General features: G+C 43.8%; 13 protein-coding genes, 1 long non-coding RNA gene and 1 other non-coding gene across 19 annotated transcripts; 5 read left to right on the forward strand and 10 right to left on the reverse strand.

Moving 5' to 3' along the window:
* The first annotated feature begins 1,833 nt into the window (after window positions 1–1,833).
* slc5a11 (solute carrier family 5 member 11) lies at window positions 1,834–8,492 on the forward strand. 2 transcript variants are annotated; one of them, XM_071921247.2, is made up of 15 exons: window positions 1,834–1,980; window positions 2,401–2,472; window positions 2,735–2,839; window positions 3,010–3,069; window positions 3,212–3,316; window positions 3,551–3,656; window positions 3,909–3,989; window positions 4,080–4,285; window positions 4,996–5,131; window positions 5,416–5,523; window positions 5,687–5,837; window positions 6,405–6,573; window positions 7,332–7,547; window positions 7,975–8,137; window positions 8,260–8,492. In XM_071921247.2, the coding sequence occupies exons 1-15, from the start codon at window positions 1,834–1,836 to the stop codon at window positions 8,490–8,492; spliced, it is 2,058 nt and encodes a 685-aa protein (XP_071777348.2). The 2 variants fall into 2 exon arrangements, with proteins under 2 accessions (XP_071777348.2, XP_071777350.2); XM_071921249.2 differs by having other exon boundaries at window positions 7,975–8,040; window positions 8,196–8,492.
* A 610-nt stretch (window positions 8,493–9,102) lies between these two features.
* On the reverse strand, window positions 9,103–33,201 carry arhgap17b (Rho GTPase activating protein 17b). 4 transcript variants are annotated; one of them, XM_071921198.2, is made up of 20 exons: window positions 32,841–33,201; window positions 26,926–26,965; window positions 22,191–22,295; window positions 21,141–21,217; window positions 20,657–20,768; window positions 20,174–20,250; window positions 19,745–19,847; window positions 19,248–19,316; window positions 18,886–18,967; window positions 18,173–18,300; window positions 17,451–17,562; window positions 17,278–17,359; window positions 16,970–17,050; window positions 16,282–16,395; window positions 16,050–16,141; window positions 14,972–15,110; window positions 13,821–14,117; window positions 12,928–13,049; window positions 12,370–12,780; window positions 9,103–10,731 (listed from the first exon to the last, which is right to left on the reverse strand). In XM_071921198.2, the coding sequence occupies exons 1-20, from the start codon at window positions 32,891–32,893 to the stop codon at window positions 10,580–10,582; spliced, it is 2,448 nt and encodes an 815-aa protein (XP_071777299.2). In that variant the 5' UTR covers window positions 32,894–33,201; the 3' UTR covers window positions 9,103–10,579. The 4 variants fall into 4 exon arrangements, with proteins under 4 accessions (XP_071777299.2, XP_071777300.1, XP_078140761.1 ...); XM_078284635.1 differs by lacking the exon at window positions 13,821–14,117 and adding an exon at window positions 11,529–11,574 and having other exon boundaries at window positions 10,610–10,731; XM_078284634.1 differs by lacking the exon at window positions 13,821–14,117 and adding an exon at window positions 11,523–11,574 and having other exon boundaries at window positions 10,610–10,731.
* A 9,990-nt stretch (window positions 33,202–43,191) lies between these two features.
* On the forward strand, window positions 43,192–45,664 carry LOC139928622 (aquaporin-8-like). Its single transcript, XM_071921236.2, has 5 exons — window positions 43,192–43,442; window positions 43,753–43,879; window positions 44,444–44,658; window positions 44,915–45,049; window positions 45,622–45,664. Exons 1-5 carry the CDS (start codon window positions 43,192–43,194, stop codon window positions 45,662–45,664), a joined length of 771 nt encoding a protein of 256 aa, XP_071777337.1.
* A 1,979-nt stretch (window positions 45,665–47,643) lies between these two features.
* aqp8b (aquaporin 8b) lies at window positions 47,644–50,154 on the forward strand. Its single transcript, XM_071921218.1, has 5 exons — window positions 47,644–47,906; window positions 48,511–48,637; window positions 49,171–49,385; window positions 49,757–49,891; window positions 50,026–50,154. The coding sequence occupies exons 1-5, from the start codon at window positions 47,647–47,649 to the stop codon at window positions 50,066–50,068; spliced, it is 780 nt and encodes a 259-aa protein (XP_071777319.1). The 5' UTR covers window positions 47,644–47,646; the 3' UTR covers window positions 50,069–50,154.
* Window positions 50,155–53,498: 3,344 nt separating this feature from the next.
* Window positions 53,499–57,628, reverse strand: LOC139928635 (meteorin-like protein). Its single transcript, XM_071921251.2, has 4 exons — window positions 57,336–57,628; window positions 56,649–57,046; window positions 55,466–55,525; window positions 53,499–54,639 (listed from the first exon to the last, which is right to left on the reverse strand). The coding sequence occupies exons 1-4, from the start codon at window positions 57,419–57,421 to the stop codon at window positions 54,302–54,304; spliced, it is 882 nt and encodes a 293-aa protein (XP_071777352.2). The 5' UTR covers window positions 57,422–57,628; the 3' UTR covers window positions 53,499–54,301.
* Window positions 57,629–61,413: 3,785 nt separating this feature from the next.
* On the reverse strand, window positions 61,414–64,484 carry cbx8a (chromobox homolog 8a (Pc class homolog, Drosophila)). The gene is made up of 5 exons (XM_071921224.2): window positions 64,320–64,484; window positions 64,158–64,201; window positions 63,704–63,769; window positions 63,140–63,206; window positions 61,414–62,454 (listed from the first exon to the last, which is right to left on the reverse strand). Exons 1-5 carry the CDS (start codon window positions 64,386–64,388, stop codon window positions 61,597–61,599), a joined length of 1,104 nt encoding a protein of 367 aa, XP_071777325.2. The 5' UTR covers window positions 64,389–64,484; the 3' UTR covers window positions 61,414–61,596.
* Window positions 64,485–70,993: 6,509 nt separating this feature from the next.
* Window positions 70,994–78,503, reverse strand: cbx4 (chromobox homolog 4 (Pc class homolog, Drosophila)). Its single transcript, XM_071921216.2, has 5 exons — window positions 78,255–78,503; window positions 78,116–78,159; window positions 77,331–77,396; window positions 75,262–75,328; window positions 70,994–74,143 (listed from the first exon to the last, which is right to left on the reverse strand). The coding sequence occupies exons 1-5, from the start codon at window positions 78,321–78,323 to the stop codon at window positions 72,716–72,718; spliced, it is 1,674 nt and encodes a 557-aa protein (XP_071777317.1). The 5' UTR covers window positions 78,324–78,503; the 3' UTR covers window positions 70,994–72,715.
* Window positions 78,504–110,145: 31,642 nt separating this feature from the next.
* tbc1d16 (TBC1 domain family, member 16) lies at window positions 110,146–135,983 on the reverse strand. Its single transcript, XM_071921250.2, has 13 exons — window positions 135,806–135,983; window positions 132,310–132,522; window positions 129,461–129,623; window positions 127,576–127,887; window positions 121,804–121,998; window positions 121,270–121,417; window positions 120,949–121,113; window positions 119,924–120,072; window positions 117,537–117,671; window positions 116,385–116,571; window positions 115,845–116,024; window positions 113,766–113,912; window positions 110,146–112,937 (listed from the first exon to the last, which is right to left on the reverse strand). Exons 2-13 carry the CDS (start codon window positions 132,488–132,490, stop codon window positions 112,638–112,640), a joined length of 2,262 nt encoding a protein of 753 aa, XP_071777351.1. The 5' UTR covers window positions 132,491–132,522; window positions 135,806–135,983; the 3' UTR covers window positions 110,146–112,637.
* A 716-nt stretch (window positions 135,984–136,699) lies between these two features.
* gaa (alpha glucosidase) lies at window positions 136,700–145,640 on the reverse strand. The gene is made up of 19 exons (XM_071921238.2): window positions 145,305–145,640; window positions 144,852–145,003; window positions 144,425–144,590; window positions 144,132–144,228; window positions 143,855–143,974; window positions 143,551–143,669; window positions 142,889–143,020; window positions 142,519–142,629; window positions 142,268–142,381; window positions 142,019–142,103; window positions 141,677–141,794; window positions 140,983–141,116; window positions 140,413–140,564; window positions 139,947–140,095; window positions 139,639–139,780; window positions 138,901–138,999; window positions 138,010–138,174; window positions 137,708–137,860; window positions 136,700–137,457 (listed from the first exon to the last, which is right to left on the reverse strand). Exons 1-19 carry the CDS (start codon window positions 145,584–145,586, stop codon window positions 137,392–137,394), a joined length of 2,556 nt encoding a protein of 851 aa, XP_071777339.2. The 5' UTR covers window positions 145,587–145,640; the 3' UTR covers window positions 136,700–137,391.
* A 2,982-nt stretch (window positions 145,641–148,622) lies between these two features.
* On the reverse strand, window positions 148,623–158,430 carry samd9l (sterile alpha motif domain containing 9 like). The gene is made up of 4 exons (XM_078284662.1): window positions 158,271–158,430; window positions 156,016–156,113; window positions 149,700–154,843; window positions 148,623–149,353 (listed from the first exon to the last, which is right to left on the reverse strand). The coding sequence occupies exons 2-3, from the start codon at window positions 156,017–156,019 to the stop codon at window positions 150,204–150,206; spliced, it is 4,644 nt and encodes a 1,547-aa protein (XP_078140788.1). The 5' UTR covers window positions 156,020–156,113; window positions 158,271–158,430; the 3' UTR covers window positions 148,623–149,353; window positions 149,700–150,203.
* Window positions 158,431–161,416: 2,986 nt separating this feature from the next.
* ern1 (endoplasmic reticulum to nucleus signaling 1) lies at window positions 161,417–181,475 on the reverse strand. Its single transcript, XM_071910443.2, has 22 exons — window positions 181,225–181,475; window positions 175,662–175,782; window positions 173,380–173,413; window positions 173,051–173,123; window positions 172,759–172,831; window positions 171,697–171,819; window positions 170,891–170,992; window positions 170,451–170,712; window positions 169,409–169,487; window positions 168,695–168,854; window positions 167,664–167,779; window positions 167,307–167,501; window positions 166,618–166,885; window positions 166,406–166,496; window positions 166,040–166,229; window positions 165,317–165,416; window positions 164,985–165,184; window positions 164,550–164,697; window positions 163,865–163,992; window positions 163,489–163,612; window positions 162,631–162,698; window positions 161,417–162,519 (listed from the first exon to the last, which is right to left on the reverse strand). Exons 1-22 carry the CDS (start codon window positions 181,300–181,302, stop codon window positions 161,926–161,928), a joined length of 3,327 nt encoding a protein of 1,108 aa, XP_071766544.1. The 5' UTR covers window positions 181,303–181,475; the 3' UTR covers window positions 161,417–161,925.
* Window positions 181,476–181,637: 162 nt separating this feature from the next.
* Window positions 181,638–182,648, forward strand: LOC144539509 (uncharacterized). The gene is made up of 4 exons (XR_013504997.1): window positions 181,638–181,914; window positions 181,995–182,106; window positions 182,291–182,328; window positions 182,525–182,648. It is a non-coding gene; the product is annotated as an uncharacterized LOC144539509 (long non-coding RNA).
* A 178-nt stretch (window positions 182,649–182,826) lies between these two features.
* LOC139920461 (small nucleolar RNA SNORA50) lies at window positions 182,827–182,965 on the forward strand. Its single transcript, XR_011785049.1, has one exon. It is a non-coding gene; the product is annotated as a small nucleolar RNA SNORA50 (small nucleolar RNA).
* Window positions 182,966–183,883: 918 nt separating this feature from the next.
* Window positions 183,884–225,999, reverse strand: tex2 (testis expressed 2). The gene is made up of 13 exons (XM_071910446.2): window positions 225,887–225,999; window positions 224,412–224,506; window positions 209,590–211,381; window positions 207,356–207,556; window positions 206,013–206,376; window positions 204,878–205,173; window positions 204,539–204,682; window positions 204,231–204,330; window positions 189,451–189,571; window positions 188,626–188,742; window positions 188,112–188,321; window positions 186,871–186,991; window positions 183,884–185,978 (listed from the first exon to the last, which is right to left on the reverse strand). Exons 3-13 carry the CDS (start codon window positions 211,354–211,356, stop codon window positions 185,829–185,831), a joined length of 3,591 nt encoding a protein of 1,196 aa, XP_071766547.2. The 5' UTR covers window positions 211,357–211,381; window positions 224,412–224,506; window positions 225,887–225,999; the 3' UTR covers window positions 183,884–185,828.
* Window positions 226,000–258,223: 32,224 nt separating this feature from the next.
* On the reverse strand, window positions 258,224–275,151 carry axin2 (axin 2 (conductin, axil)). Its single transcript, XM_071910447.2, has 11 exons — window positions 274,989–275,151; window positions 272,613–273,538; window positions 270,273–270,404; window positions 268,087–268,189; window positions 266,006–266,146; window positions 265,374–265,894; window positions 265,070–265,246; window positions 264,656–264,874; window positions 264,221–264,355; window positions 263,240–263,407; window positions 258,224–260,289 (listed from the first exon to the last, which is right to left on the reverse strand). Exons 2-11 carry the CDS (start codon window positions 273,419–273,421, stop codon window positions 260,163–260,165), a joined length of 2,532 nt encoding a protein of 843 aa, XP_071766548.1. The 5' UTR covers window positions 273,422–273,538; window positions 274,989–275,151; the 3' UTR covers window positions 258,224–260,162.
* Window positions 275,152–276,036: the final 885 nt, after the last annotated feature.

The raw sequence follows: 276,036 nt of genomic DNA on the forward strand, positions 1-276,036 counted from the left end.
GAGTGAATATAAAGAAACATCTAGCTACATCAAAGCACCTTCTCGTGCAGAAAGTCTAAACACTTTTAAGGACTTTTAAGGACTTTCATGTATTATGTCAGTGCATTGTATTTTTTTTTTTTTTTTATCATTTCGTATGGACTTACCAGGAAGTTATACTATGATGAGGACAGGAATGTCTTTAAGTTCAACTTGGCAGATGCAGTATTTTACATAATCTTCAAATAACTAATAATACAACATACCAGCTTCTCAGATATATCAGTGCATTGTGAAACATCAAGCTTATTATTAATTTTAAGTGATCTTTTAAGTGATAAGGCAAATGTCTTGCTTATATACAGTATGTGGTTAGTAAATGCTTTTGTTTTCTAATGGTATAAGTTCATTTTTTTCTGCTCTTTTGATAGTGATTACAGGAGTAAGACCTCTAAATCATTGCTGTCCGTTAAAGGCCTATAAAGAGTTAAGTCTGTATTTTGTATTGTATCCTAACAATGCTAAATGAGAAATATAAAGAGTGGTATGAAATCAACTACTGTCTGAATGACTGTGTTTTTAAGGAAAAATCTGTAATGGTCGCTGACATGCTCATGGAAATGGAATGTGGAAATGTGATTATTAGGCAAATAATACAGAGACAAAAGACAGAATGCATTGATAACAGTAATATTTACATAGGGAATTATGTCAACACATACTTGAGTCTAAGTTTCCTGTCTTGCTTATACTTTTCTAAGGTAATAGTTCTGAAATACCCCCTGGATCCTACTATGTATGTCCTATTCTATGTATGTCTTTTTTCTTCACACACACACACACACACACACACACACACACACACACACACACACACACACACACACACACACACACACACATACCACACTCCAGGAAGAGCAATAAATCTCTTAAATTTTAACCACACCTTATTACATGAGGTGAGAGTGGAGTTTGCTCCCCTGGGGAAAACAAGAGCCTTCCAGGCAAACAGGAAAACACTGAGGTTGTCTTGTGGAAATAAATCAGTGACATACTATAGTGTTTGGGCCATGTGAATCGACTCAATACAGTCCAGCTGGAAAGACACACAGTGTGACTGCTTGCTGAGGTGAGTGTATTTATTACTATCCATTACACAGCCTGAGAAGGTGTGAAACTGAACCCAGGATTGTAATTTGGTATGTGAATTTGCTGTAGCTGTAAATGTTTGAGTGACTGCTGTCTTTGTTTCTGATAGCAAGAATTCACTATGCACAAAGTCTGTATGGCTTCACAAATGGATACCAGTAATTACCAATGGATTTTAGTTTGATAAAGCCATAGTATTTACACTGCATGCTGTTTGCAACCCTTAAAGCCCAATCTATCATTTTTTGCAACATTTTTTTCATATTGATAGAAATGTTGGATTTTCATTTAACTTAATTTTCATGTAAGTAAAGGGTCTGGGCTTTTTATGTGAACTAATCATAAGATTGCTTTGTGTTTCTAGATTATGCAATCTGTCTCTCCTGGGTATAACCCCTTTGATCATGACAGTGAACAATGGAATATCGTGTTGAGCACCAGGAATGTAACTGTTTACATGCCAGACTCCAGATGCTGTATACAAGCTACTGCACTTTAAAAGTCAACACATCTATTTAGGTGTTTAATGTCATACTAGGCTTGAAGATTTTATCACATTAATCAACTACAACTACAAATCTACTTATCTTTTTATTGGGGCATATTTTAATATTATGGATTGTTTCCAAGTTGAAGATTATGGTCTACTGTATGAATTTTACCACAGCAGGAGACACAATTTGTTCATTACTTGGAAGTCAGATGACCTTTGACCTTATAGCAGGCAACCAAGGGACCAGTATGCCCCCTTCTCCATCCCCGTCTCCAGGGGTCCAAACTACCCTGGTTACTGTGGATATAGTGGTACTGGTAGTCTACTTTCTGCTAGTGCTGGCTGTGGGCCTCTGGGTAAGTACAGAGGCAAACCTTGTCCTGCTCTGCTCCAATACTTTTAACTAGCATCTTTCAGTTGTCTTGAGGAAATCATTATTCCCTGAGCAAGTTTGTAGGTAAAAGCAATCCTAGGCCATCTATTGCTGACATATCTAGATCAACAAGTATACATTTTCACATTTAGTCTCCCAATGTATTTCAATTACATTACATTCATGTTTATTACAATCATGTGCAGTAGAAAACAATGCAATAGAAAAGACTCTTGCGTTGATTCAATTACTCTGGATCTGGATTCTGCTTTCATGGGTACATTTTGTTTTGAATACTGAAAATAGGTCAGTTTACAAGCTGAGAAAAACAAAAGAAATCTGTGAGTCACAGCAAGTATCATTCCTTAAGAGGTTCTCTTAACATTCCCCATATTTCTGCCAGTCCATGTGGAAGACCAAGCGCAGCACGGTGGACGGATACTTCCTGGCAGGGAAGAGCATGACCTGGTGGCCAGTGAGTCAAACCCCATAGAGATTCCTGTGAAAAACATCCACTCAGACACATTCACTGATCGTAGCGGAGGTTCCAGCGGTTTAATGCTTATTATTGTTACGGTCTCAAAGGGCTTCACAACACTCACATTATGAAAACAGTAAATGAAAACGACACTCTCCAGCCTTAGACCCTCAACTGAGGACAAGGAAAACTTTGCTAAAAGTGAGATGGAGAGTGGATAGATGCGAGTAGTGATTCTGATTCTCTTGCCTATCTTCAGGTGGGCACCTCTCTGTTTGCCAGTAATGTTGGCAGTGGACATTTCATCGGCCTTGCTGGTTCAGGAGCTGCAGCGGGCATCGCGGCTGTCGCATATGAATGGAATGTAATACATTTCATATAATCTCAGATGGCATGTTATTGTAAAATCAGTATAGAGTTGATGGGAAATGTGGATCATAGTTGTCAGTTTTGAGTTGTTTTTTGTAGTTGTTCACTGTTCATAATTGGACCGCATCTCCCAGAGTGCTTAAATTGATATTTGGTGATTGACAGGGTATGCTGATGGTGCTGCTGCTGGGATGGCTCTTCCTGCCCATCTATATCGCCTCTGGGGTGAGGTGTCTACACACACACACACACACACACACCTACACACAAACACACACACACGCACACGCACACACACAGATACGCACACATGCACATACTGCCTGCTTATTCTCTGATATTAATCCCTGATCTCGTTCTTCTCCAGGTGACAACCATGCCAGAATATATGCAGAAACGATTTGGTGGGAAGAGAATACAATTATTCATAGCTGTCATGTACTTATTTATTTACGTCTTCACAAAGATATCGGTAAGTAGATTTCTTCCATATTATGCAAATTCAAAATGATTCACCAGTGCTTTCTATTCTGTATTTTGAAAGATCATTATGTACATTTGTGTCCATGCAGCTACTGTATTTTGTTTTGCTGTCTGCCTACTTGTTGCATATTGACTTAATTGTCTATAGTTCACATCTGACAAGTCTGCATATGTATCTACCATATATGTCCCTGTGTGTGTGTGTGTGTGTGTGTGTGGCCAGGTGGACATGTATGCCGGGGCAGTGTTCATTCAGCAGGCCTTACAATGGAATATCTACCTTGCTGTTGTGCTGCTCCTGTTCATCACAGCTCTCTACACTGTAGCAGGTAACCCCTCTCTCTCCCTCTCCATTTCACAAACTCTCTCTCTCTTACACATTGTTTAAGAGTACTGTTTGTTGTTATGTCACATGGCCATGTTCAAACAACACTCCCTGACATCACTCAAGATAGATAAGTCGCCATGGAAAGGAAAGCAACAACAGCCGGCTCTGTCTCTTTGCAAGTCCACACTGTTCTGTACTATATTTCACTTGTTAAAAGTACAGCATGTATTTTATGTTGTGTGTTGTATCCCAGGTGGCCTGGCTGCAGTCATCTACACAGATGCTGCGCAAACTGGCATCATGCTGGCAGGAGCCCTCACCCTCATGGGTTTCAGTAAGTCAACCATGGCTGCACATGACACACACCCATGCCCAGTACTTTATGTTCCAGTTTATCTGACTGACTCTTCTGTCCCCTGCTGAGGTTTTGCGGAGGTGGGGGGCTGGAATGCTCTGCTGAAGGGTTACGCCACCGCCATCCCCTCGGTACGCGTCCCCAACTCCACTTGCGGCATCCCACGAGATGACGCCTTCCACCTGTTCAGAGACCCAGTGAACTCTGACCTGCCTTGGCCTGGGGTCATCATTGGCATGTCCATCCCCTCCATGTGGTACTGGTGCTCTGATCAGGTACTGAAACTCTAGTCTTGTTTATTTACATAGCCCTTTATCACCGTCAAGTCTCAAAGGGCTTTAGATACCATCATATGCATGTCATATACCATACTACATCATATATATACATCATATACATCCTATACGAGGTCATATACAGTACATACTTTATATTCATTGTTTACTACATCATATGCATACTATACATCATATATTAGATCATATACCATGCTATACAAACACCAATGGGCAATTTAGAGTCTCAAATTCACCTAACCTGCATGTTTTTGGACTGTGGGAGGAAACCCACGCAAACACAGAGAGAACATGCAAACTCCACAGAGAAAGGACCGGGGTGGAGATTCGAACCCACGACAGGCGACAGTACAAACCACTGAGCCTTTCGGGCCCGAAAGCCCAAAAGACACTTTCTCAGAAAATCATAACCTTGAGAATGTGGCCTCTTTTGCACCTCAAAAGGGTTAAAAACAATTGTTTTGTGTAACAACCCAAAAAGCCAACCCCAAGACAACAAAAGTCCTGAATAAATTTGATGAGCATTTTTGCAAGGTCTACTCAGTTCCTTTTTCATAGTTGGCCACTGCAAAAACATCTGTAGTGAGAGCAAGCTAGATGTATCCCCTTTAATTTATTGTTGAATTACTCATTAAACAAAAGTCATTGCTAGCCAACTGAGAATGGGTTGTTGTCATGATTCTCTGCAGGTGATTGTGCAGCGCTCCCTGGCTGCCAAGAACCTGACCCATGCTAAAGGCGGCTCCCTGCTGGCTGCCTACCTTAAGATTCTGCCGTTCTTCATCATGCTGTTGCCTGGCATGATCAGCAGGATCCTCTACCCAGGTGGGCTATGAAATGCATTAGTTTATCAAGAAGTCAGCAGCTGGACAAAAGCTGTATTTCTAATACACGCAATGCCCAGCAACATATAACTTGTCACCAAAGGTCTGATAAGTGGTAATTATTATTATAACAGCTTGGTTTATTTACACTTCTTCATACTGGACAGATTTAGGGTGCACTTACAGTAATGTTGGTGTTTTGAAAGTTTTGACATTTTAAAAGCAATGCCACCAGTGGCTGGTGAAAAGAGTTTGAGGTGTTGATGTTTTAATGTTAATCTGTAGATGAGGTGGCGTGTGGGGACCCAGAGGTGTGTACAGAGATCTGTGGCAACCCAGTGGGCTGTTCAGATATCGCCTATGCTAAACTGGTGATGGAGCTGCTGCCCTCAGGTGAGAGAGGCTCTCGCGTGTTACACCTCCTGTCCTGTCTTTGGTCTCTCTCTGTCTCCTTTTCCTTCCCTTCTCTGTTTCTTTCACATAAACTCTACATACCTACACATACCCGACACTCCATTCTGACTGTGTGTGTGTTTGTGTGTGTTGTTCCTCCCAGGTCTGCGGGGTCTGATGATGGCGGTGATGATTGCTGCCCTCATGTCCTCACTGACGTCCATCTTCAACAGCTCCAGTACCATTTTCACCATGGACCTATGGAGGAGCGTCCGGCCCCGCGCCACCGAGTGGGAGCTTATGATCGTGGGCAGGTACCTGCACAAATGACCATTGGATGTTGGACAAAAAAGCACACACATTTAGATATAGACTTGGTTGCAGCATATACATAGCACAATGGCTCAAGCATGGAGCAACATTTACATTTTAAGCATTTAGCTGACCCTCTTACTTATGAAGAGTAAGGAACATTGCCAGGTTTGATTCCGACTGGGACCTTCCACCCTAAAAATATAAGCACATATGGCACTGCAAGGCACTTTGGATAAGATCATCCACCAAATTGCATATTCAATTATTACATATTTGCGTCATGCTGACCCCAACCCCAACCTCACTTTCCCCCTTATTCTTCAGTGATGACTTTTCCAGGTTTTCTTTTCCAGCCCACACACACACACACACACACACACACACACACACAGCCTCGCCACCAAATTTTCCATGCTGTCCAGATGATATAGCCTACACCCCAACGTTTGTAGTTTTCCATCCTCAGTAGTTTTCCTGTTGACCAAGATGTTTCTGCCGAGCTGTCCTATCATTTTTCATTCACAACATGGACATTCTCTCACGTCTCCGTAACATGTGTGCTGCAGGGTGTTTGTGCTCGTGCTGGTGGTGGTGTCAGTGCTGTGGATTCCTGTGGTCCAGGCCAGTCAGGGGGGCCAGCTCTTTATCTACATCCAGTCTATCAGCACCTACCTCCAGCCCCCTGTCTCCATCGTCTTCCTCCTGGGCTGCTTTTGGAAGAGGACCAACGAGAAGGTAAACTGGTGTAGCCTCAGACTGTGTTCTTTTTTTCCAAGTACGTTATTTTCTTTATTGAGACAGTGAGAAGGATGAAAAAATGCACCATAGAATCAATACCGGGGCATATGTGGTATATGCCAGAGTCGGACCATCATATTCTGTAGAGAGACAGTGGGAGAATGCATTTAGATTACTCCTAACAACAGCGAAAATAGGTGATAAATAACACGGTGTTAGAGAGGATAGGCCACATCAGTCATTTATGGCATGTATCAAGATCAGCAACAATGTGCCCACATTTGTGTTTCTGTGGCTGCGGGTACACTTGTCATTCTGATTGTTAAGATTGGATTTTATGAGATCAAATGGCTTTGGCCTGAAACTAGCTGTTATGCATCTTCTGCGGCTGTATTTATTTAATTTTGAGTATGCATTCGTTTTTTCATCTGTCCCTCTCCATCTCTTTATATTGCTTGTATGTGGATTGTGGCTGGATTGCACCAAGATCATGTAGAATTCCGATCACAGTGTGAACCTGACTACTCCCATATTGTGTTTTGAAGATCATATAGCAATGGGAGAGAAATCCAATTTTTGTGTGTCCAGACAGGTCACTTATTGTGTTCCAATGTGATTAGATGATGAAAGTTTCCATTTAAAACAACAAATGTAACTGTAGCTTATGTATCTGTGCTTGTGTGTGTTTGTCTTTGACGCTCTGTCTGCCTGTCAGCCTGCTTATCTTCCTCTCCCTCCCTCCCACCCACCCATAGGGTGCATTCTGGGGTCTGACTCTTGGCCTGTTGGTGGGCTGCATCAGAATGGTGCTGGATTTCATCTACCCCACCCCCCTGTGCTACGAAGAGGATGACAGGCCTGAGGTGGTGAAGCATGTGCACTATCTCTACTTCTCCACCATGCTCTCCTTCCTCACCCTGCTGCTGGTGGTAGTAGTCAGCCTGGCCACAGAAAAGCCCAGACCTGAACAGGTAAAGGCATTAGACCAGACCCTGTGGTCTATAATGAAGTTGTAGGGTTGTAGTGTATGTTGTTTGTTAACTTGATTTATTCTCACATCAGCAGTGACAGGGTAGAGAAAGACCTTTGCTTGGGCCACTGATTCAACTGTAGATATGTAGGTGATTTGATAATCATGTGTATTGATTGAAAGTTGTGACTGAATTGACAAATTGATTCAAACCCTTTGTGTCCTGCAGAAAATTACATTTGCACCCATGTTTTGCAGCAATGGACAGCTGCTATATGTTTTGTGGCCCTGGGACCAAGCCAAACATCTAATAATATCTTGTAAAATGTCAAAAATCAGTCAACATCCATTGGAAAATGAATCAGATTTTCTCAATTCTTGAAAAGTTAACTTTGTGGAGGATGGCATGTCATGTTTTGTTGGAACAGGTCAGTCGCCTCACCTGGTTCACAAGGTTTGACCCAGTGGAGAAGCCCAGAGAGCAGCTAGAGCGGGTGTTCACAGTGGAGAGGGAGAGCAGGGAGACCTTAGAGACGACAACCACAGACACCAAGGAGACAGCAGTTATGGAAAGAACAAATGGAAAAGCTTGTCATCAGAGGAAAGGTGGGTCTCTGCTCTGCTTGTCATAACTCTTTTCCATCTGAAGATTTTGTGCGTCTTACCTACTTTCCTATTCACAATGTCTTCTCTCTCCCTCCTCCACCCTGCAGACTCCGCATCCTCGGTGTCCAGCGTCCAGATCCAGTCCAGGCTGGTGTCTGCCCTCTACTGGCTGTGTGGGATGGAGAGACGGATGGCGGGAGGGAACGAACCTGCGCCTCCTCCTTCACCTGAGGCGGCCATCTGTTCCCTGGAAGAAGATACGTGTCTACGACATGTTGTGAATGCCAACCTCCTCATCTGCATCACCGTAGCCGTCTTCATCATCGGCTACTGGGCTTGACAAGCGACTCTGTGCAGCCAGTTGAGTGATAGGCAGGGTTTGACACTCTTCTGATGGACGCTTATGGTACATGTGAAAGGTACATGTGTAGATTTGAATTTTTTGTTTTCACTGTGTATGAGAAGTCTTAAAGGTGACACGGTAAAATGAGATGTGCCCATACACTGACATTATTTATTATCATGGAATCACACTGTAAATTGGTGCTTGTCTGTTTTTTGTGAAGTGGTGAAGAATGTTTTGACAAATTCCATTCAGATATTGTTAATTACTTTCTACAACATTCATAATGCATACAATTAGGTCTTTCAACTAAGAAAATGTTCGACTTGGCACAATCTTGGTGACAGGTAGAAGAAAACATCAGGAATCAAATTTGAAAAAGGCTTTTTGACTTGCAATGTGTTACACTTGACAAAAGTACCCAGAAAATATATGATAATTGATTGCAGGTGAAGCCATTTTCGAGTTTTGTATCCACTTTTGTATTAATTTGACAAAATAACAAATGAATGGCAAGAAGATATTGACAACTGATAGAAATAAGCACAAAGTGTTGAACAGTTCCACAATTTGTTTAATTGTTATTATCAAGAGTAATGATGCCAAAAACATTTTCCTTTGATATGAACAAGTTATGCACTTGATATAAAAAAAACAACTTTGTTCATTCTTAGGTTTCTAAAGTATGTGCAGGAAAACCAAGATAAAAGTGCCGTCAAGAAATAAGCAGAAATCAAAGTGATGGAAAATACCCCAACAAAGTAAAGATTGTCAATGTCACTGCCATAATAACAATTATAATACAAATAGGAATTTAATTATTTGGGCATGTTTGGTTGTAGCTTTAAGCCTGAGCAGGAATAAACTGTTATAAGATATGTATTGAAAATAGTCATCGTCTTTCATCACAATTGATTTGTTAGAAAAAACACAATAAATCCCTTTTATTAATAAAAGCTATTCTTTGAGCGTCACAGCCATTTTGAGCTCGGTAAATCAGGTTGGTTGTAATTAAATCAAATGCAGATGGAAAACAGACTCAAGTTCCACCCTAAAAGATTACTTCAAATACATTGAAGTAAGGGAAAATATAAACAACGGTGTATATGCTGTGGAGAGGGAACATTATGAGAGGAATGCATTTTTTTATATTGCACTCTTGCCAAAATATTTGGTCATTAGCAACCATAGTATAAAACTCAAACTGAACTGCTTTAAATTTAACTATTTTTTTCTTTGGCCCTTACTAGTCATTTCTTTGGTCCTGTGATCATACAGTAGTATACAGTATGGTCATAAAGTGTATGGCAATTATTCAAAAGCCCTTCTAAGCTGAACATCACATTTAGCCAGATGAAACTGACAAATTGTCTCAAATGCAAAACGCCTCTCATTCTGATTCAAGATAAATAGATCTACAATTTCCACTAAAAGGCTAGCTAACACCCAAATATCTCCACACAATTGTGATGAGTACAAAAATACTAGTTGTCAGGTCTAGGTTGTAAAACCTAGTGCCAAGATTTTTCATAGACCAGATTCACAGTGAAATTTGATACAATATCCAGATTTCTGTTTCCATAAACATTCATAGCATTAAATCTATAGTATTATAGCAAGATAAAAAAAAAAAAAAAAAAAGAAGAAGACAATTCGTCTCTTGAAAGCTTCACCAGCACTCTGGAGTTTAGTGGCTATATGGTTCAGGTTATATGTTCCAGTCCCATTAGCTGTATGTCTAGCAAGGCTGTGCAGTCCAATCCCAAAATGTCCAGCTAGGATATACAGTATATTGAGCAAAGGGGTTTAGATGTAAAGTCTAATATGGAATGTAAAGACTAGGTTTTTGTGGTTTAATACCGCCATTGTATGAGGTTCCAGGGTCAAGTCCCAGCATTACTGAGGAGAAGGCAGGCGGTTTGTCCACACAGCACTGGCACCCAAAGTGGATGAAGAGGTGGAGTGGTCCAGTGTGTTTGGGATTCATGCCTGATGTTTGAGTCTGAACACTAAAATCTATTACATGGACCAACTGAGTGAAGGAGAACAGTTTTTGACGGTTTGTGACAGTGATCCCTCCTCCTTCACAGAACGGTGCTCTCTGATTGGATCTCGGGGTCTGTGGGCGGGGCTGGGGTGGGGGCGGGCTCATGACCAGCAGAGCCCTCCTGTTGTTGGTCCACAACGATTTCAGGGACGAAGGCTCGTCCAATCCCCTTTATGACCAGGCCTCCGTCTATAGAGGGCAATTAGGGTCAACAATCAAATCAGTTGAAAGATGTCACACACTTAACCTCAAGCCATCAAACAGACCCAACCATAGCCACACACACACACACACACACACACACACACACACACACCACCTCAAACCAACCTAGGGAGCACACACACACACACCACCTCTCCACACTCAATAAAAGACACCAAGGATTGCTCTCTTTATTAAATCTAGCCATAATTATCTACGTACATTTACAGTGCCATTTGAGTTGCACATTTGGATTCCAATTAAAATAAATTTCTTCAAAGTGGTTTTGAGAGTATCCTTGGTGTGTTAAACTTTAAATCCTCTGTTTTCTACATAGAACTGCTGAAGGAGAGCTAGACAATGTACATACAGAATAATAGTGCACTGTCTATTATAGGTATGTAAGGTTTGGAGCGGGTTAGTTAGCAAGGATAGGTGTTAGCAGCCAAAAGCCATCCAACCTCAGCATCGGGGATGGGTTGGGAGTCACATGCATGTTAGTCCTGTTGGGAAGCAGGGTTAATGTGTGACAAATACATGCACACGTTCACCCATACATACATAAACATATGTATATTGTATGCACACAGCAACACACAGCAGAACACTGCAGAGAACACACTCCTGCATTCTTTTGTTGTTTACTCTCTCTCTCTCTCTCTCTCTCTCTCACACACACACACACACACACACACACACACACACACACACACACGTACATATACATGCAGTGGATAGGGAAGCAAGGGCAATGCATCAGCCAATCAGATCCTTACCATTACCTGCCTTTCAAATCTCATCTTACAGGCAGGCCGGCAGCTCAGACATCTGCAATATTTACATATTTCCCATCATGCTTCAGATCACCACAATTACATTTAGTGTGTGAGTCACTAGAGGAGGCAGTGAAACCATAAGCCAGAATGCTAAATGTTGCCCTGAGAGAAACTGACTGAAATCACTCAATACTGAAATACAGTATCAGCAGGCGATCGGCATGTGATTTCAACCATTGCAATGCCTACAAAAAGAAATCATGTCAACAATATTAAACTTCATTGAAGGATTTGTTCTTGCTGATTTTCGAGCACTCTTACGATGGACTTAAGTTCAATATAGATATTTCCATTACATCTGGAATTACTCTGTGCATAGATTGAGACAGTCAGATCTACCACACTACTGAAGTAGCCAAGCCAAAGAGCCTGCTCTAGTTGGAGCTAGATGAGAGTTTCCACAAGGAAAAACTCTATCATACACATGCATGCCGTGCACGCGCACACACACATACACACAGGGTAGGGCTTCTTGCACCAATGTTTACTGCATGTTAAGGGGGACACACATGATAAATACAGTGCAATTCTATCATCCTTCCTTCCTCCTGCTGGATGTTCATGTTTCATATTCTCAGATCTAGTTTTTACAGTGTCCATTTACATGCATTGGTGGTATGTATGTTATTTAAACACTATGATACTGCGTACTTTACCTGATGGTCTATAGCTAATCAGGTCACCTAAATGATCACTGTGTCCTGTATTACTACCAAAAACACATACCCACTTGAAAAAGAGGATTTTTGAGGGCGACCAGTTGAGGCAGAGAAAACATCCACTGTACCTGTTATGATCTTGGAGGCGGAGCTGCAGATGTCATTACCATTGTCATTTGTCGGCGGCTGTGGGGGCGGCGGCACGCTGGGTCTGGGGCGCGGCCTGGGAGCCGGCCTAGAGGGCCGAGGGAGAGATCCGGAGTGGTAGAAGAGGAGGGGGTTGGAGTGGGGTCCGTCGTGAGGTGGAGTGTCGGGTGGGGTGGGAGTGCTGGGGGGAGAGGGCTCCGACTCCCCCTGCGCCTGCTGGGCTTGAGGAGGCTGCGGGGGCGGGTGGCTGGGGGCGTGGATGAGGCTCTCTTTACCAGGGTGGCGTCGCGGGGTGATGGGCGGGTGGTGCGGGGAGCCGGGTGTCTGGCTGCCGGGGTGGGATGCGTAGGGGCTGGCCTGTTTGGGCGGGGCCGGGGCCTGCTTCTTGGTGCCTGCAGAGAAAACAATAAAAACAATAAAAGTTAAAAAGCTACGTTCAACTGCAGACTTCACAATGGAATATTTTTCATGAGTGGGCCTATAAATATGACGGCTTCAAAAGGAACGCCTCATGTTGATTGTTGAATGCACTCTCTCACCTCTGCGCACCATGTGTGGACTGGGCCCCCTTGACCCGCCCTGAGAGTGGGGGGTTCCTACTGTAAGATGGACTGAACCATTCCTCTGGGGAGGGGGGGTGGAGGTGAGCTCGCGCGCTGGGCTGTGAAATACAACGGATCCACATGTTAATCCATCAACATGTCACCTGTGCTTTACACTCAACAAGCCAGTGCTGCAACAACGCAGGAAGAACTCATGCATAACATTCAAAAATTGCATCATATTTTCATTCAAAGGCTAATTTCATGGCAATTACATTGGATGAAGGTTATCACATGTCGAATGATGAATGATTTATGACAAAAATGTTTTAAGACAATTATTTTTACTCATTTAACTGTCAGACAGACGACGGGATGCAAAAACAGAACAGGAAATGGTTTGTTCAAGAGGCTGATCAGAGGTTCACTGATGTGCTACATGCAAGATCAGATGACACCACAAAGTGGTCAAACAGCCAGACAGACACATGTCAGACAGACACACTGACAGGCAGGGAGGAAGAAAGGCAGGCAGGAAGTCAGGTACATTTTCAAAATAGGCTGAGCTTAGACAATCACCCCATCAAGGAGGGGGAGGATAAAAGTTGCCTGTAAACAAAGCAATACATCATTTCCTCTGTATTACATTCTTAATTTAATTCATTAGCATAAAGCTAAATCAAAGGCTGTGGACATTACAGACAACATTAATTTTTTAATGTAATGACTTCCAATGCGGGAAATCAAGTTTGCCTGCACTGTAAACTCAAAGACCAATCAAACACAGGACAAAGTAAAGACAAACATAAAGGGCGGGTGAGCTCCGGATTGCTGATTGGCTGTGAGCAGGCGGTGGAGTAGGGGCGCTGTCTCAGCTCGCTCCTCCTTACCTGCTCTCCTCAGCGCTGAGCTGGGTTACAACCTGAGGTTGCACTGTGGCTACCTGGACCCCACCACCTAGACCACCACCACCACTACTACCAGCACCACCCAGGCTGGGCTGCTCAGCCTCTGCAGCCAGGGGCAGAGCCTGGGGCTGGGGCTGGGGCTGGGGCTCAGGCTGGGCAGGACCCCAAGCTTCCAGAGGGGGCAGTGGGGGCTGGAAGATGGGTGAGGTTAGCTGCGGCTGCTTTCTATTTACAGTGCTGGTTCTACGCGGGGCGGGCTCCGGCTGTTTGTTAACAGTGCTAGGGAGGGGGGAGAGGGGAGAGAGTTCAGGAGGACAAACCACACACCATCAGAAAGAGCGAGAGAGCGAGAGACAGAGGGAGAAAGAAAGACATCAGAGTGAGAGTGAGAGAAAGACAGAGATGGTCAGAGAGACGGTGGGAGAGAGAGACGCCACTTCCCTGAGATAAATAAAACCATTTCAGAAAAAAAGACCGAAAGAGGACATAAAACCAACGTAGCACATGACAGTGACCTTTGAACTAGAAGAACTTTGAACTTCTACTTCATTGCTGGGACAGAACAGACAGATGCCATACCATACAAACAAAATGCAACAGAGGGAACCCACACAAAACATAAAGCCAGCAACCTACAGTATAACCTAAGCTTTAATGGGAAATATAGGAGATAACACAAGAGTACAACAAATCCAAAGTGAGAAATATAATTGCACACAAAATGATATTGCAACATGTTCAAAATGGTTTCCCTTTCAATAAAAAAGGCCTGGAAGAGAAGTGCTTATTCATCGTGTTCATCACCAACCTTAAGAAAAACACATAATTGATTAGCTTGTGCTGAAATCATCTAGACATAATAATACTGTGGTGTCGAAATTACACAAAACATTCTTCACTTCTTTCGCTCATCAGAAACTGGATTCATGGGGGCTACATTGGACTACTGCACAGCTTTAAAGTTTGGACACGGCAGCTCTTCAGTGGGTGTCTCAGTGACTGTGATGGACTCATCGGCCACTACATAGTGGGCCGACACGGCTGGGCCCCGCGACTCCTGCCTGCTCAGTGTCTTGGGACGGGACGGGAGGGTGAGAGGCAGGCTGAGGCTGAGGTTGGGGCGGGACAGGTACCTGTCTTTACGGGGGCTGTGATTGTCCCCCTCCTGCCCCACCAGGCTGCCGGGGCGTCTCCTCTCTAGGTTGGGCTCAGGGTCCGGGGTCGCTGGGTGGGTGGGCATGGCGAACATGCCCGACACGTTGAAGTCCACCTCTGGAGGGATGGAGGGAAGAAGGGGAGGCAGAGGGGAGAGCAAAGATGGGGAGAGATGATGATGATGATGATGATGATGATGATGATGATGATAATGATGGTAATAATGGTGATTATAGGAAAAATCCACCCTTGGATACTCTTACAATGTTATAAATCATCATTCTGTGATGTTCTATGCATTCCAGGAGTTGTTTTTTAGTGTAGCCACTTTCCCTCAACTCTACTTATTCAGTTAGTGACTTCCTACATTTCCCAGAATGCCTTTCGACAATCCACAGAGAATGGGCATGAACTTGTTGCATTCAGGTGTGGGTTATACACATAGGCAGGGAGAGTAAAAGCGATAGCATAGCATAGTAAGAGCAAGAGAGCGAGAAACGTGAGTCGCACCCCATACTCAAAATGCGACATAAATGTTTCTGCTATTAAAGTCCATTGCAGCTCTGCTGGAAATATCTCAGCAGAGCTGCTCAAAATGCAACATAAATGTTTCTGCTATTAAAGTCCATTGCAGCTCTGCTGGAAATATCTCAACGTGATGTCACTTCCTCTATGTTTGACCGTGGGAGTAAGAAAACTGCACCACCAAACAACAAAATGGGTCCAGAAATGCAAGGTAAACAGCTGTTTTTTTTTAATAGTGTTTGAGGGTGGATTTTTCCTTTAAGTCCCGTAGTTGTATCTATATAAATGTGTATTCTATTCTATTCTAATGAATAATATATATATATATATCATTAGATATGTAATTAGAGGGATCTACTCACTACTAACCAAGCATTAACAGCAATACACTGTCACAACTATCTCTTTTCTTGCATATAAAAAATTGCATTAAAGAAGGAGAAGGAGGAGGAGAAAATTGCACTAGGAGAGAAGCAGGGAAGAGAGAAGAAGTGTTACTGCAAAGTAAACAGAGAGCGAGAGAGGTATTACCTTCAGGGAAGAACCAGTCAGCATGCTGGATGATGGGCTCTATGATGGCGACCACATGGACCGATGTAGCTGCTGCCATCTCTGCCAGCGTCCTGAATACAAACACACAGACAGACAGGGGATGGAAAGCTCAACAACACAACACACAAGCACATCTTTCTATCGGAGCCAAATCATACAACATGAAGTATCGTGAGGTGAATATGAGGTGAATAGTACGTGAGGTTCTCACCCCTCAGTCTTGGCCCAGAGCAGGTTGGGCCCCAGTACTATGGCGATGTTACTGGGAGTCATCTTATTAACCTCGCTGTCCTGAGCCAGCTTAGCCAGGAACTTCACCAGATACCTGCAACAGAGGCTTTGCATTTGCTTCACAAATCTCATTGCAAACATGGCTGGTGCCATCATGGAGGTCCAGTGGAGAATTGGCTGTACGCAAATAATTGCTAAATATATGACAGAGTTAGAAAAAGAAAGATGCTTGAAAAAGATTGCTGTGGCGTGGGTGTAGCTCAGTAATGTTAAAAGTGAAAATGAAGGGTCCGGTAAGATCAATTTGTTTCCAAATTTAGGATATGCTACTGCAACACAGGAAACTGTGTTGACTTTAGCCCTAGTCTCTGCTACAAAAACACTCAGTTATAGCTTGAGAAGAGTCTGCTCAGTTAACCTGAACAAACAACTGGTTTGTGGCTTTGCTTGCTAGCTAACTAACGGCTAGCAGGCAAATTTAGCAAAGCAACAAGCAAGATATGTTATCTAGTGCGCAAATCAAACATGTTTACAACAAGACAGTGATGGAACAGCTCTCTACAACATGTACTGTATTACCTTTTTTGTTATGGTTGAATTCATAAAGTAGAATAGAATAGAATAGACTAGAATAGAATAGAATAGAATAGAATAGATGTTGATCTTACCTGAGGTTGGCCTTGTGAGTCTTTGGCAAACTGTCACATGTCACCCACAAGGCCTGAAGCCTCTTGTCAGGGTCAGACACACTGAAACCACACACACACACAAACACACACACACACACACACACACACACAAGTATTTACCCTTCACTTACGTGCCAGAATATCTAGAACAGCTTTTGGGCAAACACTGCCTCAGGTATGTGTTTAGCAATTATTAGCACCAAGTGTGAGTGTTATAAAAGGAGATAATAAAAGGAGGAGATAATTAAAAGACGTGTGTGTGCGTGTGTGCGTGTGTGTGATCTTACTTGGAGGCTTGTAGCCACTCGTCATACAGGCCAAAAGTCATGAGGGGTTCAGGAAGCTCCCTGAGGTAGGACTTCAGGGCTCCTGTGTACGATACACACACACACAAACGCTATGAGAAAACAATCTAGACCATATTGTTTCATTCTTTGTGGACTTGTAAAAGGGGCTGTACCGGCGACGGCATGGGGATCGGAGTAGAACTCCTCCAGCTGTGAGGTGGAACAGTCCAACGCTGCCTTGAGCTTCTTCAGTTTTGAAGCTCCGGCGGCTATTCTGAAGAGACCCTGGTAGGACAGCATACAGAAAATGACTGAGCGCTGCAGATAGGTGTCTGGTTTCCATCCTAATATTAGACAGGCGTGTCTGGTTTGGTGTAAGGAAAGGAGAAGTAATGAAAAGAAAGCATGCCATTCACCAAATGAGCAAGAAGGTCGAGAGAGGAACTGTTTGTTACCAGTAGAGATGTGGGTCTTTCAGGTTGAGTAGCAGACAGACTTGCGAGAGTCTTGTTTCCGTTTAGAAAAATGTCTTGAATCATGCCCCTTTGGGAGTCTAGTGATATGGTTACGTTTAAAGAGAGTAATAGCGAGCATGCTAATGGCTAACAGATGCACACACACACAGATTACACACACGGTTCTTATTCCCGCAGGCCCAAGGCTAACTGACCACAAGTTGGCCACAGATGGTTCCAGACTGTACATGCTATTATTCAGCATGTCTAGGAGGCGAGCGACATGACCCACATTTCCCTCCAGCTCCGATGGAGCGGAGGTGGGCAGTTTTACGGGTACAATCGTGTAAATCAGAATTCTGCTCCATTAGACTCTCCACTCTGGCCTATTTTTACCAAGCTCTCTCTCTCTCTCTCTGCTTCCATCGCTCCATCCATACCTCCTCCTTCATGCCGGTCTCCAGCAGCATCATGACGCAGGCCTCTAGGGGCAGGGCGATCTCACGGTTGCTCCTCTTCAGGTGCTCCTCCAGGGCCGTGCCGAACGCCGGCTTCTCCATCCACGAGTCTAGGCAAGACATAAACGCAGATAAAATCTACTGCGGCAGCACTGATGGAGTGTTTAGCTGCTTAAAAGTGTCATTTCAAACGTCAACTACTCAGTCTGGTTCATAACAGAAAGGCAACTTAGGAGCAAAGCACTGATGCAATTAGATGTCACTGAAGTCATGTTGGAGTCTCACAAATGAATTGACCGCACTCCTCCTTTTCACCATCTATCCACTATATGTCTGCCTCTTAGCAGTTAGTAATTCACTTATCAGATCCAGAGAAAGAGCAGATGTGGCACTAGATGAGACAAAGACAATGGAGCTGTTTTCACTCTGATCTAATTCATCCTGATTCAATCTCATCCTATTTTCATAGAGTCCAGGAAAAATGGAAGTAATAAAGAAATAAAACAGCAATACTTAATATGCCTATTCCATTTGGCATTCAGGAGTTTACTATTTTGGGCTTCATGTTTGAGGTAAGGGAAATGCCATGGAAAGTAACGGGGGAAAAGATAAATCAATTAGAGATGGAAAGGTTATGTTTAATCTAATTTGCATATTTAATTAAAATGCGGTCTGTTTTGTGTATTGTTGTTTACCTTGCTGTAACTGGATAGTGGGTATAGCTGCCTCTAGAGCTGCCAGAGACCTCCTGTGGTAGTCTGCCTGGGCCTCTAACAACTGATATGCATGCACACACACACACACACACACACACACACACACACACACACACACACACAAACATAAAAACAGGTCATTATAACTTGCTCTTTCATTCAAGTCCAGTCCATTCAGCGCTGACATAGAACACATATTGTGAACCAGGCATTCATGTCAACGAATAATGTTGGCATAAAGGAATGGACTAGATTTGCATTTAATTTCCAGATTACTTCCAGGTCATTTCAGGTCATTTAACTAAGGTTTAACTTCCAGGTCTTTTAACTAAGGTACTCACCATGACATAATAGCGTGCATACTCCCCCTCTTTGGAAGCAAAGTTATACATGTCTGCAGAGAGCTGGTCCTGTGGAATGGGAAAATATGTTTGTATCCATCACAAACATACAGGCAACCCTAAATCTTCTACTGCACTTTATGAAGTAACTTTTCATTAAGATATAGATGAACTCCAGATGACAAAGCAATGACCCTTTAATTACATGGTTTTAATAATCTGTACAGCATGTTCGGGCCTGTCCTGCTACTGTTACAATGCTTCCTCTGTTCAGCCTGTTCATCAGATATGATCCCAACTTGATGAAGAGGCCCTGGCTGGAATGTACAGCTATTCTCTCCACTATATACATATGGCATACTTAAACCCCCAAGGTTATGATAGCATTGTCCATGTGTCTAGCAACCAGTAACAAAAATATTATCTTGCAAAGTGAAAAAAACAAAACAAAGCTCTGCGCTGCAGGAGAGGTTTAAACATGAAGATTGTGTATCTACCTTGCATATTTCTACTTTATTGAGAGCCTCGTCCATCTCGTCTTTGAGAGAATCGGCCTTAGCTGCCATAGCCTGGTTATTGGACTTTGTCGCCTGGTACCACCTGCAGAGCAAGAAATGATTTAGATATTTGGGCATGTGGACAGTAAACATAAAGGTGTGTGAAATGTTTCCTGTATTACTAACCATGAATCACTGTGATGGATGCAAACTTTTGTTCCGCTTACACTTATTACACAGTCTAGGACAATATTCAAATACATCTTCAAAATCTTAAAAATGCTAAAAAATATATACATGTCAGGACTAGTCTGTGATTAAAGTTCACACACACCACTGCCATCTAAGAATAAATGGGACTAAATGAAAACTTTACACACTACAATATAGAATCCAATACAAAATTCTGATATTAGTAAGTTAGTGTACCTGGCCTTGGCCGAGTCATAGTCCAGAACCAACTTGGCCAGTTGCTTCCTCTGTTTTAGTATATTAGGAATATCCACCTATGAGAAGAACAGTGAGGATCACAACCCCAACATGAGTACACAAGCACTCTATAGTCAAATCAATACTGGTAAAAAAATATTCTTGTGGTAAAATTGGATTTACATCAACATGAAATATACAGAATGGAATTACAGCACAAGTGGTATGAACGGTAAATGGCACTATCAGATTACATACACAATCTATATAGGGAAATACTTACTGTATGTTTCAAAAATACTGGTGTCTACAGCAGTGTTTCTTTAACTCTATGGGTCCCCATGTTACAAGCCTATCAATATGTTAATATGAGCCCTGGGCCAAAACAATTAAGAACCCATGACCTGTACTATAGATACATGTATGTCATGCATTACAGTTAGAGGAGAGGTCTCTCTTGCTGTAGTGTCTCTGTGTTTTTACCTCAGCAAGCTGGTTGAGAGGTTCCAGGATGTCCCTCTCAATCTGAACCTCATGCTGCATCAGTTCAGAGGCCAGCCTGCTCTCTGCCTCCCCACACACATCCATCATCTTGCTGCTCATACATACACACACGCACACACACAAACACACACCAGGGAGAGTGTGAGCGAGTGTGACAGTGAAGCTGTTATCACCACATTCCTCACAGTGAGAGTAATGTTCATGTAAAAGAAGCTAAACACACATGAGAGGCCCCTTGTTAGACCTTTCACATTCCTTTCACTCCAACAACTTCTTTTCATGTCGTACATTAATTATGATCAGTTACATTCATTCTATTTACAAGACAGACAGTCCTGTCCAATCAATGAATCATGTACTTGCATAAACCATGAGTGTCATGCTGCATGCCGCCCGACAGTCTTAAGCTGCTGAAACTGGTCATGCGTGTTATAAAGCCTTGTATCGAAGTTTCCCAACTCACCCGATCAGACTCTCGTCTCCCAGCTGACTGCCTCCATCCTCCATGGCCTGGGACAGCGCTGTCAGGGGCAGCTTTTTCTGTGGCGGGACAAACAAAAGTATAATGGGAAATTAAGTTCAACTGACTCACAAAAATGAGCAAAAAGACTCCTGAGAGAGAGAAACATAGACACTTTCTGTGACACTGAAGTAGTCTAGTTATCACCTCTGCCAACGAAGCTGGCGGGAGGTAATGTTTTCACCTGTTTGTCTGTTTGTTAGCAAGATATCTCAAAAAGTTACAAATGAATTTGGATGAAATTTGGTGGTCAGATAGCCCTAAGCCAATGATCAGTTGATTAGATTGATTAGATGATTGGAGATGATCTGGATCTAGGATTTCCGCCATTTGACAATTTTTGTTTTTTAGCCATAACTACTATGCAGCGTTCATGTGCTAGTGGGAAAGTCTGACACCCAGGACTTCCAAGTTGGCTGCTAACATGCTATTTTGTCTGAAAAGTCAATCCCAGAAGACAAATGATAAACAAACATAAACTGTTATGGAGGCTGCAGTTTTGTAAGTTTGAGATTTATTCAGTATTAGCTGTGTCTTTGGGTTTAGTTATTTATTCTATCATAGCTGAAAGTGTGTGAAAACATGTTGATGGTACACACGATAAAGATAAGACGATGATTTAACTGACAAAGTAATAAAATGTAAATTCCTTTCATTGTGTGTGTGTGTGTGTTTGGGGTGGGTCTGCTAAGTAGCGATAGAGGAGAGGTTGGCAGGAGGCCAATGATGAATATTCCCTATCCTCTGTGTTATGTAAGGAGAGATGCTATGTGGTCACAGCACAAGACAGCAGGGCCACTGCTAATACTGACGACCACGGCGTACTTCCTTATCATTTCATTTCTCTAGGAGCCATGTGCTAAGCTGAGATCTTTCTGAGCAGCTCGATTCTTAGAGCAAAATGCGAAGGCTTTGCTTGAAGATGTCAGAGGAACTGAATGAAAAGAGGAGCAAAGAAACAGAGTGACGAAGAGAAGATGTAGCGCTTCTTACATGTCTCTTCTCTGTGTCTGTGCCGAGTTGACCCTGCAGGCAGGACACCAGCCTCTTGTGTGCGTTGTGCGACACCAAACGTACCAACTCCATCCGCCTCTCGATCTGTAAGCGCGCACACACACAAACACACACACACACACACACACACACATTGCACTCAATGTCATAAATCTTAACAAACACAATAGGCCTGCTGTGGAAAAACATCACTGTAGAATTACTGTGCACTCGGTATTAGCAAAGATATAACGAAGATATAAGGAATAATGAAGGATATTTGTCTCCCTGTGCTGATGCAGGCTCATCTCACCCCTACATGCACATTTTCCTACTCATCAGAAACAAACCAGGTGAGAGCTACAAATCAAAACACAGATGCTGCACCGAGCGCACATCCATCTCTAAGCTTTCCATCCTGCTCTTGTTATTGGAAAATGATGTGAGCATGTAGGGGAGCGCTGTTTGTCTCGCCCGTGTTGCCGTCTGTTCTGTGTGGCGCAGCGTGCAGCGCTGGAACAGGCAGCTCTGACAGGCAGATGGAAGCGGTGTCACGGCAGACGAGTAACACAGACTGACGGATTGTGGTCTTTACAGGGAGCGGAGGAAACTTTTTTTGTTTCAACATCTGACGACATCCTGCAGAGATACTACCGTGGGAAACAGATAAATCAGACTGGCTGGGCCATCCTGATCTACTGATTATACTGTACAATATCCTTTACAAAGGAAATGACCTATAGTACTTAAAAAAATACTGCCACCATCAAATACATTGTATGTAAGGTGTAACATTTATGACATAAAACGTATGACATACTGTATATTTAGTTCATTATTTTGAACTAAAGCCGCCAATATGGCTGTGGTTGTAGGGTTACTGGCAAGGGGTTACGGGAATAGAGCTCACACACACACACACACACAGATTTTGCATCTGACTAGCTGTCTGTTGTCTAAGTATTCACTTCCTCTTCCTGTTTCACTGTAAACATCCAGCTGTGTCACTGCCATTGCTGTCAGACCCCCATCTCGCTCCCACTCTTCTTCCCTTACTTTTATCCTTACTAATTCACCGTCTTCTCTACGCTCCGGCCCTCTCTCACGGGATGTTTCTGCCTCTCTCCCATGCACACACACACACACACACACACCCACACACTGCTCCTCCTCCCCCTCGTCCTGCAGCTGTTGCTCCATGCCAGACCACAGCTGGACTTGGCTTCCTTGCCTGGATCCAATTGATTTCGCTCACCATCCAGCTGATCCCTAGCTTTGATTAATGCATGGAAGTCTAGCTCTATCTGATGACGGCTCGATTGGATCCAGACCTTCCGACACTTGATGCCAAGAAGACAGAGAGGGATAGAAAGAGGCCTGAGTTATTGCAGTGCAGGCTGTATGGCAGACGGGATACACTGGGTGATCAGGCCGTCTCCGTCGATGGAAAGTGTTTTCAGTGTTTATATATCAAACGACCCTGGGGACGTACACTGAATATACAAAATATTATCATCTTACTGATATTGGGTTGCAGCCCCTTTTGCACAATCCACATCTCTATTGTCTCAAAGCTTAAAAATACTTCTCGAACTCGTCTGCTTCTCTTTATCTACATCTCCTCCTTTGTGATTGGTACAGATTTAACAAGGGAAATCAATAAGGGAAAACGGCTTTTACCTGGATTCATCTGATCAGTGTGTTTCATAAAAAGAGTAGGTAGGTGTCCCTAATATTTTGTACATTCAGTGTAGATGGATTGAGTGAAAATATGAGTCTGACAATGTTATCTGGCAATTGATTACAGTAACCATTTTTTTTTAATTATATTTTGACACCATTATTGGGCAGCTGTGTTGTCTGTGTTGTCTCAAGCAGTTAAGGAGCAACACAGGAAGCAAAAGAGGAAGCTGTAGATTGTAAGAGCCGGTGGGCAACAAAGCAAAGCATGCCAGCAGGCACCTGATGAGCGCTTGCACAGACAGGAAGGAAGAGGGGTTTGAAGTCACCCTCTGGTCCAGACTGACCCTGAACAACACAGCAGTTAGCCAGTCTGACAACCGCTCCACCTTAGACGGTTTACTGTACTCACAGCAGGAGATTTGTCCTGGGAGAAACTCAATTGAGGAAACAGACGCATGCATGCAAAAGCAAGAAAACACCCAGATAATAGGCACACACACACACACACACACACACACACACGGTTGATTAACAGAACAGAGACAACCCCTTCTGCCTGCCTCTCCAGTTAGCGAGCTGTCCAAAGGTTTACAGGCCTGTTACTGCCATCTTATTCCAGACAGCCCAGTAACCAATGAAAACAGTGAACGGAGCAAGCCGACGACCTCTGACCTCCCACAACAGAAAATGTGGAACATCTAGTGAGTCACAGAGGAACTGGGCGGATACAGTTTTGTCCTCTGGCTTGTTGCTGCTTGGGCTGGCTGGGTAGCTGGTTGACTGATGAGCTGGCTGGCTGACTAGCTGGCTGGCTGGCTGACAGATTACTAGCTGGCTGACCTTGTTGGCATGCTGGCTGGTTGGCTGGTTAGCTGATGACAGTGCAGAAAAACGTTTCAAATGCAGTTATAGTCCAAATAGTCATGTTTGCTTGCTTCACAGACTGAGCCAGTGTTATCCCGTGATTCACACCATGAAAACTTGACTGTGGGTTTTTCTGTTTGGCCCACCAGCTGGTTAGCTGACTGATTAACTCCCACTATATATATCTGCTATGAGTATGTGCCAGTATCCACAACAATAACAGTCCACTGGGCTTCCTTAGTGGCGTGTTAGTACTGAGATCAGAGCCCATCCAGTCTGACAGCTCCGCTCACCTCCCCACTTCCCCTGCTGAGGCAAGGCATGTCCAAACAAGATAAATGCCTTAGCCAGTGCTGAAGACTATGGAAAAATGAAGAGAGAATACTACTGCACCGTGGAAATTAAAGTGTCAAATTTCAACGAGTTGGACAGTTCAGAGAAGGGTGTGTGTGTGTGTGTGTGTGTGTGTGTGTGTGTGTGGGGGGGGGGGGGGGGGGGGGGTGCTTTAGGGGTGGGAGGAGGAGGAAAAAGGGAAAGGAAAAACTATTCTTTTCTGCTCATGTTTGGAAAGAGTGAAACACTTTTCCTCTGAATTAATTTATTTCATTCTTTCAAATCAAAAAGCCTTCATCTACAGCCTTTTGTGAACCAGCATGCTGATTCACTGGACTCAACTGTGGGCTATACATTTTTGTAGAGAGATGATGAAGTAAACTTAGTGAGTAAGCAGCATATCTGTAAATGATTACCTGCCAGACTGTTACAACTCACATTGTGGATACATCATACGTGGCCAAATTCTGTACAGCATACGTCCTACTCAATTATATAAGGTCTCGAACTCAACATGTTGTTATGCCTGCGTACATCCAAGCCACTTCCACTATGCTGATCGCCTGACAATCACATTCCTCACTGAGAACTGGTGCTAGAGGAATGTCTAACACAGCACAAAGCTCCTGTCTTTCAGGACAAGGACCAAAGAGAGAGGGAGAGAGAGGGAGAGAGAGAGGGAGAGAGGCAGAGAGGAGGGGAGTATATTCTACATTCTCTAGAAGGGTTGGGTCAGTTTGTGCTCTGTACTTTTGGGACAAAGGTATAGAACTCAGAATTAAACTACTACCGGGTTCTGTGATGGGAACTAAACAGTTAAAGAATAAAACAAGCAGTGGCTGTTTGTCTTGTTTACTTTCAGCACAATTTTCTACATTTTTTTGTAAATATTCAATAATACTAAATCACTTTGCTCACCATGAGTATTTCTGTTGTGTGTGTGAGTGTGTGCTTGAGCCACAAGGGGTTCATAGTTCAGTGCTGCGTGTCATAAAAGTGTGACTCCAGTGATTAAATGAGGGCCTGTTGAAAGAGGTATACGTTCATTCACCCACACTCTTTCACCTTTACTTTCTCACTCTCACTGCAGCCTGTCACTCCCTTTCACATAAACTCCTTTTTTACTGTAAACATACTCCCTGTCTTTCTCAGTCACTCGTATTTATTCACACTCTTTTCCTAGCTGTGATCTCACACATTTGCTAGCCAGGATCCCCCCCACCCCCTAACACACGCACGCACACACACACACATACACACACACATAACGAACAGCTCCAGTGTGCTTTCAAGATCACAGCACATTGCCAGGGTTTGCCTTGATCGGAAAACCATGGAGGCACTTTCCCACAGTGGCAAACCCATGAGCTGGCAAGGCATTACTGAATGAAAGAAATGTTTTAATGCCAACAGTTGTACTCCAAGACTGCAGAGAGACTTGGCGTCAACATGCTGCTAAGGCATGATGTCTTTAACAGAGACGTTAGGGGAACTTGTTGAACTAAGTCCTGTGATTAGGCTACTTCTATAATACACTCTTCCAGGAAAGGATGTGTAAAAGCAGCACTTTGTGCATTGAGATAGTTAAAAATAACAGTTTCGCCCAGCAGTGTTACATAGTGCACAGCACACATCACCTTTCATAGGTGACAGACACTGGATCGCACAATTACAGGAACCTGTGAACATTTTGTGCTAACCCTTGCGGGCACAGCTGAGCCAGCTACAGTGAATGTGTTATCAGAAACCATTTACATAGATTATTGTCAGCAGTGTGACACCAGATACCATTCTGTCTGAAGCATCCTAACAGTTGATGGAATTGAACAGACATGAAGGAGAAAGTCATATTCACCTGTAGGAGGTCATCACTCAGCACCTCAGTTTTCTCGGCCCTGTTGAGGGAAACACAAATCAGAGGTCAAAGTTCAAAGACTGGCAACACATGGATGGAAAAAGACAAAATACAGAACCTTCTGTGAATTTGTATGTATTTTGACTCCTGGTGTGACATCCTAAAGAAATATTTATTCAAAAACCACATACTTTGACTAAGACCCTATTTGCAAACTGCATAATTTGGTTGCTGTCAGGTGAAAATAGCATATCTCCAATTTTGGCAATTGTCATGTTTTTACTTCAATTGAAGGATTACATGGTCCTCTATGGGCTGAAAAAACTCTCAAACCTCTTGGGCTTATGAAACACTCTTAAAACCCACTGGATAATGTTAAAAAAAACATTGTCACTAAGCTAAAAAAACAAGGCTGTTTTTCTGTTGTTCCTGAAGAGTTGACATTTTGAAGATACAAGTTTTCACCCAACAGTGAAAACATATGGTATCAAAACAACAAAGCAATTGGTAACTGACTTAGATGGAGCACCTGTTATATGGCAAGTAAACTGACTTGTTAACCCGGAGACTTGCAGAAGCATTTAAAATGCATGCTTAAAGATGAGACCACTGTATGTCATGTCCTGTCATGTTGTTTGATTCAGAAATCTTGCCGCTCACTGTTTGGAACAAATGCAGTTCCATGACGTACTGTGGGTTTAATTCCCTTATGGAACAAATGCACTTTCATTCAACTGAGCAAGAAGTAACTTGCAGTAAAAATATCCAGCTGAAAGACCGCCATGCTGCGGATTGAGCAGCAGGCAGCAGGCAGCAGGCACCAGGCGCACCATGTCTATCCAGCCCAACCTGTCTCAAATTTGCACTGTTGTACCTAGAGCAAAGTTACACACCGCACAATATGCTTAAATCCATAGTGAAGTGCTGTCACATGATGTTATATTGTTACATTGTGTAATGAATTAGTTAAATGTTGAATGTCTATTTATGAATGTGTCAGGAAACATATCATTAGTCTTTATGAATTACTGGGTACTATACAATTTATGAAGCAAAGGGATGAATGGCTTTCACACACACACACACACACACACAAACAACCACTCTCACTCAAAACATGTACAGTAGTGTACACAAACACAGAAGTCCACCACCACTTGTGCCTGTGGCTGTTTTCCATGATGGACCTGTCAGTTTGCTCCACCCTGTCAGAACACACACTTCCTGTTGTGTCATGTCCACCTTGTTTGTTATGGCAACAGGGGGAGGTGGGGGATGTGTGTGTGTGTGTGTGTGTGTGTGTGTGTCTATGTGTGCCAAGTGGCTTGTTGATGTCTGAAACACACCACACACACACTGTACATGGGAACGGCGTCTAGAAGGGACTTACATCATTCCAAAACTTCTACTGTCAGCTTACTCATCATCAGCAATCTCATGAATGTGTTTTGTCATGTTTGTAACCATAAAAAAAAACATCACCTGCATGTTTCTAAACACATTTTGAAGACACATACTCCATTCTACTGCTGTCTATTCTAAATGCATTTCTCACATTTCTATGTTTATGAAAGGAAAGGTTAACAGAATCTGTTGTGACCACATCACAGGACTAACCACACTCATTTTTGTACAGCTGGGACTTACAAAATTGCTAATGGAGCACTGAGGTTATAAAATGTTGTGTCTATAAATGTGTATCTCCATTTTTGTCCCTGTTTCACAAAGTGTTGCACGTAATTTCACAGTGCATGCAAATCTGGTTTGGAAATGCACTATGGCCATTACCAAATTTCATATCCAAAATCAGGGTTTGCAACAGTAATAGTTTGGGGTCAATGGACAAAATTATTGAGGTAAAATCCTTGTTTTTCCCACCATTTGAGAAGTACAGGCTTCTATGTGCCACAAATGCATAAAATCAGACAGTTTGCTTTTATTTCTTACATGTTACTCAGGGCTTTGGGTATCGGATTTTAGTCTCGGGTAAAATCTCCGAAACCGATCTCCTCCGATATTTTAGCCTGGTATCGGCACAGATACCGATACTGGTATCGATATCCCTACTTCTATATATGGGACATCACACTCCCAGCCTTTACAAGGCTTAAAGCCAAAGGTGAAAAGTGTATTTGTCACCATTTCTAGTAATAGAATACTTGGGGAGATGGAGACAAATCATTATTCCCCATTCCTTGGTTTGAATACTGCTGAGCTAGTGAGACCACTAAATGAGGTCATCACTCACCCTATCAATATGTAAACAGATACACACATGCATACACACACACACACACACACACACACTACAGAACTCCCTACAGACCTTTCCCCTCCCATTACCAGAGTATGCCAACAATATAGGCCTAAATCTCACAGGGATCAATTAACCCTCTCCCACACAAGAGTTATTACCTAATGCTGCTGTAAGTCTGAGAAATGAGATCTTCATAAGTTACGCCCTACACATACCATGCTTACCTCACTACTGCCTGAACCCTCCTCACTGTTACAAGAAAATGCCTAAGGCTGCACTGTGTTGCCTCTAGCCTATGTGCAGAGATTTTAGTTTAGTTGGTGAAATTATTAGAGGTGGACCAGCAAAGATTTTATCAATCTTTTACGGGAGGCAAGGGTAGAAATCCTAGAAGCTGCAAGGGCTCACACAGGGCTATAATAGTAAAAGCAATAATCCACGAGATTCTTGTTTTTCTTGATTTTGGCGACACCTCTGGAGATAAGCGGTCAACGCTTTGGTGTTTTACGCTCATAGGTACTGGCCCAACATGCTGTAATAATAAAGACACTCAATGTAGACTGCGGCTTCTTATATTTCTTCTGTCTTATACTACTTTTTCCAAACAAACCTGCTGTTGTTGCTTCTGTAACCGTAAAACGCATCACTTCCTGTGTAGCAGAGGAATCCCCTCATAGGTGTTTAGAACAGCAAATGAAACAGCGGCGTAGTTTAAAATCACTATTTCATGGCAGCAATGGAGACACAGAGGAGCAAAACGGACACTTATTTATATGAAAAAGTTGTGGATTATTACTTGAACAATTCTAACAAAGGCTGTGTGATGGCATGAGATAGCATCTGCAGCCAGAATACCTACACACTGATCCACATGATCTCATTACAGAGAAGCTATGCTGGCTCGCCTCTGGAGGTAAAAGCTACATGGGCAATTTTTAGATTCCTATCAATATTGAATTAGCATTGATTTGAGCAGAGCGGAGCTTGGCCCTGGCCAGCAGCTATTGTTCTAAGAATAGGCTTCCTCCAATGCTAGACTCTGGGAGAGAACTTGGAGCAGAACAACACAGAAAGCTTGTGCTGAATTCTAACTGTAGCGATGTAAACACAGACTGTGTACATGGGCCTATCAATGAGCCAGTATGATAATAATCATCCAAGAAACACATAGTCTGAGAACTGTTTTATACGAATCTCCACATGACGCACTGTGATCCTAAACTACAATGCCTATATGTTTTCATACCAACTCAAAGACTCTGGGTAAGAAACAGCTGTTCTCTCAAAGGTGCTACAAAAGTATGTGGGCATTCATGAACACCGCACACCGATTGTGGTGGAACGGTTTAGGACATACACACACCACAGTTCAACTACATGTGAATCAAACAGGCTTCCTCCTTTTGAACTGTACCACTGAGGCTCTGTGGTGTCCCCAGCCCACCGCTGTGTCCCCGTCAACAACCATGGAAATGCTTACTCCACAAAACTCTCCCTGCCTGGCCTTTCCTGAGCCAAACAGAGAACCACATCATCAGATACTGCCATGGGGGGAGACACACATTCAACTGAGAGGTTTGGTTTGCCTATGATTCAGATAAAAGCCATCCTCCGGCCGAAATCTGTCACCATAAAGGCATTCGGCTTAAGCTCTGCGTTTCTGGAAGTATATCAGCAGAGTATGAAATGATTCAGGCTTCTCTTTAGGGCTGGTGGTGTATCATAGTTTAAAGTATATGGATCCAATCAAAGGTATGCATTGTAACAATATCATCAATGGCCTTTGTGTCTTTAATGCAATAAGTAAGGGCACACTGTAGCATCATAAAAAAATGTACATTAAGCACAGTCTAAAGCATAAACACATGTGAACATTGGTTGGTATACTACAGTCATGTACTTTTCATTAAGTGTTATTGTATGGGAAAAACAAATGCAATAGGCTACATTATCATTTTAAACCCCTAAATTTGGAAAATAATGTGATGTGATATTTTTGCCATTTTGCCCAGCGCTACTGCTTCAGTTGCGCTGGGCAGATATTGCAGATATTGAGAATAGGAGTACACATATTCTCAAAAACAAACAAACAATCAAACAAAAACGTTTACAGGATCCTCTCGGCTCGGATGTAGTGGAGGGTAAAGCCACCTAAACTCAGTTTACTCACTTCACTTTTTTATTTTTGCATAACAGGCTACCCATTTAGGCTGACATGAATCTTTAATGCAAATTTGTAGTTTACTTTATAGTCTGTGGTATCAGATAGATGTAAATGATATGACAGGGTTATAAGACAGGGTCTGATAGGAAAAGCAGCATGAATTGACACAAACTGTTTTGTATATTGGTGGCTGTTTGTGATGATTTATTTACCACTGCATCGCTTAGCCCAGCCAACTATTTTGTGACACCCTCTTTGTTTCAGTCCTGCAGTGCCACAGGCAGGACCGGAGGCATTTTGGCTTGTTGAGCTCTACCCAGAGCGGGTGTGTGCTTGCTTGCATACACAGATGCCTATCTGTGAGGAGCTGTCAGTCCGCTCAGTTGAGTTTTACTGCTCTTACACAATATATGGAAAGTTCTGAGGAATCCAAGGCCGTTCCTTAAAGGCTATTGGTTAGAAAGAGGGCAGCGTAACATGAAGAGGATAAACATGAAGCATCAGCTGCAGACTGTATTAACGTGATAACTGGAGACTGTTGATAGAGAGCATTGGTGTTGAGAGCCTGAGGGAAAGCCCCTGTGGAGGTGAAGGGAGGGGAGTGCAGTGAAGGAGAGAGAGATAGTATGTGATGTGTGTGCGTGTGTGTGTGTGTGTGCATGCGTGCGTGCGTGCGTGCGTGTGTGTGTGGAGGGGGGGCAGGGAGGGGGACACTGGGGTTTTGAGTTTCCTTTCTTTTTGGCTGATGTAAACTATGATGGCCAGCCAGTATCACTATGCAACAGAAAACATTTCTCTAAGTGTGTGAGGTTCTTTACATCCTTATGAACTGTGCAACTATAGAAACAGCTGTAATCCTACAATATGATACTATATCAGATTGTGATTTGAAGTCTCTCTAGGTATATTATTGGAATATTGTAGGGATCTTATAGTGATATCAGAGGAAATTTAAAAATACCATTAAGTAGGCTAGCATATGGTTACTCTAAACTCACTACTGAGTACCACAGACACCCTGTAAGTCCACATAGCCACATTTTGGCCACAACGACCACATCTTTGAATCCCCTTCACTTTCTCAAACTCCTTTTATTACTTTCCCTCTGAGAGTTAAGTATCAAAAATGAATATAATTATGCACATACATTTTGTTCAAGCTTAGCAACTCATCACTAGACTCCATAATGTTATCTTTCTTACATCCTAATTAAAGTTTCCAGGTAATTGTTCAAGAAAACGTGGCCGAACCCTTCCGACGCCGCCCACAATAGATAGATAGAAGAATTGCAGAGGATGGTATGGGGAATAAGGGAGGAAAGTGACTGCAACAAAACTGACAACTGACATTTGCTGTGTGTGTGTGTGTGTGTGTGTGTGTGTGTGTGTGTGTGTGTGTGTGTGTGTGTGTAAAATGTAATGACATCGTACCAAAATATAGCCGATGCGTGACATCAACTTGCAACAATGCATGTTAATAAAACAAAGACCCACCTTCCAACAGTTTGGTTGGCGAGTTGCTTCATGCGGTTGAATTGTTTCTTCATTGTTTTGCCTCCTTGGTTCTATCCAACAAGTCAGTAAAAGTTAGTAGGCCCTCCGAGCGCTGTCGTTCATCCACCGTGCAGCTCCAAAAGTTGCGCTACGTCGCAGCCATTGCAGGGCAGAAAGGGCTGCGATCCGACTTTTTCGCACTACAACACAATGGTTTTCCTAACTGAACCCAATGACATTACCTATCGCTCTGAAACGCTTTAAAACCGATAGCGAATCACTTGAAACAAGCCTTTTTCTGCTCCTGACTCCCCATTGCCACTAGCAGATGTTCTATTAAAACTGGTTTAAGTGCAACCAGTGTGGAGTGTAGGAAGAAGGAAGTGCCTTTTACTTCCCTACTGTATGCTGCATGGCCCAGTGGTGACATGTGATACCTTTGTAAAAAAAAAAAAAAAAAAGAAAGAAAATACACCCACTATTGACTCAACTGCTTATCATGGTCATGTCAAAGTCATACACGTTATAGTTATGTCAATTCGATGAATAAACAATCACCATGATTTCGGATGACCATCAAAATCCTGACTAGGCCTATATAAAATCTAATTATAAAGGTAATAGGCCTACTTGTCTTTTAAAGTCTGCAGACCTATATGTGCTGACTGAGCCATTTTTGAATGACAGGTTGATGATGACAAATTGGAGAGAGATAATGACAAAATTACACCTAGGCTACTAGATGTGATCCCTAGACTGACTGGAGATCAGGTCCACTTGCTGTTATTCAAAGCGGTCTGCTGCTATCTTGTGGCTGCTGCTCTGTCATGACATGCACTCCGAGAATCAGACTGTGCTCCTTGTTGGCCTGAGTTAACCAGAATCATAATGAATTGTATTTGCCAATTACAACAAAGGTATTTTTGTGTTATTGATGAAGACACACATCAGCATATTGTGTTTTTTTTTTTACAGGAGCCTATACAACCACGCGGTAAACGATACTTCACATATAGCACAGTCAATGCCTGGTTGAGGCATGTTGTCACATTGATTTTGGAGCATGTTGTCATAACTATCGAAATTGTTGGGTTTTTTTTGTTAGAAATATAGCTCTACATTCATTCTTTTCTGAATGAATATGAGTTTGGCACTTGAACCCACAAACCTTTGGCTAGCAAATGGCCTCACTGCTGGATGACCCTCACCACAACCACAGACAGTAGAGATTACTATTATTACTTTTTGTAACTAAGCAGTCATTTTACATCATAGAAAATCTTATTAAATGTGTTTATATTACATGTAGGCCTACATTAATATATAAAATTGTTAGAAATGTATCAGAATTTGTTTGTCAGCAGGATGGAGGGAGGGAGGGTTATTTTACTTGGTGTGAGGTGGGTGTCGATTTCTGAGATGATGTTGTTTTCAATATAAGATACTTTTTTTCATGTTATTATAGTATAGGCCTACTTCAGAGGAAATGGAATTGAGTGCACGGACACAGCACACGTGTCTATGTGACAACATGCCCCATCATGTGTGACAACATGCCCTGACATGGGGTAGGTTGTCACAAGTTGACAAGTGGTATTTCAGCAGTAATAGCTTTTGCTTCCAGTAAATTATTCAAAATGTAAAAATACAATTTTTTAGAGAAGACCTTAATCTAGCTAGAAAAAAAACAGTTTATTGTATATCAGTAGTAGCTAAGGTACTGCTGAGAAATACACCAATGAGTAGGCCTAAAAAGTGTGACAACATGCCCCGGTCTCCCCTATAGGCTAATTACATACAGAATAGAAAAGTGCAGCGGGCGACAGTGTGGCTAGTTTCAGTTTCACTCAGTGTATTTATAAAGCAGGTTAGGTGTGTACCTGATTTGATCTTTTTGGGAGGATGGAGAAGACGCTATAGTCTCATTCTCGTGGATGAGTGTTGGTTTGATGCGTGATAAGATAGTTCAAATAGTTTGGGTTTTAAGTGCAATCACACTGGAGCTGGGTGGGTTATGTTTTTAACTGTTTAGACGTCTTTGCGCGTTTCAGTGCGGTTGGGCAACATCTTGGCGTGGCAGAGGTGGACCTTGTGGGAGAGCGCATATATACGCGGTGTGGAGTCATTTGTGTGTAGATTTATTTTCAGCCAATGATGGTTAACGTTGTTTTAAGATGTGTTATGTAAATCAATGTGTGATGAAGTTTTAATGTGTTCATTCATTCATTTTGTAATGCTTGTTTGTGTTTTACAGTGTTTTCAGGAGGGTCCTATCACTGCTGCTGCTGTCCGATTTTGGCTTGCCAAGTGCAGCTACACCGTTCACGACACAGCGAGAAAGTCTGGGAGTGCAGTGTGTGGAGTTCAACACATAATTCAGAGCCAGTCTCAGGGAGTGTGGGAAGGGTTTTTGTTTTGCTACTGTGTCCTATTCTTTTGTAATAAAAACCTGGTCTCTCGTTCCGGGCATTTGTTCATCTCTATTGGTGGGGGCCAACTTTACATCAACCTCCTGAATGTAGCGCAGCCAGATAGGCTAGTTATTGTAATGACTATTGGAATGCAATATGATATGGGTAAGTATGCCTATTTTGGACATTTTTCCAATAAAATATCATATACTATCAACACTAAAGTAACTGAATATGTAATTAAACTCGAAAAATATAGGCAAGTTCTCCTCTTCTTAATTCATATGTGATTATTTATTTTAATTAGAGAATCGCTCTTTCAGTGCTTTGTTTTGTTTTATAGTTAGCTGTTGTAATTAAGTTAGAATAGATATTTAAAAAAAACAACAATATGTTCACTCATCAGTCCATGACGATTAACTGTGATGATGTTTAATTGAAGGAATACGGAAAAGAAACCATTTTCCAGAAGGTGATCGTGGAGAGATGGGATCATCCTCAGACATTGTCTGGAGTAGAAAGGCCGGACTTAAAACATCCTTCAGCAAGAAATGAAGACGCCACAAATCATCCAAAATAATAAGACTGGCTTACAGACTCCCACCGTACATCAGCTCACAGTCCTGCCACTGCATCTCTGGACTCCAAATCATCATGGGACAGAAATTTGTCAACAGAGCCACCGATAACCCAGCCATCAAACCAATAATAGAGGAAGCAAAATGGGAAGGGAACACCTCTACATACTCGTTCATGGATATCCCTCTCTTCATCCTCTTCACCTAGTTTAACCTACATCTTAACCTTTTTTTACTCTTTTAACGCACGACTTCTTGAAACCAATTGCTCTAATCCCTCTTTATATTATTCATTTTTATTTTTATTTCACTAGTGATTTTAACCAACTTCTCAATAAACAGTTTAACAGTTTTTGGATAGGCTAGAAATAGCTGCAACACACAAACAACGTCAGTAAGTTTTTTTGCTCGGCATGCCCCTGTCCATTGGCCCCTTGCCGCCTCCTCTGTCTCCATCACTGATAGCTATGTGATGATGCTCTGACCGAGCACAAGTTAGTTAAGACGCCAGCAGATCGCACAGCGTTGCAGCTGATGTCTGCATTCACAGCAATCTAATAACCTGTACCAAGGAAATAAAAGGCCATACTGCAAAACTTCATCTTTGAAATAAAAACAACACAACCAAATCAGTCTGTGTATTATATCTAAAATATAATTGCTTGATTACATTACAGGCACATCACCAAAAGCGCTTGAACAAAACAAAAACGAACTAAGTAGTTCAAATGATAAACAGCAACAAATACTGCATACAATTCTTGGAATGCTTTTACGCACGCGCTAATCTCACTCTATTACGCATTGCAGTATTATGTAGTAGCCTATAAAATAATAGGAAATAACCTGTATGGATAAGATTTCCTAAATGTCAAATATGTATACATATAGCATATAATGAGCTCAGTCTATTTAATCCTTCTTGAAATGCGGTTCTCCTCTCCCACACGCAGTCAACATGGCAAAGCGGTTACTTGGCACGGTTTGGGGGAAAAAAAGACTGTTCAAACTTTTCGGACATGTAGCTGTCTATATTCATGTTTTGTTCCACGGAAATACAGGAACACAATTCATGCTTTCAGTTCAGCCACAGACAGATCCCACGTTTCATGTCTGCGCGCCTCATCACACTATTGTTCTGAAGGTATGCGAGTAGGTCTAATCATGAAATTAGTTTCCATGGAGTTTTGATTGCGCTCCTTTGATCAATGGGAAAAATGCGCCTTCCATTCAAGTGTTGAATGGCGGTGGAGGAGGAGAGGGAGAGACATTCATACCTGCATGCCAACGCCTTGGAGCCCATTGTTGTGCCGTATCTGCTACTTAAACATTGGATTTAAATGTTTCAGATGAACAGATTGCAAAACTGATTTAAATACAGTCGCCCCGCTGTTACGCATATCAGGGACGGTTTTAACATGTCTAGAATATAACTAATAAATAAATCAAGGTCTGAAAATGAAAATCATTATTTATCCTCCACATAGGCCTATTATTTATTTATTTTAAATAATTATTACCCTTTTCCACACTTTAGGCTGACTGCGCACAGCTTGTGACATTGCATGCATACTTAAAATGATTATAATCCAAAGTTGTTTGTGCAAACCCTTTTGAGTAGGATATACATTTGGCTCCAGACAAGAAAATATAGAGGCCAGTGCAAGAACACTTTTACACAGTAAATTTAAAGTAAGTACGTGTTTCTAATTTAACTTCTAGGTAACAACAGAGGAATCAAGAGGCAACACAAACATCACAAAACAGCCCACAGTAAATGAGAAGTTACGTGATAACAGAATTCTTTGAGTTGGCCTCGTCTAAATCACAAAAAGATTATTGAGCCTTTATGTGTAGCCTAACATTTAAGGTAGTGGCTGAAGGCATAAAACATTTCTTTTTAAAACAGGTCTCATCTAAGCGCCGGGCATCAGTCTGTTTAGTCTTGGAGATGACATTTTAAAACAAGCTCTTTAAGGTGCCAAGTTACTCCTGGGCCCCAGGACAGCTCAGTCTGAAAATGCACCACCCTGTCTCCCAAAGCTAGGCATCAGAGAGAAAACAACTTTCATTTGTGATATCAATCAGTTGTGATATCAGTCAGATGTAAAAATCAGGGGCGCTCCCACAGAGAAGACAGTGAATGGGGCATCGACTTTGTGGAGATATAAAATGTTGGTGTGATTGAAGCACGCGAGGACAGTGATGGCTTTCTGACTGGGGAGGTAAGTCCTGGCCAGAAGGTGCTGGGGTGGGCGGCGTTGAACCATACCGCTTTCCAGAGGAAACTTTGGCTCTAACACTCTCAGCAGGCAAAGCTTAGGCTGTAGGGAATAGGCTATATTCTGTGATGCTAGGAGTCGGCACTTTGGCTTTTTCTCTTTGGCTTCTGGCTCTGCTGGAGCATTGGCCATCAGCAATTAGTTTGTCACGTTATGCTTTTCTGTTCTACAAGAACATTACCAACTTAAATTTCACTTGACGTAGGCTGCTTCACTTAAGTATGGTGCTCACATAAGACTCTCTCTTCGGGTTTATTTGTGTTCTCTATCGGTATGTACTTTTTTCATCCACGTTTTAACTGCTTTTAGTGATGTCCTTGTTGTTGTTTGGGTCTCTAAGGCTACTTTCACACTGCAAGCCTTAGTGCTCAATTCGGATTTATTGCTCAGATCCGATTTTTTTGTTTGGCTGTTCACATTATTTTTTAAATGTAACCAATATCAGATTCCAGTGTGAACTGGTCACGGTCCCGCATGATGACCCGCATGCGCAAAAGAACAATAACAAAGACGTGACACGCAGCACGCTGTCTGGTAGGAGCGAGCGCCAAGCGAATGCAGATACATATGATCTTTTTTTTTTTGTAACGATTTAAGTAATTTACTATAATAGTATAATACTATAATATTAGTGTAGCCTAATCTTTATCTGCAACTGTGCAGAAATACGGTATACATCATTGGTTTAAACAGAATGAATAGACGTGCAAAAAAAAAAAAAAAGCTGCGCAGTGCGCAGCATTCCAATGTTGATTTAAAATTCAAATGTCAATGTTATGAATGAAGCTTCGAAGCTTCGAACTATTCGGTACAGCCCTACTTCACTGAAACAGATTTGATCCAAAATTTCACCCTTAATACTTATGAGGTCTAACACCTCACTGTCCCTCTACTGACAACCTCCATCGCAGCTATCTTGTGACAAATGTCAATCTAGAGTGACGTAAAAGTCGCATGAATTCCGATATGACTGTTCAGACTGAGGTCGCATTGCAAAAAATCAGACCTGTATCTGATTTAGGACCACATATGAAAGTGGCCCAAATCAGAATTGAAAAGATCTGATTCCATGTTATTTGTGCTGTTCACACTGTTATAAAAAAACAGATCTGAGTCACTTCTGCCTGCAGTCTGAACGTAGCCTAAGGCCTTGCAGCAGGGCCGTGCACAGACATTTTGGGGAGCAGGTGCTCAAGCGAAAAAAAAGGGCACCCCTCTCATAATTATTTATAAAAAGTAAAGTTACATACACATCTTTTACTTACTTACATATTTATTTATTTCAATACCCATACACTCATGCAGATGTTTAATACTCAACAGATTTCTACAAAATTACTGTATCAATTCACACAGAGACGATGGTCTTTAGCATTCACTATTTCTACATGACTATTTCAACATGACTCTGCTCTGGACTCTGACCTTTCTTCTTCATCTGTGATGGGTTCTGTATCAGGTGGCAATAGCTACATCTCCCTCATCCTCCTTACTGCTAGATGGCCTGATCCAGGATAGAAGAGAGCTGCTGCCCTGGGCTGCCTGCTGTAGCTCCCTTTCTTTCTGTTTTCTTAGCCTGTCCTTTTTTGGCATTATGCTGCAATTGGTAAATGAGCAAAATCAATGTTGTGCATGATAATTAAGGGTTAATCTCCCAAAAATAGACCAACAGTATGATATGATGTTTATTTGGGTAAGACTGCTTGGTGACAGAGTCGATGCATTACAACAGTAAGCCTCACCAGACTGTAACTGTCAGTGGCCCAACTTCAAGTACCCTACCACATAGCTACTTTTTCTGCAGACAAATTTTAATGGGCTATTTGTCATTTGGCAATGTTTTAATAATATTTAAGGTAAATACATGATATAGATTACTGCAAGTGTTGTAATGTAGACCTAACTTATATAAGGTTAGTACAAAATACTAATATTCAGCTAAAGTAGCTTCATGTCTGATTTAGAATCGCCAAACCACTTTGTGTAGTTAAAATAAATTGTGGGCCTATAATAAGATTTCAATAAAATTAGATGAACAGTTAAACTTTCAAATCTGAGCTTGTAAAGGCCCTGGACTATTGTATTGAAATGACAATAAGTTGGCTTGCCTACAGTAAATTTTGTGTCACAGGAGTAAGAATCGATAATTTACTAAGCTATATCTTAAAGCTTTTGCTAATCAGTATGAGCATGTACAGTAGTCAATCATATATTTGCACATTTTCTTGTGACGGGTGACAGGTCGGCTAACGTTTCTGATATCCAAATATGATTGCATAGACTATTGACCACGTAATGCATTTGTTTCAGTTGCCTGACAAAGGAACTAGCCTACCGGAGTTCACTCGTTTTCACTGACGACGCTATTTTACGCCAGACTAGCTTGCTTGTTGTTAAACTTAATGGTGGGCTATTGCCTAAATTAGACTGGCTGTATTGAGATGTTTTAATAGTGGTTTAATTTCACAACAGTGACAAACAATGCCGAGGCTTAGGGCAAACACTATCGTTACCTGGCTGTCACCAATGAAGGCAGGTCAGGGAGACGTGATGCTGCTGCAGGGCGCTCGGTTTGCGTGCGTTAACTGTGGTGGCTGTGAAGAGGGAGGGGCGGGGGCTCGTGCGGTCTCGCAGAATTACAACTCAAAAGCATTTGTCGGGCATTACAGCACGCTTTTAATTGAGAATTGATGCCATGGGCCAAATTTAAAAACTAAAATATAAAATTAGAAAAAAAAAAAGAAATTGCTAAAAGGGCACTTATCTAGTCAGAGGCCAAAAGGGCAGGTGCTTGAGCACCACCTGGGGTCTATCTGTGCACGTGCCTGCCTTGCAGGCTGTGTCCGTCCAGCTTATGCCCGTGCTGCTTTGTGTTTCTCAACATTAGTTTTTATTGTGTTTTCAGTTGCTTTCTGCGAACTGCTTGGCTTCTTGCCTTGTCTCCCTTTGCCCTTAATTAGATGCTTTTGTAATCGTGATTTTTTTCTCTGCGGACCTCGTCAGAGTTCATGACACTTAAGTGTGGCTGCAACTGACCCAACATGCTGTTTCAGACAGACTTGTTTTATTGGAGAGGCACATGTCCTCACCTCTATCTTATCTATATTATGAGGGTTGATTATGCATAGTTCTACATTGCTAAGGCAGGCCACGGGTAGCCAGTAATCTATCTGTGCAGCAATGCCTTTCATGTTTGTTTGAAGGACTTGGGAACCATGTTTGTCATGGGTTTAGGTCAGTGTGGTGGCTGTTTGCCACAGGTCTGAAGAGGCAGTGACTATAATGTGACGCTTGTCTCAAATGGAGGGAGGTGTGTAGGGGGAAACATTCACTTTAACCCTGGTTTGTTGATGTTAAAGGACAACTAGTGGCATAGTTTCATGTGTGAGCAGCCTAAGAGTCAAGTGAGGTAAGGGTAAGTGAAGAGCACAGAGGCTCAAAAAGCAGCTTTTTGGGAATGTCCATTTTCCTCTATAGTAGCCTAATAACATTGGCCTCCATTTATCTTTAGCTATCAGACAGCCGTGTCTTTACAGGACTGTCATCAAAACCCTGTCCTGTTACTGTACAACAGCAGACTCCACAGCTCTTACTGATCAGGGGGGATTTCACACAGCAGGATTAGCAAGTTAGCTAGATAATTAAAAATAAAAAAGTGTTATGAAATAACTTATGAAATTATGTTTATTATTAGCAATCATCATTCACTTTTTGTTTTCCAGATTAAGATCTCTATTAGTCCTCCTGCTTGCACTTACTCTTGAATAACTCTTAATGTTGCCTTCTGCTTGAGAAAATATTTGAATCTTGAATTGGTGTGGGATTATATTGATATCACATTCCCCTTCAATAGCAATGTGTTGGAATGAAAAACAAGTGCATAACAAATCAATGCCAAACTACCAATGCAAATTACACCGGATTTATTGCTTAAATCCTTATGGTTTCAATATTAAATAATATTAGCTACCAGGTTGTCATAATCATAAATCATGATACTGTAGCAAATGAATGGTAGAAGCGTATTCTTATTCCATTAGAGGTCATCTTCTACCAGTAGACAAAATTTTCTTCAGACTTAGATTTAATCTACTAAAGATTCATTTTAGTATGATAATTTATATTGAAGACTTCATGTAAAGTCTACCAATCACGTAAATGATACCAAAACTAATAATACCAATAATACATTTTATTTGTATAGTTATGTAAAGAGAGAATTTAAAAGTTCATAACTCCATGGCCTCCTGTCCTTGTCTTCCGTCAGTCGCCTTTATCTTTATGGTCTACGCACCAAAGTCCCCAAGACCCTAAAACTGCAACAATAACCTTCCTCACTCTGATATCACATTCACCTGGAGCGAACAAGCTGTACTCAACACAGCTGTCACTAAAGATGGTCTACCAGGTAAATGTCATCTACAGTCAAAGTGTGTGGTGAAAATTCCTTGATATCATCATTACATCATATGTGTTTCCATCTATTTTCAGATCACCATCATGCCGCACTCTGTGTATTTTCATCAATGATTTGTTTTACACAACTATAAAGATCCAGGTTCATAAAATAGTGATTATAAACAGATAACAAAGGGAATATTCTTAACTCTTTATCAACCTCTGGGAGAATGATAAGCTTTCAGGTGATTGTTATTTGAGCAACCAATGTTCATGCAGTTGTATAGTCAGTCTATTGGAGTATGAATATTGTATATCCACTGAAACCACACAACCTTTACTGATTTTAAATATGAATGTGCACAGCACTCCAACATTTTAAGATGAGATTTGAACCATCACTGACCAGAAAAATACTTGAAACATATAAACTGTATGGACTATATGGTTCTTCTGTATTGCCCCACTTTTGATGAGAAATAAAGGACTCTCCCAGTCCTACCTCTTCCTCCTCCTCCTCCTTCTCCTCCATCTCCTTCCTATCTCTCGTCTCTTCCTACCCTATCCAGCTCCTTATCACCATTCACACACAGCATCAGAGCATTCACAACCTTCACCCTCTTTTCAGCTCTCAAACAGCTTTCCAGATCTAGAATCTGAGCTGAACACGGAGCTGTGCAACATGTCCACTGCCGACATCAGTGTGAGCCTGGAAGAGAAAGGGCAGACCGACAAAGCCGTTTACAGCAAGTGGAGAGATGGGTTTGAGCGACATGTCCAGCCGTGTCTGGCGGAGCTGCTGGGTTCAGCTCTGTTCATTTTGGTTGGGTGCCTGTCTGTCATAGAGAACACAGAGGGCACCGGGAGGCTGCAGCCCGCGCTGGCGCACGGCTTGGCACTTGGCATTGTGATTGCCGTACTCGGAGAGATCAGGTATGGGAACTGGGAAAGAGGCAGAGAGAGAGGTTGCTGATATTGAACATGTAACAGTAATGAATCATTTTATTATTAATTACTCATCAAGCATTAGTTAAAGTTAGTTCTCACTTTAAAAAACAACCCTATTGTGTTTTTTATGCACTTTATAACCTTTCTAATGCTGCAAAACTGTTATTACAGTACTGTGATCTCACAAAATGTAAATGCATCAAGTGTGAAGCAGTAGCTTTGGAGCTGTTCATGTGAAATCAAAATATGTAATTAATTTTCATAATTTTGCAAACTATGTTCTCTCTCCTTGTAGTGGGGGGCACTTCAACCCTGCTGTTTCTGTGTCTGTGTTCCTGATTGGGGGTCTGAACGTCTTTCAGCTGGTCCCCTACATACTGGCTCAGCTCTGTGGCGGGATGATGGGAGCGGGCCTGGCCAAGGTGGATTATTCTTGCATAGTAAAACTCACAGCCGTAAAGCCAGATAGAAATGAACTGCTCAGATAAATACAGACTTTTTCACACTTTAAATGTTTCCTCAGTGAACTTGCATACTCACTTCTAGTGCGGTAACTTTCACCACAATCTGCTGGCTGATACACATATCTATAGATATAGATATAGATATCCCCATGATGCAGAGTGGCAGGTTGAGAAGCATTCACACATTCATTGTTAATTTATTACCATGTGACTGTTGAACTGAGCTTTAGAGGAGTAGTTGATAACTCTTTTCATTACAAGTATGCAAATATCATGATTGTATTCAGGTAATAGTCAGTCCTTTAAAGTAAAGCAATATATTAGTAAGTGTTGAATGAATAGGCCTGCCATTTACTTGTGTTGAGTGAAGCCCAAACATGTCATTGCCCTTCCTTTTCATGTCATTAAAAAGTAAAGGCATGGTCATGGTCAAGCTACATCAGCAAGGAATGGCATGGTGTCTACGTCATTCTAACCATCCAGGTTTGTTAAACCTTCTCTGTTTTTTCCCTTTCCCTCCAGGTAATCACTCCAGAGGGGAACTATGCTAACTCCACAGGGGCAGCCTTTACCACAGTGAAGGGGGATGCCCAGATTGGCCCAGCCACTGTGGCAGAGATGGCAATGACCCTGTTCCTCACCATGGTGGTGTGTATGGGAGCAGTAAACAAACGCACTTCCAGCCTGCTTGCACCTCTCTGCATTGGGCTCACCGTGACTGCTGACATCCTGGTTGGGTGAGCATCCATTCTAGTGATACACACATAATAGCGGTCTATAGAAAAGAGACTGACATTGTAGCCATACGGAACACTAGTGAGGGATGGTTAAGATGCTGTTCGAAAATATCCCAAGAAATATTAATCTAAAACAAAAGGCATTAGAACAGCCAAAGTGAGAGAAACTGTGTTGCCTTATTGAAAAGTTGTCAAATAACAGATTTGTCATAACACTACTTGCTCTCATCTGTCTTGCGTGATATACCCTGTATAGGGGAGCGGTATCTGGGGCATGTATGAACCCTGCTCGGGCATTCGGCCCCGCTGTGATGGCGAACCACTGGAGCTACCACTGGATCTACTGGGTTGGTCCCATGTCAGGGGCCATGCTCACTGGGAGCATTATACGGTACAGCACATTGTCCTATTCACCAGGTCAACACCTCTGGGTGGAAATTACGCTGATGATGATTGAAAACGATCAATTAGTGATACAACAATTCATCTTCATCTCCTTTTAAATTGAAATATTCCGACATTAGATGGCTATTTTGGTCTGAATGCTTGCCTTATCTTTCCATATCTGGCTGAAAATTAGCATAGATTTCACCATATTACTGTGCATAGGTGATAAGATTTATGGATATAGACAGTAAAGAGGACACCCAATAAGGATCCATCCTCACAAACATTAACCTGAGTGTCTGGAAACATGATGGGAACATACTAATCAAGTGCCCCCTATTGTAGTTGGCTCGTTAACCTCGCTTTTGACGCCTTTTTATCTTTACGATGCCTTGCTACAATATTTGAGTCTGTCTATAAACATATATGTCCGATTTCATGTGAGGAACAAAATAGGCCCCTTCTGAGAAAGGCCATAATTTTTCCATGCGGGAGCTCCCTCCCCAAAAATGTCTTTTACACATTTGTTTCTGTCTGTCCTCTAATGACATGTTATTTTCATTTGTCCATTTCCAGGCTACTGATGGGTGACAGGAATATCCGTGTTCTATTCAGTTGACACAAAGTTCAACTTATGTTCATTATTGCTGTGCTCACTATTGAATATTGTACACTTCTATTCTTACATATGTTAATGAAACTTATGCATAATTAGCATTTTGTACTATTGGGCATGATTTCTGTAAAGTTTAAAGATTTCTTTTCATGTTCCCATAGTGTTAATATTAAGAGCAAATTGCATTTCCACTTAGATTGGACTGATATTTTAGATAAAATCTAATTTAGCATTCAGGTCAACATTTTTGCTTTAATATGGGTTGCATTTGAAAAATAAAGAAATCACATTCCACAATTTTGAAGAGTCAGAAATCAGTTTATTGTTTTAGGCCTACTGTCAATATGGGTCAAATTATTTCTTATGTATTTCTCTATGTTTATGTCTATTGTCATATCATCTGCAAGTTCTATTCACCTTTAATATTTTTTAGTCTAGAATTTACTCTCTGCATTTTAGCCAGCACTTGTCTCTACTGTTATAGTAGCCTAGATTATTTGTACCTTGGTCATTCAATTTGTACCTTGTATGTTTTGTGTGTGTGCTGACACACACACACACAAAACATACACACAAGTAACTGTCTGTCACAGCCGCTCCAGTAGGTATATTAAGTATATAAACTAGTGCTTTGCAAACCAGTTGGGGGAACCTGGTGTGCATCTGGTGCATCCAGAGCTCTAATAGTTACATAAAGTTAGTTAATAGTTAATAGTTAAAAGTTATTCTAATTAAACTTGGTTATTCAATTTGCTGCTTGTCTCCCTAACCATGTTCCTGTTACCTTTAAATGCTGTTGAGCCCTTATACCAAAACTCCCTCACCACAAACTGGAGAATGTCAGACCACTGCTCATTGATCGAGGAAGGTAAAAAAAACAACAACAGTATTATCTCCAACAAATGGAGATCCTGAGGATTTTCTGCTCCATAGCTCCACCCACTGGTGGAGGGTGAAAGCAACCTGAACTCTGTTTTGCAGCTTCTGCTGTCACTCAATATGATTTGCACCTCAAAACTATTCTGACATGATCAGTAGCAAGTTTCAGCTGCGTTGTTTGTGACAGGGCTTCAGGGGAAAGTCTGAGTCAACTTGTTTACTGTAGTACCAACCTGGAGCAAAGGTACAAACTCTCTAGTCCTCACGTTCATGACTACAATAGGGTGTTGATTAATGAATCATTTCTTTTATTTAATGTGTGATCACATTTCAGGAAATGATTAGTGAATACGCGGCTGCTGTAACATGAAATTAAGTACACGGACAATGGTGAAGTAATCTTTTCCCCAATTGAAAACAGAAAACAGACTTTGCACAGGGTTAAATACTTAAGAGATGTTCTCTATCTTATCTAATGCATTCCGGCTTGCATTATTGTCTCGGCTGATGTTCATTTCACAATTTTATCATCATGACTACCTTAGAAGAACTATCTACCTCAAAATACATGGGAATTGTTTGTGAAACCAGCCAAGCAGAATCTTAGCTGACCTTTATTACTCATTGTCAGGGTTCCAGTCCAAGAAGGAGTTTTCCAGCCCTAGCCATTATGTGGCCCTTGCCCTGGTTTGTCCTGCTTTCCCCCTGCTATGGAAAAGTGGCTTTTGAAAATTTAACTTCAAAGTAAATTATTAGGTTTCAATCATTGACAACAAACTGGCAGATTTTTAAACTGTTCATGGCACAGTTCATAATCTTGTCAGCAAATGCACAAGATATTCACCTGAGCCAGTGAGGTCATGTGATGAGAGAGCATGTGATGATCAAACTTAGATTAATAAGAAATAGAGTCAGCGAGTCCACAGCAGGTCAGTGGAGCAATCCTACCTGATGCCCTGCCTCCAGGGTCTGTCCTCATGAACCTACCAAAGTTCAGGTGATTAGCTGACACAGGCATGGAGATATTTGGATGCACGCTGCGGGACAGCATCGTCAGTGTTGCATCTTCAGCTCTTACAACCAGACCTCTCTGAAGACTCTCCGTCATGGCCGATGAGAAGCTGGAGATGGGTGAAGTTGGGGCGTCTCTTATGTCTGCAGAACCTAAGAAGCCTCCGGTCAGACCTCCCAACAAATTTGAGCGTTTGATCCAGCCGTGCCTGGCCGAGCTGGTGGGGACTACGTTCTTTGTGTTCATCGGGTGCGTCTCGGTCATAGAGAATGTGGAGGCTGCAGGGAGGCTACAGCCCGCTCTGGTGCACGGTCTGGCTGTGGCCATCATGGTGGCTTGCATGGCTGAGATCAGGTGAGCATCATCTTCGGCATTCCTTCAAATATTTGAATAGCCTGCTTGTTTTTCTTATCTGTTTTTTCCCTGCCATGCATGCTGAGGTTTGCCATGAATTATGTGCTTTTCTCAGTGGTCAGAGGATTCTCTTCTGTGTGTTAGATGGTAGAGAAATATGCACACATCTTATATTTTTCAGAAGCAGTATTTCTAAATACTTTCCTCTCTTATTGTGTATTTGAGGTGCATGTTGAGTTAAAGTGTTCCTTGTTTAGATAAGGTAATAAGACAAGAGGTTGCAAAATTCTCCAGGCAACATTACTCATTCAGTAGTTGTGAATTCATTAATCTTCCACATGCTACTGTATAACACATCACATAACACCACATTTGACATTTTGAGGGATATGGCATTTATAAAACAGCCCTCAAATTAATAGATATTGCCCTGTTATTAGGCCAACCTACTAACATTAAGACTATCTAATCCTATATAGATGGTGCCCTTTAAAGTGAAGCTCATGACTAATACAAAGGTGAACGTATAAGGACAAAAACTCAAACAGCACTTTAAATGTAACCCTAGGAACTGAACTTTTGTACATGTCTTCTCTCTCCCCAGTGGCTCCCATTTCAACCCCCCGTTCACCCTGGCCATCTACCTGTGTGGGGGTATGGAGATGAATATGGTGGCCCCATACCTTGCGTGCCAATTGGTTGGAGGAGTGATTGGAGCTGCTATGGCAAAAGTGAATTGGTTTATCAATCTAAAATGTGGAGAGAGAGAGAGAAAGAGAGAGTATTCCATTGTCTCATCTATCGCATTCTTCATCAACCAACTACGGCAGTGGTCATATTTGTGTGCCAATTTCCATCATTATTAAACACGTGTTGCACAGCCAAGCTGTATTCAAACACACAAAACTTTATTTTAAATTCTAGTCACAATCCAAGGGGTTCCACAGATAGCAAATATGTCATGCTGAATTATATGGAAATGTGTATAAAATGATGCACAAGAGATCTAGATTTTTTTCCATTTGATGTAATGTGCAGCCATAAAAAATGTCATCTTGTGTTTGAATATTTTACTCAATATAAGCATGATCTAGCTTCAATGAAGTGTTGGAACGAGCAGGTGTTGTAGATTAAGGAAAAAATCTACAAATAGCTTTGAAGCTACTTAAGGGGAAAAAATCAGAGTTCAAGGGGTTAATACCATCTTAGAGTGACATATAAATAACTTCTTCACAACTGAATCATTGCTGATCAATGCCTACAGGCAATGACCTCCAGAGAGAACTATGCCAAGGCCCAGGGAGCTGCATTTGATCTGCTGCAGTCTGATAGTCAGCTAGGGGGCGCTCTGTTCGGAGAGATCGCCATGACCTGCCTGGTCACCATGGTGGTGCTGCTGGGGGCCGTCAACCCCAAGAGCAGGAGCCCCTTGGTGCCATTCATGGTGGGCTGCACCGTCATCATCAACGTCCTGGCTGGGTGAGTCACTGAAGAATTAGTGAGAAGAAGAATGGTGGATCTGGAGATGAGGAGTTAATTTCCAAAACTATATATCCATTTTAAGAGTAGATGTCACTTTTTTCTAATGGTTTAGATAATATCTTCCTGGCTTTATCCAAGAGATAAGATTTCAGGATCTCAAATTTCATTTGCATCTATCTACATCTCACATATGGATTGCAGACATGAAGATAGGATAGAAATGTACAATAAGAGATGCTCATCACAATAGTAATTACAGGTAAACCGCCTTGTTTGAAGATTCCTGCTCACATAATTATGTGTAACTCATCTGGTGTAAACTGAACTTCTCACTGAAGTTAATCTAAAGTATCTTTGTCTTTTCTCAGTGGGGATGTGTCTGGTACCTGTCTGAACCCAGCCAGAGCCTTTGGCCCAGCACTAGTGAACAACTATTGGACCTACCACTGGGTCTACTGGGTAGGACCCATCGCAGGGGGGCTAATAGCTGCTGCACTGGTTCGGTAGGTGCAGCACAACCTAAACGGAAACTTTAGATGATCCTGCTTTGATAGTATATTGTATGGATATCATGGACATATGTATAACTGACTGTTTGAACAAATTAAACCTATGCAATAATTTTCCTGTTTTCCAGACTCCTCCTTGGAGACAGGAGCATTCGACTCATCCTGAAATGAGACCATTGTACATGGATTTGAGTGAGATGAATCATGAGACAGCTGTATCATCTCCACTCAAAATATAACCCCCTCTTCTGTTCCACTGAGATGTTTGTATGTCCGTACACTCTTTGTGCTATATAATAAAGTACATTTTTTTACACAATAAAAAGTGAAGTCTTGATTCATCTTACTTTTTGTGCTTTGCCCATGAAGTGTGTCACTTGACTCGTATTCTCAAATTACAAGAGGTGGTCAAAGTGGTGATATTAGAAAAAAAACAGTGCTTTAAGCCTTGTAGAGAATTGGTTACCAGCAGGGATGTAATATTATGCTTAGCTCACAGTTTGAAGTTAAAATTAAACAAAGCTGCAGATGATGATTAAACTGAGTAAAGTTTACTTGTGGGATGAAAAACGCAATGGAAGACAGTCTTTGTACTTTGGCATGAGAGAGTGATACTGATTTGTGAATTAAGTTGCAGCTGCACATATAAGTAAATGATTGTAACTTACATCATGATACATTTTCCATTTCCATGATGCACATTGCTTCAGAGCTGCTATATATTGTGTGATAATATATATTTTCCATGCCTAGTTAACAGAAGTAAATTTTAGCTGTGTCATTCTCATGTTTTGTTGCAAGGCCAAAAGTACATAATAACAAACTGAATTTCAACCAGGTGCATCAAGTGTGATGGCGATTATTTATAAAACTTTGGACCAACTCTCAGACTCATTACCCTCTGAATCGACAAGAACATAAAAACAACAAAATCACATTATCCAAAACTCAATTACTACTACAGATTTTTAACCACATTTTCTGACCACCAATAACAGCAGACCAAATGGCAACCTTTTCAAAGCCAAGAGGCATCTCTGCTTGGGCTTTGTGCTCCTGGTACCCTACCCCTGGTCTCTATAGCAGAAGCAGTGAATGCCTATGCAGCACTGGAGGGCTTCATGCTGTTTCCATATTGTACCCCTGGGCCTCCCCGCAGCAGTGGCCCACATGGGAAAGCAGGCCAGGCAGTGGGATAAACCAATTACCCCCCAGTCTGGGTGGACTCCTGCCGCTGCACCGTCCAAACGCTCCGGGCCGAGCCCTCCTGGGCTCGTTCCCCATGAGAGCCTGCTGGAATTCCCAGAGATGAGAATTGTGTGGTTTGAAAAGCCTGCAGAGAGGCTATATTTTGCTTGGAAATTTGACATGGTGGCCCCCCAGGACAATACTAAGGGAGGAGATGTGGCTTCAAACTGGGCTTTTGCAGGACAAAATTTTAAAAAAAAAAGATTCTGAAAGGCTTGATTGATTTTTGGGCAATTTTTTTTATGTACATGTTCTTCCAAAAAGAGAACCTTTTTGCGATACCTTTAACTCAGATATACAGATATTTACAGCACAAGATACATACGGAAAATGGTAATTACCTTATGATTACATATTACCAGCGATTCTTTGAAAATCATTCATCTAAGAATATCTGTGCCAAAAGTATAATTTGTCTAGTATCTAAATTTTTTGCTGAAAAAGCCCAAAAGTATGTTGTTGGTTGCTGAGGACAGCTTAAATTGATATGTTGCTTGTCTGAGACCAAATTTTAGCTGAGACTGGACCAGGAGACATGCAAGTAAAGAGGATAGATGAGAGAGTGATATGAAAAATTAGAAATATCAGAGATGATGGGAAGATAAAGAATCATGCAGGAAGGCAAGACTGGCATCTTGTCTAAATCTCTGAAAGGAAATGAATTTAGAAGCCAGATTAAAGAAGCAGAAAGATATGAGGAGAGAGAAAGTGGATGGGGTGAAAGGTTGGGTTTCCCCTCCTCTGGCTCTCTGGATTCATTGGCCCTGACGTTTCTAGATGACAGCAGCCGTGACAATGGTCATTATGTCTGCCAGAAGCCTTGTCACTGCAGGGCTATTGTGTGGGCCCCATTCACCACACAGTCATTTACACTTTCATTGGCAGCTATTTAGTCCTAATAAAAAGTTCAACACACCAATTTGTGAGTCCTGCTCAACCAAGGAGAAGTGTGGAATAGGCTAAGAAAGCAGTTGCTTTAAAAGTCAATTAATTGTTCCCCTCTTCTGGGAGGGGCGAGGGGAGGAACCCCAGGCTTTGGGGCCTCACATCTGTCCATTCATCTCCTTGGGCTGTGATGCAGGGGCCACACCACTCAAAAGAAAAGTCTGATTCAGCCTGCTCATTGCTTTGGCCATCTAAGGCGCATTTGTATATCATTTTATGGTAGGGCTATCCTATTATCATAAGACGCTGATTAGAAGGAAAAGATGGGATGCAGAAGGAAAAAGGCCAAAGTAAGCTTGTAGGACACTTGGATCTAAATCCCATTCTCCTCATAAACCAGAGATTATGCAGGATATGATGGGGATGGGGGTGTAAGTTCTGTTTAAGCCTCTACCATACCACGCATCAAAAGGAGCACAGGGCCATACAGGGCCAGTGCATTCAGATGCTTGTGAATTGGAGGGCCTCATGAAATTCAGATTTTGATCCACTGTTCATGAGCTCAATTCAGTTCTAAACACTTCATCACTCACAGCTAGATTAACTGGCTAGATTCCATGTTAAAATAAAGAACTATCAATTATCAAAATGTTATTTTTATATTTAATGTGTTGCTGAAATAGCCTTGTTCTGAATCATACATTTGTGCCTGACAACAATAACTTCCAAATGTAGCTGGTCTTCATGTTATATGCCACATACTGTATGTCCACATACCAACTATGCATCTTCTGTATAAAAACAGCCTGTAAGATAGGAGGCTATTACAACTAAGATAATCAGGTAAATCAAATTGGGGAAATGTGTGATTTTTAAATTAGGGTTGTTCCCTATTCTAGCAAGCTTGAGAAAATAAGGTTAACATATCAAATCTGGCTGATAAAAGAGACAGAGACCTGAGATCTTTCTAATTTATAATATGGCAAGGAAAAATAAGCTCCTTTATTCACTATCCCAGCAGACTCTGGCTGTGTCTCTTAGCTCGCCACAATGCAACAGGGAGGACAAGCCTCACCCAGGAGGGGAGGGGAGGGGTGGGGGGGGGTGGGGGGGGGCAACGTCCACCAAGTCCCCTGCCTCTGCTTTCACCAACAATCAGGGTCATCCGTCTCTTGGCTCTAACATTTCTTATAATCCCCGGATAAAGTATGATCGGGTTGTTGAATTGCAATTAAATAAACAATTCCAAGAAAATGTTTGGTTCTATAAATTGATTGCACCATAAAAACTGAATTGATGAAACAGTGTAGAGAAAAAACAATTTTTAAAAACAACAAAACCAAGATTTTACTCAGTTTTAACATGTATTCACTATCAAATGTCTATTTCTTACAAGAAGAACTATTTAACAAAACATCCTTTGAATAAATGCCAAAAAATGTTAGTACTATTACAATGGGTTCTTCAATACATCAAATAAGATATTTTGTCTTATAGACATTTTATAGCCAACAATGACAAATGATAATCCTTATTTGGATACACAAAAACATTTCATTCAAAGGTCTTTTTTCATAAGAAAATAGCATATGCATATGTAGTCTACTGTATATATAAATAGACAAAGCAGAGATGCGTTCAAACTTTAGCATTGTTCATACCCTGTAGTGGACCTAAGTGATACAAAACCAAACAGAAATGACTCACAATAAAAATAACTTTACAATCAAATATGTAGCCTACAAGCCTATTCACTGTGACAAATTGAGTCAAAAATTCTCCACGATTATGAATTGGCAGCTTTAATCTAGCCACTTGATTCCCTCCCGCCACAGTTCAGAGGGCAATTGTCACACAGAGCCAGCAAAGTGAACAGCGGTTGGTGTGGGGAGGAGCACAAAGAGAGAGCAGCAACCCAACCCCTTTTCAGTCCCCCAGGACCGTGGGCAGTGACGGGACAAACAAAGGCCGGCCCTCTCTAAGCCTCTTCCCACTGGGGAGGCACCAGTGCAGGAGGCCCTGCTCGCTCAGCTGGGCCTCTGTTCTGGTCCTTATAATGTGTTTTTCACCAGCGCTTCAACAGCTTTGTCCCAGCTGGTCCCTGATGTCGGGTGCCACCTTGATGGCACAGTCCCATTGCCATGACAACTCAACTGGGCCCCCACAGTGCCAGCTACAGAAAAAACTTAGGGCAGAGGGTCCCTGTGGGTAAAGACTGCCCCGAACCGAATGTAGAGCTCAGTAATGCTAAAAGTAGTACAAGACGCTTCCTCAGTCCAAAGGGAAGTCACAGGAATTCCGACGTGCCGCCCGGGCCGTCTTGTAGACAGACAGGAAGTCTTTGTATCGGGGGGCACACCCTAGCCAAGCTTCCCCGAAGTGTTCTGACCCTGTGAAAAGAAACTCCCCGCCCCCAGGCTTCACATGGCACTGCAGGAGCGTATGGATGTGTCCGTGCCAAGAGGAGACGGACCTGGATGCCCCCACGGTGCCCTCTTCTTGCTCGAACACCCCGCTACGCTGCCAGTACACCCTCCCGCCCGACACCTCCACCAGTGAGGACTGTCGCTCCGGGTCATGGGACACATTCTTGATGTAGCCACGAACCACTGGAAGGAACAACCAGCAGAATCTCTATTAGTCCAGTTATACATTTCAAACTGTCAAGGAAATAAAATGAACAATTCTGTGATGCATAGTTGATCATAATTGTCTGTAGAGATTCAAAGTTCCCTCCAAAAGTTTCTTCCACATCCCCCACTTTCTCTTTTCCTCCGTGACAAAAAAGAGTTGCACCCTTTTTTTGTCCCTCTGTGGCCATTTACACTTTCACTGGTCAGCTACTTTCCCTCATCAAAAAATCGAAGATGGCGATTTGTGAGATTAGGGCACGGGAATCAAGCTCTAAATGGAGTTGGGCTCAATGGACCCATTGCTTCTGCTCTGTTGCCGTCTAAAGCACATGCCCCTCCCATTATGCAGCCTCAGCCCCCCACATCTGTTGGGCCCCCTCCGCCCAGCAAACAGAGCTGCTTTCTGGGAATGGATCGGACCATACATTTTTTTTTTTAACCTTTATTTACTCAGGGAAGATTTGCTGTGCATGTATGCTCTTTTTCAGCACCATTCTGCTTCACACTTTTGGAAAGGTTTATACCCAGAAACATTTATATATTTATATCCCATACAACCACAGTCTTCTACTGTTTGCCATTGAGCAGCTCCACAAAGTTTCTCCTTCAGTATCTCACCATTCGGCTACCAGCTCACTTTACATTGCTTTGTGAACAAACAGTCACGAACCAAACCAGGACATTAAGGATAGGTAATGGGCATGAAAGCTCCAATATGTCTTAGTGGGGATTAAATGGGGCTTTAAGTGGATTTAAATAGCAATAGATGTGGAGATAATAGTTTGTCATTATGAATACCCACCAAAGTCACTGTTGCAGATGGCCATGAGGAGTTCTGTGTCATTGCAGGGCCGGCATGAAGCTGTGGGTAGAGAAAATTAGAAAAGAAAATGAGAAAATACTTTGTCATTAAAGCCAACTGAGTAAAAGTTTAGTTGATTAAAACCTTATCAAATCCTTTTGTCTGGCATCTTTAGCTGGACAGATTTCAGATCTATGATAGGTCTATCAAACCATACACAGTCCAAAGCATTATGTTGAGAGCTGTAGACTGAGACAGACTGATTGATGGATGGGTGTCACTTCTCCACCCTACCACTTCACTTACTTATAATCTGACACACATACCAGCTCCATTCAACTCTCTCCTCAGATCAAACCAAGGGTCAGATGAAGGAATGCTGCTCATGTGTTCATGCTCCATTCATTGCTCTGCCCACCACACCAACTCCAGATCAAAAACCTTGACTATCTTGACCCCCATGTTTGACTCCTATTGTATCGGCCAAATTGAAAGGCCCCATGCCAGTGCGAAGACTGCAGAAGTCAACACTCACATTCTCCTCCACAACCCCGCCAGTGTGTCAATACAGAGACGCGATAAACCAGACAGACAGAGAGCGCAGCTGGCTATTATCACTGGACATAGAATGACATCACCACATTGAGACGGGCCCGCACACATAGCCTACATAAATGCTAACAAACACGCATGCACAATGACGAGGCATTTGCGGAATCTGCAAAATATTTGCCGTCTCAATTGAAGCCCCTGTGGGCCGGAGCCCCCCGGCCGCCCTGCGGTCTGCTCTCTGCTCCCTGCTTTGTCCCCGCCGGACACCAGACAGACAGACAAAACACACGGCTGGCCAGCAGCTGCCCGCTCCACTCTGCATGCTTGGGGTTTGCCTTTAATTAGATAACCGACTATTAGTCTGAGACTAGCAAGTGGCCCCTAACCACAGGATTGGTCAATTAAACTACAGGTGCAAAGTCTCACATTCTATTATATGAATATAAATAGCCTACAATGAATAGAACAATATGAATACTTATTTTATCATGCGACTAGGAATAGGCAAAATGCACCAATGGATAGGTTTTAATTAAACTTGCATTTATAAATATAGCCTCAGGTGTTTTTAAATGTAAAAGGCTTGATTTGAGATTGTTCTTCGTGCCCCAAAATAGACTGGCATACTCACTCTGCAGCCCACTGTGTCCCAGGTTGGGCGCAGCACTCCTGTTCCCCAGCAGCTCATATCTGAAGCCCACCATGGGTCGGCTCACATAGCTCTGCGGGCTGGCCTGGAGGTAGATAGCGGGCCTCTGTGGCCCATCTGCCCGGAAACAGAACACCTGCTCCGGCCGCCCGCCATCCGTCATCAGCAGCTCGAGCTCTCCGGCGCGTTCGATGTACACACTGGCTCCGCGGAACGTGCGGGACGGTTTGATGCACACGGTGGTGCGCTGGGCGTAGGACAGGTTGGGCTCCAGCACCACCCTGAGGCCCTGGCCCGGGTAAACCCACCGCACTGAGCCCTCTGTGCAGCGCAGCCGCACCTGAAGCACCGTCCTGGAGTCCCCATCCGCACCCAAACCGCTGCATCCAACGGGGAAAGACGACTGATTAATAAGTCAGCAATATCAAAGAGGTTTCACCTTATTCCAAAATTCAAATAAAGAATAATGCATAGACAATTAGACAATTTTATTGTATTATAGGGTAAGATGTAGGTGAATGAGAAGAAAACTGTCTGTATGCCTTTAAAATGGGCTACATTAGCCTTTAAAATAATAATAATAATAATTTAATCTGTCTACCATAATCTATTTCATAATCATGGGTGTTGAATTTAATTTTGAATTTCGTTTCAAAAGACGTTCCTCACCTTCCGGTCCAGTTGCATAGATCAGCCGCACAGTGCCATAACTGAAGAGCCAGTATAGAAATCGAAATAATCCCATTTGGCGACATCTCAACCACAAGAAGATAGAAATCTAAACTCAAATTGACGACAACACATGACTTGAAAAGTACAGTGTCTCAGTAGAAGAAGTTAGAAAGAAGTGCTGCAGCACCACAATGCTGTGATTCAGCTTCAGGAATAAAAGACATGAGGCGCTTCATTTGGTGTAGCCTACACCTCTCTCTCTCTCTCTCTCTCTCTCTCTCTCTCTCTCTCTCTCTCTCTCTCTCTCTCTCTCTCTCTCTCTCTCTTTCTCTCTCTCTCTCTCTCTCTCTCGCTCCCTCTCTCGCTCTCTCTGCCCCCCCGCCCTCATTCTCTCTTTCAGTCCACTATTTGTGTAAAATTCAGATTTTGCTAATTAGGACGGATCCAGTTGTTGGAGACTGCTGGTCTCTGCAGGTCTTTGTCTTTGCTCTCTAAAGAGACAATCCGTTTGAAAGCCTTCAGCCATCTGTTAACATCAGTGAGCCTATTCCGGCCAGTGAAACTACAACGCCCTTCCTCTACTCTATAAGAGGCAGTTTATTATACTTTATTTAACTCAAGTTCTCAGCATTTTAGTCTTTTTTTAAATTTTAGTTTTCAGTAGGCCTAATTTAATATTTTTGCCTCTCTAAAATAAACGTGCAATAACATGGTGTTTCATTAAAGCCGAGATACAACAAAGTCTTATTAGGAAAAGTAAAAAAATAAAAATAAAAAAATAAAAATCAAACTGACTAAACCCAAAAGCCCGACATGTAGGCCAACTATTACTACTCCATAGCCTACTTCTATACTATATCCAACTATGCAATACGAATATTCTTCATCACAAGATCAATTCAAAATTATTTAAAATCATTTAAAAAAATACAAAATAAAAACGGAATGAAAAACATTAGTTTTATGTATGTGTAGGGAGGTACAATCTTTTCAGGAAAATGAAATAATTAATTCATTGACCCAAAACCAACACACTTTCTGTGCTTGAGCTTCATCTAGTGGCAGGTTGACGCAGCGCACAATGAGCTCACATCTGGAAGCTAAAATGTAGGCTTCAGGCTATACTGGCCCGAAAACAGACAGTGGGAATATAACTCATCAGCCGCTAATATCGGAGATGAATAGGACCTGGAATGCGTTACATGGCTTTCAGCAATGATTAATCTACTAAGGATGGGCAGTTTTAGCCTACTCAATTTTAATCAAGGTCCCTGTGCAAAATAATTTGGCACTAATTCAAGTTCATGTTGGTGGCGACATCTTGTGGAGGTAAAGTCTATGGGCCGTAACCAGAGCGGTGATGGCTGCTTTTCAAGGCCTGCGTATATTCCCTTAGGCAGCATCAGATCAAAGGCTTGAGGTTTTTGATGGGTATGTCGTTGAGTAAATTACACTCATATGGAGAATTTGGCCAGATGTTTTCTCAGCTGCAGGAAAAGCCTTTGCTGCTCTGCAGGGGCGTCAATTCACTAAATCCGAAGGTATGGCAAATATAATTTGCCATCACAACTTAGAAAACCCGCTTATTTCAACGAAACGCCCGGGGGACAAATGGAGCAATGATGACTGACAAGATATTATGTGGTCTATGTGATAAATTATTAGACGTAGGTCACATAGAATATCTTGCACAGACGCGCGGCTTAGAGGCAACGTTGGTCCTGAATGCTCCATTATGTGATTGTTTTTAGATAGGCCTATGTCTTCCAAATACATTTCTGGTGATTATTATTGCTTGATCTTCGCTCTCCATTATATTGAAAAAACTATAGGATCAAATTTGGACTCAGACTGAGGTATTAGGCATGTGCCAACACCTCTGCTATACCCAATGCCCTGTTTGGACAGGGTTAAAGCTTTTGACGTTTTGATAGTCCGCAAGTTGGTTAATATTACAATGGCCCCTATCCTGTCTCTCATTTAAAATGGGTGAGCCAGAAACCAAATGGAGATCCTTTACAGGGGTACTGGTTGGTCTGATTGGGTCATGTGTCCCAGAGAGAGAGGAGAGCAAAATGAATGGAGGCTTTGTGCGGAAAAGAGCCGCCTTTTAGTGGCGCACTGCACCCTGAATGCTTTATCAGAGGACCAAGGTGATGTAGACTGTCCCTGGTCTGACAGCACTTTCAGTGTTGAAAAAAAATCATACAAGCCATGCAAAGTTGCTACAGAGACTCAATATGATCTTAAACAAAAGCCTCACCTTTTCCAAAGGACATAATTGGTAGCTATAGCCTACCAACAATAAAAGCAGGAGACTAGCGTTGCGTCTTTCAAATCACAAACATTTTGTTTGCAATTTGACTCCTTGACCCAGACCGACATGGGCTTACAATTTACAAGCCTCATCATCTCTAGATGTCGCTCTGTCCATTTAGCGGTTAAATGGCTCAGGGGGTGCCTGTAACCAAAATATTAAAATAATTAACAGATGAACGGTTGATAAAATTAAAGCCGCCAAAGCAGACTCGCTCCATGCTCATCAGTGTAGCGAATAAAGCAACAGTCTCGCAGTCGGGTTTGGGCCTAATTCTAACTTAATTCTCCACTTTTTTACAAAGTTAAATCATTTGACCACATACAACATGGTGGTGGTGGCGATGATGATGATGATAATTATCATGATGATGGTGATGATGAAACAGATAAGACTAGGCCTAAGTTTCAGGCAATTTAGGCCTATAAGTGTATCAGTTAGGCCCAGTCTAGTAACTCAACAGTTCTGGGTCATATCATTATAAGTCTAATGATGTAAGATGTGTAGCTCTTCTGTTGTTCCTTGAAGATGATTGGAATGAAAACACATAAAATCAAATTCAGTTCCTTCTTGAGATCTTGAGAACGGGCCTACATTATCAGAGGTGAAACGGTGAGGTCACGGTCACCGTTTTTATCTGTGAAATCCCCTATAGCCATCTCAGTATAATGCCGGAGGACTCATGGTGTAAAGATGCCATAGGCTGTGTTCATCTGCAGCCCACAGTAGCCTCACATGAAAAGCAAGCTTGTCTGAATTAAATAAGTTACTCTTCCCAATGATAGCAGGCCTACATGCATATTGGAGGTCCATTATGTTGCCCAAATCACTGCTAAAATCAATCCTGGAATTATTGGGCACATTACTACTTTTGGATGGTGACTTTGGATGAGAAACACTGGTATAGATATCTAATATAGTGCAATAGTCAGGGTGTCAGTGCAATAATCAATACCTATAGGCTACTAAAATCGATCCAAAAAAGGCTACAGCTCCCTCCGCCTAATTTGATTAATCAAACATTTTAGGCCTAGCCTATATATTGCAATTCTGAAGAGTGAATACTGTTGAAACCCAGGAAAAAATATTTCTGTTAATAGATCTATTAAAAATGTTGTGATTTGAAGAAGATATATAGAACAACTGAAGATAATTAATATTGACCCCGCGGTTAAGTGATGATTTCGATGATGTGGCACGATCCTGCTACCTAATAAACATTCCTAATAATTATGCAAGAAAGGCTGAATAATGTTTGTTTGTTTTTTCTAGGGGTTTTTCAAATGAAAAAACAACGCAATTATTATAAGAACCTCCCACTCAATAAATAAATAAATAAAAGTCCGAACAAAGAGTGATGGAGGGGGTAAAAAGATGACTGGAAATAATCTTCAAACATCGGTGTCATTTTGTGCTTTATATGAGGCTCAGCAGAGGATGAATCCAAAATAAATATCAATCCGTATATCCAATTCCAGTGTTGCCCTAACGGGGAACACTGTGTCACTGTGTTGAGTGGCATGAGCCCACATGTTCAGACTGTGGGAATATTTCACATGGCTAAGATGAATGACAACGGAATGCAGGTTTTGACTAGAATGGAGGCTATTTATGATAATATGCTTCAACTATTTCTGTAAACAATGACACAAAAGGCTTCTGTGGATTTAGATGCAAACTATAAACAAGTAGAGGGCGTAATATTGACAATTTTTAGGCGAAAACAAACTGCAAATGTTACAGACAACAAAATATCCATTAGAAGTTATGTCTCTGATTTTTAATTTGCTCAACAGGGTATTAAATATTTCGTATGTACACGGAGAGTTACATAGAAAAAATATAGTAATACGGTAGGCTTGTTAGTTAGTAGCTTCTTAAACAATTATGAATATATATAGGCATATATTAAGTCTTCTGCCCTACATCAAAAGCACGTACTCATCTTTTATCTCTGAAAAAGCCTTTGTCCGTGCTGCTCTCTCTGATGGTGACCGTCAAGAAGTTCGTCGTGACATCTGTCACAGTCACGTTATCCAAGTTGCTGAGACTCGGAGTCCAGGACGCGTCTGGTCGCTTGGATGACTCACTGGCCTCAGCCTGTCTGGAGATGACAGCAGGTTGTTCCCGGGGCCCAGAATACTCCTCAGCCCGACAGTTGTGCTTTTGTGCCAAGTGCTTCGGCCTGGGCCGAGGAATAGACATCCTAGTCAAGCAATTAGTCCTGTGCCCCCCCTGATTAGCCTTGCGCACATCTGGATTGCGTGCGGAAGTTTGGGACAGGCCCGCGCTCCCCATATGTCTCTGCTCATGGCTCGACTTGGGCGTGATCGTGGTCTCCTCTTGAAACCTCCTCGTCAGCTGCATGAGGCTGTGATCAGACGTCTCTCCGTGCTGATGCAAACGTCGGGACATTTTGGACAGACCGTGTGGCACCGGCTCCTCCAGTAGCCTGCTCCGCTTATTATCAGGCTCTGCCGGGCTGTTCCCATGATCTTTATTATAAGGTAAAATCTGCTTGGGCTTGCGCCCTCTCTTTTTGGGCACACTGGCGGATTCCTGGAGCGTGAATGAGGCGGGTGGAGCCGGTCTGGGCCTCCTCTCTGGCTCTGGAGGTCGGACATGGACACATTCCCCTCTGTTGACCGCGCTCGGTGGGAAGATAGTGGGGACGACGGTGCGTAAGCCCTCCCGGGCCCTCGGTGTTATGACAGGCTCCGGGATGGGATAGGAAACCTGGATCCCCCTTGGAGCTTCTCTTCTGAATTCATATGTCTTGGCTTTGGCTTTGACTTTGGCCTGGAGACAGAGAGAAAATAACAGTTATAAGTTATAGATGACAATCTGTCGTCTCTGGAGGGAATTTAATAGTTTAAGAGAGGCAGCTGGGGATCTATTTGGGTACATTGGACTTTCAAGGCTTCACCCAAAAGCTGCTTTTTGTTTGTTAAGTAATACAGTCATTTTAAAATTGTATTAAAGAATGAGGAAAATTGAAGCTTCAACCAGAGGCATAGGAGTCTACATTATTTTATCTGGATGCTTGCAGAATGTGCACATACATTTATCATAACCAACAATTTCAATTAGCCTAAATTATTTTGAAAATATATAAAAATGATCAAACCTTGAGAACGCTAGAAGATAGGCTAGTATTTGATAAGATAAACTACCTTAAAATTGCTTTGATGGAGAAACAAATCTATATTTTCTGCCGGGTTACACTTATTCCAATGAAACAATTTTCACCTCATGAAATAGCAAATAGTTTTAAATCTCTTCATTAATGCAACGAAGTATAGAGACAGCTCTCGTCAAAAACAACTCAATGACACTCCAGTAGATGTACAACTGATATGGCTGCCTAGCTGTTCATGTCATGGAAATGATTCATTTGGGCCATAGGTTACATGGCATGCCCCATGACAGGAAATGAATGCAAACCACTATAGAACTGTTAAAGCTGTCATTAACATTCACTCACCTTCAAAAGAAATGTCTCGGGTTTAGGTCCCCTCTTTTTCGGCCCAAACAGCTCCCTTTCGCGTTCCCTGGTGAATGAAATATCATTAAAAGATTCACCACAACACTCATTTGAATAAGCACACTGCAAAACAAAGACCGCCTTAACAAGTCATTTCTCATTTAGTCCCATTTAGTCTTAAAAATCTTATTTTCTTAGCAAGTGGGTAAATCTGCCAATGTGTGAGAGAATTCCCACTTGTTCCCAGCGCAGTTTAATTGTTTCAGGATTACATATATATATTTTAGAAACAAGTGCCAATATATTGAGAAACAAGGCAGGTCTCTCCACTAGTATCAAGACCTGATTCAAGAAAATAATTGAAACAAGTTGATTTGCATTGGAAACAAATTAAATCATCGCCATTTGCAGGTTTCTGTTTTCACTTGTTCAAAGAAAAAACAAGATTTTAAGACTCAAAACTAGACTGAAAGACGAATGATGATGAATAGTTTTGTGGAGCAGAACGCGTGCTGCCATCTCATTTCTGCAGAGAGGCCTACTGCTGCGCTGTCAAACCCTCACCTCTCCTCGAAGGCAGCAAAGAGACGTGCATCCAGAATGTTTTCCTCCGGCTCCCAAGTGCTGTACCTACATCAAAATAATGAAGAGGGAGAGGTGTTCTGGGCCGTAAGGGGAGCGCATCACACGCCTAAACAGACACATGGTACACTTTTATCAAAGCTGCCTCGCTTCGTGCACTGCAATTATCGACTACGTAGCGGACAGTGACGCACTGTGAACTCAGCCATTGCTAAAGCTAGTGGTGACTTTACATCCCAGCGGGCTGATACGCACACATTTTCCAAACCGTGCTGTTGCGCACAGCCGACCTGGCCTATACAGTAGGCTCTGCTATGAAACAGTAGACAGAGTATATGTATACAAACAAAATATAACGACAGACTCTGAGCTGCTGCAGTTGTGCGAGCGGCCAGGCAGGAGCGCTGTCCTTTACAGCCTCGGCGATTATACTCACTTCTGAGACCAACCCTTCCATTTCACAAGATATTCCCAGCGACCCTGCAAAAAAGATCCGTAATAGATTCAGGTTATCAGCGGATTGCCTTTCGGCGCTGCACAAACAAATGGTTGCGTAATAGGTAGAGACACAGCCTGTGGACAAAAACGCAGCGAATACCCGTCTTATACGGCGTTTAATGATGGACTCGGCTGCGAAGACGCTCTCACCAACAGCCGAGAGCTCCATGGTTTACATGAACCTCGTCTGTTTCTGCCTGTGTTATTTTTTGTTTTTGGCTTTCCCGTGTCCTCTTCGGGTTGTTTAATTCCGCACATCCCATAATACGCGATGTGGGGATGACGTCATCACGTCTTTTTCTGTTGCCAGGCACCGCAGTCGGTAGGAAGGATCGTGGTAGAGCACATTGGCTCAGCTGTTGCTACGTGCTCCGGGTTGCTGAGTGAAGGGGAGGAGCCCCGCTGCTCTGGCTGCTGTACAGGAATGTCTGGCAAAGTAGAAGAGCCAAAGTCAGAGGCTCTCAAAGGGGGGTCCGGGGACCCCCAGGGGTCCCTGAGGGGAGTCCAGGGGTCCCCACCAAAAGGAGGAATAGTTTAATTCCACTATAATTAAATTGATTATAAATTATCCTAGTGAGAGAATATATGAGATTGACTATTCTAATCACAGGTTTCACCGTCATCACTGCCTCCCACGCACAACCCAGCTTTACAAAACAAATACATCTATAAATATGATTTAAAAATAAATAGAATATATGAATAAATCAGCAGCAACAACAATTACCAAATTTGTTTTCAAATCGGGGTCCCTGCGACAAAACCCTATTAAATGGGGGCCTATGGTCTACTCGAATGTGCGTCTACTTGGGGATCCGTGACATGGAAACGCTGGAGAAGCGCTGGCCCGAGTAAACTCGGCCTCAGGCACAGATGAGCTCTTTAACATAGGCTCGCAATCGCTTATTTAAAAGGCTTTTTCATAACCTGTAACGACACATTTTCATTACAATTTCACATATTGCACAGCATCGAGTCACAAAAAGGCCCTTTCATCATCTCTATGTGCATTACGGTGCCATACCGTGCGTAATTGGACTTTTGCGCATTATGGCTTAAATTCTAATTTTACGCATGGCACGCCTGTCCATGAAAAAGCACAAAATCTTTGTTTGAAAGCGCAGATAAATTAGCTTAGTGCTTAAACATCGCTTGTAATAGAATGCAGTTGCACAGAAACTATATCAGGCAAATCTTCAATCTTTCAATCTTTCAATTAATTTTGTATAATAAGTCTGAGATCACCGACACTGCGGTTCAAATATGGCTATACATTTGAATTTGTATAGTATAGTATAGTTTAGTAGATTGTATAGTTATTGCCACACATGCTTACTCTATTGCTCTTAGTAAGCATTAGACTGAACGCCGGTGAGATTCCTCTAAAGGGAGCAGCCATTAGACTTTAGACGATTAAGCGCAATAGTTGAATTATATAAGAACGGGCATTTTTATAGGAAGAGCTGTTTACACACATTGAAATCCAGCCACAAATCAAATGACATAATTAAATCGGAAAAGGTAGTCCAATGAAGGTGAGAGGTTGAATATTAATTGCTTCACTCAAAAATGGTCAAAATTGCCTCAAATAACAGCTTGAAGCCGGAGGGTATATAAAAATGTTTTGTGCATCTGTAGACAATAAATTTGATTGAATCCTGTCTCAACTGATTTAATCATTCTGATACAATTTTTCGTCTCCCTTTCTGTACATCTAAATATGGGCACGAAGGCCTGCCACTTCTTATAAGAGACGTTTACAAAATAGGTGTTCAGTGATTCTTCTGTGACGGCAGGAAACATACAGTGGTAAGACTAATTCTGAACAGTGTTGGGATATTATTAACAGCACTTGGAAACATTTGTTGTCATTATTATTACTATTATTATCATTATTGTTATCATTATTATTATTATTATTATTATTATTATTATTGTTTCTTGCTGTTATACAAATAAAATTAAGTGATTAACCTACAAGTTTCTTGATTTCATTGCACATAAAATATTATATTTTTGTGTCAATATGAACCCATTATTATTATTATTATTATTATTATTATTATTATTATTATTATTAAATTAGTTCTGTCTTTTTTTTTTTTCTTTTTTTTTTTAATCTTTTCTCAAGGAATCATTGGCATTCGGCCCAAGATTGTCAGCCTTTAATTGAATATATTACAACTCCGCATTGTCTTGTAATTGCGATTAAAACATTCTTTCACAGAAAAAAACCGAAGAAAAAATGCATGGATGCGGATCTTTAACTATCATTGAATCTCACATTCTCTGTAGGTTTCAGGTGCAATTTTCTACATTCATCAGCCCTTCATTTATCCAAGAGGAGCTAAAGGAAAAGAGCCAAGATAAACTTACAGAGGAACATCAAGGCATAATCTTAAAATGTGTAGCCTTCATCTGCCAGAGCCTCCATGATTAGACCAACATCAGCCAACTTTATTAAATTGCAAATCAAAGAGATGACATTCTAAAATCGAATGGATAACAAGGGTCATTTAACAATTAAAAATGCGTTCAAAATAATAAAACATTGGCGCAATACGAATATATATATTTTTTCTATCAGCCTCAGTTTTTATACTACGATTTTCTTTTTTCAGTTAGTGTATTTCCAATATATAAGGCATGCAGTCTGCAGCCCTGTCACAGTTACACTCAGTAGGCCTGTAGGAGTTTATTCACTAAACCCTAAGGTATGGCAAAGGCTCTGCATCTTATACCTTCTGAACTCTTTATATCGACTAAATTTCTGGGGATAAATATGGCAATTACTGATGACTGACAAGATGTTATTATCTGGTCAATGTGATAAATTAATAGATGTTGGTCATTAAGCTCTGCTGCACAGACGCACAGAACTAAAAGGGAACATTGGTGCCGCATGCTCCCCTGATATGATTTTTTTTTAAAAGATATGACTTTCAAATAGATTTCTGTCGATCTTTTGTTTGACCTTTGCTCTCCATTATATTGATTAAAACTGTAATATCTAATCTGGACCCACTCAGGCTGAGGTATGGAAAGTGTAATACCTTGCCATATCCAAATGACGTCCATGTGCCATGCAAACTGTCTACTGTTTAGCTCAATTATTCATAAAGTCTATTATATAATATCGGATGTGGAATAAGCATATTGCAGATGTGTAAAATGGAATCGCAACATGGAGATTCATTTGCTCTGTGGGCACAACATCAGAAACCAGGGAGGGAATGAACCTATCCCCTGGAGAAGCGCAGCCACGTTTGCCACATCGTCTCTCCCGATAAAAGCATAGTCAATCATTGTCTAATATTTGCCATAAGCGCGCGATCTGTCTGTTTAATTAATTTCCCAACAGACAAAGGCGGGCGCGCCGCGGACAAAAGATGCGTTGTGGCTGCCGTCGAAATATGAACCTCCATTTTGATACAGTCAGAGCCTCCAGACCGACATTTCCTGTCGGTACTATATGGTTTCTTTTCAGAGAGAAAAACGACGGGTGCATGTTCAGGGGAGGTAATGGAGAGACTGCACGCTGCGGTTCTCCATATTTGGTGGTGTGTCGATGATAAGTGAGTCTACAAGCTTGACTGCAGAGCCGCAATGGCGACAGCCGTACATGAATAAACAGTGCTGGCTCTGTGAGAACATTATTGGCTCTCTGGTTTCTGGGCAACTGCTGCACACAGCTCGCTGTTCACTGTCCTACTTACCGGGCGACATTTTCTACTGAAGGTGGCTCGCAGGTTTCAGATCAAAACCACAAGTGAGAAAAGACGACGCTATGTGGGTCTGAAGCTTTGCTTATTTCAATGCAAGAGCGCATGGCGAATTAGAATGCATTCTCTACCAGGTTCCACCGCAGGTCTTTCACTTCTCATAAGCATCTAATTTAGGTATTTAGGTTGGATCTATTTGTATTTCATAGTTCGTTCTGGTTTAAAAAAAACAAAAAACAAAAACAAAAAAAACATGCATGTTATCATAACCTTACCCTAAACAATATGGAGTATAGCTATAGCTACATCAAAGGCCCAGCGAGCCTATTTATATAATTACATTAGACTATTTATATTTCTGTAAAGGCAATGAGGAGCTCATTTAATGTGTTATTGAATGCACTTCTTCATGAAGTTTCCTTTCCAGAAATATGTTTGATTGTAATTTTTTTCAGGTAGACCAGGCCTCTGCTGGTTCACACTCACTGGAATGATCTTGCATGCTTGCATGGTCCTCTGAGACTATACGGAGATGAAACCAAGTGAGTGCATGGTGGGCACGATGATAAAAGTGGAATGTGAAACATCACACTTGGTCTATAAATATGCTCCCCTGCGCAACGATGTTTCAGTTTCCTGCACATGCATGACAGTCAGTTGGTTCGAAGGCATGATAGATAGAGAGAGAGAGAGAGAGAGAGAGAGAGAGAGAGAGAGAGAGAGAGAGAGAGAAGGAGAGAGATAGATAGGTAGAGAGAGATAGAGAGAGAGAGAGAGAGAGAGAGAGAGATGTAGGCTGTGTGCTTATAGGCTTTGAGCAATACACCGAGACATATGGCTGATGGAGTAGACAATAAAACGTGCAACTGTCTAAAATTTGGGTAATATGTATATAGGCTATAGTACTTTATCAGCTGATTTTCGCAAACGAGCTTTAAAATGTGTTCTCTCATTGGTCCATGTCTTTGGTTGCCATTTCACAGAAATATGTCCCTAATATGGATTAATCCATTGGTTGTGTTATATTTTCCTATTTTTTCTGACTCTTTTGCCGTAGTATTTTATTGGAATTCAATAAGAGCTTAGCTCACCCAGCCTAAAATCCACTGAAACTGCGGACCTTATTCGTCAGTTATGAAATTCAACCTGTTTTTACACTGCCAGCAGCATCAGAGCGCTCGGATCTTAAGTTTATTAAGTCTTCCCACTTCAGCGCATTATTCTAAGCAACCATTTCCTACACAAGACCCCCAGAGAAGTAGAGGAGAGAAAATGGCTGTCTCTCTTTCGGCGTTAGAGACTCTATAGTTGAAAATTTGACACAGACAGAGTTTGAGCCCAATATAAAGCTGAACTAATTACTGTGAAATTGTAATGACGGTTAATTACAGATGTATGAGAAGTACCTTACCGATTACTGATATGTAAAAGTAGACTAGCCTAATCCTTTACTGATGAGGCTATTTTTTAGATTAAACCTCTGGTGTCTTATTTAATAGCATTTAGAGCGCTATACACCTATTACACGATTTGAAAATAATTTTCTTTAGTAATGTAGATTTTCCTGATAGGAGCTTCAAGCCAGAAAATTACATAGCCTACCATTTTCTCTGAGAAATGTTGAAACGGCACTAAATTGACAACAAAATCAAGCTCACAGCAGATTAATTTAGTCTATTTGAAAACCAAATGAGAGAAAATGCTGGGAGAAGGCATCGTGGAAGTCACAGCTTCGCTTTCACCGCAGTCTGGTAACATACGTCTGATTTCACCAGAATTTATATGAAGAGACCATTAATTATTTAAATGATGTAGAAACACAAAATCAGGCGGTATATGGATTATCAACAGTTTGGCTATTGTAGACATGCCTGCTCTCCTCTATAGGGACATGTTCTTTCTTTCTTTCTTTCTTTCTTTCTTTCTTTCTTTCTTTCTTTCTTTCTTTCTTTCTTCCATTCCTTATGTCTTTCTTTCTTTTCAATGCGAGGCTACAGTGTTTCTCGACTTGTCTTAATCCCCTTCAAGGTTGCTGTGTTTCTCTGACAGCATTCTTTGATAGGCAACTCCCATGGGAAACGTAACACACATTCCACGGCCTTTCTATCATTCAAAACATTCAAGCGTTAATCGCACAATGACTCTCGCATTCTTTCTATCGGCATGGGACGCCAGCATATCAATTTCTGTCTAGTTTCAGATCAGAGAAGAACAAGAATATACAGAGGCCCGCCACGTCTCGCTTCGCGTCAATCAGGTCCTGAAAAGTCATAACTGAAATTGAATTAATTAAAGTTGGGCCAGCCTATGTGTCAAAGTGTAGGTGTATCTAATTACTTTACAGGTCTTGGTGACTTGCCTACCATCTAGATTAGAAGTAGCCTAATATGTGATAGAATAATATAGCCTACGGATTGCTGTATCATAGTGACCCAGGCCTACTATGAGGAAAAACACACCCCAGGCCAACTAAAAGCTGATGCAAATATCATGAAGCCTCCCTGGAGACACGTCATGTTTAAATTTCATGTAATCCCCACCCCACCCCACTACATTGTGGTGGATTGCACACACCTCTGTGGGCAATGTGATGGTCAAATGCCAACTCTCCACGGATCCTTTCTTCTTCATGATCTCAGTACGAAGGACATAATACCCTCACCTCTTCCAGTTATGTTGTGTGTTTACATTCCTGCTCAGGGAAGTTTTAATAGTGCAAGTGGCCAGTGCGGTTATGTAAGACAGAGGGCCCTTTGTGCAGGATTGTTTGTGATTATGCAACATGATCTGTTGTTCTAGGTTCACAACCAAGTGACTGTTTCTAGTGTGTTTAATGTTCCGTTCTCTCTCCACGGGCAAAACGGCTTCAGACAGGAACAAGTTAACAACATTAGGGATGTTATGCGGCCAAATCTCAGATATAAGGAAACGTTGCCCGTAAATGTCAGCAGATTGTAAATAAAGAAATATTTCCCCGTTGTGCGCATGTTGAGTAACAAATAACACGCCCAGCATGCCGCCGCCACCGCATGTCAATACCACAAAACATCAATAAAAGGTCAGTTCGCTTTCTTTATTGTGAAACATACCATCCAGTAAGCTGTGCTGACAGCATCGAGTCCACCAAGTCCGTACAGAACATACTGTATAACAATCATTTTGACTGAACCAAGTGCAAGAAAGAATGAACAAAACATAGCGAAAGAATAGACAAAAAAAGTAGCAAACGGACTCAAAAACGTCTTTCAAAAAGGACAAACTGTTCATCGGAATCATTTGCAGCTTCTGATGCAGAGGACATATTGTAATTGTTTTGAACAACAAATTAAATGTCAATAAATATGCACTTTTCATCTTCATTATTATAGATGCTTATTGTAGCATTCTTACTGGCTTTGCATTAAGTGTGCGTAAAAGGCAATTTAGACTCAAATGTAGGTTACATCCAACAGGTTTTCAAAGACAAAAGTACTGTGACATTTGAATTTTCAGCAGCATTATCAAAATAGCTTGCACTCATTGGATTGCATGAAACAGGATACAAAAGCCAGCCTCGCAACTCACATCAAATCTGTACAACATGACTAGTAACCCTGGTAGCTTGGTCTAAAACATGTAGCAGTCACATATATTCTTCAGATCATACAATAAGCTTCAATAGCAAAATGAGATGAATATTGCTAATCTGTGTGACATTAAGACACTCCTAAAAAAGACTAGCATAGATATTTTAAAGTAATGCCAGCAATATGTGAGGTCAACAGCAATGTAATAAATCACAACCTAATTATGGTAAGAATCAATAAGTCATCTTAATGGGAAAGTGACATGGTTGATAAATGAAACTCCTAGCTCGGTTTTTGATAGATCTTATCCTTAATGGGTACTGACCTTTGAAAATGTCACACTTTATTCCCTAAATGTTTACTAAAGGTAAAAAAGTGCAATACAGCAATAGATAGGGGTGCGATAGCATATCCACCGAGGCCTTTGTTGCATCTCAAGGGCAAGACAAGAAGTTGACAAAAGAAATATAGGGGAAATTGCTTGCAGGTTGTTGACACAGCCAAGTGCAGCCAACTGTTGTCATTGGGTGTTTACACCATGTTCTGTTGCCTTGGGTGCCAGATGCACCTAGTTTTTACATTTGCATTTCATGGCCATTAACTTCTCTTCAACAAAGCCACAAACAAAACATCAAATGGAATATGCCAATTCAGACTGAGGGGACCTGACTGGAGTAGATTGTGAAGCAATGAAATAAAACCTGTGGAGAACAGATGTTTCTCCACAAGCAGAGTACATGATACAAATCAACGTATGCACAGGCAAATGCAATTAAGTGCTTTCAATTTGATCTTTGATCACCGTACACTCAACAAGTTCTTCTCTACCTTCTATTAGGACCAAAATAACTGATATTATTAAATACAAAATATGTATAAACCTTCATACATCTCAGGCTATAAGTTTGGTACTGGTATGAAACAACGGCAAAAGGTATTCCATGAAGTTCCATATGACAAATATACGGATATTTTTCTAGTGGTATACATCCACCTGAATGCAGTCACTCAAATCCTCGAGGGCACTTTCTTGGCTACAACATCACAGAGGAGTTACAGTATAAAACATTATAAGAAACATATTGAATTTGAATGATAAATTATAAATTTCCATATATACAAAATTCTCATATGTTTTTACATATGCACATATTGACAGCGTCTTCCAATCGGTCACTAGTACTCCCATTTGACAAAACAAGGGCTTGTTAGAAAGAAACATATTCCTTGAAGGTGACAGTGAGACTGTTTGTTGTGATATCAGTGATTATAATATTTCCCATGAAAGGTGAGATTTTTTGAACAGGCTCTTCCTTAGTCTTTTCTGTTGATTTCTCTGGATCCTCTGTCACAGGAGCTGGATCTGTAATGACAGGCTCAGGCTCTGGTTCCAGTTCTGGTTGTATTTCTGGCTCCGTCTGCTTCTTGGTCTTTGGACAGCTAAGATCCATAGGCTCCTCTTGGCTGCTAGAGTCCGTAACGTCATATGTACATGCACTGCTCTGGCGTGGCCCGCTACAGTGGAGGTCCATAGGTTTGTCCTGAGGTGGAGTCACCACAGTACTCGGGACACTGAAGCTTCTGGAACTGAGGAAAGTTTTGGAAACACTCCTGTCCTCCACCGGCTCTGAGAGCTTACGCTTGCGGTCGTTGGGGAAAGAGGGGATCCTGATCTGGTCAATGGCTATAGTGGTTGGGATATTTGTGTCCATAGCCCAGGATGTTGGAAGCGGGCTAGCGGTTAGCTGTAGGGGTAGGTCATCCGGCAAATCAGCCTGACCGCGAGCCACTTCTGTGTTGTATTCCTCTGCCGTGCTCGGCGAAGGTTTGGAGAAATGTCTGTCCTTCGGAGAACACTTTTTGGGATGCTCTGCGGCAGGGGGGGAACTGCCATTGCAGATCTCTTTGGGGACACCGTTCTCTAGGTGCAACTGCTCCACCATTTTGGTTCTGTGCGATGGATTGTTTTCTGATGGTTTGGTGTGTTGGGGTTTCTCTTCACCCGATGATTCCCCATGTTTACCCTTTGCCCCATGTACCTTGTTACTGTCCATATACTTGCTCATGACAATCACGATACGGCCATTCTTGTTTTTGTTCTTGATTATCTTCATCTTGCTACTAATAGCACTAGGGAGGGTTGCGTCTTTAGGATTGGGCTTGAGGGCATGTTCACTCTCCGCCTCCTTAACACTAGTTGTCGGTTTCCGTACCTCTACTGCCAGCTCTTTGACTTTGCTCAAGCAGCCGGTGTCTTTGTCACGGACCCATTTCTGCTGCAGTGCCAGTGGTAAGTTCCAGCCAGGATTGGCTGGTTTACTGGCTGATTCTTGAACCTTGACCACCTCTTTGAGTCTAGAAGCCTGTGCATCATACATATTGGGATCAGGCTCATAGTGGTGGTGCTTCTTGCTGTTCAGCTGGTAGATGAACTTCTTCTTGCCATTGGCTAGCTGGTCTGGAGGGACCTCCTGGCTGCTGGGCTGGTATTGATGGTGCTTCTTGCTGTTCAGCTGGTACTGTTGAGGCTGGGAGCGCTGCACCTGGATGGGATCTGTCCTGAGGCAGCCTTCTGCATCCTGGGATGTCTCCTCGAAACCTGCAGGAATACTCGATCTTCGGGCAAATGAGGGCACCTGAAAGAAGAGAGACAACACAAGCTTAATATTTCAACCATTTGCATCTTCATCTCATTCTCAGCATAAGAAATGCATAAATAATAATAATTCTAGGGTCTCCTTAGGATATCAATTAATGTAAATAAATAAGTTAAAAATATTAGATGAAAATTAATGGGCACTGACATGAAATTTCACAGACATATAACATGCAAACAAGCACTTCAAATTCATATATAATTAATGACTACAGGATGTTGAAGCCTATTGACAATTCAAATAAGGTATCCAATCAGTGCTTAACTTATGACATCCCTCCCGCCATTTTGTTCCCTCCCCCTTCTGTACAGGCTGACCCTTTGGGCCATCAGAGGGGCACTGCAGCGGAACGCTCAAGAAGCTTTGGCTGTGACCTTAGGTCAGAGAAGTGCCACCAGACATGTCACGCTTTATCCCTGATTGCTGGCCACGTGTGACTCTGGCAGAACGGTATGGCTCTTAAGGAGTGACGCTGCATAGCAATCAGCTTTGAGTCTCTCAAAATATCTAATCACATTTGGCTCACAATATGGTCTTGTAAAATTCTGACCTAAGATAGTCAAAAGGAAGACAATGTGCTATTTTCAACCATATTTCTGTTGCCACTGCTTTGAATTACTGTTAGAACAACCTGTCTTGGGGAAAACATTTACAAACAGGAAATGGAAGACAACATATTCTCCCAGTACAGATTCACTTGGAGCAAAAAGAACATACGCTCTAGAATATGAAGCACTCTATTAAAAAAATGGGAAGCGGTGTTTTGCACACACAGCTATTTAGCATAAAAAATAATGAACATGCAGAGATAAAAATGAGTGCACTCAAGCAACACTTACATAACCTCAGGGAACAAACCCAGTTTCATGATGAGCCAGCTGGAAGACCTATCCTCTGTATCTTTCACTCTACCTCTCACAATGCAAATCCATAAATAACCACAACTATAATGACAGCATCTCTAAAACACCTGACAGTCCTCCCCTTTTGGCCTCTCAGAGAATACTGAAGTGAAACCTGCATCTCAACAAAAAATAAATACTTGGAAATACAGGAGAAGGTTTTCGCAGAAACTATGTGTTAGTGATAACATTTACCTGGACTAAAAGATGTTTTGGTTTCGGCCCTCGTTTACGATATCCCATCAGCTGCTCCTGTCTCTCTCTGTGAAAACAAAAGATGATATTTGCTTACAATGCTGAACAACAGCACACATACCTTCTATATACATCATTTGCAATACAATGAATTACTTTAATACAATTCAAAATCTAATAACATCCCATAGTAAATTACAGGTTTGACATTTCCAGTATTCGTTAATTTTCTTCTACCTATTCAAGGTCAAATGTGGAATTTTGATTTGGAAGACTAATGAAGGCCCACGTGTGACCTGCTGCAAAGCATTATGGTCCTTATTTGCATAGCTCTCTCCATGGTAATCGGCCCATTCCATATTCTCATTATCGGGGAGAAATTCAATTAAGGCTACAGCGGGGAGAATCTCTCCTTGTCTTTCAAACCTCCTCCCTCCTGCTGCAAACCCTTCCTCTTTTCTATGCTTTCCCTCACATTCAAATCCTAATTAGGGTCATGAGGTATGGATGAAATGGGATAAATACAACATTGTGGAATAGTTCTGGGATACATGCTGAGGTTGAAAATATGCACACCACAATGCCTTGTGGAACACAGCTTATGCCTAAGCACTCAAAAGTTTAGGTGATAAACATCCAACTGAAAACAAACATCTCTTGGCACATTGGAAAACAATTTTCATTGACTACAACATCCAATGGGAGGAGAGAGGGAAAGGTGTTATCCTAGCTGTAGTGAGTAGACCGTGCATTGGCCTGTCTCTGTGAAATATTGTTCCCCGATATAAACCTTGACTCATCATTGGCTCATAAATAACCAGCAGTCGGTGAAGGCCGGCTGCATGCATAATGGACCAGCTTACTCTGGGCCTTTTGCTACAGATGTTCAAGCTATCAGACCACAAATGGACACAATGCACGGTCTGCATCTTAACGCAATAATGTGTGTGATTTCAAACAAGAGACGTCCAACGGGGTGACCCCTATTTACAGAAGATTTGGCAATTACAGCCTCTCTTGTCGGATCCCCTCCCCCATCCTCTGGGAGCAGAGTCCACACACACACACAGAGCGCAGAGGCAGCACTCCATGACCATCAGCACAGAGCCAGAGACACATGCAGGCAGGCTGCTGGGGAATATGAGAGCGGCACACTGGAAACGCTGGAGAGCACTGGGCGTCAATTAGCATTTTCAAAAATGTGAATTCTTTTCACCAGCATTCATGTCTTACCCAGGCAGTCCCATGAGTGGACTGGTGGCCTACAGGGAGAGTATATCTCATAGGTCTCATGGGTCCAGCAACATACACAAAATACTGTTGTGACATGCCATAGGGCTAAAATGACAGAAGCATTTGTATTCATTAACAGCATGAACTCTTTGTGACATTTGCGATTATTTTACAGGCCACTAATTAGATTATGGACACACTGTCAGTCAATTAATGCCTGAACGGTTAGGAATTATGTTTCCATAACATCAAATGGTAATTAAAGAAAGAAAGGAAAGAAAAGATGTGTTGTTGATTGGTTAATAATCAGGTCTAATTGAGGCTGAATTCAGGCTTTCCAGTACAGTTTTCAACTGTTAAGACAGCAGCACCTACTGGGTCCTAGCAGCCCCACAGCAAATGAACTGGTGACTTTATGGACATGAAGAAAAAAATTGCAGTAGGTCCACAGGGGGAGGATAGCTTTCACAATTCTTTTCATGGTCCATCATGTAGACCCACCTTGTGAAATAAAGACTGCTACCTCGATTTTCTTTGGACCACTGCGTGATCATCTGAGCTATATGAGCTTGAGTAAACCCACGTGATATGATAATTTGTTAAAATTCACTTCATAAAGCATACATCCATGCACATTTGCACGTATCCAATCATTCCATATGCGTTAGGAATTCTCACAACGAGCCCTCAGACCTTTTCCTCAGGGGGACAGTCCTGTGTGATGGGGGGCGGGGGTTCAATAATAGAGTTACTACAGCGCCCCTCCTCCCATGCCCATATAAGGTCATGGATGAACTGGAGGCTGCGCGGCCATGTCCAAAGTTCACCTATCTCACCTGTTTTGAAACGCGACGAGAAGACGCGGGTCAAGGATGTTTTCCTCGGGTTCCCATGTGTTGTATCTGCAGAGAGAAGCAAACGACTGTTAGAAAGCTATCGCGAGAAAACTTCCTTTTTCTGATGACAAACATCTTGCCTTACAGGCCTATGCTCTTGTCCGTCTCATTCACACATTCCCTTTGATGCTGATCTTGCCCATTAGTGTGCAATCAATGTAGAGTGGACAGGTAAGTGCAGGCCTCCAAAAAATGTGTCCTTGTAAATGTGTGTTTTTTTCTCCAAGATGATTGAATTTAGAAGGAGAAGCCCATTTATAACAACTGTGAATCACATGCCCGCTACAGCAAATCAACCATGAGTACGTCCCGAGTGGAGCAAAATGTCAAAAAGGCTCTATGTGCTCTCCAAACGATCCTCTTGCACCGACTTACAGTCGGCCATTTTAGCACCACTGTCTCGTAAATTCGCTGGCAGAGCAGAAATAATTAAAACGGGATTACATGGCTGTGCCTACCCCCTTTCCTCGCATAAATTAGTGAAGGCATCCGCGGATACATTGAAACACATACCGACCGCGCTCTCCAAGCCTACACACACACACACACGCACACACACACACATACACATACACACACTGGCTCCAGTGAGCGCACGCCCTTGATGAATAGCATTTTTAAGGAACAACACTTGCTAATTGTTGCAGAATGTTCCCAATATTTCATGAAGGTAATAATCTATTCGAGACATTTTTTTTTTTAAAAATGAATGCATTCAGACTTACTTGGGAGACCAGCCTCGCCACTTGACCAGGTATTCTATCTTGCCCTGTAGCGGGGGGAGAACATTTGGTGAGGCTTATATAAAACGACAACATTTTAACGGACGGAGCGCTTTTGAAAATGTGCACACTCTCTCCTTACCTTGCGGATGCGCTTCTTCTCGATGCCCTCCACCGCAAAGACGTGCTCTCCGGCGGCAGGGAGCTCCATTCTCGCCTGAATCCGATCGCAGCGGACGGAGAGTGGGTGAAATGTTGGCTACGGTCCGTCGATGTGCCTTCCGCTCGGTGCGTCCTCTGCGCGCTTGGTAGTTTTCCAGTTGTATCCAAACCCAACTGTATTCCCTCCACCGCTCCTCTCTCCCTCGCTCGCTCTTGCACACTCTCTCTCTCTCTCTCTCTCTCTCTCTCTCTCTCCCTCCTTTGCACACTCCTGGCACTGAGCATAGAGATATTCACAGTAGTGTGGCTGCGAGCAGCTCTTTTCGTGCAATAGCTTCAGCTTGGTGCATGACGTCAGGACGAGGAGGGGGAGGTGGAGACCTTGCACAGAGGTTGGGGTTTATCCCTGCGTGTTGGACTGCATGAGGGATCTCTGGAAATTCAAATCAATCACTACGTTACCGTCATAGCCTATATACATAACATCGAACTGTGCTTTCGGAGTGTGTCAGTAGTTTAATTTGATAGTGACACACACACACACACACACACGCACACAGTTTGATGTAGCCACTATATTCAGTTGAGAAAAATCCAAAGTTTCAAAGCTTGAGTTTGATAGAATTTGCTTTTTTGCAAGGTTGTAATCAAAACTAATAGTCGAGCATCTTCCCAATGATATAATGTTATTGAAAATAGAGACGATGCATCTATCTAATTGAATATTAAAATAAGGCTATCTATTTTCAACGGCGTCGAGCAATTTTTATGGCGTGAAACCGCACCTGAGGGAACCGATTTTCCCTAAATAGACTAATAAATTTGCCAGCGCGCAGACATGTGCTGGAACCACACAGCAGTCGAAATTAGACAGCTGTAACTTGCAAACTGATACATTTTGGAGACTTGTATATCAATAAGTTGATGCTAAGAGTTTCTTTCAGAAAGCCTTGGAAGTGATAGGTGCTTTCGAAATCAGCAGCGTAATGTCACGAAACCTTCTTTTTGGCGCTATCACTGAGGTTGACGGGATGATGAGAGAGACTCCCCTCATTATTTCTGACCCCCTTAAAGCACTGCAGTTCTAAATGTGAAGAGGGAGGCTTATGGGTCGGTCTGGTAACGGCGCATTGCAAATATAGGTCACACACACTCTAATCGTCAAACCAGTGCCATGTCCTCTGGGCTCAACTGCCATTAATTTGACATACACCAGAGGGTTGGTGTGCAGCCTTTACCTGTGGCAACTCTAATGGTGAACTCATTCACTGCTAGAGCACTTCGCCTGTTTCCTTAAAATTAATATTATAGCCTATTATTGGTTATTGTATATGTCTATCTGCACCGTGACAATTAAAGCATTACAGTATAAACCACATCGCCACTGAGTCTGTACGTTGTGTAATGAATGTCATCCATATTTAGTCACTTAGGCTAATTTATGGGGACTTAATTAGATACGTAACACCAAACGCGCGTCCCGTGCGTAAAATACCTGTTTCTGTGCGTAAACAGGTGACCTGTTCAAAGATTGTCGACGCGATTTGTGAATGTGTGTTATATTATTCGCGTAAAAAGGGAATTAAACGAGCTAAAAATCGATGCATTTTTCGCTCCAAAAATAATTCAGCACCACAAGGGTTAAAGTGAAGCCTCTCGCAGAGCGGCAGCGGCCAGCCTATTAAATACAGGCACGATATATCTCTGCCCTGCCATATAAGGTAATGGACAGAAAGCACCGAAATATTACATTATACACTCATTAATTCCCGAGTTTGAGTCCTGAAATGCCTACAGGACGAGGTTAAGACTTGGTCGATTGCAAACATGCTCGATAAAAGCACTGAATTTTAGCCTTATTCCTGTTTTTTTCCTTTGCCCTTCAGCCGCGGTCAGGGAGCGCATACGCCCTGCTTCCCTAGCAACAGCATGAAAGGAGAGAGCGAGAGAGAGAGAGAGGGAGAGAGGGAGAGAGAGAGAGAGAGAGAGAGAGAGAGAGAGAGAGAGAGAGAGAGAGAGAATTTAACTTTGACTGTAGCAAATAACCAACAACCCTTGATAAAATGTCATATAGGAAGCAGCTCCCGTCCTCTCTATATTTTATTTTCTCTCTCAATGGATGTTTTGGAAACGAAATGCACAGTCAACAGCATAAGCGCAGGGCCGATAACATCATGTAGCAAATTTTGGAGGTGTAGGTTTTCACTGTCGGTGCTGTTCAGTCACCACCAGGTACCCCAAATATGAAATGTGTATTGTTTTTGTGCTGGTCTGCGTCAAGAGAGAGAGATCATTCATTTCATTCCATTTGCAATGCCTCTGACTCAGCTTGTCGGCGTTTTCTGATCAGAGCTCGATCACCTGCATCTACATTTGGTAATGCCTCGCAAATCAATAGACGCATCCATCTCATGGGCTTCAATAAGCTGAGAATAGAACACCATCACCAATAGGCAAAACGACGGATTCTTTATAAATTGGCAGCACAATACACATCAAATATGCATGTTTGAGGAACTGGGCACTCTCCTATTTCTCCTTTTTCTGCAGTACATTTCCCTGCCTTATCTCGTTTGAAAATGTTTGGTTAGGTGAGGAATCATGTGTTATCCTCGCTGGCCAACAGATCTATATTGTCAGAAGCACCTTAGTAACTGCTGATCCTCTTGGGAAGAATTGTTATCATTTACGGACCGAATCCATACGAGCAATCAATGCGACTGCACGTGTTACATATTTAGCCATGCTGTGTCTTTGCTCCAATTTAAACTTCTTCCTCATTTCTGAGAACATTTGCAGTGTCGCTCCCCTATCTGCACGTCCTCTCAGGAATGCGCTCAGGTGAGCTCAGGTCCCGTGCACTTGTTCACCCATGACTTTTACAATCAACTTACTCTAAATGCTGATAAAAGTCACTGACTGGAAGTCTGTGCACAATATACGATTGCCTGACAACCAAAAACAAAACTCCATAGGCCTATGCTAAATATATTAAAAGTAAAATAGGTAAAAAAATAAAAAACGACAGATGAAATGAACACGTATTTAACAGAGCATTGGCCGAAATTAAGTGGCGTTGAGTCTCAAACGGACTGAGAAATGGTTTTGAGAATTTATCTATCCCACAATTTGCTGTGTCTCAAATCCCAAGACAGCTGCAACATTTAGTTCTATCTAATGAACCTGAGACTATATGACAAAGTGTAGAAACTCATCTCACGCATTTATAATTTTTTTTCTCCCGTTCTTTGCGCTTTGAAAACGACACTAAATACATAGCAGTAATAATAGCATATCGAAAGTTAGATACTTTACAACTGCTGTTCAGTTGCTGGTTGTTTAACTTTCTAAAATATTATGGACTTGATTCAGGACTTCAGATTTTTAAACATAAAAAAATGCCTCAGAAATACTCCAACGTGCATTTGCAGAAACCCTTCAACGCTTATTTTGTCCTTACAGCGGCCCGCCAAGGTCAAACGAGCTGTTATCTGAACACGAGGATAAACTCAGGGTCAGTCAGTCCGGTTTCATCTCCCATCTGAAAGGACTCTTTTGAAACAACGTTTGTCCTCATCTTTCTTCTTCAATACAAAGCTGCTCTCGTTTGTGTCAATGCTCATGCTTTATATGTAGCCTATTACTACAGAAAACTAATTTACTGACCCATGAAAAGATATGAAATATAAACAGTGTAAAATGATAACTGGCAACTTTCCAACTGGCAACTGATGGATGCAGGTTGGATAGACCTGAGATAAAAGAGAAAGTAGAAACAGTCAAGGAAAGGAAGTAGATGATTTGTGCAAGCATATTTTTTTGAGTATATTTATGTGGGTGTAATGTGGCTGTGTGTGTGTGTGTGTGTGTGTGTGTATGAGAGAGAGAGAGAGAGAGAGAATGTAAGCACACCGGTGTGTGTGTGTGTGTGTGTGTGCGTGCATGCGTGCGTGTGTTGTGCATGCGTGTGTGTGTGTGTGTGTGTGTGTGTGTGTGTGTGTGTGTGGTAGGGCCAGGGTCAGGTTAAGTCGTGATCTCTGGTCCAGTCTCAGCAGGGAGCTCCGAGCACTCTGCCTGTGACCTTTCCATTGCAACACCCTTTTTCTTTTTCTCCCTTTTTCTGTCTTTCCCTCACTCTCCCTCCCTCTCTCTATCTGTCTCCCTATATTTCTCTGTCTCTCCCACCGTCTTTCTCTCTCCGTCACACACATACACACGTACACACAGCTGGCTCACACAACCAAGCCACAAAATGGCGGCTCAGGGAAGCCAGGAGGGCCTCCTTGGCACCCGCCACCCACGGTGCCAAGAGTGCCAACTGAGGGAATGGAGTGATGGGGGGAGAGGGGAGAGGGGGGAGGGGGGGGGGGGGGGGTAGGAGGTGGGAGAGTGAGAAAGACACACAGGCTCACAGGCAAGTGGTTTGGGGGAGACAAGAGAGAGAGGGGGGAAGAAGAAGAAGAGAAGGAGAAGAACCATGAGAAAGGGAGAGTGAGAGGGACAGAAAAATAGGTGAAGGAGAGAGAGAGAGAGAGAGAGAGAGAGGGAGAGAGAAAGACCATAACAGACCATTGCATTGGCCAGCCAAGCATCCGATTCATTCCTCGACAGCGACATGGAAGAAAAGAGCGATTGGTTTAAAGGACAGAATGGAAGGACAGGGCAGAAGAGGAGGAGAAGGAGGGGGGTATTACAAAAATGTTAAGAGGGCCCTACAGCCATTCTCACAGCGCTCAGCAGGCGGTCATTAAGCTCCCCTATCAAACAGGCTGATGTAGCAAGGACACACAGATGCACACACAGACACACACATGCACACAAATGACAAGGAGACTCAAGAAGACTCTTCAAGCTGGCAACCTTGAAAACCAACATTTGTGAAACATTTTGCCTATTCTTGAATTATTGAAATACCCACCTTTATGGCATAAATAGAATGCAATATAAGCAAGTCAAATCCATGCAAAGAATGAAGTGACTTGCTCTCATCGCCTCATTTCGAACATACCATCGTCCAATATAAATATGCTGCATGATTCCGCATTAAAAGTCTATCCTGGCTAATTATGCCATAACAAAAGCTGCCCCTCTCCAGCGTCTGCATCCCCCATTCAGGTGTTAACACAGAAATCTCGCTTCTCCTTTGTCTGCTCCTGACATATGTTTAATTATGATAATTGTAACAAATGAAAGCTATTAGGAAGCCATTCGTCTTGGTGCGGCGCTGCAGATTTTAATGCACTATGAAGATGGGGTGGGGTGGGGAGGGGAGGGGGCAGCGGAAATTCCTCCTCCAGTGTCATTGTCACGGCCATTGTTGCAACGAGGCGACGGGTCTGCAGAGAGGGGTGCTCCTCTGCCAGGGTGGGCTCCCCCCCACCCCACCACCCCCCCCTTTCGTTTCCCCTTCTCCCCCTACTGCCTGCTTGCCTGCGAGGCTGCCGTCGTGTGGGGTTCCCCCCACCCCCCCTGCACCTCCACCATCCGCTACCCCCATTGATCCCCCCCTACCCAGGAGCCTGAGCAGGGGGTAGGGGTGGGGGGCGGGAGCCTGGGAGAGAGGGAAGGGGGGGAGAGGAGAGGAGAGGGAGAGGGGGAGGCGGGGGGGCCCACGCAGAGCGCCAGGCTTCGAGCGGGTGGAGGGGTGAGGGCCGGGGCCAGGGGAGTAGGAAGGAGGTGGAGGGGAGGGGGGGGTGCGGTGGAATTCTGGCAGACTGTGGCTGGCTGCAGAATCGTCAATACAGTATTGAGCTTCAGCACGATAGGCAAGGAGCATGGCAGAGCGCCTAGACAGCGGAGCTGGGTGGGTTCGACTATTGAGAGAGTATACAGCTGCACCTCTCTCTCTCGCATGCAGCACAATGCCATAAATCTGAATTCAGAATGGTATGTAGGAATTATTCATTTGCTGCCATCAATGATAGATACTCCACAGCTTTGTGAAAGAGCACAAATCACCACCGGGGGAACGTAGGCCTACAATAGTAAGCTTAGCCGCACTCTGAGAACAATAGCTGAAATCCATGGTCAGAAACATTGGATAATTGTCTGGATTTTTCTCAGATGGGGACTATATGGCAGAGTGGATTCCCTCTGGATGGAATGGTGCGGTTATTTTCATCAGCATGGAGACCTCGCTGTAGCAGACACTCCTACTCTCAATGTGCCTGTGACCCAGTGTTCAGATTTAGCTCCCTTCAGTCTAATGCCATGCTAATGATGAGTGACACAGGCCCTTATCCTGAGAGCCTTCTCCTCGCTTTCCTCCTCTCCCCTCCGCTCCCTCCTAACCATCTCCCGGGAACAGCTTATTTGCCTGTTTTTAATTGCGTTTTAATTTACATGTAAGCCTGGAAGCGCTGTGACGAGGAGCCGTCTTTTTTTCTTCCTCTCCTTTTTACTCACCGCAGTGGAATCATGAGCTCTAGCTATTACTAAGACACAAGTGGCTGGATTGAGCAATAACAACCTTCAAGATCACAGAGCATCTTCAAGTGAACACAACAACCCTGGGCTGCAAAACCAGGCGCAGGTTCCCTTTTATGGGGTCAACACTGGTTCAGAAACAATCAAGTGTCCGGGGCAGATAGAAACAGGAGCGCAGGAGAGAGAGAGAGACAGAGAGAGAGAGAGAGAGAGAGAGAGAGAGAGAGAGAGAGACGGGAGATGGTGGGGGGGGGATGTTGCAAGTTGATGATGTAGATGAAAAGACCATCTCTCCATCAAAATGTAATAAGAGGAAGAGTGGACGGAGAGCTTGCAGATAGACAAGTTTAATGTGCTCGTCTATCTATATGGAAATTCAGCCACACAGGCATTCACCCGGCTGCTTCTTTTTTTCATAATTCACTTTGGGTTTTGATTGGCTGCATAGAGAGCAAAGAAGGAGCAAAGAGAAGGGTTTCAGAGGAGGAGCTGCGAGATAAAGCATGCCTTCTTTACTTGGGCAAAGAGCACAACAGGGATTTGAGATTTGTATTAAATTTAGACAGATAATAGAGCCGCCATGGAGCGTCTGTCATTTCCTACAAAAGGGTGACTACCACTTAGAAATTGCCATCCACAGCATTTTCAGATCAGGATATATAAACAAAGGCTTTGCAGCTTAATATTATCTTTCTTTTTCTAGCTCCTGCTCTCATTCCTTCTTTGTCTTCCTTGTTTTCTCTGTCTCTCTTATACACTCATTCAAAAGCAGAATTTGTTGCCGTGCCAAGTCGTGCGGTTACCCATCTTTCTTACTATCTCTCGTTTTTTCATCTTCATATAAAAGTATGCTACATTATGGAAAACTTTTCAGCCTTTTCAGTAAGCCTTAATACCCGCAGTACTGTCATTATGAGTGCAACATAGCGATGCAGTACTGTATAATCACCTCCCACTCCCTCTCTGATGGCCTACGGCAAGCCTGTCAGGCCCCATACAGGCTGTGTGTGCTTCTGTCACTCAACACCCCGCCACCCTTGAAAGCATGCATCAGGACATCATACAGTCAACACAGGAACTCAGTGTCACAGGTACTGTGGTTTGCCACATCAGAGTGAAACAGGCCTCTTCCTGAACACAGCAGTGCAGAGAGTCCTTCGTCTGCTGCATGTCCTGCACTGTCCCCTGCACTGTTTGTGAGGTCCTGTTGTCGCTGTGCCGTGTCAGTATGTATTACATGGTATGTGCGATGGGTTTTTGCGATAAGTTGTCAAATATGTCACTGCACTAACACCACAAAGACAAATACTACATTTAATGTACTTGGCGGATGAAAGGATTCTGATTTTGATTGTGAATGAGGGAGGAAGACATAGGCCTACATACTACACAGTACACAGAACACACACAAGCACACACACTTGCACACATGCATGCATGCACATGCAATACACGTATACACCCATGTCGGGTGCAAAACCTCATAAATGCAATTTTGGTGATTTTCATGTCTGAACTTCAATTAAAGGATTACATGCTTATGTGTGGAGGAAAATCTACAACCCTTGGGTTTATGGAACTATTTCAAAGCCAATTAGATAAATTTAAAAAAATTTAAAGTCATCAAGCTGAAAACAAAGCTGTTTTTCTTAGTTCCTGAAAAGTTGATATTTTGGAGGCACAGGGCTTTCACCCAACAACAGCGATATGCATACATGCCCATGTACTTCAGCAGTTGGCCACACTGTATGAAGAGGAATTCCTCCTCCGAAAACACACCAGAGTCTCTGCAAAACCCTGATTCAGCAAAGCTTTAGATAATTCACCAAGCTTTTCTTTGCCAGACATAAGACACACAGAGAAGATTGCCTTGCTTACTCCAAGCATCCCATGTGTTCCAATTCGATATGGTTTCTTCCATGATATATCTCTCTTGTCTTCATGTGATGGTTATTTAAAGGGAGGGGTATGGATTTTCTCCCCCATACAACATAATGGCAAATCAATACACAGGCCATACTGGGAGAGTGGGCATTTCATACAGCAGCCTAAAGGATGGGAGGCCAAATTGAACTGGAGGCCGAACAAAAAAGAATACAAAGAGGCATATAAACGGAATGTTTAAAAAATAAAATAGAATTATAAATAGCACTCTTTAATCATTTCTGTTATTTGTGTAGTTAAATGCAGAATTTCTCATGATTATCATGTCACCTGTTTGGGTACACACAGTAGAATTTGCATCAGTTATCCCTTTTCTGAAACGATCGAGGGAGAATCCATGCATTATGCGGTATTGATGTTTTTACGGTCAGACTGCATAACTTAAAAATGTTACAGTATAGGTTGTTGTCCGTGGGTTGGCTTTGGGATGTGTGCATGTGTGTTTGTTGTGTGCTTATACACATGTGGTGCATGTGCATGAGTGTGCTGCTGTGCCTGCAAGGCTCCTGTCGTGTATGCACACTCTTACAGTATGTGTGCTTTTCCCATGGCAAGTCCTGTCAGCTAGCAGACGTCTGACATCATGCTCTGAGTGAGCAGGAGGTTTTCCACTGCCTGTTTCAGTGGGTGTGTGCGTGTGTGTGTGTGTGTGTGTGTGTGTGTGTGTGTGTGTGTGTGTGTAGGAGGGAAGGAGGAAGACGGCTGTTATCGTGACTTATGGATTGGACAGCAGTTTCCTACTGGGCAGAGAAGACAGGAATGGTTACACAGTGGAATGCTCTTTTTTTTTGTGTGTGGACAGAGTGGAGGAGAGGGGGTTTGGAGGAAGGGAAGAGAGGAGAAGGGATGAAGAGAGGAGAGAAATCAAGGAAACAAAAAGAAAAAAAAAAAAAAATCTCCCACAACCACCGGCTAAGACAAAAACACAGGAAGAAAAGAGACATATGTCAAAAGACAAGACGCCTCAGGGTCATATGTGTTTACACTTTCCATTCTGTCAGTCAGTGCCTCACTCTATCCTCTTTATCTCTGACACAGCTGGCAATCCCTCCGTGACTCACCACACTCTGAAGTGCTGTGACCCTGGAGGGGGGGGGGGAGCAACAGCAAATCCTGCTTAATCATTCCCGCCACCGCAGATAGCCTTTCGGTATGAAAGGTTGTAGGTGCTGTGGGTGGGAAAAAAAAAGAGAGCAACGCTACGCATTCAGATATGGTGACAGCTGAAGTAACAGTTCGTGACTGTTCAGCTTTACCCACGCTCCCACACCGACAAAGGGAAAGTTGTCTTCCCCTTGTCCCGAGTTGGAGAACCTTCTCCAGGGTGGAACTCTGGCCAAACTCCCTGGGTCCAGGCTGAGGCTTGTTTTCAAAGAGCCTCTTTTGTCTTCATGCGGCCTGAGAAGACTGGATGACTAACAAACAGTGTGATCCCGCTTTGTCGACACAACACACAGTCGAGTCAAAACTCCTACAAACTGATGATTCTCTTATATTACTCATGTTGTTTTTGTTTATCTGTGTGACTGAAAATGGTTGTTACACTAAAAACTCAATTTCAGCACACAGAAAATAAAACCCCACCCACCACCAAGCATATACACAAGCAAACACAAATGCACACATACAACACACTTGCACCCTCATCACACATACACACATACACACATGCACACACACACACCGCTGCCAGATGAGGAGTTGAAGAGTGATTTTATAGACAGCATGGTGTCACTCCCAAATACCACAGATCTCAAGGTGCGCTTCAAACCTTTGCAATAAAAGCGGTGTGTGTGTGTGTGTGTGTGTGTGTGTATGCGTGTGTGCTGATACATACAGCACACTCACACAGAGGCCACACTGAATACATGTAAAAGACACACACACAAACAGAGATCACAGGTTCATGGGCCTTTTTCTTGTACACACACACACACACACGCACGTTACTGCAGATGCTGTGTTGCCTGGGCTTGGTCTGTCAGAAGCAGTGGGCGAGAGCTGGGATGTGTGATGTTAATCTAACACTTGTGAGCTCATGAGTGAGCGTAGTAGCTGCACTCACACCTTCCCTTCCTCCATCTGAGACAGCATCCTCTCTCTCTCTCTGCTTATCACACACACAGGCACACGCACTTGCTCACACAGGCAGACAGGCACGGATGCACGCACACGCTCACACACACGCAAACACACAAACAGATACTAACACATGTACAGTCTCTCTGCTTATCAGACATACAGACGCTTGCCCTCACCACACACACACATATATATATACACACACCATCCCCTTTACCAGACTCCTAATCATCTGCTGTCTCGTGTCCCCGTGGTATTGCCAGATCGTGTTGTTTATACCCGCTCAGCAGACACACACACACAGCTAGATGAGCACATGTTTGAAGCCGAAGAGGAGAGCAGGGCCATTTAGCGCCACATACACAAGCCTGCTCTATTTACTGCAGTCCTCCGTGAAAAGACAGAGGTTTCTGGTCAGAAAAACCGATGGCTGCTTTATAGTTCCCTACAGTGAGGAAAAGAGTGATCCCGCACACACACGCAATTACCTCCGCGTACTACCCAGGCAAAGTGGCGACGTCCGGGTCAGAGAGCTTCCTCAAGACAATACCCGCTCTATAGAAGCCTCCCTGAAGTCTCTTACTGCGGTTGCTTGTTCTGGAGAGGAGCTGCTTCAAAAGAACAATGCTGTTAAGGGAATGAGGGGGAAAGTGCTCCTCTGGGGAAGAGAGTAGAAGAAGTAGTAGAAAACTAGGAGGAAAATTAGTGAACGGAACAGAGGGATTCAAACATACTGAATGAGGCACTTGGCAGTACACTGAAAGGCAGCATTGTATCACATGATGTTAAAGAATAATTATTTTCTTATCTGAAAATCGGATGTTGCGTGGTAGAAGTGGCATCAGCAGCAGGAGTAATATCAGAAGGCAATGATTTGACTCACTGGTAATTTCCAGTGAAACCTCAGTAAACCTCAAAGGCATCTATAGGCATCTATTTAAAAATTTATATTCATACCATCTTTAGTCAACTTAAATTAACAACTCTTTGATCATGCTAAATAAGGTTTGTTTAGACTGCTGTCTTTAATGTATAAGTATTAGTATATCTATTAGTAATTCATTGTTAAAATAATAATTTGCATCCCCTGCTTCCAAAACAAGCACACCACTAATGTTTGTGAATCAGCCTCCAAAAAAAAGTGCAATTGCTACGTAATTACAAATTAAAGCCCACTCAACAAATGAGCTGATAGTAAATGGCTGGTAAATGGCGGACAGTAAAATGAGTGGAGTAACGATGCAATAAAACTGAGGTTAAGCCCCAGTCACATGACCCAGAGTTTGACTGCAGTTCTCCTGAAGGTATTGATTGAAAAGGCCATATGAATGATTGCATCAATCGGATTATTGACGGTCACATGGAGAACGAGTGTGTAATTAAACAGTCCCCAGTGTGTGCTCCGGCCTGGGCCGGGGTCGCTGGATGACTGTCAGCACTAAACAGGGAATGGATGGGGAGGGGATTGAAATCAATGTAATTTGAAGAAAAAAGAGTGTTTGATTTCAAAATGGGAAATCGTGCCGCGTGTGATATGAATTCATGTATATTCAAGCTCTGATATTGCGTATGGGCCACCAGCGTTCAGGCTTTTTTTTCCCCCAGCATTCTTCTGTGATAATTGCAAGACTAATGGCAGTGACATCACTACTGCTAACAGGAACATCTGTATTTTGGTGGCTGACTGTTTACTGAGCACTGGGATATTAATGTTAAAAACTACAAATATTGTAACATAGGTAAATATTATTTTAACATGTCATAATGAAAGGTGGCCTAATCTTCTTTATATATATTCTTTATACATCATGTTCTCATGTCACAAACATCTCCAGATATTTTTCCCCTTTAGGCCTATATATGGCGACCCATTCCATCATCCGCAGCGGAGAATGACTTTGATTCCTATTTCAGCGCCTCATCTCATCCATCTCTCGCAGCGCTCCATTGTCTGAGGCTGCATTTAAATGACAGTGATACATACGGCACATTACAAAGACAAAAGGTCGACAAGGCCCACTTTTTGCTCGCATAAAAACCGTGACAAAATGCACGGCGGCTCCCCTCCGTAGCGCTGCGTGGAAAAAGAATTCACCGGGAGCTGGGAATTTTATCGGCCCGCTTTAAACGGTAGCATCCAGAGACTTAGCCGGCTGAGGTGTGTGTGAGGATCCCATTAAAATGCACTACAGAAAATGAGATTTGGGGGAGCCCTGTGAAAAACCATGCGTGTAATCATCTCTCTTCCCCTCTCAGTTTATCTGCGAAGGATTTGGAGGAGGCTTTGGTTCCCCACCCTCCCTGCCCCTCAACCTCCCCCGTACCACACATTAATATTCATAGAGAAGATTCTCTCCTTGCTGTCTGTTGCTGCCTGTAGCCCACGGACTTGGCTTATTAAGAATATAAAATATGGCGAGCCGACCCTCTGTTGGGAAAGGCTATTGTGATTTTCATACGCTGCCTGTGTGGATTGATGCTGTGAAGGCGATACATGGCACAAAGTATTGTTATGAATACACCAGGCTGTCTTAGTGTCATTTTTGTTATGGATTTGCATATGTGTTGCTTTGGGAAAATCTCAGACTTTTTTGGCGATTTTGCCCTTTGTGAATTTGTTTGCTGGCTTGTGCTGTGCAGTGACAGCTTCGCGGTTCTTTGTTGCACTTTGACTACACAGACTGTTTGGCTGGTTGATCTTGTGGCTTGTTTTGGTCAAACCTACTGTGAGGGAGTGAGTCAGAGTGAAAGAGAGTGTTCCACTTTGCCTTTCCTGCTTTGGTTTCTAATGAACATTAAAGAGAGAGAGAGAGAGAGAGAGAGAGAGAGAGAGAGAGAGAGAGGTGAGTCATGCCTCCTATGAACTGCCTCAGTGATTACATGCTGAGAGTCATTAAGTCTGTCTTGGAAATCTCCTAACAACAAGCTCCACAATGACAGCACATTACAACATCTCCTCTCCCTCTCACACTGGTCACTTTGTTGTTTTTCCTATCCAATTGCAAAGTTGTTTCCTTAAAAAAAAAATCGATTAGTTCCAAGTCCCCCCAACCCCCCCCCCCCCCCCCTCTCTCTCTCTGTCTCTCTCTCTCTCGCTCAGAGGGAGAGGTGAGACAGGAGGACAGATGCTGGCCTACATGCAGTATGCAAAACTTCCAGCTGTCTCATATACGGACAACAGTGAAGCCTACTAATAACACACACACACACACACACACACACACACACACACACACACGCACACACACTCACACTCATGCATGGGCATGCATCCATACACACACACACACACACACACACACACACACACACACACACACAACACACACACACACACATCATATATCATCATCATCATCATCATCATCATCATATATTCCCTTGAATACAATGAATACAAATGATTTGAAGCCCACACTCAATGATTGGAGGGAGGTTGGTAAAAGCTATTTTATGGCCTTTCAGCTCATATAGAAGAATACAGAGGCGCAAGCTGGTGACAAGATGTTCAACATGATATAAGCTAGAACCCGAGTCCACACACAGAAACACACACAGAAACACACACAGAAACACACACAGAAACACACACTAAATGTTGGTAAAAGCTTCAGCAAACACGTGCCTGTGCCCTATCTGCCCCTGTTCTTCAGCATACACTCAAGCGACTTGAGTCTCTCTCTCTCTCTCTCTCTCTCTCTCTCTCTCTCTAACCAGCCTCCTCTTTCACATGTAAATCAGTCTTTAATCTCTGCAGCTCTAATAGACAACCATGGCAACGGAGGCAGGCCTAATGAGGCAGAGGTGCAGGTTAAAATCTGCCTGCATGCTACCACCACTCACACCCAATCAACAGTTTAAACACACACACACACACACACACACACACACACACACACACACACACACACACCAGCAGAGAATAAACAGCGTTGGAGAGCATTACTGTTAAATCGCCAAAAACACGTTACTTACATTAAAGGTGACTTTACTTCTGTTAGAAATACTAATTGCATTACTTTTGTATTACCAAAAACAAAAAGCCCTCCGCTCGCGCTGTTGTTACTGTTGTAGGTTATTCCTATGGATTGAATTTAAAGCTGTAGCCTTTGCAAGCTATTGTTGTTAAAGCAGTAGTCTAGATAATTTAACAATCCGTTCAAATGAAGCATGAAATTAATCATAGACTGACAAGAAATCCATGCAATCTGCTCAAATGGATTGCAATCAGCTCAAACCAAGCATGAAATTTATGATAGAAAAGAAATGATACAAAAATGGAAGAAATCTTAAAAGTATAAAGGTAAAAAAGTAACTAGCTGATTACATGAAAAGAGTTATACGTTCAAGACACTGTCCACACACACACAGACATTCACACTCAGCGCACTCTAACCCTAATGACTTGGAAAAGGTCCACTGAAAGATGCATGGAGATGAAGAAGCTGTGCGCATGCCGCTGATAAGGTTTTGAATACGGCGTAACAAGGCACTCAAGTAGTGCTCATTTCCATGTGAGAGGGACTGACGCTCTACCAGTCTGTTGACTGTAATTTACGGCCATATTAAATCCATTAGACCAACATGTGTTTTCAGAATAGTCCTACCCACAGACAAGCTTTTCAGCACACTGCAGTCACAAACCTCAAACACACAGACACATGCTTTATATAGGCAGAGCGAGTAGAGAGAATGTGGGGGGATGTGTAACTGTGTGAGTGTGTGTGTAAAACAGAATACAGAAATGAGAGCTAAAGAGAGAAGATGTGAGAACAAAAGAGCTAATAGTATGTTGTAAATACATAAGCATACATACAGACCTTGGGCATATATTGCAATTTCATTAAAAAATATATTAGTAATTAGTTCATATGAATTTAGGCTGTAAATCCATGTGAAGAAATTACAATATTTTTTTTGCATGAAATTAAATATATTCTGTTTTACTGGACAGTTGTCATCAGTCAGCAGTCAAAGTAGTATAGTACCTCTCTCTCTCTCGCTCTCTCACACACACACACACACACACACACACACACACACGCACACATATAGATAGGTAAATGAAACTCCTATCTTTTGAATGTAAAGTAGTATGTACTGTATGGGCCAGTGTTTGCAGTGTGTCACATGGGCACACTGCAGCATGGATATTCATACACGCTCAGGGTGTGTGTGTGTGTGTGTGTGTGTGTGTGTGTGTGTGTGTGTGTGTGTGCAGGATTTCACGGGTTTTGCATTGCTGAGAAAGAGATAACTGACATAACTATTTGGTTTTGTCATTGCCTTCCATTTGTTTTTGAATTCACTGAAATGCTTGCATTGCTGATGCACTGCTGATAGTCTGAGGCTGCATGTGCTCATGGCTTTCTCCCAAGCATTGCAACAGTTCAGGGAATCTTTCCACAAAAAGCATATTTTACACTTGATTGTTTCACCATGACTTTTCGGGACTTTATTTATGAAAATGGACAAAAAATGTGTAACCTTGTGTTGAATAATCTGAATTTTATAGGCTACACCAAAACACATATTGTAACCACATGTGATGGCTGATTTGAAAAAATTCTCCAGATTTGTTTATGCTCAGATGATGCTGTTCTCATGAAATAATGCATTTACAAAGAAAATATACAGGTAGTGACTGTGCATGCTGCTATGGAAGAGAAGGTTTATGCATCAAAGGTTTAATATAATTAAATATTTTCACAAGCCTTGCTTAAAATCAGTTCCATATCAATTGCAGAGGAGCAAATGACCCATAAAACGTTTGCCGCCACTGCTGCCTGGTTCAAAATTTGTGCGAATATCGATGGCAGTAAGTGCATCCAATCACATTTGTGGAAGTGAGCTCCTTTTATAAACCTTTCTGTCTTACAGCCACACAGGGAGCAGATGTTGACACGCTTTTACAGCACCTTCCATTGTAATTATTCTGTGTACACCGACACAGTGCTATCACCTCACACAGGGGTCTGTTGCTACACCAGCCTAATTAGCAATTAACAGTCATATAGCCATGAAAACAGTGTCTACTGGGATTCACTGGGGGATATATGTTGTAAATAAGAAAGACAAGAAAATGTTGACAAAAGAAAACTACATCAGGTCTCTAATGGAGAATATAGATATATCGCTATGATAAATAGAAGAAATAGATTTTGTCATTGTAACATGATTGTATAGAGTCTTTTCTCAACACAAAGGCGTAGGCTGGTGAAAGAGAGAACACACACTGTCTCTCTGTCTTCAGTGCAATGTTATTTTTGCCCTCAGGCCCAACACAATTAACACCTACTGTCAGCTGCATGAAGGTTGTGTGTGTGTGTGTGTGTGTGTGTGTGTGTGTGTTCTGGCATAAGTATGTGCGTGCATGTGTGTATGTATGCATTTATGTGTGTGTACTTACCAGGGTTTGCATTTGTTTATTCATCCAGTAGAAAGATAACTGCATTTGCAACAGAATGTGTGTTTTGGTGCAATTATGTACAGTATATGTTTTGGTGTAGATAGATCTTAGGGGACAAAATTTAAGTTTGATTGATTTTCATAATTTATGACTAACCCTAACCCTAATTAATTGTACTTCAGAACTTAATTTCTCAGTAATTGTAAAATAAACATGCAATAAAGAGGTGTCTCAGTTGGCTCACACAAAAAAAATAGAGCAAACACACACACACACACACCCAAGCACAAACCACTCCCCATACACCATTTGTTAAAAAAACACAAATCTCCCTAGATTGATCACTCAGAAGCAAATCAATGGCATTTGGACATTTTGGAATGTATCAGTAAATCAACTCAACCCCTTGAAACAAGAAACAATAAACCTTTCTTCAGATGGTAATAAAAGAGTAAAGCCCATTCCATTAATTTATTGCCTCCCTCTGTGCGCGCGTGTGTGTGTGTGTGTGTGTGTGTGTGTGTGTGTGTGTGTGTGTGTGTGTGTGTGTGTGTGTGTGCATGTGTGTGTGTGTGTGTGCGTGTGTGTGTGTGTAAATGAAATATGAGTGGATAATCACAGGCCGGGCATTCTTCCGGCAGTCCAGCAGGCAGGTCGGAATGCTGTGTGGAGGAATGCGGAACCTGGAAAGTCAAAACAATGTTCCGTAAAGGAACCAGGAAAATGACGAAGGATCTGAAGAGGGTCGTGGAGGACAGGAGAGAGGGAGAGGAAAAAAAGGAGGGGCAAAGAAAAGGAGGAGGAGGAGGAAACGGAGTGACTGAATGAAGTCTTTATCATACAGGAATAAAAACATTACCCATCTTCTTGTGGCATCAGAAGCTGCCAAAGGAATGGGAAGACTATGACCACTGAAGTCCAAATTTGACAACAACGGACCGTACTGAGGCAAGAAAACAAACCCAGCCTCGAGCGAGCGTGCTTTTCAGGAACTAAAATATGCATAAGCACCCTGTTTAGTTGTTCTGTTTATTATGAGGCTCCAAAATCCCTCCATAAAGCGGGTTTACCACAGTAATCACTCTTATTCTCCACCTTCTCCCATCCCCAAACCCCATCCACGTTATAGCCTCCCATGCCCCATCCGGAATCACACTAAATCTGTGTAAATAAGGGAACGCTCCCATTTCGATGCACGCCGCCGAAGAAAAGATGCATGAAAAGATGCGTGAGCCCCGTAACACAATACAATTCAGAGGTGTGGAAATCTCCCCTCCTTAATCCAGAAATCAGTGCTGTGGAAAGAGGGATTTGGGGCTGTCACCGCTAAGCTCCTTGTCCCTGGTGTATTATTGGAGCTCTGGCATAGAGGAGACACATTGGGAGGATGATGCCGCCGCTCACCGCATTGTAAACAGGTTTCAGTGTTCGGGGAAAGAAGCATCTTGCCGTAACTGAATGTTCAGGCGCGCCATTGGGGAAACCGATGGTGCTGATGGCGGCGAAAGCTTATCTTTGCGCTGCATCTGCGTACAGCTCTCACTGCTTAGCTGCAATGTTTTGATGGATATGTGCGCTTGTGTTTTGTGCGGGGGAAAACAGGAGAAAATGTGCACAGGTGCAGAATGCAGATGGGTGTACTTATTTATTAATAATTTCCACACATCTCCCCTCCTTTCAGTGTGTGTACTCTTAAGGGTGGCGTAGTAGAGAGGTGGTGCATGTCAACTACTGAGACACCCACATTCACAAAGACCCAGATAAACTGTGCACTGTTAATTAACTGAAAAACGCATTCACTTCATTTGAGCACTATGAAATATTTAAACACCTCTGCCTTGAATCTGCACTTTCTATACATAATTCAATATATTATATGGTATGTAAAACCATAGCATGTTCTATACAGATATATACAGATATATAGGGTGCTATAGCAGCGGTAGTAGCAGAAGTAGTAATAGCAGCAATAGCAGTAGTAATAGCTGGAAGGAATCTGGAGCGCGGGAGCAGTGTAAGACGGGAGCTACAGTATGTCAGGGAGGTGAGTGGGTCGCAGCTCCAACACTGTGCTATTCATAGACCCTGCCGATAACAGGTTGACTTCTCTGGGAATGCAGCAGGGAGGGAGAGAGGGAGGGTGACAGACCGGAGACAAAGGAGGGAGGGTGCAGCCGTGTTCACCTGTGGAAAGGAAACTGAACCGAGCGCGGGAAGAGAGAATGTTTTAGGGTAGAAGCAAAGGGATGAAACGCGGGGATAATGAGGGAGAAGGTAAGGAGAGATGGAAGCGAGCTCCCGCCCACATGCGCCCCGCAACTGCCAACACATGACAGTTTCGCGTTGTGACTGACGGTGACAGCGACGGGGAGAAGAGAGGGGCTGCGACGGGGAAAAAGGTGAAGAAGATGGAGTGAGTGGCAAACAAGAGAATGAAAAAAGGGAAACCTGATGAAAGGAGACCCGGAGAGTTTTTCCCGCCCACACACACACACACACTCGCGCACATCCACACGTCAGGTTGCATTTCAGTGTAGCCCTGGAGGAATAGTAGAGAGGAGCATCTTCCCCGCTCCATCTCTCCTTCCCAGTGTAGCGCATGAAGACGAACTCGTGACGTGAGACGACGGCGAGGCAGACTGAGGCTGGGCAGAGCACAGGACTGTTGTGACAGGCCACACCACGTCACACCAGCCTCACTCACCAGCGCCGGCAGTCACGTTGGCCTAGTGTGACTAACTAGAATCATGTCATCCTTAAGCCCTGTGACTGCACCCTGTCTGTCTGCGGCAACAATTTCACACATATCTCTCTCTCTCTCCACTTGAGTTGAAAACAAAAAGAAAAGGGACACAGGAGCAGCTGGGGCAGCGTCTGCCCTTTTTGGTCTTGGAAGCCTTTCCATCCATTCAAGGCCGTATCCCAGAAGCCTGTACCGTTTCTCAGCTTGAAAACCCTATGGAACGACAAAGATGTGATGCCAAAAAATTTGATCGAGCATGGCCGACGACCTGTGATCTATTACATGGGAGAGAAATCCATAACATTAAAAGTCTGTCTTCTCATGTCAATAATGATGGAACAGGTGAAGGGAATCTCTGCTGCATAGGGAGGTCGAAGTGCAGAGGAAGACGCAAAAGTAGCCGGTGGAGAATATTCTGTTGTCCTCGGGACAAATGTTCTGACAGCAGCTCATTGTTATGGCTGTTGATGAGGTCCACCCCGTGCTTCAGTGGTGAGTTTAGTTTCTATCTAGATGAAACTTTTATTTTTCCCATAAAACAAAAGTAATGACCTGCCACAACAGCCACTGCATATCGTTCAAATCTTGCCTTTTCAGTTGCGTTTTCACAAATAAAAGCCCTGATCCTCTCCACCTCAGTGGCACTTTTATTACATTTTATTAGAAGACCGCGACATTTGGTACACACCGCTTTTGAAAAGCCATTCTCTTCTAAAGCCAATCAGAAATCTGATTGTTCATTTGAGGCTCTACCTTGCAAAACCTTATGCATTTTCTTTGTGTTGGAAGCATACGCTTTGATACAAACACAATAAACATCCATCTCTTTAGAAGGAGAGTTTACCGTTAATTGTGCCATTGGTCATCTTTCAGAAAAGCTTTGTTGTGTTACTTTGCTGACTGTACCAGCTTCCTTAGTTGTTCCTTCAACATTAAACAATTACACACCAGTGCAGAGCTCCACCCAAGTGAAATTTGATTGGTTTGAACAATGTCAATAGCCCACAGCTTCACCGCCATTTTCTAAGTGTTTGGTGAGAACTTCTCCAAACCTCCTGGTGTGGGCCAGCTGTGCGACTACGTGAGATTGGTTTATACCATATCTCAGTGTTCATGGCCTCCCTGTTGCGGTCTGCCAGGAGGGCCTTGCCAACATAGCCAAGCCCTCATGCCAACGGAAATGGCCGCCTCTAATTTAGTTGAACCGGCTGCATTCCTCACCTAAAACAAAGCAGTGGCTGTTCACCATATTAAGGCGATCTTGCAACAGATACCAGCTCCATGTGAAATGGACTCTAATCCCTCTTTTCATGCTGGCCTCTTGGTCCTCATCCAGTTGTACTAGAACTCACAATTGAAATCCCTCCTGTATACACGCTCTCTTTTGCCTGGACTTAATAATAATAATGATAATACATTTTATTTGTAACACACGTTTCATTAAAAGCAAATCTCAATACCAGGACAAAGATGATTAAAAGCAGATAAAGCAACAGGAAAGAAATAGAAATTCAAAGCAATAGGATAAAAAGAAGTGGTTGGCTTTTCAGTAATTTAGCAATACTGCAGTAATCTGTAAAGAAAGGTTTTTAGGCCTGTTGTAAAAGAGCCCAGGGTCTCAGGTGGCTTCAGGTGGCTTCAGGTGGTTGGGCGGTGCGTTCCACAGGCGAGGAGCACGCTCCCCCGTGGTGCAGCTTAGTCCAGCTTGGAGGAACAGACTGCTGCCTGACCTGAGGGTGCAGATTTAGGTTTGTGGGGTAAGAAGTTCTTTTCCTCCTTTCTTGATCACTCCCTCGTCTATCCCTCTCTCTGCCTAACTCTATTTCACTCTCACTTCTCTTATCCCCCTCTGCCTCCTTCAGCACACCTCCTTCTTCTTGCTCTCTCTCTCTCTCGCTCTCTCTCCCTCTCTCTCTCTCTGCCTCAGCCTGCCCTGACCCAGACGGTCTGTTCCCTGTCTGAGCTCCTGCCAGATTCCAGCGAGGGGAGGAATGTGCGAGAGGCCCTCGCCGAGCCGCAATTAACATTTCGACGGCGCTGCGCCCACACCTATGCAGGGCGCTTAATGATGGCATATTCATGAAAAGCAAATATTTGCGCAGAAAAGCTGTTTCCCAGCGACCGCCGAGTGGAAGGGTAAGATAATTGAAAGGAGCTTGCGGCATTTATAAAAGAGGGAGAGGAGGGGGGGGGGGGGGGGGGGGGGGGGGGGGAGAGAAAAAGATAGAGAGATAAATGGAGGGCTGGGCTTTGAAGAGACTGCTGGTTTGCGAGAGGATACCCTGTGAGGAGTCTGTAGTGACAGGAGAAAGCCCTCTCCGTGGGGGATGGCAGCACACGCTGAGAGGGCACCAGCAACACCGAAATGTGTTGAAGGAGGGAGAGAAGGGGAAAAGACGGAGAAGGAAGAGAGAGAGAGAGAGAGAGAGAGAGAGAGAGAGAGAGAGAGAGAGAGGAGGAGGGGGGGTGGCAGGTACGCTACAAAGGTAAAATGTTTTTTGGCAGATCGTGAAAGGAAAGGAGAGACAACGGCGATACAGTAAAAGGAGAGATAAATATATGGATAAAAAAAGGAGACAGAGAGAAGATTCACATGCTTGACAAAGGGCAGAGAGGAGGAGAGGGAGAGACGGGGATGCACTGACGGTTTTCCAAGAGGAGCAGACCGCATACCGTCCTCCATTTCCCCAAAGAACATCCCTCCCTGCTGCTGCCCCCAGCTGGGAGCGCATACACACACGCACACACACACACACACACACACACCGACACACACACACGCATCCAGCCTGGCTGTCTGGTTGGGGGAGGGGAACACTGAGATGCAGGGAGAAGGAGAGGGATAGTGATGGAGAGAGAGAGGAGCGGAGAGGGGGGGAAAGAGGAATGGGGAGGAAAGGAGAGCGATAGAGAAGGATGCAGAGAGGAGGAACTGAGGGATGGATGGATGGGGAGAGAAGGGGAGGGAAGGAAAGGCATGGAGAGAAGGAAGAGGGGAGGGGGCGAGATGGGATCTCAGAGGGATGCAGAGAGAGAGAGAGAGAGAGAGAGAGAGAGAGAGAGAGGAGGAGAGGGAGGAGGAAAGGGGAGATGGAATGCCGGAGGGAAAATGGAAGAGGAAAAGCAAATTTTGTTGTACATGTGTGTGTGTGTGTGTGTGTGTGTGTGTGTGTGTGTGTGTGTGTGTGTTCCCACCAAGCCTCCACCTGCACTGCAATGCTTACATTGTATATCACCCACCTGACTCAGCACCCCTCTCTTCCTCCATACACACACACACACACACACACACACACACACACACACTCCTCCCTATTTATCATCCATGTTCTCCTGCCCCCCACCACACATGCAAAATTCCAACAAAATCCCCCTGCAGAGAAGTAATTTAGGAGTCAATAACATGGTGCACACACACACCCTCCACACACACAAATGCACACATACACATACGTGTGCATGCACACTCACACACACATACACGCACCATCCCCCCTCCAAACATGCACACGCGCACACAGATACACACACACACACACACACACACACACACACAATCCTAAACTAGACAGCTGGAGCTATCAAACCAAAGCCTGGGAGAGCCAGATTTCTTCAGATGGATTTGAGATGTGGGCTTTACCGTATCATCTGCCAGCGCGCTGCTGGGAATGAGACGTCACATTCATAACAGCCTACTGCCTTATAAGGTAATCATCTCTCTCTCTCTCTCTGTCTGTCTCTCTCTCTCTCTCTCTCTCTCTCTCCCTCGCCCCCCCTTTGGTGGGGGGAGGGATGAGTGGTTTCAATTATGTGTGACAAAGACCAAATTAGGCACCTGGCAATTTCAATATGGCCTCTTTCTTTGCATTAAGTTGACAGGATGTGGTTTTGATGGGGAGGAAATGTGGTTTCATACATCTCAGAGTGTCATGGATAAACACATAGATTTATTTGTTCAGTGATATATAAATTCTCATCGCTTTTGAGTCTGTAAAAATGTTACCAAACAGGCGAAATAAACATCACATTCCCTAACCGCACATCATCCTGAGGAAAAAGGAACAGGAACGAACAGCACTCCCAAATAAGACGCCTTTCTCATCAAAGATAGCAAATATTGCATATCGCTGTGCACATTCCATTATGCTAGTCACACAAAGGCTCGGCAGCAGGCCTTGATCGATCTGTCGGCTGCAGCTTTGAGGGCACATTGAGACTTTACTCTCATTGACTACTTCACAATCAATAGTAGCTGATTACTGGCCTGGAGAAACTAGCAGGGGTATCTGACACTGCTCTGCTCCGCTGCTGTGCTCATGCGCTGCATTGGGTTTCACACACAGACCACAATAAGCACACACATGAACGCGATACATACATGCGCCCACACGTATACACACACACATGAATACATCCAGTACCTGCTCTCTGTCTCTGTCTCTGTCTCTCTCTCTCGATCTCCCGCGCTCTCTCACTTTCACACACACATACACACACTGTACAAATGCACACGCACTCATACACAGGGCTGTAATGTAGATAATCTCTCTAATGAGGGGTGGCAGGTTGCAGCTGCATGGAAGCTGTCATCTGTATCCAGTTATCTACTGCCCCTAGCTGGACTGTAGGGCCGACACACAAGACAGGTGAAATAGCACAGAGTGTAGTATGAGATATTGGGATTTGACTGTCATAGCAAGAATTACTGCAGATGTGAAAAAGCAGGGTTTTTTTTTTTTGTTAATTCCTATTCCACAATTTAGTTTAGCACCATCCACCCGTAAAGCCAACCATTATCTCCTAACACCATATTTGAAAACCCCAAGACAAGGATGGAAAAATCAACTCTTCCTCGTGTATGAGTGTGTGCACTGAACCATCCCGTTTTTTCCATCTCCATGTATGGTGCTGCTGTCTGGCTGCGAGGGGACCGGCGAGGCTCAGTGTTTCTCTCGGTCTCTGCACCTCACAGGCAGCTCGGCGTCTGCGCGGCTCTAATCCACTGAGCTGCTGAAGAAAGAGTGCTGACGGTGCCCTTTTCCACTATCCCCTAATCCAGCTGGCTGCGGGTCTGGGAGAATAATCCAGGATTAGGAACTCCTCCCTATGGAGCGGCCACGGGGTCCCTCTTGGGGGCCCGTCGCAGTCAGCTGTGCCTGAGGCGCCGCGCCTTTCACATCGTGAGAGAACACTACAGCCGATCCAATAACAGGCAAACAGTGTCTGATTAGGACCGTGTGGCATCAAACCGCGGCTTGTCGCCCTGAGGGGAGCTACGGTGCTTATTGGAGATGAATAATGGTAAAGAGGGATAATGGTGGATGGGGCTTGTAGTGTTACAAGTCCTTTTCATTTGAGATGACAAAGATTTGGATTCCAAGATGAGAGGAATTGAGCCACCAACGAAGCACATTGTGAGTGCGGGACATGCTTTAATTGTTGCTTTGTTCGAAATGGCAGTCTTTGCCTGCATGAAAACCCTAAGGTGTGTGTTCCCACCTTAACACACATTAATACTAGAGGCCTGGGAGAGGAATGAAGCATAACACATAATGAAAGAGGACACCCGCACATAAATATGCAGCTGATTGAGACACAACTGAAACAAGGAATGAATGTCAACAGCTGAAAACGACACAAGGTGAGGCTGCTATAGCAAAATCTAACAAAAGGACCTGAAATAATTCTGTGTCATGTGTGCAAATTTATTTTAAAATGCACAGTCATAAGATGTTGGTTATGACACATAGGTCATTTACACATATTTCAGGCATAGACACAGACATATTTAAGTCCTGAGTCAAATGAAATTCCGACATAGCTGCTTTATAAATGTACAACAAATTGAGGGCTGAAAACACATAAAGCTGAGTTGTTCTGAGTTAGGGCCACTACAAAGTAACCATGCTGGCCATTTAGAAGCCACAGAGATTCTCAAGACATTAATAGAGAGTGACAAATTATTCATGTTACATTGAGATTGTTCCCAGACAGGAGAGTCATCATGGTCTTCTGACCAAGGCAAGGTGTGTCAGAGCCATAGACTGGCTGGGGGTGGAGAGAGCGGTAAAAAAAAAAAGAACTCATCCAGAACAGAACTCACTACACTATAATTTATTGTACAATATTATACCAGATGGCTCGAGTCTTCTAATTTCCTTAAATTGATCAGTAATTAAAGTGAAAGGCAACTTTCATCATCTTCTATATTGAAATTAATGAATAGCTGCCAACCACAAATATGGCTGCAATTAAATGCAAATAAATTATACTGGTCAGTGGAGATTTGTCTTATAGGTCAATAGAAAAATTTGTATTTCAGTCACCGAGTTAAAGATTGATCCGCCGCTCATCCTGAGGCTGATAACTTTAATGAGAGCCATGACAAAGAGCATTATTAGTGATCAGTAATCAACAGGCTTTATCACCTGTGTAAGTGTTGTCTTCCCTCAGCACACAGTCACCCAACTGTTTATTTTCCTGGCTGCCCGCGTGGGACTTGAACTTGCGTCAGTGCACATATCCCATGGCCCCAGTAGAGCACACCAGGGGATAGCAGCGAGGGTTAACGCAGTAAGTCTTTGTAGACCACTGTGGCCATGTTACATCATTAATGGTTGCCAAGATGACTCATGTTTCCAAACTTCAAATTTCATCATCTGTGGCTGATAGTAATGTCAGGAAAAGGTGATGAAAAACGGTCATGCTGATAAAAACAGAAGTACTATTGTATTTTGTTCTGTTCTATTCTATTCTTCTTATCCTCTTTAATATATTTCAAACTAAGATGGGCACAATACATTTCTAAACACATACAATAACTAGGATTCTGATCAGTAAGTGCTCCCATCTGAAATAACATTAGCTCACACTGAAACTCTGTTATATACATGCAAAGATGTAATGTGATTTGATGTGATTTGATTATGACTCGTCATTGGACAAGATGACTGCAGATACAAGGTGATAAAAACAAGATAATATATCGGAGTGTGCTGTATATAAATCTCCATGGTGACTGACATATTGCACATTACTATGGACCAAATAAATCTGAAGCTGAATGACAAGCATTATAGTGTGCTATGGTGTGTTTTAGACAGATAGTTGAATAGTTCAGTCTCTTCTTGTAACTCTTAGCTTATTCTTGTACCTTATTCTTTGATTTCATATAGTGTTAAAAGATGAACAATGCTGACATATGGTTATTGGCATGTGATTAGTGTGGATAAATGATTTATTTAGGAAGCAACATCAAACAAAGGCAAACGTACATAAAAAGCAGAACATCTGAAGAGGTTTTAATATGCCAAGTTCATAGATAGAAGAATACAAAAAGCATATTTTCAATCTGCTCTGAATCACGGAGCTCTTATGATAAGAAAATAAATGCAAAGCTGTGTCTTACTCATTCATTTCCTTCCTAGCTCTGGCTCACACACAAATATGCAAACAGGCCCTCAAACTCAATCACATACAGACACACCAGCAGGAAGACCAATGGGGTGAGGGAGGAGATATGAAATACACACACAATAACATGCTTGCATTCACAAGCACACACACACACCTGCACTCTGTCTCTCTCTCTCTTTCTCTCTCTCTCTCTCCCTCACACACAGTAAACCAATTACAAAGTTAATGCTGCTCAAAGCACGATCTCCAATTCATCATAACACCTGTGACATATCTGAGAAGCATTCAGCGTGACAAAGACTCAAAACCAACCCCTGAGCTCTAAAATACACAGAAAGTCATAACATATATCTTCACCCCTGTCACCCTCAATACTCTGACTACTAGCTTTCCCCATTTGCCTGCAGCTATTTTGAGAAACGCCTCATTTTCATTTCAATCTCTCTATGATATAGTGCATGGCTGCCATAAGATGGCTTCTTCACCTAAGCGCCACCTACACTTGAATAGAGCAGAAACGAGGCTTGAGAGAGCGAGCATTGTGATGATAAGAGACCAAGTCAATCTATTTGCATTCATGTGTGAAAAGACATCTATTTTTGTGCTTATCCTTACATGAATAGAGAGACAAAGTGGAGGACACAGATGGCTGGGGCAACATGAAAGCCGCAGTCTTGTACGCATGTCTTCTTCTATCATACTTGATCACTTATATATATATATATATATACATAAATATAGAAATATATCAGCAGCTACACGCAGACAACATGCTACATGAATGGTAGTAGTTTTCTTTCAGTGCCATGCCTGAACTGTGTAAGCTAAGGTCTGGAGCCTGGAGACAAACTTAAAGTAGAGCTGGATGAGAACTAAAAACAGAACTATGTGGTTGTTTCTTAATGTCATTATAAATCCTGGCTACAGAGGGACATGGCTTTCATGCTTGTATTAATAAGGCAATATGAGTATATTCAATAAGTGATGCCCCCTCTCTCCTCTCTGTCACTGGCTCTCTGCCCCTCTAGAAGAATAGATTATTCAGATAGATACAGATCATGTGTGATGGGGGAGCATCATGTCACATGGATCACAGTCCTGTAAATCATGCAGATGAAGCACGATAATCATATTGCGGAGTCTCAACAAGGGCCACAGGCTGTGGTTTGGTGGAATCACAAGGTTTCAGATTCATGTGGCTTGTGTTCTGTACTGTTCAATAATACAACATAACTGCATTTGCATTGCAATCTGTTTAGATAAATAAAACTTGGCCTTTAGATGTCTGTGAATGTACTCTCAGAAAAGCTATAATGTCATTGTGAATAAGTTCAAAACTTGCCAGGAAAACATATACACAATGACAGCAAATAAAAGGTATATGGAACACTAATATCTCCATAGCAGATGAGCATCGGTAAGCTGTCCTCGCGCTCCAGCAGCAGCCACAATGACGGAGCAGCCTGCTAAAGTGACTGTGCCACTGGCAGGTCCATTAACACCTCCAGAGGGTAGGGCCCAGCCCCCTCTATAAACAGCCCAGCCGGGGGTCCATCCTAATGGGCTAAGCTCATTCCCAGCCCAGCCTGCTCCAGGTGTGGAAGCCTGGCCCTGTAATTGATAATTAGGGGGCAATAACCCAGCGGTCAATGCAGACCTCACGACAGGGGAGGACCCAGGCCCCACACTGTCACTCAGTCAGAGCCGGGGAAAAGGAGAGAATGGAGGAGGAGGGGAGAAGGTTGTAATTTGACAAGGGGAGCTGGTGGTGGTGGTGGTGGTGGTGGTGGGAGGGGGTGAGGGTTGGGGGGTGTCGAGAAAAAGAGGTGGTTTCCTGGAAGCTTACGCTGGCAGGCAATAACGCATGTAGACACAGGCAGGCTTTCATGTATTACGCACATACAAAGTCTGATAGATTACGCGCACCTTAACACAGAGAAGACAGGAGTATTTCAATACTATACCCATGTGCCAACACAAACAGCCACCTACACAAAGCTGAAGCGTTTTGCGTGGGTTTTGCAAACCCTTGTCTATGGTGGTACGGTAGCAGCTTGAGGTTGTAACACACTAGGGCGAACAGGTTGGGCTTACCATTCTACCCACATTTTAGTTAGAAGTCTTACTGTTAAACCACAGATCTTATCTGTCATAATGCTGCACTAAAAGTTCTCTAATCTAACTCTGTGTAGATTTAAGCAAAGCAACACACGAGTGCTGCTCAGGCAACTTTACATTTACAAGAGGGTGATGCGGTTCTTTGGTGTTCAAAGAGTTCATGTGCTATTGTATCACAAAATCCTCTGAGTTCTTCTCTTCAAACGTCTTCCACATGAACCGTCATCCACATGAACCGTCATCCACATATAATTTGTTTTTCTGTAGATAAAAACTGCATGAGTTACTCAAAGGACACAAAGAGGCCGAAGATATGAGTAATGAGAAGTGGCATTTTATTCATTTATGTATTTATTGTCATTTTCCCTTTATCTTGTTTTCTGCTCTTGAAATGCATTAGCCCTGAGAGAAGCTATCAATCAGGAACTAATGGGTTGTAATTGCAGGCAAGCAGGCCCCCACATCAGAGGCAGCGGGGTCTCTGGGTACCAGAACACACACACATACAGTAGAGAATTGCTTACAATGGATCAGGTCCCCGGGCATTATTAGGGTATAGTTTAAGATAATTTCGAACTCATTTTCCTTTTGAAACTCATTATACTCATCTCGATGATGACGTCTTACATTAATCAGCATAGTTAAAATACTGAGGGCTTAAAACTGAATGAAAATGAGAAATAAAAGGCAGACAAAGAGAAACCCAGACAGATTGTTTTGTCACTTGTTACCTGATAATTATATCGAGCAGTGGCAAAAAAACACATTTACAGTATGTTTGACTCTCTGGAAAAATGGGACTCCCACTCAAATTTCCTCTTCCTGGAACCATTTTGAGGGAAGTGACTAAACCAGAATACAGCCATTCCCAGAAGACGAGAGTTTCCCTGCAACCGATCTGACAAGCCTAGTCTGAGTGTTCCTTTCACTCTCAAGGACCCAGGCACCTGACAATGGTGTCTGATGCTATCTTCACAGCTGTCCTTGACAGTCAGTTGATCGCTGTCATGTGCCCATGTCCTCGCACACCAACAAACAGCCACAGCAAACAGCAGAGCCAGATAAGAATGTTCTGCATTGTTTAGGGTTAAACTCTAGGAAAATCAAGTGCTGGACGACTTCTTCTGCTGCCTTCTCTCATGGAGGACCTTGTTTGTCACTAAATTTAAGCGGAAATAAAACAGAATTCACACCTTATGCCTTTAATTTTTGCAGAATTAAAGAAAGGCAACACGGAAAAACAACATACACCTAATTTACTAGGTCCTTAAGCGAACACAGCAGTGTCAGTGCTTCCGATTGGATATACCAAATCTTCTTGAGTACTTTTATTTTCTTAAATCTGGGTTTCAGGATTTGCTACATCAAAATTGTTACAAATTGCGCAGACGGTTATTGTGAAAACTACAAGTAGTAGCAGATGGCTCTCTGTTGGCTTGACACTGTTTTGTTATGGGACTACGCAAAAAATAGAAAAGGCTAGCAAATTAGCCTGTTAGCTAATGGACTCTGCTTACTTCCAAAAGCTGAGGTAACTATGGCTGCAGAGAGGAATGCCACTGTCAAAAACACTGTCAACCACATTTTATCAGAGTTCACACTTCAGCGATTCTTGTATGAATTACTGCTGAGGAGATTTTGCAAAAGAGGCAAGAGCTGCCACCATGAGACCAGCAGTTTCCCCGGGGAAAGAGTTGCTGGAACAGACAGAGGGGCTGGAGAGGCTCGGGCGACCAGTGACAGCTGGATTTTGCACAGCCATGCCCACGAGATTGAGAGTATAAACTGTAATGATGGGAACATCACAGTTTTTGCTTGAATCCACGGCTGACAATGAAAGTGTCAATGCAAACATTGAACTTTGTGTAAGACAATCACTTTTTTGTGGCACCACAGAAGGGGACAGGCATGTTCGGTTCTTTTTGCTCTTTTTATGTACCATTTGTACATCTGCTTGGCAACTATTTCTAGGCTAGTCCAGCTAAGTTAGCTAGCTTTGTGCTAAGCAAACAATGTTTTTCTTGCCTCTCCTGCCTCAGTTGGCCATGCCCATTTTTTTTTAATTAGTCGCACCCTGACATAATGCCATTCGTCGGGGGGGGGGGGGGGGGGGGGGGGATGTCTAGTGCTCAGTGTAGTGCAAGGCATGCTGGAAAACTGAGTATCTTAAAGTAAGTAAGGTAGGTACGGTTTCTCCCCACGCTGTTTCTAGCAAAACTGGTGCACAATCCAGGCTATTATGGAATATAATAGGCATGGTTAAGCATTTTATATTAGTTATTCCTCCCTGTGTCACCTCCCATTAGGTTTAGAACTGGATACATAAATAACCGTTTTTTTGGAGCACAGCAGGAAAACCTTAGCCCACCACCGGGTTTGTATCCTGGCAGCAGTGCCACCGGCTTGGCCGGGCGTCCCTACAAACACAATCAGCACTGATTGCAGGTGGGAAGCCGGCGAGGGAGCCTGTCCTCGTCATTGAAAGAGGGACTTCTACTGGTTGGTCGGGGCACCTGCTCAGCGGGGAGGGGGGGATCTAGGGGAGATAGCATGAACCTTTGCACGCATTGTACTCTCCAGGAGAAAGTGAGAAGTGGCTAGTGACTCCACGTCTGTCGGAGGAGACTCCTGGTAGTCTACACCCTCTCCGGCCGACAGGGGGGTCGAGCAGCGACAGGGACTGGAGAGTTCATTGGGAATTGGCAACTACAAAATTAGGAGAATATTAGGGTAGATGTTGCTATTCAGTAAAACATTGATTAGAAATGTTGCCAGAAAGTATGATCGTATTTTTTATTAAGACCCAGAATTAGAATAGCCTCTTTTTTCGGTGATGTTAACAGCAATACATTATCATAGAGCTTGACAGCAATATTGTACATTCAGTGATCACTGGTCACAACCCCTTTCAATAGGAGTAGCAATTAATGAAGCTAGTGACTTACAGTGTGTGTGCAGACAATGTGATTTCAATAAACATTTTAATAAAATTCATATGGGCCCATATAGGCACACACACCCATGCACACACACACACACACACACACACACACACACACACACACACACACACACACACACACACACACTCCAGTTACTTTCCATTTGTGCAGCTCTGGGTTAGCTCAATCTAAAGTGGCCGCCCAATCTCCAAAACTCTCCAGGCATTTTTAGCAAGCAGCTGCACATGATAACTAATAGGGAAAACGACCAGTAATGTATGTCATTTGCAGAGACTGCATGTTGAGAGAGAGAGAGAGAGAGAGGGAGAGGGAGAGAGAGAGAGAGGGTGGGAGAGAGGGAGGTGGAGGAAGGGGGATTTGAGATCCTAATGTTACCTTTTAGCAGCAATTTGAAGATGTTTTTCCCCCCCAGGAGTGTCACTCAAAGCCCTCCCGGGAATGTCTCAGAGTGGAGGCCATCTTTACAACTGGGACTTGCAAATCACAGAGGCAAGATGCAGATCGCTGTACTTCACTGTGTGAAGCCTAAAGCTTGCAAAATTACTCTGTGTAATAGTCCCTTTTGCTCTCCATCTCTCTTCCGCCCTCTTCTCTCTGCAGCACAGAGCTGGAGAGTCTATACTACTGGCTTTTCTCTCTCTTCTTTCTCTCCCTGGTTCTCTCCATGATGAGTGGTATAATTAAGGAGATTGGTCAGGAGGAGGCCTTCTAAGGCTGTTCTCCAACTCATTACCAGATGTTTGGAGGTCACTACAGTTTATACACACACTTACACACACACACACACACACACACACACACACACACTCCAAAGTGAAGCACACTGTTTAGTGGAGTGAGAGAGAAGCGAAGAACTGATACATTCATGTGGACTGATTCTCTTGGTTTAGTGTTGATAGTGCGTTGTTGACAGTCATTCATTTGAAAGTGAGTGGGAAGAATGCTAGGAAACAAACAATGATACTGTGCTGTTGATTTTTCACCACCCTGTCTAAACATGATTAAACACAGAAGACAAAACTTCAAGTAAAAACAGAAGCCCATTGTTTTCTCTGTCGCGAAATAAGCATGATCTATGCCCTTACACTCCCTTTGGCTGACAATATTGTCACATCCATCCAATACCACAGGCAGGATGTGCTCTTGTATCTCTCCTCATTCATCAGACATTCCGCGGTAATGTTTCTGCATCTTCATATTTCAGCTCCTATTGCTTCGATAGGTAACATATTCATTTATATCTCACTTTATCAAAAGGAAACTTGCAGCTAGCTTCCTCCTGCCTGACGCGAAGCGCCATTTGATACAGAGAGAAACCATGATAAAGTTCCTTACCACAATCTGATAAGGAAATATGTTTAGCCCTATCCTGATGTGAGTGTTTGTCGTGTAAACACATTCTCACCTCTGTTTTGGGCTTAAGTGTTTTTCAACAAACAAGTTGTGCCCTATATATGTAAAGAATCGCTCATGCAAGGATATAACCATATAATATTGCTAAATATTTGTAATTGCTGACGTAAACGCAAACATACACTTGTTGACTCTGAAAAATCTGAAAAATTAAATTGAACAAACTTAAAAGTACCAGTAATTCCTCATAATCCTATTTGTGGGTTGACCCTTCTTTGTTTACATCAAGGGTTTGGATTTCATGTTAAAAAGGTCTGTGTCTTGCTCAGACTTGAGATATGCACATATAATTTGATTATTCACACAAACATTCCATTGTGAGCATAGGAACATTTCCAAAGTTCAAGTTCAAGTCCCGTGAATGACTCCCCAGTCTCGTTTGACCCTTGAGAGAGTTTGCACGGATTCAGCCCAGTAGCCTCAGACCCTACATGCGACCCCTTCCCACGAAGCCACTGGCAGCGCGCCAAGTCAGCAACAGACTAGAACCTGAAATTGCTCCAGACCAACATAGTGGCTGGTGATTGTCCATTCTCCTCCAAAAAGGAAAGCAGCTTCTTCACCTCTTGCCCATTCCACCCAACAGCAAAGCATCCTCACCGTGCCGCCCGGAGCCATGTGATACTGAACATTCGAAATACATTCTTATAAGGCAGTGTTCCACATTGCACCACATGAAAGGATCAAGTGACAAAACTCCTTATGAAGATACTGATTGCAAACTAGAAGCAGGGACTGTGGAGAGAGGAGTCCGAGGACAGCAAATAGTTCAGGAATCCCAGAGATGGATCCGACGCTTGCTGTACTAATTGCAGCCAACACCGGCAAAACCTCCCCATAATCTCCACCTCAGGACTGTTTCCGAAAGGTGAAAATATCCCGGGTCTTAGAGCCCTTCTTGCACTCCGGGGGAGGGGTGGGTGTGAGGTTCGGCGAGGGCGAGGGTGTGTTTGATGGGGAGGGCGAGGAGGGCTGGGGGGTGGAGGTGCCTCCATAGGGGCAGCTCTGTGAATCTGGGTGTTCACCAGAACATTCCACAGTGGGGATGTAGCGGCTGTCCCACATCCCTGGGCCACACAGTTTACAAAGGTCGTGTAGGCTGCAAGGGATCCTGGGTAGGAGGCGGAACTGGTAGAGAAGGCTGCGGGCCTGGAAGAGCAAGAAGAGAGGCCTGAGAAAGGTATAGACATGGAGTGGTTGTGAAAACAAGTGTGGTTGTGGTCATGTGGTGGCGAGATGGGGTAACAGAAGTAAAAGGGAAAGAGATAAGGAGTAGTGGATGGACAAGAAACAAAGGGAAACATGAGGTATGGATGCAAAACAGCTAACTGCAAATATCAAACATAGTAGATTAAACATTTGAGTAAATCAATAGCCTTGTCCCTCGGGAAGAAGATAACGAAACAAAGTCAAGGTCAGTGTTACATTGTGGTAACTCAGGGTAAAGCCAGCCAGTTTGCTCGTGGAGCAAGGGATGCAAAATCTCTTAGTGGTGACAACAAAAGGGGTATGCTAACATGAACTCAGGCTACACTGGCTGTGGTTGCAGCAGGACTAACGCAGCATCCATAAACATGAGGAAGCGGACACAGACACAGTAGCAGGGATGCAGATCATAAATCCTCTGCATGGCAGCATCACACTTAGCACCTCAAGGCCTCTGTGGGCAGGCTACAGTGTGTCAAAGATATTTTCCTGCAGCATTGGGAAGGGCTCCTGGACACAAGCACTACACTGACTTGAATTAATTGTAATGCTATGTGGAAGAAATGCTTTGAGCACGGTCATATAACACAGGATATTATAATATTCTGAGAGTAATGGCTGGCCATGCACAGTGGGGGTAGAGAGGTGCAGAGAAACAAAACAGAATCATTTAAACACATAATCATGACTTTCCAGGATATGACAGCAAAGCAAGAAAACTGCCAATAGCATTTATTGTGTCATCCACGCAGCCTTGTGCTAAAATATCACCTTGCGTAGCACCAGTTCTCCATTCATGTGCATGGAGAGGTTGCTGAAGTGGAGCAACATTTGGTCAGTGGCTAGCTGCTGTTCTGTTACATCCTCCCCATAGAGTACAATGATGGCCACACACAGGAACAGGTGGAAGTAGTCCGTCTGAAGAGAGGGAGAGGCTATTTATTATCGGGTAGCGCAGGACATCAATGACAAATTCATTTGATAGGAGGGGAGTTCAGCGCAGGATATCAATGACAAAGGGAGTTTGATAGGAGGGGGTGGTGGACAAATGCATATTCAGTAGAAAATAAATAGTATGTAATAGTAATAGTGAGTATCACCTACTTGACAGATGCATTATTCATAAAAAGGCAGGAAATGGGCTGATCTAAAATCTCCCATTAGGATTAATTTTAAGGTTCTATTTCAAATATTATTGCTATCTCAGTTTATCATTTTGGAGCCCATTAGGCAGATGTTATTGTGATTCCACCCAAAAATCCAATTATAATGTGATCTCAGGTCACCGCAATGACATCTTGCTGCGGTTGCTTGGGAACAAGTGCTTTAATTTACCAAAACTGTAATATTGTATTCAGTCAATTCATGCCTTGCTCAGAGGTAAAATCTTTGCATGCAAGAATATTTCTGTGGAATTTAAAACAATGTGAAAGTTACCTTGGAACAAGGGAAGACAGAGAGCATATCTGCACAAAAATGCACATTAAGATTCATTGAAATCCTGTTCAAAAATGGATCGCTCTGCATACAAAATTTTTGTCATCTTCAGCCTCCCAAATGGCCTGAAATACGGAATATGACCGCAGTTTAACCGAAACAGAGCGCTAAATGTTTTCAGGTTCTGGGTACAGGAGAATATGCATGTATGCCAAGGGCAGATATTTTTATATTATTACACCTCATTCTTTGTCTTCCCTCTGACTGGGTACATCAAAGAGTGGCCATCTTTGACACCATGAAGGATTTCTCTGAGCCAGTCTGCTGCCAACACATTTTTTCCTCTTGCCTCTGGTTCCATGCCTCCCTCTTTCCTCTCTCCCTTCTCTAGCTTCTCAACGATCTTACTCTTTAATGGAAAGTCAATTTTTCTGGCATCGCTCCACATGTCCTTCTCAAAGTCATTCAGCCCCTCCTCAGAAGAACTCTTTATTCTTTTGCTATTTCACTGGATCGCTCCTTCCCCTTTTCCACCCTGCAAATCGTCTCCAGAGAAGACCCACTGCTGCTGGCTGTTTGTTAAGTTGGTTCTGAAATGTCTCTCTCTGACCACATTATCTCCCTCTTTTCTTGCTTATTTAACGTTTTTCTGGAGAGCAGACTCAATACTTCTGGTTTTATGTGGTTTTGGCTCTGAGATCGACACCAGAGCCTCTTTATATGGCCTCATGGCCCAGAGTTGCTGGCTCTCCATGTCCAAAAACATCTTGCCTAGCAAATCCATGGGAGCTACTAATTGACTTGTGTCTAATAGCCAATATCGGTTGTCTTCAAAGTCCATCTCCATGTCTAGATTAAAAACCTCTTTTTGATCCTTTTTAGGCAGTCAGAAAAGCTTCCTCTTGGTCTACAGCAGGGATCAGTCCATCCTGTATGTGACATTCTGTCTAAAACCAACGTCTCACTTTCCTATCTCCTCCCCCGCCACCTGCAGCTGAAGTCGAGTGCCTCTCAGAGGGATTTTGAACAAATAGCTTGGAGCAGAAACAGCAATATTGGACACTACCCAGCTAGCAAGACGTGTCAAGTGCTGTCGTGCTGTCACTTGGTTACTGGACCTTGATACAAGACCATAAAGTAATATTACATTTTTATGGGCATTCAATTGGACTACAATGCTCTTCGGTGACAAACTTTGAAGGAAAAACATGGACTCATTCTGTGAAATTGGTTTTCTGTCTAGGAGAATGTTAATGGTGCATTTCTGCATGCCCAGCTACAGGTTGAGAACCAAATGATTGGTTCTCTAGTGAATCAAACGGTGTACAGCCAAAGCCACGTTCACTGATATATATTCAAACTTCTTTTTACAAGCGTGTGTATGCAAAAGAGCTATTTGGACTTTGCCCTGACCTGGTAGTGTGCCCAGCAGGCCTCCCACATGCGCAGGGCCTCGGTGTCGGGGAACTCTCGTTTGAAGCAGAGCAGGATCCAGCGGTGGCAGAAGAGCAGCTGAAGGCCGTCCTCCCCCAGCCTGGTCAGGTGCTGGTGGAAGCGGGGCATCATCAGGCGCAGCAGCTCCCGCAGATACATCTGCAGGGGGGGTGTGCGGGGGGGTCAGGGAGGGAGGGTGAGTATGCATGGAAGCACATACATGTAAGCACTGTACATACATGCAAGCATAAACAGACAGGTGGGCGCGCACTCTCAAACACACACAAGCATTTCAATATGCAAATTCATGTACTCCCTCTCACACATACACACTGTGCTATACATGAGGATATTCCATTGACTTACATTCATTATCTAATCTCATCCACTAAACACCTAATTATATGACCCTACCTTAATCTTTGCATAACCGTAATTCTAAGTCGAACCTTATCCTTATGAACACACACACAAACATACACACACACACACACACGCACACACACTCAACATCCTCACCAGCTGCCTCTCCATGTCCTCGTCACGTGGCGAGCTGATGAAGATGGTGTTCTCCATGAGGCCAACAAAGCACCAGAAGGTGTCGCTTTCATCCTGGACCTCAGTCAGCAGGGGGGCCACCAGGTCTGACATGCCCTGGCAGTAGCCCATGTCTGGATTAAACACGGCGTAGTTGAGCAGGATACGCCTGGGGCAGGAACAGCCACGGACATGTTAGTCCTATTATAACGTCTCAGCAGAAAACAGCACCTCTAATGTGAACATATTGTCAGTGTCCCACACAAACACTCCATTTGCTGCTTTATTGGTTGCTATGCCAACTCTTGTGGTAACCGGGGAGCTAATTAATGATCTTTCTTGTTTTTCCCCTGTCTTTTATTTTTGTGTATAGATACAACCTTGAAGAAAATTTCTCAGACAGTACACATGCATTGGTAAATATTGTATAAAATTCTTGAGGACCTTGGGGATGTTTTACTGTGATTAGTGCTATATCAAATGTCAAAAAACATGGATGTCAATTGAAAAAAATCAGCCTGTTTTTCCACAATTTCTGGCAAGTCGACTTTTTGGAGATACAATCTTTTTGTGAGTCTCGTAGTGTTTCGTGTTTGATTAAAAAAAGAATGCTAAGAGGACGCAGCTATATTTAGGTCAAATGAACTGCTAATACTGAATGACCCAGTCGGTACAATAGATGTGAGATGAGAAACAGTGGGATAAAAGGCTCTGCCACTGGACATGTGCAGTGCTGCTATCAACCCACCCAGTCTCAACTACAGACATAATACCTACACAAATACCAGGAGCCGTGATGAGAGTCACTAAACTAATATGCTATTTAAATCCTCTTGCTCCTCGTTTAGAAAGCCATTAGCTCTGAGTATGCATCAAAAGTGCTCTAACGGCTTAGTCAGAGTCAATAAAGCATGAAACTCATTTGCTGCTCCCCCAGGGTTCAGAATATGAAATGAATAGGTACTCCTGTGCACTGGGCTATGGGATGGGAATGATAAGGACGGATTGCGAAGGTGACAGAGGGAAAAGAGAGAGATAGAGAGATTAGGAGGAGGCCAAAAAAGGACATGGAGAGGGTGAAAGTGACAGAAAGAAAAGATAAAAAAGGGTGAAAATTAAGAGAGGTATTCTGACCTCATGATCTCCACATTGGGGTTGTTCTCCCCTCTGAAGAAGAGGTTGCTGCGGTCCGTTCTCACCACGTCTTTATCCACCGTGAACTGGACCTTCCTCCAGAACTCGCTGTGCTCCTCCGGGCTCATGGACAACCTGGACAAACACACAAACACCCGGCAGAAAAGGAGTTACATACGGGAAACAACAGGGAGTTTCATCCTGCAGCTATTTTCTTCATCAAGACTGAATTCAGCAGCTAATTAATGTAACATTTCGGTGAAATGGCGCAGTTATGATAGATTAGACAGACAGGAGCAAGGGAGTTAAAGGTCTCATGAACAAAATGCAATCATTTAGGTAAATATTGTATTGTGCAATCTCTTAGGAAATGCCAGATAATTAGGGAAAAAAATAAAGCATTATCAAATAATCTTTACCGCAAATGTTACTCTGGTGTAAAAGACTAATGGTTAGCTAAAAATGAACTACAAAATGTGGAGGTGGGCAACCAGTGGACTGAAGGGGCATTTCACCATCAAACGCTCCTTTGAGGATAAAACCACAACCATAAAATCCACATCTATCCCTCTAAATGTTACAGGATATATTAGTAGCGTACTCCATGTACGGCACTAATGTAGTCAAGTCCTAACAAGCAGAGGGGATTTAATTAACACTGTTTGTTTTCCATGTGGCCCCACCAGGAATAATGAGAGCACACCTGATGCAACGCCACGCAACTGTTTAGTTTCGAGGACTTGTGTTTGTGTTGTTGGACCCTCCCTGCACGCTCTCTCTCTCTCTTTTTCTCTCTCTCTCTCTCTCTCTCTCTCTCTGGAGGTTGGAAGTCAGGAGTTCAGTACATGTTCTGATTACTTTATATTTCTGAGGCTGTATTTACACAGGAAAAGAAAGTACGTTTTTTGACACTACATGACCCAGGCATGATAGTTTTAGTACTTGTTTAAAAACAGAAAAAAAAAGATCACATCTGCGCTGTATAATGTCAAAAGTCGGATTTTTAACATTCTGGTTCAATAATAGAACATAGAAAGGCAGGAATGGAAAGAATGGCAAGATGTGAGGAAAAAAAGGTAAAGAATGACAGAGGGAATGGAATGGAATTTCCTTCTTCTCTTCCACTAAGCCAAAAGAGCAGTAGAGCAATTTTGGCACCGTATTCACTGGTGCGCCAAAATTGAGATGTAAGCATTTTCTCTTCATGCCAGCCGTCCATTTTCCTATATTCAGCATACAGTAGGTTGCATTATTCAATCACAATTTATTACTGATCATTCAAACAAAAATCATGACCACAATAACTCTTTGAAGCAGCAGTGTTTCAGTGTTAGGGAGGGCGGCCATTCAACACGGTGATTTAGCGCCATCTTCTCCACAACGACAACAACTCAACAGTAGCAGATGCCTCAATATCTTAAACCTCCTTCTCTCTCTCTCGCTCACTCTCTCTCATCCACCGCTTCTTCCCCTCCATCTGCAGTGATCTAGTCTTTCCTTAAGCGACTGTATATCAACTCAATTCAGCTGCGTTGCTTCCATATGCAGTTGCCTAGTTATCAGAAATGAGGGAGAGGAGAGATGTAACTGTTATCCTTGTTCCTTAATGATCAACCAGTGGCCCTGGAGGCTGCTCCAGTCAAGTGGTTTTTATAGGAATCCACATCAGAGTCAGACCAAGGGCTCTAATTACCTGACTTAGATAAGACCTTCTGATGTATTCAAAATGTTAATAGGCCATACGGCTGAAACCTGTCCAATTATCATATTCATTACAGACAGAGAGGTGGTATGTGAGAAAATATGTGCACACGCACACACAAACACACTCAACTGATAGGTTAGGTGGGGCAGACTCAGAGACATGTGTGCGCGCGTGTGTGTGTGTGTGTGTGTGTGTGTGTGTGTGTGTGTGTGTGTGTGTGCGTACCAGAGCTGGGTTTTTCTTCCTACTGATGTGAGAGAATGATCTGATAAGCGCTGACATGTTTTTTCCCCAGAGACTTTTTATTTCACACCCGGCACCTCCCCTTAACACTTCCCTGATTGTGCCTATTGATTGCTCTGTGCCTGCGATGAGAAGCCACAAAAGACCCACATATGGTTTAATGTTTATTTGACTGAGCATTTGGCAGCCAATACCGCAGCCATGCGATGGTTTGTTCACTGTATCAATGTCAAGATACCGCCGAGTCTCTGTCAGACTTTTTAAAATGAATTAATGTCAGCGGTATCAATTTGTCTGCGCTGTTATAGCTCAGGATAACTCAGTGCTTGTCACTCAAAACTCATTTCAAGGCACGCACGTATACATTATCAGTTGCCAAGACATCTCCATCCTCCCATACCACACACACACACTTTGTCTTTCTCCTTGCTTCTCCCACCTCTTCTGCTGGATGTCGTGGTAGTCGGTGCGCTTTTGCAGCCTCCAGGCCTCTCTCTCCTGGGAGCTGGAGTCGCAGCTGTAGTAGTGCAGCAGGAAGGGCCACACCTCGCCACGGATGGACGGGTCGATACCACCGAAGAAGATGGCCTGTTGAGGAGCGGGAGGTGAACGAACAGAGTGAGCACAGAGGCCGCGCTCTCAAACATTGGTGGGGCTAACGGAGGCAGCTGGCGTCAGCATTGGACGATCACCTCCGATGGCAAATCGTGTGAATACAACACATGCATACAAGACATGCAGACAGCGGTGTAGGTGGCACAGTCTCTTCTGCGTTCAACTATGACTTTGCAAAACTAGTAGATGTACTATTTTTCATGGCTTTGAGAGTCAATGAGTCATTGAGAGCTGCTCACAATTGATAGTCTGCCACTTCCATTTGCAATGGGATGACGAATGTTGTTGCAATACTGAAACCCTTGAATCAGAATCAGAATCAGAATCAGAATGAAGGAAGGACGCACTTTATAATTCACATGTCCAGTGAAAAAGCTGCTGCCTCGGCACTTATTAGTATACTGAGGAAAGGTCTTGGCCGCAATCTAACTGCCGCTGAGTCATTTCAGCAACATGGTTAACCTTGAATGAGCCAAACCCAGAGATCTCAGATGACTCAAACTGGCAGATTGGCCGAGACCAAACCCCCCCTCGTCATTTATAGACGAGAGGCAGAGCAGGGTGCTGATTAAGACTGAAACTTACACACTTTCAGGTTTGACTTTCAAGATGCATTTCAGTACATATAGTTGTGAGGAGGATGCGAAAAAAAAAGCTGAGGCTCGACTATAGTATATATGTGCAGTAGAGGGTGAGATCAACTTGTGGGCTTTTTCACTGGACTCATAGGCACAGTGATACATTCTCTCCTGTACAGTCCTCAAATAAACACACAACTATTTTTCTATTCTTGTGGGGCCAATTGGATCCCATAGGATTGTAAAAACGCACACGCACACACAGACGTACCTTGCGTAGCTTATACTCCTCCTCCACCTGTCCATTTTGGTTGAGGTGGCGTAGCCAGGTGGTGACATCCAGCCGCCGGTAAAGCTTCTCCTCTGGGTGGGTCTCAGCCGAGGGCAGGGTGGGCCTCCGGATGGAAAACTGCATACAGGACTTCTCATCTGACACCTGATGGAGAGAGAGAGAGAGAGAGATGCAGAGGGAGTGTGAGGGTGTATGTGAGACAGAGAAAGAACGAACTGAAGGGAAACCATTTGAAGGAAAGGCATTTGAAATTTACCCGTGAGGCTAGATGCCAAACTGGACTTTGTTTAATAGCCTAACCTGGTCTTTGAGCTGGGTCTCCCTGCAGCACTTCCACTGTTGGAAGACCTCAGCCAGCTTGTCCAGGCCAGCGTGATGGAAGTGGAGGATCTTATACTGGCTCTCTCTGCTGGCTATTACCAGCTGGCCACTGGTACATGCCTCGTCACTGCAACAGTACAATACAGGCTGGTAAAGGTAAGAAAATAACATTGACCCAAACCTTTTTCTCCACACAAATATGAAGGAATCTTCAATTTATTAGCTTAAACTAAGGAGAACATTAAAGTCACAGACATTGTGAAGGGAAATAACACACAAATTCATGATTGATGAACCATTTTCTCTAAAACTCAGACTCAGACTCTCACCTAAATACTTTTCACATTCATTTCCATCCAAATGATGACAATTTCTCCACTCAGATCATAAACCAAACAAACACTGTCCTGAAACCTACTGTTACAACCACACAACTCAGCGTGAGAGATCACACCGTAACGAAACAACATGACCCCCCGTGACCTCCCTGTGACCCCTGGACTCCTGGCTGACCTGAAGAAGAGTCTGAGCGACCTCATGTGACCCAGGTCGACCCGGAACACTCCGCACAACTGCTCCAGGGCCAGCACCTTCTGCTGCTCCTCCCACCGCACACCCTGCGACTGGCTGCAGCTCTCTGAGGGGGCGTGGCTGTCCAGGCTGGAGGCGGAGCTTGCCGAGTGGGTCATGGACTCGTCGCACAGCTCCCTGGGAAACAAAAGAAGGAGAAGTTTTTAGGAATAAAGGTTTCAGATGGTGGGATGGATTGTAGGGAATGATGGTTGAAATTCTGAGTTGAATTTTAGGAAAGGGCATTTTAGATTATGAGCTGATTATAGGGAATGACATTTGAAATTCTGAGTTGAACTTTAGGAAGCGAGATTTTGGGAGATTTGGATTGCGGAAATCAGACTTCAAATTCCAAGTTGGATACCAGGAAATAAGATTTGAAAGATTTGATTGTGCTGTAGGGAACTGAGTCATAGGTTCCATGAAATCAAATGAATGACACCTCGGATCTTGTCTTTTCTCGCCCTGATGCCGAAATTTTGGATGTGTACAAAATCTGTCCATCCTCGGGCCTCAGCCTAACTTTCAGATACTCAACCATTCTCATTCTCCTGTGTGGGACATTAATAATGAATATCATGTAGACAGTGGCTGGTGGTGTTTAGCCCGGTGATGATTGTGCAGACATATAGGCTTATCCCCAGCTCAGTCCTGCCCTGTTGTTTTGTGTCTCAATATGGTTCCGCCAGGAGGCTGAGAATGGGAGGAATGCATGGAGGCTTCTGAGGACACACACACACACACACACACACAGAGCACACATCAGGAACTCTGTACACACACAAATCACACTGTCTGCCGTCCAATTTCCCCTGTCATTCCCCCATGGCCAGCATGTTGTTCCCGGCACTGAAACCTGAGCCTAGGGTTCCTCTGCTGCGGGAGTAGACGCGCTCACACACACACACACACACACACACACACACACATATATACAGACAGACACACATACACAAAGACACAGAAAATAGGACAAAATCTGTATGTGGCCAATACAAATACGCATCTGCACCCTAGCAAACAGGCACAAGTTTTTCTCCCACAAGAAACACTGGCAGGCATGCATGCTCTCCCTCTCTCTCTCTCTCTCTCTCACTCTCTCTCTCTCACACACACACACACACTCACACAGTAAAAGAGTGAATGGACCGTAGCTAATGACCATAATGCACTCTCAAACACGTCTCAAGACATACTAACGCTGAGAAACAGACCAACACTGAAATGTGTTAAACCCACTGACACTTGAGAAGTAGACATCTTAATAAAACTAATATATAAAAAAAATGCAAACATTTCATTGGACCAAAAATGTTAGAAGTTAAATATCTTGTAAAAATATAAAAGAAGGTTACAAGCACTGTTTCCGCCATTTTCCGAATGTGTGAAGTCATAAATGTCCTTTTGTAAAAACACAGAACCATTTCTAAACATACTTTTCACCCAGCTTGCTATTTACCAATTCAGCAACGCAGGCGGCATATCGATGCTGTGAGAAGACCAGAGAGGCCAGGTCTGATCCATTACACCCTGAATCAATCATGCCTGGCTAATCATTTCCCTGTTAGCAGATGGGGAAATAACAAGGCTGATCAATCCAGGCTGCGCGGTTTCCTCTGCTATCTGGTGATTTACTGCTCTCTGTCTCATGTATCACACCACAAACCAGTACTGGGAGACTGGGAGAGAGGTAAGGACAGCTCTGGTGAGGGAGTTGAGCAAGCTGGAATATGGAGGAGTTCTTCTAGATAACTACTGTACTCGCTTTCTCAGTAACTCTGATGGCTGTCAAACTCGGGGTGTTTACTAGGCCTGTGAGCCCGTTTAAAACAGCCATTTCCTTCATTGTGCTCGCACTTAAAGTACATATGGTGAAACGTTTTTGCACGTTTCTCTGCACTGGAATAAAAATGCAAAAACCATGTAAAATGAGTGGAGAAAGCAAATGAATCTTGCTGTTTCAGAGTGTGGGCCGTCTACTGCGCTGTATTCAAGCGGCAACTAAATGAGTGATTAACCACCTCTGCCAGTGTCAAAGGGTTCCATTCATATCCGACTCAAAACAAATGTAGGCAGTAGCCAAGCCATAGGCTATACAGAGAGTAGATTATGTAAACAAGCTGTTTTGATGGAGTAAGGCTGCTGTAAATGGCATGTCCCTCCAGGCCCGGGTGAGATCAAACTGCCCTGAGGCACTCCACAACACCTTGCTCCACAAGTGAGGCTTCGCCCTGGGGAAGATGCTGTCGTGTCATCCTGAGAACCAAGACCAGCGGCTACAGGCCTCAAGGGAGCCCCAGGCCCTTCAGCTCATCGCCGGAGCGAACGAGGAGATGAGGAGGGCTGGGATGAAGGGTGGGTACTCCACACACACACACACACACACTGGAAAGTGGACAGTAAATGGTCTTTGGAGAAAGAAGATGAAAATTCACCGGAAAAGACATTTTTGTGTTATTTGTTAATCATGTTATTCGCAAGGGTGGAAGTAGCTAATTGCATTTACTCCCATAACTGTAAATGAGTGGCTTTTGTGTACTTGTACTTTTTAAAATATTTTGTTTAAGTGAGTAATTTTACTTTTACTTAAGTATGATTTTACTGAAGTATTGTACTTGGCTACATTTTAAATCACATCCATTACAGAGAACAGATTTTGTGGCTCTCCATGAGCATCAGAAACTGGATAATCATCAATTGACAAATTGTGGAGCCATTCACAGTGAACAGTCAGTCAGTATAGAAGAGAAGAATAATCTGGCTGTACTTTGTTTGTGGACTTCATTGCATAATTTCTAATTTCATCCAATTAAAAGAATCTAATTTGAACTCTGTCCTCTCCTCCTTTTAGATTTGCATGGAAAAGATCACATGCAACAATGTTCTCTTTTCTAAAAAGTCACTCAGTAAATTTAACATTTTACATGAGCTACTATTTACTTTACAAATTTTACTACTACTTAAGTAAAATTTCAGTAAAGTAACAGTCCTACTTGAGTAGGATGTTTAAGTGCTCTTTCCACCCCTGGTTATTCCTATTATCTCAGAAAAATCAGTATTGATGTAAACATGTTCACAACTTGCCCAAGGCTGGAAGCAAGAAAGTCTGGACTCTGCAGATGATATTATTAAGAGGCAAAACCCTGGATGGGTTCACACCTGCTAGCACTGCAATAACACACAAACTATTTGGATGTAATAGCGTAACCAAACATTCCTGAACCCACAAAAACAGTCTCCAATTCACTGACAGTTGTTCATCTGCTGTTTTAAAGTGGATTTTGATTATAAGACTTTTCACAAAGGAAAACACACATCATATGTTAAAACTATCCAGTCCTTAAAGCCTCAAAAAGGGACAGCACATTGAAAGCAACAGCAGTTTATTACACCGTACTAAACTTTTAAGAAACTTGTTAAAAACACGTTGGCGATCGCTGAGGATTTCTCTCTCCCCCTCTCTCTTCTCTCTCGCCCTCTCTCTTCTTTCTCCCCCTTTCATCCGCACTTGCACTCCCATACTCGGTTCTTTCTCTTTGAATGATTCCAAGTGACATGTTTCCAGTTCCTGGCCCCTTAACAGTGTCAATTAAAGCAAGAGAGAGAGAAAGAGAGATTGAGTGGGTTCCAGGGTTTTGGCTGCTGCACCGCTCTCTTCAGTCCTCTAATCCGGAGAGCTGACATTCAGCCCAGCACAACAACCCCGGGAGCACTGGGAATCAAAGGGCTTCACACAGACTTTAGGAAGGAGAGGGAGGGAGGGGAGGGGGAGAGGGCAAGATATTTGAGAGGTGGAGAGCGCCGAAAGAAACAATATTGAGAGAATAACTTAGAGGAACAGATGTAAAAGGAGAAAATAAAGGGTGGAAGGAATGAACAGATAGAGGGATAGAGAGAGAAGCGAGGGGAAGGAGGGAAAATAGGAGCAGGGGGAAGCCGCACAAAGGATGAATCCGAGTGCCAGGGAAGCTGAAGTGGGGAGGCTAACAGCGAGCGAGGCGCGGAGGAGAAGAGGGAGAGGGGGGACAGAGTAAAGGTTAGAAGCTGTGAAGGAGAGAGCGCTGCCAAGTCACACACTGACTGCACTTACAGCGAGCTGGGGTCTGAGAGTGGTTAAAAGGCTTAAACACACACTGACTCACTCTCTCGCACTCTCTGTCTCTCTCGCTCACACTCACGCTCACACACACACACACACAGGCACACACATTCTGGGCAACATGTCAGGCCAAATAGCTGTGTGTGGAAACGACCTCAGAGGGAATCATAAAGTCAAATGGCCGTGAGGTCAGAACAGCAACACAATCGCTGTCCAGATGGCTCCCTTGATTAGAGAACGGTCTCTGGCAGCACTGGGGTTGTAGGTTCAACGCCCTACTGGGACTTAGATGGAAAAGGATGAGGGCTTTGGGATTGAGCCATCTGCAACATTATAAAACATTTAGAGGAAGCTATTTTAGGTATATGGACAATCAATATCAATACAAACCAATAACCGTTTAATACGCCCCACTGAGCTCATCTACCTGCCTTCCACTTCCTGAGACATTCAATTCCCAGTGGAGTGCAGGGAGCCACCATGCGGCCTCGGGCTGTAAACCAGCACTTCTTGCCATCAATTCTTTTCTCTTTGGCTCCACCTTGTGGTAGCTTAGATACATTAAAAAAAAAAAAAAAAAAAAACATATTTAGGATGAATGGGGTAACTTGTGTGATAAACGACCATCTGGGCTACTATGGTCCAGTAGGATATTGCAGCATGTCGTTCAAGGTCATTCAGCTGAAAACAGAAAACTGCTACCGTTTCTCTGTCTGGCAGTGGAGAAGCAATTAAATGCCTTGTCCTGAGAGCATAATGGGGCTTGGTACACAGGACAGATGGACTACAAGTGACAATAAAGGTAAATTCCAAATATCAATCAAATATAATCAGTAAATTAGCTGTTAGTGCTGTTTTTGAATATAAAGGGCAGCACTGGAGAGTATTTTTCTAACCCCAACACAAATTATAAAGTGTAGTAATAAAAAAAACACACACAGAACACACACCCTTACTGTATTTGTAGCACATTCTATTGACTTATATTTATTTCCTAATCCCTAACCCTAGGCCTCACAGCTGCATGACTAACCATGACCCTTTGTGCAAATTCTATTTCAAAACCTAACCCTAAATATAACCTTTTACCTAATTAGGTCTGAAAAACAGTGACAACTTTTCAGGAAGGCAAGTGACCACTTTTGTAGGTTTTCCATTGAAGCGGGGACATTTGGATGTTGGCGGGGGGATCAAAATACAAAATAATTCAATTGTTTTAAGCACTTGTTAAAGCAACAAGTGCACTAGCCCTTTATAGGTGCTCGGGTGGAGGGGTGGGGTGGGTGGTATGCATGATTGGAGTGAGTTTGACTTTAAAAACTCTGTTAAAACCAAAGTGCTGTGGTCGCACAGTGTTGTAACTAAGAGAATATTTAACAAAATATTTAAATCATGCGTTGACTTAGTGTTCTCTTAAATCATAAGAAAGAGGTTCTGGTGTTGTTTCCATTGTTCCTACTTTTTATTCTTATTTATTCATATGACAGTTTAACCTTGCCACCGCTGACTCACACAACCAAGAATAAACTCTAAATAAATAATTAACTCTTTCATGTAAAAAATATAAAGCACACACAAACACCTGCCACATCCAAAAATCCTACCCTGTTGCTGACCTGCTTTCATTGTCCAGGAAGACGGAGCCGCTGCTCTCGCAGAGGGCCTCGCTGACGGGGGACAGGCAGAAGGGCGAGGAGAAGGTGTCCGAGTCCGAGCCCATGGTGCTGTCCCGGCTCACCTCGTCCGACAGCTCGCAGGAGACCTCGTCGCCCTCCTCCCCGGCCGGGGGCAGCGGCTGTTGGTGCGGAGAGGGCTCCGCGCCGGCCTCTCCCCCCAGGCTCTGGCTCTCTCCGCCGGCTGCGCTGCTGGTGAGGTTCCTCTCATCGTCCTCGTCCTCCTCCTGGGCTGCTGGGGGGCGGGAGTGGGGTCTGGAGGGGTAGGGGTAGGGGAGGTTGAAAACACCGTTGATAGCATATGGTATTGAAGTAGAGCTGCACACGTAATCAAAAAATGTTGAACAAAAAACAAAATCTCAGTATAACAGCGGTTTCCAAATTGCAGGAGGCTAGTTTACTAATCAAGCTGTATACAAATTCTAGGCATCCTTCTCTTTCAATCAAAAATCACAATAAGATTTTTGCCAATATTGTGCAGTACTATACTGTGCAATTTCTCTAATATAGAATATCCTCAGGAGTGTACTTTAAGAGATGTATCATTGGTTATGAGCATAATAAGAATAGAAGAATTCTCTTGATTTGGACCGTTTCACAAAAATGAGACTGATCACTTCAATCCACAGTAAGTCAATGAAAGACAGATGATTTCACTGCTAGGACGTCTTGGGAAACCACGCTTTTGTGTGCTAATGTGTAGTATGATTGTTTTAAAGTACACGCATTGATTATTGTTATTGAAGGGCCACAGACAGAGACTGATGCAAGTCCTCTCTGATTAGGGTTTCTCTTTGATAGCTGTAATAGTAATCATGATATTAGCGGTCAGCAGCATATCCAGGGTGTCTGCAAGTGAAATTTAAGACTTTTTAGGACCTTTTCAGTGCTAGTTAGAACTAGAAATAACCGCAATAATAGCACAACAATAATTGCAAGGACAGTCTTTATTTATTGAACATATAATTAATGTGATTATTAGGTCAACTTAAAGGATTTTGGTGTCTGCAAAAGTAAGTGACAGCACTTCCACCGTTTTTGTAGAATGACCCAAGATCATTTTCTCAGCTACAGTGATAAGCAAAACATTATGATGTCACAGTGAAGTTGACCTTTGAACTTTTGGATATAAAATGTCATCACTTCATCATTTTATCCTATTAGACATTTGTGTGAAATTTTGTCATAATTAGCGTATGAATTCTTGAGTTATGTAAGTAAGTGAGTAAAGTTTATTTCTAGAGCACATTTAAACACAGCTTGAGCTGACCAAAGTGCTGTACAAAGAACATTAAAATACAAAGTAAAAATAAAACACAAGGAGAAACATACCGGCGACAACAATAAGCAACAACAAGGGACAAAATACAGAGTTATGGCCAAAAACGTCTTTTGTGAGGTCACAGTGACCTTGACCTTTGACCACCAAATTCTAATCAGTTCATCCTTGAGTCCAAGTGGACGTTTGTGCCAAATTTGAAGAAATTCCCTCAAGGCGTTCCTGAGATATCGCGTTCACGAGAATGGGACGGACAGATGGACGGACAGACGGACGAACGACCCGAAAACATTATGCCTCCGGCCATAATGGGAGGCATAATGTTATATAGGACCAATTTCACAAGTGAAATTCAGGTGAAAATGAAAACAACTGTAGATCTCTCAGAATACAGTGTGACTGGACAGATTTCACACCGAAAAGGAAGAAAGCACAACATTTTTTAAGACCTCTGCAACTGAATTTAAGAATTAAAATGCTATGTTTAACTGCATTCAAGACCCTTTAAAACCTTGTGTTTAAACAATATAATTTAAGATATATCCCTACCGTCGGCCTCGGCGGCGTGCGTTCCTGCGTACGGGGGAGCTCTCCGGCGTGATGTAGCGCAGCGCCTCCTCATCCTGCCTCTGGATGCGGGAGTTGGGCACCCAGGTCAGGATCAGAGTGGTGCCCAGGCTGTCATCCTTCTCCATGTGCACGCACAGGTAGCCTGCAGGGGGCAACACACACCACGGTTCATTTTCATCTGCACCGGGAATCATCAGGTAACTTGAGAGGAAATGACATGAGTGCTCAAAGGTAGCTGCAGGGAATCACACGCAGTCCCACATGTAATCTGAGAAGACACACACACACACACACAAAAAAAAGATGACTTGAAGCGATGTCGTAATATTCACATTTACACAGAGTTACTAAACACAGGGAAACCTGAGAGGTGAGTTAAGGCAATGGAACACACACACACACACACACACACACACACACAAAGAGATGAACATCACAGATGAATGGTAGAGAGATAAAGAGAAGGAGAGATGAAGGAAATGAATAAGTCATTGTCATTTCATGGTGGTGGAACACTTTCAACTTTCAGTGCTCATACCTGTGTGAGTTACTATACAGGCCACTTTGAAGCTGTATAGTCACCACTCCTCCACATGCACAAATAAGGCATTGTATACCCAGGTAATTTCATTCTTCTAGTTTTCAAGAAGTAATGTTCCCTGTTTACATGAAGCACTAGTGAGACCGCTAAAATTGGAGACCGACAGTAATTTTGCCAGCAATTTTAGATTTAACTTTAATCTTACTTTAAACAAACCTTTAATCACGTTTTCACCATTTATATCCAATATTAGTTTTTATTAGTTTTAGTTAGCAAAATCTCTCTATATTTTAGTCTATATATATAGTATATATATAATATATATATATATATATATATATAGTATATATATATAGTTTTATCACATTTCATACAGTATATGCATTGTATGAAATCAACTTTTTGTCTCACCTGCCAAGGGCTGGTAAATAAACAAATGCACTTACCAAGAGTCATTTTTACCAGCCAAAATTAATTTGTTTTCAATGCTATTTCATTTACAGAATCAGGTACTGTGTGTTACATTAAAACCTGCTCACTAACTTACACAATGGATCAAGTTGATATGTCATTATGAAGTGCAACAGAATTCAAAGTACAAGTAAACATGAAGTGTGGACATAAGGGTTAAGTTGGTGGGGAGGACAGTGGTTAAGTGACGGTGGAGAGAGGGAGGGTGTGTGAATAGCAATAAAACATGGAGAGGGAGATAGATAAGAAGGTATGTAGTGTTAGAGAGTGAGAAAGTGAGATCCAAATGGGGTTGTAAATAAGAATCTAGAAGAGAAAGAAAAGGAAAGAGTCGATTGGAGGGAAGGGTGAGAAAGACAGAAGATGGGAGTGGAGGAGCGAAAACCTAATATGTAGAGAGAAAGCACCAGTCAGTGTCAGATGTTGCACAGGGGAAATCAGAGAATCCAGGAATAAAGCATCTGCACACAGTATATAATGATAACCCCTGTGTACTTTATCCCTTAGCAGTGACAAGACACACATTGTTTTTGCAAAATGCTTCATCAGCTCCAGACAAACTGACCACACTCTCTCCAACTTCCTCTTTGGCCTTCCTTCTGGGAGTTTCATAGTCAGAAAAACATTTGTCACTTCATTGTGTCGTGTATCATGTGATTTTTGAAGCCTTCCACTAATGAACACCTTGCCCCATGTTTTTGGTGAATGATTATTTAATGATTGATGACTACACAGCTGCCATGAAGGAAAGGTGATTCTATTCGTGACCTACACCTATTTATACAGTCATCGGACAAGTCACACATCTTGTTCAACTACTGGCAATTTTACCAATACACAGGCTCTGATGTCACTATCCCTTGCGCCGTTTTGGGTGAGCACCTTGCCTGGATGTTTGAGGAAAGCAGGGTGGGCGAGAGTGGTTATGTCATGTGGGTGATGAAGAGATCCCATCACACATCTGTGGGTGAACTAGGTCTATGGCACCTGCAGAAGGTTCAACAGTAAACTCCCTCCACCCTCATCCACACTGAGCTCTGAGGCCTGATCAAAACTACAGTCTATAGTATCTACACCTTACACAATCCTCCTGTGATTTTCATGCCTATCTCCCGGTGTTCTCCCATGGTGTCATTTCTCCCAATTTTCTCCCATGTTTTGATCAAATTTCAAAATCTGCTCATACTATATTTATTAAATATAGTAACCCATCTAAAATGTAGTCTCTGCAGTTACATTATTATTACAGTGATGGTTGGAGCCAAATGCGTATATATACCACGGAAAAAAGAAATGGAGAGCTCGAAGAAAAATAAATACGCCTGTAAGTTTCAGTTGATGTGCAAGGACGAACTGACTTTTCAGACAGTTTTAAAGGATTTGCCTTCTGCAAGGTTTTTCAAGTTTATTTCTGTGTGAAGCACGGGGGTCAAAATGATGTCTGCCACCACAAAGAAGCAGATAAGTAGTAAGAAGGCGATGGAAATACATCAGAAGAAGCCCAGCATCGTGGGCATGCTAGGAAAAGGAATCTACTATATTTACTACTATATTAGGTACCAAAAGTCACCAGAATGCAGGAAATAAGGTCTCTGAATCTTACAATTTTCCTGTGGACAACCCCCACAGTCCCTGCTTTGGGTTTGAAAGTCTCCCTATTTCTGGACTCTCAGGGACAGCTGTGCCTGCTGACCTGAAACGGCCCACTCAGCAATTGTATTCATACCACAAAGAAAAAACAGTTTCGACACTTGTGGAAAGATGTTCCTGTTCACCCTGCGGATGATTTCAGGAGCAGGTATGAGTGCAGCCTCACCTGGGTGGTGCTCTGCCAGGCCGGGCAGCGGCTCGGCGGGATGCACGCACACATTGTTCTTGGAGAAGATGATCTCTCCGTCCAGGCCTGAACGAGACGATGAGCCGCCCGCCCCGGGGTTAAAGGTCAGGAGGTCGGAGGCCTTGGAGGAGGCGCGCCGCAGGAGCCGACCCAGAGACATCTCCTCAGGCACCGGGACACTGGGCCCATCCTCTGGGAGCGGGGAGAGGGGAGGTATGGAGAGAGGGAGGTGGAAAAAGGGGGTTTTAGAGCGCAGGGGAGGGCGAGGACAAACCAGGAGAGAAGAGTTAAAAGGCAGAGGGGAGTAGGAGAGGGAGTGAGAGATAAGGGCAGAAAAAAAGGAGTGTGAGAGTCGGATAAGTTTTTTGAGGACAGTGTGACACAGTTTTGCCGTGTGGGCCTGCACTGATCCAGACCTTTACCTTACCTACACTATCACATGTGTGCTTCTATTTACTGCAGTGTCCTTACCGCAGAGGGCAACCCGAGAATCCCCACTTCCCTCTGTACCCGTTCAGCGTTTCCTTATGCCACGTTTTCTTCACATACACACACACACACATACAGAGCCCGGATACTGTAGTGTGTAACTTAGTGTGTCCCACCTTATGTAAACAACACACACACACACACACACACACACACACACACACAAAGACATGTGCAAACACAGTCGGCTACATCCGTGTGAAATTCCAAGCAGCTATCAGTAGTCAACAGATGTCAGAAACATCAATACTGAAGTGAGCTCAACATGTCGTGCTACCTGCGCTCAACATGTCTGCTGCAGTGACAAAACTCTGTGTGATGTGACAAACCTCCAGTGAAGTAAAACAAAACAGGGCTTTTATCCTTTTCATGCACACCTTTCTTCTGTAAAAAGGCTCAGAGGGGATCTTACTGTTCAGGCTCAAAGGACACCAAAAGCAATTCATGTCAAAAGCCTTATTGAATATCTGTATACAGTAGTTTAACAGTTATATGTATTTTTTTTGTCCTATTAATTCTCTCTCACATATATAAAGCTTTTACATCCGTACTGTGTCTTTGGGCCCAGCTCATATGTGAGAGTGTAACCTCGTCTTCGTCTTTGCCGAACACTCGGACGTGTCATCACCGCTCCATCTGTGGAATGTTCCCTCCTTTTTCCTCAGAAGCCATGTTTACCTCCGCCTGATTAAGCAGGCACCCCGCTTCCTGATGCCAGGCCCCGGACAGGAAGTCTGCTGCCATGGAATCCAGGCATGACCCCAGGAGGAGAGGGAGTCTGACTTGTACCATCAGTTTGCCTACATAAAGCAAAAGTGCAGTGTCCCTTTTTGGTCCAGAATTTCACCAGAATCGGTCGGTAAACGCTGTAAAAGGGGCCACTGTTTGCTGCTGTTGTTAATGATCGACAGTGCATACATATACATAAGAACTGAGTATAAAATTCAGACAAAACAATCAACAAAAAACAGGACAAAGTTTGTGCTTGTCAATTCAGAGTTTCTACCTATCCAACAAGCCCCTGCATCACTACTGAATATGAGCTGCTACTAGGCTATTTGCATGCTAACTGCTTAAAACAGCACTAGGCTAATCCACTTGTAAATGTGTGGTGAACCAGGGTCGACTCATCATGCTGGGTATTCAGTGTCAAACACACTCAGAGCCTCCATTCCTCACACACACACACACACACACACACACACACACACACTCATACACAAAAACATGCTACCTGACCATAATGCGCATAATGATAAGTTGGGTCTTAAAACATGACACACAGCTGTTTTCAGTGGCCTGATAACAGCAATAATATGTTCCATGCTGTGTTCCTGGCCGGTGGTTATTTTGGTCTGTGTGTGATTACAGGACCTAGCGGGTCAGTTTGATAGGACGGGTCCAGGCTGGGAGCCCGGCTGATACAGGACAAAGTTCTCTCACTCCCTTCTTCTCGCTCCATCTTTTATGCTGTCAACACCTCAGTGTGTGTTCACACACGCTGCCTCTCCTCTCTGACCTAATGCTGCTGTCTCAAGTGACTTGGACGCTTTGGACTGAAATGCCATCCTAAACTCAAGCTAGTCCCACTGTGACCAACACAACACTTCACATATTTAACAAACTTTTAACAGATCGCCTGCCAAAGACAACTTTTAATAAGATCTTGAACCTAAATCATGATAATTCTGCTATGAATAAAGCAGAAGCAGAAAGTTGGAGGGTCTCAGCTTCTTAGGGGAGCTGGGTTCACCTCTGGGCCACATTAATTAAGTTGTCTCGCTGACATCTGAATAGAGGAGCCTATACTGAACTCCCCTCTTCATCCGCACTGTAGACTATAGTGCCTGGGGCAGCTGAAAGGAGCCCGGCTACAAAGAAGCTTGAAAAACGAGCTTCGTGTGGACTCTCCAACGGCTGTGTACGTTATGAGGAAACTTTATGAATGACTCAGTGGCGGTCTGAGTTGAAGCTTTGGCTTCATGTGAGGATGTGAGTAAGTGGCACATGAGTAGCTGATGAAACCCATTTGATGTCCTAAAGTAACCCACTGCTTTGTGCCATAAAATTTAAATACGTCTAGATGAAGGGGTGGATTAGAAATATCAAAAGAAGGTAATGCATGCATATATTGCATGCTACCAATAGCTTATATCAAGTGATGTAGTGGTAAAGTATCAGGTGGGTAAAATATGAGCTCCAGTTGTCCAGTCATAAGGCAAACAATGACCATTACAAACAAAAATCTATTATATTTTCAGAAAAAAACATTAATTTGTGCTTTACGCCCCCCCTCTTAAAACGCCCTATCTTCATATAGCTCACATCAGTTTGATCATTCTTGGTATGGATTTAGATCAAAAGTATTTATGTCGACCTGTAAAGATGGGTAAACTCTACCCTACAAGGGAAATAAGAAGGTGAGTCAGCTGAGTTAAGGCGGGCTCATCCCTGGTGTAGCAGATCTAGAGGAAATGCTACAGTAGTAACATGTAGCCCGGCTGGAAGAGGCGTGCCACGATGACGGGGGGCTACATCAGCTATCAATACACTGAATCTCTGACAGGCAGCATCCGCCTGACAGGAGAGGGAAGGATGGGACGAGGCTTTTGCCACCGCAGCACTATCAACCCACAGGCCCTCATTCATGACATTTGCTATAGGGGTTTTTGGCCCGAGCAGGGGGATTATATAGCCTCTCTGTACCGTTTTCAACATAAATATTTTAGTTTAGCTGGCTAGACCATGGCCGCAATTAATTCCCTGTCACATTCCGCACTGTCCACATCGCCAGGCAACTTTAAAGTTTGTTTTAGCAGCGCGTTGGAAAACACAAAACCAGTCCGGGCTATTCGTAATCACAGATAGATGTTTGTCTTGGCCGTCGGCGTACACCTGTCCGCGCAGGGGAAATGAATGAATGGCCCAACAGTAGCCAATGCATATAGCTATGTACAAAAACGGGGGCAAACGCCTGAGCTCTCACCTTCAGTCCCGCCGGAGAAGCCTACAGCCCATATCGGACATCCATCTCGTCAGGGAGGCAGGGGCTGTGCAGCATGTACCGGCCGTGTTTATGCTCCTTTTCTTCTGGATTTAGCTTAGTTATTATGAAGTGTAGCCTTGTTTGTATCCTTGCGGTCCGACAGTGACACCACACGTTTGACTGCTGCCGTTTCCAGACCCAATTACTGTCAAACCGACCAGAACAAAAATAAGACGTCCGGTCCCAACTTTCAAAATAAAAGCCTCGTTGATGAACATGTGCTGTAGGGCCTTTGGTGAGATTGTGAAGCTTTTATTTTGGAAGGGAAATTCGCCTTACTTCCGGCCGTAGTCCGGCTATGCCTGTCTAGCTTGACGAAGAGACTCTAGACCAAACCCCCAAAATCCCGCTGCTTCCGGAATGGTGAAGGCTTTTTCCAACACACGAACCGGGAATTTTAGACTTCAGATAGAAAACACAGAGAAAACATGAATCCTCTTTTTAAAAAAAAATCAAAATTAAAAACGTCTACCTCAAATGAACCAAAGTCATCATCCGACACAGCCTACGATAAAAAGCTGACCTTTTTCATCATAACGTGACGTTTTAGAGGTCACTAGCAAAAGCTTGAATGCAGTTGGTTCATCATCAGGACCAGAGCTGGAGTCAGAGCATCTCGTCACGGGGCGCAGGGAGAGAGCTGCTGTGGGCTTCACAGTTAACACCCTTTACCTGTGGGATTAAACTGTTTTTTATGGATTTAGAAGGCAATCAATCATCTCTCCCCTTACCAAAACAAAACCGACAATAACGTGCAGTAAACTGCCTACAATCAATAAATACAGGAATTTAAAAAAAATCTATTCTAAATTTGAATGTTATTTTGATTAAATGATTATTAACAAATTAGAGATATTTGGCTATGACCGCTTGTTGCCCCATAATTTTGTCAAACTACACTGATGATGAAAAGCAGGACCTAATGACATAAGCTGGTAAAATGGATCTCTTTTCAGAGCAAGATAAATAAGACAACATGAAACATCTACAACAGGATCTCAAGAAATACTCAGTAAGTAATCTTAAACAGTAACTAAATAAAACCATCTGATAAGGAGCGCTCAGCATGTTACCATTGCTGTAGACAAATACATGTTTTTTCATAACTTTTACTGACAACACATTTGAACAGCGAAGACATAAAAAACATGATTTGCAAAAATATATATATGAGTTATCACATTCATTAAAATTCAGAAGGCATGATAATTTCTTGATTCAGAGCAGCAGTTAACAGCAGAGAGTGCTGAGAAAGGGAACCAGCTACATCAAGATGATGGCTTCCCGGTTTGATGTCATCACATTTTTAAATACATAGTACAAAGCTTCCAAATGTTAATATCCACTCTTGCCACTTTGGAGCAAAAGGCAGAGCAAATGTAAGGTGCACACTGCACTATTGGATGTTCTGGGGAAATCAATTGGTGTCAGTCCAGGATAGTGCCATGTTAATGCTGCAGGTCTTTTCAGGGGCAGTACAGAATGCAAGGACTCCCTAAGGCCCCTGGGTAATGAAGTCCCGTGGATCACAGAGTCCATTGGACTGTGAAGACCGCTGACATGGGCAGAGCCAGACTGGTCACTGTCAAAGCCTGTAGGGAGAGACAGACGTATAGACATAGTGTCAGACTGGTAGGATTTTCAGACAGAAAGACCTGATATACAAGAGGAAGGCACAAAAAACAACAGAATGACTACAAAGGGAGGGGGAAGGACAGACAGGACAATTAGGTATACAGGTGGAAAGACAGGCAGACAGACGCTCATCTGTAGAATAACATCATTATCTGTCTCAGGAGGACGAACACCAAAGGAAGCAGTGCTGAGTCAGCCAGAAGTCACCTTGGTGTCAGTGCGGTAGGTGAAATCCCTGACTTTCTCCCCATTGGCCCATACATAGCGGGGCGGGGAAGGCACCCCGAACACCCGCAGCCCCCCCAGCACCAGGCCGTCCAGCGCCCCATTCAGCCTGAGAGGGTCGCTCACCACCTGGGACTGAAGTAGAGAACATGTAGATGAGTATTTTTTTGCATCATTTGGTAAAGCAGCTTTTGCAGCCGGGGGTAAAATGCTGGATTGAATTAGCAAAGCGCCATGTCATCAGCTTTTCAAAGGCACACAAAGGTCACTCGTCTGTTCCCTACCTGTCCAGCGATGAAGATGACGTAGCAGTAGTTTCCCGTCTCGAAGGTGTCAAGACTGTCCCCGTCATCCCAGAACAAGTCTCCCCAGGCCCAGCCCCCCGCAGACAGCGCCACCGTCAGGTAGAAAGGGTTTCCGCGTGAGGCTGTGGTTGTCAAGGCTGGCTCCTACACAACCAAAAGGGTATTGAAGAAAACATAACAGATATGATGCAAAATGCTCTTCACTCACATGTGCTTCAGTAAATTTTTCAGCTGCATGTCTCTGATAGATCAACATGACCTTAAATTTCATCTGGTACCACACCTGCAAGCAATCACACCTGCAGTGTCACATGATAGCTGTTTCATTAAACAATAAGGCGTACTGCTTTTATAAAGGTGTAACACACAACTGTATTAATAAGAATCAAAATGTTCAATGAATCCATCTTTTTTAATCAATGATATATAATAATAATTAAATGTTATTCTTCCACCAAGGAATATAGTTCTTGAACAGTAGTTAAAGTGGTTGCTAAGCGACACATTGTAATTGCTGCAATACTGAAAACTAACCAACAATAAATAATAATTAGGCCTAAACTTCAATCATCTGCCAAGGAACAGAACCAAAACCACACAGTGCATAACTGGTAAGCAGTTAAACCCAAAATTATCCATTGTAATATTCAATTCAGGTGTGCGCTGGCTGTTTATTTTACACTGCCTTCAAATGTGATTCAACTAATCAGAAGTAAGAATTTTTCCATCCTCCTATTTTCATATTTGCAATTATATTTTATTGCATTTATCTGCCCCACCTCATCTCCCATTGAACCAAAGACAATACGGCGAGTGCTAAGGCCAGCAAACCCAGCTGCATCTTGGGACCTCTCCAGAGCAGACACCCACCTGTTGAGGGATAATGTGTCCTTCCCTCACATGGACGTTAATGGTGTCCAGAGGGGCTGGCAGGAGCAGGTACTGGCCCTTACTGTAGAAGGGCTGACCCTGGGGACGGCAGAACACAGACAGACACACCCCAAAAAGGACCAACATGACTAATGAAACAGGGTACGAAGGTGAACACTTCAGTCATGCATTACCACAGTAAGTAATTTAGAAGTCATTGCATTCTACTAGGCTTGGGCAATATCCAAAATTTAACATTGTGGTACTGTCCCCCCCAAAAATATCGTCGGCCATTTTTTGATTTTTTGTTTTGTTTCAGGGATTTTCTTTGGTTTTTTATTTTATTTATTCTAAATTACATCAAATTTCTAGGCTATTAATAATAAGAATTATTAATAGCCTAGTAAGAAATTATCTTACTATTCAAGCATTGAAGTAAACAATAGCCATTTGGTATAATTTGCTCATACCTGCTATTTCCATGAAAACGGGCTGATTGTGGAAAAGGAACCGACTAGTAAAATGTAAGTAAATATAGTAGTATGTAAGTAAAAGTAAGTAAGTAAGTTTAAAATCCTGCACAATTGTGATCCAAGCAACACATGGTGCCGCAGCCGGGGGAGGGGTGGGGAACGGTTGGGAGATATTGCGGAAAATATTGCAATATTTGATGTGACTGAATATCAGCACAAGCCTACATTCTACATACTAACATAAATACTGGTAGAAGCTACTTACATTGTCGAGACTGTACCAAGTGCCCGGGGGGAGGTAGGCGGCCAGCTCCACTGCCCCTTGCTCTAAGACAGGACTAATGAGAAGTGAATTCCCCCACAGGAACTGTCTGTCTATGGCCTGACAGTTAGGGTCAGTGGGAAACCTGAGTGAGATGATACACATGGAAATAAAAGCTTATTGACAGTGAAGAGTGAACAGTGATGCAAATGTGCTCTAAATTGTTTGGTTATGTAGTAGATGGATTATAGGAAAGAAAGGACTTGTGAGAGGAGAGGAGAGGAGAGGAGAGGAGAGGAGAGGAGACATACTCCATGAAGAGAGGTCTGGCCACAGTGTCAGCGGAGGTGTGTGCGTGGTAGAAGAGTGTGTAGAGGAACGGAAGAAGGGAGTAACGGAGATTCAATGCGCTCCGCATGGCTGCCTGGGCCCGCTGCCCAAATACATAGGGTTCCTGAGGCTGTGGCACAGAGACACATACAAACACACAATGAAAAGAGCTAGAGTTACCTCTATTCATAATACATGGAACAGATGGACTGCTCTAGACACAGTGGAAAGACATTGGCAGTGCAGGCACCATACTTCTTCACAAAAACACTGGAGCTGTTCTGACAACGTTGCACTTACAGCAGAAGTTTGCACTAACTTGTACTTGATTAAACTCAATGAAACACGATTAAGCACACAGATACACACATGCACATACGCAACACACACATACTGTACACTCACAGACACACACACACACACACAGGCAGCCTCTCTCTCTCTCACAGCATTGAGTTTGTCGTTGTGGTTCCTCATGAACGGGTAGAAGGCCCCGAGCTGCATCCAGCGCACACACAGCTCCTCGGTGGTGTCGCCCCCAAAGCCACAGATGTCCGCCCCCACCAGCGGCACCCCGAACAGGCTGAACTGCAGCACCGCTGGGGGGAAGGGATGTAGAGGGGGGTGCAAAAGGTCATTCTAAATCTATCAGGCAGTGTGTAGCCACTTCAAAAAAGATAAAATACTCTTTCTGCTGGTTTGGTTGAAGCTTTTATTCTACCACGTACAGGTCCACGACAAACTAGAGCTGAAACCGTTTCAAATGTTATCTCAGAGCACATTTTCAAAAAGAGACGATCATTACTCTCCGACACCAAGAACAAAATCCCTTGCTCTATACATCAAGTGTCTGTCAGGAGAGAGAACCTCAAAACTGAATAATCACTGAATAACTACATGCATTCTTGTAAAAATATCTGTGAAAAAGTTTTATCATAATGCTAACAAGAAAGTATTATTCCATCTCAGATCATGACACACACACACAAAGATCTTTAAAAATCTAACCCTCCTCACCAGGGATGGAGTATCGCAGCTGCTCCCAGTCGCTCCTGACATCTCCTGTCCACACTCCAGAGAAGCGTCCCATGCCGGGGAAGGAGGAGCGGGACAGCACAAAGGGTCGTTTCCCCCGTACCCTCACGAGAGCGCTGAGGACAGCAACCAACCCCAAGATAAATGGACAGATCAACAAGTCCCAAAGAACAACCTGGTCCATATACTGTATATTGTCATAAAGCGGATTGTTCCAGTCCTCATTTCTGATTGGCTAAGTCACATTCCATTGTACACCAGATAAACGTACACCTGCAACTGCATGATAGTTCATTTAAATATTCATGTGCTAAATCACCACTCGTACCAGTACTTATGTGTTGCTCAGCAGCCATGTTGTTTAGCTACTGTTCTATATTGCTAGATGGGAAAATAACATTTAAATATCAGTTATTATTAATTAAAAAATGTTTATTCTTTATTCTATCTTTTATTGCATTGGTGTGTTATGACCATTTTATAAAACCTCTGCCTAACAATGCCCTCTTATTTTCTAATATCACTGGCCTGTTGTCATGGCTTATTGTTTAATTTCACTTTACTAATCATAGTGAAACAACTCAACTATGTGCAAATATGGGCTGCAAAATTAACTGTGCAACTTCTTAACAATCAATAGCTCAGTGTGCTGCCTCTGATCCCTGCATGGTCTAACCTGTGGGTGGCACTAGCCTCCGTCAGCCCATAGACATTGTGCAGGTTGTAGTGAGTGGACAGCCTCTGCTGGGCGGACATACAAAGAGTTCCCGAGTTCAGCTGACCTCCAACCACTCCTGTATGACGGGAGAGAGACACACAGGCTCCAAATGCATGTAACATATCTGGCAACTGCTAATGAATAGATCAACTAAATATCAATAGTCATTCACAGGGAGTCTTGTAGAGCTACAGTAGCGGATATGTGAGTACTTTATATTAAAATATAAAGCGGATAAAGTTTACATTCCGTTAAATCTGTGCACTTCAGTGCAGTGCAGCACAGATCCAGCACACTTACTTGGCGTATATGGGGGGTTCTCCAGATCGCTGTCAGGACAGCCGTCCACTGAGCCCTGGACAAAACTGGCAGGTTCATTCATATCCTGGGAGGATCAATGGAGTCACTCTTTTTATGTTGCTAAGTTGCAAATTAAACATATCACCAATAAGTCCTTCACTACATGTTTTGGAGTGAAAGTTAAAAACCTGTCCTCTAGATGTGCGTGTGTGTGTGTGTGTGTGTGTGTGTGAGTGTGTGTTAACTCACAATCCACAGACCGTCCACAGGGACTTTAGAATGGAACTCTCTGATGCAGTCTTCCCACCAGTTTCTGGTCTCTGGGTTGGTGAAGTCTGGGAAGGCTGTTGGGCCAGGCCACACCTGGAGGAACAGTATTGGGGATATAATACCACATGTACATAACGGCATGCATAAACACACGTGCACAGATTAACAGATGCACACACACCCCACAGTGGGACAGAATGGCATAGATCCCCAGAAGAGAGAAGTCTGACCTTCCCTATCAGGGTCTGTCCTGTAGCATTTTTAATGAAGACCTCTCTTCTCAGCCCATCGTCAAAGGGAGGGTAAGTTCCAGGGGGACTGGTGCTGCTGATCCCAGGGTCCTGAGGCAGAGATCAAGAGAGAATGCCTCAGTGCTAAAAACAAGTTGAGACTCACAGTTTTTGCTGCCATCTGCTGGAGATAAACTGTTAATGATTCCTTACCTGACTTATCCAGTACTCTCACCAATTTAGGCAATCAAGTGTTGAGTTTTTTCTCAGTCATAATGCAAAAACTGTTTGACTGATAAATCAGGGTCATTGTGTTTTAGAGAGCTGGTGAGTTGTTTTGAAGTTAGTGACGTTTTTGAAGATGTCTCACCAGGATAAGGATGTACTTCATGCCTCTCTGATGGAACTCCTCCACCATCTCTGGGAGGTCCCCGAATCGCCAGGGGTCAAAGGTGAATACCCTGCACTTATCTGCATAGTCCAGGTCATTCCACTGCACATCCTGATGAAAGAAACAAAACCATCTCAGCTACAAAGTGGCCAATTAATGAGCAAGATAATGAGGAGTTAAATTCTAATTGGATGTAAGGATTGTCCAATGCTAGTATTAACCAAGAGTGATGTCATTATCTGATAAGGATGGGTATGCATTCACAAAACCGCTCACAGTGGGAATACTGACCTTGGCACAATGTTTATAGAATGAATACAATTATAGAGAAAAGTGGTCTGTGACCTTGAATTGTTACCTCTATTCTATCGAGCTTTGTGAATCCCACTCCTAATGTAAATATTTTCCTCCATGTTCATTGTATTGCATTGAAAGCATTACGTTTTGGCAACGATGGCCTTCAACAGATGAACATACCTGAACATACCTGTGAACATACCATGTTTTTAATGCAATAACTAGAGTCTATATTTAGCGAGTGTTGCGTCTTACTTTTTTGTTCTCTTTACTGACATTTTTATAGGCAGCACCTCGACTCTGGCTGTTTGAGCACAACTTAGTTAACCTCCATGTTCATTTACCAGAGGGAAGTTGGCATTGTGCATGCGTTGTGCCGCCTGCCGGGTCGCATTAGTGGTCGTGTAGCCCCAACGACACAGATGGAAGCCCAGTGACCAATAGGGAGGCAGCATAGGATAGCCTGGGGATGGATGAAGAAGCACACATGCATCAACAAATTCCCTCTTTTCCAGCAAGCCCTATGGCCAATTCAAATATACTCACACTGACATGCTTTTAAAAATTCTTACATTTAGAGGTCCACATTTACCCTGTCTGTATGCATGCATGCCTACTGCTGTTGTTTTGGTTTTGAGAGTGACATACCAATAACCTGGAGGTACTGCCGGACTACACTCTGGGGGTCAGGACCCAAGAAGATGTACAGGTCCAGGATTCCACCGATGGCCACCCAGGTGAGAGCAGGGGTCGGCTGCAAAATCACCTCTACAGAGCAGTTTGTAAAGACAATTAGCAATAATATGTGCCCTCATAAGCTAGAGGGATAGTTTTTCGATACTAATATATGAGCTATGGAAAAGTACACGTCCAAAAATGGAAGTGTGATGCTATGAGTGTCTTAGATACACAGATATCACTGTACCCATGGCATTGCTGTTGAGTAGGAAAACTCCATGTGCCAGGCCATCCTCCTCCTGCACAATGTAGAATGGGTGGGAGCCATAGAGGTTAGCATTACCCTGTGGAGAAAAATAGTCTTGACTTGGCTTTTAGTACACAATGGGGGACAACAAAAGTATTTTATAGACTGAATATAAGACAGTTTTGGAGAGAGAGTTTCATCTTGAAATGTTTGTTCTATTCAAAATATTCTCTCCATCTCCATAGTTTCAGGTCAGGTATCAGTAAAATATATGCCACAGTCCACAGACTCACATGAGGTGCCATGTCTTTGTTCCAGAGAGTGAGGGAGGTCCAGTTAAGGTCCAGGCGGAGGGAGGTGTAATGCTCCCCAAGCCCAGACACCAGAGAGGAGGCCAGGGTGGTGGACAGCTGCAGGTACTGGTCAGCAAACAGCAGCGGAGCGACCGTGGTGTTCATACTGGACAAGGACAGAAGAGACAAACAAGTGGTATGCCATGGTCATGATCATGATCACGAAGAAGAAAATGACTACATCACTGGTCATTTTACACAAAAGTAGTCTGATACAATGACAACTGCTGACTCCGTCAGAGTAAGTAGGCTGGTGATAAAGACAGACATAGGTTAGGCTGTGCAACAGTAACTATTTATGAGTGCTATTAATGTGTATACTGCATCCTAAATAGATAGAGAGCTGAGGATATGAAGATCTACTCACATGACCCTTCCGTTGGATTTGCGTCGTACTATGAAGCCAAATGGGTCTGGGTGGAATTCGGCGGTGTAGAAGGGATCTTGGGTATCAGCATTGCTCCGGGGCTTACCAGTGGGCAGCTGAACTTCATATCGCTGAGACGACGGGTCCTTCAACTAGAGGGAAATAAAATGTTGCTTCAATTTTAACAGGGTCAGATATGCACATCCTAACTAAATGTGCATAGAAGAAAAGTAGCAGGTCTAAGTTGTGTACTTGATCTAGACCCTATTAACATTCTTTAATTGTTTTATAGATTCTCTCCCATTCAGGCTAGAGTGCAATCTCCCAAACTCAGTAACTCATAGGGAACATAAGTGATCCTCTGTGCATTTCTTTCATTGCTTCTTATCGTTTGGTATTATGAATGTTAGTGGAATAAGGGAGAGGAAAAGCAGAGTATTAACCTGTACTCACAGTGAGGTGCAAGCGGCCTGCGGTCTCCTCCATGACCTCTAGGCAGAGAGTGGAGATATCTCTGGGGAGATAGGAGGGGTCGGGCCGTGTCAGGGTGGCAGCCTGGCCTCGTGGCGTGGGCGTGAGCGGACCCATTTTGTAGCCACTGTACGACCGGGGGTAGAAGCACCAAGGAGGTCCTCCGGAATTAGGCAGAGGGGCATAACAGCACCCTCTCTCCTCACACTCTCTCTGGCTAAGAGCTCTGTCCCTGGCACAGTCAAATCGACTCTCTAGGGCCATGGCACATTTATCATTTCTGGGAACATCAGTGGAGGCCTCCTGTGTGTGTGGTTGGGGGTGTCCCCATCCCTCCACTGAATTGTTATGTAGCTTTGCTGGACGATTGACATGTCTTGCAAATGCTAAGATTTTATTTTGCTTTGCATAGACTGACTTAATCAGTCTGATCTCGTGGTCAGAGAAATGGCTGATGTACAAGCATGTTAGCAAAGTAAAGGCCAGGAGGAGCACAGCGGGGGTGGCTGCAGCAGACAGCAGACCCATGCCCTCATCAAAGATGCTCCGCCAGGTCAAAGGGCTTTTAGGGTGAGTTGTGTTTCCGCAATGCACGACCCGTTACGGTGTAAACAGTCAGTAGCAGTTTGAAACAAATATTGGCTGAAGCTGTTAATAAGGAAACATTTAATTTTACAGGGAGGCATCACATCATGAACATATAACTAATGGAGATTGTTTAGGCTCACTGTTATGTTCATCTTGTGGTAAAAGTCCTCCTTGATGTGGATCGACTGCGTTTATAAACAAGGAACTGCACTCAGTTCAGTGGCAGTTGGATATTTGTTAGCTAGCTAGCTATCAAACAGCTCAGGTTGGGAGCCATAATACAGCTGTTCTCACAAGGCACATCACATGCTAGCAGTGGCAGAAAGCAAGTTGTTAAAAGTCGGCGCACAAGCACAATTGCCGTGAAAGTACAAATTACAATGAAATAACAGGCATAGTGAAACTGTCAGCAAGTTTCACTAGGTTGTCGTTCGCACACTAAGGCAAGCGTAGTAGGACAAAAGCGCTCAAACATACACGTTGAGGTAATATCCGGACTCTTTATTTTTTTTTTTTATGAGGAATCTCATCAATAACCTTTTTGGAAATGCATATTGCTGTGTTTAGTTGTACTGAATGTATCAAGGATTTGTAAAATATTATTAGATAACAAGATGATGTGAGTTTCTACGCTACATTAAATAGTAGGCTATAAGTAACCGATCATGTCACGATCTTTAACATGATTTCTGTCTTTCACTGCACCTGAACAGCATAGTATAGCCTACTATTTCAAGAAACTATCTTCTACTATCTGACTAATAGCCTACTATCTATTTTCATTTAGCCTATTGTTTTCATAATGGGTATTGTGTCCTTAGAGACTCTAACGTGATTATTGATTAGGGTATAGCCTACAAATAAACTTGACTTGATATTATGTTTTTTATTGATGGGTTATAATTCATATAGAAAAAACATTACACATAGCCTAGTATAGTCCCATTGGCTCCAAGGGAAGTCTGGAGTGCGAAATGGTAATCCTAGTCATTTAGATCAAGATTTGGTCTCCTCAATGTTAGATTAGCCTATTCAACAAAACCGTTATCCGTAATGATTTTATCTCTTCTAACAGTCACAATTTCTTTATGTTGACTGAAACATAGTTAAACTGTAATGAAGTTTAGCCCCTAAATTAAGCTGCTATCTAATTTCTCTTACTTTACCAAACCCAGAATAATTTGGAGAGTACTCATCTTTTCCAGACCAAAGACCAAAATGTTGACATTTAAAAAGAAACAGTCTATTTTATGTGTTGGTGTATCAACCTCTAAAATATTAGAACAACTTAATCCCTGAATTTTCAGATTTTTTATTGACTAGGTAGCCCACAACAAAAGTTCTCATTCTTGGAGACTTTAATGTATGTTGTAGAAATATTACTTTGGGTCAAAAATGTTTACATCTAATTGAATCTATTAATCTTAAATTATCAGTAACAGGACCAACTCATAAACGTGACTATACTTGATCTTGTAATCAAGCCTTGCTTTGAACAATTTAGAAACTAAGGATTTATTTGTTTCCGATGGTCTTGGTATTGTTGTTAATGTGTCTTGTTGTTCTCCTAGTAAGATTGTATCAAATTCTCTAGAGGTGTCATGGGCCTAATACAACAAAACAAAACATCTGTGATGGGAGGTGTCCACTTAACCCCAGTGACTCTGCACTCACACACTCAACCCTGTAACATTTAGATTAGGTGGCTGGTGAATGAGGCTGCTCGCCTGACGGTCCTGTAGATTTATGACAGCAGAGCTCGATGTCCTCTATAGTCATCTGAGTCGGGCTTCTTCCTGAATGCTCACCTTGGATTATGGCACAGTGCATTGCAACATCAAATCCTGTGTAGGCCTATTGGTAAATTGAAAGCCACCATAGCAAGCAAATATCAGTGGAACCACTTGTAGACATTGTATCTCATATGAAACCCTCATCATGTTCTCTAGATATAATACGCATTCATCTCTTAAAAGAGGTTACTGCATGTCCTAATATTATCTCAAAAGAAATCTGATTCCAGTCCCTGTAACTTTAGCTAAGCATGGTGGACTTGTCTGGTGTTCATACCAGTTAAAAACATATGAAGGAATAACTGAATATGAGCGTGTCGCACTGATGTACAAACGTGTAATCTTAGATCTACAGACAAAGCTTTCTTGACTGTTCCCAAGCCTAAAATCAAAAGGTGATTGAGCAATCAGGGCCCCTAAACTTTAGAACTTACCTGAATACAAACAGCTAACTATCTTCTTTTAAGACACAATTGAAAAACATTTTTCTTTTAACTGCTAACATTGTGATTTTGTTATTTTATTCATTTGTTTGTAGTTCAATATGGTCATTTTATTTTTGTTGATTTTTTCTTTTTTCTGGTATGTTTTCATTTGCTGTATTTCCTTTTTTGCTTTTCCTTTTTTTTATTCTATGTAAAGCATGCACTTTGTAACTTTGTTTTGAAAAGTGCTAACAAACAAAGTTTATTATAATATCAATAATCATTATTATTATGGAAATGGTCAATAATACAAAAACTTGATGAGATAGTGACCTTCTGGGTCTAATCCAATCCTTTCCAATTAAGGGTTAGGTGAAACTTACAAAATATCTGCCTGTTCTATCACTATGAATGAATTTCTGTTGATAGACTTACTTTCAATAGAACATGAAAAGGGCATATAATTAGTTCAAAGCATTATGAGAGAATGAAACTGAAATTGAAGAATATTTTATTCTGGTTAGCAGTCTGCTTTTACATACAATTCAGAGCATTACGTTTTACTGAGTCAAATCTTCATGTTAATATCAGACAACAATTTCAGTATGAAAAAAACAACTACACACAGTAGCTTAATATCTACATAACTTAGCAATTTCATCATAAAGACAGGTTTGTGTGTCAAGGATGTTGTTCTATATGCAAAGTAAATTCTGCACTTTAACATATTACTCACTATTGCATATCAACATGTTACATTGTATGTTGGTCTTACGCTCGTAATCTTTTTCATGTCAGGAAAATCCTCACAGTATATCTGTACAAGTGGATGAGTGATTTCATTGACACTTCATACTGTGTATTTTTAAGAGCAATTATAATGAAGGCACACATCTTACAGTATTTCTCTACAAATGAAACTCCATTATTACATTGCAGTTGAAAAAAATAGTTCATAGTTTCATCAGAATCCCTGTCCCAAAAGGCTACTTTGTAGCTGGGTGCTGGCTGGACTTCAATGATAAGAGTTTGAGTTGAAAGAAAGCAGCACACCAATATAATAATAGAAAAGAATATAACAAAAAAGACGTCACCTCATTTTACCAATGTAGTTTTTGGCCATGACTGCTAACGCGTTTCAGAGCATCAAGACAATAAGTCACAACACTTTCTATATATACTGTACAAATCATTGTAACAAGCCACACCTGCCGGGGGCAGTGCCCTAAATCGAAGCCACTTACAAAAAAGTGTATAATACACAGAAAAGATAAATATATATATATATATATAAATATATATATATATATATATATATATATATATATATATACATACACACACACATATATATATATATATATATATATATATATATATATATATATATATATATATATATATATATATATATATATATGTGTGTATATATATATATATATATATATATATATATATATATATATATATATATATATATATATATATATATATATATATATATATATATATGTATGTATATGTATATATATATATATATATACGGTGCAAGATAAGACTCAATGGGTTACCACATACATAAATTGTGATACCTGAATACACATCGGTCAGTAGAATAAATCCAATCTACTACACGGACTATTAGGAAAAAAATACATATATACACACACACATACACATATGAATACGCATACATATACAAACATAACACATCTGTGCAAGACAAAAAGATATATGCCTACACATAAATCATTAAAATCAGAAGATAATGAAGATAAATAAGTCCCAAAGAGCAACTAAATAATATCATAAGCTATATAAATGCAATCTTATATAGGCCTACTGTACTTGCAAAACAATACATTATTAATACCATATCAGGCGGTTATGCATTTTTAGCTACCCCTTTTATTTGCTTCTTGAAAAATTTAAATTAGAAACTAACGAGTTTTTAAATGAAGCAACCTTTTGAGAAATTGTTCTCGGCATAGGTAATGAGATGAAGATATTAGGTTCATGATCCAGCATGTTGACATGACAGCCATATACATCAAGACCATTGTTGAAGGGCAAAACTAGCTTTTCAAAGTGATGTTGTATGCAACAGGTCCTCTGAATGTAAATCCCAAGTAGAATGTGATGTTTTCATTACCATGAGGCACTGAAGGTGCATAAAGAGCGGGGATACTGAACTTCTTTTTCTGAGGACCCTCAAGGTACACTGTTCCATCTTCAGTCCAACCAGAGACACGTTTCAACATCTTGGCAATCTCTGGCATTTTCCATGCTTCTCCCCTGTACCATTTCATTCGTTTCTCAGAGACGGAGAGCACCTTTGTGATTGTTTCAATCTTGCTCTTGTGGACAATTTTGTTCAAGCCACTCCCATTACTCAGAAAGAAATGGGTGAAAATCCTTTTCTTTCGCTGAGGAATGTCCTTCATCTTGGTCCAGTAGTCTCTTTTCAGGTGTTCAACAGCCAACTGTACAATTTCATATTTGGTTTCTTTTTCATGATCTCTGTCATGATCCTCTGGCCAAAATAGCAAGGTAAGCAAGAACAGGGCACTAGGAGTGCATCTCTTTTTCTCTGTTGGAAATTGGTGACTAAGTGCCTGTAGATCTTTCAGAGCAGCTACCTTTGCAGATTGAGGAGATAGGCAATTCAAAGCAATATGGGCCACTATGTAACTAACAAGATCCATTTGATTTAAGTTGGCCTTGAATGGGTTGCTGGGGTAGAGTGATAGGATGGCCTCAAAAAGCCCTACTGGATCCTTTTCTTTCTGGTCAGTCAGTTTGGAGAGGATGGAGGTTATATTTCCCCCACCAAGGTGATAGATAATCATGCGTTTCATGAAAGGAGTTAAATTGGCTGGGTTTGACAGACAGTACTTCAGAGGTGCGCAAGGATAAGCTTCACTGAAGTACTTCCCATACTCAGATGATTTTTTTGCCAACCATGACAGTGGATGGCTTGTCTTTGTATCAGGACCTTCAGTGGTCTCTTCATGTGCACCAAAGTCTGTCTGGAAGTAACTGAGGTCCTCTGAGATCCATTCTAAGGCTTCATGCAGTGTCTTCTGGAGTTTTTTCAAACGGCCATGAAAGGACTCCCAGGGTTCTTTAACTTCCTCAGGAATGTAATCTGTTAGCAGGTACTTCATACCTTCTGAATGGCCACTGGTTCTGTTTGAAAACACTTGCAATGAAAAAATCAGTTTGAGCAGGCTGCACCCAACCTCAACTTCAGCAAAAAATCCTGAACTGTTCATGGTTTCATTGTCTGTGACAGCTGCTTTCTCGCATTCTTTAAAACACTCCATGGCTTTCAATGCAGTGTCTACAGCATCTGCTGTATTTTGGGCGGTCTTCGTTACATTCTCAATGGCTTTGCACTTGGCTTGGAACCATTTTCTGTACACCTGGCCTTTTGTGTCTAGAATGTATGAGTTGTTGGGCATCTGTTTGGCTGCCATCTCTGCCCAGTGTTTTGCCTCTTCGAACTTTTCATAGGTATAGTGAAGGCGAGCAAGTTGTTGTGCAAAGAATGCATCTTTATGGAAACGTTCGTATGCTTCCTTGAGTAACGTGATTGCTTCTTCTGGGTTTTCATTTTCACACACATGCTCAATCAGAGGGGAGAAAAAACTATCAGATTCATCCCCTTTGCTTATCCTGGAACGTCTTAAGAATAGTGCTCTCAAAAACGCCAGGTAATCCTCCTTTCCAAATCTGTGCTCAAAAAGCACATTCTCGCAGAGTAGATTCATTGCCAAGCTACTTTGGCTCTTTTGGTCCTCCAGAAGTTGTTGGAGAATTTCCTTTGCAACGAGTGGATGGATGATTCTGATTGATTCAATGTGAGTCTTGTCATCTCTAAGGTGTAAGAAGACCAGTTCAGCCTGCTCACTCAGAGATTTCTCAAACCCATGTCGGCGAAACCTTTCCATGTGGAAGGTTAGTGCAAGCAGAGCTTCACAATGGGATTGAGAGATAAAAGAGTTCTGAACGTATGTATTCAGCAATGCTACATAGTGAATGAGGCGAGTGACAACAGATTCACGATCAATGTCTTGGAGCAAATGTTTCACAAATTGTCCAACATAATGCACAAGCATTTGATGGTTGAATTCTTCGCTCATCAAAACAAATGTCAAGATGAACTGAGGCTGATAGCATTCCTCAAGTGTCTGTCGCCTTCGGGCAAACTTTCTCTTCTCCTGATCAGATAGTTTGTGAGTGACAGATACATTCTGTAATGGAGACTCCTTGCATCTCTTCTCTGGATTATTGGATCGTCTGCAGCTCAGCAAAATGAAACATGGGTTTCCGTACTGGATTTGCTTGGTGTGAATGGCAACCTCTAGCTCATTCCGTAGATCATCAAGGTATTCTTTGTCCGAGTCTTCAATGAGGAGCAGCACAGGAAGACACTTCTGCGGATCTTTTTCTTCATATTCTCTGAGCTCAGCTGCGTGTTGCGTGACATTAGCAGCTGAGTATGAGGGCTTCACAACAGCACATCTTAGGTCTTTCCTGTTGTTCCACAGCACTTGTCTTGCCACAGTGCTTCCACCACTTCCTGGATGATGGTAGATGTTGATACTCCTCACAGGACTCTGATCGACATTCCATTTCAAAGCATCACTGAGAAGTTTCGAAGCGTCATGATAAGCATCCCTTTCAATTACCTCTCCAACATAGCTATGCTCAGCAAGCCAGAAATTCAACCAGGTCACTCTCCCTCCATGGTAGAACTGACATTCAATGTTAGCTTTCTCTGCATTGATGTAGTCTTTGCTCGTTTCATCACAATGATCGGTGGTCAGAATTTCCAAAGAAGACATCCTTTCTTCTACATGTGTTTCAAGAAGACATTGCCCTTTTACAAAGATGGGTAAGTGTTTGGTAGCAGGTGAGGTTACTTGTTGGACTGGCAGCAATGTTGCATTAACATGGCTCATTTTCATCCCAACAACACTGGAACGGTTCACCGTTTCTATTCCACATGAGCCCTCAGCAAAGCTTTGCCACTTTTGAAAGTTTTCCTCAGATTCAGAGATGCAAACGATGTCTTCATGGCCTTCCATATCGGTGAAAAACTCATAAAAGGTGTGCAAGAGTGGTTTCTCGACTGGTGATGTGAGAAGGAAAAGTACCAGGAATGTGCCTTTTGGCAAGATTTGTTTACAGATCAAGGACACAGATTCCCTCAGGAGAGTCATTTTTGTCTTGATCCAAGCCATTTCATCACAGGGGGTTTCATTTCCTTTGTAATCAGTACGGCCATTACAAAAGATCCAGCTAGTTTGCTCAAACAGATGCAAGTGGCTTTCGAATTCTTTGATGCTCATGTCACTGGATATCCTATAGCTCTGCATGAAGTGCATGTTTGCAGCATGATGTTGCATGTATCTACTGCAAAGTCCTGATAGCTTTGAGTCTGGGTCAAAGTCGAACACACAGAATATCTTCATGTTAAGTAGCCAGTCAATGTTGCAAAGGTCATCAGGATTGAATTTGTTTGTGACAAGTATGTACCATTTCTCCTTTTCAATGAATTTCTTTCCACTAGTCATAAGCATTGTGAGCTTCCGTCCAAGGTCTGGGCAGATGTCTGGTGTACTGAGGAACTGACAGTTCTCTGCTTCTTCTCTTTGAGCATCCCTGTCTTTGACTCGTTGGTAGAAATCACATTGGTCCTTCTCACTCACTGGCTCTGTTTTTGAACCCACCCGCCGAAGAATTGTTTCTTTCTCATGTTCTATTTTGTTAGCTGACTCTTTGAAGTTTGGCAGACGAACTGAATACACTCTGCTCTTAACAATACTTATTGATGGCACAATGTCAACCTCTACCACATACCTTTTTTCTGTACTTTCTCGATCCATCACTTCAATGAACCTAGGTGGCCGCACACACTGACGTACATGCTCCCTGTCAGAGGGAGAGAAACTCCTCTCAATGTGGTCTAAAGCATCTACATACATGTCCTTCTCTTGTACAGGAATACCAATTATCTCACCATGTGTGTAACCTGCATCATCTTTGCTGTCCATCACACCAAAGTGTATTGTGCCATTTGATCTGATATTCATACAGCCAGTCCCAAATTTAAGAACCTCTTTGGCAAATTTTGCTTGTAACCTTGTGCGGTCTAACGTAGCAGCTATAGCAAAAGACTTATATTCGTGGCAAGGAGATATCAGATCAAAGGCACCAGATTCAGGTTGCAGAACCCTGTGCTTAACATATGTGAAATCAATGCCTTCTTTATCAAATGGTCGTGGTTTGCAGTCTTCCTTTGAAGTCAAAACACAGACATACTGTTCTTGATCAGTTTGTTTCTCCTCTAAGACTCCTTGATCTGTCTCTGGAATCTGTGGTGGATGACTTTCAGTTGTCACAGGAAGTTGTTGAACTGATTTCTTTTTTAGTCCCAACTCACTTTTCTGGTCACCGGTGGGCCTCTCCTGGGATTTTTGCTGGGAGTTAATAAGATCATCTCTCTTTTTGATGATCAAATGAGCAGGCCCTGATTTCATACCAGTCTCTGTCTTCAAAAAGTCCTCAGTCAGTTCAAGGAGGATTCGTCCATCTACCTCTTCCTCAAACAGTTTTTTGATGTACTGCTCCTTCACTCCAATAGTTCTTAGCCAGGAGCTTACTTGAGATTCAGTCCATTTCTCAGGTGGCTGCTTGAGTTCGTCAGCTGTGTAATGAGAAAAGAGACAAAACAGCAGCTTTGATTGTAAATAATTTGATGATGGGACTTTTGAAATTCACTGTACTTCAGTCACTTATCTAAGTTAAAGCTACATTCACTAAGATTGGAATGCAGACCATGTAGAATCAAACATGATGCAATTACATTACAGACATAAGTCTTGGGGGCGCTCTTTTTTTGGGTGGGGTGGGGTGGGGGGGGGATTTGGGAGAAATTTGCTCATGTAGGAAACACAAATCTAGACTTAAAGTCACAATGAAACCGCATTTTGAAAGCATCTTGCTTCCTTAATGTGATGCATTTCCTGTTGAAACAAGATATTGGGGCGGGACATAACACAGGGAGGGATCATTCAAAAGTGTAAACCAATGGGATATCAGTTAGGGCAATTTTATTTAATGGGAAAGGCGGAGGGGCGGGAGGGATTGTTCAAAAATCTGAGATGGTGTTATTGGTTGGAATTTTTTTTATGTACAAAAGTAATGAGATTTTGATATAAAAATACAAGAAAATAAATGTATAGTCATTTTTTTGCATAAATTGTCAAATAGGCTAGATGTATGGTATGATAGAATGAGCTATAAAAGGCAGTGTGACTTTAATGTTACTTATGGGAATGACATGGGAATTCTGGTTTAGGGTGGGTTTTCACTTAAAAACAGCATATTTGATATAGGGGAAAATAAGGTCAGTTGACCCACTTTGACATTCTGAGTTTCCATGGAGAAGGAAATGCACTAATCTCTATCAAAGTGATCCACTTGGATCTTGCACCTCTAGACTATTAAAAACATCATCTTTCCTGTGAATGCTGCAATTTGAAAAATTATGATCAGACAAACAGAAGTTGATATTTTAGCTCAATTTACCCCTAGGTGGGCATAAGTTGTACAAGTGTTAGGGGTAAATAGTGTTAATTAATAATATTATTGATAGTGTTTAATAAATGAATTAAAACACAAAAAAGCTGGTTCCTATTATTAGCCACTGATCAGTGCAGGTTGCAGGGGATAACATGTCACACATCTCAACAAATAGTCTGATGTATTTTTATATTTATTGCCAACATTTCAGGATGTTTTCTGCATAATATGAAGGTCTAAAGCCGTTGTTCAAAAACACTTCAGAAAAAAAGTGACTTTTGTCAATGCACTTACCCATGATGCTCGTTTCTTTCTCTGTGTTAGGCTACATAAAGCCTCCTTGGATGTTACACCATCAACTTGGCCATTTGATGGAATGGATCAAATTACCTCTGGGGAAAAAAAATAAATAAATAAAAAATAAAAAACACTGTTAGATTCAGCCTATTTTCATCCTGCATATAGATGAATACATGAAAACGGTCCACATGCAGGCCTGCTTCATCAAACTTCAGGCTGTGGCAAACTTTCGAACTAGAATGAGATCGAATTTTTTTTTTTTTATCCCTTTTATGGCAACAAAATTTTGCTCTACCTGCCACGGTTGGCTAGCTACTGTCAGGCCCGGATTAACACAGTGTGGTGCCCTAGGGTGACCTCACTTCAAGTGCCCCCCTCCTTCCACTGTACACGCAAAAAAGTTAAATTTACTATGGCAATAAAGATCATACATTTACATTAACTTAAACTATATAGGCTCAACACACATACTGAAGACAAATATAAGACAATGTACTAACCAACAAATTACTTTACACCATAGATTGACTACAAATGCCATTTTAGGCTTTACACACAGAGCTATACTGTATCAAATTTGAATGCAACTCACATCAAAGACATCATGTTAAAAATCATTGTTTCCAACATAAATTTTCAAAGGCCTGAATGAAGACTAAATGCCAAACCATTACAGAGCATGACTAAAAAAATCATAAAACAAAAAAGAAAAAAAAAAATCATAACAGACATCTAATGCAACTTCAGCACCACAGACAAGGCCCCACATACCACCAAATAAGCAAGCTCAGTAACTGTAGCAAACAATCACTTCAGGTGAGTTGATGTGACAGTGGGAACTGCAGAAGGTGAAAGGAGCACATTGAGACAATGGGATGGACCTGGACTTTTGTCCAGACCAGCCCACCACAATCAGCCGGACACCAACCATCCTTGCTGGTGATTTCACAACACAACCTGTCAGCTCCGTGGCTCTGACTAAACTGTGCCTGTCATTTGATGTGAGTTTGTTTAACGTGGCCCAGTTGTTTAAGCCACCAAAACTTGTGTAACAACCGGTACTGCTCCGTATTTATTTTTTCAGAACCGGAACGCGCGTTCCGTCGTCAGATTCACTCCCGGATTGCCGTTCCAGTGCGTTCTGGCCCCATGACACCCTCTCACTCTGTTTATAGAGTAGATAGAGGCCGACCGGGAAGTCCATCTCTGAATGTATTGCAATGCGTAGGCTATTAGAAATTATGGTTGCTATAAGCATCACAAACCGCATCCAGTTCAAAGAGAAAACCTTTCCACAAGCATCAACTCGACCAGTTCGTTCTTCACTTTTTTAAGTTGTGAAAAAGATCTCTCACCCTTACAGTTAGTAACAGGCAGGTTAAGAAAAGCCTGACTGCGGCAAACACACTTGGGAAAGTAGTTTTCAGCCTAGTTTTTCGCAGCAGCTCTTTCGGTGAACGGGTTTTCTCTTACCGCACAAAATTGAACTGGACAAATTCAAATGTGATACACACCAATCACGATTCTCTTTATATTCTTTTTTGTATCAAAGGTTAATTTTGGCCGTGTATGCATTCCCGCCAGAGAGTAATATATAAAGAAAATATGACGAAACTTTTAAAGGTATAATTGTGGTTTGAATGCTGTGATGCCCTCCCCCCCAACAAGACAAATTGGCTGGTGCCCCCGGGCACTCGCTCGATGCCATATCCGGCCCAGGCTACTGTAGTACTAAGAAAATGTCATGCTAGATCATCAGTCATTAGGATCCACCATCAAAATAGAAATGCATCCACCTAGCAACTTGAATTTCCATAAAATCTCAAGTTTTCTGTGTCCCTGCTTGTGCGTTGGCGTGCACTTGAGCAATGCTTCTGGAATGCACCGCCTGGCAGAGCCCCGGGAGGCGGGATCAAGGATGGCCCGCAGAATCCCAATTACACTGTAAAATAACGGTCGATGGTTCTCTTGAAATCACTCAAATTCCCCATAACGTTATTTTCAGTCCATGTACTATATGCTATAGGCTGCTGACTGATACACTGGCAGGGCAATCAGACAGAGAACAATATGGCCTAAAGCTTTTATGCAGTTCGTTTCCCTAGATGATAACAGTAAGATTACAAAATCCAGATTCGATCATGAAAATAAGTTAAAGTCCACGACATTTCACATTGGATCTGGATTTATTTGTTTAAGCATGATTTTAGCATCAAAAGTCAAGAATAAGTAAACCCACTTGATGTTACCTTGAACTGCATGCAGGAAAATCCGTTTTTCCTTTTTTTTTGGTGTAGCCTAGTTTTTTGTTGTTGCTGTTTTTTTTTTTTATCAAATCCTTAAGTCGAATCCTTCCAGATGCTTCTGTTTGTACAAAAACTGAGATTAGATGTCAACAGCCCCCTGCTGCTGCTGTTCCTGCTGCTGCTGCTGCTGCTGCACATTGACGCTTCTGTCTTTGAGGAAGCTGTTCGCGTTTGTACCAAATCACTCCGTGTGTTTCGTTTCTGAGGAAATGCGAGTGGCCCACACCCCTGCACCCACCATGGAGTACAGTCCGGTAGTTGATAAAACCAGGAACAACACCCAACGTGTCACATTACTGGCTGGGCAGAAAAAATGATTTCATACAGTAGGCTAAACCTTTTTTTTAATGAATACACTTGTTCTAGACGTATTGCTCTCATTGGCAATTGGCATTCAAAATCATTTGAAACGAATCAGTCAGAGCTTTATTATAGCAGTATACTGTAAACCAGGGGATAGACAGCCATGTGCCACTGAGGGCAGAGTCTGCAGGTTTTCTAGACTACAGCAGCTGATTTCACTGATTACATGATCCTCTGGTTGGAGGTGTGCTAATCAGTGAAATCAAAGTCCAACCAGTTTCAAGACTGCAGTGAGTCTGTGCCTGGCAACTCATAACACACTGTGCAGATAGATAGATAGATACATACTGTACATACTACCAAACACACACATTTACTTACTTTAAGTAAAACACTCGAGACACAGTAAACAACATACAAGAAAGGTATCACACATATCTGTACCCACATATTCCGATATTGATGATATAGTGCAAATCCACATTTTGACTGTCCTTGTTCACCTAGCAAGTTGCAACATTGTGGTATGAACCAATCGCTGAAGGTGCATTTCATTTTAGGCAGCTTATCATGGAGTTTTCAACCATTCTTATTTCCACCTCTGCCTCCAGTGATTTACACTTTATTCCAGTGACAGAGTTAACCTTAACTAGCTTGTTCAGCCTGTAGGTGTGCCCCGGGTTGATACTGCCACCACACCAAACAACAGCACAGAATCTGTCATGGGTCCACAACAACAACAAGACACCACTGGAAGAATCTGCCCCTCCACCTCAGTGCTTGCTCTTTGCAGCACCATTCAGAACCATTAAATCACTCCACAGGTGTTGTTTTTGAGAAAGTACACCACACCCCCGCATCAACCACAGAGGACATTCCAGTTATTGTCTAGCTGCTGGATCACCAACATGGAACCACACCCAGAATGAGTCACGCTGGCTGGGCATAAAAAAGATTTATGCCCATGCCCTGACTCATTTGCTTGAAGAAAATTCAACATTTGGATTATTATATTGGATTATTCTATATCCCATTATCATATGAACCTCAAAACAACAAAACAATACAATGACTGTATCCCTTCATTGGCTCCACGTTGCCTAGTGTTTGCTTCTGGTAGTCACTGAGGGTTGTAGTCATTGGCTGTGTCCTCTTCATCAGTATGAACTTATCTTACAGGAGAAATGGTTGCATTGATCTTTTTAGTCGTTTACAATGTAGCACAATTTCAATCTGACTTTTAATGTTTTGGCCGACTGAATCTAGGTGATATTTCAAGAAACCTAATAAAAATAGATTATAATTTTATTTCCTGGTATTGTTACTCTCTATTTATTGGCAAGAACACTGTAGAAAAACACAAGAAAGAACATTACTAGATGGAACATGCTTGTCCTTGGCCCCTAGTGGGGTAATGGGCATGCATGAGAGAGATAACACTTATCTGGTTTCAAGAGTGAGGTAGTTTGCTGCCATGTGCTGATGCCTGGTTGGCAGTGTTTTGAACACATTCTTAAAGTTCTGTGTGTGATGTTGTACAACACACTTGAACAAGAAGTGAAAGAAGAAATCACATAGTCCAGACATGTACACAGGACCAAAACCACCATGAGTTCCAGGTAGTGTTCAAAGTAGTGATGTTTGGGACAAAGCCTAAACGCAGGAAAAAGTGTTGCAGGATTTGTCTGAGGAAGGCCCTTTATTTTGGTCTGAAAAAATGAATATATCTGGAATATCAAAACAGCACCAGCTCCAATACTTCTTTCAAATTCATCAGTAAAGTTCATGCTCCCTCTCCTACTCAAAGTACAATTACAATCATCAAAGGAGGCAGCCTAAATAGAGTGGCATTTTCATGCCCACTGGCGCCAAATGGTTCCCTTTGGTGCAAATGTCTTTGGGGTTGGCTGTGGTTTATCAACCTTGCCTGTATGATTACGCCACTATGACGCCATCTTCCTGTTTGACTGCTCTAGGATGGAGTCATATCTAAATAAACAATTCATACCAAAAAGGGGGAGCACACACAGGCAAAAAGGCAGCGACTCAAGCCATTGTGGTGCCCCTTCAACACGTCTCTGTTAACATGAATTAGGCTGTACTCCAATTCTCTTCATTACATGAAACCCAATGTAGATTCTACAATTGCATTTAGAGGTAACTAATGAAGTGTCTATGGCAATAGCTTTCCCAGATTCTTGAGTACAAACAAAATGCTTGGAGTACCTGGAAATAAACATGTATTATTATTGTATATTCAGCAAGTATTCAGCAGCAACAATAATCAGTGCTGAAGTTGCCCTTAGGCACTGATCATAATTCAGCTTTTCTGCCTTTTCTAATTTTAGGAAATGACAAAGCTGACCCTGATCCCCCTCTTGAGGTACCGGTACAAAATTAAGGTAAAATCAAATGAACAGGCATACTCATTAATCTACGTATTTGAAAAAGCATTTAATGTGCAAGTTATTTACTTCACTCTCACTTTGATGACACCCTAAAAAAAAGTCATCATACATGAAAGCCTACTGCAGCCTAGTCAACATCTAAACTCAATGTTGACCACATATCAATCAAATGAGAATAAAATTACCTACTGTGTTCAGAATCAAATCTGAACACCCTTTGGAATACAGTCCGCTGTTGCTGAGTAAGTCAGTACAATAGTCTTGATTGACAAAAGAGAAGCAGTCTAGCAGCATCAACTGACAACAAGCGCATTTAGCATAGTCAATTTCAGAGATCTGTACCCTTACAGCACAGTGTTATTTAAAAAGGCACATTGGCCACATTAAATGATTCATTATCAATGATCCAAATTCTGAATCAATCTATACAAAAATATACATATCTGTGCAGTGAATAGGCTCACTGAGAAAAACAACATTGCACAATAAAACTACCCAAGTGTTCAACATCAAGACAGATATTCCCCACAATACAAGCCAGGTATTTTTGGGAAGAACAACACTATTTTTGGACATGCCATTGTAAAAACAAATTCTCTTTGCACAGTACAGCTACAAGATAATGTCCAACAACACCCTGTTGACAGGACAGCCTCCGACTTCAAGGCAGAGAAAGACTTGTGGACGGTTCTGTTGGGAGTCATTTCAACCCAGGCGAGCAGAAGGCACTTAATTTGGGGTGCTGCTGCTCCGTGCCTAGCAGTGGATCCCAGGCACTGCAGGCCTGGTCCTCACCAGCACAGGGCACAACAGCAGAGCCCCAGCAGGTGTCCACTCGTTAAGGCAATGCTCCTCTCTGTGCTGCGTCCACCCGACTCCGGTCCAGTTCACACCGGTTCACTGTCCAGCGGAGGAGGAGGATCTGGCAGTGTGTGCGTTTCAGGCTGAACGGAATCTCTTTGCCCGAGAGAAACTGTGGATGATTCTGAGGCAAGGGTAGGGTTCACTGTCTGAACGGGCAAGTCTGTCGGTGTGGACGATGCTGGCGCAGTTGGCACCACTGTCTGAACTGGCAAAATTGAAGATACAGGCTCATCTGGTGATGTGGGTGGCACTGATTGAGTAGGTATTGTGTGTGAGACTGGCACTGGCTGTGGAGGTTCTGTGGTGGACAGTGGTTGAGGTGCTTTGGATTCCTGGGGTTGTGAGGAGGGTGACGATGTGTGTGTTGGCAAGTGTTGCGTGTGTGGCTCGTCTTGTCTCTGTGGCCCGAGGTGTTTGTACGGGGCCTGTGTTCTTGCAAGCTGCTCTACACTGGGGTAGTAAGGCAGAAATGGCCTCTCATGCGCACAGGTTCGCATGGCCAGGTAGGTGTGCTTCAGCAGGTGGGGGAAGCGGGAGGTGAAGTAGGAGACAAAGTCATCAGGGATGGAGCCCAAAGTCTCCTGTACATCAGCAGGCAGCTCCCGGTAATGGTGTTTCTGTTGAGGGCAGGAACAGGTTGTAAGTCTGACAGGTAACTACACAAAGGCAAACATCTGTTTCATTTAATATAATGCAAACTGTCCTTGGCAATGAGAACACACACTTACCTTGTTTCTCATTGCACGGAGCAGATCTCTAACTGACCCCCCCTTATAGGAACGGAATTTGCGCAGATCTGCCAAAGAAAGAAACCACATCCAACGTGTCAAACACAGAGTGCATTCCAAATCATTATCTAGCAAGGCAGCAGTAAACAGGATGCCTTGGAATGATGCATCTCCCTGCCGGTAACAAATATGTCACCTTGTTTTGACCTGTAACTGTAGTGAGCCCCCCCCCAATCAGTGCAATTTTGAAAATACCAAAACAGAGAGATAAAATGCATGATTTCCTCCAAGTTTCATTAAAGTCCAATCAGTGGTGTCTGAGATATTGACTGACAGATGGACAGAAAAACAAACAGTATGATACAAAAGAACGATACAGCCTTTAAAGGATGTAGTTGCTCTGTAAATATAGAAACACATGAGTATACATGTGCAAATAACAGTGTCACAGTGATCTGTCTCTTTACTGATCAATAAATGACTATATCTGTGCTATTTGCCTTACTGGTCATGAAATTACTATGTACACATTCAGAAGTTAATCATTTCAAGAAAATTTCCTGAGGCTTTGATACTCAGTGGGTAGCAATGCTGACAGGAAGCAGTGTGCTTGCTGCGCCACGCTCTGCAACATTTTCTGGGTCGAGGATACAGCAAACACATCCAGTGCGACTGAAATTACACCACGCATGCAGGGCAAAACATTGCTCCAACTACTGCTAAACTACTAACTTAGCTACTAACTAGCCCATCTGCCCAGCAGCACAAAAAACACATAGATCAAGAACACTGTTTTACAACAGAATGCTCCAGGAGCGGTATTTGACAGTTGCTGTGTAACTTAAGCCAGTCTCGTACCTGTCTGCAGAGGCACTGTGATATGTTCTCTCCAGTCACCCTTGACAACAGCCCTCCCCCCTCTCTCCAGCTGTCTCACGATTGGTCCGTCCAGCGGCTCCTTTTCTATTCTGTCACTCACGTCCTGCAAGGGACCACAGAATAATTGTCAGTGACTTGCCCAGTAATATACCAGGCAGCCTGAAAACACTTGGAACATTCATAGCTTTATTATATGCAAAACCACACCTCTTTTACAACTTATGGTGTCAAGAGTCTAAAACATGCACCATTAAAACAAGCAATATAGAATATATAATACATGCATTATGCAACAGCTATAAATGTACTTTATTCCACAAGAGGTGTATTTTCATATGTGACATGTGGCTCAGACCTGAAAGAACTGCAGCTCCCTCTCCAGGCTCCAGAAGAAAGGGTGTTTGAGAACGCTCTCAGCTGAAGGCCTCCTAAAGGGCTCCATGCTCAACATCTGCTCTATCAGATCTCTGGCCACAATGTCCTCTGGTGGAGTCAGGGATACAAACACGCTGGTCATTACAAAGTTTACTCAAGCTATAAACTACGTATATAATACATATATAATACAAAATCTGTGATATTCACCATGGTCTGTGGTCTTTCATTCTCCTTTTAAATGATCATTTTACTTCATTTCAGACCACAAAGTACTGTCATCCATTTAAAATCATTAGCAAATTCTAGTCTATATTTACCAATACACAGGAGCTGATGTAATTTTCTCTTGTGCTATATTGGGGGAGCACCTATGTTGAAATCTATCTTGGATTTCGGAGGAAAAAAGTGGGTGAGAATGGGTATGTCATTGTGGTTATTAAGTGGGCGTCACCCATCACAGATGTTTCGTTGAATTTGGCCGTTAAGTGCCGTAAAGTAACCAGCCTCCTCCACAATTGCTCTCAACAGTGATCAGAACTACACTCATCTAGACTACCCTCTACCTGCACTTAGTAATCTACATTGCCCAGCAACCACATTACTATTGTTGTATATCTTGGGGAGCGAGTGATTTGGGACAGAAAGAGAAGTGTACTCCTCACCATGTTTGTCAGGTTGCAGATGGTCGAGGCTGTATGTGCCAAGTAGGATGTTGGCTTGCCTCTGCAGAGACTTGCCAAAGGGATGGCTACCTTGGGACACCACATAGTAAAACACACAGCCGGCAGAGAAGATATCAACCGTGCAGGTCTACATAGGACAGAGGGAGAAAGAAAGGATGGAGGAAGGTCATGATCTGACATAAGAGGACACATAGAACATTTAACACCAACAATTGTACATAGTGTCAAATTAGATTTATTTTTATTGGTTTATTTAGTTTACTCAATCGTGGTTGTACTGGGTGCTATTGGACAAATGGACATTGCAACCTGTAATCAAGCAACTCTATTAACAGCACAACTCCATTATAGATCAATATAAAGGACAAATCCATCGTTGGGCCTTTGCTTGGATTTTCATGACCACTGACGTACCGGGTTGTCTTTGCAGTCTTCACTGAGGACCTCAGGGGCGATCCAGCCCTCAGTCCCTGGCACCCCAGACCTTCTGCTGAAACTGTGGCGGCCCACAGCTAACTTCTTACACAAGCCAAAGTCAGAGATCATGGCCTGGACTCGGCCGTGGGCATTGGGCATGGACACCAGGATGTTGTGGGGCTTCAGGTCTCTGTGGACTGGAGGAAGGGTATCAAGGTGAGAGAAGGAAATCGAGCCGTGAGTCACTGTGGTCGTGCAGGTATTGGGCAGTAATACTTAACCAATAATCATAAGGATGTAAACATGATTTTGTATTAACTGATGGATACCTATGTTGAGAGAGTGCAGGTGGGCCAGTCCTGACATCGTCTGCTGAAGCAGCATCACCGGCTCTAGTCCATGACGGTCAAAATCCTTCTTCTCCACATACTAGAAAAAGACACAAAAGAAACACCTCAAAATCACTGAGCAGGGTTGCATCCACTGTAGTCCAATAATTATACGAGACGGCCTCATTTCACAGAGGTTGAAGTCGTGTAAAGCACTATCTAAACTGGATTAGTTTTAGTGTGGGAGGTCCGGTATTGTAGTTTTTAGGCACAATATGTGTAATTTCAATATGACCATTCATAGAGATAAAGAATCTCTGCAATTTCCATGAAATTACTGGTTGTAGCCCAGATGTAAAACGTTATGTGGTACACTGGCCACACAATCTGCTGGCTGCCAAAAACGTAATGCATCATTACAGAGACATTGATTCAAACTGGCTTGCTATTAGATGATCTCTGAGTTTGCTGAAACACAGTAGACAATTTACACCAGATTTTCTTCTTCCTGGACTAGTAAAAATTACGGACATGGTAGATTTGTACTGAATTACAATTATGGATGCGGTAGGTAATAACAACAATTGCAGGACCTCCCTCTGTAGTTCCTGCAAATAGTGCTTATGAGACTTACCTCACATATCATGCCTGTTAAATTTGTTGCACTTGTATACAGTCAGATAACCAATGAGTGTTAAAGTGTTCTATCAAGCCATCCAGTACCTCCTGAAGTGAAGCGGCACACAGCTCAATGGCGATGTACTGGAACTGACGGTCCCTCTCAGTGCAGAAGTAACGGATGACATTGGGGTGCTCGTCTGATTCCCTCAGCAACTGCACCTCCCGGTCCGCAAAGCTGAAGCACTCTGGGAGAATTCTTTTCACTGCCACTGGACGGTTGTCAAACTGACCCCTGGTGGACAAGGAGTGGAAATACAGTGTTAGAGTGTGTTAGGATGTAGTAATATTAAAAACCCACACCAAATTTGGCCACTGCATTAGCTGTCAATGATGTGAGGATTAGAAAATTGAACAATTATGAAACCAAAAATTATGAGGGATAATTTGTAGACTGAGGATCAGACTTACTTGTACACAATGGTACCCTCAGCACCATGACCTAAGACATTCTTGGGATGGAAGGTGATGTTGCCCACTCTGACAATATTGGAGTCCTCATCTGATACAACAAACACATAATGCACATCAGTATGATACACTTTAACTGCATTTCAGACTTCACACTTCATTTCAGTGTGTGCGTGCGTGTATTCTTCATTTCTCTGATTGTCACTCCTTACCTCCGTCCTCGTGCTCATTGGCAGAGCTGCCCACCTCGGACACAGACAGGTTGGAGTGGTTGGAGGCACGAGGAGTGATGTTGGGGCTGCTGTGGTCGGAGCTTTCGGAGCGGGCGCGGGCCACCTCTAGGTAGTCGCTGTCCGGGGCCAATGCCAGGGCCAGGTCTGCAGGTGGGGGGAAGGGCTGCTGCCTCTGGAGAAGCTCCAGCTTCTCCTCCATCTGCCTCTGGAACTCCTGGTGCTGCAGCTGCTGCTGCTTGTGCACACTCTGGGGTAGGAGAGGACAGTGGGGGGTAAGATTATGAAACCAGATCTGTCTTTGTTGTTGTACTGTATCTTCTGACTCCCTGACTGGTCTTATCAAGTGTTATGGTGATTTGTAATGTGCTTTATGATGTGTTTTTATTGTTTTTGTTTTCTCATGTGTTTTTGATGTATATTTTTACTGTAAACCCTCTCTATTGACATATGTGACAATAAAGTTTCAATTGAATATGTAAGAGTTTTGAGGGGCTGACTTTGAGGGATGATTACCAGGATGCATTACATATCAAAAAGCAAAGAGGTGACAAAACTGTGTGTACACACAGGTCACAAATTTTATGCTGATATTTTTTTCTCCACTCAACATGTTTGTTTAGCCAGTAACAGGTCCACAATGGTCCACTAGATGGCGATGTTTGACTTGCCTTTGGGTAGGTAATCACAAAGGCCACCCAGCCAGCCAGGAGGAAGGTGGAGAAGATGATGGTGGCCATGTCTTTGAGCATGGAGTCCACAGGGGCCTCTGGCCGGGCAGGGCGCCCACTGGCCCCGGGCTCCTGGATGGAGGTCTCAGGCTGAGGAGAAGGGGGACCATCATCCATACCACTCTCATTCACCTTCTACAACATGGAGGGAAGGGGCCCAGAGAAGTGAGGAGAGGGAGGTAGAGAGTTAGAAAATCTGTGTAGATATTTGGATATAATTTGTACAATATGACTGAGGCAACATTTTAACACAGTATCTCATGGGCCACACACTGAGACACACATATACACACATACCTCCTCTATGGTCTTGTCAGTGGTAGGTGGGATGACGTTGCCCTGACTGCGAGGAATGCTGTCAGGGAACTTCTCCAGGATCTTGGTATGAGCTTCAGGAGGGGTCTCATGATGACCTGGGATAGAGGGAGAAATATATTCATCATCATCAGCATCATGAACGTCCAGCTAAACCAAATAGCCCCTTTAGTAAAACTGATGCCACTATAAATGTTGTTGCACCTTTTTTAAGATTCTTTTTGGGGCATTTTTGCCTTTATTAGACAGATCAAAGTGGAGACAGACAGGAAAGACTCGGGTGGAGATAGGTGGATGACATGCAACAAGGGACCTGAGCTGGATGGGATTTGAACCCAGGACGTTGTGTTTAAATGGTACGTACCCGGGTCACCAGGATGCCCCCACCTAGTGCCTTTTAACGTCCAGCAGAGGGCAGTCTCAATGCAACACAACTACTGAAAGTGCAGAGGAAGCCCATATTTGGCCTGGGCCATAGGCACAGCAGCATACATTGCCCTAGAGTTTAACATGCTGCCAGTTTAACATTGTAAGTGTGCATGCCAGGAAGCATGGCCACAATGGCCCATCCATCAGTAGATACACCTAGTCTTGTTTCATACTTCTCTTGCATCTTTCACTATATCAAGTTGAATCTCAGTTGAGGTTGACCCCATGTCACACCAGACATGGGGTCAAATTGTAAATGAAACACTTGACAGGAATTTGTCCCATGGACCCCCATCTAATAAGCCTTTTGTTTTCTGTACTGTAGGTGGGGGGGGGGGACAGTGGTGAGAGTGAAATCTCTGAACAGACTAGCCATTCTTTCCTGATGAAATGTGAAACTAGACTTTTCCTCATTTCACTAGGGAGCCACTCGAACCCCCCCACCCTCCACCCCCAAGGACCCCTGAAGGTCCCTGGACCTCTGTTTGGAAACCACTGTTTTACAGCACCAGGCAAGGCCAACTAAATCAGAGGGAATAGTGTTGACCTAGTAGTTTTGTCTGATTTATCGAGTGGTATAGTACCTATAAGGAGCAGGTAGTTCCTCATGAAGTTGATGCGATGTCGCTCCCGGAGGGCAGCATTGAACTTGACACTGGTGCTAGGGGTGATCACACACTCCTTGTCCTCCTCAGTCTCCTGGCTGTCAGGACCCTCCAGCATGGGGAAGGTGCTGCCGCGAGGCTGCACACATACACAAAAATGTTATTTGCATCCTACCTTCAACTGAAACTGAAAGTTCTTACAAACTTCATGTTTTGAGACTTGCCATCTTTATGCACACTCAATCAGAAGTCCAAATGAATGCCCTATCAGACACATCACATGTAAGATGTATGAGTACATAACAAACTGTGTGAGAACTGTATACTACTATTCCACAGAGCCAGGCCAGTAGGGTGAAGTGACCTGGGCTGGGGCAAGCTAAGCCCTCCAAGACACCACTGGAACAGGGTCACACTGACTCACTAGCATACCCTCAATGCACTGACCAAGAACGAGGACCAATATAAGGTATTCAACTAGGAAAACAACAAAACAGCATGACATATTTTTGGGGAAATACAAATACAAAACTTCCCAAGAAATGAAGGGCAATGGTGTGTCTATAAAAAGATTTAAAAAAAAATAAAAATACCAGTGAACCTACATACTCTTGGTGATGTATTATTGATCTGACAGGTTGTGTTATGGTTGAACACAAAGATGTGGGACAGAGACATGGAAGTGTCACTCACCACCACAGTGACTCCATCATGCACCAGGGAGGGAGAGGCATACAGACTTGTGGAGTATTTACCCACATACAAAGTAGCCCTGGGAAAGGAAAAAAACATGGTCAAGTAATTGTTTTCTTACTTGTGAGAATATATTAGTAGCACTTTCATAATTCTTCCTGACCTCACCCTCGAGGCAAAACTTGGCCGTTCTTTCACAGCACACACACTGTGGATCAACCACTGAAAGTCCTGTTTCTCTATTCCGCTGAGAGTAGGTGTGAATAAAAAAAAAAGATATAAAAACAGCAGCACTGTAATGTGAAACCAGGGCTGAAACCAGCACCATCTGCACCCACTTGTTCATAAATCCATCAGACATTGCATGTCTAGACTCCATCCCCACCTTGGGCAATCTCACATAAATAAAAGTGTATCTTGATTTCACCCCGTCAATGATTTAGGGGATGCATAGGCTACAAAGGCTCCAACATGTTTAAGAGAGTGTTAGGCCAGTGCTTGTTCCCTGGACAGTATTCAAGACCAAATGGGTTACTTCTTACAACATTAAGACTTGCTTCACTCGGTGCTACACTACTTCAGACAGACTTCAAAGGCAGAATGAAGGCCTTTTCAAAGGTTTGGCTGATGCTTTAAAGGAAAAACGATCCAAATGATAAGTCTGCAAGTTCTAAAAAAAACATCAAAAAGAGAATGTACCAACTAAACAGCATGCAAAATTCACTTTAGACACCAAGTGCTTCAGTGACATTCAGAAAAAGATGAAACTCAAATTTCAAAAGGAATAGCCTTCAACAGCAGACCATGACAGCTGAGATGGAACAAGGCTGATTTTCTGGAATTTACATTGTTGAAATTTGCCTTTTAAGCATACATTTTCATTCAACATTAGCAGAAAAAAATCCTTATCCCATATGTCTATGGACTGTGGAAACAATTTAGTGATGAATCTTGAATTAGTCAATATTGAACTTCCATAAAATGAAAGTCAACAATAAAAGGACAGTGAGCAAGTATCAGTCATCAGACCCAGCCTGCTTACATGAGCTTGTTCTTGGGCTTCTTCTCCTTGGGAAATGGGTACTTCCACTGGGTGATGCGGCCAACCTCTCCAGACATAAAAGTGAGGTAGCGCAGGGTCTCCACGGCCACATTGGTGTGGGAAACCTTGCGGAGGCCCTCGCGCTGCCAGATGTACATGGCCACCACCGGAGAGTTATAGTTCTGAACCCACTGAACATCACCAGACTCGTTGTCCACAGTCACCACAAGGCCGTCGCCGTTGGACACAAAGTGAGCCATCTCTGTGGGGGGGGCAGAGGACAGAGAAATGATCACATGTCAACAACATATTAGAGGACATTATAAGATTATAAGATGTGAAATTAACTGGTTGCACTGCCTGATGTGATCGCCATCATTTGGCTTGTGATGTGTTAGAAACTAAGGCTACAATAGAGCCAGTATGTGCAAGTGTCTTACTGTATTTGGTGTCGTCGTCCGGAAGGGTGGAGGCGTAGTCGGAGTAGGTGGCATTCCAGCGCAACTCTCTGCTCTTGGTGTCATACATGGTGATGGTATACTCTAAAGTGGAGATGAACAATGAAGAGGGGACATTACATATACACACAGAAAAATGAAATGCTGCTCCATAGGAGCAATATAAGGAGTCTCCTTATATAACTTGCAAAACAAGTCAGGTTTTGTAGTATACATACAAGTATACATTGTTAGGTAAAAATGGTTAGCGGTGTTGAATTTCTTCTGCCTCAAAGGAAGGGATTCATAGAATGGGAGAGAGGGGGACTCAACGAAACAAGATCATGGATATATACAAGAGGGTGAGAAGCTGGGCTTTGCATTGACACCTAGCTTAGGTTTTACATAAGTGTCATTCAGTGGGCTCTCACGCTCTAGGTCCTTGTCTCCAATTACCATCCTAGCTTCCCCAGGCATGGAGGACCACAGGGACAGGGGGGGTGCTGGTCTAAGTGTTGGGGTGGGGGTGGAATAGCTTAATAGATGAGCAAGAGGTGAATAGGGTGTGCCAGCAACTTGGGGTTAGAGAATGCAAGGCAAATAGGCCAAGTGGTTAGTAAGAGTAAATCAACTGCTTAATTAAATGGGATGGGCAGCAATACAAATAGATGATGCCTTGAGATAATTAGACATTTTGGAGTGGCAGACTGGCTAGGTGAGAAAATTACATTTGTGATTGTGAATGGAGAGGTAAGAATAAGGACTCTTTTTAAGCTTAGCGTGTGTTGTTGCAGGGTTTTTTTTTTTACCTGTACGTCCCAGATAGAGAAGAGAGGAGGACGGACACAACATCTCAGCAAAGGAGGAGGTCAGGGTCTGCTGTTTCTCACCAGTCAACAGGTCCACCACATACCATAGGTCTTGCTTCTTACCTGTGCACAAGTGCATACACATACAAAAAAAAATGATTTACCTCTGGCATGATGATAACACTTCTATTTTCTATTCTATTATTCTATTCTATTAAATTGTCCAAACTGTGGCCAAGAGGGTGCAATGCGTGCAAACCCAGTCAAGCAAAATCAACTGTAACCATTTAAACATGTTACATCCACATGGTATTGGGTGTTGCCTGTTTACCATTAAATAACAAGCCTCTTTGGCCTCTTTGCACTGGCATCTCCACATTCAGTTGGTGCAGGGTGTGGCAGCAGTACCTAGGTAATAGTCTACTATGGCTGACCCAAAAGTAGATGAGGAAACAGTGCCTTCTCTTTAGATAATCCTGGTGTGGCCTAAGCACTTCCTCAAACTCCACTCTGCACACACTTCTTAAATGGACAGGTGGGCGTTTGCCTGGCACATCAGTTGTGAAGAATGATTATTTAAGCCCGTAGCATTTACAGACCTTAGGATGTGCAACTTGCTTTGTGCTGGCAGCGGCTTCAGTTGAATGAAAACAAAAGCTGCACAGATAATGACCACGGGGAAGCAAATGTCACCCGTTTTCCTTCAAACAATGGCACAGTCACCAAGGTAGATTAGCTTTCCCAATCTGACTGTTGTAAATTCAAAAGAACACAGGCTACGACCACAAGTTGAGTGAAATGGAAATGCAGTGTAACGTCTTTTGTTCAAGCCAGATAACACCAATTAATTTAGGTGGGGAGACAGACTGGGACTTCGACTGCACCCGTTTATGGATGATGAAGCTCGTCACAACAATTCAATTCATCCCCGCTATCAATTTGTTCAAATGGCACATCAGTCAATACAAGAGGAGAATGCAACAAACAGAACAATCATTTCAATGCGCTCGATCAAAATGCATACTTCTATCTGGCATTATCTTTGTGAAAGTTGTGTCTTACCCATGTAAAGGACTCCATCAGAACTGCGACAGGGAGAGGCTTGGACCAACTCAGGGATAGTGAATGGTAATTTCTGTTTGAGCACAATGAATCAACATTATCATCATTAGATAGCTATAGTGTGCTCTGTGTGCTATGGCAATATATTGGGTATATCTTGCATACAGCAACACAACCTTGCACTACTTTCTGCAGAAGAGAAGATACACTCTTGTCTAGAAAGAGGGAACTGAGCAGCGTGTTTCTTGGCACTGAGAAGCGATGAATTTGTGATAAAGGTGTTTCCTCTTACTGTCAGCCCTTCGTTGTTCTTTCCTCCCAGAGAGTACAGGCTGCCATCATTGGGGTCAGGCAGAAATGCTGGCCTGGGGGGAAAAAGGGGAGATGAAACAAAATAGCCAAAGAGTTATATCTCATGATCCGTAGGTAAAGTTTTAGTGAAATACCACTTTTAGGAATCATGTAAGCAATAAAAAAAAGCATTTTGTTTAAATTGAGAGATGTATGAGCTCAACAGCTTCCCATTCACACGTGCATTCACTGTCTTTGTTACACACACATGCAGGCCAACATACAATGTGCAGGGATACATACGCACACACACGTGCGACAAATACTTACTCTGCCACATGTGTGGGGACCTGAAGAACTGGATCTGTGAGTAGAGACAAAGAGATAAGACGTAAGTCAAGACAGACAAGAATATTAATCAACAATGCAAACCATGGCCAGCAGCTGTTGAGCAAGAGTATGACATGAATATCCATGACAAACAATCGCACGCACGGAACACAAAGTCCAACTAAACAAATTTCTTTTGTAGCAAACATGAAGACCGTCATCTCTGCAAACAGAACAGCTTTGCATGAATTCCTAGAAAGGTGCAGGCATGCAACAACAATGGTAAAAGAAATCATATTGTTTGTCTAATGAACTGATATTAGATCATATTCTCTAAAACACACTCTAGAACACACTAACGTTTCACTGATAAGAGGCCGATGACCCTGATACCAAATACCCATCCCACACTTATTCTAGGAAGTTATTCTAGGAAGCAGATTTTACAGTTAGCCAGGTACAGTGAAAAAAAATGTGCGATGTGTTTTGGAATTGAATTTCTAAAACGTGAATACTAAAATTTGTCTGGTTTAGATTGTAATTCCTCTTCCTGAAATGCCTCCCAGGGAAGGCTATCCAGGCTATCCAGACTTTAGCCAGGAGCCAAACATGGAGCCCCAACCTCCATTACTACTAGACAAACACACACCTCCCTACGGTGTGAACATACAGGGTGTGGGCCAGATGGTGTTGAGCTCGGTGGAGGTGAGCTTGCCTGAAGGGGTCAACAACAGTAGAGGGGTGGAGGATTACCTGAAGGTGTCAATGACTGCTGTGCCCAGGGAGCATTAACATTCATTATATGTAATTGCACGGAGAGGGACGGTGAGCTGAAAAACAATGGTTTTCTATGTCGCATAGAAGGACATTCACCAAGGTTGGCTCACCGGCAAATGTCTGTTAGGAAAGCCAACAGGCAGCGACAGGCAGGCAGTGAGGGGATAGATGTGTTCTGTCACCGCTGACCTGGGTTGTACTGGCTAGGACCGAGCCAAAGGTTTCGGCTTCCCCCTGGTTCTAAGGGTGTATGGCTGCCTGACTAGAATACAACAGGTGTTTGTGAAGCGTGACCCAGAACTGTTTAGATCTATATTCAATAGCTGTTCCAGAAAAACAGATGATGCGGAGGAAGCAGCTTCTGCATTCATGTTTATTAATGATTTGGGTATTAGGTGTACCTAGCCAGGGCCTGTAGGCCCACACTGCAAAAAAATGCCCATCTTAACAAGTCATTTAGTATAGTACAGAGTAGAGTCTTAAAATCTTGTTTTCCTTAAAACAAGTAAAAAAAATCTGCCTATGGGGTGAGATCATTTTACTTGTTCTTAAAATAAGGCACATCACTCCACTAGTATCAAGATAATGCCGCTTGATACAAGAAGATTCTTAAAACAAGGTGATTTTGCATTGGAAACAGGTGAAATTAAATTCAATTGTCATTCCATTATCAGATATTTTTCACTTATTTTAAGAAAAATCCAATTTCAAGACTCAATAATAAACGACTTGTTAAGGCAGACATTTGAGAACACTATTTCCGATAAGCCTGACTGATCTAATGTAATTACCTAGCCTATGGTGCCTACATTAACATGTTAACCATATAGTAAATGCTTACACAGTCAGAATGTTTAGATAGGAGTACAGGTGCTATTACAGCAGAGTAGCTCACCCTTGCCCACTGTGACCTTGATTACAGGCTGTATTTGCCCCCCTCTTTGTTAATGATTACCATGTTTCCATGCCTAACAGGACATTTATTTACTTTAGTACAGGCTACACAACAGATACAATCCAAAACCATTTATTATCACAGCTCATAAATAAACACCTTTAGAATACCACTTTTATAAAATCATAAGACCAAAGTTGAATAACCATAAAACTGAGGTGCAACTTCTGATTGGTATCCAGTGGCGATCAATGGAAACCAGTGTCCTCAGTTGTAAATAGTAAGAAACAGAACTTAGTAATTAAAGTAAGAATTAGAAGAGTAGAACATTTCACCGGTGGAACCCAGCAAGCTACATTCTTCCAACCTGTCTTGAATTGCTGTGCCCTAACTATAACCTTCGTGACAAATCAGATTGCATACAACAAAAGACAAAAACACCTCACTGGTCTTCAAAAAAGCAGTGGGATCTCATTGTCTTCCCTGTAGCAGCCAACAAAAGCACTTTGTTTTTGCAAATGTAACCTGAACACGGAACTGAACCCTGAGAAAGGCACACAAACAAACACTTGCCAGTGAGTTACACTCGACTCTAGTCCTCTCCTCTTACCTTCTTTCAGCGTCCATTTGATAGAGCCCGATTTCTTGCTAACAGCATGCAGGTTTCCATCCAGAGTGGACACAAAGAGCAGGCTTTCAGGGAGGGAAACGGTGCTGGCACTGCAAAAGCCCTGCAAGACAGCAACAAAACACAAAAGCAAGGTGATTAAAACAACCACATCTCTATGCAGCATTGAAAAATATTAGTCAAACATATTAAGAATGCACCTAAATGCCAAATTATTACCCATATAAATCATACACTGGCAGGCATCTGTGAGCATGCATGCTCACACTCACACACAGAGGTCAGATCAAAATGTGTGCTCCTGCATTGAGATTGTGAATAATCACCTCAGCGACTAATCACTCAGACATTATAATCCTTGCATCCACCTGGATTCATCAGGTGTTATCTCATGTTATTACATCAAGCTAATGAAATCATCCACACACTCTGATAGGGACAACCCCCACATAAAAAAAGGAGATCAACTCCCTGGCAGGTTTTATGGCACTGTAGGAATGCTTACAGATGGAGAGGAGAGGACTGTTTCCCTCCTTACCCGGATATAGTTAGCCTTTTGTTGGAAGGGGGATGCCTGAGGGATAACTGCTACCCTGTCCCACATTACAAATCAATGAACCCCGAGCCAAAAGCTTAGAATGGCTGTTGAAGAGCAAGCCAGGGGTTAAGAAGCCAGCTAGCTAGCTACCTGGGGGCAGTAGGTAGCTGGGCGAACTCTGAGAGGTTTGGAGATAACAGTGGGACAGTTGAGATAAGGAGCTGAGGGTCACGATTGTTGGAGGATGGTGCACAAAGAGTGTGAGGCTGAGCACGTGTGCATATTCTGAACTTCAGCAACACATCCATGCTGTTAACACAACCCTTAAGGTATGTTTGGCTTTTACAATGGAATGCACAACAAACAAAGTGAGAGAGTGCTTCAACTTCTCTCTGCACAGACGAATAGTGGGCTGAGCTGGCCATGTGTGTGCCCTTCTCTCCAGTCCCCTCTACTCCCACTCAGAAATATGGGAGACATGAGCGCATATGGGAAGGCTTGGATGGGTTCAGAAAATGTCAGAAAGGACAGTACATGTGAAAGATGAGAGAAAGACTGACAGAGACAGACAGAGCTAGAGAGAGAAAGCACACAGAATGAGGAAAAACAACGTGAAGATGCAGCAGGGAGATCGCAGATTCAAGCAACAACTGAACCACTGACCACAACGCCGGATAAGCGACCCAGCCTCATGACTAGGCTTGTGCCAGAATTAACAACACTGTGGGTGATGTGTGCTTTACTCACCCACCATGGAATTCTAAAAACGCTGCTCTTGATAACCAAGCTGTGGGCTTCCTCTTGTTTTTGGCACCAGTGTGCAGGGAGAGGTCCAGTGGGGGTGGCATTGCTTGAGAACTCTGCCTGCCCACCAGGCCACAGAGGAACACCTAAAACCAGCCTAGCCGCACTTTGTTTTGCACTTAGATAAAAAGTGCAGTCCCTATTCAAAATGATACCCAAGTGGGCGTCCAGTACCATGTAAATACACGACGTCTTGGGTACGAATCCGACCCAAGACCTTTGTCGCATATCATCCCTCTCTCTCTCCCAATCTTTCCTGTCTAATAAAGGTGAAAATGCCAAAAAAATTATCTTTAAAAAAAACAAAATGATACCCAACTGAAACATATGACTTTTCTTTGCCTTGAGAGTTGGGGAGGCTGGGAGAACTATTCTACTAATCTACAGTGATCTTTTACATTTAAATTTTAGGCATTTAGGCCTATATGGCACTCTTATCCAGACTGACCGAAAGTGAGTGAGCAGTTAGGGTTCAGTGTCTTAGTCAAAGACAAGTCAGTGGGATACATGGCTGGTGAAAGAATCAAACCTGTGATCTTTCTGCTATGGGACTGACAATCTAACCACTAAGCCTGCTGTCTTTACTATAAGAGTCTAAGAAAAGCTGAAAAGTTACAGCAGAGTCAAGACAGGCCTCTTTCTCCTGCTGAACCACGGTGGTATTGATCAACATCCCCGACTAATCCCCCCTGAACAGGACCCTGGGGGCAGTGCAACTACCCCCGTGTTTAATGCAGATTACCAATCTATAATTACTAAGACACTCTTCTGAGCACTTAGCCACTTATGGGGGAGAGAAGGAAGGTGGGAGTTGAAGTGCTCTTAAGCCAGACACAAACAGCCTTCCAGAGCCAGTGAGCCAGGCCTGAGCACACAGCATGCAGAGCAAACACAACAGCCATCACCGAGTCACTCAGGGCGCTCTCTAGATCACACGGCCTTCATTTCCTCGCACCCAATGCCATGAAATAGGCCAGCACAAGACTACTCAAGCGTTGCCGGGGGGCCAAGCTGTTGTTTTACAATGTTCAACGCTTTCTCTATGTGTGCTCTACAGCTGGAACTGTAAATGGGGAAAATACTATGCCATCGTCACTGGGCCAACACAGGGAAACCAAGCGCAAAATGACTCCACAAGCTGAGGGCATGGTTCACTTCTGTTCTTTTAACACGTTTGCACTATCTTTAGGAGAAAACTGTGTCCTTCCACATTTAGATCCTCTGCTGTAATCTAACAGTCTACACACTGGCACGTGTGTCAATACAGCACACCTGTGACTGTTCCCACTGTGCTGCAAACTCACTAGCATCACATACCACAACTGTATTGAGAGAATAACTAATGTCTGTTTATTTGGCCCATCGTAACCTCTTGGTTCTTGGTTTCACAAGCCAAAAAGTACCTTAACATCTGTTAGCCAACTACTTTTGGGTGGGAATTGATACACAAATGTTGAACATTTGAAAGTGTTAGGCTTTAGGAACGTTCTCATTTGTACAGTGTTTATCAGGCTGCTCAGACTGATTGAGGGGTTCCAGTTGTTTACAGCCATCTCTTAAAGGACACAGACATCAGGGCCTTCCCCTCTCATTTCCTTGTTCTAGTGCGTTTTAACAGAGAAAAGTAAGACATTGCGTAAGTGAGTTACATAATACAACAGAACTGGGCGAAACCAAATTCTTGGCAAGTTCTGTGCTCCTTACTTTCCCTTCTGCAATGAGGCCAGGCCATGGCTTAAAGGGACAGTGACTACAATGCTCATGATATCACTGCCGGCAGGCTGGGCTAGAATGTCATTGTGCTCAACAGCCTCCTGGATGGCTCACCAACCTTAACAGAGAGTAGGCTGTGATTGGCAGCTTTCTCTTCTGTCAATAGACAACAACACTGAGTGAACACAAGCACTATGGCAGTGTAATCGGATGTTTCTCAATTCTAAAACCTTAATTTTTGTCAGATACTTTGGCTTACATAATATCTATTGTCTCCATTGTCACACCTGCCTTGGTCAACAGGATGGTGAATTGTTATAAAGCACTGCCAGCAACCAATAGTTAGGGGTGCAAGGGTTAAAACTACAGTACCTAGACAACGGATGTAACAATGTATTCCTGTGTCTCTAGAGTGTGTGTGATAGGGTAAAGACATAAGAGCCAAGCAGAGAGAGGGCCTTTTATTAAGACAGTAGAAAGACCAGATACAAGTAGTGGGGGTGGTGATTTATGGGAGAGAGGAAGGTAAAGGAGAATATTATGTGAAGAGTTTCTTCTTAATTTGGTCTAACCTAACCTCGCCATTTCTTCATCTTCTGTGGTAAGTTTACAAAGCAACCGGACACTTTCCTACCATTGCCTTGTCTGCAAGCAATAAGCATCCTGTTTGCTACTTGCTTGAGTGCAGGCATTAAGTAGCACAGGAACTAACAAATACTTATCATCACATCTCTGGTTAGGCTATATGTCATGTGAGATGTAGGGCAGCCACAGATTCAAGTCACCAAAGATAGTGTTTTGAAAGGCAATGAAGAAATTGCTTGCTGTATTTAAGGCAATGTGACTAACACAGTTTTAAACATAACCTGATGATCCATAAGTCTCAAATCCCTACACAGATGTTTTCATTTGAATTTTGTGAAATGTGAAAGATCACACAGGCCTGGGGATGTCTGATTTCCTTTATTGTGTCAACAGACACAAATAGTGGAATTAAACTTTACAAGAAGAGCACAGGCGCAGACCTTTACCACGTGGAGACAAATGTTCAGAGAACTAACATGTTTCACATGTTAGGCTTAAGTAGAGATCTCTGGAAAGCCATTTGAACCACCTTCCCTGTCAACACATTCACTATCAGCTTGGCCTTGCTTCAGTGGGGGGTGTCACGTGTAGACCCTAGTTCAGGCACACTCAGTCAATACACAACCAATCTACTGTTGTGATAAGATAGTGTAAGTACCAACTTTGTTTCAGCAAATCAGCCTGTCTTAGTTCAATCTGAATTCAGTCTACAAAAAAGCAAAGTGCAAGAATGTGGCCATGGTGATGGAGAGATATGAATCTACCAATAAACGATGGCTGGGAGACTATTATCTTTTGTATGTTATCTTTGAAAACCATTTGTAGTCGAATGCCTGATGTCAGAGGTCTTATAAGGGATGCTAGTTCTTATAAGGGACACGGCAACATGTTAAGCCAGGCATAGGCATAATGCGAGAAGATGAGGCTAAGTACAAACATAATAATGGTTATGCTGAAACAGCTAGCTAGCATTTAATCTCTTGCAGCCCCTCTTCACACTGGCTGGGAAAATCAGCAGACCTTAATAGCTCAATTGTGAATGACAGACAAAAGACACTGGACAGAAACACATTATCTATCTCACTCTCATTCCCTCTCTCTCTCACCCTAATTCTATATATCACACAGACACACACCTAATGCTATAATCTATACATCTATTGTATGTTTAGTTTATTGTTTTGGCAGCCTGTGCTCTGGAAAGACTTGCTCCACTGCACCACCAGATTAACAACTGGCTAAAAGGGCAGGTGAAGAACCAGAGAAATTATATAGGTTTACTAGGCTAATCTAATCTACTGCTTAGCTAACGTGGTTTACCAGCTGGGTTGCTAATGGTTTCTGCCTGGAGTCTTGTTATTAGGGCTTTGGTTTATCTTCAACAAGTAGCTGGCTCCCTTCTCTACCAGCTACTTAGACAAGTAATGTTACCTATCCCTGGTTAACACTGGCATTCCTTGGTAGAAATCACCTTAGCTGAGCAGAGTGATTTTTTAACTCACCAGGTACTGTGACAGGAGATGGAAAAGTTTCATAGCCTGACTGGGATATGCCTCCTTTATTAGTGACACCGAACCGACTGGCTGGACTGATCATTTAGAAATTATCTACGCTGGGCATGTAATATTTGTACATTTAACGTTAAGCATTTTAAAGCACAAATTAGCTGGCAATGAACATTGCTTTTAGCTAGCAAGCTTGCTCACTTCTGTTATGTCAAGAGAACACGCAGCCAAAGACAGAATTCAACCATTCATTGAAAGCCATGAGTGATTGAGAGCTGATAACATGACTCATGCTATTGAAGGCAGAGAATTAGGTCAGTAAAGGTAGTGTTTAACGTGATTTATTTTATAATTATCGAGCTAGCTAACTTATGCTAGCGTATCCAGTTAGCACACTTACCTTTTGTGGGAGACCAACGCAGCAAAGCAACGCCAAAATGCACCACACAAGGGCCCGACTGCTTACTGTCCAGTCCATATTTTGTAGTCTCAAACCGGGATAGACAGTGGGTTTAAACGGCAAGTTAACTGTCGACTACATAGAAAATGTGACTTGGCTACAACCAAAGGCTACGAAATTAAAACAACGTTCATATATAAAAGGCATTTAGCCAGCTGTGGCGGAGCTGGATCTACTGTCGGTTGAGAATTTGTGCTTGCCTGCTTCTTCCTGAAATGAAAACTGTGGGGGTTGGACTTTGGGATAGCTGTCCACACTAGTGGAGGAGGGGGACTGGAGAATCCGTCTGAGCCAATGAGAGACAGCTACAGTTACCGGATGTGGATGTGGTATAAAACACTTCCGGGGGACATTTTCTACAGCAGTCCTCCTGGAGAGCCTGTGGTAGAGCACGCTGTTTGCTGTTAGCCAAGTCCGAGGCGAATTTACGCTCAAGGTATTGATAATTATGTCTGTCAAACTGCAGTGTGTTGAGCATAGTGTTAAAATGTCGAGGTGGGCGCGTACCTTCATATTTGAGGCAGTATCGTGATAGATAACTGGAGTTTAGAGAGGAATTGCTCTCTGCCATGTGACCGTGCAGCATGTAGAGCCGCGTGAGCAGGCCGCACCGGCCTGACACATGGAAAGGTAAGGTTGCATTCTTCAATCTAACATTGCACTGGATATCCAAGGCCGTACCTTGCTCTAACCTACAGTGCTTTACACAGGACCGGTGTTACAACTCGACCCATGTGAGTTCTGATGAGATTTGTGTATCCACGTGGGCCAAGTGTGGCGCATTTTCAGATGGAAGGCCGTGGATGGCTCCCATGCGTCACTGTAAGTGTTTCTTGGAGAATGAATTTAATCTATGTTTTGGTTAATGAATAATGACCTTACTGGTTAGACTTCTGATATGATAATTAAGTCAAAATTCAGTATGACATAATCCACCATCAGCAGTCTTGGTTGAGTAGGGGTGATTCAGTGATTGAGCTCACTCAAACTTGTGTTTCTCATGCAGGAAGCAGGCTGTGGTGTGGATGGATCCCTGGAACAACTGTAAGTGAAGAAATTAAAGTGAAATTAAAATTCAGAAGAATTTTGGCTTTTGGTTTACGAATGATGACCCTAATGCGTTAGACTTCTGATTCAATAGTGAAGTCAACTTTAAATCTGATGTAACCCGCCTACAGCAGTCTCTGTGACAAATGATGTTTCAACAGCAGCTAATTTAAAATTGTTTTACATTCTATAGGGACCACACTGTGACACCTGTGGAATGGACATGGCTGTTGCAAGATGACATTACCAAACACGCCATAGAAATGATGGACAGAATCATTGAAATGCCGATGAGGAACGTGTGACTTTTTTTTTTTTTTTTTAAATAAAACTTATGCTGCTAGTCAAAGAAATGACCACTTGGACACAAAGCATATTTTCTGAAGTGAAAGACTTAACAAACTTCTGTATGAATAAAGAGTTTGTCTAATGGCTTACACTGTCTTGCATTCATTTCATGTTACTGGTCCTTTATTTGATAAATGTGATTTGTTTAGGCACTACCTTTGACCCTGATTGGCCTTTTCCATGGCCGCCCAGGCCAAGCTGTAGTGCAAGAACATACCATGGCTTGTTATAACTGGGGTTTCTTGGCAGTTCCACCAAGTCTCTCTTTTAAAAGCAATTCACAGAATATAATAACAGTTCATGATGGTTAAAAGATGTCACGTATGCTTCAGCATTAACCTCAATTCTTCATAATTCTCACTTTAAAGGGCACCATCATCGGAATTTAAAATTTCCTATGTAAAAGCACATGATCAAGAATATTAAAGGAACACTTTGCCGATTTTCAACCATATCTCTATCCGAAATCGGGATATAGTGTGAAAAACAACAGGGTTTTTTTTTATGTTGTGTGTCTCTGGGGCACAGCTTCAAAATCTGTTGTACTTCCGCGAACCAGTGACGTCATTGGTTCTCGGAAGAACAACAGATTTTGAAGGCTCGCATGGCTACTTACTCATTTTTGTATGCCCGCATCCACGGACAGTCAGATTGAGAGCCATATGAGCCGGCAAATGAACGGGGAGCTCTCGGTGCAGGCAACATGGAGGGAAGGTATAGTTCATTTGCATATACTACCGACATTGTAATGATACAAAGTTGGTTGAAAATAGGCAGAGTGTTCCCTGAAGACCATTTGTTTTGGTGCTCCTGAAAAAATAGTATTTTCACTTTGAGATTAGCCCTAATAAATCCATTGCCACTGGATTGGCGCTTTACCCTGTTGATGGGCCCACTGTTATGATTGTTCTGCATCTGAGAATGTTTTCTTTAAATGCATTAAAGAATTATCCTATTAAACTACATTTAACATATTTGGAGACAATACATTTGGAAAAATTCATTAAAGGTGAAAGATATGGGGCATTCCTACTCTGTATCAGAGGTACAATTTCAGGTTTTTTGGACACATTCTAATGAGCAAGCTTTTTTCTCTAATTTTATTTTTTTTTGCTTCCTGATTACATCCCTTTCCTTGTTTTGGGCTGGTTCCCATCTCAATGGACCAAGATGTTCCAAGCACAAAGACACATTATTTCCAAGCAAAAGGTTTTTATTGATCCACAACGATCGGAACCATAACATTCTGTGACATCACTGAACACAACAGCAATGTTCGATATTTTCATCACTGTGCAAATGAACTACACCAAAACTTGTGAAAACCAAGGACATGTCTTTATCAGACACACGGATGGCACAAATAACTTGTAGACGTTTTCTCTATCCTCAAACGATGCAACAAATGTGATGACTCACTATGGAGGAATGTTAGATTATTTTAAAGGCACTTTCTGCCTCATACACTTTGCCAACATTGGCTACACATTTGAACAGAAAATATGTAAACTCAAAGTAATCTGTAAAGCAACAGAGTATATCTTGGCAAATTACAAATTTGCTGTCATTCGAGTTGGTAGTTATTCCTCTTGAATATGTACAGTACAGTAAAAACAGCAAATTAATAAATAAGAGAAAACAGAAGCATTCATCAGCTGGATGTCTCCTGACAACAGACAGTATGGCTAATATCCAGTGTGTGATTTGTTCAAATGAAGCAAGGGATGGTGGGGATGTTTTTCCTCTCTTTTCACCTAAATTCAAGGTATATGTATTACATACTTGAATAATGGGAGAGTTTCAATCTCCTTTCACCCCACCCCCAATCACTCCCTGTGGATATCTCTGTCTTATGAATCTCCAGCAATGGTCATCCAAACATTGGCTGTACATCTCAGTCACTAGTGGCATCTGTCTAGAATCCAGTCGGTCCAACCAGAGCAATGGGATCACTAGGTAATTAACCCACTGCTTATTTGTCACCGTTTACCACACACCTTCCAAACAGGACTGAATGATTGCTTTGGCAATTAAAACAGAAAAGTCATGTTACTTTTGTTCAACTCTCTGAATGTAACATGAAAATAACTTAAGAACGTTGTGTTTATAAGCACATCATTAGCAAGTGAACTGCTCCATACACCGCTATGGGGAACTGCATTTCTTGTTATACATTCATCATACCTAGACAATGTTTAGCTGTTGTGTTTGCAGATTTATTTCAATTTGTACACCCACTCTAAAGTTAGTTTTAGTACTAAGGGCTACAAACACAGAGTGTCCAGTGCTTTCAGTAAGAGCACTCAGGATATTAACTATGACTAAGTGTTTGTCCATCTCCAGCAGTCCAGAGAGGGTGCTTTAAGGTTTGGAACTCACCTAGTATCTTTGATGGACACAGTGGCATTGATCTGTTTGCATATAAGTGCCAGGCAGCTGGCACAGGCAGCGGTGTGGACGGGTGGGAGACCAGTCTTGACGTCCCTGTGAAATGTGCATTTGGATGCAGGGGCCTATAGCAAAACCATCTCCAAATTTATGATAATTTCCTCAAACATTCGCTCGCTCAAACGCACACACACACACACACGCTTAATCAGTGGCCTAATAAAGTTCTCATGGAATAGCAACAATAAACCACTCAAATAGAAATGTCACACAAAAGTGTATACTGTACAACTATGATGTTTGGTGCAGCTGTACATCACAGGTATTATGGTTCTTCTTGTGGTTGAATCGGATGGCGACTTGTCTATCCACCTCACACACTGTTAACATTCCCAACATGCCCCATCTATTGTATTTCATCACAGAACCAACTATGATCAATATTTCATGTCACACAAATAAAACTGAGTGACTTGTAAATGCACTGATGACCAATCTAGCAGTCACCGTTCTCTTCCATTCACTTGTTTATAGTGGCCACAGATGATTACGAGCTCGTCAACTCCCAGTCTTGTGAGTGACAAGTCTCTTCACTTCCTGAGTGGCCACAGACTGGTGCAGCAATGGGATTGGAATACGGTTACAAAGATTGGACAGTTGGCCCCGCCCTCTGCTGCACCCATGGCTGCTGAGGGGGCGGGGACTTGTCATATTGCCATGGTGATAGAATGTCCATCAACGTACGCTGTAAACAGCAGTCTTCACATGTCAGAGACCTCAGATTCCAAGGGTTCTGGGTCCTTCAAGGCATCGTTTGTCACAGTAACCAAGTTGGCATTTGAACGTGTGTCCATGGCAGAGTGCATGATGGGTAGCCATACGTCATCCATGTTTGGCATCACAAATATTTTCTGTTGGAGGACAAAGACAATAGGGAGGCCAGTGGCAGTGCAAGAAAATTCAATCATGAGTTCAATAATAAAAAAAGTAGCAGGAGGTTCTGCCTTTTGAAATATGCCAGTTCATTACAAAACGCTAATGTGTCTAGATGTGGAAAAGGAGCAGCAACTACAGATTAATATGCATGTACAGCTAACAAATATTCACCAAATCATCAGATACAGGCATGAGATTACATCTGTAAACATGACAGATCTGGAACATCTTACTTGTGCACCCAACCCTGCATTGTTATGTTTTCTAACCACTGAGACTTCTGTTGACAGTCTAACTGTCTGAGCTTGGTATTTGTGGGGAGCCAGACATATACACTCACTCACAAGTGACAACACAAAGCATTGCAGCACTGTATTTTACTGGAGGCGGGATTGGAGGCGGTGGTACATAATAATAACTCCCAGAAGAGTCAGGCGGGGATAAATGTAGCTGTACAACAGAGTTGACAGAGAGACTTTGCTGCAATAGTCTGCAGGTGTGCCTCAGGCCAGTTATCTAGCAGCAGGAGTATGATTACTGTGGCTATATATGAAGAGTGGGAGAGCCACAGGCACACTGCTTTGAAGTGCGAGTTAGTGGGCAGCCGTAAATTAATCCCAGAGTCCTCTTTTATAACCTTGTTCTCCTCCTAAAATATTTTGGGTGGAGGCTTTCCCTTTGTGTCTCCTTGTTAAACAAACCTTTCAGCCCCTCAGTCAGGCCAGCTCTAGGTTTCCGAACCTCACTGTAGGTAACACCATGGGATCAGACAACTACATCTCCAATGTATGTTCCTTAATTTGATTTCCTCAAACTTGTGACTAAACATTAGCATGCACACAATTTCCCGTTTTTCTCACTGTGTACCTGGAACTCCTGGTCCAGTTTCTTCTCGATCCAGTCCGTCACATGGGCTAAAGTGACCTCCCTCTCACCCAGCTTAGGCCGCGCTTTCAGCTCCAGGTGAGGGGGACTCCGGAAACCATACCTGCCAGCAAAACAAAGGTTCATGTTAATAACAATGCAGGTTCCAAAGTCTAGAAAACAAGAGGCAATTAGGCCTTTGCCATTAGGGCTCCTGGACTGGAATGACTAGCCTGAAGGAGCGCTTTTAAATCTCTTCTTAAAACTCACTTTGATTTGACTTGCTTTTATGTAATAATCTTGTATGAATCATTCTTGAAACATTCTTTTTTGCGTTACTTTAAATGTCTGTGTTTTGCTTTTACGTTTTATGTTTTGCTTTGCTTTTATGTTTCTTGATGAACTTACAGTATTCTTTACTTTTGATTTATTTTCTTTATTTTGTTTTACTAATTCATGAAGCGCTTTATGACTGTATTGTGGAAAAGTGCTACACAAATAAAGATCTTCACTATCAGTAAGAGATTCATATAGTTCATATAGTCACAAGTTTATAAATGAAAATGTTTTAAATAAATTAAATTAAAAGTTAGAAATGAAGCATGCAACATGTATATTACAGTATCAAAGTGTAATGTGCAGGTACCTGTATGTAATCAGATAATCCAAATTTTAGATATTCCATCTTTTTATTCATATCCTTATCATATCTTATTCTTAAATGCAAAGCGTATTACAATTCAGTTGTCAATAACATCTTCACCCCGCACCACTCCTTCTCTACAAGCATGCCTGTATTTGACCAGCAGAGGGTGCAGTGTTATATTCTTAATCCAGGACTCCCATACACTGACTACACTGCAACACATTTCCTCCTTAACAAATCATTTAGTCATTTAATCTTATTTTTCTGAGGGTTAGGGTTAAGTGAAAAGGTTGCCAATAGGGAGAGATAATTCCACTTGTTTCCAATGCAACTTGGAAACAAACATCAACTTGTTTAAAGATTTTTCTTGAATCAAACATCATTTTCTTGACACTAGTGGAGTGTTCTGCCTTATTCTGAGGATATTGACACTTATTCCTAGTAAATTCCTGGAACCGGTGAAACTTTACTTGTTTTTTTACTTGTTTTAAGAAAAGTACGATTTTAAGACTGGAAATGAGAGTAAATTACTTATTTTTTGCAGGGTATATCCTAAACACACAGTTTTCAATATTCTCCCCCCTAGAAGTGAACGTACCATATCCTGTCGGTGGGGGGAGGTGGGATGTTGACGGCCAATGTCCCGCGGCACTCTTGCACCTCCACGGTGAGCAGCAGGGGTGTATTGGACACCTCCTCCATCTTCTTCTTGATGAACTCCGTCTCTGTGGCCTTCTGGAAGTACTTTGACTTGGCTATCTTGTCCACAAAGCGCATGATCTTGCTGGGCCTGTGGCCTCCCACATAACTAAGTGAGCAGAGAAGGAGGATGGAAAAGAGGAGGAGGGGAGGCAAGGAGTGAGTCAGATTCATCATTTATTCATAACAGCATCTCTTGCTGCTCAGCGCCCACGGTGGAGGGGAGTGAGTGGGTGCTACATTATATCAGCAGTAAGCTTTCAAATGTGCAGGTTGAAGTGGCTGGGTAGGCGGGAGGGTGGACCGACAGGGCAGAGCATTCTGCTTCAGCACATCAGTGCGAGTAAGCTTCTGCCCATTTCCATTCTAATTCAGATGCGTGATGATGTCAGTGCAAAGAGACACTTGCTTACCCCTCGCCTCCAGGCAGAATGGCTTTATCAGTGAGGAGTTCTGGGGGATCCTCCTCATCAGATGAGCCAGCACTAGAGGATTCCTCATCGCTGTCTGCCAGACAGTATGTCCGAGGCCTGGGCCTGTCACACACACACACACACACATGCACACACACACACACATTCATTATTACAAAGTCAGGCTCTAATGGCTTTTCATAGAATCATTAACCATTAAAACGAAATCCCATTTAATACAGCTATGCAAATTTTGCCAATTTATGTTACAATGTCCCCATTGCTAAATATCTCAGGGAATGAATCTATGCTAAATCACACTGGAACAGAAACTATAATCTGGAATACAATTTATTATTTCAGTGACAGGCGTCTATTCCACAACTCACCAGTCAGAGGACAAATCCAGTGATAAGCATCCAGAGAGGATTAGTACATGGAGAGAAGGGAGAAAGAGTCAACAGAAAAAGGAGAGGAATAGTGAAAAACAGATCTGACAACTAATATGGCTCCAAATACAAATCCACCCATTTAGCATTCAGCTCAGAGCTGTTTGTTACATCTAGGAATCGATTCTTTGTTTAACAAAAGAAGCTAATCCCTCAAACATCCTCTTATTTTGGCCCTGTCACTGAATATGCAGTGCAATACAATAACAAAGACAAAATGGGGGACTAATGATAAGCTGTGAAGAAACAATATGAAAGACTCTCAAAATCTTTAAGACTCCAAGACTTAAAAAAAATAAATCTACCTCCATTTCATAAGCCTCACCATAACCTCACACAAAAAGCAGTAAATGCTGAATGTATTTCAAAGCCTCACCACTCTTTCCCCTGCTCCCCCAGCCCCTCGCCCTCCTTCCCCAGACGGGCCAGGTTCATCTTGGTCTCCAGTGTCATGAGGAAGGAACCTGTGTAGGAGATCTCCAGATCAAACCACAGACCTGGAGAGAGAGAGAGAGAGCGAGAGAGAGAGAGAGAGAGAGAGAGAGAGAGAGATGTCAATGTCATGATTCCAACCACATTACACATCCTGTTCTGATGTCAAAATGACAATAGTTTTACATCATGTTTTACCACCATTAGCACCATTGTTCAACACCGAACAAAACCACAACAGGGTCAAGCTCACAGACTCTGTGAATGCTATTTCTGTGGACAAAACAGCAGTCTCCTGCCTGGTTTCTAATTGCAGCGTGGCCCCCCTGCAGAGCTGCCAGGAAGAGGACTTATCCTCCAGCAAACACTGGAAAGGTCAGCTCGGGGGCAACGGCGCCTCCTCATTGGCTGAGTTCGACAGGCTACTTCCTGTTCACACATCACACCTCTCAGCAGGGGACGGGAGAGGGATCCTGATTTCGACTCCCCTGCTGTTTGCTCAGTGAACCCTAACCTCTACAACTGAGCCTGCTAAGTGCGGCTTATTTTTGCTCTATCTCAATCATCCTTCCTCTTCATTTCCCACTCTCCGTAAATGCTCATTGATTTGTGTGTGTGTGTGGCAGCGGTGTCAGAGAGACGCTAAATGACACCATTAAACCAGACCACGTCAGAAAGTGTCTCCTCGCCTCTGTCTGGAACTTAGACACACGATAGAGAGAGACAGTCTGGAGGACCCTATTAATTTTGGAGTAATCAATATAATCTGCACCATTCGTACGTGTCCATGTCCGTGCGTGTGTGTGTGTGTGTGTGCTTCTGCACAAGCATGAAGCACAATATGAACATTCTAAGTCCAGTCTTCCTAACATTAAGGACTCTAATAATAAGGACTCTCTCGGTTCTCTTCTTCTTCCCACCATCAGCATGAGAGCAAAGAGATATCTATAGCATATGAAATAAAGTATAATGTAACTATAGGAAAATGTGCATAGATAACTCCCATTAAGTACACTAGTGCAGTGCCCGTTCAAAACGTTCCTGTCCGGAACGGGCGATTGCTGCTTGCAGCTTTCTCGAGAACCGCGCGTGCCCGTAACGCTCGTGCCCGTAGTGCAGCTTTCTCGAGAACCGTTCGTGCCCGTAGTGCAGCTTTCTCAAGAACCGCGCGTGCCCGTAACGCTCGTGCCCGTAGTGCAGCTTTCTCGAGAACCGCTCGTGCCCGTAGTGCAGCTTTCTCGAGAACTGCGCGTGCCCGTACCGCTCGTGCCTGTAGTGCAGCTTTCTCGAGAACCGCGCGTGCCCGTAACGCTCGTGCCCGTAGTGCAGCTTTCTCGAGAACCGCTCGTGCCCGTAGTGCAGCTTTCTCGAGAACCGCTCGTGCCCGTAGTGCAGCTTTCTCGAGAACCGCTCATGCCCGTAGTGCAGCTTTCTCGAGAACCGCGCGTGCCCGTACCGCTCGTGCCCATAGTGCAGCTTTCTCGAGAACCGCTCGTGCCCGTAGTGCAGCTTTCTCGAGAACTGCGCGTGCCCGTACCGCTCGTGCCTGTAGTGCAGCTTTCTCGAGAACCGCGCGTGCCCGTAACGCTCGTGCCCGTAGTGCAGCTTTCTCGAGAACCGCTCGTGCCCGTAGTGCAGCTTTCTCGAGAACCGCTCGTGCCCGTAGTGCAGCTTTCTCGAGAACCGCTCATGCCCGTAGTGCAGCTTTCTCGAGAACCGCGCGTGCCCGTACCGCTCGTGCCCATAGTGCAGCTTTCTCGAGAACCGCTCGTGCCCGTAGTGCAGCTTTCTCGAGAACCGCGCGTGCCCGTAACGCTCGTGCCCGTAGTGCAGCTTTCTCGAGAACCGCTCGTGCCCGTAGTGCAGCTTTCTCAAGAACCGCTCGTGCCCGTAGTGCAGCTTTCTCGAGAACCGCTCGTGCCCGTAGTGCAGCTTTCTCGAGAACCGCTCGTGCCCGTAGTGCAGCTTTCTCGAGAACCGCTCGTGCCCGTAGTGCAGCTTTCTCGAGAACCGCGCGTGCCCGTACCGCTCGTGCCCGTAGTGCAGCTTTCTCGAGAACCGCGCGTGCCCGTACCGCTCGTGCCCGTAGTGCAGCTTTCTCGAGAACCGCTCGTGCCCGTAGTGCAGCTTTCTTGAGAACCGCGTGTGCCCGTACCGCTCGTGCCCTTAGTGCAGCTTTCTCGAGAACCGCGCGTGCCCGTACCGCTCGTGCCCGTAGTGCAGCTTTCTCGAGAACCGCTCGTGCCCGTAGTGCAGCTTTCTCGAGAACCGCGCGTGCCCGTACCGCTCGTGCCCGTAGTGCAGCTTCAACGGCTCTTTGGTACGAACGAAGGGAACCGAGTCGTACTTGAGAGCCGTTCTTTTTATTGTTGTGCCCAAATTTCACTGCCTGCCCTAAATCCACTTAACCTGACGTGCCAGATGGTCTCGCATGATCGTGATCTCGCGAATCCAGCTGCCTCGCAAGGTGCTGAAATATGACCGCCGTTGCTGAATTCTTTTTTTTTACGAGAGGAGAGAGGAGAGGAGGAGAGGAGAGGGCTCCGTCTTATCTCTTTAAAAACTAACGTTATATTATTTTGCGCTACGGACGCTTCATATCCAGGTCAATTCACACACCTGCGAGTATTATTATGTTATTGTTTACAAGTAAGTAAGCCTTGTTTGAGCCGATGTGGCTCATAGGCCAGGAGCTCATCTCCTGTTTTTGTCAAAGCAGCTCAGGTGTACACACCCCAGGACAGTTCACTAGTCCATTGCAGGGTTTATACTAGTAGTATCTGTATATTTTTCTCTATTTTATTTAATTTTTCTCTATTTTTATAATATTGAAATGTTGTGCAGAAGTTGGCTGTAGTATGGGCCTTTTGTACAAAGTATTATTTTGATAAGATGTTTTACTATTTATTCTTAAAAATTTTCTCATGTGAAATGTTTTTCAGATAATTGTTTATCTATCTGATTTGCACTAAAATCTGTTTTGCACAAAAGTTCATTATACTTGTTTTTTTTTATTGTGCCAATAAAACGTTTTCTAATATTAAGTGTTGCATGAATTGCATTCAAGGCAAGGCAACTTTATTTACATAACATATTTCATACAGAGGGTAAATTCAAAGTAGTAAATTCACTGACAAAGCAGAGGGATATGGCGTCACCTTGTGTAATGTTTACAATGCAGATCATTGACATTAGGTCTGGCAATACGAGTAATTTAGTGCTGCTAAACCTAGTTCACACATACGAAATGAAATTATATTGGTGGGATGTCTAAATTTGAATCTGATCCAAATCTTACCCTATCATTATCCTAGTGATTATTTCGCAGATAAACCTAGTAACCCCCGCCCCCTAAAAAAAAAAAAAAGAAAAAAGAACGATGAGCCGTTCTTTTGAACGGCTCTCGGAAAGGAACGGAGCCATAAGATCCGGCTCCCATCAAAGAGCCGTAATTCCCATCACTAGTCCCCAGACTTCACCAGTGAGATTAAACTGCGTTTGAACCGTAGAAGCAGTTTACGGCCTTCCATTGGTTGATTCTGCTGCCAATCAAACGTGTCTGCGCTCCTATTGGCTAGTTTTACTGCCTCCGCCTCTGTTTTTTTCTCCTGTGTGTGCTCGTTCTTCTCTCTCGGGCAGTTTAACTGAGCGGGGCGCGTGCCTTTGTCCCGCTCAGCCAGTCAGAGCCTTGAAGCCCCGCCCCACTGTGATGTGACGGTGTTTATATCAAACAGCCCCCGCTGCACTCAGACACAGAGCTGAGCAGCTCACTGTTCGCTTGTTAAGTCAAAGTTTATTGAATGTGTCGCGTGTCCAAATTGTACCAAATCCGACACTGCACGTCCTTGGGTCCCCAGCAATACACCCGCCAAGTGTGAAGTCGATTGGACGAACGGTTCTCGAGATATGCGAAGGACACACACACACACACACACTCACACACACACACACACTCACACACACACACACACACACACACACACACACACTCACTCACTTCCTCGAATTAGTAGATAGATGCAGGTTTTACATGCAGGAGCACAGAGCTACTGGAGACACTATTCCCCCAAGGCTAATTATGTGCTGGGATCAAATGATAATGCTTGGTAAGTAGATCTGTGGGCGTATGGGTTCAGTAAGACAGAACGTATTAATGAGCCTTGGAGACTCGGCCGTGGAAACGTGGCTAACAGACAGGAAAAGGACTCGCGACTAGCTCCTACCACTCCATAGGAAAAGGTGCTGAGACTCTTGCCAACTCTCTTAGGTGGGCAGTCATTTGAGAAGACCTGGATATTCCCAAGATTAGATGTGAAGGATGTAAATAAGGCTACCAACCCAGAACGCGCTTAGGAAAACGCACAGAAAAACCTCAACCCTGGCTCTAGCACTTAATGACTGTGGAAGAAAATTTAACATACATGTGTTAACAGCTGAACTGGGGTCCCCTCAGGGAATGTAAGGTTTCATGATGAATGGTCACCTCACTGTAACCCTTGTGCCATAACTTACTAGGCCAGAGGTCTCTTGTCACAAGTGGCTTCTGGATGACTATCTGTAGATTCTCTAAACTAAGATATAACACATGTTGTTGTAACTCTTTTCTGTGACCTGTTCCCATGTCAGCACATTCTGTGCGTCCTTGGAAGATACTTAAACACCAGTTCAAATCTATTCTCCTTTGAAGAAGTGTATGTAGCCTCCTGCTGTGTGCATCTCTTCCTCTTCGAAGACTCCTTTTAATAAATATATGTTCAAATAAGACGAACCTCTGACTCCAGAACTTTTTCCTCAACAAATTGGCGTTGTCGGCAGGATCCCAATACAGCAAACTAGGGTAAGTACGAATTTTTATTCATCTTGCCCAGGTAATGCTTGACGGGATCCAAAAAGAACTAGGCACTAGAGTGAGCACTTATGTGGGGGCGCCCCTCAGAAAACTCTTCTCGCCCAGAGCTAGGATGCTCGGGGAGCTAGAATGATGCAGGTTACCCTTGTCTGATATCGGTCCATGGGATGGACGTAGTTTTTGACCAAAATCCTAGATCTGCTTGGAGCAAACAGGATTAAAGGGAAGACGCGATATAGGGAGGAGGATATTAAATAAACATATGGGTTCACTCACAAAGTGCAATTGGAAATAAGAAAATAAGAGTCAAAAAGAGGTTTCGCATTGAATGTATACACCCTCCCTTTGCATGTAAAGAATGCATGAACTTTTGCATGAAAAGACATAACTTATCCTATGTATAAAGTACTGTTAACATTTTCTGTTTTAAGCTTTTAAACCTTTCAGATTGAAAAGAAGGAGAGGAGAGTGGGTTATCAGTAAGTGAACAACCACAGCTGCAAATTGTAAGTCTCATTTTTGATTATTTTAATTGGAATAAGAACAATAAGGCCATTCTCTCACTGCCCTGAGCTGGAACGGTGCCTGCAGGGAGTGAGAGTTACCTTGACATTTCTTAAAGATAAAGACGAAACTTTCTGAGAAGGCATTTCATAGTGCACAGGAGTTAGTATGTGAGAAATACTTGATACTTTGTGCGGTGTTCATCTAGTTGAATAATTCCAAGGACTGCCGAGTGAGTTTTTAATGATGTCTTGATGCAATAATGTTTTCACTTTTCCCAACAGAAGCAATGTTTTAATGCTGAATTTAATGCAATGTTTTAATGCTGTATTTAATGCAATGTTTTAATGCTGGATTTGATGCAATGTCTTTGCTGTGTTATGTTGCTGAGTTCCAAGCTGTGATTTATGCTGGGGTTTTAGCGTACGGTTTTCAAAACTAGATTTAAAATAAGGTTTTATAAGGGATTTTAAACTGTGTTCTACTGCTGAGTTCTTGAGGCCGTTTGATATAAAATTTTGATTGACGTAGCAGTTGGTGTGTCGGTATAGTTTCAAAATGGGAAAGGGACAGTCAAAGTTAAAGCAGGAGTTGAAGTTGGAGTTGCCAAAGGCTGAGAAACAGAGGGCTAAAGATATTCTGAGAACCCACCAAAGAAAACATGTTCTTGTTTATCCACCAGGGTCACCAGCAGATATTGTAAGCAAAGAATTGGGACAGAATTACGTGATCCCATTCACACATGACTTAAACATAGGCACAAAAGGCTTGTGGCCAATCGAAGGGTCTTTTGCCCCAGAAAAGCTAGAATTTATGGAAGCTGTCAGCTCGATCAAAACAGTTCGGCTGGGACTATAATTATGTACAAGCATGTGTTGGGGGATGGAAAAAAGTAGCGAAAAAGCATCTAATCTCAAAGCCTAACACAACTCTAAAAGTTTCTGAGGTAGAACAAGGGAAACAAACAGTAGAGATAAAAAAGGAAAAGGAAGATAGTAAGACTATTGGGCCAGAATTGATTGAAATGATTGATAAAATTGTTCGCACCACGGCACCAGAGTCACTGCCTCATATCATGTCTGCTCTCGGGGTGAGAAATGCAGAGGTTACTAGGATACAAGACAAATATCCAGAAAATCTGTGTAAACAGGCTTCTGTAATATTGCGTATTTGGGCGCAGAAACAGAACAAAGCAACCCCTGAAAGCCTTCTGCGGCACTTGAGAAATGGTGGAATAAATTGTGATCGGTACTCAGAGAAACCAACAGTAGAAGTAAGCAGTGTCAATCTCTTTCCCAAGCAATGCGTGGAAACACCAGTAGTGTCTGATGATTTTATAGACATACTTGCATGCACAGAGGCTGTAAGGCAGCAGAGATCAGTTCAGGCAGAAAGACAGAATCAAAATGAAGACAGGGAAGGCAGTCAAGAGGGGGCCATTGGTGGGGGCGGAGCTGGGGGCGGACCTCAGTTACAGAAAAGTCCAATACAGGCCTCTAGTATCATTAGGAGAGGGCCTAGCCGCACAGAACGCATCACTAGGCGTACACACAGGCTACATTGTAAAACTGACACTGAAACTGACACAGACGAAGACAGTGAAGCCGATCTGATTCGAAAACTTAGATCGGGTCATCGATACAGGTCAGACACAGATCTTAGAAGGGCAACTACATCAAAATGGAATAAGTCTGACACAGAAAATCAGCCCCGTAAAATCAAAGGCATCCCTCCCAAAGACATTAAACTTAGAGACATCAAAGGACGTAAGGGTAAAACACCTACGTCACTCCTTCCTCAGAACCTTTCTCAGAAAATGAACGCAGCACTTGCAGAATCAACAAACACACAACAAAAACATGAGGAAGCTTCTGTAATGCTAGCTCCTAAATTAATGGTAGGAGACACACCAATTCTGAAACCGTGGACTCCAATGGAGGTACGGCAAATGCTAAACAATGCTCCAAATCCACTCACTAGGCCAACAGCATTTCATGGTTGGTTAAACCAGACAGTCGAACTATACAATGCCCTGATCCCTGATGTGCGTCAACTGTTGGCATTGGCGTACAACAAAGAATGTTGTACCTCCTCCTGGGAACGGTAAAGGGGATTGGCTAGAACAAACAGAAGGAGCAAACCTCTCCAGGGAGGAATGGATGGAAGGGACATGCCTACAGGCTTTAAAAGACAGTTCTAGGAATGCTGGAGATTTGAGCAAAGTAACAGCTTGCACACAGGGAAAACAGGAAGATACCATGGAGTTGTTGCAGAGATTCACATCAGTGTGGGAAAACAGTGCAGGTGTAAGCCTAACAGAAAATAGCCACTTGGCAGTACAAACACTTCTGAACTGTTTGCGTAATGAAGTAGCAGTCGCTTATAAATTGGCCTGGAAAACGTGGCAAAAAGAAGACTTCAACACGACAGTAACATCCATTGCCAGCATGTGTAGGGATGGCATTTTCGATAGAGGAAGTAGACCTGGGGTACTACAGACCATGGTTCAGCAACCATGGGCTCCTGAGAATCAAAATACACAGACTTATCAAAACACACAGTTCACACCCATACAGTATATACAATACACACCAAACAGACCTTTCAAGTCAAATCGAAAGAAAGATAAGTGCAGAATTTGTGGTAAACCTGGACACTGGGCTAGGGATTGTAGATCTAAAATTAGAGTGGTGCAACGACAACAGCGTGCTTCTCCCAACCATGAGCCCCAGGAGTTAGGACCAATGGTAAAACGTCTAGAAACACTTCCTAACACTCCATGCGGGCAGCTAGAGTTCGGAACGCTGGGTCAACACTGTTACAAACGTACACCTCCTCCCCAGACGGACATAGATTCGGAACTTCTTCATGTGTCACCAGTACCATCGCACCGTCACAAACCTCACCTGGCACTTTCAAAAGTCCCTGAAGAACTGTGGGCTAAACATAGTAATCACGTGGGTTTTCTCAAATCCGCACCACCTCATAAAGTCTCATTGCATGAAGGTGTCCAATTGCCGTGTCAAAAACAATACAATTTGCCTCATGAAGCTGTACATGGAATTAAACCAGTTCTTGATTCGTTGCTAGCACAAGGCGTCCTGGTAGAGACTGTAAGTCCATGTAACAGCCCGATTCTACCTATTCCGAAACCTGGCAGACCAGACGCGTGGAGATTTGTGCAGGACTTAAAAAAGCTTAACGCCGTGGTAATTCCCATTCCACCCATCGTGGCAGATTCCAACACCATTTTGTCTTCATTGCCAGCAGATTCCAAATTCTATACTGTGGTGGACTTATGCTCTGCTTTCTTTTCCATTCCATTACATGCTGACAGCCAATATTTGTTTGCTTTCACATTTCAAAACAAGCAATACACCTGGACAAGGCTCCCCCAGGGCTACACGGAGAGTCCTGCAGTGTATGCAGCGGCATTAAGACGTGATTTAGAGCATCTCCAACTGCCTCGTGGAAGTACGTTGTTGCAGTACGTGGATAACCTGCTGATAGCCTCTCCCACCGAAGAGGCTTGCGAAACAGACTCTGTTGTCCTCTTGCAATGTCTAACAGAAAAAGGTCATCGAGCCGCCCTAGCCAAGTTGCAGTTTTGCTTGCCCACTGTTTTGTATTTGGGCCATGTGCTGAGCGAAGGACAAAGACTGTTGTCCCCTGAGAGGGTGAGAGCTTTGTGCTCACTTCCACCCCCTGAAACGAAAGCACAGATGTCATCGTTCCTGGGAATGGCTAATTACTGCAGACAACGGATTTATGACTACGCTCGTCTCGATTCCATTCTCCATGCAGCAACACTGAAAGCACAGCCAGAAATCATCCAGTGGTCTCTGGCCATGAATGTCACGTTCAATGCTCTGAAACAAGCACTCACTAGTGCTCCGGCTCTTGGACTGCCTGATTACACTCTGCCTTTCCATCTATATGTCCATGAGAGAGATGGTTTTGCAACGGGGATTCTCACTCAGAAACATGGCACCAGCTACAGGCCGGTAGCATACTACTCAGCTAAACTCTGTGCTGTGGCTTCTAGGTGGCCGTCTTGTCTTAGGTCCATTGCTGCTGTAGCTTTGATGATTGAGAAGTCATCGCCCATTGTTTTGGCTCATGACTGCATTGTATTTGCTCCACACGCAGTAGTGCACCTCCTCACCACATCCGCAACACAACATATTACTGCCACGCGCCGTGCGCGTTATGAAACCATGATTCCGTCCAGTCCGCACATCACTGTAAAGTGCGCTCCCCCTCTAAGTCTGGCCACGTTTGTTCCTTTGGTAGACGACTCTGATGAACTGATGACACATGACTGCGCACACGTTGTTGACACATGCACATCGCCGCGTCCAGATCTGTTACAAACCCCTATAGGTAATTGTGACATGATCTCGTATACTGACGGGTCTGCATCCAGATGGTCAAATAATCAACACATTGCTGGTTATGCCATAGCTGATGATATTGGTGTAGTGGAAGCTCATGCATTACCTAAGGGAACCTCAGCACAGGTGGCGGAACTTTTTGCTCTCACTAGGGTGTGCATTTTGGCAAAAGATAAGACAGCCACAATATACACTGACTCTAGGTATGCTTTTGGAGCAGCTCATGATTTTGGTATGCTATGGAAAAGGAGAGGGTTTGTAACTTTGTCCGGTAAATCTATGCAACACGCAGTTTTGATCCACAATCTGCTCAAAGCAATCCTCCTACCAGCTCAATTAGCTATTGTGAAATGTGAGGCTCACACAGGTGCTTCTGATCCAGTTTCAAAGGGCAATGCCGTAGCCGAATTTGTCGCGAAACAAGCAGCCTGTGCTGCGGCCTCCGTGGTAAAGCAATATTAAAAAACTGCGCCTCCCCTGATGCCGATCCCTTCTTTTAATGATGTAGCTGGTGCCCAATCCAGTGCTGATGTACTAGAGAAGGATTTATGGATTAGGAAAGGCTGTAGTTTCAACAAGGAGTCTGGCTTGTGGCTCCATCCTGATGGTAGAGTTGTGTGTCCCCGCTCTCTCCTCCATGTGTTGGCCCAGGTAGCCCATGGCCCATCACATGTAGGATCATTCAGTCTCAATGGTTTGCACCAGGGATAACAGCAGTAAATCAGTCTGTAGTATCTAGGTGTATGATCTGTCTTCAAAACAACAAAAGTAAAGGGACCATTAAGCACGAACACTTGCCACCTCCATCAGGACCGTTTGTAAATATGCAAATAGATTTTGATCACATGCCACCATATGTTTTCTAAATGGGTAGAAGCCTTCCCCACTAGGAAAGAAGATGGCGCTACGGTGGTAAAATGCCTCTTAAAAGATATAGTGCCGAGATTTGGAATTCCAAGAGGGATAAATAGTGATAGAGGCACTCCATTCACCTCAAAAGTAACACAGCAGCTGTGTCAGGTAATAGGGATAGATTGGAAACTGCACATCCCATATCACCCACAAAGTTCTGGTCAGGTAGAAAGGATGAATGGAGTGCTTTATTCAATCAGAAGCACACCAAACAGAACAACAGGTCTGAGTCCGCATGAAGTTCTGATGGGATGGCCAATGACCACAGGTGCAAGCCCACCATTAACACCTCACAGAGCTACCCTGTTATGGACAGATGAGTTCATGAGAGAGTATCTATTCTCTCTAACTAACATCTTGAGAAAACATCATTTGCAGGTTTCTTCTAGGTTACCGGAACCCGGGGAAGAGCCGACGCATCCCTTCCAGCCAGGGGACTTTGTTCTTGTGAAAACACTTAATAAAGTCTCTCTCTCACCTAGGTGGAAAGGACCGTATCAGGTGCTGTTAACCACCAGGACAGCAGTTAAAGTGGAAGGCAAAGCTGAGTGGATTCATGCCACGCAACGCCGAAAAGCAGCGTCCAGCGAGCTGACACCAGAAGGGCCCGGGACTGCAGAGCAACCATCTGCTGCATCCTCTTCGGGATCCTCAGCGCAGGATGATGACATCCTGGGGGTAGTTTCTCCAAAGCTACACCCGACACCGCACTCAAAGGCGCTTCCTGAGAAGATTCAAGAACCTAACACTGTTCTGAATAAACTGAACAGGTCATGTCGTGCACCTCCAGGAGAAACGGTATCATCACAGAGAAATGCCAACGGTGTTCCACACACTAATATGTACATGAGATTGATGCATGACTTTGCCAACACACTCAACAGGTCAGGGTGTTATGTTTGTGCTCATATTCCACATACAACAGGAGAAGGGATGCCTTTAATTCCAAGCCCATTGTCAGGACAGGATATGGTAGGATGGGTTTGAGCAATGCAGAAAAGTCCTTATTTCGGAGGTCAGGTTGACTGTGCAGAATTCAAACAGTATCAGACACTTACTGAAGTGACCGCTACTGACCATTGTGGCCATAATGTGCGACAGGTTAATTTGACTGAATTAGCCCTCCGGAGATATAGTTTCCATTCATTACAATCGCCGGTGTTGACTTTAAACCCTTCTTATGTGCCAACTGGGCAGTACTGTATTTCTCGGTATAGGCAAGGAGAAACATCCCAAGTTTTCCTAGGTAACAGTACATGTGACTATTACATCCCATCTAGTTGTGGGGCATATGAGAGTATCCCTAAGTGGTGCCCTGAAATGCGGGTGCCATACCTACAGAGTATAGTTATAAAGTCGACCTTAAAATCTGATCCCTCTATGCCTGCAATGTTCAACACTTCATTCCTGCGGTGGCCAAGTAGTGATGGAGCGAATACTCTAACATCTACAGTGTTCGTATGTGGTAATAAAGCGTATGCCTTTCTCCCAACCAATTGGACAGGTTCCTGTTATGTAGCATATCTAATACCTCATATGTATGTTAACGAAACTCTGACCCACAGGCACTTGTATTATCCCCATCGTGTGAGGCGAGAGGATAGGATCAGTGAGGGCAGGAGATTCATGACAGGGCTACTACCATGGTACGGTGCTGTAAGTAATGCTCATGAAATAGACAGACTGGCAGCAGATTTGGAGAACCTCACGGCACAGGCCGAGGCGGGTTTTGAATCTCTGAATGAGGAACAAAAAGCTAACAGACTAGTGTCATTACAAAATAGAATGGCCCTTGATTATGTTCTGGCTTCCACTGGCGGAGTATGTCACTTAATAGGACAAGAGTGTTGTACTTACATACCAGATCCCTCTGATAATGTTACCCATGTGGTCCATCACCTAAATTCTCTGTTGAAAGACATGAAGGCGCATGATTCTCCCAGTGCAACGGTCTGGGATCTCATTGATTGGCTTAAACTGACTCTCGGCCCCAAATTGTGGTTGATATTTCATCCCCTGATCATAGGGTTTGTGGTCCTGGTCAGTCTGGTGGTGGTTATCAAATGTAGTATCTCTCTCCTGTTGTCTCTAATGCAGAAACCAGCTCGTCAATTTGTTGTTCAAAATGCTCAGTGCACCTCTACTGACAGCAGTAAAGACGCCTCTTTGGCTACAGGGTCGGCCTCAGAAATGGACTGGGCTCCATTTTATCATGATGATTCTGATTCAGATGCTGAATTGCTACTCTGGAATGAGGTCCATACTACTGCAGTGTGATTGTGATGAAAAGGGCCACAACAGGCCAGCTCTCTGAAGGAAAAGTCGAAACCACTCTGCATCGTATGTGCTAGCACCTCTCCACAGTGGTGACCCTCTACTGAGTGTAAAGCTCATGGGTTGAAGATGACTTACCTTTATTGTATTCCTTTTATGATTTCTATCCATATTAATTGAGGCTTGCTTGTAACTCTTAGAAGTAATATTTTCCTCACTGTTTAAGTGAAGTATACATAGGGTAGGATGCATCTTGCGTTGCTTTGTTTTACTCTTACTTGCCAATCTGTGCCGAAGGATGCTGCTAACGTGATTCTCTTTAACTCCAGCATCTACCTCAAATATCAAGTTTAACTTTAGTGTTTACAAAAATCGTCTCAGTATAACTTGGATTTGACATTCTCAGTGTGATTCGGATTTGATTTGTTTCTTGATTTGAGTGTTACGAAGAATTGTGTTGATAATGATATTATGATATGTGTGGTTTGAATTACTATGTTATCATTTTCTAATGTGTGATTTAACTTTTATTCTACGTGTATGATTTTTGAGGATCAGCAAAGTATAACACTTGGGTTTTTTTCCTCTGTATAAATGATTGAGGTTTTACATAAGTGTTTGCCATTTTGAAAATAGAGTAGCCTGCCGCATGAGGTCTTTTACCCTACTCATGTCCAGTATGAGGGGGATGTTTGGCCTTATGCTGGCCACGTGACTTAGGACCTATGTCCAAAGTATTATAAATTCTTGGTAATTTGTGATCAGTTCATTTGGGACTGCTGGACAGAACTCCTAGGGCATGTGGGAGGTTAGTTAATTTTTGTGTTTAAGGTTTCATGATGAATGGTCACCTCACTGTAACCCTTGTGCCATAACTTACTAGGCCAGAGGTCTCTTGTCAAGTGGCTTCTGGATGACTATCTGTAGATTCTCTAAACTAAGACATAACACATGTTGATGTAACTCTTTTCTGTGACCTGTTCCCATGTCCGCACATTCTGTGCATCCTTGGAAGATACTTAAAGACCAGTTCAAATCTATTCTCCTTTGAAGAAGTGTATGTAGCCTCCTGCTGTGTGCATCTCTTCCTCTTCGAAGACTCCTTTTAATAAATATATGTTCAAATAAGACAAACCTCTGACTCCAGAACTTTTTCCTCAACAATGACTGAAACAATACACCCCTCCCTCTCCCTTTTTCCTCCTCCTGCTTCTCCTCCTCTTGATTTTCCTCCTCCTCTTCTCTCATCTACTCCCCCAAAACCAGTCGACTCAGTGAGGATTAATAAGCCCTGCATCTCTGCATTGTCTCTGGGTGTTGAAAGAGTCCCTTAGCTGGAGCTCCAGGCAGGCGGCAGGCAGGGTGAGTCAGTGTCTCAGTAATGGATGAAGGGGACCCAGGACGTGAAGTTTAATTACTCTGGCTAATAGAGCGAGGCGCGCAGAGGGGAAAGTCAGAGAGGGTTTGGAGGGTAGGGGAGATGTCTTAATCCAGACAGAAGAAAGGGCGAGGGAGGGGGAAAGATGGAGGGAGGGAGGAAAGTAAAGGGAGAGATGGAGGAGATGGATAGATTGAGGGGAGCAGAAGAGGGAGAGCATGTCTCAATATTCCGTCAGACAGGGGAGAGGGGGAACTGATAGACGCATGCATGGCTAAGAATGATGGATGGAGGAGAACACAGGAGGAGGGAGAAGACTGTGTAATAAAACTATGAACTGAAATAAATCTCCATTGTAGCAGACTAGCCAGGATGCTCAGTGAATAACATGACATAGTGTAGTCTTTTCCTACCTTGATGGTCCACAGAGGGTTTGGAGGCATGGAGTATCTTAGGGATGGCAAAGCCCATGTCTAGCTCTGTCAGAGTCAGCTCATTCATAAAGTATGGCAGCTGAAACACACAAAAAAGTAAAAGAGTAAAGTAAAAAAGATTTAGACTTCACAGCTAAGTCAGAAAAGGTCAGGACAGGAGCTACAATCAACAACAACACAGGTTACTTGTGGATATTATAAAAGTTTGCCAACAAAATTGGACTGATTGGACTGATCACATCAATCAAACAAACCAAAAAAACATTGTTAGTAGTAGCACTACCCACCCTGATCTTACTGAGCTTCATTTGGATCTTTTTGGAGACTACGTTGGCCCAGTACTTCTCTCCCAGGAAGTCCCAGAATATCCTTCCCAGTAAAGCATTAACCCAAGCCTCGGGCTCCACATTCTCTGCTGAACTCCTGGGCATCTGAAGGAGACACGTACAGCTGTGTGACTTGAATTTTCTTGACATCATTTTAAGCTAATAAGTTAAAGATACTAATACTTAAAAAGTTAGTCAGGACAAGCAAGAATCAAGGCAAGGCAGCTGTTCAAGGTCCAGATCAAGCCTGTGTTTAACCCCATGGCCCTTCAGCCATTCCCCCATCCCTCTATCCCCTACCTTCTTGGTGGCTCTGGGGCTGCTCTCGGGGCTGTGTCCGGGGCTGCCGGTGGCAGTTGGGCTGCCCAGCGGTGGCTGGGGGTTGACATACTTGGCCATGTAGATATTATAGTCCAGCAGCATCTTCTGCCTCATCCCTCCAGCAGACCCACAGGGCAGAGCAGAGGAAGGGTCTCTCTGGCGAGGCTGAGACTGAGGCAGCTCCTCCAGGCTTCCCCGGCTGCTGCTCCTGCTGTCGGCCTCCAGACCTCCGCCAGACTGGGTGCTGCCACTGCGGCTGTGGGAGGGCAAGAAGGCTGAAGGTGGGGTGTGAGTTAGGGATTTGAAACACAGGGGATAAGGGAAGGGAATGGATGACAGAAAGAATACAGGGTGGGGGGGAATAAGGGAGATACAGAGGGGAGGATGGGTTGATTAATTTGATACAATTATGCATCAATGGGCACACATCCTGTCGATGAAATAAACTGTGCGTCCGATCAATGCATCACATTTGATATCTACATAATGCATGTTCAACACTTTCAGCAGGCTTGGATAGTTAGCATCTATTTTGCATTCATTTACTCACAACATATTGTACTGCAACACCCAGTACCAGCATGCCTCACACTGGATGATACATTGCGTATATCTACAGAACAACTTGATATTGGAAATCATCTTTCCAGTAATCCTATCCACCCTGCACTGGCCTGTATCCGCCGGCATTACAGCGGCCCATGGACACACAATACCAGTGTTTCCTTTTGGATTGGGCCTTACACTCGCAGGCTTATATCTCACAGTGGAGGCCAATGCTATAATATGCTGCGTCTCAGTGCATGTAATCCTCCTGACCCATTCACACTCATCTGTTGGCTCAGTTGTGGGGATTGGCAGTCCCTAAGCTGGGGCTTATGCACAGATCTGATGGCTGTGCAGTTACATACTCCAGAGAATGGTTAGTCAGACTGTGAGTCGTGATGTGTGTCTGTGTAAATGTGTGTGTAAGATTGTGTCCGTGGGTGTGTGCGAGTGTGTGTGAAGGGGGGAGAGAGTGAGGCAGAGAGAGAGACATAAATGCGCATGCATGTGTGAGTTTGCGTGCGTGTTTAGGTGTGTGACTGCGTATACGGCTGAGTGTCGCGCTCACCACTCTTGCAGATGCCAGGCAGACTGCCACTCCTCCCCTCTGACTTAAACCGGGACGCCAGCAGAAACCTGCGGAACCACTCCTCCTTCTCCCGACCCGTCCTCCCAAACAGGTAGATTGTCAGATCCCCGCCTCCCGAAGCCGGTCTCTTGGGTTCCTCTCCTGCTCCCGGTCCTTCAACCTTCTCCAACTTGTCCATTCTGTCCAGCTTCTCACACACTCCGGCTGACCTCTCCTCCCCAGCTTCGGCCCTCTCTCCCTGGGCCTTGGACATGAAGTCCTCCTGCTTAGCCAGCTCAATGCAGATGGGGTACTTCTTGTTCCAGACTCTCTTCCTGGCCAAGCTCTGGGGCACCAGGTGGATCTGTGGGACAGACGGACATAGTTCATACAATCACATGATGTTCATTAAGAGTGTTCTTAAGGTGTTTTTTTTTTAATCTAGACTAGTCCACATACTTATGGAGAAGCCAGGCCAACCATAATTTATACCATTACTTTATTAGACAGATTAAGAACTCGGGGTGTTTTTTGTTTTTTTTGATAGAGAGTCCCATGTTGAAATGAGGACAAACTGTGCAGACATAATTTGATGTGAGTCCAAGATTAATTGGTACTCATGCAATTTTGTAGAGCACATTGAGACTATACACATGGTTGGAGAAAGACAATATCAACTTTAGCCTCCATAAGCCTGCATAACCACCCTTGGGAGGAATTATTTAGATTTTGTTGCCCTTTTTTCAGCCATTTGAAGGCACAAAGACTGATCTGGCTACTGGTCATTTGAGAGAAATTAATTTTATGTCACAATACTCGGCAGGGTTAGACGTCGGGTAGATGCACGATGGTGACAACTAAAGTGACTACCACTGCATGACACACTGAAATGACAAATGGCATGTTACTGTTGTGCCTTAAGATATGCAAAACCATACGGTCAGAACGCATAAAAGCCCACAAGACACACAGCCATGTGTACAGGGCCAGTGACCTGTGACATTCACTCCATGTTTACATGGAGTGTGTGACTCTGAAAATGAGTAGCTGTGTCACTGAACATGACCTATTAGCAAGAACACACTCAGACACAGACAAATATGGGGGGACGTGTGCTTGATGTCACTGTCTGTTAAGCTCATACTCAAGTGCCCAAATATACAGGCATGCCAGCACACACACACATATACACACACATGCTAAAACACAGTAATATTCCCCTTGTTTCTTTCCCTATCTCACACACATAAACACACTCATATCTCAAGCCCACACAAGCATACATGGCAAAACTTTGGCCTCGCTCTTTTTTTGTGACCCGCACACACCCACAACCACCACACCTTGCTGTCGGTCAGGTCGTAGATCTTCTGGCTGATGTAGGTGACGTCGGGTTTGGGCTCGTTGTGTGTGGCGCGGCGGGCGATGTTGCGGTTGGGCTTGGACAGACGCAGGACGGAGCCCTCTAGGCGGACGTAGACGGAGTGGGTCAGGGTGGCGTGGTACATCTCCGGGTCGTAGCTGTGGATCTCGTTCATCCAGCCCTGGGTGTGGAGGGGGGAAGGAGAGGATTACTCACTGACACGGACTCAAAATGAATTCTCACGGCGCACACATACACATCAGACGGCGAGTCAAACACACTGAGGCTTTGGGATTATATATTTACTCAACTACACTGTTTTGGGTTTTTTTTATATTTAGTGACTAAAGTATTGTATAGTTTCCATATGGTTATTGGTGACTTGATACTGTATTAAATGTAGTTTTTGTTTTTATATTTTTTTTTAATTTTTATTATTTCTATTGTTGGTACGTCTAGTCGTGCCATGTTTTTTATGGCTTGGTCTTCCTTCTGTATTACGTAGTGTGTATTGTGTAGTGTGTAGTACCAACCTCATCTATTCTATTCTATTCCATTTTGTTCTACTTACTGTGCGTACATACAGGGAGATTTGAGGGACGATGAAGGAGGACGGTATCATTTTAAATTAGCACTTTTTCAATGCATCCTCCTCTTCCAATTAACTATAGATTGTAAGACAAAAACTTTCACTGCCCATTCCTGCTCTTAATAAATATGAAATCACTCTGTCCTTAAAGTATTCTCTAGAACCAGAACCAAATCACATATACTGTATGTCACCACAAACATCAGCGGTGCCACAACGTTCATACCATACAACAAAACATATCAGCTGAAGCATGTGGAAAGGCATTTGAAATGGACTTCTTGTTGGTCCTCTGAAGAAGAGGAGGAGGAGGAAGATTATGCAGACTGGGTGTGAGTGTGAGGTTTGTCCCCTCTGCTGCTCCCCGGCTCTGTGTGTGCTCTAGGGTCTATCATCCATATGCGCTGCCATCATGTTCCGCATGACCGCAGCGCTCCCCTCTTGGAACAGCTGTGCCCTCTAGGCATAAGGCCCTCCTGTGCAACAGCTTGGCGCCCACTAAGGCTAAACACTCACATGTATGCCGCCACCCCCCCCGTCCCCCCACCACACACACACACACACACACACACACACACACACACACACACACACACACACGCTTACATAACTCCTGGCTAACTGCTAAACGTTTCTCCTCTGGAAGAGTTTCCACTACATTGAGTGAGTTTAAAGGAGAATAGGGGGCAAACGGTCTGGCTCTCTCATCTGATTGTTTGGTTCAAGGCAAAACTGCAGAAGTCGCTGGAATAAGAATGTAATATAACCTCAATATGTTGTTGCTGGTCCCCATGCAGCTGTACACAGCTTAATTCTCATCCAAACTGCTGTTTTATCAATCCCAAAGGGAGGCTCTGTGTGCAAAGTCAATTGAATTGAAACAACAGGGGAAATTTCAGTGCTTGGCTACAACGTCAGGATGGTAAAATGTTAGTGAAGAACAAATAGTCTAAAATAGACACACAAAAACAGCCCAGCGAGTTACTTTTTGCTGATTGGTGAAGGACAATCCCACCAACTACAATAAATGCTTGATATTGAGTAGATCCAGCTGGAATTTGCTAATTTTCAGACATTAGGTATCCTGTGCACTATATGGTATCTACACTTAGCATACTTTCTCCAAGGCACTGTTATGTAAATGCAATGCACTAGGCACTTATCGTGTCAATGCTATCAACATGTGTACATCCTGCAAGGCTAAATCTAATATAGGCTGCAGCTGGGGGCCATCTATTTCAGGTAATGACTGTTGGCTACAGAGAACAAAGTCTGTTTTGAAAGAGAGTTTGCATTAACTTCTGTGTAACTTGCCTTGAATATAATTTGTCTATATATAGCAACAAATGAAGATAACCACCATTTGAAACAAGTGCAAATCTGCACAGTAGCGCGAGATCTTCAAAATCCTGATGCAAAAGCCTGCACTTTGTTGGGTAAGTTAGGCTAGAGCAATATCAATGATCAAACATATATCTATCCTGGAGAGCTGCTTAATGTTGAGATTTTTTTATAACCTATGTAGCTCTCATATTGTGGAGTTCCATCACATTATAGTGTTGCCTGCCGTATGATAGCAGTGGTGACATCACAGCCTTGGCCATCCTTGCTGTGCTTTGTCTCACCTTGAATATGCCTGGTTCTTTGATATCCAGCTGGGCCACGTTCCAGTGCTCCACCCTCCGTCTCCCTGAAGAGGAGCGATGACTTGAGGACAGCCAAAGGACCAGGATGGCCAACATGAACCCCGCCACCATCCCATGCACCATCGCGCATACATACGGTGGCATGGGCAGGACCAAGTACCAGTACACCAACTGTGTCAGGAAGATGAGGGCAGTCACGGGCACAGACTCCGCCTCCTCCTCCTCTTCCTCCTCCTCCTCCGTATCAAGTTCACTACACAACCCGGTGCTGCCGGTAAGGGGCTGCCGCGACCCGGGACGATCCCCGTCCGGCGTCTCCGTATCGGTGCACAACTCAAAGTCTTCACTGTAGAGTTCACAGAAGTCCTCGTCTTCCTGCCGAGCCACCAGGGCCGACATAGAGCAGCGGCCCAGCGTGAGAGAGGGAGACTTGGAGAGAACGGAGGAGGAGGCCTGGGCGAGGGCCGGAGCTGGGGCCAGCGACGGGAAGGAGAAAAACACGGAGTCAGGACCCTCGCCGGTGGGGGTCTCCTCCTCTTCTTCCCCTTCTCCCCCCTCCTCCTCCTTGATGCTGTAGTTGCTGTTGCCGTCCCCGTGCCCATTCACGGCTGTCACGCCGCTGAGCTCCGACGCGCTGGAGGAGAGGGATTTGGCGCGGTGGATGGCACTTCCCACGGCTCCCGCGCCCGCTGTGCCCGACTCATCTCCCATGATCTTACTAAAAAGCTGCAGGGGGTCGGACATCACCTCTGACAGCCGGCGCTTGGTATCTTCTATCTTGGCCTCCACCTCTTGGACCTTGAAGAAGGACCTGCCATCTGGGGACGTGAGGGGGGAGGAGGGGGCTGTCTTGGAATCCCCCCCCGCCTGGGTGATGATGACAGTGCCGGTGGATAAGCGAGGCTGGGAGAACTGCTTGAAGAGCTGCATGTTGCGACGCGATTCCGGCGGCGGGCGCTGGGATGGCTGTGTCTGCTGCTGATGATGATGATGATAGGGATGAGGAGGCCCCTCCTGATGTTCGGGCTTGGAAGTGTCCGTGGAAAGAGACTTAACAAAAGATTTCATTAAGTGTCGGTGGCGCGCGTGGGCAGGTGGCGCGGCGGCAGACGCGGGCGTGCTTTCCCGAGACTCCACATCGTTGGAGAGGGACCTGACCAGGCTGAGGAAGGGCTTGGAGGAGGACAAGGCTGCGGACTTGCAAGGGGAGGAGGAACTGGAGCTGGTGGTAGGGGGATTGGCTGAGGGCCGGTCAGAGGGCCAGGAGGAACTGGCCGGAGGGGTGGAGCTCAGGTAGGAGTGGCTGGAGGTGGGGATAATAGTCACGGCTGGAGAGTGCGTGAGTGGGTGTGTGTGCTGGGCTGCGGGCTGCACAGAGAGGGTGGTGGAGGACACGGGGAGCACGGCAGCTCCGGGGGCGGTCTCCACACCCCCAGCTTCAAACAGCAGCTCCTCACTCGCCTCCAACCCTGTGGCGACGCTCTGCTCCTCAGCCCCCGACGTCCCAGGACCCTGAATCCCCCCTGCACCCTCCGGCTCAGGTGAAGCCCCAATAGGACCGACAGGTACCCCGTAGAGCTCCTCCTCCTCATCTTCCTCCTCCTTCCCCAGGGCAGAGAAGTGGATGGTGATGGTGTCTCGAGAGAGCGAGCGCTGTACCTGCAGCTTGGGTCCGGGGGCGTGGCGAGGGGGAGGAGTGTTAGCATGCTGGCCGCTTCCCCGACTGCCGCTGCCCTGGCTCGTCATCACCACCCTGCACAGGGCTTACAGCCTGGGAGAGAGAAGAGAGAGAGCGGGAGAGAGAGAGATGGAGGGAGAGAGAGAGAGAGCAGAAAGAAGCAATTCACTGTTATTAACAATGACTCCCCTCCTCTAAAATAACATTGAAATATCGATGTGAGGAAGAGGGTAGACAAACACATTGCAGTGCAAATCACCAACGCTAAACAGCTTCAGAGAATCCTACACACACTCCACACACTCCACACGTGGGCGCACGTACACACACACACACACACACACACACACACACACACACAGAGCCTCGGACAGAAGAGAACAGCCTTGCAGCTCTCTATTCAGCCTAATGTGAGTAGACTGGGCAGGTATGTCTCTGCTCCCTCCATCCATTAGCGCTCATTATGCAGAGCCGGAGCTGACAGACTGTGTCGCTCTCAGGCCTGCCCTCTCTCCGTCTCGCCCACGCCAGCCCCGCCCCACCCCCACGATGGGAACATGATTAATGGGTTACTTCTGAACATAGAGCCTGAAGGAGAGGTGCCCATCACTTCAGCTGCATTTAACTCCATTCGCCATAGGGGGCACAGTGCAGCTGATGAGACGCTGTGGTGTGGGGAGGAGAAGGAAGACAACCCAAAAAACCCTCATAACTCCAGTTCTGATGATGTGCATGTTTTAAGTTCAATTGAAGGATCACATGCTCCTCTGTGTGCTGAGAAAATTCTACCATGCTTGGGTTTAGGAAACAAAGAAGATATACTCAAAAATGCATAGCTGTCAAGCTGAAAACATGGCTGTTTTTCTTATTTACAAGTGCAAAAGCAATGGAAGCCACTGTCTTGCTCAAGCCCACACACATTAAAGCACATGTATTCTTACATGTTCAACGTTCATAGTCGAACGTGGTTGAATAAGGGTCAAAACATAACAAATACATAAGACACACCCTCCCTCCCCCCCACACACAAACAAAACACACACGTGCAGGCTGTAATCACACAACAAAGTAGCTGTTAAGCCCCAGTGATCATAGAAACAAGGCATCTATTGTATATTCCCAGCACAGCGGAACCAAAGTCATTCATCATGCAGTGATTTCACTAAATGAGGCCTCATGTTGTTATTGAGTTATTGTGCCTGTTTATTCTTCCACATCGCATAGAGTCCATCACCCCCAGTTAGCCTCATCAAACAGACAGACGACAGCAAGCACACACACACACACACACACACAGAACGATACACACACACACACTCACATATGCACACACAGAGTGTCGCTGGCTTTCAGGTGGCTGATAAAAATGGCCTGTAATGGAAGAAGGGGAGATGGGACGAAACAACACAGCAGTTAGCTTGTGTGATTGTCTGCATTTCTGAGAAAGCCCCAGCGCCCCTCAGGGCTCTCCGGCTGGCACAGAGATTGTATTTGCTGGGATGGAATAACAAAGCATTTGACTTTCCCAGCCAGCCCTTCGCTTGGCTGTGCTACAATGGGTTTTGTGTGTGTCTTTTTGAGTGTGTATGTGTGCCTTGCTTCTGTCATGGCCGTGCTAGGGGCGCAGGAGATCGGGGGAAAAAAACAGCGAAAGAGAAAGAGAGTGAGAAAAAGGCGAGGGAAAGAAAGAAAGACGAAGAGCCACAGGGGGTCTGTAGAGGCTGCGGACGACCTTTCAGAGACAAGCCTTTGAAGAAGAATTCACTTGGAGACAGAAAAAAAGCCTCCTTCTGAAGAGGGAGAACGGGGCAGAGACGGAGAGAGAGAGAGAGAGAGAGAGAGAGAGAAAAAAGTGGGGAGGACGATAAAGAGGCAGAGAGAAGAGAGGAAGGAGGAGAGACAGAGCGGAGGGAGAGGCGGAGAGATGGAAGTTGTTGTTGTGATCAAAGCCTGAAGGACAGACTGAAACAGTGGAGGTCGAGGGGGCGAGAGGAGAGAGAGAACGCTTCCAAGTGTTCCTGGTCTCAGCTTTAGGAGAGCATAGCCAAAAGACACAGAGCATCCCTCACCAAATCAACGCAAAACCGTACCACTGAAGAAGAAGTCACAAAACCGTACCACTGAAGAAGAAGTCACAAAACCGTACCACTGAAGAAGTCACAAAACCGTACCACTGAAGAAGAAGTCATAAAACCGTACCACTGAAGAAGAAGTCACAAAACCGTACCACTGAAGCAGAAGTCACAAATAGAGGAACTGTGAAGACAGACACCCACATTCAAACAGGCAAACAAACCTCTATATCACTTGTGCATGTAGGATCAATAGACTGACACACTTGTCCAATGTGTGATTCCTCACACACCCACAGTTTTGGTAAATTCTCTCATCAAATGCACCATTGCCATTAAAAGCTGTGTATTTGTTTTAGCCGTTTCTGGATCTTACAAAGCTTTCACTTGTATCCGATTAGACTGGTGATCCTGAACGTACTTTAGCTGAGAGGAGAGGAGAGGAGAGGAGAGGAGAGGAGAGGAGAGGAGGGGAGAGAGGAGAGGAGAGGAGAGGAGAGGAGGGGAGAGGAGAGGAGAGAAGAGGAGAGGAGAGGAGAGGAGAGGAGGGGAGAGGAGAGGAGAGGAGAGGAGGGGAGAGAGGAGAGGAGGGGAGGGGAGGGGAGAGAGGAGAGGAGGGGAGGGGAGAGAGGAGAGGAGAGGAGGGGAGAGAGGAGAGGAGAGGAGAGGAGAGGAGAGGAGAGGAGAGGAGGGGAGAGGAGAGAAGAGGAGAGGAGAGGAGAGGAGAGGAGGGGAGAGGAGAGGAGAGGAGAGGAGAGGAGAGGAGAGGAGAGGAGAGGAGAGGAGAGGAGAGGAGGGGAGAGGAGAGGAGTCTGGCAAGGAGACAAGACTCCCATCCAATTAATCAAAGCAAGCAGGGCCACTCTAATCAGCTAAAGCCAGCCACCCTGGGAGAGGAGAGAGGAGGAGGGAGAGGAAGAGGTAGAAAACAGCAGGGTAAAGGCAGGATATAACAGGGAGAACAGGCAGAGAAGAAAGGGAAAAGGAAGAGCAAAGTAAACAGAGGGAGGGGAGACGAGGAGACAAGAGAGAGAAAAGCAGAAAGCGGCAGAGAAAAAGGTTTACTGAAAAACTCAAGCAAGACGAGAGAAGATCAGAGAATAAGGGAGAAAAGAGAAAGTTCTTTTTGGAGAAAGAGGCTCATTGTACATGATGTAAGAAACTAGATATTCAAACTAGACTATTCAAGATGTGTAATGATGACAGAAAGAGGGAAAAGGTGTACCTGCAGGATATTAGGTATGGTAATAAAGGAGCAAATACATCACTGATGCTAGTCTCAGTATGTGAGAGCATGAATGTCAGACTAAAAGCTCACTACTGAATGATAAGTAGTTGTCTGTATTCAGGAAACTTCACATACACATAAAAGCCGACCCAGCCAGTACACAACCATCTCATATTTGTATATTAGCAATCCATTAATGTTACTTCATGGAAAATGGTGTATCTTCATCACATACCAGTAGTCATAGAATAGAATTTCCAACCAATAATACCATCACATATTTTTGAACAAGCCCCCGCTCCTCCACCCCTCCCATCATATAAAACCTGCAACTTCACAACTTTCAAAGTGACAGAGTGGCAACGTGGGACGGCGGTGCATTTTTGTTTGTGTGTGTGTGACCGAATTTTTAGTCATTTTTCAGTTAGAAAGATAGAAGATAGATAGAAGAAAACATACAAAAAATAAATAAATAAATAAATAAGTAAAGCAACAATTTCCAAAAACTGTCAAACATTTCATTGTATGTAACCCCAGCTGCTGGTATTCCCCATCCCAATCCACTCTTGTACATGATTTTTCAAGAGCATTTTTTTTTTTATCTGTTTCCTTTTCCTTAGACACCATGGTTGCAGTCCTGGCGGCTGGAATTTATTCACTTTGAAGAATCCGAAATTTGTGACCGCTCAAGATTATGCACAAAGAATTTTTAAAACACTTTTGAACAGTCCCTGCCTGCGTTACGTCCCACCGCATATATAATAATATAAACATAAATATATTAAATTACGGGAGCAAGACACCATCGAAATGCCATCCACTTGCGACTTTAAGACTGAGAGCAAAAGGGAAAATACATTGCGTAATCCCACCAAGAAGAAAAGGAGAGAGAGCTCAGAGGATGGAGTCAGACGGAGAAGGAGTAGTGAGGAGGGAGGTGGTGAGGGGGGGTGGGGGGGTACAGAGTGGGCGCTGAAGGAGAGGCGGAGGCGTACAGTATATGGTCATCAGTGTGCGTCGCCTGCGGTGCATTCCAGCTCGTCTTCTCTCCGCTGAATATCACCGATTCACTCCTTTCTCTAAGAGCCAAGAAGAGCGCTTAATTGATTTAACACACCAGGCTGCGCTTCAGAAAACAGTATTCGCTACAGTCTTGTGTTTTTTTTTCTCGCCTTTTCACTCCTATTGAAACCACAGCTGGTATAGGCCCGACAGATGCTGCAGCGGATTCCATATGTGCCTACTTCACTGCCTTTTTTTCTTCTTTCTTTTTTTTTGGGGCGGTTTGACAGATAGACAGAGACTCACCTGGCCCCCCCTCCCCTCTCTCGCTCTGTGTTTGATGGATGGGTAGATACTTCTGGACTGTCACGCACACTGACAAATATCAGGCCCTGTGGACTAAGGAGAGGGAAGTGGAGTGGGGGGGCGGGGGTGTATGTGTGTATGTGTGTCCCTGTATCTCTATCCCTGTGAGGACCCACTGTCCTTATACAAGACAAAGAGTCACACAACACATGACAGGGAATGGGTTAGACTTAAGAATTTAGTGGTTATGGTTACTGTAAAGGTTAAGGTTGTGAATGAATGTAAGTCCACAAGCATAGTAATTAACACGAGCATTTGCTTTTACACTGTATGTGTCCAATATGAAACAATCTGCTTTTTTAGTGCTTTTTCCATGCTAAATACCTGCAATAGAGGAATATCTAGTCATTTCTAGCGATTCTGAATATATTGTAATATTGATATTTGAGACATTGCTGTTTACTGTACAAAGCATGGCCTGAGGTTGACCTGTTTGGATCAATAGAGTTGGGAGTCTGTCTCCATAAGTAATAGAAACCATAGATTCAACCTTCCAACATGCTAGAAGTAGAGGATGGAATAACAGACAGAGCTCATGCCATGAGAGAGGAAGGTGAGGAGAAGCGTGAGATGGAGAGGAAATGGAGGAATAAATGAACGACATCGTGTGGTGCCAAGATCAATGGGTGTCAAGCAGAGTTAAAGGTGCATTTAATGAGACTTTCACTGTCCTATAGCACAAAATGACCATAATATATCTGTGGGGGTTATATAAGGTTGATCGATTACTTTGTTGAGATTTCTGGCTTTCAAAAGCTCGATTTTCAGCCTATATTCTCTGTTTTGAACCTGTCCATGTTGTTGCTATTCCTTGGTCACAGATAGAGGTCGACAAACGTTAAAATTAAATTGTAGTGTGCAGATTTGACCTTGTGTTATGGTGTATAAAAAGCATTGACACAATGTGGCCTGAAATAAGAAGCGCTCACTGTATTATCTATGCTGTTCCTGACCAGTACCTACAATGACTTCTGTTGAAGTACATAAAGTTACGTTACGCATCAATGTGTCAAATTACTAAAAAAAGGGCTTTTTCCTTGTAGGATCATATAGAATGATAAAAATAAGAAAAGAAATGAAGGCTAGCGCCGGGAACACGGTGAGTGAATGAAAACGGAGAGCAAGTCGAGTAAGAAGCGAGTCGGCGAGGCATTAAAAGGGAGGGTGACAGCGGGAAGATAGATAGGGCGAGACAGAGAGAGATGAGATGAACGAGGGATGAGAAGAGAGAGAGAGAGAGAGAGAGAGAGAGAGAGAGGCTGACGGAGCAGTCGATTGTCACTAACAGCCCAGAGACACACACACACACACACACACACACACACACACACACAAGCCTGACGAGAGTTTTCTCACTAATAGGCACGCACGCTCGCAGGCACACACACTTACACATGCATACACACAAGAAATGAAGCGCCTCTGTCACAACAGTACAGAATAGTACTATTGAATAGTACACAATGGTATAGAGGCTAGACGTAGATGCACACAAACACACACAGAGATAGAGAGAGAGAGAGAGAGAGAGAGAGAGAGAGAGAGAGAAAGAGAGAGAGACAGAGGGAGAGAGAAAGAGAGTCGGTTAATGAGCAGAAAGCAGGTAAACCAGGTAGAGGGTGTGAGAAATAGAGACAGGGAGAAAGACAGAATGAGACGGAAAGAAGAGAGAGAGAAAGAGAGAGAGAGAGAGAGAAAGAGAGAGAGAGAGAGAGAGAGAGAGAGAGACAGAGGGAGAGAGAAAGAGAGTCGGTTAATGAGCAGAAAGCAGGTAAACCAGGTAGAGGGTGTGAGAAATAGAGACAGGGAGAAAGACAGAATGAGACGGAAAGAAGAGAGAGAGAAAGAGAGAGAGAGAGAGAGAGAGAGAGAGAGAGAGAGAGAGAGAGAGAGAGAGAGAGAGAGAGAGAGAGAGAGAGAGAGAGAGAGAGAGAGAGAGTGAGAGAGTCTTTGCCACCCAGCACAGCACAGTGCAGTACAGACCACAGACAAACACACACAGAGTCACATAATAAGCAGAGAGCAGGTAAACACACTGCAGGGCTTCTTTTCATGCTCCACTGCTCTCTCCTGGGAACGCAGGTCCCAGTCGTCACTAATGCCCTGGTTACACCACACACACACACACACACACATAAATATATATACACAGTAGTGCGGCGAGGGCACAGTTAGGGGAGAAATGACAAGAAAAACAACAACCGATTGTAAAGATGTTGACTGGACGTCTCTATTTTTCCTTAATAAAAACACTAAAACAAGGCAGGAAAACAGACATGGGGGGGCTTGAGAGAGAGGAGCTGTGAAAGATGGAGAGACTGCGGGTGACAGGTGGTTCACTCTTCCCACATCATCTCTGCAAGGAAACATGGAAGCCGAAGGTCATCCACTCCCTCTTACCAAGGAAACTCTGATCTGACTGCGACCGTGAGTAAGCAACAAGCGCGGTTCTTAAAATAGCACGGGGGTTGTCGAGGTGTTAGTCCCACAACACAGTCCCAGCCACGTAAAGCTCTAGCTGGAGGGCAGATAGATGGAGCAATGAACGGAGGTGGAGGGAGAGAGAGAGAGAGAGAGAGAGAGGACAGGAGGAAGGGAGGGAGAGGACAGATAAGTGGTCCTCCAAGGAGAGGAGACTCACTTTCCAGGAAAAAACAAAAATAAAAAAAATATGACGCATGCACAAAGTGTGTTGACTGCTCTTTTCACACCCCTGTGCACTCACAAATAGACACACACAAGCCAACACACATTAGGGTTTGACCAACATGGGTTTTTGAAGGCTGATGCTGTTATTTTTAGACTGAAGTTGATGATAGCCTATATTCAATATCTTTCAATTTGACAATTTTCATGCCAAAACATTACAAGTATGCAGTGTTTCCCCCAGAATTGTATCATTGGCAGGGCTGCAAAATCCTCTGAAACAGCATTTGGATCATGGGACTCTAAAACTCTCCAGTGCACATACACAACGGTAGGGTAAACTCTGGGATACATTAGGCCTTTAATGGAAGAATTCATTTAATTTACAAAAACATAATTGCACAAAAAAAAAAGGAAAAGAAAGAAAAGAAAGGAAAATCTCATTACAGGTTTTATAGGCTGTTTTATGTAGCTGTGGTCAGGCAGGAACCACCATCATATCAGCAGTGGACGACATGAAATGGCCAACTAGTATATCGGTCTAGCCCTAATACACATACACTCAAACTTCCAAATGCACACACACATTCATTGACACACAAAGCCTGCTCCAGGGTTTGAGTACACAGGCTGGATGATAGGATCCAGCAGCAGCAGAAGAGGACGGCTCTTTCTTGAACCAGAAAAACTAGGAAGAGATGCTGTGGTGAGTCTCACTGCTCTGAATCATGCAGCGCTCTCTTAGGGAAGGAGGAGTGAGAAAAAAACCAACAACAAACAGCCAGGCAGATAAAGAGCACTCACGCAGTCGCACTGGATCAAACCGGTTTTCTTCACCTCTCTCTCTCTCTATCCCTTTCTCTCTCTACCCCCGAATCTACCATCGACGCATCAAACATCAAACCTTGCCATGCAGATGATCGGCTGGTTGCCATGCCAACAGCGAAGCTTTCATCTCGTTCTGCTATTATCCCTTTGTCCTTTTGTTTGGCAGCTCCTCCTCACAGTATAACCTTGGTCTTCCAGGAGTGTGTGGAGTGTTTGTTAGCACAAGATCTTCAGTGAAGGGTTCCAGTTGCGTGTGTGTGTGTGTGTGTGTGTGTGTGTGTGTTTCTGTGTGGGATGCGTGGGCGCTAATTGAAAGTGCAAGGAAGAAAAAGGACAGAGCTCAGATCCAGGAGCCTGCTTGAGAAGAGAGAGAGACAGAAGGAGAGAGAGAGAGTGTGTGTGTGTGTCTGTGTGTGTGTGTGTGTACGTGTGCGTGAATCATGTACCACCTTACCAAAGATGCAAGAGCGCCTCATCAATTAGTAACCCCTAATTACGGTTGTCACAGCCAATACACTTTCTCCTGACAACTTCAGCTGCTGACGGCAGTCTGAGAGGAAGATGAAGATGTGTGCGCTGCTCGACATTACAGGCTGCAGAGCTGCTCAAGTAGCGCCAGATGGCCTTTACTCTTCACTTCGATAAATGACGGATCTGCATCGGATATCGATGTCTGGTTCCCGCCTAACCCGATTTGACGGTGCAGAGATCAAAAGGTGGATTGACGCGCAATCCCGACTGCACACGCACAATCTCACACACAGGCATCCAAATATATTAAGCAATTCATAATCTGTGTGAAAGCTGCTTGACAGCCAGCAAACAGCCAGAGGGCTGGTATTAGTCATAATCCACCCAATTACATGATGAATAGGGTGATGGAGGGGAGTGAGACGGAGGGGTGGTGGGGTAAGGGGGGGTGGGGGTGGGGGGGCAAGAGAGACAGAGGGTGAGTGACAGAGACAGACAGAGAGAAAGAAAGACAGAAACATCAACAGTAAGCGTATATAAGCAGACAAAGCTGAATATTGAAATACTGTAATGCTACTGTCCCATATGACCCTCCAGAGACATGAAGTGGCCCATATTACTTTTAGGATTACTGTGTTGCAGAGTGAGTGCCGTCGCACGCAGCGTCTGGTTGTGAGCTTTACACACAATCTCCGATTAGTAAGAGAGAGCGATGAAAGGAGAGAGACAGAACGGGAAAAGGAGGACAAGGAGACAATCTCCTGGGGCCGAGACAGTAAGAGACAGAAAGAACAAGAAATAGGAATGAATCATAAATATAACATCTGAAATAAGTATTCATGGATAACTATGTAAAGTTGCTGCAAGCCTTCAAGGCGTTTAAATGAGACTCTACAAAGAAGCAAAATTATATTTGTACATTGTATTTACTCCAAGCATCTCCTGCTACACACTCCCAGCATCTGCACTGCCTACCAGACATCATGAAAAGATTCTAGGGTGCCAAACATGTATTTATTTTCCCCAATTTTTGATTGCACTGTGCCAGACGATAGAGGCGTCTGCAAAGAGCCTGAATGGAATTACCATTACAGTTACATTAAACCAGGAAGAAGTAGATTTCCAAGGCTTAATCTGCATATGAAAAGGCGCAATCTTTTCTACATCTACCTTTCTGCATCTGTGGTGACACAAAGGCAACAGTACTGGTGGGAACCCAGCCGGCCAACTCTCTCCTGAACTATCATTAATATAAAAGCTCCTTTCCTCCATCTAAAGTGGCGAGGCCCTGAAACAGCTATCAGCTACTGGCGTCTATACAAGCTCTTAGGTGATTTAACATAAGGCTGTGCATAGAGAATCTCAGAAGTAATCCCCCTGTAATGGATAATATAATGACTCTAACTTTTAAACAGTATGACGCAGGGGCGAGTCGCGCCTGAGGAGAAGGGCGAGATAGGATGAGAAAAGGAGAGGAGAGATAGTAACGGCTGAGAGGAGGAAGAATAGGAGAGAGGAGGAACAGACTGCGATTGACAGACACACATACATAACATGCACATGTCAAAGATACAAAGTCCAGCTTATTCTCCATATTCCTAGGCCCAAACTTCCAGAGATGCAACAGGATGCTGTTAGCATATACTGTAGCATAGTGGTAGTATACTGTAACTCCACCATCCAATTAAGCCGATAATTAAAAAAGACAGTGGGGAAAGGTCGTCCAAGGTAGCCTTAAAGATAAATCAAAACATAAACGGCTAGGAAGTACTTTGAATGCAAAATGGGAAAGTGTATTAATGCCACACATAAGCGCACAAATGAACAATGAACAAATAAGCAAGGGATTAACACAATAGAGGCTTTTGTGTCCGTCCCTTTGCTTACTTATGCGCTTGCTTACAAAAAGTGCGTAAGTAAGCAAGAGAGGAGCACAAAAAAGACTTCTGTTCATTTGTGCGTTTATACATAGCAATAAAAAACTTTAATTTTTGCATTCTGTTTATTTCTTTATTTATATTCTCTGATACCCAGTAAAAAAGGTGGGAATACAGCATGTACCTCCATATAGCCCCAATTACACTAATGATATATATATATACAGTATATATATACAGTCTATGCATGCTTCCACTACATTTGAGAATTTGAGAATGCGAGGATGAGAGAACGAGCGACACCTGCCACAACGAGTCTTCCTGTAGGACTGGAGCAGTGCAGAAGTGTCTGCCCATAATCCCACTACTAAAGGTTATCTGCCCAAATCCCTCTCTCTCTCACTCAAAAATTCCCCTCTTTATAATCCTCTTTTTCAACTCCTGTAGCTCTTCAACTTCTTATGGCATTAGAAAAACTGGCACAAAGAGTGACTTTCATACAGCATTTTCCACATTCTCTATACTGTGCAGGTCCATACAATAATAGGTCATACGGATGCATCGTCTTTATCTATTTGCATTGATCATATCTGAGTCCTCTGTGGTATCCCAGTCTGATGGAGATGTGCCACAGCAGCTCACCTCAAAACCATCTAATAAACTCAGTATCTCCATTTTGTTTGGTGAGGGGGAGGAGTGCATCGCCTATCCCACAGCAATAGAATTACATCGCATTCACCTCAGTTACGTATTATCCACAGCTGAACCGAACAGTAGCCTGCGAGTTGAGTACAGAGTGTGCATGCCAAGAGTGTGTTCAGTGTGCAGGTCAAATCTGTAGGATCTGGTAAACAAAGACTTCCTCCTCTCTCTCTCTCACTGCAATTCACTTCCTGTTTGGTAAGATAGCATCGATGGGAGGAAAACACACCCATGACTCTGACATGACTTTGGTGTATGCTTTGTGAATGTAGACTGTTGAATTTATATGCTGGTAACAGGTCTGTGAACACACACACACACACACACACACACACACACACAGCACAGGTAGTGTCAAAACCCATTAGCTGTGACACTTGTGGCTGGTCGTCACAGTGACAAGTGAGTCAAATGGCTGCTCCACTGCTTTTCCATTTAAACTCTGTGTGTTTGGTGTGTGTGTGTGTGTGTATGTATGTGTCCAGTCAGGCATGTAGAACGGTGTGTGTCCTTCCTGATCCTCCAAACCAACATACACACACACACACACACATACACACACACACATCCTTGTACTTCTATCCTTTTGAGGACCTTCCAATGACGACATTCATTCAGTTATTCCTAACCTCTAACCCTAACTTTACCCTCACCAATACATGCCTAACATTAAATTAACCTTAACCATAACCTAACCATTACCTAATCCCAATTCTAACGTTAACCCTAACATTAACCTTGACCTTATACTTAACCTTAACCCTAACCTAAACCTAATTCTAATTCTAACCTTAACCCTAAACCCAAATCCTAACCCTAAAACTAGCTTCTTGAAGCAGTGAAGACCGGTCAAAATGATCTCACTTCATAATGATGTCCTCACTCCAAGGGTCTTAAAACTCAGACTGGCTCTCACAGGCACAGTGGTACAAGAACACACACACACACACACACTCATACACATAAATATATCCTGTCCTGTCCTTGACCGCCACAGTGAGCGACCATTTGGGCTTAGTTAACACGTCCCAGCCACTGGTCCACTAGTTCAAACCATGAGGAGGGGATGTTAAGGCTGACTGCATGCTGACTCAGCCTGTTAGAGACGGCCGGCCAGACACCCTCAAGCTGAATTTATTTCAATTTTGGAGAAAATCTGCACTGCAGTTCAACCTGAAAAGCAGCCCGCAGCACACACATATAAACATAGACGCATCCAAACACACTCACTCATCTTCACACTTACACATACACACACACACACACACACAGCTGGGTTTTTTGGTCATATTGTGTTTTGTGCTTTTCCATGCCTCTCCACAGTTAATAATGAGGGGGTCTTGTGACAGAAAGTGTGCCGTCAAGCTCTTTCTATCCGCTGACAATAGCTCATTCAGGCAGTTCAGCTGCCACTGTTTGCTTTTAACCTCACAGCCATTTGTCTAATTAAGCTAAAAAAAGGATTCCCTTTAGACTGGTTGACAAAAAACAAGAGATTTATACAACCCTCAGCTGCAAACACGCCTTAGTATGGGACACAGATGTTGGTACAAAAATGGGCCCAAATGCACACACGTGTACAAAGTATACGCACACACACAGATGTACAAAGAGAGAGGGATGAAGGGGACAAAAGGAAGGTGGGAGAAGTGAGGCAGGGAGTGGCCGTTCAAGGCCATGGATCAATTCCAGCTCTCCCACCCCACCGTCACCCTCTCTCTCACAAACACACACACACACACAAGGTCAATGCCAGTCACCAAGGGGTGTACTGATCAATATGAGCTGTGACACAGTGGGGAGAGGGGAGGAGAGGAGAGAGGAGAGGAGAGGAGAGGAGAGGAGAGGAGATGAGAGGAGAAGAGAAGAGAGGAGAGGAGAGGAGAAGGGAGGAGAGGCGAGGAGAGAGGAGAGGAGAGGAGAGGGCTTACCTTGAGACTTTAGTGGCATTCAATCTCCCCCTGAAACACAGCCTGCACTATCACTGACACACACAGCACAGCCATGTATCATGGTGCTAACGGGCCTACGGATAGAGAGAGAGAGAGAGAGAGAGAGAGAGAGAGAGAGAGAGAGAGAGAGAGAGAGAGAGAGAGAGAGAGAGATGGAAACAGAGAGACAGACACAGAGAGAAATCTGTTTAATGGGAGGGGTGTGAGTAGAGGAAGTTGGGGTAAGCAGCAAGCACACTTTGGATAAAGACACACACCCACTGCAGCATTCTTGTGTGCATGCACTTTCACAAGTATATACAGATGCAACCACACACACATATATTCATAAAACTTTCTCACTGACAGTTGACACATCATGGTCAGCTAATATTGTAATATATCAGTCTAAGATGAACTCATCTACTGTCAGACCGGCCTTAGTTGTTTTACCATGAGTGAACAAGGAGTGATATGATATTAATGTTGTGAACCGCTGATGTTTTGAACAGCCATCACTTCTAGAGGGATATGAGGAGGGTGGGGGTGTGGGGGAGTGGCAGTTTTGTTATAAAACCATGTAGAGGAAGAACAAACCTGAGTCACCCCAGTGTCATGCAACACCTCACTATTATGAGCTCTACTGTATGTGGTCTGTAGCCAATTCTGTGCACATATATCCATAATCACATGCATTAGAAGCCATGTCACAGTAGGAACCCTTTCAGGAATAATGTTTATTACAAGACGGGTTACCAGGGGACACCCATCAGAAACTAGCCCCAAATTTTCTGATAGGCAACGTCATATATTTTACCCCGGGATAAAGAAAGGATTTGGTATAGGCCTAGTTAGGTTATGTCTGGCTGATCCATCTCTTGCATGGCTATGAAGCTGTGGCCTGCTACCAAAGGCCCATGTGGACTTGTACAGTTCACAGCAGGATACATGGGAGTCTAGTTGCTCCACAGATGCATCCGCTCATGCCCACAGTCGGCTATCTAGACAGTGTCATTTCCTAGAAACAAATCCATCCCACATGGCAGCTGTGAATAACCCACGTCAGTCCATATAGCCATATGGCAGACAGTACGATGCACTAACCGCTGTGAACGTTATAAATCTATAATAGAAAGTAAACATATGGTTTAATAGGGAAGTGTAGCCTACAGCTGTAAACATGTATGCTACAGTAGCCCATTATAACCTACTGTAGCACACTGACAGCGTAGGATAAATTGATATAATTAACGCCTACGTGCATTGCTGTTGTTGTATTGTATTTACACTTCATCCACAATAGTTTAAGCTACGAATCTTATTGCTCCAGCCGCCCCTTTGTCCTCATTATCTAGGCTTTAGCTCAGGGTCTGGGTGAACTGGACTACCAAAACAGCCACGGACAAAACAGCTGATACTAAGTGAACAAAACGACAAAAAAAGATGAAAGGCAAACCAACGCACCTTGATCTTACCGTATCGCATCTTCATGTGGAGGCCATCGGGCTGGTTCGCTGATATCGACGGAGAGCATCCAGGCTATCAGTCTGCGTAACGCAATGAGCCTCCCTGCGTGGAGCGCCTTATCTGCAGCCGGGCGGCAGCAGAGGGACGACGGCTGATCTGCACGCCAAACAAGAGCCACGGAATAATCAAATCTGATCCCACGACATGGGCTTATCACGGCTTCAGCCCCTAGACGCCACCATTCATGGCTCGGGCATGGATTAAAAATACACGAGACCTGGGCGTGTATTGTTTTGGTGAATGAGATAGCCTAGTCAACGCCACACACACACACACACACCCCTCCTCCCATTTAAATCATATTTCACACCACCACAATCATCCCATCATCGCCCATACAGGGGCAGAGAAGAATTCATATTTTATAATATTGCAGCGGGAGAGTGTGAATTGCGTCATGGCATTGCAGTAAATGACACGAATTCCCCCCACCACAAACAGCATTAACAATCCCCTCTTGTCATACAGCTTTAAGCAGGCACCCGGTTTCATTCCATGCAATCTAGCTGCATGTTAAAAAGCCGAAAACATAGATAGGGTAAAGACACTATGATTCATTTGATTGAACATTACCCGTTTGAAATGATGCTTAAGTAAAACTAAGTCCACCAGAGTGTAAAAATAGCCGACAGCATAACCTACCAGCGGGAAATCTCCATCCGGCATGTGTCTGGTAGCCAATATACATCCATCCGAATTTTGGTTCATTTCATCTCATTATATTTGCTTGGATAGACTGCCACCTACTGGGTTGAGATGATTACGTCAGGAGCAACTGTGCACGTGAATCTTGTGAGAGCACAGAGGTGAGACGTGTTCAGCAACTTTCTCTTTCAGCATCACAATAATCACTGGTGAAAATATGATCCAGAATTCATCCAGTTTAATGTATGACTAAGCATGCAGACTCGTCTACAGTGTGTTAATCACTGCATGTTTTGTGGTTCTCAGCAGCAGGTCTTTTATTCTCATCTGATTGGTGTAGGGATCCATCTAGTGGATATTAGTGCATCAGCCAGCAGGAGTAAATGATGATAAATGTTGTCCATTTATGAATCCAGCTTCAATTCATACTGAGTCACTGACTGAGAGGAAAACAGCAACTGAACACTTCTTACTGTCCAAGAGTCTAGATTATATCCAAAATGTGATCAACCATTTGCCATCAGGAGCCCAAAACTTGCCTCAGGAAATATGATTAGCAAACTATATCATATATAAATTACAAAAGTCATTTTTATGAACTTGAAACTGATAACAATTGTTTTCAATATGCTGTAGTAATATTGTTGATTTTATTTGTTGGGAGTCTGATATGGTGTCTGAATGTTGCACAGCAGCACCATCAGTCAAGAGTGAGTACACATTACAATCAAATACATCCTGAGATTGGGTCAATTGTTTCTCATATTTTAGATGTGATACATCATAAAAAGAGACAATGAAGAGTAAGAACGTTGAGCTCTTGTGTTTTTATTCTACAATTAACAGATTGGGAGAGACTCCATTAAGGGGAAAAAAGGATCCTGCTAATCTGGTAATTAAAGTACAGTCACACTTTATTTGGATAGACCAAAGCTGATACTCACTTTACTATCAAGTGACTATAATGTGCCACTAAAAAGTCTGCTGTGTTTCAGGTGATACTCACAACACTGTGAAAATTAGTCTATAGATATTCAGTGACTGGGTTAGGGTTAATCTTAGGGTTGGGTTTAAAAGGCATCAGGGTTATGGTTACACAGACTGTAGAGATGCAGCAAATCGCCAAGTGACACTGTTGAACACCTACTTTTTGTCACCTGATAGTTTATTGAGTACAAACACTGGACTATCCAAATAAAGTGCACCGAAAGTACAGCAGAAATAGATCCACTGTAAAACATTTTGTCCTCCAACTGGTAAACTAACAGTGTCTCCTTTCTGTTGTATCAGACCTGGGTGCTGAGCATCCAGCTATGAATCAGGAAACTTGAGCAGGAGGCTCTGCTGATGTTCAACTGAAAGCAAATAAACTCACACCTCCTTGATCAGCAGGTCACATAAACCTCATCTCCTCATGTTCCAGGCCTTCATAAAGCCTGACGGGACAGAAAAGGGCATAACGGCCACAATGAGGTGAGAAGAACCACTTTCTTGCTGTTACACAGATATACCGTATGTAGTCATGCATTTAACATAGTAAGCCATTTGTAATGCCTGATAAAACTTATTTCATATTCAGTAAGTCAGTAAGTCCCAGTCTCGGTGGATAACGACTCCACACCCTCCCCTGTTGTTGAGGATGGAGGCTCTACCACCCCTGTCCTGTTGTTGATGGGGCTCTGGTCACCACAATCACTGCTGAAGATGGGAATCCTGTCACTGCTTCCCTGCTGTGAATGAGGTCCCTCCCTCCACTCTCACACGGATAAGAACATCAGCACCACCCCCCTAATATAGCCAACATCCCTCCTCCCATCATCCCATACCAGGAGGGTATCATCAGCCCAAACACCACCACCCCTGTAACATCATGGATGGGGCCTTCTCTATTAAAGCTAATAACAAGGCGGCGTGAGACAAAGCCAGACTTAATCTGTATTGTGATGTGTGTGATGTGTTGACTTAATTTGCAGAGGTCAAGACTAAGAAGATGATCAGCCAACTGTTCTGCAGGGTGATGAAGGCAATATGTTGCTGCTGTGTTTGTGGCATGGAGTGAAGCTTCATGAGGACGTCTGCATATGAGTAAATTCTTTGTTCATCACAACTGTTTGTCTTTGAGGTGTAAAAATCAACCAAACAGAAAGAAAGAAAGAAGGAAAGAAAGAAAGATGTGTGTCAGTTATTACTCCTAACAGTGGGGCCTGGCCTTTTGTTAGGTTTCAGTGGCTCCCTCTACCTCTCACAAGTTATTTAGCAGTGTGATTCACATCAAAGCGCTCCGGTCCCCTGCTGTTAAACTCAAAGGCCAGACAGCCCATCTCACTCTGACGCTCTAATAACCATCCCCTTTATGAAGTTCATGAAGCCCTCTCCTCACTAGATCACTGCAGATGGTGGGCCAAGCTAATAACTGGAAAAGTAGTACAGACAGCCACCTCACTCCGACTCCTTTGAACTGAACCATATGCAGATTGAGTGGGGGGCAACAGTATGCATGTTTCTCTGTGTACTTGAAGGGAGGGTGGGCTCAGTGTGTCGGTGTATGTGTGCATGTGTGCATGTGTGTGTGTGTGTGTGTATTTGTGTGTCCTCATCCTAATCCTGTCACTGCAGGGGAGAGACATGAAAGCTTTTTACTGTGTTTGGTAATTGCAAGGTCCTCCATGCTGCTTAAACAGCACAGAAGACGACAACCTCATCAGGACACGGATGGATCCAGACATCGCCTCTCATGTGTGCATGAACACTCACGTACACAAACACGCGTGTGCACACACACACACACACACACACACACACACACAAATGTACACACACCCGTTGACCAATCAATAGTCTTGACAGTGTAAAAGTACACAGAAGTGCGTACGGGGCGCTTTCTCTTTTCCACACAGCCCTTTCTTTGTTGTGTGTAACCTTTTGATCTAAATGGAAAAAAAAAAAAAAACAGGGCTTAGGTAGGCCAATGTGTTTGAGAGGGGAGGGGGGGGGGGTTATGCTAAAAGGGGTAGAGGGGGGTGAGTTGCTACCTTTTCATGTTACCTCTGCTCTGTTCAGCTTTATAACGAATGTCAGCGCTGATAACAAAGCTCCATTTGCATATCATAATCCCCATCTCTCGACCTTCTGATCAGGTGTACTTGGAAGCATGGCTCTGTTCTTTCAAAAAGAGTGAGAGAGAGGAAGAAAAAGAGACAGAGAGAGTGAGAGAGAGAGAGAGAGAGAGAGAGAAAGAGAGAGAGAGAAAGGGAGGAAAACTCACTTTGAAAGCCGTTTGAAGTTCTCTGCCAGAGTTCAAATAACACTAAAACATGTGCATGGCATTGAGTGGCTGATTTGTATTAAAGAGAAGGAAGGCGGAGGGATGGAGGGATGAAAGGAGGTCAGGGAGGGGAGAGAGAGGGAACTTTCGGGAACTGGTACGGCCAAAAACCTTTGAATCTTGTGTCACTGCACTGTCAAAGGAGAGAGGGCGCTTTTTGATTCCATCTGTGCCCCTTAAAGATGATGAACGGTGAACCATGCTCTCCACCAGAGAAAACAAAACACAGCAAATTTAGTTCACATTTACCTCAAATTTTGTTTTCTTGTTACACACTTAATAAGGTAATAATTTACCTTTTCAACCTGCCCCTGATTGCATATAGAGATCAGTGGATTGGTGCTCTTTTCATCTGGCTGTAGGCTGTTAGGCAGGGAAATGTCCTCTTATGAAATCTCGATTTTAATCATGAGCAAGGCAACTTCTTTTCTTTTTGTCTCATTCAAGTTTCAAGACAGAGCATCCAGCGTCACCTCATCCGTCCCTAGTTCACCTAGGTGGGAGACACAGGGAGAGGCGTTTCTGAAATCAAAGGCTGCCTCTCGCACACAGTCAGACAGCCGAGCAAAACTGCTCTGCCAAGCTTCAAAGGAGCTGCTGCTCTGGGGGATGGCAGAGGAGGAGAGGCGTGGAATCATGGAATGCATTCTGGAGAGGTGAAGGTGTGTGTGTGTGTGTGTGTGCGTGTGTGCGTGTGTGCGTGTGTGTGTGTGTGTGTGTGTGTGTGTTCTTATTAGTCTTTACTCTCCATGTCATAGCAACAGATCCAAAGGTCATGGACCACCCTAACTGTGTGTTCACACACTTCATCATCCACCACCATGCTGATCAACAGTGGCTGGACTGTTCATATGGGGGCAGAAGGTTTGGATTGCTACCAATACACTATGTATCTGCCCTTTCTCCACACAGCGCTGTCAGATACTCCTTCTTGGCTTGGACAGCCTGTTCTCAGCAGCCTATGGTTTGTGAATCCCGGTTGTGAAGACCAGACGTCCTTTCCCATGTGTGAAGAAGGCCTCCAACAGAGCTGGGTTCAGCTCCTCCACATTCTCATAGTCCCCCGTTTGGCCGGAGTTGTAAAGCCGGGCCCTGGGAGTCGCCCGCCTCCACTCTGATCCACTCCTTCAGCCTAGCTCTGCAGAAGAGGCTGTCCTGCCAGCTCCTTTATCCCAGCCACCGCACACCCAGGGCGGGCAAAGCCAGACTGACAGTCCCCCGCTGCCTCCGGAGCCTCCGTCTCATTTCCCCCTGTAGCCGCCCACCGCCCCTCTCGGCTTTTCAATCTTCGAGGCAATTAGAGGGAGATCCCTTTCTTTTGTCGTCCATCCGTGGAAAGAAGAAAAGGGAGAGAATGAGAAAAAAAGAAGAAGGAGGGCCAAGTTGTTGGTGGTGGTGGAGCTCGGGCCTAGCCAGGAGCCACTTGTGAAGCCCTGGGTATTAGGACTCACATGGTTTGTTTGGAAAGGCTTCTCCAGGGGCCAAAGTGGGATTACGTTGCAGATTGCAAGTTCCCATGGAAGGGGCCTATACCAGCAAGGGCTTTGGTGGGTGGGTTTCAGGTTGGGGGCCATAGAAGAGGTCTTTATGAGTTTGGGGTCTGTCTGAATGGAAAGGGCCAACTCCCAGCATGCTAGCCCTCCATATTAGATGGACACAGAGAGGCTATTGAAGTTACCCAGACATCCCCCCTTTATTTCTTTCTTTTTCTCTCTCTCTCTCTCTCTCCTCTTGAAGGCTTAACTGTTTGCCAGTCGAGAAAAGAGTGAAAGACTGTTTTGGGGACTGGCAGAGAGCTGAAATGATTCCTGAATTCATCTTGATGATCAAAATGCCTTCTGTAATTTCAGACAAACATAATATGATACGACTGTTAGATGGTGGAGTTAAGTTTAAACTTCAATGCAAAACCATGGCTGTGAGAACTCAAGGAGATCACCTTGAACAAGCTGGATTGCCTAAAAGCCTCTTAGCAGCAAGATCATCTTTTTCGCATTCACTTACAATAGAGTGAAGATTATCTTGGGGTTAAGATGCTATATGGAAACTGGAAAACTGAAGAAAAAAAACCCAAAGATGACAATTGTTTTTTATTCTAAAACTCTATAAATGGTTATCCAATGTTCACTCCTCAATAATAATAAAATGCAGATGTTACTATTTTGCAAGCAAAGTTCTTCAAGGATATTAAAGGATATTACCCATTCCAAGAGTTTTATCATCAAATCAGCAATCATTTTTTAAGAATACATATCACAGTTTTCAAATGGGGGATATCTAATTTTGGAATTAAACTCTGCATGTCTTGTGAGTTTTTATTTTTATCTTGATCTTATGTCTTTAGTGATGGATGTAATGTAGAATGCATACTGTAGAGAAAAGACTTGAGAATATTGGATCACAATATTAAAGAAAATGATGGAAAGAATGAGAGGAATTCAGAGACAAGAGAGGGAGCAATAAAATGACAGCAAACGTGCTAATGTGAGAACCAGGTGAAAGAGTAGAGGGAAGGAAGAAAGATAGAAAATGAACGGAGAAAGAGGATGAGAAAAGCCCCTGGTGGGACCAGTGTGGCAGTGGCAGCATCTGATTGGATAATCTCATTGTCGGATTATCATTCTGATGTCCAATCAGGTGAGTGTATCAATTAAAACCACTGTTAAGGAAATAGCAGAACCTGAACCAGAACCTACAGAGAGCACACGGGAGTGGAAGGCTTGTTTAGATGTCAGGTTTTGGTGTCAGTCCCTCAGAGTCAAGGAGCGAGGGTTTCTTTCTAGACTCTCCATTTTGCACTGACTTTCAACAATCATACAGGGAGAAATCCATTGTAGAAGAGACAGATATACCAATTTCTCCACCAACAGGAGCCTCAATAGACCAGAATGCAATGCAGCCACGAGACATGTTGAGGTTTGAGTACGGGCTGCGACTCTTGCTTTTTCTCAACTTGAAAAACTCTTGCTCACTTGCTACACTATCACTCTATCACTTTTGCTCTGACCACCAAGCCTACAACAAGTTCACGCTGGTTCTCTGGGTGGTGTCGAAAGGCATTCTGGGAAATGTAGGAAATCACTAACTGAAGCAGAAGTAGAGCAGGTTGAGGGAATGTGGATGCGAAAAAAAATTACAGCACTTCATCACAAAATAACTCCTGGAATGCTTTGAACACCACAGATTGATGACACATCACAGCATAAGAGTATCTGACGGTGGAATTTTCCTTTAAGGAAAACAGGTGAGCGACAACGTGTGCCAATCAAAGATGACATCACACTTCAGGCATTCCGAATAAACGTAAAACAGTTGTCTATGTGCACTTGTGCGGATGCACTTGCACACACACAACACTCACACATACAGGAAGATCTAATTTTATCCACCCAGAATTTGACTTTTTTTAGATATTCTTTGGGATTAAACTCAGAAACATCATATATAGTTCACATATAATAATATCAGTTTCAACCCACAAATCAGTTATGATCAGTTTTCAGCCATGTGTGTGAGTTTTCTCTGCTGTTCACACACACACATCTGACTTAAGAGCCCCACCCCACTACTACCACAGATGAAGGGAAGCGTCTACACATCTCTCTGTCTCTGTACATCCATCTATCCATATGTACCAGCGCCGATGGTAGCCTAGACACATTCAATAATTCATGCTTCCTGTAATATTCATACCATTAACAAGACATGTAACTCCCTGTACAATATAACTTTCTCCACATATTGAAAATCTCCCTCTCACAAAGCATCGATATATAAAAAAAAACACTTAGACCCGAGGATCATGGTGGCAGACGGCATAGTACAAACAGTACAGTAGCTTTTACTTCCCTAAATACAGCCTATCACGTGTCAGTTAAATACTGATGGTTGCTTTCTACCTGGGTTTGAAAATGATACTGTTGCGTTGGTAAATATGATAGGATGAGTTTTCATATCGCCCCTAACGACCGTTGCCAGTTCCTATTGTTTCAGGACCATCAAGGTGGGTTATGTTGTTCAATTCAGTTGCTTTTTTAAAATATGAGAAAGTTTCCAAACTCAAACACCCTATTTCAACGGAAGTAAATACATTTGGTCTTCTGTAGAAGCGCATTTCTCTACCCTCTAGTGTTAGGCTTATGATACTGCAGGCTGTGTACTGGTGTTGCTGTGATAGAGCTGCAGCAACATGACTGTTCTCAAGAGCTCACTTTAAAACACATTATGTTGCATTCATAACATTGTAAAATATGGCCTAAAATGGAAAGTGCAGACAATGGAAGATAAATTCATGGCTTCAGGCTACATTTCATCAGAAAGCTGCAGGATGAGAACATGGTAGATGACGATCTGATACACTGCTGTGCATATCCTGATTTTGCCTGTGATTATTGGGGATCTATTATAATCCGGCTATTAAACATTCCAATTCTTCTATGTATTTGTAATCTGAACTTCAAAAGGAGCAAAAAAGCTCCAGTGTCAACTGAAAGATCCTCATGAAATTATTATGAAGACATTTCTCTTAACCTGACTCAATACTTTTGTAGTTTTTGCAAGAAATACCTAGGCTACATGTGTGTGTGTGTGTGTGTGTGTGTGTGTGTGTGTGTGTGTGTGTGTGTGTGTGAGGGACAGAACAAAGAGAAAGAAAGAAGAAAGACAGAGACAAATTAAGAGAGCCACAGAGATTGTGTGTGTGTGTGTGTGTGTGTGTGTGTGTGTGTGTGGCACCAAGCAACCATTTGCCAGCAGAACTTCTGGCATGACTGAAGCTTTAACCTGTGAATCAGCATCATCGCTCTCCAGATGTCTCCTACCCTCCTACCCTTCAGTCTCTCCTGTCACCTATAGCCTGCCCCCCAACCCCCCAACCCCCCCAGTACCCCATCAGTCACCGTCTGCAGCCGAAACAACCTCACTCCCCTTCTACTCTCCCCCGACCCCCTCCAGCCATATCCCTTTGAGCTGTGCCGCCACAGTGCATAAATACATAAATCTGGTGTCAGTGTGTGTGTGTGTGTGTGTGTGTGTGTGTGTGTGTGTAGGGTGGGGGATGTCAACATATAGACGATGGGCCGGCAACCCCACAGGCAGACCCTTTTATGTGTCACCAGATCACAGACGCTCAGTGTTTACACACCAGACTCATCCAGACACCCAACCAGACCCCCCCCCCCCCCCCCCCCTGCCCCCCCACTCCGCCCCAGCCGTGTCCCCCAGAACCTGTCACCCTGGCTGGGGAAGCTGGCGGGACAAAGGCTGGGGGTGAACCTGGAGGTGGTGGTGCCAGACTGGCTCTCTGATGTGGCCGACTGCCGCAGACCTGATGGGAGATACGGCCAAAGGTCAGAGGTCAGAGAGGCCCAGAAGGGTCAGCTGACCCCCTCTTTGGCTCCATCTCACCCCCCCCCCCCCCCCTCCCCTACACACACATGATTTCATGTCTTCTGATTAAAGGGACTTGAATGTCAGACATGGAACCCATCCATCCCTATGAACTGGGCCCGGTCTGTCACAAGTCACGGCACAGAAAAGCACGTTTGAGATCATTATTCCGGTGGCAACATGCGATTTCATGGGCGACAGTGCCATCTTTTCATAAGACTCATTCATATCATCATCATCTTCAAATTATAAACTTCACAGAGCGTCACAGTAAAAACTAGTGGTAATGGATGGTTAAAGCCGGAATGTGAACACAATGATGATTTGTGCGGGGAGATTTAGTTTTAAAATCCAGTCGACTTTAAAATGCAAACGTTATTTTCACACATGAAAGACATATCTCGCCATCAGCGCGTTTAAAATTGATGAGTGAGAAAACAAGAGGAAAAGATCAAAAAATCTCAAATCACTACAGCGTTGTATAAAGATAACATCACTCTCTTGCTACACATATTCATTTATGCTTTCCATAAAACAGTATAATTAGTATTGGATTCAACACACTCTTAAAGTTTCACAATAACGACCATGAACCTTGCGGCGCGCGGAATCCCTTTCTTCCTCGCTGCAAAAAAAGGTAAGAGGAGCGGAGGAAAATGAGAGGAAAGGAAAAGAGCAGAAAAACAACAAAGCTAAAGGAAGCATTTTATCCTGCTGTGTTAAATTGGGTGTGACTATGAAAGATTCTGAGGGCTTGAGAAGGAAGAGAAAATACACTCACGCGTGCACACACACACACACACACACACACACACACAACAAAAACAAATTAACATCTAAAATGCTTCGGCTCGTTTCAACCGCTCTCTTCAAACCGTCATCAGCCCTCTAATGGGGGCCAAGTTCAAAGCTCCACTAGACTCCCGCTGCTTTGCTGAGATGGAGGAACAACACTTCCGTCTCCATCTCCCTCCCTGTGTTTGTTTATCCTTTGCGATCCTCTCTCTCTCCCCCTCTCTCTTTCTTTTTTGAACTCACTCTTTCATTCCTTCCTTCCTTTCTTTTTCGTTTCCCCCTCTCTACTCTCTTCATTTTTCATCCATGCCCTCTCCTCTAGTTCTCTTCCTCCTTGCCTTTTTCGTCAGCCCTCGCTCCGTCTCTTCCTCTTATTTTTCCAATATTTGATTCTACAGTACATTCAGCTCTCTGCGTCCCTCTTGTTCTCTCTCTTTCTCTTTGTATCTCCATCTACCTTTTATCACATGCGCCAGTCTTTCAAATCTGACAGACATTGATCAATACGCAGCAGCGGGGATGCTGTCCTGGTGCAGGTTTGTTCTGAGCGGCCCCGTCTAACCCCGAACGGATCCTTGAACGGTGGGCCCTCAAAAGGAAGCCAACGGTACCCAGATAGAGAGTTTCTCAGCGCTGCCCTGCAGATATCTGCCAGCATCAAAGACCCTTCCCGTCTCCCCCTCTTCCTCTCTCCCCTCTCTCCCCCCCCCCCCCCCCCTTTCTCTTTCGAAGATGGCACTTCCACAAATTCCAAATGTTTAACTCCGGCTATCTGCTCATTAAGAGGTCTTCAAAGCCTTCCATTGATGTAAAAGCATCCATTTGAATTTGTAATCACCCTTTACTGTACGGCTGCTGCGCTCAGCGTAATTTCCCCCGGATTTTCTGATAGCCACCTCAAAGCGCTAACAACCCGTCTCTCCTCTCCGAGTAGCTGGAGAGAGAGAGAGAGAGGGGCTTTATCGAACTTTTGGAAGCAGGGAGGCGCATATTTGTGAAGGCCTTGGGTTGTTTATATATGCTGACAAAGTAAGTAAGAATATATAGGAATTCACTCTGCCGACAACGCACATAAGAAGATAAGAGCGGTGAAAAAACCCCACTAGAGTTGGATAAGGTTTGTTTGAAGATTAAAGTTCTGGCGTCATCGTAGGAGAGGCTATTTTCTTGAAAGGCACTTAAATGGCCTGGAAATTGGTTTGTCTATACTGGGCGCCTTTAACTGATATCCCCTTTAATGGTAGGTATTTTTTAATATTCTCCTGCATAAACTTAAAGGTGTCTGAGGCGCCGAGAAAACACACCTTCCCCACATGATGAATTTCAAAATAATGCCAAGCAACACATTCAGCAGCGACCTGTATGCATATTTAGCTCAAACATCGTCTGTGTGTTGAGATGATGGAGAGCCAAGCTGTGTCACTCTATTGCGACAAGAAGAAGACGAAGGCAAAAAAAAAAAACAGAAAGAGAGAAAAAGAAGAAGAAATCCCTCAGATCCTTGAGGCAGAAGAACATACCTTTACATCTGGATTTCCTCGCAGGAAGGAAGTGTTTGAAATCTAATGCATAAACATTACCTCCCCACCCCACCCCCCACCCCCGTTGCCAGTTTCCTTTCACCTGCGGAAAAGCGGGCTCTTCTTCTGAGCCACTTTGGAGAACTTTTCCACAACACAGTCCTTCAGTAAGTTCAATAAGAGGGCTGACTGGGATTTGGCTCCTGCCATGTTTCATCAAACATACTCGTCCTCAGCCATCGCAGACCTGTCTGTCTGTCAAACGGCTCCTCACAAATAGCACTTTCCTTAGGTTTCCATCGCTGTCTAAAGAAATGTGGATACTGAATGAGCTCTATCCAGGGGAAGTTAAAAGAATTTACTGTTGAATTCTCAAGGCTCCAGGCAAAAAGTTACTGGGAATATTATAGGTTATACTATTACTAATACTAAAATTAATACTAATAACAATGCTAATGCTAATACTAATGTCAATTCTATATCTATGCTAACGTTAATGCTAATGCTAATACTAATACTAACACTAATACAAATAATAATACTAATTCTAATGCTAATACTAATACTAACACTAATACAAATACTAATGCTAATTCTAAGACTTATACTAATTCTATTACTTATGCTAATACTAATACTTAGACTAATGCTAATACTAACACTAACACTAATGCTAATACTAATGCTAATTCTAATACAAATATAAATACAAATACAAATACTAACACCTATACCAACACTAATACTAATGCTAATACTAATGCTAATGCTAGCACTAATGCTAATACTAATTCCAATACTAATAGTGGTGTTCTTTTGGTTGTTAGTCTTTGCATGAGGTGGGGAACGTTAACTGTGATCTAGGTATTCAAAAGAAAACACAAAATCTTGTGTGTGTGTGTGTGTGTGTGTGTGTGCATGTGTGTGTGCGTGTGTGTGTGTGTGAAGTGAGCTGGTGGCAGACATGTCACCAGGACCATTGACTCCAGCCTAATCCCTTCCTGATGGCCTTTTCTTCAGACGCAGATGGAGACTAGGGGCTCTTGACCTTTGACCCGCACCACTAAATCACATCAGTCGCTGGCTGCCAGGGCCGCAGGGCCCCGGTTCCCCACCAGGCAGATGGGCTGCTGTCCACACACACAACTACACACACATGTGCACACTCCTCCTACACACACAGAGACACTCAGGCAGCCAGAGAAGTGCATAAACAGAAACACATTCATACCCATATCTGTATATGACCATCCATTCACCCCACAAAACACATACAGGTCAATACATCCTTCTCAAACTCTCTCCCTCTCTCTCTCACACACACACACACACACAAACGACACCACTAAATAATGTTCTTTTATATCGGAGTCTTAAGTATTCTCTGTCATCTGTGTCCTTTTACCCGGCCACAACACACACACACACTCTCTCCAGCTCTCTCCTACACTTTGTTTTAAACTACACTTTACCCTTTCTTCTCTTCTCTCTCTCTCTCTCTCTCTCTCTGGCCATCCATTCTCCTCCTCTTCAAACCCTTCTGTTCTCCCTGTGATGTGGCTTCTCTGTTTCTGCTGAATAAAACAGACTGGAAGAGAGAGGGAAAGAGAGAGAGAGTGAGAGAGATGAAGAAAGAGACAGAGATAGAAAAGAGAAAGAAAGACAGAAAGAAAGAGGTAGAGCCTAAAAGAAACAGACAGAGCGAGAAAGAGAGACAGACAGACTGTCAGAACCTTGTCAATCTCTTTTTTTTTTTATTATTCTTATTCTGTCTTTGCCACCCAGCTCAGTTCAGCCCACCCTGCTATTCTTACTGGAGGAACTGCGGGTGGGTGGCACACACATGCACAAACACACAATACACATGCACACACTCACACACACACACACATACACTAACTAACATGTCCTAAAGCTGTGTCTGAAAAGGCTGAGACGATTGAACATGTACTGTATGTACCTCATCATTGATACCTTTAAGTGAATGTTCCACAGTCAGTCTTCTTTCCACACACAGTACCCTATACATAAAGACTGTTTCCCATTCATTGCACAGTTTGCACCTTGAAAAACTATTTCAGGGACGCTTCCCAGCTATCTATACACAAATACCTGCAGACATAAAGTAGAGCAAGTGGCAAAAATCTTTCTCATTTATGTCTGGTGTGGCTCAGGAGCTTCAGACCAGCTCTCATGGAGTCATGTGAGTAGCCTCGACGTCAGGTCAGGCCATCGAAAACACAACTTTGAACAACTGCTTTGCATGAGAAGCGACGGCAGGCGAGTGAAGTTGAAACGCGGCGCGGGTTCCCTCACGCCGACGTGCCGCTCGCCCACGCAGCTCTCCTACGGAGGTCCTCCTCACTTTGTTGTCCTCACAGCAGGCACCTGCATTCCTGGCATAGCTGTCTCCGAAGTTTCAAGAGCGACTCGCTATCTCTCTCTTTCTCTCTCTCTCTCTCTCTTTCTCTCTCTCTGTTGGTCTCTGTCTCTCTCTGCTCAGACCTCCATTCCCTTGTTGCCTAGAGACGAAAAGGAGAGAGAATGGGGACAACAGAGGGAGAGGAAGAGGGGGCCTTGCCAAAGGAGGATGAAAGAAGAGCGAGATCAGAGGGGAGGACAGGCCGACAGGGGAGTGATGGAGTTTGTTTGGGATAGTTTGGATTTTTATGGCCATTGTTTGGTACCAATATCCTCTCTCTACTTCCTGGCGGGTTTCTAAAGGTAATGGTCAGTCACTCTGGGTTTTTCCAACCCGACAAGGAACACATGGTTAAGATTACTGATTATGTTCAATGCACTTAAGGCTAAGTGTAGATGCAGGGTAATGTAGATGAGTATGGTTCTGATGAGTGTTGGGTATGTGTGTGTGTGTGTGTGTGTGTGTGTGTGTGTGTGTGTGTGTGTAAAAAACAGCTATTGCGTTCCTGCTGTTCTTGTTGTTTGGTGGTGGTGATATTTCCGTTACACCAACAATGGAGTTTGCAAGACATTCTTCACCTACCTAAAACATTGATGGCAGACTCTCTCCAACAAGCATACAACAAGTTCACACCCATTCTCTGGATGTTGTCGAAAGGCATTCTGGGAAATGTAGGAAATCACTAAGGCAGAAGTAGACGAGGCAGGCTGAGGGAACAAAAAACGTAAATCACAACACTTCCCAAAATAACTTCTGGAATGCACTGATTGATGATGTATAACAGTGTAAGAATATCAGAGGGTGAATTTTTCCTGTAATGTGGAGCCTTCTGGAGGTGTAATGGGCTTATTCAACAAAATACCTGTGATGGGAGGTGGCCACTTGTTAACCCCAGTGTACCGACTCCCACCCACACCCCTTTCCGTTAACATCCATGATAGGTTTCTATACAGCCGTTCACCCAAAATAGTAGCATATGGCCAACTCTCTTGCTGTTAGCATCATTTCTGTTACTCCAAGGCTAGCAGACTGAGAGGCATGATGTAAAACATACGCTCTCTACTGGCACTCAGCAGTGGAAGGGAGTTGTTGTGAAAGCCTGTCATTTTGAAAACAAATCCATAACAAACTTCTAAAACTCATGTTCCATGGTTACAAAACACACACACACACACATGCATGCATGCAGACACACACACACACACACACACACACACATACACACACACAAACAAAACTCTGTTTACCTCTCCATTCCATGAAAACCTATGTGTGTGTGTGTGTGTGTGTGTGTGTGCGGGTGTGTGTGTGAGTGGTGGATTTTCCGTTTGGAATCTCAACATTCCTATTTCCTCCCTGCCTCTCTTTGTGCAGCCATCCTGGCTTATTTATCTTTCCCTCCTATCCCAAACACGGGAACGCTCCCCCTAGCTCTGATCTCGCCTGGTGCACTGTGTGCACAAACCGACCCCTGTGAACCCTGGTTGCTCTCTCTCTCTCTCTCTCTCTCTCTCTCTCTCTCGCTCTCTCTCTGTCTCATTAAACCCCCATTTTTTTGTATGAGTCTTCTTTTTTCTCACATGGCCCTATGTTTGCGCTCCGAGGAGTGCTTTGGGGTGGGATGAGAGGGGGTGGTGAACGTCCCGGAGTCCATCTGGAGCCAATCAGGTCCGGGCCTCTCCGTGACATCATCAGCCGGTGACGAACGCTGCCGTCCTCTGCCACCAGCGCCTGAGGTTTGCCTTTGAAGCCGAGGGCTGCTCTTCAAGACGCGTCTGATGGCTTTTGCCCTCTCTTTCATTCGCCCGCTTTCATCCCTCCGTGCAGCGACAGACATCAAGGGAGATTCCTAACAAGCATGTCATTTAGGCGGTGATGTCATGGCCGTGGGGACGTTGTGTTATGTCTGGGGCCGGGCAGCACCGGAAGGGAGAAAACACAGGACTTAGTCGCGGTTCAGTCTGGCTGCAGCAACCAAAATATAATGACAGTAGACTGTTATATCATGGACTGCTCTGTTTGGGGAGGCCCAAGGCACTCCCTGTGTGTTTCCTCTCAATGTTCTTCTCTCTCTCTCTCTCTCTCACACACACACACACACACACACACACATCCACCCACACACACCACACACTCTCACTCTGTCCTTCTCTTCCGCTCTCTCTTTCTCTCTCTCCCTGTCTGTTTCTGTCCCTGTTGCAATGTCAAATTTTACCAAAGCTGCCCAGATCTGAGGAAGTCCATCTAGCAACAACTCAGAAGCTGTGTGTATTTTATGGTTGCAAGCACAGAGAATTGTAGTGGAGTTGCATTTGCTCTTGGATAAAACCATCTGCACATAGAGTATGATAGAGTTATGACACTGTTTGGATAATATCCCTGTTCTGGCGGATGATGTCACTGTTGAAGCCACAGATAAAAGCATAACACCATGTCTATTGACTGGCGCGCTTTTAACTAACCTTCAGGAGCCTTGCGGTCTTTGCAAATGTCCAGATCTTGATAGAGGGCCTTCTGGGTCAGCAGTGTGCCCACCCTGAATAAGGCTTCTATTGTTGAGTGCAGGTGTGTGTGTGTGTGTGTATCAGTGGTACTTGGCAGAGGGGAGGGGGACAAAGCGAGGGGTAAGGGAACACCTTGAGTCAGCGTATGGAGGTGAGAGGTCTGGAGGGGAGGAAGGGAGGGAGGGATGAAGAGAGAATGGCTAAGGAAGGAGATGCGGGCAATAGAGAGATAATAGAGAAAGGTGGTAAGGATGTAACAGGTATGGAGAAAGGCTGGAGGAAGGCCAGAGCAGAGGGGTAGCATGTATAACCGTCTCCGGCCGGCTCCTCTAACATTAATAATCAAGACTAAACACTGTTCAGATGAACGTGTGTCTCCAGATAGAGTCGATTCTCCTGGCACTGGGTGGACTGCTATCCTTTGAAAATAATGAATCTTCAGAGAACCCAGGCATCATGGCTATGCATGAATTCAAGTGTGAACACATATATGCTCTACATATATGCTATGAGCACATGCGTTTGTGTCTCTAACATGTCTTGAAGTTACGAAGAGTGAAAACAGGAGTGCAGGAAAAGAAGAAAGATAATCCCGGGGAGAAAAATGAGGAGCACATATCTGTCTGTAAGCTACACCAAAACATTGTGTTGAAAAGCGTGCTGCTGAAACTTGGTATGGGCTGGCCCAGAGGAGGGATGTGTGTGTGTGTGTGTGTGTGTGTGTGTGTGTGTGGAGCGTGGGGGTTGGAGGGGGTACAGGAGCTAATTTGAGAAGATGAGAGGTGACAGTCATCCTATCTGGCCAAACAGGTCTGGCACCGCTGCAGACACACCAACACACACACGCAGACAGACATAAACACATACACACAGACATACACACACACACACAAACACGCACGCACGCGCGCACACATACACACAGGTAATTAAAGTGTTGGGTGACAGAGTGTCGCTTCCTTTGGCACCTCGGAGTTGGAGCAGCCATTGGACACCTCTCTCTCTCTCTCTCTCTCTCTCTCTCTCTTTCTCTCTCTCTGTCTCTCTGTCTCTGTCTCTGGGTTTGTCTGTCTTTTCAATTCTGTGTCTTCCATTCTGAGTGTCTGGTTTGCCGGCTTGGCTGACTAGCTGGTTGACTGACAGCCTGACTAAATGTTTGTCTGGCTGCCGGACTGAGCAGCCGACTGACTGACAAACTGGCGGGGTTTCCTCTCCGTCTCTGCCTGTATTCCTCCCTCTCTCTTTTTTCTGTTTGCTTGGCTGCGCATCTGTCTGGCTGATTACTGTCATCATTGTTATTTATGTGCATGCCTCTTGCTTTTATCAACATCTTTTTTAGACTGCTGAGAGCAGAACGTATGCTTCCTTAAAGGGTTAAGGAATGTTCGATTTTTAAAGGTAGAGGATGTGCCAAGCCCCAAACTGAGCCAAGCCCTCGAGCCAACGCATTCTCACATTTCAGCCACCAGGAATGGGCAAAGGTGAGATGAGAGGTAGATTCACTACAAAGAGTTGTGTGTGCGTACGCGCATTTGCATGTGTGTGTGTGTGTGTGTGTGCGCGCTCGCGTGCTGATGCTTGTGTGTTGTGTGTATGTGTGTGTTCAGTTTGTAACCCAACCCTGCCAGACAGCTCCAGGGAGAAGGACATTCTCTGTTGTTGTTTCCCCTTTCCTGCATTCCTGCCTCCCCTTGACGTGTGGCACCAGAGAGGGAGGAGGAGGAGGAGGAAGAGGAGGAAGAGGAGGAGGGGATGAGCGAGGGAGGAAGAGAGGTAACAGGTTGTTTCATGCCAAACTGATAGCCTCCACACTCCATCCCAGGAATTAATCACATTCATTCCACCAAGCACCTGTTCTCATCAAGACCGAAAAAAACACACGCACGCACAAACACGCACACATTCACACACGTGTACACACACTTGGTCTGTACTGTCTCCTTTGAACCGGTGCACAGCTTCCAAGCACATTGCTCCACTGTCAGGACTCGGAGCAAACAAGAGTCTGCCCTGCTCAGAAGTGAGAGCAACACTCTATTTTTGAGTATAGTGGATGATGAGGCCACACAGAAGCTTTGTGCCAAGCGCTCAGGGCTGGGGAAGCCAAGAATATACAATATAAAAGCAGAGCGTGACAGTGGGAAAAGAAGTTATGCTCAGGTATTGTTTGGAGTCGAGCCTACTGTGTGTGCAGCATATTCAGAACTTTGTTACAAAGAGTAAAGTAACTCTGCTCCTGGGGGAAGCTCTACATCAACTTGCCTGCACTGAATTCTAATATAAGCCACTTAAAGTATGTAAATATACTGTGTAACCAGTATCACTGTGTAAACAGTATCCAAACTGTGTGTGTGTGTGACGTAAAACTGTGCAAGTAGTATGCAAACAATGTGAGTATAGTATGTAAAACTGACCTAATATCAGCATTCATATTCGCGATGTCTGAAATCCCCAGCAGAGTTGAATTCATAACCAAACAGAACCGTCCTGCCAAAATAGACATGCATGTCTGGGTGGACTGATATGGAATAGAACTTCCTAACATCGTTGATTCATATCAGCACCTCTCTCTCTCTCTCTCTCTCTCCCTCTCTCTCTCTTTCTCTTAGTTTTCAATCAGGAATTAAAGCGTGATGCCAGGCTGTAAGCTAGATGTTTGTGGATGTGAGTGTTGGCTGGGAGCCATAGCTTTGTGTTGCTGTGGTGTTGTTCTGTGTTAGATGAGACCTTAGCATGCTTCCCAAACACACAATCACGCCCGCACGCGCGCACACACACACACACACACACACACACACACACACACACACACGCAGCCACATCATCGTCTCAGCTCTTGCCCAGCCTTCCATCTGGGGATTAGGCAAGCTTTGTTAACATGATGTCAAGCAAACTTCAAAACAACCCCCATCTCAATCCCCTGCTCTCCTCCACCCCCTCTCTTTCTCACTCTCTCGCTCTCTCCCTCTCTTCCTCACTCTCTGTCTCTCTCACTGTCTCTCCCTCCTTCCCTTTCTCTCTCTCTCTCTCCCTTTCTTCCTCACTCTCTGTCTCTCCCTCTGTCTCTCTCACTGTCTCTCCCTCCTTCCCTTTCTCTCTCTCTCTCCCTTTCTTCCTCACTCTCTGTCTCTCCCTCTGTCTCTCTCACTGTCTCTCCCTCCTTCCCTTTCTCTCTCTCTCTCTCTCTCTCTCTTTCTCTCTCAAACACTGCTGCATTGCTGACAGGAGAAAAAAGTGATCAGAAGCAAGCAAGAAGTGATCATGGCAGTGACTCTTGCTACAACACACACAGACACACATACATGGACACACACACGTGCACATGCACTTACACATGCACACCACACGTATCCCGACGCACACACTACGCACGTCTGTTAATCGAGTCGCACACATTAATTAGCTTGAGGGATCCACAGCTTGACGCCTAACTGAAACCACTCGAGAAGTGGGAAGACGTAACGTGCGTGTGTACGTGCATGTGTGTGTGTGTGTGTGTGTGTGCATCGTCCCTACAGCGCGTCCTGAGCCTTGTGTGCAGCTCCAGCGTTAGGCGAGCTAATTAAAGCAGAGCGTGTGGCGGGGGGTCAGCGGGCCTGTGTGACGCGGCCCTGACATGATTGATGGTGACTGTCAGGGCTCTCGGCTGGGCGTCCCACCACGCCGGGCCCCGAAGAAAGGATTACACAGGCCCTCGCTAACCTTGGCTGCCATTGTGTGCCTGGGTCCCACATCAAAGACCCGGCGGGAGACATTAGCATTTTTAATGAGAAGGCCGGGCCCCATGCTGGCACAGGATGCCCGATCACTTTCATCAGCGCTACACAGCGCACAGAGACGGGAGGGTGGCACATGCAAGCGCACAAATGCAGGCCAGCAGACACACACACACACACACACACACACAGATATGTGCAAGAAACCACGTACATACACGTACACACGGACATGAGAACATATATGAGAACATATGTACACACACACAGCAACATCCAAATAATGCACAGCTCACCCCTAACACCAGCGGTGGAACCAAACACATCATCTTTCTTTATCATCCTTCTTTTTAGCACACTGAATCATCGCTAGAAATTAGCAGGACCTCTACATAAGCATCGCCTCGCCTGTGCTGGTGCAGAGCTTCTGTTCCCCCAGAAAGAGAGGGATAAAGACATAAAGCTTCACATCTCCCTCTGACTCAATCCATACCCCCAACCCCCCACCCCCTTTCCCCAGAAACCCACGGCATTAAAGCGCGAGTGAAGGCAGGATGAAGCCCATTCCGTTTAAGAAAGCGCTCCATGTTCAATTAAGTGGGGACCTTTAAGTGGCCTTTGAGAAGTTCAAATAAAAAGCGGAGGGTGAGAAAGCCTGATCTGCGCGCCCTTGATTCTTCAACCCACGTTTTGAAGCGGCGGAGCCGTCTAAAACAAACAGATGCGTCTCTGCCTCGCCATTCTTCGGGACAATAAGCATGAAACTGGCTGGAGTTGAACAAAAGCCCAGCAGAAAGAGAGTGACTCAGTGGCGGAGCGAAAAAACACTGAGAAGGAATGAAGTGCCCTTGCCTTGAGTGGAGGATATAAGTTCAGAAACAACACCAAAACATTTCCAACTGGAGAACATCTACTTGGTACCTTACTATACTTGTTGAAATTCATTTGAACCTGATTGCATGCACCAACATTTCTAGGATATATTGAATAAATGCATGCCACCTAGATTCTCTCTGGCAGAATGTATATTGAGAGAGAGAGTAGCGACGAGGGCAAACATATGCCGTCTGCCACGCGGTGCCACGCGACAAGCGCATTAAAACTTCATCACAGGAAAAAGCCTCTTTATTGGCAGCTGTACATTCAGCACGATGCCAACAAGAGCCAGAGGACAAAACAATGGAGGAAAATAGGAGTAGAAGAAAAGAAAACAACATCAACCACGATGGCAGCGGCAAGAAGAGCGACAAGGAAACAGGTAGAAGATACAGAAGAAATTCAAATGCAGTTAGGTAATATCATCAATCTGTTTATCAGTCTTTCATGTTTGCTTTCTGCTCTCAGTGGCGCGCTATCATCACAGGCTCCTCGCAAGCACATGAAGGCTTGGAATAAGCCGCGTAGCAGAAACAGTCGTTTTCTCCAATGTCTGAGATGCAAATTCACCACGGTAGCGAGAATAGCGCCAAAATCTCTGCCCATGAATAGCCCGGCGAGAGACTTCCAAGTCTTAATATCCCTCAGAAGTCTATTATCTCTCCCTGGCAACCTGCATCTCAACAAAACACACCACACAAACACACACACACCCTCGCATACGTGCAGCTTTAAAGTAAACCGCAATCCTCGCGTCTTGCACTTTCAAATATGGTTTTAGTCAAGCTTATCAACGGCTCGCCCCAGTAAAACAAAGACAACTGTTTATGTGTGTCTCTGTGGGCTGTTTTTTTAAATTTCTATATCTACCTTTTTCCTCTTTTTTTCCTCTCCTAGTTTTTCCTCTGAGGATGACGTTTAGATATGGACGCCGTTTGATGTGGCTCATCAAAGCGGGGATCGGGCTGTGACAGGAGCGTCTCCTGATGTTTCCCTCGCTCTCCCGCTGTTAGCCGAGCGGACGCGCAGCCAGGCGCCGGGAGGTGACCACTGGAAACTTTCTATTTGATCAGCTAATAGATGCCACATATAGGGCCTTCTCCAGCTCGGTTCAAAACAAGAGCATAGGGATAAAGGACACGGAGATGGTTAAGATGCATATGCAGAGCGCGGTTCCCCGTTGGGCTGATGTGTTCCACTGTATGTGTGGAACATAAAGGAGCAAGGACATGAAGGTGTGCCAAAGGCGCATGTGTGTGTGTGTGTGTGTATGTGTATGTGTGTGTATAGTGGTCTGTATGTTTTTCACAACATCTGTGGTCTGTACTCTCTCTCCTGAGAGAAGAGAGATAGAGAGAAAGAGAGAGAGAGAGAGAGATGAGATGAGAACAAACGAGTGCAGCAGAAGAGAGGCAGCTCTCAGCAGTATCCTGCCTGTTTGACTTTAAAGAGCAGGAAGGAGACTGCTCTCCCTTTCTAGCCTGCTAGCTCCAACAGATAAGGAGAGACGCACCAAAAGGAACAGAGGGAGAGGGAGAGAAAGGGAAAGAGAGAGAGAGAATAATAAACAGACAAGCCTGTTCAAGATGATAACGGGTATAAAAAATCCATAAATCTGTACCGAATCCACGATGGTAATTACCTGCAGCGTGTTTTATTCAATCGGTGTGAGAAATCAGAGATACTGCTTAAAGATTTCCTCAGATTTTCCCGAGTTGTCATGAGTTAATGGGACCCAAATGGATCTTTATGGACTATTCATGCTGCCTGTGATGAATGTACCTTTCTTTAACAATCCATTTTGGAAGTTGTTTACCACATTCCAAACATTAGATTCACTGTGTTTCTCCGAGGGGAAAAAGTTGAGCCGAGAGACGTCATGTTCAGACCAGTTGTCTGTTCTGCCACATCAAAGGCCTATCTCTGCTTTTATAAACGGTGCTGCACGCCCTCGCCCACTGCTATGCAGTTAGTGCGGCTGGTGTGATGGTTTTTAATGGCAGAGGCTATAGTGTGGCGGCGCAAGGGCAACTTTAGCTAGTTCAGCTAAAGTGGTGAAACGACTGCAGAGTCTACAGCTGCAGTTCAAAGCCTATCAGCGTTTGAATCTTAACAAGAAGGAAAAAAGGCCCCTGTGCATAGGGAGAGAGGGCAGAGCCTGGCTTAGATCTTCAACCCCTGTGTGCGTGCACACACACACACACACACACACACACACACACACACACACAAAGTCACGGCACAGGCAAACGCATACACTGACATCAAAACACAAACATTAAAGGGCACACAGACAATCACATCAAGACACACAGCAAGAGCCACAAGAGTGCTGACACACAAACATACAAAAAACAAACAAGCACGCACACACACACACATCAAGAAGTCACATACACACACGCGCGCGGCATGAGCCCTGTGTCCCTGGTTGGCCAGCTGTGGGAGGTCACACAGACACGACAGTTTTGCTATCAGGCCAGCATTAAGGCCTGCCGCTTTAAACACAGCCTTTTGAAGTCACACCAAAGTCAGACACTAGGATCTCTCATCTCCCATCTCCCTTTTAACACTGCAGTGCCGACATTTCAGTCTTCTCCCCGCCTTTTCATGCTCCCGGCTTTGAATTCCGCCTTTTAAAAGACTAATTTTAACTTCTTCAAGGCTGAAAAAACAGGCAAAGGCGTGTCGTTAAGATTCTTCCGCCTGACGTGCTTCTTTTTCAGCCAAGTAACGAGCGTTCAAAGGTAGCCGAGGTCCACCAAAGTAGCGCTGTGCCTCTGATGTTCAATGTCAGTGGGCTGCTAAACGTAGCATTGTGCCTTTGACAAGTCTTGCATGGCGGCTTTCATCTTGAGGATGCTGCGACGTTTCAATTCTATCACCGAGTTTATGCATCTTTATGGTGGAAATGATTATATTATCAAAGTATTTTGAGGAATTATCCTTGTAGAATGTCTGATAAATGTGTTGGTGCCCAGAACAATTGGGTAACTTTTTATTATTTTAGATGAAGGCCACGGCTCTTTTTCATGAGCTAGCATGAACTAGCGTACAACATGAGCTAGCATTAGCTGAGCCAGTTGCTAGCTGGTAACCATCATCAACGTAGCAAACTACTGCTGTTGAGTGAAAACCTGACTTTGGTTTTGCCGTTTGTTTAACTTTAATTAAAACTTTACATCCTTCAGGTTTTGAGTGAGTTCATGAGCAAAGGGCAGAAATAAACACACGTAATGGAGTTGCAGGTGTCAGTTAAACTCATTCCCGTATCCTTGTTTAATTCAGCTCACTTTTTTGGAGCCACGCTTCATTGAAACTCAAAATAAGTGTTGACAGACTGAGTCTGAGGTGATGAGAAATGGGCTTCTTGATACTTATTATTGGCTATGTTGAGAACCTTCCCTTCCATTCGCTTTCGGGTTGGAACAGCTAACTTTTTTGGAGGTTTGAGTTTTCTTCCGGCAACAGGGATACATTCCCCTTTAGCCTCAATGGTGTGTCTTCCCACATTGGCCTTATTCACCCCTACACACACACACACCCCCTCCTCCCTACCACAGCTCTCCTCTGTAGCTGACCCAGGCTAATTTTCCTGTTTACTCCACTCAGTGTTTCACAGTTCAACAGATCAAACACACTGCTAAGCTGTGGGTTTGTTTACTCCGGCTCTGACCCACGCCCAGCCAGAGACGCGCAACGTAGTACTGCAGCTCTTTTTCCACATTTGGCCTTTTTTTTGCCTGTTTTGGGGGGGGCCCTCCCTCATTCTCTTCTCTCTGACTCCTCTGCCCTTTTTGCCCCGAGAACTTTCGTTCACCAGGCAACCATGGATTTTTTATTTTTATTTCTGTTTCTCTGTTTCCTGTCCACACCTCAGTTTTATGGATTACCCCTTTATTTCTCTTCTCCTGCACCTGCCCTCAACCTCCTTCCCCCGTCACCCCTCTCATGCCTTGTCTCACCGCGATCCTGGACCGTTTTCTGACTCCCACCCTCTCCCCGATTCTCCCTGCCTTCTTACACTACCCCCGTTATCCTCTCTAATGCTCTCCTTTGAAACAATCCTCCTCCCGCTGCTCCTCTCTCTCTGTAATGCTGAACAGTCAAACAGAAGCATACACACGCAGACCCGCTCGCTCGCAAGCAAATACACACACATGCATGCACGTACGCACACGCACACACACACACACACACCCTCTCTGGTCTGATGCAGGCTGAAACGATGTGTGTGATGTCCAGCCAGGTCCGTTCCTTTCCCAGACAGACCAGCAGGAGTGAGGATCACAGCCATTACAGCGTACAGCTCAACTCCCTCCCTCTCTCTCTTTCCTCCCTCTCTCGTTTTCCTTCCAACAAGGTAAAGGAGGAGGATGGAGAGATGACATCATTCTAGGGGAATCCAGGAGGACTGGGGCTTGAAACACTGCATCCCACTGTAACATAATGAGAGCCAAATAATTAGCAGTGAGGAATACTGTAGAAGCACGTGGGAATCAAGCAATTCCAAGTAGACATGTTCTAGGGGTTTTGATGCAGTTTACTGTAGTTTACACTGGTCCTCATTGTCCTCTATCATTGAGGTCCCATAGTATAAAACTTTTTTCCTCGCCCTTCCATATGTAAGCGTTTTGTCATCGTATCTAATAGCTGAGAAAATGTGAAATCTGAAACTCCTCCAGTTTTGCCATATTTTCCTTATTTTAAAGTCATGTGATTCTACAAGCCATTTTTGATTAGGATCCCTTAGTGACATCACTCAGGACTGACAATCTGCGTTTGACCACCCCAAGGTGAATAACCTCTCCCACTCACCCAGTCTCATTTTCTCATTTTTCTCGTCAGAGCTGAAAGCCCTACCCTCCAATAAGGCGGCCAATCAGAGCAGTGGCTCATTAGCATAAAATCAGTGGCCACAGAAAACAGGCTGTTCTAGCGTTCACACACTACAAAAGCTGCATTTAGTGTTTTTTGGGGGATTTTTTTACTATACACTTCACAAACATTTTTTAAACACCAGAGGGAACTCAACTGTGATATAATACCATTTTTACTACTTGAAACCAACTTTTCAGAAGCTTTAAAGGAAGTCTTGTAAATGATCTATTATTAATTCATCCTTAACCACTGGTTTTCATCTACTACGAATGCTATTGTTGAACCTCTCCTTAAGAAACCTCTTGACCCTCATTCCCTAAACAATTATGGACCAATAATTCCCATTTCTGTCCAAAGTTTTGTAAAAAACCTAACTAATTATCAAGAAGTTTCAAGCTGGAGCTCTTATTACGGGGAATCCTGATGAAATGATTGTTTTAGTTTAGATCAGTTTAGATATTAATGCAGTTTTTTACACGGTTGATCATTCTCTACTACTTGAGCGTCTCAAACACTGAACTGTCATATCTGGTACTTTGCTGGACTGGTTTCCCTCCGATCTGCAGGACAGACCTTTCTGTGCTGCTGTTGAGGAATCCAGGTCATCATTGGTAAAGACTTGTTACTTACCTGGAGGTCTATTCTGGGTCCAGTCTTTTTCACCATATACTGCATATGTTACCCTTGGGCCATGTAATTCGCAAACATAATATTAGTTTCCGTTGTTATGCTGATGATACCCAGCTGTACCTCTGGGTAAATCCAAGTGATATCAAGCAGTTGGCCACTTGACTGTTCTTGATATTCAAAGCTGAATGCCTCTTAAATTCTTACAACTGAATACAGATAAATTAATATTATTTGGCCCACTACAGTCAGTGCTCAAATCAATAACCATCTTGGCCCGCTCTCTACTAATGTATCTTCAAACTGCAGGAATCTTTGAGTCATTTTTGATTACGATCTAAGCCAATTACAATGTTATGCCAGGTGTGCAATCGTGTTTTCTACAACTAAGGACGCGTAGAGCTTTTTTGTCTTTTAATCACCTGTAAACTGTGATCCATGCTTTTATTTCATCACCCTTGACTATTGTAGCTCCCTGTACACCTGTCTGCTGTCTTATCCAGCATAGTATATTAACTACAGATTCCAAAATATTGCAGCCAGACTCCTGACAGGAACCAAGAAGGAGACAGCATATTGCCCGCTTTTCAACTGCTCTTCAATGGCTGCCAGCACAATTTATGATTGATTTGAAAATTGTATTGATCACCTTTAAGGCACATTTTGGACTATCTATATCTCTGAGATTTTCACCCATATGAGCCCAAGCACATTGATATTTCAGTTTTATTGTTGTTTCAGTTATGCTGTACATTTGTATTTTATTATTTTTTCTATATGCATTGTTCATATTTTATTTATTTTGTATAGCATTTTGTAACATTTTAATAAATGCTCTATAATTAGCACAATACAGCTGGGGATTTCACATGACCTTGCGTTAAAGAAATAGTCTATAACTAATGTAAAATGTAGGTAGGAAATAAATTACTTAAAAAGACAAAAATACTTGCAATTTCCTTTCAGGTGATGATCCAAGAGCAACAATTACAGGCAATGTAGATGGGAAATGCAACAGAGAGGGGATCTGCCAGGAGGAACAAAATCACTGTGGATAACATCGTGAGCTATAATGATGATCTATAATGATGATATCATGACAAAATACTAATGCTTATGTTTGTAGATGGGTAATTTTTGCCAAAGATTACATTGCTTCAAATTATTGCCCTTGCATCATGGTCTTTATAGTTTTTGGAGGTGCGTGCACATGTAAAACAGCACATTACCCAGAGGGCAGTGCAGTTATGTGGGCGTCTCCTCACACAGACACAAGGCGGGCTGCGGTTTGGTGTTCACATGGTTCACAGTCTAACTTTACTACATACAGTACTGAATTCACAGAGCCCAGAGGCACAATGCAAATCTGCTCCCTCTCAGTTACAACCAATGGAAGGCCTGCTGTGAAACCTGATCTGGGACATCGGAGATATGGAATATATTACAAAGACAATATGCTATATTCAAAGATATTTCGTATGTGAACGTGCGTCCTCTAATTCTGTGATGCTGACTTTGATGAGGGAAAAAGCTTGCCTTTCCAATCTCTGATTTGAAAATAAAGAGGACTGTGTGGCTTATTTGTTGTGATCCGGGTATGTTTATGTGTTTCTGGTTCACATCGAGGGGGCATGAGAGCATCCATATTGTTTAATAATCAGGGGGATGTTTAGATTGCAGATGCAGGTTGGAGCAAAGAGAAGCCAGACCCGCCATCTCTGCATGCAGCGCCCCAAACAAGAACCACATGTCCAAGAGTCTCTCTCTCTCTCCCTCTCATTCTGCCTTGTTCACTCCCCCCCCCCCTCTAATTCTCTCTCTCATTCCCCACTTCCCTCACTCCACCCTCTTTCGCTCACAGACTCTCCCCAACCCCTCACCCTGGGAAAAAACGTGGAAGCTCAAAGATCCAAAAACACATGTGGTTAGCCATAAAACTTCACATGCACTCTCTGTACCCAACCCCCCCCACCCCCCATCCCCCATCCCCTCCATCCCCCATCCCCTCCAACCACCCAGCCAACCGACACACACACATAGACCTACAAGGAGGAGAAAAGGCATACACGAGAGGAGACATGGAAACAATGGGACGAGAGGAAGCAACATCAGGCAACAATCTGAGCTGTCTGTGGCGCGGAGCAAAAACAAAGAGGTTTGGGGGGTTGGTGGTGGGACAATGGCGACAGTCAGGGAGAAGGTGACTGCAGGCTACCATTCCAGCACGGGCCCAGAACAATGCCTATCCTGTGGCTCGGTGGGGCTGCGCTATGCGCTAGGTGAAACTTTAGACAAACGTAAACACGAAAGGAGGACAATGGCGCTCACTCTCTTTACAATAGATGCTTTTCCTTCAGCCGCGGGGAGGATGCACACTGAGAAATCCCCCAATGCGGCCGGGCCGGCTATCATACCTCACGTCCTCAGTGCCCTTTTTACCAGCGCCGCATCCGATACTGCCGCGCTACACTGGTGGCAGATTGTATTTCTGGCCCTCAACGTCAAACCCCTGTCTTCTCCATTTCCCAAAGCATTTGTGAGATACATAATCTCTTCAGATCCTTGCCATGTGATTGGGGAGGGAAATATAATTCCCTTTTTTTCTGTCAGTGCTGTTGAAAAAAAAAAAAGCCTACTTTGCAAGATTTGTTTCAGCCTTCAAATGTTTTGGTCACATATGTTGGTCATTAAGTTACCAGGCGCTTGTCTCCTCAAAACAGGGGCTATCTGATGTTTTGTTTCCAAGCTTATAGACTTAGGATCCCAGATAACTTCTCTAATGCTATTTTGTGTTACCTCACTCTCCTATAATGCATATCTAAGTGGTGCCTATATCCCACTCTGTCACTTGAACAGTAATACTAAAATTGAACAGTCCACCGTAAGCTAAAATAATAACCCTCTTAATTTGTTTTTGATGGATAGGTTCTCGTTCTTCATGGCCAAGCGGCTGTCAGTCAAGGATGTCAGGGAAGTCAGCATTGGTAGAGACTGAAGGCCGGGGACGCTGTCATTGGTTAGCGCAGAGAATCAGGCAGTATGAAGTCACGTGATTGGTCACATGGCAGGGCTCTGCTACCACAGCGGCGCCTGGCCAGGTTCCAGACGAGGCCCCCTGGTTGACCACAGTCCCACGGCTGTCTGGTGTGATGCCTGAGTGGAACAACTGCATGGCTGATCCAGGCTCCAAATGAAGGGGTTCAGGACCCAAAATTGGGGGTCTCACTCCCTTATATCCGTCTATGGTGGAATGACTGGGGGAGGGTTTTGGGGGGAGTTGAGGTTCGCGGTGACAGACAGTGAGCAGGGCTTTTTCCCATGGCCTCTGTGTCTGCTGTGATTTGGTTTGATGTGTTTGACTCTACATTCACCTATGCTGTACCTTCATATTTCTATAGTGCCATGGGTTTATGTGTTGGCAATAAAACCCCTCACAGTCTGGACTGCTTGTACCCACTGAAAAAAGCCTTAATCCATGGGATCTCCATTGCTTTGTAATGGATTCTTTGTTGAGGTCAAGGTCGCGTTCTTTTGTACCATAACAGCACATTTTGGAAAGTGACGCGCAGTGATGTCTGCATATGGACGTCAAAGCCTTGCCTCAACCAATCACAGCGCATCTGTGTGATCCTGGTTTCACTTCCTGTTTTGGTCCCGGCGTGGCGTTGTTCACCGACAGAGCCTTTGATCTTGCCTCTTGTGGGCGGGACAGGTAGCAGATGTTGGCTATCACCAGGGAAACAATAGCAGGCAGAGACGTGGACAGGAGGGGGTTGAGGTGGCAGATTGGCACAAAGGCGTGCCAATTCATTACAGTCCACAGTTTTGTTTTAGTGGGGAACAGTCAAGGCCCTGATAGCTGTCAGTATTCATTGTAAAAGACAAGTACCTGAGATCATGAATGTATGGATGTGGGGCGAGGCGTGAGCTGATGTGGATAACACTGTGATTATGGTGATGAGTGGGCACTGAGGGAATTAATTTCTCCTTACATGCACTGCTCTTGTCGACGTGAGGAGAGTGAGTGATGACCTACAGCCTTATATCAATGAGCAAAGAATCAGCTAAACAATTTTCTGTAGACTTACCAAAGGATTTGAGTCATAAAAATGGATGAAATAAATTCTTATTCTTCAAAGCACTTTCTATCAGCCTTCAAATGCCCCCAAATCTTAATACCAGTCTACTTTTAAAAAAAGCACCTACACAATTTTGAATAGCGGTCCAGGGTCTATCTAGCCCAGAGCACCCTTCAAAAAGATGACCCTATCTAAAATAGCCCTCTATACAAAGAGCAGTTCACAGGGCCTTCTGACAGGGAGCACTGCTGAATAAGAGCCTCTTAGTTCTAAAGATTCCAAAAGATGGCCTTCAAGTGTATGCACTGACCTTTGCTGATGAAAGCGCTGAAAATGCTATTTTAACAATATCATGATGCCCTTTCAATATGAAAGGCAGCATAAGCAACACTCTTAGCCAATGAAAGTGCAAAGAGAGAGGATGGTGGAGGGCCGTGGAGTGCAAAGGTGTGTGAAGATGTCAGTGTGCATGTCTGTGTACAAGCATAAGCAATTACATATTGAGATTGGATATGGTATTCTGATTACATTACATAAACATGTATGATCATAGATGTAAAGAAGACCAGCAACCAATGAGCTGCTGGACTCAGCAAAAACTGCATTAACATGGAGGAAAAGCTTGAGTACATGCTCAATAAAATGAATTTTAATTGCGTAAATATATATAATTGTGTTTGACAAATTGTCTTTTGAACAAAATTTGAAGGCACACCTAGAGCCTTATTTAAAAATACACTTGGATTTCATCTTCAGCTTGATTTTAAAGGATAGGTAAGGGATTTTTGGACCTATATATTATGTATAACTCCCATACAGACCTGCCAACAGCCTCTGAGAACATTATGATCTGTGACAGCTGTAGTGTACTTCAAACGATGAGCCTGTGGTGTTATCCTTCTCGCTTCTGCTTGCAAAACAATGCTGTATGTGTGAAGGTCCCACAAGAAGTTCCTCCAAAAGCAGCACAATAATCTACCAAGTGACTCCATGTTTTGGTGGTTTGTTGCAGAGTATAACCTCACACAGCTTTGATCCACACTGCATGTAAATTAGGTTACCGTAGGCTGCATGCAAATCACTGTGGCTTTTTATTACATCTATACTTGTGTAGGCCTATGTGCCATGTGAGGGGCTGACTGAAGAGGTAGAACCTTTTCAATGTCAATTTCAGGTTGGACAGTATAAATAATGATGTTGACTTGGATTTCTACTAATGCACAATTCTAATTTCAAATTTGATCTTCCAACATTTTTAATAAACACAGCACCAAAGCCACACCAGGTTGCTCTGCCACATGGGTAGAGAACCACTGATGGCCTATACCTATAAGTTACATTTATGCAGCAGCCTGAATTATTTTTTCAGCTACCTGCTGTAGTTATCATCTATACACTGGGATCTAATAGGGTCTAAGAAAAAGCCTACATTAACACTCACACAGTTCATAAAGTGCCACAGGAGGCATGTTTTACCATGTAAATAGCTGGATGACATCTACTTATGGCACACATCTGCCTAATATCTCATTAACACACACTTAGTCTCTCTCTCTCACACACACACACACACACACAGACAGAGGCTCTGGTGGCCAAATTACTGCTGCATGTTTTAATTTCCAACAGGGAGTAAATTAAGAGCTGATAATGGATGCAAATCTGGCTGAGATTTCTCACTGGGTCCAATGAGTTGCACTCTCCACAGCGGGGTGTGTGTGTTGAGTTTGTTCTGCACACAACACCATCCCAACGTCCCAATTAGAGCTAGGAAAATCCATAGGAACACCCCACCACTGTGCACAATAAACACACACACTCACACACACACTAAACGATAGGAAGCCATTTGCTCATTTGAAAAATATAACATTTTAATAAAGGCTACATCTCTTCATAATTACAATAATTAAAGTACCGAGGCATCTTTTCAACGGAGCTCTATAGAACGCATAATTTACAGTTTACAAGTGGAACCAAGGAAGCCATGAAAAATATTAGAAAACATAAACATGATGAAACGGATACTAAAGGCATAAAAATATCTTTTCAACATAAGGCCCCTTGTAAAAACCAAGGGAGTAATAGGACCCTGAAAACTGGGTAAAACACGGCACGGAATCCATGTAGGCACAGCTACTGTACTCAATTAAAACACTATGGACATAGTGTATCACCACCATCATTTTCATCTGCAGCTGACAGAGCAGGCTTGCAATACACACAGAGTAACCCTAGTCAAAAGCAACTCAATCACACATACACATAGGTAAGCAATTTGGGGAGCACATAATAGAGCTTTTGTTGGTATAACGTTAATATTGGTGCCAAGTGTAAACACGTTTTGGGGACTTGAGGACCTTTTCAGGGCAGTTTCCTCTTAGTAAAAAAAGGTAGGCTATTTGTGCGATGCCTGCACCACTGAAACAAAGGCACTAAGACGTGACAGATCAAGGCTAGCTGGGCAGAGTCCCAGAGTAGGGATCAAACATTAATAGCATTTTCTTTCCTTTTTTTTTTTTTATAGTACACTCGGGGGGGCCCTTCAGAGCAGATGGGGACACAGCCACAAATAGCACTGCAGTAGTATAATATTATCATAATTCAACTGATTTGGGAGCCATTCTCAAAGCTTCAGCAGTGAGCTCTCCAGCCAAGAGATCAGAGATGTCCCACAAAATCTATCGGAGCAAACAGGAGTGGGATGTTTGAAGTGGAAGTTTACAGTCCAACATGATGGGCCACAAATGAATAAAACTGTATTTTCTTTGCTTGACAATTTGCGCCCAAAAGGGGAAATCTTGGATGTGGAAAATTGGAGAACTTTCTCCGTCTCCAAGCAGCTTGTCCATGGCAGGACAATGGGGGTTGGGACAGGGACATTTTCAATAAATAGCAATATAAATCTTTACACAGCAACACGAGCATCACAATACAACGCAATGTACATGTATATCTGCATATACATATTAGCGGTGTGCTAGCGTGTGCCCATGGGCAGGACGCTGGCAGAGGCAGGGTCAGGTAGGGTGCCAGTCTCAAATTTGAACCCACTGCCCCGCCTCTTCGACGAGTGGTCATTCACCTAGAGTCTCTAGAGTTCTCTCTTCTGGAAACATGGAGATGTTTCAGAGTCCACCAGTACAGAGTCCGTCATTTTCTTCACTTCAAGGAGGGATGTTCACATGAATAGTCCTGTAATGGCGATAACTTGTCCTCCTTCCCTACTCCCTTCTCTCGCCGCGTTTCATCCAGTCCGTCTGTCCGAATCTTCATCAACATTCCTTCAGCAACATCTCCAGTCCCACAGTCTTAGCTTAAAGGACACACCAATCCTGCTTTGTGTGTGTGTGTGTGTGTGTGTGTGTGTGTGTGTGTGTGTGAAGGAGGATATCCATGGAGGTGTGAGGCGTCTGTAGGAGTGTATTCCATAACATGGGGAGGTCTCACTCCATCCTCTCCACCTTGCCCAGGATCTTGCCCTCGTAGGTAGGCAGCAGGGAGCAGTCGTCTGACACCTCCTCGAACACCGCGCCGCACTCAAACTCATCACTGGCCTTCTTGAAGTAGTACCTGCAACACAGAGAGAGGGCAAAGGGTTAGACAGGCAGACGATCATTTTATACAAAATAAAAACAGCATCAAGCACTATTCAAAATACATTTTCTCTGACATAAGGTATATGACGATATGGGCTAAAATCTGTGTAAATGTTTATGTGTGCATGTCTGTTAGTTAGCCTGTCCTAGGTTTAGCATGTTACCCCATCTAAATGAGCAATTGTTAAGAGGCCAGAGGACACAGGCACTGCGGATGACCCTAAAGGTCACAAAGGCCTCTCTCTTTCCACCTTTTGACTTCAGGCCTCAGTTCTGCCATCCACGAAAAGCCACTCTGAAAGCACAATTAACCAAGCCTGCTGAGGCTATAGGCTCCGGCTTTTCAGGACGGGGTGGAACCTGCTGCTATAAAGGCTTAGTCTAAAATAAGAGGCTCTCTTTTTATCCCTCCCTCCACCCCCTCTCTCCCTCTTTCTACTTCTTCCTTTCCTTTTCTCCATCTCTTCGTTGTGAGTTTTGCCCTGGCTAACAGGGGCCAATTAGGCCCTCGCGCAAATGAAGGGGTCCTTTGACAAAGGCTGAAATTTTGGGTGCCTGCAAGTCTGCCTGTCATAACCCCCGACTCCTACACACCCGCTTGCGCACACGTGTTAGCAGACACAGACACACACGAGCACAGGCTTTCGCTCACTCCTCATCCCCGTTTCATTATTATAGGAACAAAGAAAAGAACAGAGAGTGAAGGAGGAGAAAGAGCAAGCAGTACACTGTGTCCTGCCTTACCCCTGTTGATAGCATGAGCCCGGGCTCCCACTGAGAGCTATAGGAAGGGCAGCAGACGGCCAGCTTTTGGTGTGTGTGTGTGTGTCCAAAAAAAAAAAAAAATCTAAGGAGGGGCTTCTCGTCAGCCATGACTTCACTGGGCCATTAATGATGCAACCCCCCCATCCTCATTTTAGAGGAAGAGAAACCAGCAGGGGTGGGAGGGTTAGGGGGTCTCAGAATTCACTCATTAACTATGTAATGGAAAAATGCCTTGTTTTGCTCCATGTGTGGGGTGGTGTGTTGGAATGTGTGTATATTTGTGTGTGTTTGTGTGCATTTTGCTTTTTAACGAGAAGGGAGGCTGACGAAGTCATACAAACAATACTTATAAAATGAGAGCTATAGTCTTAAAAAAAAAAATCCTCGCAAAGGTGCCTGTGCGCACACATACCCCAATCAGCATAAGGGTGGTCACTAATAAAAGCAGCTACTTTTGAAATGCAGGAAGGCTTCAACTAAACGGGATACAAGAGGTCTCTCTCAGGGGAAAAAAAACTACTCTTAAAGTCTAAATAAGAATCATAATACTAATGCTGCTTTGCTGGGAAGTCCACCATTGTTCTCTCTCCCTGGCCAAGTTGAACTGGGTAAATAAGACGACATGAAAGAGCACAAGACACGCCTGATAATTGTATCCTTCTTTCTTTCTGGAGGAAGAAGAAGAGAAAAGAAAAAGTTGAGCCATCCTCCTCTTAAAAAAAAAAAATCTTCAAAGAGCCACGGATCTTATTTGCTGAGAGAGAGAGAGAGAGAGCGAGAGCGAGAGAGAGAGAGAGAGAGAGCGAGAGCGAGAGCGAGAGCGAGAGCGAGAGCGAGAGAGAGAGAGAGAGACAGAGAGAGACTGACTTTCCACTGGAACATGTTTTATGTGGCTAGATCTGTTTTTCCCCCCTTTCTCCCCTTCTCTCTCCGTTTGCACTGACATCTGGCACCAATATCGTCTGGCAGGGCCCGGCGGTACTGTTCTTTGTTGAACCACTGCCATGTTGAAATGACCCAACTCCACACATTCTCTGGCTGCTATTAAAGCCCTGCACAGCTCTCTTTCCAAAAATGTGGATGGTATGACACAGGAACTGAGAGAGAGAGAGAAGGGGGGGGGGGTTCTCCACAGACAGATGTGGAGAACTTGGGCTAAGTACTCGTCACACTTGATGATCGAAAAAGCTGCACACATCTGGCTAGGGAGGAAAGTTCCATCACTTCTTTTTGTTGCAGAAATCACCAGCTTGATATTAGAATTATTGACACAATACTCGATACATGACTGTCCCGGAGACCACGGCGGGTGAAACAAGAGGTGAATGTTTGATCGTTTCCTTCTAATGCCCACTGGAAAGGGGCAATCAAAGTCAAATCTCTCTCCGTAAACACACACTGAAGCTGTGCGGCCTCAGTCGGGGCTCTGTAGTATGGCAAACAAGCGGATCTGGCATTTAACAATCCGCCTTTCAAAAAATATCCATAAAATGATTACAACGTGTGTAAACATTGTGCGCGCTCAACGCAAGCACATTCATGCGTGCACACATGTACACACACACACACACACACGGGCAGAAAAAGAGCCCCTGATAGCATCAGTGAAGAATTTGCACGCTGGCCATTTGTGTGAGTCTTTGTTGGTTGAAATGAAAGGGGCCGGGGCTTCAAAGCCATGTGTATTAAGTGTGCCTTAGCATGGAAATCAATACCAGATGGGACCCAAATCGCTGCAGTTCAAACTCTCCCACTACCCCCCCCCCCCCCCTTCCTCCTCTCTCTCGTCCTTTCCTTTTCATTGCCCCCCACCCCCACCCCTCATCCTCCTCCCTAACCACAAACACAGGCCTGAATCTGACTGATTGCACACATACAAATAAACATTACGATGACAATACTCCACATACACTAGGATGAAGCACAAATGTGGAGGTGAATGTAGGGAATTAGGTCTGTAACAAATTTCACTGGGGACTGGACCCTTTCCTATCCATTATTTCCAATTTTAGGCTGCAACCTGTACATTATCTGCAAGTCAGTCTGTGTGTGTGCGTGTGTGTCTAAACACCAAAAGACAAAGGTCAAGCTCAACAGGGCATTAGTTCACTGTCCTAACTCTTTCACTGTGTATTTCTCCAGACGTTCTCTGTACCCACCTGTAGCTGCCCTTCTTGCGGAGCTGCTCCTTGAAGTGGCCCAGGGTGAGGCTGTGGCTCTTCATGGTCCTGCGGTAGGGGATCTCCTCACCGCAGAAGAAATACGTCACCACCGTCTCCCCGCTGCACACCCCGTGGCTTCCCGAACCCTTCTTACTCTCCTTCATCCTGACAGGAGAGAGAGAGAGGGAGAGTGTGAGGAGCAGTGGACACCCTCATGATGCTTCACAAGATAAATTATCAGAATGTTTACTATGACTAACAGTAGAGAAACCAGAAATAGAGCAACGCTTGGGAGGGACTATCACTAACAATGTGCTACTTAGATGGCTAGAATGTACAGAGGACAGCACTGAACTAGACATAACAGTATCCTGACTGATGAACAACACTAGTGAGAGTGACCCAGTGCCATCAGTGAGTGTGTGCTTGTGTGTTATGTGTGCATGGAGGGGAGGGGGACAGAGTATAATCAATTCCCCTTTAGCCATGTCCAAGGCTTTGTAGGCCTACTTCAGAGGAGCTCTCTCTCTCTTTTTGCAAAGCCCTGCTAGCCCCAGCCGGCTGCCAGCTCACTGAAGGGCAGCCAATTAAAAATTATATATATATATGAAAGGAATGTCTCAGTCAGGTGGTACACCACACACTCCCCACACACAGCACAAATATACAACAAGATTCATACACGCATAGGCAGAGTCATGCCTCTGTGCACACACGCTACGCTTTGCAAAGGGGGTCATCTTCTCTTTGGGGTGTGTGTGTGTGTGTGTACACGCGTGTGCAATGTGTATGCATGTACATGAGTACTCATCTAACTCTTCTCCCTACGTGTGCAGTGATCTAGCAGTGCAGGTGATGAGAAATAAGAGTTAAAAGGGTAGAAGTACACTGCAAGTTGGAGGCTAGGGCTGAGAGGAGGAGGAAGAGGAGCAGAAAGTAGGAGAGGAGAGGGAGGGCAGGACGCTAGAGGCATCGTACTCTTCTGATTGGAGACTGGGGCTGGTGGTGAGGAGGCCAGCAGGGCTGGGATTGGCTAGAGACAGGGGGACGGACCCCCCACACTGGACAGGCACTAGGTGGCTCTTCTCTCGCTGGAGATTGGATATTGAATGCCTGTGGAGAGATAAACCAGGAACTTGATTAATATGACTAATATTATACTGATATTTCTTTTGGTAATGTGCATGTAATGTGAAATATCAATACAGTTTGAGTTGTCTTAAAAAATGAAAAAACAAGTCTGGCATTGCCTTTGGATAGTTTAAAAAGTGGGAGGCCAAGCAGAAGTTCAAGAAAGCTTGAACTTCCAAATGAGTTGAAAAGCAGCCCAAGTCGATTGGCATTATTTGGAAACTGTCAAGAACTACTCTTTGTGCAGCACTGTACAAAATGTAGGTTTCTATGGAGCTGTACCTCTGCTTGGGGGTCTTGGTGGAGACCTCCTCCAGTCTGCGGCAGGCCTCCTCCAGCTGGGCCAGGGTGTTGGGTGGGGGCAGGGGTGGCATGGCAGGGTCCTGGATGAAGGGGTGGGCTGGCTGGTGGCTGCGCAGGTGGCCACAGCTGCCCCCACCACCCCAAGTGTGAGTCTGGGTAGAAGCGCCTCCACCAAAGGATTTCTTGGGGTTCTGGGTACTGCAAGGCAGAGAGGGGAGGAAAAACAGGCAGTCAGACTGGAGGCAATGGCAGCGTGGAATGATGGGACTTGTAATTCAGATCAACAGGATGGGAGCTCATAGTTGAAAAATAAATTTCACATGTTATGTTATGTGTGATGCTATAAAAAGGCTGAAAACTCCAGAAACACTTAATGTAATAGCCACTGCTCACCTGTGAGACTTGTGCCTGCCCTGCCGTTCACTCTCCAGCATCCACTGCCAGACATTCTGGGAGCGGTCGGTGGTGTCGGTGGGCAGCTGTAGGGGCCCGCCGTCCTCCATACACCTTTCTGCTACTCCATCCTCAGCCCCGGAACGACACACACGCCTGGACAGAGAGCTAGAACGCCTGAGTGGGAGGAGGAGAGGGATTAATGTTAGCATTGTTTTTATGCAACGGGCCCAAGAAAACAGGAATTAGAAAAGGACAAGAGAATCTAAAGGGATTTAAGGTCAAAGAAGTGCTTGGAACTGACCCTATACTGTTGTCCACTGGGGTGGCCCCACAAATCTCCCTGCCCAGGCTGCGGCTGCGCTGGTAAGGCGGACAGGGCTGGCACTCGCCGCTCCCCGAGCACAGGCCATGCACCCTGAGGGCCGCCTCCCTTTCAATCTGCTCCTTGCTCTTGGGACTGGCATGGTGGTGGATATAGTGGTGGTGGATGTGCTTGGTGTTCTGCCTGCTCACCAGGGCCCTGCTGGGGCCCAAGGCCAGAGTGAAGGCCCCCAGGTCAGGACTGGAGACAGAAGAAGGCTTCACAAGGGCCTTGATTCCAGAGCCTCCCCGGGGTAAGGGCCTGTGCTCCGGGGAGCGGGAGCGCGGTGAGTGACGGACCACGGCGGGGGATTGGCAGCCGGGGGTCTTAAGGACGCGAGAGAGGTGCTCGTCCAGGATAGCCTGGGGATCCTCATCAGAGGAGCCAGAGAGGAGAGCCAGGGGGTGGGGGGAGAGCTGGGGAGCACTTCCCATCATCTCTGCCTCTTCTCTTTCCTCCTCCTGCAAAAAAGACACCTATTGAGAAAAACTTCCAAGACACTTTTCAATGGACACCAATCTTACACAAACACACACGCACACGCACACACACACACACACACACGTGTATACCTCTTGAATCTGCTGTAGCCTCTCCTCCAGGGAATTCATGGTATCCTGCTCTCTCTTAAGCCTCTCCAGACGGGAGATGAGCTGGGCTGCAAACTCTGCCGGCTCCAACGGGACCATCTCCTTGGGAGGATGGCGGGTACGCTATGGGGAGAGGGAGACGCATTAGTTGTGCGATTCCTGGTATCCATCGCTCTCCTGCACCAAGCCTCAGCTCTCCCGACCTTCTCTAAAAACATCCATACTCCTCTCCTCTCTCCTTAGCTGTCTACATCTACACCTTGCCCTCCTCCTGTGCCCTCTTCCACCCCTGGCAGCATTGACCATGCCCACTCTCATCTAGCCAGCCACCGTGGGCTAGGGCTAGGGGGTTGTATTGAGGGGTGGCAGGGGTGGGTTTGGTCACGCTGGGCGAGGCCGCGGCTGGCTCCCTCTGTCATCATCAGCATGCCCCTCTGAAGTCAGCTCACTTCAAAGGCTCCCTCGTCAAATATCAAACACTCGCCAGGGAGAGAGGGTGGGGGAAGAAAGGGGTGGCGGAGGGAGGGATGGAGGGATAGATGGATGGGAAGCAGTGGCTTTACATCTAGGAATAAAAGCCACATATCGACAGGGGGTGGAAGAGAACTCCAGGGAGGGGAGGATGGGGGATTAAAGGAAGGGAGAAGTTGAGATTGGGAGATGTGTGCTGGCAGGAGGGGAGAGAGAAAGAGAGAAATGAAGAGAAGGAAGGATTGGGGGAGAGAGATAAAGGAGTCAAAAGGGGTGGGAGATCAGAAAGGTTGAGGTAATTTATTTCCCCCCCCTCGTCACACACCGGGCACCTTTGAGGTACAGTATAGTGACAGTATTGAGAATGTGTGTATATGCACACACATACACATCTTGTATTATTTGCATTTTTGCACTGAGGCTTCCTTGATTTTTCTACCTCTTTTTTGTTTCTCCCATCCCTTTGTAGTAGGGATGAAGGGGAGAAAAGAGAGTGAGAAAAAGAGGAGCTGTCTGATGCAGCCTGGGGCTGGTGCACAATGGGAATGGCAGCCATCACCAAAATCAGACGGGAAACAAAAACAAGAATAAAAGAGAAAATAAAGAGAAGGGGGACAGTGGGACAAGAGTGGAACCAACCTGCACACCATCCTTTCCTTGCTCATTCTCAAGAATACAAGCAATCTCACAATGTCTCACAATGTTGAAAGAAATGGGGTTAAACAAAGTTCTGTTTTAACAAGCTACTTCTATTATCCCCCTCCCCCTTTTATGAAACTCCCTTCCTGTCCCCCTCTCTCAACCTGAAGTTAGCTTCTCTGAAGCCTTAAGCTACCAACTCCCCTCTGACCCACTGAGAGCTCACATGACACGCTCAAACTCTTCCCTCAGATCCCTCACTTTTAGGGGAGGGGTGCTGGCTGAGAGGGGGAAAGTGTGTGTGTGTGTGTGTGTGTGTGTGGGGGGGTGCTGTGGAAAAAAGGGGGCCAGCTCTGTTGGAAGTTGTCACTTCCCTGTGCGTTTGCTCCATTCATCCTCTGATCAAAGCGCTGCGTGTGCATATGTGTGTGTGTCTGAGTGTGCCTGTGTGTGCCTGTGTATCTGTGTGTGTTTGTTAGGAGCCTGGCTGATTTCAGAGCCCTCGGGATAAAGCGGCAGAGATCTTCCCCATCTCTCCCTATTCTCCATATTTACAGCGTCGGTAGGGAAGAAAAACCCTGGTGTGTTCCGAGCGCTGCGGCGATAAACAGCTTAGAGACCTCCCCGTCTCCCGCAGACTTCAAGGAAACCTAATGGGGGTGTAGGTGACACCAAAGGTAGCGAGGGTGCTTGTGTTTGCGTGTGTGGGTGTGTGTGGGTGTGTGTGTGTGCGAGTGTGCGTGAGTGTGTGCGTGTGTGGGAGGTTGGGTCTTTGACGTTACTCTTCAGATCTTTGTTGGTGTTGTTGAATTGAGAATGCCGAATACAGTTTGTGCGGTACTATTCATAGAACCAAGAGAGACCCGGAACAGAGGGTGGTATGGAAATTACACTGTGGGACCCAGGTTCAAAAAGACTTCTGAGCGTCTGTGTGTGTGTGTATGTGTACTTACAGGGAAGGCAGGCAGAGAGACTTGGCTGTTCATCCTCATGTTGCGCTGCATCTCTCTCTGTAGCTGTTTCTTGGAGCCCAGTTTATACGGAGGGATGCCATCTCTACCATAAAAAACACAAAAAATCAAATCGGTCAATTAACCAATCAGAAGCACCAATAAAGTCCACACAACCATCCAGGAAGAAGCTTGTTAGCCATCTGGGTAGATCAAACACACTCCAAGCAAGAAGTAATTCAATTTATTAATTCTCCCATCTACTTTGGCTTTTCATCTTTCAGGCTTAATTTGAGAACACAAGTGGCTATTCAGAGGTAAACGATGCCAAGATTTCAGGTCTTGTGTGTGTGTTTGAGCAGAGCGGGTAAGATGGTTCTGAGTGAGGGGTACGGGGTTTTGTTTGCCCTAGAAATGACACTCATCTTCAGTTCTGGCTCCAGCACTGCACTGGGCACCCTGCTGGCCACTTCTTTTCAATACAGCACACACATCTGCAGTAACACTGCACTAGGCTCTAATGAGGAGTGTTAGCATTAGCATTCCCCTGTTGACTTTTATATTGAGCCGAGGACACAGTTAGCATTAGCTACTCCTGATACGTATCTAGACGAATACTGCAGGGACAGGACCCAAGGGTGTTGCTAACCTGGTTAAAGCTAGCCAAGGGACCGAATGGCTGACTAGCTAAAAAGGGAAATCAAACAACAAACGGTAAAACTCGAGCTTCAAACTGAAGCACTTGACAAGGTAAATCAGTGTCTTTTCTCCTATGCTAAACAGCAGTTTCCTGTTGACCTAGCCTAACTGAGGAGCACTTTTCCACTCTTGCTTTGAAATGCCACAGTCATGCGCATAAGCACCACCCCCCCACCCCCCCTCCAATCTTCATTTGGCAAGCGCTGCCGCAGCCAGCCTCTGATCTCCGCACATCAAAAGGCTGGTTTGTAAGATAAGGTAATGTTTGAAGTCTGCGCAGCTGCATTCCCCAGCGTCCAAGCAAATCCATAAATAAGATATAAGCAAAAATCCCCCCTCCACCACTCTCTTTCTCTTCCCACCCAACCACCTCCTCCCCCCTATTGCTTTTTTCCTTTTCTATTCTTTTCTTTATCTGTAAATGAGATTCAAATGTTTCTGAGCCCTTTTAACCGACCTAAAGAGAAGCAGATATTCTGATCAAGGCCAGCGCAACGAGGAAGTGGGGGTGGGGGGGGGGGGTGGGGGGTTATGTCCCTGTGGCCAGGCCTTTGTCACTGCACTGGGCAAAGTACAGCAGCGTAGGGCTATATGGGCCCCGGTCTCTTTGAAGCAGGGCTGTATAGAGATATGCTCGAGCAGAGACTCCCTGTTGTAAAAACCTCTTTATAGCTGTCATATTCATCAAAGGCCCCCCCCGCTGGTTGTAAAGAACATTAGTGTCCCAGTCTTTGAATAGCTTCGGCTTGGTCATCATTAGCCATGCTGCTGCACTGATATCATCCACGTAGACATGTCCCATGTGAGTTGAGGTAAAGGGGAACCTGTAAAAGATGTTTCTGCGTTCTCTCTAGAAACAGCTGACTTGCGCGTTCCTGGCCTTGAGCTGTGGACCGTGCAATGACTTCATTGTACCTCGTCACATGAGCGACACGCAATTACGCCAAGTCATCCTCAGGTGAACGAGAACTTTGGCACGTACACAGACCAACACAAACCACACATACACAGTGGCAGAACGCCTCATACGCCTGCTTTTTTGTGAAACTATCTCACCAACAGCCAACGCTTCCACTGCTGAGCCAACTGTACAGCAGCTCCGTATCTTCCCATTTCTGGGGCTAACGTAAAGACTGACAGAGCCATCTTGCATATATAATTGTATCAGAGATCAACAGAAAAAGAAATGTATTTGGATCCAGGGTTTTCAGCTGGAGTTTGGGGCTATGACTCCTCACAAACCTTCCCACTGAGGTAGCCCATGCTGAATCCTGGCCCTTCCAGTGTCTTGCCATTTTTTGAATCACCAGTTCCATTCATTGCAGCAAACCATTCTGTCAATTTAGTTATAACTCCCATTGTCCAACAATCGGCTCTGGAAGCTGACACTTGATCTTTTTTTGATTTCCACACCACTTCATTTCACATTCTTCAAACACTCACCTGTACACGCATATTCACACACACACGCTTGGTTAAAGTTCACTTACACACTGCTGTCAGTCATGGACATGGAGTCATCCGTCATGGCGTCACTGGACACCTCGCTGTCGTTGGTGCTGGTGGCTGGGGCGAAGGAGCCCACATGGTAGGGGTTGACTGGGTCCGCTCTCCTGTACGATCTGGGCAGGTGACAAAAGCAGAGAGCAGGTTAACACCAATACGACACTATAAGACAGTACACGTATGTTGAGATCTGTTTAGTCAAGACCATCTGTGTGCTTGTATGCATTTGAGGGTCTAATGACACCAACAAGATGTGTGTATGTGTGTGTGTGACATTGCCGGCTACCACCAACCACTAGACCCTGTAGGGCTTTAGGAATGTGACAGGACACTCTGGGGAATGGCAACCTCCCTCCCTCAAACGCAAGTTCCTCCGCTTGCCTAACACATGACTGCACTGCACAGACTTTGGTTTTCTACTTATGCACTAAGACACTCTTTATCCCTTCTTATATAGCCTACAATTTCTCTCTTTCCATTGCTCTCATTCGCACTCACTCTTTCCTCAGCATTCATCTCCTGCTGTGCATGCATTCTTGCCATGGTACAGGAGGAGGAGAAAGGAAGGAGTGACCAAAAAAAAAAAGGAAAGAGCGGAAGCGTGAGAGTGTGTCAGAGAGGGAAAGAAAGGGGAGAGGAAAAAAAGGGGGGTCTCTTTATGAGGGGACACAGAGAGAGAGAGAGAGAGAGAGAGAGAGAGAGAGAGAGAGAGAGAGAGAGAGAGAGAGAGAGAGAGAGAGAGAGAAAGAGAAAGAGAGAGAGAGGAGAAGGAGAGAGACCCAGCATGACTAAAGCTCTAGGCCCCCAGCTCCAGGCTGACCTTCAGAGGGGCTTGCAAAGAGTCAGGTATTTAACACAGCTGGCCTTGCATTCTTCCCTCCCTCCCTCTCTCTAACCCCCTCATTCATCCTTTTCTCCCCCCCTCTTTCTTTCATGAGGCGCACTCCCTCCTCCTCCTCCCCACTACCCCTCTCTCTGTCCTTCTTTCCGCTCTCTTTCCCCTCACTTTCGCTCCAAAAGCATGCCTCGTAGTCCCCATCCCCGAGTTTTCAAAAGGAAAAAAGATAAAAGTGGAGAAGGAGGGGGAAAACAGCAAAGGAGGGAATCAGAGGAGAATCGACGCAAACAAGAAAGGAGGGAAAGGGAAGAGGGGGTTGGGGGGGTGATTCTGCACTGTAGCTGCTGCTGTTCGGGGTTTGTTTTCTTTTTTAAGAGAACCTGAATCAGATGAGAAGAGGTGAGGAGAGGGAAGCGGAAGAGGGAGAAATGGGTTCCACATGTTTGAGTCGGTAGAGTGACAATGAGAGGGGAGAAAAAAGGCACCGGGGCTCCATGTCAAAAGGAGGACTATTCTCTCGGTCTGGCTAACAAGCATTAAACTAACAGACAGCCTGGGATGTGAACCCGTGAAGCCCCCCCACCCCCCATCAATCCATGCTGTCAACTGTCAGTTTAGTCCCTGTTTGCTTAGCCTGCCATGCCCATTATAAAAGTCATCATCTCCAAGGTGATTCTCTGCCCCATTAGCAACAGTACAACCAGATGATGATCCCCATGCTACCACTTGTACCATCTGAAATGATTGTAGTCAAGGGTTTCTAACACAGTGGGCCAAGCATGTGTATAATCACCCATTTCACTTGGTATGAAAAAAACATTCTCCAAAACAACTTTATGTTTTGTTTTTGCATTTTCAATCTCAACAGTGATTTTACTCTTTTAAAATTGACAGATTTCTATACAAGGCCATAATAATAGCAATGCACTTGCAAAAGAGGCTATATAATATCCATTCTAATACAGCCATCCATGATGTTATAGATTTATATTGCTGCCAAAGGCTTAAGGACAGTGCGGTTGAGGAGGCATAGCACAGCAATGGCATCATCTATTATTTGCTGGCTGGGGCCAGGGCCAGGGCCAGGCTGCTCTGTGAACTTCCCCGTGGAAGACGATCCCTCTTTCTGCGGAACTATTTCAAAGCCCCGGAAACCCAGGCGAGCGCCAGCAGAGGGCTGCGCTGGAGATGTGGAGAGAGAGAGAGAGAGATAGAAAGAGAGACAGAGAGAGAGAGAGAGAGACAGACAGAGAGAGAGAGAGAGAGAGAGAGAGAGAGAGAGAGAGAGAGAGACTTAACGTGTTCCAAGAGTTGGCTACAGAAAACCATGTTTTGCGCTTTTACGCACGCGTGACCCCGCTGTACAGAGGAGAATGTTAACAGTTAGCGATAGTGTGAAATTGCATGGATGTTTATAGCATGAATTCCGGTTTGAACAATAAGCTTCCACATCAGAGCCTGAATAGGGATCAAGAGGCAGCCTTACCTGTATCCCTTCTCCATCACCTCCACTGCCCTCATGGACACGGTGGCCCTCAGCGCCTTCGCCGAAAGTCCAACCAGTGCTTTGGCTTTGAAATCACAACTCCACTCCTCTTCCTCGTTAAGCGTGGGCAGGTATCCACATACTACTTTCAGATCGCCCAAACCGTTTGGGTTGACGTGACTCGGGTTTTCTCCCCCAGTCCTCACGTACTCGAGGTAAATGTCAGAGGTTAGAAACATCTGGTAGGCGTTCTCCTCCATGGTGGTTTGGATCTCGGTCTGCGCCTGGTCGAACATCGCCGAGTCTATCTGTTGCTTCTTGATATTATCCCGTATGAAGGTTTTAGTCGCGGGCTTGAGCTGCTTGGCGACTATGCTGTTGTTTTCGATGTAGCGCTTATAAATTGCTTTGGCAACTCGCTGCGTTTTGGTATCCTTGAGGTCCATTTGCCTGAACCCGTTGCAGGCGAACCAAAAGTCTAAAGTGTCGACGCATTTCTCTCGCTCCAGGAATGTCCTAAAAAGAAGAGCACCGTCTTGGTCCCCGAGGAGAGAGTGCAAAGACTTGGTCCATCGGGAAAGCGGCGAATCCGGGGAGGCACTCCCCTCTGGCTCCCCAAGACCATCCTCGTTTCTCCTCGCCGAGGAACCGGGAGAGTCAAGCAAAACAGATTTGGGGGTATCCAGGCGCCTCATCATTGCGAGTTTGCCGGGGTAGCAGGGCGCCTCGCCCTCCTCCCCGGGCACCGGGGGTCGAGGAGCATCTTCTCGGAAACTACTGGCGATATGGTCCATAAGCGCCCGGCTCATGGCTCCGGAGGCAGTAGGAGAAAGCTGTGTGTTGTTCGCCTCCTCTGAGCTTCTACTGTAATCTCCTCACTCTCTTATGTCAGCGGGGGAGCTTCTCTCTGCCTGCCCGTCTTCTCTCTGAAACACAAAGTATTGATCTAATCAAAACCAGATCCGCCCCAACTTCAAAGGGGAGAGACGCAGTAGAGTCTTTTCAGACCCTCGCTGACTTTCACAGAAAAGACACAGGCTAGTCCAAAGAGAAAATGCTGCAGCAGTTTTACATACAGCAGTTTTAGCAATTCCTCATATTTGATCTTAACCAGGCATATAATATCTACTGGGATACTGGTTTGGTAGCAAATTAACCAGAATTAAACAGTGAATTCGCACATGCAGTATCGATGAGAAAGCCAAACCAGCTGAGTGATGCCTTTACTGATTCTACATCATCTTGCTCCCTTTCATTAACTACACGAGAAGTAATAAGACACGTCTGCCATGCAAGAATACGAACTGAGCACCATCAATAGAAGTCATTTAGCCTATAAAATGCAAGGATATTACACACGGACAGAGGTTTATTAACGCTTCCGGATCCATCAAGCCTGGTGTCAGGCTTATAACCTGTCAGTCTACCGCAGAATGCAAGCACATGTCTTCTATCCATCCATGCCACTTTCTAATTTATGAGACATTTATCGTTTCTACATCACATTACCTGCGACTAAATCGCACCGAATGGAGACATCGGTGTCAACGTGTTGGACACTGATGTGGGACAAACTCAGTTGTATCGAAAAACGTGACTAAAATAGTTAATGGGAGTTAACTGGCTGCGTTTGGTGAAGCCTAGAGCCTAATCATCCTTAAATGTCCAACGAGTCAAATCTGCACATCCACACACATCTGCTCTTTCATGATCGCAAAGATAATATGCAATTGGTTACAGATGGTCGCTTCTACATCCCAAATCAGCTATTTTATAGGCTAAGCGACTGGTGTGCAACATTGCAGATGTCACTTTGTATCACACTGATACAGTTACATTGCCCAAGTGTTACAAATCGGAACAATACGAACTCCTGTCAGAGAGCAAAAAAAGAGCATCGGACACAGTTGCAACTCCCAATCTTCTTTACGAAATAAAACTACTTTCCAAAAAATGGGCAACACTTTAAAATCGATTTCTATGTGACCTTATACATTATTGCATATGAATGCAAAATCAGCCATGGAAATACTGTCACGTAAAATAATGTAAAGTTTCTTTACACTTAAGGCCAAAAAAACAACCCCTTTTCAACGTCCAACCCCAAGTACACAAAAGTCTCAGATCTTGTGGGGGAGGAATTCCACAGAAAGAAATGAATACTTCTTAGAGCATATTTTAACTTCAAAAAGCCAGTCTAAACTCAAAGCCACGAGAGGAAAATTTATACAAAATTATTCAACCCGCTTTTTGGGTCTCTAAACGTATGAAAAGGCGTTCATTTTTTGCAACATTACTTCAAAGGCGAGTCAACAGCACATCAAAGGGAACTCCAATGGGGGCCAGTTTGAGGAGGCACACACTCTTGTAACTTACCATCGATCCATGAGTTCGCTCCTCAAATAAAACTCCAGTTTTTATCCACAAAGAACGCATATAATCCACAGTACTCGACTCCACTGCGAGTCCACATACAGTCCGTTCAGTTTTGAGTCGGCTACAGAGAGAAAAATGTACTCTCCAGAAAAAAAATACCGCTTTTCTCCCTCCTCCTTTTTCCTCCCAACGGTTTCAGGCTGCCATGCCGTACGGTAGGTCTCTCCTGTAGGCGACTCCAACACCAACTGAACGGAGAGGCTGGAACAGCGCACTTCAAAGTGAGGAACCGACTGCCGGGTCCCGAAAGCTGCATAAAAAACAATTGCTGCCTGATGCCTCCGAAAAAATAAAACAGGGCGCGGAGATTTCTAGATACGGAGCATCCACTCGGTGTGTAACGTATTTTAAAGGTTGCCCGGTGTGTTTCCCCCATAAGCGGTCTTTTTCATATTTTACCGAGCTTTTCCCAGATCACAAAGTTACAACTACATGGCGAGGACCTTATCAAAGACAAGCAATCTTGAGCCAACTCCCCGAGGCTTTGGAACGTCAGAAGTAACTGATCTGCCGCCCCAATAGCATTATCCCTACAATCCCTCTGTTGCTACATAAACTTTAAAGACGCAGGGATCTTTTCTTTTAAGATCCGCATAGTTTTTGAGATTAACCCATGCGACTCCCGGGGATGCGCAATAGATGCACCGGCGTGTATCAAATCGTTTATTCATATCCTCCTACGAATATGAAAAAAGTACCAAGAAGATATAGCAGAATAATGAGAATAATAATAATGTGATACTGCATTAATCCCCATAAGAAAATTATCTTTTCACTTGCCACAGGGTCAGCTATAGTGTCCCTGATGCTGTTAGAGATGCAATGACTTGCTCAAGGACACTTCAGCAGGGCAAATGTGTGCTAACATGAGGCTGAAACCCAAGCCATATAAATTAAGGATAGTTTCTTTAACCATTAGGCCACCCCACCACTCATAGACCTCATTTAGATATGTGGCAATAGGAAATCAAATCACTCCACAGCTCCT

The sequence above is a fragment of the Centroberyx gerrardi genome, chromosome 7 (assembly GCF_048128805.1).
Source record: "Centroberyx gerrardi isolate f3 chromosome 7, fCenGer3.hap1.cur.20231027, whole genome shotgun sequence".
Classification (NCBI taxonomy): domain Eukaryota; kingdom Metazoa; phylum Chordata; class Actinopteri; order Beryciformes; family Berycidae; genus Centroberyx; species Centroberyx gerrardi.

Bases quoted from the DNA above. Each gene is read 5' to 3' on its own strand.
- slc5a11 (XM_071921247.2), top strand. From the start codon at position 1,834: ATGACCTTTGACCTTATAGCAGGCAACCAAGGGACCAGTATGCCCCCT. The intron at 3,070-3,211 runs GTGAGGTGTCTA...GTTCTTCTCCAG, and splicing joins CCATCTATATCGCCTCTGGG to GTGACAACCATGCCAGAATA. The intron at 3,657-3,908 runs GTAACCCCTCTC...GTTGTATCCCAG, and splicing joins AGCTCTCTACACTGTAGCAG to GTGGCCTGGCTGCAGTCATC.
- arhgap17b (XM_071921198.2), bottom strand. From the start codon at position 32,893: ATGAAGAAACAATTCAACCGCATGAAGCAACTCGCCAACCAAACTGTT. The intron at 19,317-19,744 runs GTAGATACACAA...CCCATTCCACAG, and splicing joins ATAAAGTAGAAATATGCAAG to GACCAGCTCTCTGCAGACAT. The intron at 13,050-13,820 runs GTAAGGAGGAGC...TGTATTTCACAG, and splicing joins CTCAGCGCTGAGGAGAGCAG to CCCAGCGCGCGAGCTCACCT.
- LOC139928622 (XM_071921236.2), top strand. From the start codon at position 43,192: ATGTCCACTGCCGACATCAGTGTGAGCCTGGAAGAGAAAGGGCAGACC. The intron at 43,443-43,752 runs GTATGGGAACTG...CTCTCCTTGTAG, and splicing joins GCCGTACTCGGAGAGATCAG to TGGGGGGCACTTCAACCCTG. The intron at 45,050-45,621 runs GTACAGCACATT...GTCCATTTCCAG, and splicing joins CTCACTGGGAGCATTATACG to GCTACTGATGGGTGACAGGA.
- aqp8b (XM_071921218.1), top strand. From the start codon at position 47,647: ATGGCCGATGAGAAGCTGGAGATGGGTGAAGTTGGGGCGTCTCTTATG. The intron at 48,638-49,170 runs GTGAATTGGTTT...CAATGCCTACAG, and splicing joins TTGGAGCTGCTATGGCAAAA to GCAATGACCTCCAGAGAGAA. The intron at 49,892-50,025 runs GTAGGTGCAGCA...CCTGTTTTCCAG, and splicing joins ATAGCTGCTGCACTGGTTCG to ACTCCTCCTTGGAGACAGGA.
- LOC139928635 (XM_071921251.2), bottom strand. From the start codon at position 57,421: ATGTCGCCAAATGGGATTATTTCGATTTCTATACTGGCTCTTCAGTTA. The intron at 57,047-57,335 runs GTGAGGAACGTC...CGTTGGATGCAG, and splicing joins CTATGCAACTGGACCGGAAG to CGGTTTGGGTGCGGATGGGG. The intron at 55,526-56,648 runs GTGAGTATGCCA...CTCTACCCACAG, and splicing joins GGGACACAGTGGGCTGCAGA to CTTCATGCCGGCCCTGCAAT.
- cbx8a (XM_071921224.2), bottom strand. From the start codon at position 64,388: ATGGAGCTCTCGGCTGTTGGTGAGAGCGTCTTCGCAGCCGAGTCCATC. The intron at 63,770-64,157 runs GTGAGTATAATC...ATTTTGATGTAG, and splicing joins TGGAAGGGTTGGTCTCAGAA to GTACAGCACTTGGGAGCCGG. The intron at 63,207-63,703 runs GTGAGGGTTTGA...TTCATTCACCAG, and splicing joins TTTGCTGCCTTCGAGGAGAG to GGAACGCGAAAGGGAGCTGT.
- cbx4 (XM_071921216.2), bottom strand. From the start codon at position 78,323: ATGGAGCTCCCTGCCGCCGGAGAGCACGTCTTTGCGGTGGAGGGCATC. The intron at 75,329-77,330 runs GTGAGATAGGTG...TTGTTTTCACAG, and splicing joins CTCGTCGCGTTTCAAAACAG to AGAGAGACAGGAGCAGCTGA. The intron at 74,144-75,261 runs GTAAATGTTATC...CTCTTCTTTCAG, and splicing joins CAAAACATCTTTTAGTCCAG to GTGCCCTCATTTGCCCGAAG.
- tbc1d16 (XM_071921250.2), bottom strand. From the start codon at position 132,490: ATGTCTCTGGGTCGGCTCCTGCGGCGCGCCTCCTCCAAGGCCTCCGAC. The intron at 121,418-121,803 runs GTCAGCCAGGAG...GTACTGTTGCAG, and splicing joins TCGCTCAGACTCTTCTTCAG to TGACGAGGCATGTACCAGTG. The intron at 121,114-121,269 runs GTTAGGCTATTA...TCTCTCCATCAG, and splicing joins AGACCCAGCTCAAAGACCAG to GTGTCAGATGAGAAGTCCTG.
- gaa (XM_071921238.2), bottom strand. From the start codon at position 145,586: ATGGCCCTAGAGAGTCGATTTGACTGTGCCAGGGACAGAGCTCTTAGC. The intron at 145,004-145,304 runs GTGAGTACAGGT...ATTTCCCTCTAG, and splicing joins CAGGCCGCTTGCACCTCACT to TTGAAGGACCCGTCGTCTCA. The intron at 137,458-137,707 runs GTGACTTCTGGC...CTCTCCCTACAG, and splicing joins CCTACCGCACTGACACCAAG to GCTTTGACAGTGACCAGTCT.
- ern1 (XM_071910443.2), bottom strand. From the start codon at position 181,302: ATGGACTGGACAGTAAGCAGTCGGGCCCTTGTGTGGTGCATTTTGGCG. The intron at 170,713-170,890 runs GTAAGACACTTG...CCCCCCCCACAG, and splicing joins GGACGACGACACCAAATACA to AGATGGCTCACTTTGTGTCC. The intron at 166,886-167,306 runs GCAAGTCAAACA...CTCCTACCCCAG, and splicing joins TTGTGATTACCTACCCAAAG to AGTGTGCACAAGCAGCAGCA.
- tex2 (XM_071910446.2), bottom strand. From the start codon at position 211,356: ATGACGAGCCAGGGCAGCGGCAGTCGGGGAAGCGGCCAGCATGCTAAC. The intron at 207,557-209,589 runs GTGAGACAAAGC...CTCCACACCCAG, and splicing joins AAGAACCAGGCATATTCAAG to GGCTGGATGAACGAGATCCA. The intron at 188,743-189,450 runs GTGAGGCTTTGA...TGACAGGCCCAG, and splicing joins GGGGAGCAGGGGAAAGAGTG to GCCTCGGACATACTGTCTGG.
- axin2 (XM_071910447.2), bottom strand. From the start codon at position 273,421: ATGAGCCGGGCGCTTATGGACCATATCGCCAGTAGTTTCCGAGAAGAT. The intron at 265,895-266,005 runs GTATACACGTGT...TCTTTTTTGCAG, and splicing joins GGCTACAGCAGATTCAAGAG to GAGGAGGAAAGAGAAGAGGC. The intron at 264,875-265,069 runs GTGAGCAGTGGC...TCTGCCTTGCAG, and splicing joins GGCAGGCACAAGTCTCACAG to TACCCAGAACCCCAAGAAAT.